Here is a 263914-nt window from a genome sequence, read left to right as displayed (position 1 = left end):
CTGGAGTTAAAGGTAATGTGCCTTCACACCTGGTAATTTGTTATATTTAATGTGATAGTAGTTATTGTGGTATATAGGGGACTGTCCTTGTTTTTATTTTATTTTTAATGGCATTTAAAAATATTTGTTATTTTTATTTTATGTGTATGCGTATTTAGCCTACATGTATGTGCACCACATGGGTGCCTATTGCCTACAGAGGCCAGAAGAGGGTGCTAGAACCATTGGACTGGGAAGTACAGCTAGTTATGAGCCACCGTGTTGGGGCTGGAAACTGAACTCCTCCAGTCCTCTGTAATAGTAGCAAAGACTCAAGCTCTGAGCCATCTCTCCAGGCCCGTGTCCTTGTCTTAATGTGGCCTCGATTTCAAAAGTGATATCAAGTGTTCTGCTGAGGTTTCCTTTCAAGAGATTCAGTAAAAACAATATGCAGACAAGTATAGACACCAAGAGAAGGAAGAGATAATGCAAAAGTGGCTAAATGCCATCAACAGGGAAACCGGAAGGTTGCTGCTTTCTACTGTACCAGTCCTTCTGGCTTTTATCCCGTAAAGGGGAGGGGTGGGTTACAAACCAAGAGAAAAGAAAAAAGTTCCCCATCTCAATTTGGGAACTCTTGCCCAGAGCCATTCCATAATGATCCCCAGTTCACAGACAGGGAAACTGAGTCCACTGAGACATGCTAATGTTGAAGGACGTAGCAGGATCTGGTGTTTATCACATGGATTTTATTCATTGCATTAGTAATTCTGGCTTGTTGCCAGGCCTGCACTGGACACTAATTAAATGGATCCCAGTCTGGGCTGTATGATATTAACGAATGGGCCAGAGAAACGAGGCTAGGAGGAAGCCTAAGGCCGAGAGAAGCTTTTCTTGGGAACAGAAGTCTGCCTTTGCACAGGCTAATGCTTCCCCTTCAGAGCATCTCTTTCCAGCACTTCCTCCTGGCCAGCTCCCATCACCCATCAGACCTGGGTGCTGATGCAACCTTCTCTGAGTCCAAACCATGGCTTCATTTGCTTTACTTGTTGGCATTCCTATAATCACTCAGTGTCTGCTTCAGAGAACAGCAGAAGTGTGAAGGGAATTAGAGACAGAAAAGATGGCCATGGTTCTTTGGAATCTGGCTTCTCCATGGGTCTGAGATTAGGCTGTGTACCCCACTGTGTCTGTGGACAGGCTTCCCTGTTTTGGGCTGGCATGTCCCAGCCTTGGAAACAATTGTACCAATAAGTTCAGTACCCCTCTGAGTTGCCATGGTAACATCAACCCATGGTAGGACTTCAAAGATAAGAGAGGAATACCAATTCTAGAAAGTGGCCAAGCATCTCAGTGGGTTTGGGATATCACAGAAGTCATAGCTGTCAGATAAAAGGGCCCGTTCTTGAGAAGATCACCTCACAGAGGCCTTCACTGCCTCACCTGGCATGGTTGTGGAACATTCCTCTAGATGAAGATGGGCCTGAAGGGTGGGGACCAGAGCATGTTGCTCACCGAAGCCCCTTCACCTCCACTTTGCCGTTCTTCAGGGGTGGCCTCTGAGTGTGACTTCCTCTCTTCCTGGTTAGGGGTGGTGGTAGTGAGAAGCAGGGCCATGTGCTCATTACACAAATGTCTAAGTCTGTATCAGGAGCTCTGTGAGTCAAATCCCTTCTCTCCTGACTCCAGATCCCATCCTCAAATACCTCCATCCTGTGCAGTTGTTGGGCACTGGTTCAGACTCTGATCTTCCTGCCCTGTGCAGAAGGCAGCCATATTGACTGGACTCCTTGAGAAAGCAATGATGGGCTAGGCCATGCCTCATGGGGGCTTCTGCCCACTGTGCTGGGAAGGTAGTCTTTGGCCCAGTATGACTGGCAGAGCAGCAAGCCTTGCTCTTATTAAAATTGGGGACTGGGTCTCCGCGTATGTCTCCCTCAGTGCCCCTTTGCTGAGCAGGATTCTGATGTCTTGGATGCTGAGGGCTTGAGGCAGACAAGCTGCTTAGGATGTCTTGCCCCTCTCAGGCCTTTGGCTTTTGGGGTCTCGGGGAATGGCAGGCTCAGGCTCTCCACTGCTATTCTTTACCGCAAAGGTTGAGGCAGGAATGGCGCTTCATAAATGAAAGCCTCATGTGAATGAGTAGCACAAAGGGCCTCTCATGTGACTGGCCAGCGAAAACACGAGGAGACAGCTACCCACATTGAGTGGCTTGAACTCCTCGCCTTTTTTCTGCTAGCAGAATGCCTCTCAGGCCACCGGGCCTTCCTCTGGCTTTCAAGGCCCCAGAGCTTTGAGTTGCTGCCAAAAGAAACAGAATTATAGGCAGCAGGAGAGCGGGGAGGAGAGGGAGAGGTGGGCGAAGTCTATGGATTCCTCTTCTTTTCACTTTCTGGGCCTCTATCACCAGTCAGCTAGCTGGCCTCAGCAGCTCTGTCCAGCATTCTCCTGTTTTGGAGCAGTACATCCATTTGTTTGATAAAAGTTTAGACAAATTAATTTCCCTTTGACTCATATTGTCACTTTGACAGAAAAAGCAGCAAAAACCTTGTGCTGGGGAGGGGCGTGGCATCTAGGAATGTTCCTTCCACTGTCACAGAGTTAGCTAGCAACAAGCCTGAGCTATTGGCTGAACATTTATAATTAATATAAGCCTCAGTGTGTTTATTTGGGAACTGGTGGGTAGGAAAGAAACATCCAACCACAAATGGCACCCAATGGTTGGGCACTTACATCCACATACAATCCGAGAGAACTTGGGAAAGGGTTCTAGACACACAGAACTGGAGCCAAGAGTGGGTTCTTAGCCTTGAGTCTCTCATGCTGGCCATGGTACAGGGACTCATCTCCTGACCTCTGCCTGTGGGCTTGAGCTGCCAGTGTGCCATGAGATAAGCTGCCTGGTGGGTTCCTGCAGTCTCTCACGGGAGCCACTGTACAGAGAGGCATCTCTCAGTCACTGACTGTGTGGCCTTGAGCCACCAGTGTGAGCTCAGGTTTGAGGTTTTGCTCATGCAGACAGAAAAGATTACAGATCTGCATTAAAGACAGATTCAGATGGAAAAAAACCTCTAAACAGGTGACAGTGTGTTTAAAAATATACATTGACTTGGGAGAGAAAAGAGAAGGTATAGACAGTCATAAAAACCATATGTATATATAGTTTTTTATTAAGGAATTTTTTATTAATTTTACATACCAACCACAGATTCCCCTTTGTTCCCTTCTCCCACCCCTTCAGCCTTCCCCCGCAACCCACCCCCCATTCCCTCCTCCAACAAGGTAAGGCCTCCCATGGGGAGTCAGCAGAACCTGGTACATTCAGTAGAGTCAGGTCCTAGGCCCTCTCCCTGCACCAGGGCTGTGTAAGGTGTCCCACCATTGGCATTGAGCTCCCAAAAGCCAGCTCGTGCACCAAGGATGGATCCTGATCCTACTGCCAGGAGGCCCCTTAAGCAGATCAAGCTACACAACTGTCTCACTTATTCAGAGGGCCTAGTCCAGTCCCATGGAGGCTCCACAGCTGTTGGTCTAAAGTTCATGAGTTCCCACTAGTTTGGTTTGGTTGTCTCTACAGGTTTCCCCATCATGATTTTGATGTCCCTTGTCCATAGAATCCCTCTTCTCTCTCTTCAACTGGACTCCTGGAGCTCGGCCTGGTGCTTGGCTGTGGATCTCTGTATCTGCTTCCATCAGTTACTGGATGAAGGCTTTATGATGACAATTAGGGTGTTTGCCAATCTGATTACCTGGGTAAGCCAGCTCAGGCACCCTCTCCACTATTGCTAGTAGTCTAAGCTGGGGTCATCCTTGTGGATTCCCGGGAACTTCCCTAGCACCTAATTTCTCCCTATCCCCATGATGTCTTCCTCTATCATGGTATTTCTCTCATTGCTCCCCTACTCCATCACTGTTCCAGCTTGACCATCCTGTTCCCGTATGTTCTCATTTCCCATCCCCTACCCTCCATTGCCCCCCCTCACCCCCAGTTTACTCATGGAGATCTCATCTATTTCCTCTTTCCAGGGCAATCCATGAATCCCTCTTAGGGTCCTCCTTGTTAGCTAGCTTCTCTGGAGCTGTGGGTTTTAGTCTGGTTATCCTTTGTTTTACATCTAGTATCCACTTATGAGTGAGTACATACCATGTTTGTCCTTCTGAATCTAGGTTACCTCACTCAGGATGATATTTTCTAGTTCCATTCATTTGCCTGAAAATTTTATGATGCCATTTTTAACAGCTAAGTAATACTCCTTTGTGTAAATGAACAACATTTTTTTTTTTCGAGACAGGGTTTCTCTGTGTAGCTTTGCGCCTCTCCTGGAACTCACTTGGTAGCCCAGGCTGGCCTCGAACTCACAGAGATCCGCCTGGCTCTGCCTCCCGAGTGCTGGGATTAAAGGAGTGCGCCACCACCGCCCGGCAACATTTTCTTTATTCATAATTAGGTTGAGGGACGTCTAGGTTGTTTCCAGGTTCTGGCTATTACAAATAAAGCTACTACGAACATAGTTGAGTAAGTGTCCTCGTGGTAAGATGGAACTCCTCTTGGATATCCTGCTGCTGCCCTGAGTCATGGAGATCATAGGGTTATCATTCTGCAGGACTGTGGGAGGCCAGCTCCCACCTTTAGAAGGGTTCTTATGAGAGAGGTATAAGAAATATTAGATAGAGAGACCTAGCTGATGAGAAGAAAGCCAGAAACACAGGATAGCTTCAGGAGGGCCTGGATCAATAAGCAATAGCCTTTTCCATTTATTCAAAAGGGCTTTTTATAACATGGCAAGGGGTGGGACAAAAGACCTCCCCTTGCAAGATCAAAGCACACTGCACAGCCAAGTGTAGACCCTTCCAAACACTTGGTAAACATGTCCGTAATCAAATTATCCCCTTATGCCACCCTGCTGGGTAAAGCAAGCTCAGATTCTCTGACCCTGAGTAATTTGGGCCTCCACACAGGACCATTCCCTTCTCACACTCCAGCAGGTCATAGATGGAATAGATGTTAGGAATGACCAACCCAAGGCCAGGAAGTAGGTCTGACTGGTGAGGGGTGGGGTGAGGGGCCATCTCTTCCCAATGCTAGTGCGGGGTGGTGGTGGGGCTGTCTCCCGTGGGGGTAGGAACATCTCTGGCCGCAGTGTATTGGTGAAATTATTAAGGTCGGTAGAGCATGAGACTCTTAATCTCAGGGTCATGGGTTCGTGCCCCGTGTTGGGTGCTAGATATTGGTGAAATTATTAAGGCCACTCCACGTAGTTAAAAGGGAGATTTATTTAGTGGTGTAACTTACAAATGAAGGGATAGGTAGGTTGCAGAGTCTGGGAAAGATGCAGAGCAGTCCGGCAGTGTTCTCTGGAGAAATCTGTTCAGCCTACCTCCAGCGTCCAGGGTCCAGGAATCAAGAAAGACGGCACATCTGGATCTCAGGTCTTCAAGGTCCTCTGTTGGCCCTGCCTTGTAGGAGTGACAGTTACCGAAGCCTCAATGGGGGTTGGAACTTCCAGATCAAGGTTGGAATGGCTACTCACTACAGCAATGTCCAGTGAGGGGCAAGGCCAGCTATCCCAGGGCCAATGAGGAGCAGGACGGCTAAGCACAGCCATAGCATTTCAACATGCATGGTTGCTATTACATACCCTCCCCCACAACAGTCACACGGGCCTTGGACATCATCACAGACCTCAGATGCATCAGGAACATGACTCAGACATGGACCAGAGCAGCAGCCCTGGCCTCAGTGATACCATGGCCACATGTGGCAGCACAGGCCACCCAGACCTGAATGGCCCCAGTGGCAATATGGCCCTCAGACACCAACATGGCCACAGGTTTTGGCCCACACCCTGGGCATTCATGTGGCCTTTGGTTGGTACCATGGACCATGGACATCAACACAGAACCTGGCTGTGATAGGACCACGGACCCAGACAAGGTCTTTGGTAGCAGTCAGGCTTGGATGTCACCATGGCCCCAGGTGGCAATGCAGGCCACTCAGATTTACATGACCCCCGTGGCAGCATTTGGCCTGGATTCTTGAACTCCTCATGTCTTTGAGATCTGTCCATGTTTTTCTCTTTTTCATTCTAATGCTCCTTTAAAACTTCTTGTAGCTCGGTGGTGGTGGCACATGCCTTTAATAACAGCACTTGGGAGGCAGAGGCAGGTGGACCTCTGTGAGTTCCAGGTCAGCCTGGTCTACTATAAATGAGTTCCAGGTCAGCCAAGGCTACACAGAGAAACCCTGTCTCAAAAACACAAACACAAAACAAACAAAACCCAAAACTTTCTTGTATATAGCTCCACTCATCTACCCATTCTACTCTTTTAAAACTTTTCTTAGATTTTGTTTGATTTTTATGTGTATGGGTGTTTTGCCCACACGTAAGTCTGTGCACCACGTGAGTGTCTGGTACCTGAAGAAGCCAGAGGAAGATGTTGAGTCCCCTTGACCTGCAGTTATAGACAGTTGTTGGTGCTCTAACTGATGAGCCATCTCTCCAGCCCCTGCCCATTGTGATCTTGAAGACCACTTAGTCATTTCCAGTTTCAAGAATAAAGTTGATGAAACCATATCTATTATGTCGTACAGTGGACATGCACAGTCATTTCTCTTGCCTATGGGCCTGGAAACGGAGCTGCTGAACCAGAAGCTATGCTTCTTTTAACTTTACAAGCAGCTGTTAAACCATTTTCAAAGTGATTGTTCTAGTCCACACACTCATCAGCATGGACTCACAATGCTGACTCAGCTGCTGTTCCTGAGGCCCTCCCAGCCCTGACTGACAGCTTTCTCAACAATCACTCAAAGGTGCTGCCACCTGTGGGCTGGTGTGGGTCAGCAGTTTGGGTCACCTTGTTTTAACACCCAGCAAGCATCTGACCAACAATATTTATTGAATGAAGTAATAAATTATCATTGCTTCGCTGGGAGCTTTAAAAAAGTAGTAATGATATGACTAATAAGTCACATTTATGAAGTTCTTCCTATGGCTATTTTTATGTTTAAAAACCAACTTTACTAGGATGAAATTTCTAAGTAATAAAATGCAATTGAAAATTTTAAATACTCATGAAACAGTAACACTTTGAGAACTCAGTGATCCTTCCCAATCAACCATTCCACCCCACAGTTCTAGGCACGCACTGACATACTTTCTGTCATTAGATATTAGTTTTATATTTCCTTGAATGTTAGAGATACAAAGTCAGAGAATGTATTCCTTTGTCCTTGCTTTCTTTGCTCAGAATGATATTTTTTGAGATTCATCTATGTTATAGTGTGTGTTCGTAATGAAAGTGAGCCATATTTCATTGTGTAGATATATCATGACTCGTCTATCTGTGCACTTATTTGTGGACATTTGAATTATTCCTAGTTTTTAGTCAGTAAGAATAAAACTGCATGCATTTGTTGGCCTGATTTATCCCTTCAAAAATATTTTTAAGGCAACATCTTATACACCATGGATATGTATATTTATTAATTACAAGATAAATTTAAAAATAAAGCTGCTATCAACATCTATGGCCTTTTGTGAAGAAGTATTCCTTTTAAAAACTATGTTTTGATTTATTTATTTTATGTTTATGAGTATTTTGCTCAAATGTAGTTTGGTGTGTGGCTGATGTCCTCAGAGGTTAGAAGAGGGCATTGAAACTAGAGTTAAAGATGTTGTGAGCCACTATGTGGATGCTGGGAATCCCTCCAGGGTCCTAGGCAGGAACAAGTGCTCTTAACCGCTGAGCCATCTCTCCAGCCATGGGGAAAAAGTACTTACCCTTAAAAGCACTTCTTGCCTTTTTGGTAGGTTCATGAACATACCTTTTGAGATCACGAAACTTGGGAGATTTGACAGGTAAGGACATGGCATGTGTGAGTATAAGTAAATATTTCCCATTTGATGAAAAACATACAAATGTGTCACTACCCAACTGAAAGATGATTTGTCTAAGTCTCATGGTTCACTTGTGATGGACCATCCAAGACTAAGCCTCAACCTAGAGCTCCTCTGGGAGACGATGACATGGAAAAGAACCCCTGGGCCCAAGTCTTTGAGGGGTCGGTGTGGAGAAAACCCCATTGCGGGGGCTTGAGACTGTAAGAAGGGAGGAAGGAGATGACAGACAGTCACGGGGGCACAGAGAAAGTGGAAGGTCTAGATGTACATGATATACGGGGATGCAACCACAGCCTATTTAGGTGGACACTGACCAGTTCTAGTAGTAGCATCCACATCATTGTGACCTTGATAATGAATTTCCTGAACCACCAGCATTAGTGTCACCTGGGAGTCTTCCTTGAGTTTGAGGACAGATGACACCACTCTAGACTGGATCACAACCAACCTTTTTTTTTTTTTTCTCTGTGTATCCCTGGCTGTCCTGGGATATGCTCTGAAGATCAAGCTGACCTTGAACTCAGAGATCTGCCTGCCTTTGCTTCTGTCTCCTGAACGCTGGGGTGAGAGGCATCCACCACCTCCCTCAGCTTACCATCAACTCTTAACAAGATCTCCAGGTGATTTGTGTTCATGTTTGCATGGAGAAGCACTGCCCTATGGTGTATATGTATATGTATATGTATATGTATATGTATATGTATGTATATATGTGTATATATATATATTTCCTGGGGTTGTTCGGGGGTTTTTGTTGTGTAGACTATGCTGGCCTAGTCCTCTTACCTCAGTCTCCAGACTGCTGGCTTACAGGCATGTGTTACCATATGCTGCTCTAATGTTTCTTGTTGAAAGGTTTCCATACCCTGATATTAGGTTTCTCTACCTATGCAATAAATCAGATCAAACCGAGCTAATAAGACCAGGCTTGCTGGGTGGTGGTGGCACACACCTTTAATCCCAGCACTCAGGAGGCAGAAACAGGCAGATCTCTGTGAGTTCAAGGCCAGCCTGGTTTACAAAGTGAGTTCCAGGACAGACTACAAAGCTACACAGAAAAACCCTATCTCGAAAAATCAAAAAACAAAAACAAACAACAACAACAAAACAGGCGTAATCTGAGCAAAACATTCCCGAGTGGTCCCAGAGGAAGAGAAGAAACCACAAGGCAAGTCTATGGGCTGGACTAACCATTTTGGGTATATACGGATGCTGGTTCAAGTCTGGCTACTTCCTGTTGGCAAGGGATGACATGGGGAAGGGGGAGTTGGGAGTCAGTGAGCTCATGCTCAGAGGGAGGTATGGGTGAAGAAGCATCTGGTTAACTGCCATCCTGGAGACCTCAGGGATCTGTTTCTTGAGGAGTCTGAGAAGGCAGGTTGCTGAGCCACCCATCTGCTGTTTCCCTGGAGGTGGAAAATGCCTCCATCCTGTAAAGGTATCAATAAGAGTTAAGAGATAATGGAGTTTTTTATGAGTGGGCATGTGGGTGAAACCAACCTGCCAGTACTTGCCTGGTTGGTATCCTCAGAACTCATTCAGGGGCTGGTCTATCTGGAGGGCCCCTTTGGGTTGGCCTTGGCACAAGACTGGCAGGAGGGGTGGGCTTGTCCAGGGACTGATCTACCATGCCAGATTCCTTGACACATTAGAAGAACTGTCCTAGGGACATGCAGGTGTCTGTAAAACAACTGGAACAGATTTATATCTTGGTGTCACAGCAAAAAGCCTCTATGCAGTCCTAAAAGCTGGGACCAGGAAAATCCACAGACATTTAAGGGCTCCTGAAGAATGTTTGTAGTCTTGGGGGGGACAGCTGTTAAACTGGTAAGGCCATCAATACCCTAGTCATCAAACACCATCAGATCTGAGAAGGATAACTAAAGAAGCAGGAGCGAGATAGCTTTCCAGCTACCTAGGCAGCTATCCCTGGTCTCTCTGTGGTCGTTGGGGGACAGAAGTCCCAAAGGCAGTACCAGTCTCCAGCTGCCAAGTCCAGAAGATTCGACGACTTTCCTGTGGGGTAGGAATTTGAGGAGAGTGACCTACCTTGTCTTGGCAAAGCGGGGCAATCAGGTCCCCAGTGTTCTGCTCGGTTTATAGTCTGGACAGGATCTTGGTAGCAATTAAGATGCAAAGCAGTTATCCACTCTGTGGCTGGCTTTGCTACATTTAAAGCAAACTTCTGGATTGAAGTTCTTCTGGGGCCATCCATCTTTCTCGAAGGAGATACAAGATGTTGGCAGGTGCTGACATGTCTCTATCATGAGAAGCTTTTTTTTTTTTTTTAAAGATTTATTTGTTTATTATGTACACAGCATGTATGCTTGCAGGCCAGAAGAGGGCACCAGATCTCATTACAGATGGTTGTAAGCCACCATGTGGTTGCTGGGAATTGAACTAAGGACCTCTGGAAGAGCAGTCAGTGCTCTTAACCTCTGAGCCATCCATGAGAAGCTTTTTTATTAAAATGACCTATTCTCAGATCTGTGAAGTGTGTGAGGATCAGGGGTATAATTGTCTGTTAGGTATATCTGAATTAGACAAACATTGTTTAGGCTTAACTTTGAGAGCATATGTAAGCTATATATAAGCTAAATTTGGACACACAGTTTACCCAATTAGTTATAGCTTACCAATGTTAGTAAAAGCAAGAAGATTAGAAGGAATATCCTAAGACATAATCATAAGGCAAAACCAAGTTTTAACATTGTAAACAATTCAGTGTTTTTAAAATCAATAATAAGGGAATATTTTTACAATATAAAATCTGGCTGTCAGCAAGATACATCCCTGTACATGAGTGCATGGAGGTGCAGCTTTACTACCTCAGCAACCAGCACTGTTTAAAATCCTATCTTTTATAAACCTTGTTTTTGTTACAGGACAGCACTTAACATATATTCAAAATGGTGGCTGCCCACGAGGTTGTCCTTAATGGTGGCTTCTCACATAGTTGTTTTAGCTTGTAGTTACCAGTTCTAAGTTAACTTTTGTTACATATTTTTTTTTAACCATACCTAAATTCTTAGCTGTTTTTCTTTATAATATGGTAGAACAGCATTTTCTTTTTCTGTCATTACATCAGATTTAGGGCCAGAAAAGCCCAAAGACAAAATCTGAGGCTAAGCAGCTAGTTGTGAGCATAGTTGAGCTGTTATCAGAACACATGGAACACGGAAACTCAGGCATTCAAAACCAGTCAAAAACAAGCATCCCATGGCCACATCATTCACACATTTCTATCCATACATATGAAATAGATGGGACCTTTTAACAGACAGATGAACGGAACGTTTGCCGGCCAACCATGTCAGATGAAGATGACCAACTTAAAATCCTGAAATAAGAGTTTACAACATAAAGCAACATGTAAGAAACCACAGGAGTAAAGGAAGAGTGCAGGAAGTCACCTGTGGTTCGCTCCAAGGAAAAACAAAAAGACCTCTTGGAACTAGACAAATCCTCTTTGCTAAGCTCTGTCTCAGCCCAGTTTAAAAACAAAAGCAGCCAGAAATCACTCTGTGGCTAGAACCTAGTCATAGACATGGGAAAGTGCAGGAAGAAGAAGCAGTAAAGCCCAGCTAGTCTGCAGCTCCTGCAGAGTCAGGAACTCTGTGCCTGGGAAGGAGAGAAGTGGGGACAAGACAAAGAACTATCAGGGAGAAAAGCTCTCTTTTCCATCAGAGAAAGGACCTTTCTGAAGAAGCTTTGTTTCAAGTGCTTTCAGCTTCCCTCACTCACTGTGAGGAGGAGTGAAGCCCTGAAGGGTTCTTGCCTCCAGCAATAAGGCACTGTCTGCATGTGATTGGACACAACCCGCTCAGGGACAAGGTCAGGTGAAAGGTCTGATTAGGGAAGTACACCTGTCCTAATGGAAGCTTAGGGAAGACAAAACCTCCCTTGATAAAAAACAGAAGCTTGATTTCAGTATGAACACAAACCACATAGACCCTGTAAACAGAAACTGGAAGTTTGCTGTTGTACCCGAAAGGCAGTCTGGGAAACGTAGTACCTAACGGAGCAGCATGGTGATATAGAGAAAGGCACCAAGGGAAATGTAGTTTTGCAGCTAAAACTGGGAGTACTGCCCAGAAACACTGTTTTTTTGTTTTGTTTTGTTTTGTTTGTTTGTTTGTTTGTTTGTTTTCAGCTCAGAATGAAGTTTCTTTTCAAAGCAATGTTAGAAAACTTAATCTTACCTCCTGAGAACTAAAAACAGGCAAACAACTTACCTGTTAGTATTATGTTAACCTGCTAATGTTGATGATGAAGCTAAGGGAGTCTTTAAGTTTAATGCAGTTGCATCAGGAGTTTATTAATTTATTTGATATGGTTGCATCAAGAGTTTTTTTTTATTTAAAGGGCTTGGTGCAGCTAAGCCTGCTGTAGTTATTTTAGACCAGTTCCCAAAAGGACATTCCATCTATATCATCTTCTACTCCTTCACTGGGAGGTGCGACACCTATGGAGATTGTTGTGAGCTCTTAATGGGGAGATTTTTTTTTTTTAACTATTAAGAAGAAAGAAGCCCACCTAGGTTTCCTAGTGGCTTTACCCAGCATTACTGCATAAGAGGATGACTGGACCACGGGCCTGAGTACCAGGTGCTTGGAAGGTCTACACTTGGCTGTATCTAGCAAGGGGTAGATCCTTTGCTCTCCGCTTGGCATTGTTATAAAACACCCTTTTGAATAAAGTTGTGGGCCGGTAGATAAGGATCCAGGCCCACCGGAGGCTATCCTGTCGCTCTATCTGTTTCTTTCCCCTCTATTCCTATCTAAATCTCTTATTCCTCACTCCTCAAGAGTCCCTGGGGTAAATAAATGTGGGGGCTTGTCTCTCACATATTTCTTTATCAATCTTGGAATTTAGGGGCAGTTTTTGTAGAGGTGTGGCTTGGCTTTCTAAATGACTGCTTAGACAGTGGGTTGACTTTTGTACTGGCTGCAGTCTCTTCCCTTTTTTTATTTGTGTGTGTGTATGTTTCGTTTTGTTATTTGGAGACAAGACTTCTCTGTGGAGCATTGGCTGTCCTGAACTAGCTCTGTAGCCCAGGATGTCCCCGAATTCCCAGAGATCCTCCTGCTTTTTCCTCCCTAGTGTTTGGATTAGCCTGGATTACAGAGGGAATTCCAGGACAGACAGAGCTGTTACAATTAGAAATACTGTAACATTAGAAAACTAACATTATATATATATATATATATATATATATGTATTGTATGTAACATGTGTTATACACACATATATACATATATACACACATATATGTATCTATATATATATACATATATATATATATCTTAATGTATTTTGGCTAGGCCTTGTGCTGTATGCTTTTAACCTGAATAGTCACCAGGCAAATGCAGGTGAACCTCTATGAGTTCACAGCCAACCAGAGGACACATGCTTCTGGCATAGTGTCTGACTGGTTTGGTAAATGCTATCAGATGGGTAGATTAATGCGGCTTCTTCTATTACCATTTCTGTCTCGGGGCACAAAGTGCTTTTATTGAGCTGCAGGCAGGACAAGGAGCCAAGGTCACGTACAGTACACTAAACTAGGGCCAATAAGGACACATCAGGAGACTCCTAGGTGGGTTTGGGTGTCTGCAAGAATTGGAGACAGTATGCTCTTATGTTGCCATCACTGATCACCGGAATACTCTTAACATAGGAGTGCTTGTGTGCTGTCTGGGTCAGGGAGAGAGGCAGCTCGGGGAACTGTAGCCCATTACAATCAATTTGATGAGAGAACAGAGGAAAGCTAATGGACTTAGTTCTGGTATGATAGCTGGCACCCAAACCTGGCCAAACATTTAGTAATGGCCCAGGAAGGGGTGCAGTTCCTGCTCTAAAGAGTGAACCCCTAATCCAGGGCCCTACTCTTTGCTGTTTCTCCACAAGAAGAGACTTTTCCTCACCTTGGGAACTGCAACATGTAATATATTTTGCTGGTCTCCATGGCGGTTATGCACAAAACAGCCTCCCTGAGAACAGGAACATTGGCAGGTTTTTGAGGATAGTTGAAGTAGCCCACAATTTCAGTGTTTACCAGCAAGGCACAATAGACTCTGTGCTTTATTAATAAGTGTCGATTCTTTCCCCCACTACCCCCAAAATAAGTGATTGCCTTAGTGAAAGTCCACGTTCAACAAGTGGAGTCCATGGAGGGAGCTCTGGGGGTTGGGGTAGGAGGTTGGATGATGGGGTCTGGAGGACTTAAAGCCTCTGTGGAGCCTCCCCTTTGGTTGTAAGCTACACTCTGGATGTCATTGTGTTCTTAACTTTTCTTTTCCTTCAGCCACTAGAGCTAGGATTGAACCTAGGACATTGTGCATGCTAAATAACTGCTAGACCACTGAGTTACATCCCAGCTCTATAAATCCTTTCATCATTCACAACAGTTACAGGCCAGGCTGATGAAGAGAATCACCTGTCAATTTGTCCACCCCAAGACTGGTCTTTGAGAATGGCTGACAGAATGCTCTCAAGACTGGGAATGTAGCTGGGCAGTGGTGGCACATGCCTTTAATGCCAGCATTTGGGAGTCAGAGGCAGAAGGATCTCTGTGAGTTCCCAGCCAGCCTGGTCTACAAAGAGAGTTCCATCCAGGACAGCCAGGACTGTTCCACAGAGAAACTTTGTCTTGGGAAAATGAAAAACAAAACAAAACAAACATTCCAACTGGGATGTTTAGATATCTGGGAGAGTAAAGGAGGGGGGCACTAAGGACAGTTTAGCCTGGGAAAAGGTGATATGAAACTAGTATCTACCTATACAAATGGTAATAGAAGAAGCCACATTAATCTACCATATGGTAGCATTTACCAAACCAGTCAGACACTCTGCTAAGTACCCAGAGTTGAGTAATGCCTAGCTGGCCCCAGGATCCTTCCAGATACTGAGAAGATGGACAGGGAGACACACTCAATATAGTAGTAACTTGGTAGTGTGGCCTACACCAAGGCTGGCCTTGTTTCCAGTGTGTTTATAGATGGTCCTTTCTGTGTCAGGGTCAGCTCAGAAAGGAAAGGTGACCTATGGCAGAGAGTAACCAAAGGCTCTGCCACATTTCTCTGGCTGCTCAGCCTGTAAAAGCCAGGGTTGGTCAGCATCTGTCTGGGGACCCACAGGATGACTTCCTCCACACTTGAACTCTCGAACTCACCTCCACTCTCAGAAGTTGATTCTGCTCCCAGGAGCTCTACAGTTATAAAACAGTCACCTGGAAGAAACCCTTCCTCAATATGCTCTGAGATCTGCCATGTCAAGAGCAGCTTCAACTGTCCCTCTCATGTCCCAGGCTTGCACAGGCATGCTCTCCACCAGAAGCTTGTGTCCTCTGCTGCTGGCTCCATGCACTGTGCCTGCCCTGGAGCTTCCTCCCAACACTGCTCAGCTGGAGATCTTTCTGGCTACCAAGGATTCCTTACCCCACATCCAGGCCCAAGGAGGGTCATCTCAGTTCTTCCTCTCATCAGCTGTGCCTAATGTACCTTGTCATCCTAGATGAGAGGTGACAGATCTGCTCTAACCCTGACAATAAGTGATGCTAGGGTACAATCCTGAACCCACAGAGATCAACGGGGACACCAGAGCCCTGCATAGAAGCCTGGCAGCCTAAGACAATAAGCATGCTTACTTCATGTACCTGTCTCTAGATATCTTCAGAAACATCTCTGTGTGGCAGGGGTTATGTAGTCTAGCTAACACAGCACATATGGCTGGAATGTCAAAAGTCAAGAGCAGAAGCTGGAGAGATAGCTCATAGGTTAAGAGCATTTATGCTCTGTCTCATGGCACCTGACAACCATCTCGTACAGGGGATCCAGTTCCCTCTTCTGGCCTCTATGGGAACTGCATACATGAGGGGCGACTGTAAGATCAAGGGCAACAGCCTTTGTAAAAAGCTATTTCCCAAAGTGACTTGGAAGGTCCTTATCTCTGTTGTGTGGTTATCACTGATGCTGTATTGCAAGAAAAAAAGAGACAGATAACTCTGGGTTTCCTGATATCTTTTATACTCCTATAATGAATGTTTTTATTGCCTGAGAATCTATAAAGCAATAAAGGTGTGTTTCTCAATATTTTGGTCCTTATGACCAATTCATGAAAGTGTGTCTATAGAGTGCTATAACTTAGGGGTAGCTAAACAGATGACTGCATGGATACAGTATGAATACCAATTCCATCATAAAGTGTGTATGTTATGAGCAAGCCACACTATCCACAAGCAAGACACCAATTCCCTGTGTCACTCTGGCAGTCTGGGATATTACTATGTAGCTCATGATGTCTGGAGATTGCAGATCCGATTGTGCCTGTGAGTTATGGAGTTATAGGTCTGTAACAGCACACCTGACTAAAGAAGTCCGGGTTAAGTGTGAAGAGTTGAAAATAGCTTTTTTATTCATAAAAAATATATTTTTTCTCAAAAGGGGCTCTAAAAGGGCAGTCAATATAAATAGTAAATAGCCTTAGCAAATTACGGAAAATAACAAGAACAAATAACATCAAATTAATAAAGCCCAAACTGAAGCAAAAAAAAAAAATCAAAGAAAAATTAAGATAAGCAGCATTCTCTCACTGCAGATTGAACAGCACAGATCTACCACCTGTGGCTGGCCTTGGAGACACGGTAGGAAGACAGTCACCAATTATAACAGCATTTTCAAGAGGAGTATGGCCATTCCTCTTTGGGGCTTTATATGCCATGTTCTCCCCAAGGGTAAGGGATTTTCCCTCCTTCTGAGTTCACAGCTACAAAGGGTGTCATTTTCTGAGGAGGCCTAGATCCAAGGGTGGTGAATGCCATGCTCTCTAGTGGTCTGTGGCTTCCTTTGGCTTCCTTAGTTCTCACAAAAGGTGTTGTTAAGAAGGAAAGAGAGTCGAGACCCAAAAGGCATCCATGCTGGGTCACTGGCTAGGCATAATCAAGGCCTATTCCACAATGGAAACCAAATCTGAAGAAGAAACTTCATCCCCAGATTTCAGTGGTTGCTGGGAATTGGGCTCAGCAGGTGGCTCTTGCTGTAGAGCCTCCCTCTGCAAGGGGCCCTCATCCTGGGCTGTGGCCTCTTCCAGCTGAAGTTTTCTGGACCTGGGAGAGAAAAGCAGTTAAGACACAGGTCAGGAGGGGACCTGCCATGTCAACTGTCTAGCTACTACCTCCCACCACCTCAGCTGTGCTGGACAGTCAACACTGATCCTTTGACTGAGGTCATTGTTTGAACCTCCAAGGAATAAGGGTCACAGGGTACCTGGGCCAAGAACTTTTCTCATCCCTAAACACATGTCATAACTTAAACTGAGCACTATATGATGTCCTTTCAACTAGAAAGATTTGGACCTTCTTCTACAGTTCAGGGACATCATTTTGTAAATAGCAACATATAGCAACAGGATGTTAATACCGTAGCCAACAGTATATGAACAATACACTTGTTATTGATGATGAGTTACTGATCAACCACATCATTTTGATATGGCTATAATACAGCCTTGCCATCTGGGCACCTGAACAAGGCCATGAGGCTAGCTTAGTCCTCAAGCCCAGGAGGCATCTTGAACATGAGAAACATGCAAGAGAGAGCCGGTCATGGTGGAGTAGCACTCCCTGAGATGTGTGCCTGAGAACACTGGCCCTGCCTGGGCTCTGGGACCAAAAATAAACTTGTGATTGCCTTAGGACCAGAGCTGGGAATGTGCATCCTAGCTCTTTGGGGGTCTGTTAGAGAACCCTCTGAAAAGGTATTTGATCTTCCCTGCAGCTGAGGCATCAGCCTGAGTTTATCTTGCAAAGACCTTAACCTATTCCATCCAGAGAACACTTTTTTTTCCCCCAGAGCTGAGGACCGAACCAAGGGCCTTGTGCTTGCTAGGCAAGCGCTCTACCACTGAGCTAAATCCCCAACCCTCCAGAGAACACTTTGTATAGGGAATTGGTAAATGTTGCAGAGAGCAGTGTTCAAAGGTGGGAATCTCTTCTCTACAGGGGATGCTCCTAAATAAAAATGTATTTTCACCAGGTGTGGTGGTGCACACCTTTAAATCCCATCACTTGGGAGGATGAGTTAGGCATATCTCTGTCAGTTCAAGAAAATCCTTCTCAGAACAGAGAGAGTTCTGAAGGGAGGAAGGGAGACTCAATTCTACAGACTTACTGAGTACCAAACACATTATTTCCTGGACAGAAGTTCTTGATGACTGGACCAGCATGTTTCTCTGAGGTCTTCTTTCCCTAGTTGTAGCTGGGAACCATGCATGTGAGCAGAAGCCCATAGAGGACAGAGATCCCAAGTACAGGGGACCTAATTGGCTCTACCTCCTCCTCCCAGCTTGGGCTCCTACCTCATCTGGGAACCTTCAAAGTGATGCTGCAGCTTTTCTGCCAAGTCCTTTTCCTGGGTGACCACATCCTCCTGCTTCAGCCGGAACTGAACTCTTTCCTCCAATCTTTGAAGCTCCTGTTCATTAGAAGATTATGTTCTTAGTGGAGGGTTACACCCAGTCATATATAAGCAAGCAGTTACAAAGGATCCCAATAGCTTGCTGGTCAGCCAGGCAGGCAAAACAGTAAACATCCAGGGAAGTAAGAAACCCTGATTCAAGGTAGAGACTGGGAAGAAACCCAGTGGTGTCCTCTAGCCAATACACACATGCATGATGCACCAAAAAACCCATGTTTACACTACACACAATACACACACACACACACACACACACACACACACACACACACACACACGAGAGAGAGAGAGAGAGAGAGAGAGAGAATAGAGAGGGAGTGAGCAGAAAGAAACATCATGGCAGATGGGCGCTTGAGTTTACACTAACCATACCAGCCCTTTAAAAAGAGTGTCACCACTTGGCCATCACTCCTTGGGACTAATACTGCTGTGGGAAACATGATTTTTTTTTTGGTCAGACAATAGAAAGCTGGTTAACAAAATTTTGCTCCTGTAGTCTCAAATCTCCCACCTTCCACCACCATCTTGTGAAAAGCCTCCAGCTGATCATCCAGTGAACCCCAGACTATATTCTCCTGGATGGGAGAACTGTGAGCACCACTCACAGAAAACAGGGCTGACAACCTGCTACTCAGGCTTCTGTCCCTGTGAATCAAGAGCTGGGCAAACTGAAGAGAAAGAACACAATGGGATGCAGGAAGAAAGAAGGCCACATGCCACCCTAATCCAAGAAATGGGAAGCACTCATTTGGCATGTGCACACAGATCTCCTCCTTACAAACTACTTCCCACCTGTGATCTCATATAAGCCCTGCCAAGCAAATGAGCCCCAGGACGCAGGACTCACTCACTCAAAGCTCTGGGCATAGAACCCTACCTATCATAGTGACATGTAGGTGTGTTATAGGTTATTGACCCATCTCCTACACTGGACTGCAGCTTCAAGCAGAGCAGCAGGGATTGCTTGCCAATAATTCAGTTTCGCAGAAGAGGCTGACTTCCCAGAAGTACTTGTGCATGGACACTGAAATGGATTGCATGAGATAAGTGGCTGGATGGGAGCAGGGATCAGTAAGGTGATGGATGGGTGGATGGGCAGACAGGCAGTCAAATGGGCAGATGGTGCCAGACCCTTAGCCTTACCCACCTACCTGTCGTTGCTGGGTTTGGAGGTCACTGGTCTCCTCCTCTTGGTCCTTACAGATCACTTTCAACTCCTTGGAATGGTGCATCAGCAGGAACCAATCCTCCAGCAGTTTCTTGTTCTCCTGCCTCAGCATGCCCACCTTCTTCTCCAGCTGAATCTGTTCCATCAGGAGCCGGCTGTGCAGACCACTGGAGACACACACGGCATAATAAGGCCCTGCCAGCCTCCTCCTGCCACCCCAGCCTCCAGGAACCAGCAGCCCAAAAGGTGCCAGGTTTCCAGGAAGACAAAGCCTAGATCCCATACAGACGTGACAGCTGTACTCAGAAGGCCAAAATGAGAGAACAGCGGATAGCAGAAAGAATCAATCTACCACAGAAAACCCCAACACCAAAAGGGATCCACTTCCCTTCAATATAAAGAGGAGTCCCCCAATTATTCTTAATCTCCGAGGTAATGGGGAAACATCAGCAAGTAGTGGGCAAGTACCCTCTGAGGGAGGGCAGGAGACCCCAGGGGAGTTTATTTTATCTACAGGCTCCACAGCACCCAGACCTGTAAAGCCGGGGCCTGAGCTCCAGACACCCAGGGCTGCCTGACATCCCCCTCATGGTGCAAATCCCTTGTCTATCTAGAGTCTCCTGAGACTGCAGGACAATGGTGGCCAGGGCTAACGGTCTCTTTCACACTTAGCCAAACTGACTCCAAGAGACACAAGTCCAAGAGCTGCTTGCTAAGGCTGCTTACTAAGAAGCAGAATGGCAAGAACCAGAGTTGGGCACCCTCCAGTCTAGAGAAAAAAAGAAACTCAGAGACGGCCACTCCACAACTCACGGGGCCCATATCAAGACGGGCCCTTACCGATAGAAGAGTGTCTCCTTGGTCATCTCACTGAACTTCTCTGAGGCCTCGGTGTTCTCATTCTGCAAGGTGTTCAGTTCCTTCATGACTTGTTTATGCTCCATCCTCAGTCTGTGATGGAAAGGATTTGGCTGGTGGTAGGGCCTAGAGACAGGAGGAAAGAACCCCATGAACACAGACCTCAAAGATCACGGGAACTCAAGTTGCATCCCGGTCTACCACCTCACGGTGGATGCCACATTTGGGCTCCTATATACTGGTACCTCCTAGTGCTTTTAGACTTGTTATCCTGGCCCCAGGTCAGCAGAGGCTGGGGGTTCAGATGGAGGGTGCTCTGGCTGCATGAGCTCATTCAGTAGGCCTGGAGGGTCAGTCTAGCTCTCTACATCACCAAGAGTCTATGCCACCGGTCTTGGCACACCAGATATTGCAGTGACATTTCTCCCATTTCAGAACAGTGATTCTAGGTCCTTGGTGACTATTACTGAACAGTTAGACAGAGCATATAATTCTGGAATTGAGACCCAATATAGAGATGGCTATATAAACTCCCCAAGGGATTCCTAGGTGCCACCAAGCTGAGCACATTGGACAAGAGCAGTGTTGCTTAAAGTAGGGCTCCCAGATCTCAGCACTGGCATCACCTGGAAACTGATATAGGCCAATTCTCAGGCCCCACCTCAGATCCCTGGCTTACAGAGTCTGTAGGGACACACAAACCTGCAAATGCATGTATGCACACACACACACACACAGAGAGAGAGAGAGAGAGAGAGAGAGAGAGAGAGAGAGAGAGAGAGAGAGAGAGAGAGAGAGAAGAGGAGAGAGAAAGAAAGAGTCATATACAGACACAGAGAGAGTGCCCACTATTAGACGCTAAAAAAGAATGCACAGAAAAGTATTGTCTAAGAGTACAGGGCACAAGACTAGAGAGAAACAGTGATGAGCCCCAGGACTTCCAGTCACTCATTGAAATGGACCAAGTGGGACCAGGCTCCTCCAGCTGCTCCCAGGAGCTTCCAGCACACAATCACTAGCCACACAAGTTCAAAGACTCACCACAAACTCACAGCAGCTAGTATCTCACACAAGCCACCACCTGTCAGGTCCTTTCCAAATGCATGCTGGGAACTCACACACTACTGCCTCAATCACTGAGTTGTGGGACTCAGACCACAGGCTCTAGTTTTCATTTGGAGAATGCAGAATTGTTATAGTCCCCATCTCACTCCCTCTGAAGCTTCAGGTCTACCTCTCCTCTGAGAAGAATTTAGGACATGAAGTTGGGCAGAGTCACTCTGGAAGCATAGCCTACTAGAACCCAAGACCTTGAAAGGAAGAAGGTGAGGTTGACATTACCAACAGTTCCATGGAGTCGGAAACAATGGATACCTATTATCTACGGTCCCTTCCGTGATGAAGAGCAGACAGTCTCGCAGCTGATTCCTTTGGTCTGTCTTAAGCTGCAGCTCCATGGTCAGCCTCTCCATTTCCTTCTTCACCTCCTTCTTGGTGTGGAGGGTTGGGTGGGATGAGGGCTCCATTGCAGTCTCTGTGGGTAGATGAACACAAGTGAACTTGCATAGTGACAAGGCATAGAGGATGGACAGGCCACCCTGAGGCCCAACAGAAAGATCATTTCTGGAACCCAGTGACAACCCAAATATTTTGGGCCAGTTGAGATGCCCCCTCTATGGATCTCAGCTCTCCCATCACTCTATAGAGATGTGCCTATGTAAGCAGCAAGGGTTTCCTCTGCGGCCCTGCACACTCTTCAGGTGAACACAGAAGCCACCTCTTCAGGCATATTCACAGCAGCACAGGATACAACATGGTCCAGAGCCCTGAAGGCTGCCTGTGGTTTCAGAAGCCAGGGGGAAAATGGCATAGTTCACAAGCACTCAAATGTTGTTAGGAGCTCACATCTTCTGCTCGTCACTCCAGGCTCATGACTGTGGATTGAAAAGTCATGCAGAAACACAGCATGGTCAAAAGACTCACCAAGTCACCCACTGACTGCCCAGAGCTAGAAACTGGCACAAAGGAGCTAGTCTCTTCCCTGGTCCCACATCTCTACAGTTGTTTGACTACACTAGAGAACTACCTGCCATCCTCAACTGCTGATTCAGGACCCTAAGGGACCACTGTCAGGGAGAGGTGATCAGAGGAGTCTGCTGGACAGCCTGACGACATGATGTCTTGACCAGAAGCACTTTTCTCTCCAGGTAACTAGTGTCAACAGCCACTGCACCTAAAGGAAACTCTCAAAGCTGAAGTGCAGTGAGGCCTGGCCTCAGCTGGGGACACATTAGTCCCTCTGCCTCCTGCTGGTCTCCTTCTGTCCCCACATTATACCCCAAACCCCAGTAAAGGTAAAAGCTAGGCTTTCCCAGTACAACAGCCTTGGCCTTGCCAGCTCCTGGCTTAGGGTACGGACAAACTAATGTTCTGGAATTCTGGATTTTCAGAAATTATGAGAAGCTGGGAAGTCCATTTGCTTCTCAGAGGCTCCAGCTCTTCTGCCTCATTACTGGAAGGCCCAGCTCAAGCCCACCTCCTCCAGGAAGCTCCCAATGTCTGCCCAGCACTCACTTTGCCTCCGACAGAACCATTTTCTTAATCCTGTTGGACGCTGAGACTGAATGCCAGCTTCTTTCCGCCTCTCTCTGGTCTCTGGATGTACTACTACATTCTCTCTCCTAAGGAGACTCCTCAGTCTGGAGAACATATCTAATGTTGTACCCTATAGGCACTGAAGGAATGCCTTAAGGGCACTTGGTGTCACTACAACTCTGGCGACATCACAGGGGATGCCAAGAGCTCTCCAGGATACAGTAGAATTCCAGAGAAGAGACTGCTGATGTCATGGGGAACAGCCTTTGCCACCCTGCTAATTGGTTCTCCATGAACTGACCAGAAGTCCAGGCTCTATTTCCAGGACCCAATCTTAAAACACATGGGAAGCCATTCAGCACCTTCTCCTTCCAATGCCAGAGTTCTCTTAGCTTGATTGGAAGCCCCATAGTACTTTCCATGTTGAGAACTGAGCTATACTTTACAAATATTGCCCCAGAAGCCTCATTCCTTCCTCAAAATCCCTCTATTCATCATCATGAGCTATTCAATACTACTGAGAAGCCATGTTAGGGTGAATGTAGACAAGGAAAGATCACCTTCCTCAAGTACAAGTGTTTAAAAGCACATTCAGGAAGAACCTGCAGGGCTGGTTACGGTGTGGAATTGGGGTTAAGGGTACAGTCATGGAAACCACGTGCTTAGCTTTAGAAAATTGCCCCAGGAGTCCTTAGCAGATAGAGAATGCAGCCATCATGGTGCTGGGAAATATCTGATGATCTATTAGCAGAGGAAACTAATATAGTGGATCCATCATGAGAAAAAGCTCTTGGTCTGAGTGTGGTGCTCTCCACTCTGCACCAAAGACACCAAAACTGGATTAGTTATAGGCCTCTGAGTTACAGTGAGATTCTGCCTCTTGGGGGAAAAGAAAGGATAGTGAGAAAATAAGGACAACACCTGAGACACACCTCAGTTGGGAGAGTGACTGCCTACCATGTAGCAAGTCCTGGGTCAATGCCTAATGCTGTCCCCATCGGCCCGGTGGCCCACCTGTAATCTCAGCACTTGTGAAGTAGAAGCAGGATGATCTAAGCTCAAGGTGAACCTGCAAAGCCAGTGTGAGGACAGCTTGGGAGTCATGAGACCCTGTCTCAACAAATAATGCAGAAACATTCCCTATTCCAAGGTCTCACCTGCCAATCCTTTCTAAGGAAAAGAACTTACCATTCTCCCTACCAGTCTTTCATCTTAGGGAGATGGAGGGGAAGGTGAAGTGATGTTTTATATCTGAGGACCGTGCTCTTGCTGTTCCTTAGGTCCACATACAGAATAGATGAAAGTGGGTATGACCATGTGAACTACTGAGTAATATCCGCTGCTGCTAGCATAGAACTGTGCCTATGACAAACTCTGACTTTCCCTGAGGGATGCTGCCCCAGCAGGAAGCGTCAGGGTCTGAGGCCAGACCGCACTGATCCCTTCAAGGGACTAGACAGAAGCCATCAGATACAATCCACTTCCTTCACCAGAGATGAAATCAAGCTGGTCCATTCCAAACCTGGGTGACTATTGAACCACAGATGATACTCCCACTCCCTTCATTCAGAGTTCAGTTTAGGGTGGAGTTCAGACACTTACTTTTCTGATGTTACCTTTGTATACTGTTCAAGGCCCAGATTTGTTATAGGACTGGGTGTAGATAAGCAATGTGTTGCTGTCACTAAGAGGTCCTGCCCAGGACCTCTGACCATAAGAGACTTTAGAGGAACCACTCCTCTTCTTCCTCAAGACTGCTAATGATGGTGTACAGTCTTCACTTGGGAGTCACAGGCTACAGAGCCCTTCAAAAGTGACTCGCATTACAAGGAAACTACAAGTTTCTATTTCCTTTGCTTTTAAGGCAGTTAAATTCAAATAGACAGTGCCTAGCCAGGGACTAGTCATCCCACCCTGGACCTCACATCCTAGGTGCTTTTCCAGGAATGCTTTGAAGCTGGGTTTCTTGGTTCTACAGCTTCTAGTTTCAAAGTAAAACAACAACAAACACCGAATATCTCTCAGACAGAACAAATAAATAACAGTAATGCATTTACATGAGCACATCAGTGGAAAACTCAGCCTAACTGAGGAGTGGAAAACCAGGACTGTGTCCTGACCTGTGGGCCTAGACAGAGGTAGGAGTGGGCCCATGTTAGCATCCTCTGCAGAGACAGAGTGAGGTGGAATTGGCACTTAGCATGCTGAGCAGCCATCCTGAGTCCCCACAAGTTAGGTTACACACAGACTCCCAGTTCCTTTTCCAAAGAGTTCCTGCTGAGGCCATGGTCTCTGTCTGACCTTGTGTACCATTTAAGGTCATGCAGGCATCTATCCAAGGTTTACAAAGTTCTTCCATTCAGCAACTGATCAGGACAAGGAGCCAAGGTCAGGACTGGTGACTTCCTGCCATAAACTATGTGACAAGAGGGATGTGGAATTCATTTGTGTCCAAGATCAGGGGCTTCCAGGGTAATTTTTTGGTCTCTATGGCCTTGTGCAACAGCTTAAAGAGCCCAGTTCTGATGTTTATTGAGATTCCCATAATGATGCACTAGGACACACCTAGAACCAACCAGAACTGAGGTCAGAGAGCTGGATTCACAGAGTGGAGAAAACATGACTGAACCAGGACTGCAGACTTGGGGTCTGAGCTCTATCACATACCACCTGGCTGAACTTGGCTCATCATTTTCCCTCCCATGTATATACCCTAGGGGGATGGCCAAGGAGCACTGTCTCTGGAATGACAGTGCCTGCCTCAGACCAGCAGGTCACCAGAAGACAATTCAGCTCAAGCCAGTTCTCTGCAACAGGAGTGAAGATCAGGAGATAGACAGCCTTTGAGAGAGTGCTTAGGCAGCAGGATCCCTGCACATGATCAGAAGATGGTGACTTTGCTACCTGCATTCCTTAGCTTAGTGTCCAGAAGAAAAGATGCCAATGGGGCTGGAAGTGCAGGGCCAGGGGCAGCAGTGTTCTTACCAGACACTGGAAGGCAGGCTGCCACTGACTTCCAGAAGGGATAGGAATTTCCTCCTCTCCTGGCTGCAGTTCAAGCCCCCCTCCCTTTCTTTCTCTTCTCTCTGGTTTTGCAGACAGGGTTTCTCTATTTATTCCTGACTGCCCTGGAACTCCTTCTATAGATCAGGCTCACCTGAAACTCAGAGATCCTCCTGCCTCTGCCTCTAGAGCGCTGGGATTAAAGGCATGGGCTAACACCACCCTGATTCAGTTCAGTTCTTAAAAGTTCTAAGGCTCTATGCTAGGGCTCTGATTCTACAGGAAGGAAGCAAGAGGTAGGTGCATTCTATGGTGATGCCAAAGACAACTCCAGAACAGAGAGGCAAAGAGACAAACTAACCCCAACGTACAGTGAGAGCTAATGTTGGATTAGTGTTCCATGTGTAGAGATGGGGGAACATTTCCAAATAGGGTGGTGGACAGAGGCTGTGCCCAGGCTGCAAAGGTGTGGGTGGTGGGTGCTAGGTTTCAGTCCTGGTGTCTGACAGCTATATTCTGGCTTGTGCATGGGCTTCTCCCATTCTAACCCTCTTCAATTTCTTTCACTTCACTTCGATGTTGTTTTGAAGACAGGATCTCACTGTGTAGCCTTGACTGGCCTGGAACTTGCTATGTAGAAGTGGCTGGCCTTGAACTCCTGGAAATCTGCTTGTCTCAACCTCCTGAGTCCTGGGATGAAAGGCATTCATCACCAGGCCTGGATTTCCAATCTCTCCATCTTCAACCTGTGTCTCCCCATTTTCTGGGCTACTTGGTTCTTAAAATGATGTTCAGTATTTAGAAGGCAGGACCACAAACTACTCTACTGCTACATCTGGAGGCTCTTCCACTGTCTACCTCCTGTCAATCCTGGACAACATGTAGGCTGTTAGTCAATGTGGCCAAGTACAGCTTCAAGGACTGAAAGGTCTCCACTGGCTCAAGGTCCATATTTTCTTTTTGGAACTCAAAATTGTCTGCACTGAAAGTAGCTCACAGAATGGGGAGAGAGACCGCATGGTACCTTAGTTGGACTCTGGAGACAAAAGATCCATTCTTTCTGGAAGCCACAGGCTTTCGACACTGCAAACCTACCACGTATGGATTCTTTCTGCCCAAAATAGGCAGCATCAAAGAGACGATCAATTGTCTTCTCAAAGGAGAACACACTCTCCTTAATCTTGGCCAGGCCAAATCTGGTCACACCCAGGACTTTACCTTGAGACTCATGTCTGATGAGTCTCAAGCCACTCCAGGAAGTTCAAAACCAAAGCAGAAGACATTATCACAACACCAGAACCAACAGGAACAGCCAGGCAGTTATTCGTGGCACCACTAAAGGCAGATGGTTTTCAGTGCAACTTCATAGCCATTGGGGTTTGATGATCCCAAGGACAAGGAGCCTGTTACTTGTCAATTGTACCCAGATGCTGTGCCACACAGAATTAGGAATCTGAGTTTTACAAAGGGTGTTGCATCTCCTTTCCTATGATCATTAAGCTGATACTAGAAACAATTTAGTTAATTCCAGTCAAGGAAATGAGCCAAACATACACCAGATCCACACAGGACCACCACTGTCAACATCTTATCCTGTGAAGGAGGGCTTCATGAAGCCTCACCTGAGGATTTATAGCCAGGTAGTGGTTGTTGGGGGTGAGGACAGTCATATTCTTCAGTGATGTAAACACTGGTGAGGTGCCAATGGTCCACGAAATAACCTGTCCCTCAACCCGGCCCTTGTAAGCAGCCCTTACAATGTCATTAAAAAAGGCAGGAAAATAGAAGGACTAGAATAAAGAGGGACATGGGAAGTGCATGAGAGAGGGTAACAAAGTGAATATGACCAAAGAATGTCAGGACATATATACACCACCATTATACATGTTGTCAAGACTGAGGAGTCTCCTTGGGAGAGAGAATGGAGAACATCCAGAGACCAGAGAGGGGCAGAAAGAAGCTGGCATTCAGTCTCAGAGTAAAACAGGATAAAAAAAAATGGTTCTGTCGGAGGCAAAGTGAGTGCTGGGCAGACATTGGGAGCTTCCTGGAGGAGGTGGGCTTGAGCTGGGCCTTCCAGTAATGGGGCAGAGGAGATGGAGCCTCTGAGACGCAAATGGACTTCCCAGCTTCTCATAATTCCTGAAAATCCAGAATTCCAGAACATTAGTTTGTCCGTACCCTAAGCCAGGAGCTGGCAAGGCCAAGGCTATTGCACTGGGAAAGCCTAGCTTTTACCTTTACTGGGGCTTGGAGTTGTAATGTGGGGACAGAAGGAGACCAGCAGGAGGCAGAGGGACTAATGTGTCCCCAGCTGAGGCCAGGCCTCACTGCACTTCAGCTTCGAGAGTTTTCTTTAGGTGCAGTGGCTGTCGACACTAGTTACCTGGAGAGAAAAGTGCTTCTGGCCAAGACATCATGTCGTCAGGCTGTCCAGCAGACTCCTCTGACCACCTCTCCCTGACAGTGGTCCCTTAGGGTCCTGAATCAGCAGTTGAGGATGGCAGGTAGTTCTCTAGTGTAGTCAAACAACTGTAGAGATGTGGGACCAGGGCAGAGACTAGCTCCTTTGTGCCAGTTTCTAGCTCTGGGCAGTCAGTGGGTGACTTGGTGAGTCTTTTGACCATGCTGTGTTTCTGCATGACTTTTCAATCCACAGTCATGAGCCTGGAGTGACCAGGAGATCTGAGCTCCTAACAACATTTGAGTGCTTGTGAACTATGCCATTTTTCCCCTGGCTTCTGAAACCACAGGCAGCCTTCAGGGCTCTGGACCATGTTGTATCCTGTGCTGCTGTGAATATGCCTGAAGAGGTGGCTTCTGTGTTCACCTGAAGAGTGTGCAGGGCCGCAGAGGAAACCCTTGCTGCTTACATAGGCACATCTCTATAGAGTGATGGGAGAGCTGAGATCCATAGAGGGGGCATCTCAACTGGCCCAAAATATTTGGGTTGTCACTGGGTTCCAGAAATGATCTTTCTGTTGGGCCTCAGGGTGGTCTGTCCATCCTCTATGCCTTGTCACTATGCAAGTTCACTTCTTTTTTTTTTTTTTTTAAAGATTTATTTATTTATTATGTATACAGTGTTCTGTCTGCATGTATGACTGCAGGCCAGAAGAGGGCACTAGATCTCATTACAGATGGTTGTGAGCCACCATGTGGTTGCTGGGAATTGAACTCAGGACCTCTAGAAGAGCAGTCAGCTCTTAACCTCTGAGCCATCTCTCCAGCCCAAGTTCACTTGTTCTTAACCTATGAGCTATCTCTCCAGTTCTGCTCTTGACTTTTGACATTCCAGCCATATGTGCTGTGTTAGCTAGACTACATAACCCCTACCACACAGAGATGTTTCTGAAGATGTCTAGGGACAGGTACGTGAAGTAAGCATGCTTATTGTGTTAGGCTGCCAGGCTTCTATGCAGGGCTCTGGTGTCCCCGTTGATCTCTGTGGGTTCAGGATTGTACCCTAGCATCACTTATTGTCAGGGTTAGAGCAGATCTGTCACCTCTCATCTAGGATGACAAGGTACATTAGGCACAGCTGATGAGAGGAAGAACTGAGAATACCCTCCTTGGGCCTGGATGTGGGGTAAGGAATCCTTGGTAGCAAGAAAGATCTCGAGCTAAGCAGTGTTGGGGGGAAGCTCCAGGGCAGGCACAGTCCATGGAGCCTGCAGCAGAGGACACAAGCTTCTGGTAGAGAGCATGTCCACGCAAGCCTGGGACATGAGAGGGACAGTTGAAGCTGCTCTTGACATGGCAGACCTCAGAGCATATTGAGGAAGGGTTTCTTCCAGGTGACTGTTTTATAACTGTAGAGCTCCTGGGAGCAGAATCAACTTCTGAGAGTGGAGGTGAGTTCGAGAGTTCAAGTGTGGAGGAAGTCATCCTGTGGGTCCCCAGACAGATGCTGACCAACCCTGGCTTTTACAGGCTGAGCAGCCAGAGAAATGTGGTAGAGCCTTTGGTTACTCTCTGCCATAGGTCACCTTCCCTTTCTGAGCTGACCCTGACACAGAAAGGACCATCTATAAACACACTGGAAACAAGGCCAGCCTTGGTGTAGGCCACACTACCAAGTTACTACTATATTGAGTGTGTCTCCCTGTCCATCTTCTCAGTATCTGGAAGGATCCTGGGGCCAGCTAGGCATTACTCAACTCTGGGTACTTAGCAGAGTGTTTGACTGGTTTGGTAAATGCTACCATATGGTAGATTAATGTGGCTTCTTCTATTACCATTTGTATAGGTAGATACTAGTTTCATATCACCTTTTCCCAGGCTAAACTGTCCTTAGTGCCCCCCTCCTTTACTCTCCCAGACATCTAAACATCCCAGTTGGAATGTTTGTTTTGTTTTGTGTTTCATTTTCCCAAGACAAAGTTTCTCTGTGGAACAGTTCTGGCTGTCCTGGATGGAACTCTCTTTGTAGACTAGGCTAGCCTGGAACTCACAGAGATCCTTCTGCCATTGTCTGCCAAGTGCTGGGATTAAAGGCTTGTGCCACCACCGCCCAGCTACATTCCCAGTCTTGAGAGCAATCTGTCGGCCATTCTCAAAGACCAGTCTTGGGGTGGACAAATTGACAGGTGATTCTCTTCATCAGCCTGGCCTGTAACTGTTGTGAATGATGAAAGGATTTACAGAGCTGGGATGTAACTCAGTGGTCTAGCAGTTGCTTAGCATGCACATTGTCCTAGGTTCAATCCTACCTCTAGTGGCTGAAGGAAAAGAAAAGTTAAGAACACAATGACATCCAGAGTGTAGCTTACAACCAAAGGGGAGGCTCCACAGAGGCTTTAAGTCCTCCAGACCCCATCATCCAACCTCCTACCTCCAACCCCCAGAGCTCCCTCCATGGACTCCATTTGTTGAACATGGACTTTCACTAAGGCAATCATCATTTTGGGGTGGTGGGGGAAAGAATCTACCCTTATTAATAAAGCACAGAGATAGACTCAGAGAACATAAATACTGATGCACAACTTACGAAATTCCATGGTTGAGGGCATCGGCTGGTGAGATGGCTCAGCAGGTAAAGGTACTTGCTGGCATGACTACACACCTGAGTTTCTTCCCTGGAACCCACATGGTAGAGAGAACAAACTTCCCCCAAAACTGTCCTCTGAGCTTCGTGTGTGTGTGTGCATGGGCACACTCACACTTACCATAACTGCTTTAAAAATCACTCAGAAGACCATGGTGAGAACAGTTGACATGAGGATGCAGACCTCTCTCCATGATGTCTGTGGTGCCTTGCTGGTAAACACTGAAATGGTGGGCTACTTCAACTACCCTCAAAAACCTGTCAGTGAGGCTGTTCTCGGGGAGGCTGTGGTGTGCATAACCGCCGCGGACAACAGCGAGAGAACCATGTATTTATTACATGCTGCATTTCCAAGTTGAGGAAAAGCCTCTTTTCGTAGAGAGACAGCAAGGGGTAGGGCCTGGGTTAAGGGGGTCACTATTGAGAGCAAGGACTGCACCCCTTCCTGGGCTGTATAACTAAATGATTGGCCAGGTTTCCTTGCCAGCTCTCACATTAGAACTCAGTCCATTAGGTTTCCTTCTGTTCTCTCATCAAATTGATTGTAAATGGGCTACAGTTCCCTGAGCTGCCCTTCTCCTGATCCAGACAACACACAAGCACTCCTTTGTTAAGAATAGGAAATTCCTGGTGATCACTGTTGTCAACAGAATCAAGGGCATAGTGTCCCCAATTCTTGCAGACACCCAAACCTAGGAGCCTCTTGATATGTCCTTATTGCCACATAGTTCAGTGTACCATACCTGACCTTGGTTCCTTGTCCTGACTGCAGCTCAATATAAATGCACTTTGTGCCCCTGAGACAGAAGCCTGGGTAGCCTCACCTGTGCCCATGCCCCTGGATTCTCTAGGAACAGCTCCTAGGATGAACAGCAGGCTTTCTGATAGTTTTCTTTCTTTCTTCTTTCTCTTCTTTTTTTCTTGAGAGAAGGTCTTTCTAAGTAGCCCTGGCTATCTTAGAACTCTCTATGTAAACTAGGCTAGCATTGATACTGCAGAGATGTACCTGCCTCTGCCTCCAGGGTGCTGGGATTCAAGCCAGCACTCTCTTTGGGGTTCTCATTGTTACAAACTTCAGTGGAGGAAATTGTGTAGCTTCCTTTTTCAATTGACTACTACTTTGTCATCCTTTTTAACAGTGACATGTCAGCCTCTGTCCCTAGTCTGGCCTCATGCATATCAAGGCTCTGTGTTTTTTTGTTGGAAGGATGAACTGGGGAAGGAGAGATGACCTGTGTTAATATTAAGAAATACAGACAAGAAATCCAATGAGGTCCCCCCCACTCCATTTCTCTAGTGTGGACAGGGACTCATTTCTGAGACCCAGTGACTCCATGAATAAACACAGCTCTGGCCATGAGCAAGTCAGAACAGTGCTCTTTTTATAAACACCAAGATCATGGCAGATTCTGTTCTGATACTTTCTCCACAGTCCTCAATGACCCTTCTCAAGGGACACCACAGGTATGACAGCCTGACAGGCCCCACTATGCAGATAGGTGATCTGAGGTTCAGCATTCTGACCCCTTCCCACACTTCTGGCAGATTGTGCTTCCTAAACTACAGGAACAATCTCTACTGCAGGGAGTAGTTGAGAGGCCTAGAAGTGTTCTTTAAAACCATAAGAACAGTTCCTGCTTTCAAAAGAATGGAACCCAGTATCTGAGGAAGAAGCTAAAAATCAAGAGCTGTCCTGTCCTATGGGTGGAGACATATGCAAGGCAGAGCAAGTGGTCACATGAGCCCAGTCGGGCTCTCAGGGGCCTTAGTGTGCCAGAGAGACAGAATAGCTTGCTGGAAGAGTTGGTGCAGCTTAGAAACTCTGGTTGGAGTAACTCAGAACCCATGTGGACCCAGAACATTTCTTTCATTCCCTTATTTGTCCTTCCCTTCACCATGTGACAGCAGCAACTGTCCATGTCCCCTGTGGAGGCTCAGAGAGGCCGGTCAGCTTGGTCAGGATGGAGAAGCTGGAAAGTGATAGGATCACCCTCCTCAAGAAGCTGTCAAGTCATGCCTCTAAGCAAGCCTCCTTGGGGTAGAAGCAACAGCTGGAGAGCAGCTGCCAAGTGAACATGGCCATGAGTGTCCAGGGCAGTTCTGATGGTGTCTTCACCAGAGGGAAGACAAACAAAGACACACAAGGTGCTGAGCACCTCAGTGAGGACACCCTGTGTGCTACCTGTGTGCAGGGCTGTGAAGTCTCAGAGACCAGTTACACACAGAATAATGGCAGGCTGTATGTAAAAGTAATGACCCAGGGCTGGAAACATATCTGAGTGGTTAAGAGCACTATTGCTCTTCCAGAGGACCTGAGTGAATACAATGAGGATATGCCTGCTCCATGTATGGTAGAGAAGAAGGTTTTATTGTAGATATGAGGGAGAGTACAGCCAGAGGCAACTGGAGGAACCCAGAGCAGGGATAGAAAATAGTACACTGAACATGGCCAGCAGGCTGAACTTGGCCATGAGAGCAGAGGAGGAGGAAGTGAGAGAGGAAGAGAAGAGAGACAGTCAAGAGGGGGACCACAAGCCAGGAGCAGAGGACCAAGAGAAGCAAGGGAGGGAAAAGAACCAAGACACGCATGGTTGAAATTCTTGGTGATTTAGGAATGAGAAGGTGGGGGACGGGAAGAGAAGCCCCTGGGCTGGTGAGGTTTAGGGGTAAGAAGAGGAGAGAGGAGCTACTGGTGCTGCGTGTGCCTGTCTGCCAGGGTGAGCGCTGGTATGCCAATAGGCACCACAATTAGCCATTTGTCCCAGGTTTCTTTGGGACCTGACTCTGGGTTCAGTTCCCAACCCACATCAGGCACCTCACTCCTGCCTATGACTCCAGTTCCAGCAGTTCCAGTGTTCTCTGGCCACCAGACACATATGTGGTACACATAAGTTAATGCTGTCACAAACACATACACATGAATAAAAATAAAACTTTTTGTTTTGAGACTGAGTCTCACTTACTTTGTGGCTCTGGCTAGCCTGGAACTTGCTATACAGATCTTGTTGGCTGTGAACTCATAGAGGTTCACCTGCATCTACCTGTTGACCATTTGGATTAAAAGTGTACACTATCAGGCCTGGCCAAAAATTCATTAAGAAATAGATATATAATACATATATGCAATATATATTTGTGTATATATAAGCATATATATATCTATATACACACACAAGTATATATGTATTTGTTAGCTTTGGAGACAGAGTTTCTAAGTGTAACAGCTCTGTCTGTCCTGGAAATCCCTTTCTAGGCCAGGCTAATCCAAGCACGAGGGAGGAAGAAGCAGGAATTCTTCTTCTGGGAGTTCAGGGACATCCTGGGCTACAGAGCTAGTTCAGAACAGCCAATGCTCTACAGAGAAGCCTTGTCTCAAAATAACAAAACAAAACACACATGAAAAAAAAATTAAAGAGAAGAGCCTGCAGTCAGTTAAAAAGCCAACCCATTGTCTCAGCAGTCATTTTGGAAGCCAAGCTACACCTCCCCCAAAACTGCCCCTGAGAGCTTGGCGGTCTCTTTGGGTTTGGCATCAGGGAAGGAGGAAGGGCAGCTGGTTGCTTCTCAGCCTCTCGTGAGCTGGCATGTTTTCATCCCAGTATTGACTCCGGAGCCTTTATTGGTAAAGAATTAAGAAACTTAGCTAAAAACCGTATTTGGCTACAGAGGCAGAGGTGGTTCTGGCCTGACCCAGAAGTCCCCTTAGGCCTCGGCCTGAGCAGAGGGGCAGTGATTGTGGAGCTGCGGTCTGTACAGAAACAGCGTAGATTCATGTTACGGAAACAGCGTAGATTCAGGTTATGGAAACAGCGTAGATTCAGGCGCGGTCCTTACGGAAACAGCGTAGATTCAGGTTACACAAACAGTGTAGATTCACATTATGGAAGCAGCGTAGATTCAGGCGCGGTCCTTACGGAAACAGCGTAGATTCAGGTTACACAAACAGTGTAGATTCACGTTATGGAAGTAGCGTAGATTCAGGCGCAGTCCTTACGGAAACAGCGTAGATTCAGGAGCGGTCCTTACGGAAACAGCGTAGATTCAGATGCAGTACTTAGAGAAACAGCGGTGGATTCAGGCGCAGTCCTTATGAACAGCGTAGATTCAGGTGCAGTCGCCATGCCGACCATAAAACCACAGATTCCCCAGAAGGGGCTCCAAGGCCGATCCCTCCATTGTGCAGGCGCTGTCCCTCTACGATGGATTGGTATAGTCCAGGCCCAGAGCTGGAGTGAGTTGGATGGGTCCTAAGGCGGGGGTGGGGTGGGGGTGGTGAAAACCCACCCACAGGACAGCTAGCATGGGCAGCTAATTCTCTGTGTTTCCAGGGTGCTTGGGAGTTAGGTCTTCAAGTCAGCCATGGCCCTGTGGTGTTTTATTGTTTTTATCAGTCCAAATCCAGCCTCTAGTTAGCTTGAAAATAAGTTTTCCTGGGCTGAAGAGATGGCTCAGAGGTTAAGAACACTGGCTATTCTTCCAGAGGACCAGAGTTCAATTCCCAGCAACTACATGGTGGCTCCCAACCATCTGTAATGAGATCTGGTGCCCTCTTCTGGCCTGCAGGTGTACATGCAGGCAGTACCTTGTATACTTAATAAATAAATCTTTAAGGAAAAAAAAAATAAGTTTTCCTGGGTTGAAGACACTGTAGGCAGTCAGGGCCAGGGCACTGGGGAGGCAGGATGCTTTGCCTGTTCTCCAGCTCAAAGGTCTGAGCTCCATTTTTAGGCTTTCATTAATATTACTTAAAGAAAGATTTGTGTGTGTGTGTGTGTGTGTGTGTGTGTGTGTGTGAGAGAGAGAGAGAGAGAGAGAGAGAGAGAGAGAGAGAGAGAGAGAGAGAGAGAGAGAGAGAGAGCATTCGTGCACGTACACTTGTGCACATGTTTATGGGGGCACATTTACCTGCAGAGGCCAGAGGAGGGCATCAGATCTACTGGAGCTAGAGGCCTCTGTGAGCCACTGGGGGTAGGTTCTGGGAACTGAACTTGGGTCCTCTGGAAGAGCAGCCAGTGCACTGAGCCACTGAGCCATCCACTGTCCCCTCTATTAATAATACTACTTTGCACAGAAATGCTTTTGTATTGACAAGGCGTTAGAATTGATGTCTACAAAGAAAACTTCCCTAAAAATAAATGTGATAAATTAAAAAAAAACTGCCCTTGAATGTCCAAGGTTGATAAAGAAATACAGATGTGCACATTTTTGCCCCCAGCAGCTTTCCAGATTTTTTGCTCAGACCATCAGGCCAGGTCCTCTGGGATAATAAACCTGAATTTGCACCATGGAGGATTTTTATCAGTAAGACTCCAATGAGTTAGGACCCCATGAAGGACCAAATGGAAAAAAAAAAACCCAACCTGTTGCTCTATGCAGCCATACAGGATGCTCCATGTCTAGGTAGGCTACTTCTATCTTCCCTTAATTAGGAACAGATGGGCCCCCCATCTCTCCTAATAGCTCTCATGTCCCTACATCTTTATCCAATGCCAGGGATAGTGTGTGATCTCCTCTACTGGAGCAAGATGGGTACATCAAGTCATTTGAGTTATACAACTCAAGTTCATTGTCATACATCCTACTGGTCTAATTACTGGGTGGTTCTGTTGTCTTATGTGTGACATAGGATAATTTTAAGCATAAATCTTCTAGGAGGTAAATGCCTTGGAGTATTGGAGATGCACCTGATACTTCCCAACCCAGGCTCTTAGCTTCTGAAGCATGTCTGAACTCAGTTTGCCCCTGGGAGACACTTTGTAATCAAACCCAAGCTTTCCAAGCTTCACCTGCAACCCCTGCCAATCATGAACCAAAATATAGTAATGACAAAAACATATTAATAATAGTAGGAGTTCCAGAATACAGATGTATATTTGGAGCCTATTCCTGTATTCAGCTTCTCTCTTATTCCTCTCTGAACTCCTGTAATGTTGGTATTTTGTTATTTTTTACAGATGAGGACTTTTGAGGCTCCAAGAACTCAGAGAAGTATTCCCCAAAGCCATAAAACTGCTAAGTATGAGAAGCAGAAATCTCTGGTCTGGTCAGATCTGCTCATCTTTCCCCAGCTCTGCTCCATTTCTTCCATGACCCACTCTTCTGCCTGTTCCTTCTGCTCACTGGGCTGTCTTTGTCCCTATTTGCAACACTTTATAACAGGTTGTTGGGTATCTGCCATGGAGCTGCCCACCCAAAGAAAGTCCTCCAAGCAGCATCTCCACTCCCGGAGGGTATTTAAGTTCTGGCCCATAGACTTGCCTCATGGTTTCCCCTCTTTCCTGAGACCATCTGGGGATGCTTTTCTCAGATTCAAACCTGGACTTTAATTCAGCCTAATCTGATTTATTGTATCAGTAGAGTAAACCACTACTGGGTGGTATTAATACTTACCTTCTGGTGCATTGGCCAGGGTGAGTCGAGTCCTTGTTGGACCATGACGTGGACCTAGGAAGCCACTTTTTCTCTCCCTTCCCCACTCTGCTACACAGGACTGACTTTTACCCAGTAAGCCACCTGCTTCCAAACCAAATTCCTATAAGAGATCCAGGATCTCTTCCGAGTCTTTGACCCTCTGGGCCCGAGGCTTCTGGAATACCTGCCTGAGTTCACTGCAGTGCCCGGTAACTCTGGCCCATTTGGAGCAGGGACAGTTTCTGCTTCTTGTCTCTCTGTGTGGAAGACATTCTGCCCAGAGACTTTTATTGCTCACACCACTCCCTGGCAATCGGATGCAATTTTTGTAGCTTCCACCTCCAGAAATCTTGACTTGTGAATGATGTATAGACTAGAAAAACCACTTTGAAAATGGTTTAACAGCTGCTTATAAAGTTAAAAGAAGCAGAGCTTCTGGTTCAGCAGCTCCGTTTCCAGGCCCATAGGCAAGAGAAATGACTGTGCATGTCCACTGTATGACATAATAGATATGGTTTCATTGACTTTATTCTTGAAACTGGAAATGACTAAGTGGTCTTCAAGATCACAATGGGTAGGGGCTGGAGAGATGGCTCATCAGTTAGAACACTAACTACTGTCTATAACTGCAGGTCAAAGGGACTCAACATCTTCCTCTGGCTTCTTCAGGTACCAGACACTCATGTGGTGCACAGACTTACGTGTGGGCAAAACACCCATACACATAAAAATCAAACAAAATCTAAGAAAAGTTTTAAAAGAGTAGAATGGGTAGATGAGTGGAGCCATATTTATGCAATTGAATAGAATACAAGAAGGCTTTTGGGTTTGTTTGGTTATTGTGTTTGTTTGTTTGTTTGTTTGTTTGTTTTTTGAGACAAGGTTTCTCTGTGTAGCCTTGGCTGCCCTGGAACTCATTTATGTAGACCAGGCTGACTTGGAACCTCTGCCTCCCAGGTGCTGGGATTAAAGGCGTGTGCACTACCACCAGGCTACAAGAAGTTTTAGAGAAACATTAGAATGAAAAAGAGAAAAACATGGACAGATCTCAAAGACATGAGGAGTTCAAGAATCCAGGCCAAATGCTGCCATGGGGGTCATGTAAATCTGAGTGGCCTGCATTGCCACCTGGGGCCATGGTGACATCCAAGCTTGACTGCTACCAAAGACCTTGTCTGGGTCCGTGGTCCTACCACAGCCAGGTTCTGTGTTGATGTCCGTGGTCCATGTAGGATGTCCACGGTACCACCAAAGGTCACATGAATGGCTGTGTTGCGGGCCAAAACCTGTGGCCATCAGATCTGGGTGGCCTGTGCTGTCACATGGGTCCATGGTGTCATCCAGGCCTGGGCAGCTGCTGTGGTCCATGTCTGGGTTGTGTTCCTGCTGTACCTGGGGTCTGTGATGATATCCAAGACATGTGTGACTACAGGGGGTAATAGGAACCATGCATGTTGAAATCCTAGGGCTGTGCTGAGCCGTCCTGCTCCTCACTGGCCCTGGGATAGCTGGCCCTGCCCCTCACTGGACATTGTAGCAGGAGAGCTGGACCCACCCTCCATGGGACAACTGCCCCATCCTAGAACTCAAAGAGGTGGCTCCACTCCTCACCACACCCCTTGCCAGCCAGATCTATATCCTGGGCCTTGGCTTGACCCACCCTAACATCTACCCATCTATGACCTGCTGGAGTGTGAGAAGGGACTGGTCCTGCTGAATGATAACCACAGGATCTCCATGACTCAGGGCAACAGCAGGATATCAGGGTGGAGTTTCAGGGAGGGCTCAGTGATGATGGTGTAGCAGAGGCCTTGAACCAGACCACTGACTCATTGCAAGGAACATTTTGTGGGTGGGGCTGAGTGGACAACAGGGTAAACTTCCTGACTCACTGCAGCTCTCAAAGCCACTAGGATGAATGAAGAAGTGTGGAAAGATGGAACAGCTAGGTGGATTTTGTTTGGCTGGGGTTTTTTTTTTTGTTTATTTTTAACTAATTTGGGGTGCATGCTGCAGGATGAGGGCAGATATTGATGGCCTGGAAGGTAAGTGAAATTGGGGTGCATAATGTGAAATTCCCAAAGAATCAATAAAGAGTTATGTTTTGTTTTGTTTTTTTAAAAAAAGAATTCATGCCAAAGAAATATATAACTCTGTTCTCAGTTGTATGGAACTAGATCTGGCAAAACTAATCTACAATGAGAGAAATTAGAATAATGGTTATTTCTGGTTAATACTACCTACGAGAAGATAGAGGGGGGCATCTGAGGTGTTGGAACTCTTTATTATTATATATTTTAATTTGGATGTGTTTAAATAAGTGTATAGAAATGTTAATTATTTTGAGATATACGTCATTAAATGCTTATTACAACTTAATTTTATGTGTGTTTGTGGGTATGTTTAGACATAATGTGGTCACTGTAGGAATGTTCCGCAGAGGTCCTTGTACAAGAGAGAACTCACTGCCTGGCTGAGAATAATATGCCAGCTGATGGCTTCCTCCTAGTCTCTTTCTGCCTTCAGATGGCAGAAAGATCTGCACTCTCTTCTTAGATACTCCTGCCATGTTCTGAACGTGTCCCTCCAAAATTCAAACTGGAAGTTAATCACCAAGGTGATAGTAGGAGAACCAGGTGGTAAAGTCCTGAGGTTGGAAACGACTTGTACAAGAGGCTTCATGGCCCTTCTGATCTTATGCTCTTCTGCCTTGTAGTCCATGGCAACAAGTTACCTTACCTCATGTCAGCACCAGTGCCTTGAACCCCCAACCTCCAGAACTGTGAGAAGGAAGTCTCTGTGTTTCTACGTTAGCCCAGAGAGTATTTAGGGATTGTACCACAAATAGACTAAGGAAGCCAACCCCCCACTGATAATTGATCAAGACAAAGCTACATGGGCCAGCCATTTCTGCCCAAAGTGGAACGCCATTAAATGAAGAGTTACCCATTAGTCTGGAAGATATTGTCAGGTCTGCCTACTGACCCATAGCTCCTTTCCCTTCTGTCTTCCTCCCATTTCATTTCACAAGTGCTATTCTTATCAGTCTACTGTTTAGCTCCTGACTCCATTTCAGCTTATGATTCCCTAAGTTCCTAGTATGTGACACACGACTACAGAATGCCATCAAGATCTTGACTAAAGAGCAAATTCTACAGTCTCTTGTGTAGATGGACACATCATGTTTATCTAAGAATCATGCTGTCAGTATGAATATAATGTGAACCACATTAGTCATTGTAAATTTCCTAGTAAGCAGGTTTTATTGTCTTTTATTTTCCTTGTTTTTTTATTTAAGACAAGAGTCAACACTGTCTGGCCTGGAACTCAATACCTAGATCTGGCTGACTTTGATTTTGCGGCAATCCTCTTGGCCCCGCCTCCCGTAAACACATTTTTAAAGGAAACAAAAAATGATGAGAAGATGGTTCCATGGGTAAATGCACTCTGGCAGAAGTGTGAGGACCCAAGGCTGACTGCCCAGCACCCCAGTAAAAACTGGATGTGACTGGAGAGATGGGAGATGGATGCAAAAGAACCCCTAAAAGCTCATGGGCTTCTAGCCTGGCGCCTGCATTGGGAAAACAAGAGAAGACATTGTCTCAAACAAGGTGGAAGGTGAGGATCAACGCCCAAAGTTGTCCTCTGATCTCCGCATATGTACTACATCATGTGTGCCCAGAATCACATACATGGATGTGGGCCACCATACACACTTACATGCGTAGTCACACACAGAGGAACTGAAACACGTGAAATTGGGTTTTGAAATGCACTGTATTTAACCCTGTATCTTGAAAATGGTATGTCTCTGCTAATACAAAAAAACACAGCACTTTACATTCTCTTTTGTGCTAAGTTTTTAAGACCTAGCACACTACTCCAGTTTATAGCACCTGTCAGTTTGAAGTGGTCATACTCACTTCAAGTGCTTTCAGAGAAGAGAGATCTGACAAGAACAGAGGAACTGAGCCCTGCTGTAGGTAACAGAAAAGCAGGAGAACAGCATTGTGATTGATAGCCTGGCTTGGTGGAGCCTTCTCCTTAGGCTTGAGTAGGCAGCTATACCGATCCTGCTTCCCTCTGCTCGGCCTTCTCAGTGACATATACCTCTCCTTTTCACCACATCACGTCCTGAACTCTACTTCTTCAAATTCATGAAGTTTAGGATAACCGCCACATAGTTGTCCTCTTAGTTTCCATTTGGTCAACCAGACAGATTAGTAAGTGACTCTAATCCCCATGTGATTAACCTAGCCACCATTCCCAAAGTCCCCTGCTGTTGGGGAGGCAGTCAAAGTTCTCTTTGGAAATATTCGTATTTGTATATCCTTTTGATAGATGTTACAATTTGGTTATGAACCATTAATAGATTCAAATACACTCTCAGAACTCCTGGATCTCAAACTATGATAGCATCAGATTCAAGTCCAGGATCTTGTCATATAAATCAGATTCAGGGTAGGGATAAGATGACTTGGCTGTATGTTTTGGGGCAGTGGTATCCAACTCTGAACATTAATTACCATCTTTGATTGTATTATAGGATTAAGAAATCTGCTCATAAATACACCCAACAGGCAGGTATAGAATTATCACTACAGATGAAGCCTTCTCAAGAAAATTAAGAGGGCTGTGGTGGCCCACAACTATAACCCCAGCATTTGGAAGGTGAAGGCAAGAGAATCAGGATTTCAAAGTCATCCCCAACTTCACATAGAGAGTTTGAGGCCAACCTGGGCTACATGAGACCTTTCTCAAAAAGGGGATAAAAATGGGAGATAGCACACAAACAATTTGAAATTTGGTTGGGTATACGTCTCTATATTCAATTTAGTATCACTTCCCTTCCTTCATCTGGATGTGCTCCTGGTTCCCAGTCCGACCACAGGGGAGTCAGTCTTTTTGAGTTGCAAATTGTAAAACACATTTTGCTCCTAGGATGTGACAAAGATTTGTAAACCTGCATTCATAATCTTGTAGGCAGATTTTTCTTTGGGCTGCCAGCTCATAAAGAACATGACACAGAGACTTATAATTAACTATGAAAGTTTGGCTGATAGCTTAGGCTGGTTTCTAACTAGCTCTTATAACAAATTAACCCACGAATTTTATCTATGTTCTTTCACTCACTTGTTACCTCATCTTCATTTGCCCATCCTGCTTCTTCTCTACAAGGCTGGCGGCTCCGCCTTTCTTCTTCCCAGTGTCCTCTCTGCCAGGAAATCCTGCCTGGCTATTGGCTGTTCAGCTTTTTATTAAACCAATCAGAGTGAAATATCTTCACACTGTGTGAAAGAATATTCCACAACAGAATCTATGGGAAAGAAGGCTATGAGTACTCACATGTCATACCTTCAACTCAGCTCTCAGACACCGTGGTTGGTTGTGTCTCCCAAGATGATCAGAATCCAGGACATAGAATCTAAGTTCACAGCCAATGAGACAAAGCTAGACCACCACGCATTTCTTCTGGTTTTGCACTGACTGGTCATCCCTGAAATAAGCAGGAGAGCAAAGACAGAATTACAGAATCTAACCTTGTCTCGTGTGCCAGGCACTGTGCTAAAGGCTCGCCAGCATGATTTTGCTTGATCACAAAACCTTATGTGGCAAAACTAATGTCTGTAGCAGGCTTTCTTTTGGGCCACCCACCACCTTCCAAATCATGACACACGGAGACTTATTACTAGTTATGAATCCTTGGCCTTAGCGTATGCTTGTTCCCACCAGTTCTCATAACTTAAATTAAGCTGTTTCTCTCCATCTGCATTTTACCTCAGGGCTTTTACCTTTCTTTTTTCTGTATGTCCTGCTCTGTGTCCGACTGGCTGATGGCTGCCTGGCTGGCCCCAGGCACCTCCCTCTCTTTCTTCCTTGTTCTCACTTCTCTCTTCTTGAGCCTAGATTCCTCCTCCTCCTTATCCTCTCTGCCTGCCAGCCCCACTTATTCCTCTACTGCTTAGCTACTGACTGTTCAGCTTTTTATTAGACCAATCAGGTACCCTAGACAGGCAAAGCAACACATCTTTACATCATTAAATAATGCAGCATAAACAAATGTAACACATCTTTACACAGTTAAAGTACTATTCCACAACAAATGCCTCCATTTTACAGGGAGAGGAAGAGTGAGGCTTGGAGATGCTAGTGCTCAAGGTGTAGGATAATCCAGGAGAACAATAACTCCTCCCTCCTCCTCCTCCTTCCTTCTTTCCTTCCCTTGCTTCTTTCCTGATGAGGTCTTGGTATAAGACCCAGGCTGTCCTCGAAACTCATGGCCATCCTCCTGCCTCCGTCTACCAAGTATTGGGAATTAAAAGTGTGTGCTACCATATATGGCAATAATAATTATTTCATCCATGTAGGCATCTTATCTTCTGTTTTGCTATTTTAATTGTTCTTGTAAATTTTTTGAAACAGGGTCTCATGTATCACGGGCTGTCTGTGAATTTATAATCCTCTTGCCTAGGTCTCCAATTGCTGAAGTCTATTTTAATAGGTTTTAAAACATAGCTTGGGATTATTCAGTAATGATAAAATAATAATTTACCACATGGGGAAAGATTCCCCAAAGTAGTTTATAATTATAATGTAGCTTATATTAAAAAGGCTCCAACTGAAATAATATGATGTTGCTAGATAGAATACGTTTTATAATATATGTATATATACTCTTAATTAGATATTGTTATGTATTATTAGCATATATTAATATACATAATAAAGGACTTATTATGACATTTTCTCTAGATTGGATTGTCACTACACGAAACTATGAAAAAGCATCAAAAGAAACTAAGATCTCAGAGTAACTGTCTTCTTGAATGTAGACAAAGACATACTCAATGTAATACTATCAAACTGAACACAGTAACATATAAAACACGTCATATATCATGACAGAGTGTGGATGTGCCACAAATGTGTGACTTAATATCTAAAATAGTACAGGTATGTCCATCATATCAGTACTTCCAAATTTCCTGGGGTGTGTGTGTGTGTGTGTGTGTGTGTGTGTGTGTGTGTGTGTGTGTGTTCGAGTAAAAACACTTAACCTGGATAGTTGGTTAAGTGGTACTAATTATGAGTATTATTAAGAAATTTACAGGGACTGGGGAAATAGCTTAGTGATTAAGATCACAGGATGCTTTTCCAGAAGACCTGTTTTCCACTCCAAGAACTCACATGGCGGCTCACAACTGTCTATAACTCCAGTCCAAGAGGATCCAACACTCTCTACTGGCCTCCTGTGGTACCAGGCTCACACACATGATGCACAGACATACATTCAGGCCAAATATCCATACATGAAATACAAGTAAATATTTTTATAAAGAACTTATCAAGCCAAGCCTATTAAATATGTAGCTTTCTGTATATTAAATTATAATTTCTGTACAATGATTAAATTATTATATCATGCAATATTAATAAAATAAGGAAAATTATGGATGTGATAAGACAATAGCAATTTACTAAAACTATTTATGATTAAGAACTAAGAAGAGGGGCTGGAGAAATAGCTCAGAGGTTAAGAGCACTGGCTACCCTTCCAGAGGTCCTGAGTTCAATTCCCAGCAACCACATGATGGCTCACAACCATCTGTAATAAGATCTGATGCCCTCTTCTGGCTTGCAGGCATACATGCAGACAGAACACTGTATACATAATAAATAAATCTTAATTCTTAAAAAAAAAAAAGAAAAAGAAAAAGAACTAAGAAGAATAAGAATTAAAGAGAATTTTCACACTCTAATGAAGTACATCTAAGGAGTCTAGGCCTCTGTAACTAGCTAGAGTAGTTCCACCCTGCAGCAAACTCTCACTTGGCTGTTGTCTGTGTAGTGTGTCTATATTCTAGACTGTATCGTTATAAATACTTCCTTCCATTGTCAGAATGTGTTTGCTGGGGCCATCAGACTCTTCGGTAAGAGCTAGATAGAGGCCATATAAACACATGACTTTGAGTTTGGTTTTGTTTGCTCTGTGTTATCTGAGTGTGTGGTCACTTCTGCTGTGGAACACTAGGTGGTGGTGTAAATCAGGTTTGTGTCCATCCCTGAGCAGACTTAGAGCCGCATAAAGTAACAGCCTGATGGGTGGGTGGTGGAGGATGATGGTAGTTTCCATATGTGCACTGATAAGTTACATAATACTCTGAAAATAGCTGATAATAAACTCACTGTTTGCCAAGACGGACTTCTACAAGACATTCTTTGGGCTGTTGGCAACATCTCAATTTGAAGGCAGGCTGTTTTTTGTTTGTTCATTTGGTTTTGTCTTTTTTGTTTGTTACTTTTGCAGGTAATAGAAAACCTGCAGTAAACATCATAGAGAGACCCCCCCCCAATTTTGGAATAATATTCATTTTTACCATATGTATTCAACATTGTACTATAGGATCCTGCTAAATAAATCCTGCATGGAAAAAAATGAAGGAAAAGGACAACAGATTAAAAAAGTAAAGTGTTGTAGAATATCACTTTAACTAGGCAAAGATGTGTTACATTTGTTTATGCTGCAGAATATTACTCTAACTGTATAAAGGTGTGTTACATTTGTTTATGCTGCAGAATATTAGTCTAACTGTATAAAGGTGTGTCACATTTGTTTATGCTGCAGAATATTACTCTAACTGCATAAAGGTGTGTTTCATTTGTTAATGCTGCATTTGTTTAATGATGTAAGGATGTGTTACATTTGTTTGCGCTTCATTTGTTTAATGATGAAAAGACGTGTTGTATTTGTTCCACCTTGCCTGCGTAAGGTACCTGATTGGTCTAATAAAGAGCTGAACAGCCAATAGCTAGGTGGAAGAAAGGATAGGAGGGGCTTGTGGGCACAGAGGATAAATAGGACAAGAAATCTAGGTTCAGAAGGAAGGAGAAGAGAAAAACGAGAGAAGGAGGAGAGAACAGGGGCATGCATAGGACAAGAAGCCAGGCGGATGCCAGACAGACGGAGACCAGACAGACGGAGATAAAGAAGCAGTGAAAGCATAAAACGTAATAAGCCCTGAGGCAAAGGGTAGATAAAAAGAGACAGGTTAATTTAAGTTAAAAGTTCTAGCCAGAAACGTGCCTGAGCCAAGCCGAGCATTCAAAACTAATAAGTCTCTATATCATGATTTGAGAGTTGGTTGGTGGGCTAAAAAAAAGTCTGATATAGTAAAGCTTTATCTTAATACCCAAGACATAATGTATGTGTTGCTCCTAAGAATGCAAGTAAATCAAATAAGCAGGGGGATGGCTATCCTTTAACTTAAGGGGGTGGGAATGACCTGAGAGAGGGTCTGACAGATGAGCAACACCTACTAAATGCCAAATATTCTAAGAAAAGAAAGTAAGTGCTCTGAATAGTGGGCCACATCAGTCAGGAAAAGCAGGGCACTTTGCTGGACCCAACCACAGGAACACCAGGAAACTGTGATCAGATCTGAATCATCATCACCCTGCTCCAGGTGTGTCTCCAGGATGCAATTGACAGGTGGGCTTCATATATATCCTGTGCTCATTTGACTAGGCTTCTGTCACCAGTGTCTGAGGCCTGCATAAGGGCACCTGTGGCGCACACTTTAATGATGTGGCTTGGCTATGAAATAGGCCGCTGATGGATATTGAACCACTTAGAGTTGTGCACAAGTCCACTTGTGTTTAGCCATGTTTCTAGGTGACAAAATGCGCTGACAGGTGAGGCACCACCAGCTTTCTGGGGGTAGGATGGTCCTTAAAGGGCCTAGGGAGACTTGGCTTGCCTTCAAAGACCTAGTGTTGAAAGAGGCAAGGGAGGAACCTGGGAGGCCCTTGGCCTCATGAACAGAAGGCATTGACTATGATGTCCATATTTTAGGTGGCCCAGAGCCCTCAAAGTAGTGCACTAACCTGTCGACCACCTACCTGGGCTTCAGGTGTGCTAGTGGTGACAGCCACCAAGTGCCCAGATGCCTCCCCAATTGCATAGCTGTGGGACTGTTCCACGAGGTTGCTAGTGTTGGTACTGTGGCCACCAGGGAGCACTTCCTCACATTTCAGGAATATGACATTGATGATACAGACAAAAGAGACAGGTAGGTGATGGGTCTGGGACCAGTGAGGAGTATGAGAAGAAAAGCTATTGGGAACAGGCAGGGTCAACATGGGAGAAGCATCACATTTTAGGGCTTGGTTCTGTGGGAGGCGGAGAGGATGTTGGGCTTTCCTCCTTCCTCAATCTCCCAGGCATCTGGACTTGCATACCATTTAGCATTCAAGACATCTTTATGAGAAATACAACTTTCTCCTGGTTTTCAAATCTACCATCCTCTCTTCCTCTTTTAGAGCACTTCATTGGTAGCTTTAGAGTGATCAGGATGTCAGATCTACTGAGTATGTGTGTCAGGGATGGCTATATTCACACTGTGGAGGTGAGAGACAACAGATCTCCGGGAGCTACAGTTTCAGGCAGTTGTGAGCCACCAGATATGGGTACTGGGAACTGAACTCAGGTCCTTTGCAAGATCAGTAAGCCATCTTTCCAGCCCCATAACTACTATTTCTAATTCTTATTGTATAGATGAGGAAATTGAGTTGACTGAGCTGATAGAAAGCCTAAGAAGTAGCTGGCAGGTAACAAACACATTAGAGTAGGATTCAAATCCAAGGCGAGTTAAATCTAAAGGCCATGTTCCTTTATGGCTCTGAGCTGGGATGTAGCTCACTCACAGGGCACTTGCCTCAAGTGGAGCAGGCCATGTGATATACCTCTAGGACTGCAAATGAAACACACGAGTAGAGAAAGAAATTATTCCAGTGGGTCCTCCTTCTTCAGAAGAAAATGAATTACATATTCAGTTGTATGAATGAATATGCTATGATGCAGTATTCTGTAATTCCTAAAATGTCCTTTTATTTTCTCAGGGCTGTTCTGCATTATGCTTGCACCCATGACCAGCCAGATGTGGTGACTCTTCTAATAGAGAAGCAGCGTGACATTAACGCCTGTGATAACAACTGCGCACCTCTTATTAGGGTAGATTGTGGACAATAGCTTCAGTTGAGATGGATTCAGTTTATATGCTTAGAATATCTAGGTGTTGTGGAACACATCTGTGATACTAGTGTTGGAAGGCTGAGATAGGGAGATTTTGAATTTAGGATACTTGAGCTACATAAAGAGACTCTGCCTCAAAAGGAGGGAGATAATATGCATATAGCACAAAAATTTATCTCGCCAACTGTCCAGTGAAATTTTTGGAATGTTTGTTTCAACTTCCTTGAATTGATGATGCGTTTCTTTGTAAAATACCTATGTGCTGCCCAACAAGACGGTGAGGAATATGTGGCCATTTTACTAAAGCATGGTGCTGATCCAAATGCTGTGGATTCCCATGGGAACATAGCCCTCTACTATGCTGTGTAGAGGGGATACACATCACTTGCTAACCAACTGCTTGAGCACAAAGCAGATACTGTAGCCAAAACAGAGGTAAAATCACTTAATTACATTCCCAATGTTCTTCTAACAATGACACATGGCTCTGTTTTCTACACATAGAAACTCCAAAGTTTACTGAGTGAAAATTCTTGAAAATGGGTTAATCATGAAAGGTATTACTTAAAATATTGATACTGTGTGTGTATGTATACATGGTCATGCTTGTGCATTTATGTATTTAGATGCATATGCAGGTGTAGGTTAGACACTGACATCTTCAATCCTGCATATTATTATTATTATTATTATTATGATGATGATGATGATGTATGTAAGGATGTGCATTCGATAGTACATGTGTGGATGTCAGAAGACAACTTTGTGGAGTCAGTTTTTTCCTTCTACCATCACATGGATTCTTTCTTAGCCATTGTACCCAGGTCACCAGGCTTGTGTGCCAAGCACCATTAGCTGTGGAACCATCTCACTAACTTCAATTCCCATGTAAAAGGCGAGGCATGGTGGTGCACACTAATAATCCTAGAGCTAGGAGGATCAGAGAAGTGTATCTGTAGAGCTGAGCGACCACTCTAGCTATTTTGCTGAATCCCAGATCCTACTAAGAGACTCCCTTTAAAAACAAGGTCAACAGCCCCTGAGGAGGAACAACCCTTGATGTTGTTCTTGGTTCTCCACACAGAAATGTGCATGAGAACTCATGTACATTTCCCTAACCTAAAGAAGGAGTTGCCTATAAAGGTATAAGAAGCTTACAGAACACCAAATAAATTGGACCAGAAAGGAAAATCCTCTCACCACATAAAAATCAAAACACTAAGCATACAGAATAAAGAAAGAATATTAAAAGCTGCAAAAGGAAAAGACCAAGTAACACATAAAGGCAGACCTATTAGAACTATACCTGATTTCTCAATGGAGCCCCAAAAATCCTTAAAGGCCTGAACAGAGTCCTGCAGACTCTAAGAGACCACAGATGCTAGTCCAGACTACAAAACCCAGCAAAACTTTCAGTCACTATAGATTGAGAAAACAAGATATTCCATGATAAATAAAATTTAAACAATATCTATCCACAAATCCAGGCCTACAGAAGGTACCAGAAGGAAAACTCCATACCAAGGAGGCTAACTACACCCATGCAAACACAGGAAATAAATAATCTTAGCACTAGCAAAACCAAAAGAAGGGAAGGATGCATGCAAGCATATCCGAGCACACACACACACACACACACACACACACACACACACACACACACACACTCACATACTCACAACACCAACCCAGGAATTAACAGTTATTGATCATGGATAAAAAGGGTAATATAAATGGACTTTACTCCCCAATAAAAAAGATACTAACAGAATAGATTGCAAGATACAGTTGTCAACATCAAACTTATCTCAGACTAAAGGGTTGGAAAAAGATTTTCCAAGCAAATGAACCTAAGAAACAAGCCAGTGCAGACATTATAATATTTAACAAAATAGACTTCCAACAAAAATTAATCAAAAGAGATGGGGAAGGACATTTCATAATCATCAAAGGAAAAATCCACCAAGATGATCTTTCAATCTTAACATCTATGCATCGAACTCAAAGGCACTCATATTTGTAAAAGAAAAATTACTAAAGCTTAAACCACATAGTGATCCTCACACATTGATAGTGGGAGACTTCAATACCCCATTCTCACCAATGGACAGATCATCCAGCCAAAAATTAAACAGAATTACTGGAGCTAACAGATGTTATAAACCAAATGGGCTAACAGATATCTACAGAACATTTCACACAAACTCAAAAGAGTAAATCTTCTTTTCAGGACTTCACAGAACTGTCTCCAAAATTGAGCACATACTTGGTCAAAAAGTAAGTCTCAATAGATACAAGAAAATTGAATTAACCCCCTGTATCCTATCAGACCACCATGGATTAAAGCTATATTTCAACAACAGAAACAACTGAAAGCCATGGAAACTGAACAACTCTATAGTGAATAAAAACTGGATCAAGACAGAAATAAAGAAAGAAATTAGACTTTCTAGAATTCAATGACAATGAATACACAACAAACCCAAATTTACGGGACACAATGCAAGTGCTGCTAAGAGGCGAGTTCATAGGATTAAGTGCCTACATAAAAAATTGGAGAGCTCTCATACTAGCGACTTAACTGCACAACTGAAATCTCTAGAACAAAAAGAAGTAGCTACACCTAAGAGGAATAGATGGCAGGAAATGACCAAATTCAGGGCTGAAATCAACAAAATAGAAACAAAGAGAACAATACAAGGAACCAATAAAACAAGGAGTTGGTTCTTTGAGAAAATCAACAAGATAGACAAACCCTTATTCAATTTAACTGAAAGACAGAGAGAGAATATCCAAATTAGCAAAATCAGAAACAAAAATGGGAAATAACAACAGACACTGAGGAAATCCAAAGAATCATTAGGTCATACTTAAAAAGCATGTACTCCACAAAATAGGAAAATCCAAACGAAATGGATAATTTTATCAATAGATACCACTTACCAAAGCTAAATCAAGATCAGATAAACAATTTAAATAGGCCTATAACTCCTAAAGAAATAGAAGCAGTCACTAAAATTCTACCAACCAAAAAAGCTCAGGGCCAGATGGTTTAATGAAGAATTCTAGCAGACATTCAAAAGAGTTAATGCTAATACTACTTAAATTATTCCACAAAACAGAAACAGAAGGAACATTGCCAAATACTTTTTTTTTTTTTTTTGGTTTTTGGTTTTTGGAGACAGGGTTTCTCTGTGTAGTTTTGGTGCCTGTCCTGGATCTCACTCTGTAGCCCAGGCTGGCCTCGAACTCACAGAGATCCGCCTGCCTATGCCTCCCGAGTGCTGGGATTAAAGGTGTGCGCCACCACCGCCCAGCACGCCAAATACATTTTATGAGGCCACAGTCACCATGATATCCAAACCACACACAAATTCAACAAATAAAGAGAATTATAGACCAATTTCCCTTATGAACAAGATGCAAAAATACTCAATAAATACTGGAAAACTGAATCCAAGAAGACATCAGAAAGATCATCCACCATGACCAAGTGGGATAACTTCCAGAGATGCAGGGATGGTTCAACATATCATCAGTATAATCAATCAATGTAATCCACAGTCTTATAAAGAAACTGAAAGAAAAAAACCCACATGATCGTCTAATTAGATGCCAAAAATGCCTTTGACTAAAATCCAACACCCCTTCATAATAAAAGTCTTGCAGAGAGTAGGGATACAAGGAATTCACCTCAATATAATAAATGCAATTTACAGCAAGCCTATAACCAACATCAAATTAAATGGAGAGAAACTCAAAGTAATTCCACTAAAATCAGGAACAAGACAAGGGTGCCCACTCTTTCCATAGCTATTCTATACAGTACTTAAAATTTTAGCTAGAGCAATAAGACAACTAAGGGAGATCAATGGAATACAAATTGGAAAGGAAAAGTCAAAGTATTATTGCAGATAATATGATAAAATGCATAAGTGACTCCAAAAATTCTACCAGGGAACTCCTACAACTGATAAACACCTTCAGTGGTGTGGCTGAACACAAGATTAACTAAAAAAAAAAAATCAGTAGCCCTCCTAAATACAAATGACAAACAGACTAAGAAAAAAATCAAGGAAAAAATACCTTTCACAATATCCATAAATAATATAAAATATCTTGGGGTAATTCTAACTGAACAAGTGAAAGACTTTGTGACAAAAACTTAAGGATTTGATGAAGGAATTTGAAGAAGATATCAGAAGATGGAAAAATCTCCCATGCTCATGGATCAGTGGGATTAATATAATAAAAATAGCCATCCTACCCAAAATAATTTATAGTTCAACTCAATCCCCATCAAAATTCCAACAGAATTCTTTGCAGACCTTGAAAGGATAATAATTAACCTCATATGGAAAATAAACCCCCAGGGTATCTAAAACAATCCTGAGCAATAAAAGAACTTCCAGAGGTATCATCATTCCTGATTTTAAACTGTACAACAAAGCTGTAGTAATAAAAACCATATGGGATTAGCATAAAAACAGACAGAGTGATCAATAGAATCGAATCAAAGACCCAGCTGTAAATCCTAATAGACACTCTGGATGTCAACATGTAGAAGAATACAAATAGACCCATATTTACCACCTTGAATAAAACTCAAGTCCAAGTGGATTGAAGATCTCAACATAAAACTAGATACACTGAACCTGATAGAAGAGAAAGTGGGGAACAGCCTTGAACACATTGGCACAGGAGACAATTTCCTAACAGAACATCAGTCTTGCAGGCACTAAAACCGACAACTAATAAACAGGGCCTCATGAAACTGAAAAGCTTCTGTAAGGAAAAGGACATCGTCAATAGAACAAAATGATAGCCTACAAATTGGAAAAAGATTTTCACCAACCCCACATCTGATAGAATATTAACACCCAGAATATATAAACAACTCAAGAACTTAGACACCAGCAAATCAAACAATCCAATTTAAATATGGGGTACAGATCTAAACAGAGAATTCTCAGTAGAGGAATCTCAAATGGCTGAGAAATGCTTAAAGAAATCTTCAACATCCTTAACCATGAGGGAAATGAAAATTAAAATTTCTTTCAGATTCCATTTTATACTTATGACTAAGCTCAATAACTACCCAAGGGATGTTCCATCTTACCACAAGGAGACTTGCTCAACTATGTTCATATTAGTTTTATTTGTAATAGCCAGAAACTAGAAACAACCTAGATGCCCCTCGATCTAATTATGGATAAAGAAAATGTAGTACATTGCACAATGGAGTATTACTCAGCTGTTAAAAAAAATGACTTCATGAAACTTGCAGGCAAATAGATGGAACTAGGAAAAAAGCATCCTGAGTGAGGTAACCCAGACCCAGAAAGACAAATGTGGTATATACTTACTAAGAGTGGATATTAGCTGTTAAGTAAATGATAATCATACTACAATCCACAGAGCCAGAGAGGCTAAGTAACAAGGAGGGCTCTAGGGGAATGCATGGATCTCCCTGGGAAGGGGAAATAGAATAGATTTTACAGGTGGACTGGGGGTGGATGGGGTTTGGGAATAGGAGGGATCAGGTTGGGGCAGAGTACGGGAACAGACGACTGAAATTGGAGGGCATTGGGGTGGGGGCGCAATGTGGAAAACTAGTGCAAGGAAACTCCCTAGAATCTATGAGGGCGACCCTAGCAAGGTCTCCTAGTAACGAAGGATATGCAGCCTGAACCGTCCATCTTCTGCAACCATGCAAGGCTGCCAGTGGCAGGACCAGGACACCAACCCAACCACAGAACTTTCCATCTACAATCTGTCCTGCCTGTAAGATGTGCTGGGGCAATGGTAGTGCAGGGCTTGTGGGAGTGACCAATCTAATTTGAGACCCCACCACCAAAGGGAGCCTATACTTGACACTGTCTGGATGACCAGGAACTGGTGCCTGGATAGCTCAGAGAATTACGGTAGAACAAAACACAACTGCTGCACCCCCTCAAAAACAATCAATGAAATGATCCTTAATGATGTTTGAGTATATTCATAGATCCGTGCCTAGCTCTGTGGTCAACAGAGAGGCTTCTCTGGCAGCTTATGGGAGCAGATGCAGACCCAAAGCCCAACACTAGGCAGAGAGCCCAGGTTGGAGGTCTCCATTGGGTCCCTTCCCTTGGAGCTCTAGGAAACTCCACAGAAGAGGGAGAAGAGGAATTGTGGGAATCAGAGGGAATGAGGAGACCGGGAGAGCATAACACATGGAATCAACTAAGCAGGGTTTTGGGGGGCTCACAGAGACTGAACTGGCAATTGTGGAGTCTGCGTTAGATCCTCTCCACATATGTTATGTTTGTTGACATGGTATTTTTGTGGAACTCTGACAGTGGGAGTGGGGGTGTCTCTGACTCTTTTGCTGGCTCTTGGGACCTTTTCTTCCTACTGGGTTGCCTGGCCCACCCTTGATTCGAGGCTTTGTGCCTAGTTTTGTATCTCGTCGTGCCTTGTTCTGCTTTGTGCCCGTGGGGCATGCTTTTTTGCTGTGGGGAGATGGTGCAGGGAGTGAATCTGGGAAAAGGGGAGGTGGGGGAGAACTGGAAAGAGTGGAGGGAGAGGGAGCTGCAGTCAGATGTATTGTATGAGAGAAGAATAAAAACAAAGCTTAATGTATTTTTGTTGTTGGCAGTTCTGGGAACTGAGCATAGGGCTTTGTGAGCATTCTAAGCAAATGCCCTCTCTCTATTGGCCACATTCCAGCACTTTTTTTTGGGATTTTGTTTTGCTAATTAGCATAGAATATGATGACATGTAGTTCATATGCTATGTGATTTCCAGAGTGATTTGTCACATGAACAAAATGACACCATTCCATTATACACGCACTTCATGGCCCTGGTCCACTGAGTCTGGAGAGACTCTGTGACAGTGGAAGGAACATTCTGCAGAGTTTGTACTTTCAGCAATTGTCATCACAGAGTCTTTCATATCTAAGCGGCCATTGACAACCACACTAGGTAGTGAATCTTCTAGATGAATCCCAATGACTCTCTTCTGTAAGCCGTGAGATGAGGACTCAATATTACTATAACAGGGCTTAGTCTTCTTATGATATTAGTATGAATATTATTGGATTTTTACTTGTGATGATCAAGATTGACTGAGGGCCTCCCACATGCTAAGTATATTGTCTACCACTGAGTCACAATCTTAGCCCACTTTTTGTTAGGACAAATGCTCAACCCAAATATGCAAAATACCAAGAGGTTACACTGGTTTTTTATACACTTTCAAAGAAATAAAATCAGAATTGTCTTTAATCTCTTTATGGGGGCACTGTTGACATACAGTGAAAGCTTGGATGAATCAATAGTTTGTGTGTGTAAACATGTTAAAATATATTTCCTGTCCTAATAGTCCTGTGGGAGGTTGCTACTCTACCCAGGGCTGCTTCTCTGCTGCTCTCTCACGGCATAGGTACAGTTCAGGGTGTGGACCTACCAAAGGAGGGATCTTTCCTATAGTTCTTGTCATGGGAGCCAAGGGAAGCTGGCCCTGTGCATCCTTTATGCTGCACATAAGGTTGAGGCAGAGCTACAACTGAGGACGTTGTTATTATTGGGGGATTAGAGAGAGGATGCACACTGCCCTCTCTTGAGTTCTGTTGCACTTGCAGATTTAAATTTTCTACACAGGTCTTTGTCCAGGTCTGTTTTTGTCTCCTGTGTTTGGACATGATGCAAAGGACAATCAGAATCAGATCTAGCTCCCTGGAGAAAATTCTTACCTTCTTAACAAAATAAGTAATTCTCTTAGAATTCACCCTAGCACTGTTAGTACTGAGAGGGGGAAGGAGCTGTTTCTTTGACACTGCCAGTTCATGATCCCAATTTTGGCAGTCTGATAGTGTTCAGTTAGGATCATGGTCATTGTTCACAGAGTTTCACTTAGGTATTAACTTTTGATAAATGCCTTTCTTCTCCTTGCATTTCAAATATATAGTGAAATATAATAAGAATTCTCAATGTATTAACGGCCTATAAATGAATATTCATTTCAGAATACTCTCCAGGATGGTCTCCAAGAAATACATTTAACAAAACCATCATTCTTGTCACGTTAGTATACTATATGGTTGCTATACAACTTATTTTGCCTTTGTGTTTAGAAATGGACGGCAATACGAAACTGAAGTCTTTGCTCAGGTAAGATTTTACAGATGTTAAAACACAATAAGTAGGTGTTGGAGAGATGGTTCAGTGGTTAAGAACATTGGCTGCTCCTCCAGAGGACCTGGGTTCAATTCTCAACCCCCGTGTGGCAGCTCATAACTGTCTGTAACTCCAGTGCCAGAGGATCTATCATCTTCATACAGACATACATGCAGGTCAAACAATGATGCACATAAAATAAAAATAAATAAATCATTTAAAAAAAAAACACAGAGCCGGGTGGTGGTGGCGCACGCCTTTAATCCCAGCACTTGGGAGGCAGAGCCAGGCGGATCTCTGTGAGTTCGAGGCCAGCCTGGACTACCAAGTGAGTCCCAGGAAAGGCGCAAAGCTACACAGAGAAACCCTGTCTCGAAAAGCCAAAAAAAAAAAAAAAAAAAAAAAAACCAACAACAAAAAAAAAAACACAGGAAGTAATGAGGACTGGAAAGATAAAAACTAACACTGAGGTAGTCACTGTATTGTGCTGCCAGTGACCATGCCAGAGGAGCAGCAGGGGGCAATTGAGCTTCAGGAGATCAGCCCACCAGGAAGTGGGCAAATCTAGGATAGGCAAGGCCCCCAGGGCTTTGGCTCCAGAATGTTTCTTGTTACTGCTGTGCCTTTACCTGTTTGCTGCTGCTATTTTTCTTTAGTATCTGGCATGGTGTGAATGAGTGTGGGGAATCCCCACTGCCTTTAATGTAGTGTGATTATCTCATGGAAATATCCCCTTCTAATGGGCATTTTTACCTGTGAATTATTTTTACCTGTAGAAGACGATTTCCTCTTAAGCTGTACTGTTTAATTGAAGTGATGATTTTATACAATAATAGTGTTAGTTTAAATAGAACTTTGATGATTAAGGGTTTTTAACAAATATAGTAAGGGATTATGATAGAGGTTTGTTTAGTGGGAAATTTAGTATTAGGTAAAGGTAGGATATAGTGTTACCCCTGTCCCTGATAAAGCAGTGGCTGCAAACGGTAGAAAATAGGAACATGGCAGTGTCACACAGCTAGGACTTTTGAGTTTCTCTCAAGGAACCGTATAGACTGTGGCTTAGGTTAACGATTAAGGAAAACTGAGTCCCAGAAACTAGGTTAGCTCAAATTCTTTTCATCTTAATATTGGGACATGCGTTCACGGTGTCCATCAGAGCTAAAACAAAACTTTAAATAATGACTTCAGGTTAGGTTAACATGTTTTTGTTAATGGATTTGAGGTAGAAAATCTTGGGGAACAATTTAATGTTTAGAAAGCCACAGTTTTAATAGTTGATTGAAAGACTCATTGAGGTCAGGGAACAAAAACAATAGCAGCCTGGCTATTTCCGGCTGACATACCTTTCTTGCTAGGATGGGTTGGTGTTCAAAGATGATGATTTAATTCCTTGTACCCATTTCTGCCCTCAGCTTCCTGACATTAAAAGATTTTGATGAGTAGGTATATATCCTGAGAACTTAAAGTAGAGCTAAGTGATTGTTTTTCATATATAAAAGTTGAGATTTGTGATTCCTTTACGATTTTATAAGTTTACCTTTTGAGATAAATAATAAAATGATTGGTCCTTTTTTTTTTTTTTTTTGAGACAGGGTTTCTCTGTGTAGCTTTGGAGCCTGTCCTGGAACTCACTCTGTAGCCCAGGCTGGCCTCGAACTCACAGAGATCTGCCTGCCTCTGCCTCCCAAGTGCTGAGATTAAAGGTGTGTGCCGCCATCACCGCCGCGGCCACCACCACCCGGCAGTCCTTTCTTTGTAACCACAAAATGCAGTCTGCAAGTAAAAGAACTGGCTGAGAAAAATACCTTGCTTGCTGTCACCCTGTTAATCTATAACAAGTTGCTTGGACATAATTTTCGGGAATAATTTGTTTTTTACCTGTAATATGTTTAATTATGTACAGGAAATGGGAAACATGTTGTTTTTTACATTGTAGTCATTCACTTAAAAATAGAATGTAACCATAATATAATTTTTACATTGCTTGAAAGATTTTGCTGGGTTATGTATGTTATAAGGAAAAAAAATAAAGACACAGAGAAGGAAGACATCAGGAAGTGGTGTAGAAGGAAGTCATCAGGAAAGGGAAAGAGAGGAAACATCAAAGGAGAAGAAAATAACAGAAAAAGAGCGGAGTAGAACAAGCAACAGGAAGAATAATAAAATGAAGAACTAAGCTTTGACCCTCAGAAAAATCCTTGTGTGTCTGTTTGTCTGTCCAGTAGTTCACCTACTCTGCATCTCCTCTTGAGTTTCTCTGACCTGCTGAAGGCTTGACATTCATCATCACCCTGGGTCAGATCCTGGTGTGTTGGAAGTGTGTGTGTGTGTGTGTGTGTGTGTGTGTGTGTGTGTGTGTGTGTGTGTGTTTCCCTTTTTTGCTGGCCCCAGAGAATTAAGCTTTACTCCCTCAGAAAGAAAAGTCAAATTGAGTGATTAGTCCGCCTACTCTGTGCACCCTCTCGATCCCTAAGCTGCCGAAGGCTGGTCCTCACAGCAGCATTGTGCATTTAATTCTTTCTGTGTTTTATAATCCCCATCAGATGTCAAAATATCCATGCTTTATAACCTTTTTAGAACGAATTAGGCAACTGTAATTCCAAGAGCATCATTGGCCCATGACCTTGTAATTAACCCTATCTCTATAGTATATCTTTTACCCTTCTGAATAGACTGACTTGGGACCTGTGAGCACTGATATTGCTGTACAGATCAACTCCACATCAATCCGGAATGTTAAATTATGTTGTGTGATTTGGCTCCGACATAGTTTTTCTAGAAGCCATGTCCTATAGTTCAACAGTTCAAAAGAATATTTTTGACAATTTCAGTTATAACTAATATTTTTGTTTTGTTACCAAAGATTCAAGGCAGATCAGACTCAGCTTCTGCCAAATATCCAGGGATTTTACAAAAGCACCCATGAGAAGTGAGGAGTATCTACATGTAGATCTTGCATCATGAATTATTTTTGCAATTTATGTAAATATTATTTTAGTCTTACTGTTTGTTTTGCCTTTCCCTTTATTTCTTTTTTTAATCTTTGAGAATTGCATATAACTATGTATACAATTAAAATATAATCATATGTATTTCCTTTTCTCCCCTTCCAACCCCCCTGTCTCCTGCTACATCACTTCTTTCTTTTTTTTTTTTTTTTTTTTTTTTTTTGGTTTTTCGAGACAGGGTTTCCCTGTGTAGCTTTGCGCCTTTCCTGGAACTCACTTGGTAGCCCAGGCTGGCCTCGAACTCACAGAGATCCGCCTGGCTCTGCCTCCCGAGTGCTGGGATTAAAGGCGTGCGCCACCACCGCCCGGCCACTTCTTTCTTTTTAATTAAGAATTTTTTTCGCCGGGCGGTGGTGGCGCACACCTTTAATCCCAGCACTTGGGAGGCAGAGCCAGGCAGATCTTTGTGAGTTCGAGGCCAGCCTGGTCTACAGAGTGAGTTCCAGGAAAGGCGTAAAGCTACAGAAAGAAACCCTGTCTCAAACCCCCCCAAAAAAGAAATTTTTTTCATTCATTTAACACACCAAAGATCCCCCTCTTCCCTCCCCCCAGGATCCCCCTCCCAACCCACCCCCCACTCCCACCCACAAGATGGCAAGGCCTCCCATTAGGAGGCACATTCAGTAGAGGCTCACTTCCCTTTCTTATCTTTGTGTCTTTGTTAGCCCATGCAAGGAATCATACAATATATAATTTTGTCAAGACTTGCTACTTGGACACAACATGAATTTTGAATTTCGTCCAAGTTCTAGAATCTGCCATTCGTTCATTATCATCACTGCTGAATTCAAACTTTTAAGGGGACGGAAGAAAGCAATCAAACTCTCACCTGGTATTTAATTACAACGTTAAACCTGCCTAAAGATACAAGTAAAAAATACATCGTCTGGTTCGTAGACAATTCAAACAATCCCACACATAGGTTTTCCTTGGTGAGCCATATAAGGTCATGTTTTAGTATGTGGAAAATGAACATTAGCAGATCATCTCAAGAGCCGGGCGATGGTGGCGCACGCCTTTAATCCCAGCACTCGGGAGGCAGAGCCAGGCGGATCTCTGTGAGTTCGAGGCCAGCCTGGGCTACCAAGTGAGTCCCAGGAAAGGCGCAAAGCTACACAGAGAAACCCTGTCTCGAAAAACCAAAAAAAAAAAAAAAAAAAAGAGCACCTCCTAACCTCACTTCATATCTCTAATTTATCCTTAATTAATCTAATTGGCGACGGGAGATGCTACTGATTGTTTCTTTCCGCCTACCCTTTTCACACTTAGTGGATAAAAGGCTCCATAAACCTCATGCTCCTTTTAAGTCAAACCGGAACTGTTGGCAACAACCTTACAGGTACTGCCTTCCCAACAAGCCAAAGAGAAGCTCTCAGCTTCGACTTGGCACCTGCTTCCTCTCGCCCAATCCCACTGGACATTGTCCTGGCCCCGCCCACCTGCGGTCGAATTGAGCCCCGCCCTCTCCTGTAGGAGTCTCTAGGGTCGACTGCGCCGGCGCAATGCCGCCAGTGGGCGGAGCGAGGACGCGAGGAGGGGCGGCCGGGAGGGCTCCGAGCAGAGTCTGCTCAGCTCTAGCAGCCGTCCTGGCGGGTCTGAGGTAGTAGCGGCTCCGTCCTCCCTTCCTCCGCCCTGCCCTCGAAAGTAAACTTTGCCGCTCCGCCCGCGGGGTCCCCGGTTCTCGCCGCAGCGTCTCCAGGCGGCGCGGGCCGGCGTCAGGGCCTGTCTGCCTCCCCCGGCTCGGGGCCTGGGCGCCATGGACGCGACGGCGCTGGAGCGGGACGCCGTGCAGTTCGCGCGGCTGGCGGTGCAGCGCGACCATGAAGGCCGCTACTCTGAGGCCGTGTTTTACTACAAGGTAGGGCCAGGCACCGGCTCGGGCCGAGTCACTGGAGCGAGCGCCGGCGGAGCCCGAGACGGAGGGGCGGGGTCCTGTCCTCAGGCCGCAGTCTACGCTGGCAGATGCCCGCTGCTCTGCTACCTGTGGTGGCGCGAGGTGGGATGGGGAGGGAATGGCCTGCCTGGTCGCTGTCCCTCGGCCCTGATGTGTGGCCAGCCGTGGGTGATATGTCATAACGTGCCAATCGTGCGTGTTCGATGTCGAAAAGAAAAAGTAAAGTAGGAAAGAAATTCATCTCTTTAGCATTTGGTGTACATACTCATGGTTGTTTTTCTAAACGTATGTGTGTATACGGGGTTTTCACTCCAAAATTTGAATCATATCGTTTATACAGTTGTAACACCTCACTTCTGCATTGTGCCTAGATAATATTTGGTGGCTTGCGTGTGCCACATTTGCAGCCTATTCGGTAGTTTGTGGTCCAGCAATGTAATGGTGCGCTTAATATCCTTAGAGCTAATTTTTTGAACATTTGTGATACTTCTTTTGGAGGAATGACTGGGAGCACAATTGCTAAATCGAAAGGTTATGCGCTCCCACAGTTTATCCTGTGCTCTCCAATCCTGAGGGTTTGCAACGCACCCCTCCTGTTATATCTTCATGATATGGACATCCGTGATTATACAGAAGTAGTAAACCCCCCCACCCCATCCCCAGCGTATGTGCTATCAATAAAACATGGTTTGCTTTCTGCTCTCATTTTATTTCTTTTATTTTAAAATCTACCTTACATTTTAGAGACTTTTGCTGTGTTTTAGGAGCATTCATTTTAAATTTTCTAATTTTAGATTTTACACCCCACTCCACCCTTTGTGTGTGTGTGTGTGTGCCTGTGTCTGTGTCGTCGTCCCGTCCGTCGTCGTCCCCCCCCCCCCCCCCCCCCGTGATCTTGCTATATAGTGGAGGCTGATTTCAAATTTGATGTCCCTTTGCCTTAGCCTTGCCAAAGTTGACATTTCAAGAATGTGCCATCATGCCTGACTACCAGGTGATAGTTCCTTAAAAGAAAATTCTGTTTCAGTTTTGTGAAACGGCTTCACAACCACTAAGCCAGTAACACAGTGCCATATAGCGTAACAGCACCCTCTTATTTCTTGTAATCCCAGCAGCACTCAGTACAAAGAGGTAAGAGGATCAAGTTCAGGCCAGCTTGGGCTACATTGTAAGACTTTGTCTCAAAAACCAAAACCGAAAAGTACCATATAAAAATAACTTTATCTAAAACAAAAGAAACTATTCAGCTTTTTTATTTTAGAAGTTGTCATTTAAGAATTAAAAGTCATCCTTAAGGAAGTTTAAAAAATAAAAAAATAATTAGGGCTATGGATCTCCAGTGCTGCATAAAACCAGGAGTCAGGAGGACCAGCCAGCTGTGGACATAGGAGACCCTGTTTGGAGGGAGTGGGGAAGAGAGAGAGAGAGAGAGAGAGGTTGTACTTTGCCCCGATTATGTTTTCGAATATAAATGAAATGAGTAAAATAAAATTGATAGTTATTTGACTTTTTTAAAAATGCAAGGTGATTATTTGAAAATCAGTACTTACATGTGAGGAGTAAACTATACTTAGAATTAATGTTATTTAAGTACAAGAAGTTCAGCTTATTGAGGTATAATGTATTTTAATAATTATGGTGCTGTGGGATGTTCTGTATGTCAAATGTGTTGCTCTGATTGGTTAGTAAATAAAACACTGATTGGCCAGTAGCCAGGCAGGAAGTATAGGCGGGACAAGGAGAAGAATTCTGGGAAGTGGAAGGCTGAGTCAGAGACACTGCCAGCTGCCACCATGACAAGCCGCATGTGAAGATGCCGGTAAGCCACGAGCCATGTGGCAAGGTATAGATTAATAGAAATGGAATAATTTAAGCTGTAAGAACAGTTAGCAAGAAGCCTGCCAGGGCCATACAGTTTGTAACCAATATAAGTCTCTGTGTTTACTTGGTCGGGTCTGAGTGGCTGGGGAACTGGCAGGTTGACAGAGATTTGTCCTGACTGTGGGCCAGGCAGGAAAACTCTAGCTACATTATGGTATATGTTTAATGTTTGCATGGAAATTATTTTTTCTCCCTTGAAAAAATACCTGCTTTATGGACCTTGAAGAAGTCATAGTTTCTAACCCACCTGGCTTTTGTGGTTGAATTTCCCATGGGGTGTAAACTGCATTTACTGATTTTGTAGGATTCAGTTAACAACTTCTGTTTAAAACCTGGCTTGCAAAATGAAGCCCAGTGGTAACTGCTTTGGAAACAGCATGAGGCCCATGGGTTGTAGCACATGTCCAGTTCCTGCTGAGAGGGGCTGTCCCTTGCAGGACTCTGTCTGCTCTTTCTAGGTGGTGGTAGCATTGTCAGCCTTAGAACAGTGATGGGGAAATGCAGGCTCTTCCCCACTAGCCATAGCACAACTGGTTATGGAAGTTATGGAAAGCGGGAAGGCAAATTAGGCTTTCTAAGTTTGTTTCATCAAACTGAAATCTGTTTTATTATATTCTACTGTGAGACTTCTCACCTTTACAATTTCTTGTGATTTTTTTAATTGATGTTTTGGTGATGGTTTTATTGATTTGGTTTTGGTTTTGATGGTCCTGGATATTGAACCCAGGGCTTTACACATGCTAGGCAACTGCTGTGCTTAGCTAAGCCCCAGCCCCTGTTTTAATGCTTAAGACTCAGCGTGCCTTTTCAAAGTCTGTAATTTACACATAAGGAAAACAGAAAACATGTAAATCACAGCTGTTCTGAAGAAATGTTTAATAACTGGGTTCTTAAATTTTCAACAGAATATAAAAATTAAGGATATTGAAAATGGAAAGAATGGTACTAGAAGATTTTATAACTTATTTGCTATATGAAAAAAACTTGAAGATGTTTTTGTTTTGTTATGAAATGAGTAGAAAATTAGAAAGTAGTAATTAAAATTCATATTGTGAAGGTGTTTTGGATTCTTTGAATTATATTATTATTATATTTTAAGGAAGCTGCACAAGCCTTAATTTATGCTGAGATGGCAGGATCCAGCCTAGAACGGATCCAAGAAAAGATCAGTGAATATCTGGAAAGAGTCCAAGCCCTTCATTCTGCAGGTTAGTCAAAGACGTCGCTTGCCCTTCCCTCGTCTTGGATCACATTTACTCCTGTGTTTCTCTTTCCTCTTCATCTCGGGTCTTTTTTGGGGCTGCGGGGTATTGAGACAGGGTTTCTCTGTGTACCCCCTAGCTGTCCCGAAACTCACCCTATAGACCAGGCCAGCGTGGAACTCACTGAGTGCTGGGATTAAAGGCTTCCCACTTTCCACTTCCCAGCTTCATCTTGGATCTTGATACTCCCTCTTTCTGCTCACTGAGAAGAATCTCTTAAAGAGATTTAAGAAATCATGATAGGGAAAGAAATTAATAGATCTATAAGAAGAATGTTAGAGATAATAGAGTACACTTTCCTTGTTTTCCCTAGCTGTAGAGATAGTAAATTCTCTACATTGAATTTATCATTGACAAAGTTGCAATGAGGACCATGTCAGAGCCTGTTTTTAAAGTGTCAGCTCTGACACTAAAGTTAAGGCACTAATTGTCTTTACTGTTTAAGGACTTCAGCAGTAGGCAGTAGATTCACAGACTTTTCGTTCAGTGTTCTTTACCTGCCGACCTTGGGTGAACTCTTTTTTTTAATGCTCCACCTTGGAAAGACAACATGTAAGCAGAGACCTGGAACAGCTTGTATTAATTATAAACAGCACAGCTGGTGCCACGGAGAAGTATATATAAGCTTAGTGATCAGTTTTGTCAGAGAAAAAGGGTTTGTGTCAAAATCTGCTGTTCATATGGATAGAAAAAAAATATTGCTGACATTTGGCCTAGAAATATATTTATCTTTCTGGGTGGTGGTGGCACATTCCTTTAATCCCAGCACTTGGAGGCAGAGGCAGGTGAATCTCTGTGAGTTTGAGACTAGCCTGGTCTACAGAGCGAGATTCAGGACGGCCAAGGCTACACAAAAAGAAACCAACAAAGAAAGAAAAGGAAATATATTTATTTTAGGATGATTTTTAAACCTTTCTTTTCTTTTTCTTTTTTCTTTTTTCCTTTTTCTATTGTTGGATAATTCCCAGAGGATTTTTACTCTAGAAGGATTCTGTTACTGTCTACCACTTACTCTGAGTGGAATGAACAGTTATAAGCACATCATTAGGATGAAGTCTGTGTGCTTTGCTCTTGATTCCCTGTTGCAATAGTCTTCTTAAAACTTGGTAGGCTACTTTAAAATAGTGTCCAGAAGTTGCATGAGTTGTAGGAATTGTCTGTGTATTGGACTTTGCCTGATAGAAAGTTATACTAATTGCTGCATTCAGAGTATCTTGTTGGGAGCTCTGGGAGTAGTTCAGTTGGAGGACCTATTTAGCATACTTGAGGTTCTGGGTTTCCTTTTTAACATGGGGTGTGGAGGGGCACAGGACCCTGCATGATTAAAAAGAATTTCATTTTTCCAGCCAAGTAAATGAAGCTCTTAAATGTAATTACCTTGTTTTAATAGATAATTCACATATACTATTTATATATTATATATATATGTATTATATATATAATTATATATATAATTATATATAATACATATATATAATTTTCATATACTATATATATATAATTATATATATAATACATATATATAATTTTCATATACTATTTTTCAAGAAAATTATTTTTAAAGTTCATAAAGTAATTCTTCTGGACTATTTCCATGATTTCCCTGTCCTCCCTATAGATATTTTTGTTTATTTCAGCAATCATCTACTGAATCAATGTTTGGGCTATATAGTAAGTGGATGGGTGGTAGAGGAGCCCCCAGGAAGCCTTAAGTCAAATATGGAAACCTAAAAATAGAAACATTGTAATGTTGTAGAAATCTCTTTCTGAAACATGTTAGGCTAAATGTTAATGTAGACTTCTCTAGAAGGAAAAAAATGTGTGCTGATACTAGCTTAGGAATAGGAACTAGTAACTGAGGGAATTTCCATCTTCCCCTGTCTTATGTACACAGTCACACTTATTCCATGGTTATTATATTCATTCCAGTCAGTGGTATCTAAATCCTTCAAGTTCTTCCAACAACTATGAAAAAATACAAAATTATTTTTCCCTAGAGAATTAAGAAATATTTCCCTACTTTGTATTAAATACAGCAGAACTTTAAAAATTGCTTTTAAACTGGTATGGTGGTATGAGCCTGCATCCCAGTATTCAGGAGGCTAAATCAGGAAGATCACTTGAGTCTATGAATTTGAGACCAGCCTGAGCAATATGGCAACAATACAGAACAAAAATGAATTGCATTTGATCCTGGGAAGTAAATTCTAAAATTGATACTATGAATATGATTATCTCCTACAGAAGAATAACACTGATCTCTTAAAGAATATGCCAATGAGATGAAATTGGAAAAGGGTTTAATGCAGACAGTATCTTTAATTGTTTGACCCACATTTTCCTTATTTTGTTCAGTAAATGTAGCATATGTAATCTGTGAGAAGTCAGTGGTTTCTGTATTTACTACTTTAAATAGAATAAGACTTTTACTAATAAAAATCTTGTTCAGAACTTCAATTTTAGCCAGGTATGATGAGGCATGCTTATAATCCAGATACTGAAGCAGGAGGAGTCTGAGTTTGAGGCTGGCTTGGGCTACATAATGAGGCTCTGTCTCAAAATATAAATAAATAGATAGATAAATAAAAATAAAGGTTGAGATGTAGCTTAGTTGGTATAGTGCCTGCCTAAAGGCATGATGCCCTAGATTTGATTCTTTATAACATATAAAGTACATGTGGTGCCACAGACCTGTGATCCTAGCATGCTGGAGGTAGATAATCAAGTTTAAGGTCATTCTTGACTGCATAGTAAATTTGAGGCCAGCCTGGGCTATATATGACCCTCTCTCAAAAACACTTTTTTTTTTTTAAAGAAAGAAAATAGAACCTCAAATTTCAAAATAGCTTGTTTATAGTCAAGAAAATCTTGACGGGATTGGTTGACTTCTAAGTGGAGAAAAATATCAATTTGAAATTAACAAATGAAATGTAGAGATTAAGATTACTAGACTAACTTTCTGCTTTAGGTTTCTCATTCTGGGTATTTAATAGAAATGAATCACCTAATATAGAACTGTCTTATTCTTTTGTTATTTGGCTTCTTTCACTGAGCTTAACGTTTGTAAGGTTTATTCATGCTATAGAATGTAGCCAGTTTTTCTCTATCCCACCAGCCAGCTCCCAGATCACAGCAAGGAGACTTATTATTAATTATGAAAGCTCGGCTGATAGCCTAGGCTTGTTTTTACCTAGCTCCTATAACTTAAATTAACCCATTTCTATTAATCTCTGTGCTGCCCCGAGGCTTGTTTACATCATCTGCATATTATCCATCCTGCTATGCTGTTTCCTTTGTGTCTCCTTACATCTAGGCCCTTCTTCTTCCCAGTGTCCTCTGTGCCTGGAAATCCTGTCTAGCCATTGGCCGTTCAGCTTTTGATTAAACCAGTCAGAGTGACACTTCTTCACAGTGTACAAAAAGATTATTCCACAACAGTAGTATGTATCAGTACTTCACCTCTCTTCATTGCTAGATAGTAGTCCATTGTATTAACGCACCACAGTCTGTTTACCCATTTATCAAGTGGTAAATATTTGGGTTTTCTCCCTTTTGTCTATTGTGAATAATGCTGTGTACATTCAGGTACTATGTACATTCTGTACATAGTGCACTGTACATTATGTACTGTGTACACTCAGCAGCATAGCTGGTTCCAGTTTCTTAGTTCCTCTACGTTCTTACTGTTATATACACTCTCTCTCTCACCCTCCTTCTCTTCTCTGTGTGTGGAGAGTGCTGGGAATGAATGGCCTTATACATGCTAAGCAAGTGCTCTGCCACTGAGCAATATCCTCAGCTCTGCAACACTTACTCATTCATTTATTTATTTTTTTAAGGCCAGGTCTTGCTGTCAAGCTTCAAAGATATCCCTGTCTCCACCTTCTAAGTGCTGGGAATTCAGAGCTCTGCCACTAGAATTGACTTTTTATTGACTTTATTTTTAGCCATTCTAATGGATATAAAGTACCATCTCATTGAGTTTTGATGTGTATTGTTTGAGGGCTGATGATGTTGAGCATCTACACATGTGCTATGGACTGGAGAGATGGCTCAGGAGATAAGAATACTTGTTCTTGCAGAGGACCCAGATTTGATTTCTAGCATCCACATGGTGACTCACAACTGTCTGTAACTCCAGTTCCAAAAAGTCTGATACCCTCTTCTGACCTCCAAGGGCACCAGGCATGCACATGGTATGCAGATCTACATGTAGGCAAAACAGCCATGTACATAAGCAAATCTTTCAGAACAAAACAAAACAAAACAAAAAACAAATTGAAGTTCTTATTTCAAAGAGCAATAAAAACATAATGGCTTCTTCTGGACCTAGATGGATAAGAAAAGCAGGAACTTTATCATCAGGGCCTAGTATTGTCTGTACTAAAAAAAATTACCTTAAAATATGATGACTGCTTGCTTCTCCCCCATCTCATCCCTTCTCTTCTTCCTTTCCTTCCTCTTCCTCTTTCTCCTCTTCTTCCTCTTACCTTTTTCTGGTACTAGCCATAGAACCCAGGGCATATTGTGAAGCAAGTTCACTCTGCCCCTGAGCTATTCCCCCCAGCCCTATGTGTTTCTTAATATTTAGCATTTTCCAAGTTTTTACTGTGTTTTTATGGAGGAAGAAGAATATGAGGAAGATTCCTTTATTTTGCTTTTTATTTTAATGAAGGGAGTGCTAGTAGAAAGAAAAAAATCAGGGGAAAAATTTTTATTAAAGCATGTCTAATATCCTGTCTTTGATGTCTGAATAATTGGGTTTGGGCAGGGGGCTTAAGATTTGAGAGAGAAGCAGAAATTATTCCTCTTAAAAAAGATTTTTGTTGTATATTTTGCTAAGCATTTTAAATGAGGGATATAGAGTTTGGTAAAGAATGTCTTAAATATATTAAAATGTTGGTGTTTCCTGGCTGCATTTAAGTAATATTCATTCTACATGTTTTTTTCATTCTGTACTAGTTCAGTCAAAGAGTGCTGATCCTTTGAAATCAAAACATCAGTTGGATCTAGAGCGTGCCCATTTTCTTGTTACACAAGCTTTTGATGAGGATGAAAAGGGGAATGTGGAAGATGCCATAGAATTATATACAGAAGCTGTGGATCTCTGTCTAAAAACCGTAAGTATAGCTATGAGTCAAACTTGATGGAATTATGTTAAGAAATTGCTTCCCTTGCTCACAAATTTTAATTTGAAGAAACCCCTACATTCTATCATTATAAATAATTTAATTATCACTGAAAATGTTGAGTAGAACACTAATAATAGAGTTTTATACCTTATTAAAGTTTTGCTGCTACTGAATCACTAAGCAGTTGTTTTAAAAAAAATTTTATTTGCTTATTTTTAAATTGTTCAAGTTTATCTTGGTAACTAAAAACTACTATAAGAAGGATTCACTATCATGAATCTGTGAATTTAGCATAAACTTTTTTCAATTTCACATAGTAAAAAATAAAGTAGTGGTTTGGGAGAGCTTCATTAACTTGCAGTATAAAATCTATATGCTGAGTGCTCTTAGTACTCTGAGATGGACCTTGATTGAGATGCTTGGCATCAAAGAGCATCTAGTACTTAAGAGCACCGTGCATTTGGAAGAGGAATGAGAGAAAGTGGTGGAGGATGTTCCCATTGTTTTTCATATGGTAGCTTTTTGACAGGCTGTTGTGGTCAGAAAAACTATCTACCTTGATTTCTGTAACCCTGGAGAATGTAGATAAGTGCTGGTCTCCCCAGGTTCCTCCTGCTCAGCCTTCCATGGTACATGTTTATACATTTATGGTCTAGTTAGCACTTGTCTACAGAAATGGCTTTTAAGTTCAGCCCAGTGACAAAATAATCAACATGGTTTTAAGTGATAACCTTTAAAGATAGAAATAAAATGTTGTCTTTATTTACTCATAATTTCAAGAAGTATATTTTATTTTTGCATAGAAATATGGATTAAGTAAATTAAAGAACTATGCTTTAGAATGTCTATCTCTTTCTCTTAAGTCTTATGAAACTGCTGATAAGACTCTGCAAAATAAGTTGAAACAGTTGGCTCGACAGGCACTAGATAGGTGAGTTTTGTCACTTAAATTCTTATCAATGGATAGCATGAATTGTAGTCTTTTTTAAAAACAAAAAACCTTAGCATCTTAATGTGTGGTAGAGGTCTACATGTTCCTCCAATAAGCTGAGACTTAGAAGTCTACCCCTTTTTACTGAATAAATTTACCTTCTCTCTATCTCCTTGCTTTAAACCAAATTAAGTAGCCCACCCATTAGTCAAGAAGTCTTTTAATTTTTGCTTATTTCAAGAACTAACTGATATTTGATTTGTTTTATTGCCCTGATATTACTGAGTGTCTGTGGTAGTTTTGTGGCTTGAACCCAGGGTCTTGTACATGGTATTCATTCTACCACTGAGCTATATTTCTAGCCCTCAACAGTCATATTTCAAATGGAATACTTCCTCTGTGTTGTATAATATCAGACTTCCAAGACAACCTTTTCAGAAAGCCCTATTAAAAGATAGACATTGAGAATGGCCTTGCATTTGTTCCCAACATCACACCATACGTGCTGCCTTCATCTCCAGCTTGTGTCACCTCTGAGAACTGCTGTAAGCATTTTATAAAGCTGAGTCTCCCCTGCACTTTCGTTCTGATTGCTCTGCCTGTTTTGAATATTCTTTTCCATTGGTATTACCCCATTGTGGAATATACGAAAAGACCAGTTTGTTGTGTTTGTTGTTGATGTCTGTGCTACATTCAGCCTTCATCCCCTAACTGGAAGCTTGTGAAGATAGACTTTTGCCTATTTTATTCACTGCTTAAGTAAGCACCTCGCAGAATGCCTAACATAGATGTGCTCAGTAGGTACTTGCTCGATGAATGGATCTGTGTAAGTGAATTATGCCTCTTTCAAGAGTTGAGGTAGAAAACTACTTTATTGCAAAGGAAAGGAGTAGAAATTTCATCTGTTTCTAGAATGTGAATTTTTGAAATTATCTCAGTTTGAAGCTCTGCCTACACCTATGTTCTGGCCCTTTCATTGTGGTATAACTTAACCCTTCTCTGCTTCATCATCAGCTAAGCTTTAGTTTGTTTACCCAAATTCATGACATAGTTGCCTTGTCCAGTTCCCAGGACATGGAGTTACCATGTTCACCAGACTCAGTTCCTTTTCCATCATGATTTCTTTTACCAGTTAGAAACATACTGCGGTGGTGGCACACGCCTTTAATCCTAGCACTTGGGAGGCAGAGGCAGGCGGATCTTTGTGAGTTCGAGGCCAGCTTGGTCTACAGAGCGAGATCCAGGAAAAGGTGCAAAGCTACACAGAGAAACCTTGTCTCGAAAAACCAAAAAGAAAAAAAGAAACATTGTTGATTTTTATTCTTGTGTAGATAAACCATCTAGTATTTCTGAGTCCATCCTAAGCAAAGATAGTTGGGTTGAGGTGTCAGTTAGAGGCTCGTTTGAGGATCTGTTGAAGATTAAGGACCTTTTTTCTAGGAAAATGTACGTCTAGTGTTCTTGGCGTATAATTTTGGAGTGTTATAAGACTCATGAAGTGAATATGTAGATCTTAGGTGAAGAACATTTTTAGCTTGTTAGTTTTTTGACAGAACAGTCAAAATCCTCTTGTGTATCATGTGATGCCCTCTGTCATCAATTCCTGCTTTCCTCTCACTTCATCTCCTGCTGCCTCTCATTTGTACTTTTCACGGGGCCAGTATCCATCCTTTTGAAGTTACTCTGCTGTTTGATACTACTGCACATTCTGGATCTGTTTCCTCACTGCAGATGAATTTCTCTAAGACCCAAGCATTGAGTCTAAGCACCCTCCCCTTGATTCACCCTCTTTTCGTGGTCATTAGGGTTCTTGTTTCTTTTTGTATATTTATTCATTTGCATGAAACGCTTCTGTCCTGGCATCTATCATTTTGACACCGTTGTCTTTAACAGCCACAAAATCTTACGGCTAGGATTTATACACTATTATACACCCTTTACCTGCATAGTAGCTGATGTAGAATAAATAAATGTTCATTTAAGTAGTATTTACAAGTATGTGCAGTATTTTACATAGAGAAATTTTTATTAGTATATAAGGATTTTATGAACTGATTTTACGTTAGGATGCTTTGCTAACTTGAAGTAAGTTTTGTGTCCTGTAAGTCTAAATGATACACTTAAGAGGTAGAGGCAGGAGGATCAGGGCTTCAGGGTCACACTGCTACAGAGCAAGTTTGACACCAGTCTCTTCATGAGATCTTGTCTCATAAGAAACAAAATCCTAAATGTAAGAAGAAAACTGGAACAGTTCTTCTGTGGTTCTGTTTTAGAGCAGAAGCATTGAGTGAACCTCTGACAAAGCCGTTTTGCAAACTCAAAGCAACAAATATGAAGATGAAGACTCCTCCAGTAAGAACACATTTTCCTCTAGGATCTAATCCTTTCCTAGAAAAGCCTCAGCCATTTTTAAGTCCTCAGTCATGTGATGCCCAAGGACAGAGATACACAGCAGAAGAAATAGAAGTGCTCAGGTAAATCCACTTATGATCAGGATAATGAAAACTTTAAACATCATCAGTGGAGACTGTTTCATCCTGAATTACCTTCAGAACTTTGTTGTGATACGTTGTGCTATTATTTAACTGTGCATTACATTGTATATCAGCTTGAATAGTTACGGAATAGAACCACCCAACTTACTGGGTGTTTTATATATATTATTGTGGTATAACTCATTAATATATTTTAATGTTAGTTAATGTTAATATATTTTAGTGTTAGCATTTTTTCCTATGCTTTTTTTTTTTTTTTTTTTTTTGATAATCCTGGTCTCTGCATAATTGAGTCCTAAAGATTGGGGAGCATAGCAGTTATGGCAGGCTGCTTATTCTCTGTGCACCTTTGTAACCACAACTCTCACGGGGTGGGGGGTTGCTTTGAAATAGCCAGCAAATGAAAGTCTGGAGTTGAGAATACTTTTGTTTTGTGGGGTGGGAGGGCATTTAGAGATAGGGTTCTTCTGTGTATCCCTGGATGTCCTGGAGTTCTCTCTGTAGACCAGGTTGGCCTTGAACTCACAGAGATCCACCTGCCTCTGCCTCCCGAGTGCTGGGATTAAAGGTGTGCACCTCCACCACCAGCTACTTTTTCATCTTTTAAGAGTTAAAAAAAATGAGAACAGTAGAATTACGACAGAGACCACTTTGTAAAACCTAAAGTGTATATTATGTCAATCTTTACAGAAAATGTTCACAAACTCCTGTTGTAGACAGACAGCTCAGTGTATTTGAAAGAAGCCTTGGGGCCTATTAAAAATTCAAAGCCTAAGCTTGGCATAGCATTTGCCTGTAATCCCAGCACTCTGGAAGGAGGAGACGCAACAATTTCAGGATCAAGGCCAGCCTGGGCTACAAAGGAGACTCGGCCTCAAAAAACAATAACAAACAGCAAGACCCACGATAATGTAGAGATCCTTTACTCTCTTTTGAATCGGTTGATCAGTTGAAAGAGGATAAACCATTGAGCCAGCTGGCTGTATTTGAGTTGGGCAAGTCATATAGGTGTTAATTTTGAGTTTTCCTGAGATTGAGCTGAAAGGATCAGTGTTCACTCCTTTGTCATAGCTTTCCAGGGCATCTTCTTTTCTTCCTGAAGATTTTGGTTATACATCTATTAGCCTGGTTCCTTTGCCAAGGAAAAATAGTATGTAAACAAACACAGTATGAAAGAAAACATCAAAAAAAGGTTCCTTTTAATGCTGAGGTTTTAAATTAGTGTCTTAGTTAGGGTTGCTATTGCTATGATAAAACACCATGACCAAAGCATTTTAGGGAGGAAAGGGTTTATTATTCAGCTATGCTTTCACATTACTGTTCATCATCAAAGGAAGTCAGGATAGAGACTCAAGCAGGGCAGAAACCTGGAGGCAGGAGCTGAAGATACCATGGAGGGATGCTGTTTACTGGCTTGCTCAGCCAGCTTTCTTATAGAATGCAGGACCACCAGCCCAGTAATGGCCCTGTCCACAATGGACTGGGCTCTTGTTAATCAATCACTAAGAAAATACCTTATAGGATTGCCTGCAGCCTGATCCTATGGAGGCATTTTCTCAATTAAGGCTAGCCAGTACAGTGAGAATTCATCGTTTTGGCTACTCAGCATCTGTATGCTACTTTTATATACACTACACATCTGAAATTCCACACTGTAACAAAACAACTCTCTCAAAACATAGCTATCCTTCATACAAGTGAAAATGAATATACACTGTCTCAATAGTTATTGTATCCATTGCTGACTGCATTAATCTTCAGATTCACTGAGTATATTACCTAAAGACTACAACACTCTTTAAAAAAAAAAAAAGCAGATGTATAAGAAAGAAATAATTACTGAACAAGGTGGCATGTGCTACAATTCCAGCACTCAAGATGCTGATGCAGGGATTTTTGAGTTTGAGGCCAGCCTGATTACCTGGGTTACATAGCGAAGCTCTATCTCAATTAAACAACAATAACAAATAAACCCCCAAAGGAAATAGTTAATATACATAAAACATGAGGAGCTTCTACAAATCTCACTGAATTTGTGGACAGATCATAGCTGTTTCTATGGCACTTTTTTCTTCCAGGACTCATCCATATTCCCATAGCTAGAAAATAGATCACATTTTTCAGAGTTTATCATGTTTTTTTTTGTTTGTTTGTTTATTTGATTGGTTTTTAGTTTTTCAAGACAGGGTTGCTCTATGTAGCCCTGACTGACCTGGAACTCACTCTATAGACCAGGATGGCCTCTGCTCCAAAGTGCTGGGACTAAAGGCCTGTGCCACCACTGCCTGGCTTGTTTATAAATTGCTGTACTAGTTAATTAATTAAATTTTTGTGCTGAAGGTTGAACCTTTTACACATGATAGGCAAAAATGCTACCACTGTGCTACATCCCAAGTCCAGGAAATTAATTTTAAAAGAATGTTCTTATTAAAATGAATTGAATTATAACAGTTACTCTCTGGTATTTTTCTTATCAAAACTGTCCAAATAAAGATCTGAACACTATGAAGTTGTCAGTTTAATACAGTATCATACTTTGTCATTGAAATTTTACCTTTGGTATTAGCTAAAAGGCTGAGAAGTTATTGTCATTTAAACTTAGAGTTTAACTAAGATTGGTGATTAAGATAGACTTGAAAAGTTAGCTCTTTTTCTTGTGTCTTATAGGACAACATCAAAAATAAATGGTATAGAATATGTTCCTTTCATGAGTGTTGATCTGAGGGAACGTTTTGCTTATCCAATGCCTTTTTGGTAAGTAAGCACGTTTAACTTTTACTTCTAAGATCATTTAAAGAAGTTTTCAGTACTCTGAAGTTCAATTTAATTCATAGCCTTGAAATTAAAATTTATGTACAAAATTGGTTGGAAAAGAGGAGTATTTATGGGAAAGAGGTGGAACAGTCCAAATAAAGATCTGAGCAACATGAAGTTGTCAGTTTAATATAGTACCATGATAGAGTACCGCAATATCACATTTATTTTAATTAGCTTTGTGCCGCAATATCACATTTATTTTAATTAGCTTTGTTATGGGCTCGTGAGTATTTTTTTTTAACCTAACCTTATAGACATAGTGCTTAATATAATACTTGGTACAGAGCAAGTACTGAGCAAACATTTATCCAGTTAATGATTGGCTTACAATAGATAAAAGTCCAGAAATTAATCTAAGTGTTTAGAGATGTAGACAAATACCTACACAGAAGATACTGGTATTAAATTGTAAGAGTAAATCACTCTGGTATGTGCTACATGTATGTCTTACTCTAGTATGTAATTATATTTAAGGAGATGTAGATTTGTGGTTTCAGTTTATATGTAGCAAATTAAGATAAATTAACTCTCTCATGCTAGAATGTCCAAATGAAAAACATAGCATGAACAATAAAAATTTGGGGTAATTTAATAATAATATAATTGAAAAAGTAAAACATGAAATATAGAAATTCCTTTAATTTACAGATTAATGTGTTCAGGGTGGTATGACCATAGAAAAGACTCTTTTAACTTAGGAATTGCTATTCCTAAATTGGAATTCCTAAATTCCACAGTTGGAAGTAACCCTGCCCACCCCCTACCCCCCATACACACACTTTTTCTTTTTTGGGTAATTACTTGCTTAATACATGTCTCCTACTGGAAATTATAAACTTCATGAGGACAGAGACCATGTTGTTTAATAGGTCCCACCCTGTATCCAGCCAGTATCTGTTATATAGTAAATACTCAAGATTTACTGAATGAATTAAATTTGAGGAAGAATAATGAATACTAAAATTAACTAAGTGGCAATATTTTCTCATATTTGCATAGAGAATAATCAAAAGAAAAAATAATTGTAAACATTTTAAAATTCATTTAACAGATTGACAGGAAAAGGTCTCCATAATTTAACTTAATTTAGAGCAGTGGTTCTCACCTTTCCTAATGTTGTGACCCTTTAATACAGTTCCTCGTGTTGTGGTGACCCCTAACCATAAAATTATTTTGTTGCTACTTTATAACTGTAATTATGCCACTGTTATGAATCATAATGTAAATATCTGATATGCAAGATATCTTATATGGGTCTTCCCATGGTGTTACAACCTGCAGGTTGATAACCACTGATTTAGAGACTGATTAAAAAAAATTTTTTTTGTATTCTGGTGATATGCTAACCTTTAAATCATAAGCATTGTATTTTATAAAGTACTTTTAATAGCTTTATGAGTCTTAAGAAAATGTGTTTAACACTGACTTTAATTACCCAGTGATTTGAGAGAACAAATACTATGGAATTTTAAATTTATTCTATAGTATCTGTTATATGGAAGGTTAATAATGAGTGAGTAATAGATCAAATTATAGATTTGAATTAGCTTTGATTTTTTCCCTTACAAGTTGGTGATTGCTGTCTTTAAACTCCTAAGTTCACTCAGCTCTGTTTCTACGTATAATTGGCTCCTAACATTACACAGGTTCTAGCTAAAATGTTCCCTGAACAGTAGAGGTTCTGTGAAGTAATCATCAAAATGTTTGAGAGACCAGGTGTGACGGCACACCTGCAATCACACCACTCAGGAGGCAGAGGTAGGGTGATCGTAAGTTCAAGAACATGTCTCAAAATTTAAAAACAACAAAATTTCTTTTGAGCAGTGTTGTAGGCAATCTTTTCTACCCAAGAGATTTGCAATGACATGGACTCATGAAAGTCTAGAGGTGTCCTCCGTCATACTTGAGCACAAAATCTTCTTTATCTAATACTCATCAGATTCCTAGATAAAAGAATATTATACAAATTTGTTCTAGTTTGCATATTACACATTACCACAAAATCTTTTTAAATCCAAAGAGATGTTGCTGTTGCTGTAGGAAGGTAAAGGCTTGGGGTTGGAGAGGTAGATGGTTTTTATTTAGTGTTGTATGTCAGCTTTAAAGAGGTACTACAGCACAGAGTGAGAACAGTGTAATAGGTGACATGTGGCTGTAGTACCACAGACTTGGATTAATATGTCACTTTTTACTTAGCTTTATGACCTTGGTAACCAGTTTATGCTTTCCCAAAAAGTGCTTAACTGAATACAGTTATTTTGAACGTTAAAATGGAGAATAATTTCTAAAGCATGTTGGCATGATGCTTGGCACAAGGTCACTGTTTAGTAAATTAGCTAGTCTCTTTGTCCTTTCAAGAGGCAAGGGAAGGCTCTGTAGCTTCCTAGGTCCTCAGTGGATCAGTTTGTATTGTTAATGACTCTATTTTGTTGCTAGGTTTCCTGAATGTCATAACTATGCTAAGTTAAATGTCTGCACCATATTTTTAAGTAAATATAAGCTGTCTTCACTTACTTAATGTTTATTATTTTAAACTGGAGAAGGTGTTCAGATTGACTGAATTCAAGGTTAAATGTAAAGAGCCAGATCTGACTGGTTATTTTAGGAAGACAAACGTGTAGCTATAGTAGATCTCTGCACCAAAAAGAAGATTTCATTCTGGCTTCAAGTCATCTTTAAAAATTAATATATTCTTTTAACTTTTATTGTTACCTCAGTGATAGATGGGGCAAGCTTCCATTATCACCTAAACAAAAAACTACATTTTCTAAATGGGTACGACCAGAAGATCTCACCAACAATCCTACAATGATATATACCGTATCCAGTTTTAGCATAAAGCAGGTAAACATTTATTTTGTATAATGTTCAAGAAAGTTGGCACTCTAAGGAAATTTGAATATAGATTTGAATTTTCTTAGATTGTATATATTTAGATGCATGAGTATAATTGCAAAAATTCCTCATCCTTCACATTGAATATTTCCAGCTTGATTTGGTAGCATATAAGTATAATCTCAGCACTCAGGGTTTAATGCTCTAGTGGGCTATGTAGTAAGTCTGAGACCAGTCTGGGTTGCATAACAAGATAATTCTCAAAATGAGACTAAATGCTTCTTGATTTTTTCTTCTGAGACAGCATCTTGCTCTGAGCTAGCCTTAAACTCAGTAGTCTTCAACATCAGTAGCTGAGATTACAGATGTGTGCCCCCGTGCCTAGTTCACTCTGCACATTCCGTCTTTAACATCAAGAAAACTGTTCTGAGCAGTTACAGATTCTTTTCAGTACTGGGAATTGAATTTGAGGTCTTGTGTATGCTAGGCAATCACCCTGTCACTGAGCTACAACCCCAGCCCCAATTATAGTTTTTGCATTTGTAGATGTGAAACTTGAGAATTGCATTTCACCCTTGACAAGGAAATAGTAATAAAAGACTTAATTATTTAAGTATTTAACTCTTGGGGGCTAGTGAAGTCCCTGCTGCATAAGCATAAGGACCTGAGTTTGCATCCCCAGAAACACCTAAAAAGTCAGGAGAGGGTGGAGATGGGTAAGAGCACTGTCTGCTCCTCCAGAGGACCCGAGTTCAATTCCCAGAACCCACATGGAAGCTCACACCTGTCTGTAACTCTAGTCCTAAGGGGTCTAGGGCCTTCTTCTGATTTCTTTGGGCACCAGGCACAAATGGTGCACAGAATTACATGCGGACTGAACACCTATACACATAACCATTTAAAAAGGAAAAAATCAGGATGGCTGCACACTGGTGTAACCCTAGCCTAAGGGATGGCAGAGGTAAGTGATCCATGATGCTATCTGGCCAGCCAGCCTACTCGAATGGGTAAGCTTCAAGTTCAGTGAAAGACCCTCTCAAAAAGAAAAGGGTGGATAAGTTTGATTCCCACTCCTCATATATGGCAGCTCATAACCCTGTAACTCCAGCTTCAGGGTATTCAGTGCTCTCCTTTGGCCTTCTTGGGTTTCCACACTCCATGTGCACATATAGCCCAAAATAGACACATACAGAGATAACATAATTAAGAATAAACACAGGCACACATACATGTGTATTTTAAAAGTAAAAGGTAGAAAGTGATTGAATGGAACAATCCCTATCATTGACCTTGGGCCTCCATATATACCTATGTGTAGATGCTTACACTCATACTAATAAACACACACACACACACACACACACACTAAGGTATTCATTGAGATACTTTTTCTAGTATTTGTTTGAATAAAATATGTGAGTTGGTGGCATGACAATTCTATTTTCCTATTTGAATATATATATATATATATATATATATATATATATATATATATATATGGTAGTAGGTGTAATGCATAAATATTGTACAAATGTTGAAATTACATGAATGAAAGAATATGTTGTTCTTATTAACAGACAATAGTATCAGATTGTTCCTTTGTGGCATCATTGGCTATCAGTGCAGCTTATGAGAGACGATTCAATAAGAAGTTGATTACCAGGTAAATTTTTGTGTTTGTCCTTCATATAATTGTTACTTAACTAAAAATTTAAAACTTAGACCATATGCATATAAGAGGTGGAGAAGGCATAACGCGAGATTATTATGATCCTTTATGGATGTTAAATAGATGATTCCTGAATGTGGGAAGTTCTTCTAAAGCAGTAAGAACATATGCATATGTAGCAAAATAATGTATGTAGAATGTGTTTTGAAATTGATGTAATCAAAGTAGAAATCATGACCTATTTGTACTTTGTAATTTTAGCTGTACAGTAAGTTAGCCACTAGATGCCTGTGGTTATTGAGAAATTGAAATAGGTTGTTTTGAGTTAAGATGGGCTGCAAGTTCAAGATGTACATGAGATTTTGAAAACTTAGCTTATAAATTGTAGAATTGGAAAATATCTCTTAAGTATTGAGTATATGTTGAAGTCATAATTGGATTAAGCAAAATATGTTGTTAGAATCAAATGTTATTAGAATCAATTTGATTTTTTTAACTTTTTTTGTTGGTTTTTGTTTTGGGAGATAGGGTCTTTATGTTGCCTGGCTGGTCTGGAACTCACTATGTAGATCAGGCTGGCCTCTTACTTACAGAGATCCACCTGCTTCTGCCTCCCTAGGTTGAGATTAAATGCTTTTTCACCTTTAACTTTTAATATGGCTACAGAAAAATATAAAGTGGCATGCATTTCTGTTGACTAAAACAGCTTTAAAATGTATTGAAATGTTTCTGAATTTTTTTTCAGTTTTTGAAAGTTATATTAAGCTTAAATTTATTCAGTATAATTATAATCATGTTTTTTATTTAGCTTGTCCTGAGAATAAAAGATAAATCAGACAGTCCTTAATTTCAGTTATTTGCCACATATATAAACAATTTGGAGTGTGCTTGATTTGGTGCAATATATTTTAAAAGAAAATTGGTAGTGAAGGTTCTTATAATATCTCATTGTATACTTTTTAAAAATTTTTAAATGTGTATGGATAGATATCTTGCTTGCATGTATATCTGTTTACTACATGTCTTTTGTGTAACTTTGTAATTCATTAATGGCATGATCATGTGTGCTGTGCCTTTAATCCCTACATGAAAGTTGTCTGGTGTCCTTAGAGATCAGATGAATGTTTTGGAACACCTGGATCTGGAGTTACAAATGGTTATTAGCCACCATGTGGGTGCTAGGAACTGATCCCATGTCCTCTGCAAAAGCAACAAGTACTTTTAATCTCTCTAGAGATTCATTATTACTTTTAATTTTATGTAGCTTTATTAGAATTGTGCTAAGTGCCTTAATTGTGATTTGTTGAAATGATCTTTACTTCTTAAAACCAATGATAAAAGATAATTTTAACTGACTTAAAATATATTTATTCAGTATGTGATTTGTTAAAACATATAAAAATTGAGCACTATAGACTGTAGCTCAGTTGGTAAAGTGCTTGCCTAGTGTAACAGGGCCCTGGGTCCAACCCCCAATACTGTATAAACTGGTCATGATGGAGCACACCTATAATCCCACCATTCTGGAGGTGGAAGCAAGAAGATCAGAGTTCAAAATCTTCCTCTGCTGTATAATTAGAAGCCAACCTGAAGTTTGTAAGACCTTGACTCAGAATATTGTGAAGATTTATGTTCTAGTTTATGATTTTAGAAAATATTTTCTTTTCTATTTTTTATGTGAAATTTAACTATATTTTTTTCATTTTTCTTTATTAAGAAATTTTTTACTCACTGTACATACCACCCACAGATCCCACCTCCTCCCTTCTCCCACCCTCCAGCCCTCCCTCCCAAACCACCCCACATCCCCACATCCCCACATCCCCCAAATCAAGGTCTCCCATGGGGAGTCAGCAGAGCCTGGCACACTGAGCCTAGGCAGGTCCAAGCCCCTTCCCACTGCACCAAGGCTGCACAAGGCATCACACCGCAGGCACTGGACTCCCAAAAGCCTGCCCATGCACCAGGGACGGATCCCGATCCCCCTTAGAAAATATTTTCTTAAGCTGGGGGTAGTGATACATTTGGGAGGCTGAAGCAGGAAGGTCATGAGTTCCAGACAAGCCTGGCTACATGTTGAGACCCTATCTCAAAAGGAAAACCAAAACCAAAAAGAAATATTTAAAACATTAAAATAGTCTTGTATTCATTTTTATAAAATTGGGAAGAAAATAACATTTATAAATGAATTGCATATGTTTAAATGTAATATAAAGTTTTATGTATTAGTTGATTTTGAATATTAACATTGGTATTTTAATACCCATTTTCCTTTTCAAAAGCATAATTTACCCACAGAATAAGGATGGCGAACCAGAGTACAATCCCTGTGGGAAGTATATGGTAAAACTTCACCTCAATGGTGTCCCAAGAAAGGTGAATGTCTCTTTTTTTTCTTCCAAATCCTATCTCCACCTTCTCTTTCTTCACCTCCTCACCCTTGATTCTCAGAGGGAAATAAACTAAGAAAGATTGACTGTGTAAAGATTTTAAAAGTCAATTCAGTTGATTTGAATGTGTGATATATTGTACACACTACTAACTAGAGAATCATTTGTTAGTATTAAAAATAAAAACAAATATACAATTTTTTAAAGATTTATTTTTTAATTTGTGTGTGTGTTGTTTGTGTGCACACACCACATGTGTGCAGGTGCCTATGGGGGCCAGAAGAGGGTGTCAGATCTCCTGGAGCTGGAGTGACAGGTCCTTGTGAGCTGTCTGACATGAGTACTGGGAACTGAACTCTGGTCCTCTCGGGGAGGAACAAGTTCTTAACCACTGAGCTGTCTCTATAGCCCCCCAAAAATCTTTTCTTATAGATTTTGTTGTTTTGCCCAAATTGTCTTCAGCTGGTCTCAAGTGACCCTCGTGCGTAGCTGGAGCTACATGTACGTGAGTCACTGTACTAAAGTCTTTTTTAAAAAATGGTTTTTAGATACCTTGAGCAAAGTTCTAATAAAGAATTGCTAATGATTAAACTTTTTCATTTGATCTGAATTTTTGTTTGGTTCCTTTTTCTGACAGGATGGGATTAATGTATCCCATTCTGGCCTCACACTTGTAATGCTTCTGCCGCACTCACCTTGGGAACAATGGGAAGCTTTTTTTTTTTTTCCTGTTTTTTGAGACCGGTTTTCTCTGTGTAGCTTTTGGAGCTTATCCTGGAACTTCCTCTGTATCCTTGAACTCACAGAGATCTGCCTGCCTCTGTCTGCCTCCTGAGTGCTGGGTTTAAAGGTGTGCACCACTACCACCCGGTCGGGAAGGCTCTTTAACTCTTTTAATTAAAAGGAAATGGGGATCAACCAAATAGTTTCATGGTAAAGGCACTTCCCTTATAAACCTAGTGGATATGAGGCCAATCCTTTTAACATAAAAGTAGAAGGAGACTGAGAATGACCTCACTCCTGCCTTGCCATGTACTTCCACACATATACATGTATCATGCACATTCACATATAATAATAATAATAATAATAATAATAATAATTTTTAAATTATAAATTAATAAAAGGTTGATGGCACATGGCTTTACTCCCAGCATTCAGGAGACAAAGGCAGGCAGATAGATTTCTTGTGTTTAAGGCCATCCTGGTCTACAGTGAGTTCATGCCACCTAAGACTACATAGTGAGACCCTGACTCAATAAATAGTAAATAAGTTAGTTGATTTAGGAAACCAGATAAACTAAGTCTGTTAGATCAGAAGAGTTGATAAATAATCATAACGCAAATATAAGAAGCCTTTATTTTTCCTTGTGAAATGTATGCAGATTTAAATGACACTGCTTTGCTTCTTTTAGCAGTCTCAACTCCATAATGGGGCCTTCCTTGCATAGTTAGCATTCTCTAGCACCTGTGTATTCCTAGGTCCATGCATCAAATAGAGTGTCACCTGGGAGCTTTTAGAACTGTAGATTTTCAGGCCTGCCTTCAGATGTGCTGCATCAGAGCTGTAATTTTTTTAAAGATTTACTTATTTTTGTTTTATGAATGTGGGTGTTTTGCGTTCATGTGTATTTGTGCACCATGTGTGTGCAGCACCTGAGCAGGCCAGAGAAGGGCTATCAGAGCCTCTAGAGCAGTGGTTCTCCACCTGTGGGGCATGACCCCTTTTCACAAGGGTCACATGTCAGATACCCTGCATATCCGATGTTTACATTACAGTTCATTAACAGTAGCAAAATTACAGTAATGAAGTAGCAATGAAATCATTTTATGGGGAGGGGTCACCACAACATAAGGAACTGTATTAAAGGATCACAGCATTAGGAAGGTTGAAAACCACTGCCCTAGAACTAAAGTTAGACTGTTGTTAGCTGACATGTGGGTACTAGGAATTGAACCTAGGTCCTCTAGAAGAGCAGTCAGTGCTGTTAACCACCAAGCCATCCCGCTTGTCCCCAGAGTCCACATTTTAACAACATTACCTGGTGACTGAGGCTGAATTCATTATTCTAAAGCTCAGTAATACTCAAATCTTAGCGTGCATAGAATTACCTAGGGCCATTGATTACTATGGTTCACCCCCAAGTAAGTATGCTTTGGTAGGGCTGAGGATTGCCTGCTAGGGCCTTGCTCATGGTAAAGCAAAAATTCTGGCTCTAAGCTGTAATTTTTTTTTTTTTTTTTAAGACAAGAGCCTACTAAGTTATAGGTTATTCCTGAACTCACACTTTAACTTGTATAGACCTTGAACTTGTATTCCTGCCTCAGCCTTTGGAATAGCTTAGACTACAGGCCTGTATCACCAGCTCTGGCTCACTTTCTCATTTAGTAGGTCTGGAATGAGACCAGAACTTACCTTTCTAAAAGGCTCAGTGCTAATCCTGATGCTAATATTGTTTGGGAACATTTTAGAATTACTTTGTTTACTTAAAAACTAAACAATTTTGGGAAATATAATAACTTTCTTGTACAAAAGACTCTTTCAGTGTTGAGCATGGTGGCACATACCTATACCTAGCACTCAGGAGGCTGAGACAGGAGGATAGCTAGTTAGAGGCCAGCCTGAGTTACATAGCCTGTCTGAAAAAAAAGTTTTTGAAGTAATAATCTTTTTTTTTTTTTTTTTTTTTTTTTTTTGGTTTTTCAAGACAGGGTTTCTCTGTGTAGCTTTGCCCCTTTCCTGGGACTCACTTGGTAGCCCAGGCTGGCCTCGAACTCACAGAGATCCACCTGCGTCTGCCTCCCGAGTGTTGGGATTAAAGGCGTGCGCCACCACCGCCCGGCTGAAGTAATAATCTTTGTACTATTCTTAGATTAAAATTCTTCTGTTATCCTCATATCTTCCAAATAATTTTTAATATTAATTAGATACCATATCTTTGTGGTATTGCTTGCTCAGTTATTTAAATGTTTTTTTTTTTTTAGCTATAGTTTTTTTGTTTGTTTGTTTGTTTGTTTTTGTTTTTCAAGACAGGGTTTCTCTGTAGCCTTGGCTGTCCTGGAACTCACTCTGTAGACCAGGCTGGCCTTGAACTTACAGAGATCTCCCTGCCTTTGCCTCCCGAGTACTGGAATTAAAGGTGTGCACCACCACTGCCTGGCTTAGCTATGATATTCTACTTTTACAGTCATATATAGTATGAATCTTTTTATAAGATTAGACCCAAAATAGCAAGGCTCTTCTGAAATTTTAAATATAGTGTACGTTCTAGAATCCCTAATAATTTTGATTTTTATATACATACACACACATCTCTCATGTGTAATTATTGGCTTACTTGTCAGTGAGATTAGCTTGTAAAACTGAATAAAGACATTGTATTAAAATGATGAGCATTTTATAAAGCTGTCATTATCTTAATAATAGGTATATTGTGGCTGTTATCGATACAATGCTGTTATTTTTTTTTTTATCTTGAGATGTAAAGATTGTTTTTGTTTCATTTAAGAAAGTTAATGCTCGTCTTTTTTCAGGTAATAATTGATGATCAGTTACCTGTTGATCATAAAGGAGAATTGCTGTGTTCTTATTCCAACAATAAAAGTGAATTATGGGTGTCACTTATAGAGAAAGCATACATGAAAGTTATGGGAGGATATGATTTCCCAGGATCCAACTCAGTAAGTCATGAGTATATGTTACAGACACAGACTTATGCTACCTAATATATTTTAAAGTTGAAAACTTATAGATGTTTTTGTTTATGGGAAAATAAAGCAGATTATCAACCCCTGAGAAATGTGATCAGTTTCCTTATGGATAAGGGTGTATGTTTTCTTATGTACGGATAGCACATTGTGTAAATTATGTATTCAGTAAAGCCTAAAATATATGTGTCTGCTATTACATTGAGATACAGAGCAGTGTGTGTTTCCAGGTCAAAAGGGGTTGGGTCTTATGTATATCTTTAATTGTAAGTTCGGGTATAAGAAATTGCTTTCCAGTCATCATTAATATAACCTGTAAAATTGATCTATGTGCCGGGGTCCATTATTTGCATGAGATAAACTATTAGATTTAAGCCATAAATTTGTCAAATTGACATAAACTTTACATCCTGAAAATAACTAGCCTGTGGCCATAGAAGTGGTCTACCTTGCTTCATTGTGTGTCTGTAATATAACATTTAAAGTCATGTTTTGGGGTTTGTAAAGATTGAGTCAGTGGGTGATAGCATAGCCCTTGGGAGGCTTAGGTAGGATTATTGCAACATTGAGGCCAGACTGGGCTACGTAGTGACTTCAGGAGGAGATATAAGAAGACCCTGTGTGCATAGAAAACATAAATTTTTTAAATTGGTAATCACCCATCATTTGTACTTGATAAGTCTCCTTGCCTAATACTAGTCCTTCTTTACTCTTCAGGATCTTACAATGCAAGGTACTGAATGTCAAGGTCATGCTTAAATGAAATAAATATTAACAGTTTTACTTTCAACCTGCACATTCAGTTACTTTCTTTCAGATACTTTTAGTTTAGCTTTGTAATTGATTGCCTTTTTTTGTTGTTTTTGTTTTTTAGATGGTGTCTCTTTATATAGCCTTGTCTGTCCTAGAACTGATTATATAGACTAGGATGGCCTTGAACTCATAGAGATTTGTCTGCCTCTGCCTCCATCATGCCCACCTAACTGATTTCCTTTTTATTCAGCTTAGAGAAAGAAAGAGTAGGAGTGTGTGTAACATGTTAGAACAGACTGTCTGGTTGTAAAAACTTACTGCATGGTAAATAACTTGTCATCATGGCAGTCTCTGCATTGCATTTCGAGTCTTACCATATTTACCAATAAAATCTTTTATGGGGCTGGATAGATGGCTTAGCCGTTAAGAACACCTGTTGCTTTTGTAGAGGACCTGAGTTCTGTTCCCAGCTCCCAGCTGTCTGTAACTCCAGTTCCAGAGGATCCGATGCCTCTTCTGGCCTCCATGGGCACCAGGCACACATGTGGTGCAGACATGCATGCAGGCAAAATACCCATACACATAAATCTTCTTTAAAAATTCTCTTGAGATCAGAGAGCAGAAAAGCAACTTTGTCTTCAGATTTATGTCTATCAAGATCATTGTGCCAGGGGCTGGAGAGATGGCTCAGAGGTTAAGAGCACTGACTGCTCTTCCAAAGGTCCTGAGTTCAATTCCCAGCAACCACATGGTGGCTCACAACCATCTGTAATGACATCTGGTGCCCTCTTCTGGCCTGCAGTCATACATGCTGTATACGTAATAAATAAATCTTTAAAAAAAAAAAAAAAAAAAAAAAAGATCATTGTGCCAAATCAGTAGCTTTCCTGGGGATTTATTAACAGCCTAAAACACTGACGGTTTGGAATTGTGTTTATATTTCAGAATATTGATCTGCATGCACTGACTGGGTGGATACCAGAAAGGATTGCAATGCATTCAGATAGCCAGACCTTCAGTAAGGATAATTCATTCAGAATGCTTTATCAAAGGTAATTGTGTTTCCCTCCCTCCCTCCCCTGCTCCTTCTGAAGTAACCAAGGCTGTTTAAGGGCATCACGCTATGTTTAGGGTAGAGATTGTAGAAGCTGTCACCTGTAGCTGGAGTTTTCCTGTGTCCCACCCGGTCCGCAGCTGCTTGGACCCAAGTAAATACACAGAGGCTTATATTAATTAAAACTGCTCGGCCATTAGCTCAGGCTAACTACTGACTAGCTCTTACACTTAAACTCAGCCCATTTCTGTTCATCTATGTTGCCAAATGTTCCATGGCTTTACTTGTATGCCATTACATGCTGCTCCCTGGATGGCAGGCTGGCGTCTCCCGACTCATCCTTCCTCTTCCCAGAATTCCCCTTGTCTGCTTGTCCCGCCTGTACTTCCTGCCTGGCTACTAGCCAATCAGTGTTTTATTAAACCAGTGTACAAAAGCATTATCCCACAGCAGTCACCTTTTATTTTTTTCAGAAGTGTGGATGGACCTCCAACTTGTAATTCTCCTGCCTCAGCTTTCTGAGTGCTGGGATCACTTCTGCACACACTCCCTCCAGCAGGAGCAATCACTTTATGTGTGTGTTACCATCAGCCTTAGTTATCCTCAGTCATGGACACAGTTAATCCAAATTTTAGATAATCCAAAGTAATTGAATATGGAATGTGGAATGTGGAAAAACCATTTGCTCCTGCTAAGAACTTATCAAGTCTCAGGGAAGGTGGGAAAAGAAGTCTTGAGAGTTTAAACTGCAAGTGGGCAATTTATATGGAGGTTCGGGGAAATGCTTCAAACTGTAACAAACATAGAGCATCAAAAGTAAGAAGCCCTGTGATTTGGTAAACAAAGCCAAAGCCCTTTGGAGAGATAAATTTGGTAAGGACCTCTGCATCCTTATTTGTAGGCTGAAAATTTAGCACCTGTTCTTCTTCACTGATAGGTTTATGCCTGGGAATTAAGTTTTCCAGGGGAGTGTGTGTGGCAGGGGGAGATGATAATTCATCTGTTAAAAAAGTTTTCACATTGGAAGTTTTCATGAAAGACAATGTGATCTGAGAATGCATCTTCCTCTAACTGCTTGTCTTTGGGGCCTCTGCAGATTTCACAAAGGGGATGTCCTTATCACTGCGTCAACTGGAGTGATGACTGAAGCTGAAGGGGAGAAGTGGGGCCTGGTTCCTACACATGCTTATGCTGTTCTGGATATTAGAGAGTTCAAGGTCAAGCCTTACAGTTTCTTTTATTTTTTTCTTGATTGATAAGCTATTATGGTATCAAAATGATGATCAGACTTTTAGAGCAGTTCTACTAATGTAAGCAGCTTGGCTTCTACTGTTGGAAATTAGGAGATGCAAAGGTGGAAAATGAAATGCAGTATAGACAGTATAGACAGCGACAACAGAACAGAAATTATAGCTTTTCCTTTTCCATAAAAGTTTCCACAGTGAGACTGGTACACAGCTACGAAGGCCCCAGGTGGCGTGTTGGTGTTTTGGGTTAGTCATGGTAGAAAGCTCTAAGGTATATAAGATAGATATCTGTGAAAGTGAACATAGGAAGATGGCTGGAATAAGAGATACCATTGGGTCAGTGTGCACATGCATTTCTCTTCCTTGAAGTCTTTGCATGCTGTCAGGCCTTCTACAATCTTTCTCAGTATGTCCTTGGGCTGAAGTCTTTGTGTGACCTTACTCCTTCTCAGGTTATTGTTATTTTTAAATGAAAAGTTGATAAGTTCTCTGCAGTAGAAGATTCAAGTGCCCTTCCTTAATAGGGCAGAGAGATGTGATCATTCAGCAAAAAACAGTACCCCATTATTTGTTAATTAAACTAAGTGTTAAATTGGCACACAGAAATATTTTATTTAGGCTAGGATATAATTCAAGAAATTTGTGATTTTGTCGTTATGCAGACATGAGAGTGTACTTACAGAAGCCTAGATGGTATGGTCTATTACACAGCTAGGCAATATTGTATCTCTCTGTCTGTCTTGCTCCTAGGGCCTTCAGGAAGAAATAACAGATTAAATCAAACACAAGAGAAAATGGCACAACAGGAGACACAACATGTATGAAGCTGTTGTTAGCTTAAGGCAGCAGCATACAGTTTGACAGTTAAGGCTTTCTTTGAGACAGGGTTTTTCCATGTATCCCAGGCTGGCCTTGAACTCCTAACCCTTCTGCCCAGCCTCCCAAGTACTGGGATTACAGGTACGTGCCACCATGCCTGGTTCTATTTTTTTCTTTTTCAGTAGGAGTATATTCTAAAATAATGATTAAAAAAATACAGGGGGCATATAAACTAGTGCCAGAAGTATTTGTCATTATTAGATACTATGCACTGTACATAATTATATGTGCTGTACTCTTTACAGTTGACTGTACAAGTACAATAGATTTGTTTTCACAAATCTCACAATAAAAGAAAAACAAATTTTAAAAAATGTTTAAAAACATCCAGAATTATGGAGACAGGGGAGGAGGCAAACTAAAGGGCAGCCTGGGCTACATAGTCACCCTGAGATATGTAATAAGACCTTTCAAACAACAAATACATAGTACTTAATAGTAGTGACTGTTATTTATAATATTTTGGCCAGTGATTATGGTGTGTTCAGTTCTAAACAAACAAGCCTCCTAGCTTATTTAGTTACAAATGTGTATAATGCATTGTATGCTGGCATTAGGATGGCTATGGTGTCACTAAGCAGCAAGAATTTTCAGACCCATTATTATCTTATGTGACCACTGTGGTATATAAGCTCCATCACTGGACAAATGCTGTTGTGACACATGATTGTATAGGAAAGAAAGGCAGTCTGAGCCTCCCACAACAGTTAAACTTTAAGTCCTCCACTGGATAATATAGCTGAGTAGCATAGCACTTCTAGTGGACATGAGCTCATAGATTCAATCCTCAATCCTTGGTAAAACTTTATGATCTCAAGGGCTTTATGAATTAGGCAGGATTCCAACCCCAACCATTTTGTATAATATTGTTTATTTCCTTAAACATGGCAGTACAATTGATTCCTTAAAGCAAAAAGTAAAAAAGTTTATGTTAAGTAGGAAAGCCAAAGGGTGTGCTTGTTTTAGAATTGCAATTTTCTACATACAGGAAGTGCTGTGATTAACAGTTACTATCCAGTCCTGAGCTCCTTCTTTTGTTAGAGCCTCCTGTGAGGTTGGTATCAGTGCAGTGTGAAGAATAGTAAGATAGTGGCATGTGATTTAAGTTTGGATAGTGAAACAGCAGCCTTTCTGTTACAAATTAGTGCCATTAGTTCCATAATATTGATTTCTTAACAGTGATTCTGTAAAGATTGAGACATTTTATTGGAGTATATGTAAACAAAATAAGCTATGGCCCAGTAATAGTTTTTTCACTAATAATGTTCCCCTTCAGATTGCAGATGTGAGCATTGTTACCCAACTTGAGCAGATTTTATAACCTGTACTTAATTGAAGCTTGTTTGTGAACCTCAGACTGTCAGAGTTGATCTTTGCCCAAATCTTTGATATGTTAAAATAGAAAGCTTTAACTAGTGTTCTTTAGTTGTGTATAAGTTTGAACCTTTCCTGGGTTTGCCCTTTATTGTGTGTGGTTTTATTTCTGCTATATTTAGTCTTTGAAACACTTACTCAAATCTGATCCCCATCCCACCCCTCTTTTTTTTTTTTTTTTTAAGACAGGGTCTTACTATGTTGTCCTAGCTGGCCTGGAACTCAAGAGATCAGCCTGCCTCTGCCTTTCAAGTGCTGTGATTAAAGGCATATGCCACCATGCCCTGCTAATTTTGACTTTCTTCTAAAATGTTACTATGCCTATAAGACTTTTCACGGTCTTAAAACTACTTACAATCTCTTTTGTGACTTTCATTAATACATTCCTAAAAGTATTTTTTGTGTATGTTTCTATCTAAATGCTTGCATGTTCTGTGATCTTCATTTCCTTTTCCTCTCCTCTTTGATTTCTATGTCTTCTCCTGAAGGGAATAGTACATAGTTTACTCTAAGGCACATCCATGGTCAAGCCCCTTGCTTTTCACTCCACATGAGCCATATAGCCTTTCTTAACCTCTCTTAAGGCTTATCTCCTCTGGAAATAACTAGAATTCATATGTTGCAGCATATGCCAATTTTTTTTTTCTAAAATTCTCTTGCATTTCTTACTCTGTTTTGGGCCCTTTCTGTTTTATTAATAAAAATCCCCAATCATATGCCCTTGAAGTCTGATGCCTAAGATCTGCCTGTGGAAAGTTTAGCAGGAATTGCTACTCCTTTATGCTCTCCTTTTAGAAAGTGTTGATGTGAATTAAGAGTTTATATTTGATAAGTAATCAAAGTTTATTCTAAGAGGATTATAACTAACAATATGGTAAATCTCTTCCAATTTAATATTATCCTTTGTTGTTAATCTTTTTGCTTTCTTTTGTCTTTTAATATAGGGCCTGCGATTTATCCAGTTGAAAAATCCTTGGAGCCATTTACGCTGGAAAGGAAGGTACAGTGAAAATGATGTGAAAAACTGGACCCCAGAATTGCAAAAGTATTTAAACTTTGATCCCCGAACAGCTCAGAAAATAGATAATGGTAAATATCTCTTTGTAACTTTAATACCATTTTGGGAGTGGGAGGGGTGTATGAGTACTGTGTGTGTATGCATATGGAGGTCATAGTTCAACATCAGGTAGCTTCCTCTGTTGCTCTACACCTTTTTGAGAATAAGGTGTCTCATTGAACAAGGAGCTTACTGATTGGCTAGCCAGCAAGACCCCAGGATCTTCCGGTCTTTGCCTCCCCAGCACTGGGAATAGAAACACACACTGGCATGCCCTGCTTTTACACGGGTGCTAGAGATGGAACTCAGGTCCTCATGCTTGTACAGTAAACACTTGATTGACTAAGGCATTTCTCCAGCCTGTACTGACTTATTTTTAGGTATATGTTTTCCTGCGTGTGTGTATATGCACCAGATGTGTACAGTCCCTGCAGAAGTCATAAGAGGACTCCCCTGGAATTAGAGTTACAGATGGGTGTGAGCCATTGTGTGGGTGTTAGGAACCAAATCCAGGTCTTTAAGAGCAGCAAGTACTAATACTCAGCTATCTCTGTAGCTCCTCCAGCCCTTTAATATCATTTCTAATAACCTGTTTTTTCAAGATGAGATGTACCGGTCTCAAGAGTTTTTAATTTTTATTTTATTTTATGTACATAGGTATTTTGCCTGCATGTATATCTGTGCACTATGTGTGTGCTTGGTGACCTGGGAGGCAGATTCCTGAAACTAGAGTGAAAAAGAGTTATGGGCCATCATGTGGGTGCTGGGATTGAATATGGGTCCTCTGCAGAGCAGCCAGGTGCTCTTAACCACTGAGCCTTCTCTCCAGCCCCTTACTTAAGTTATTTATAGTGATAAATAAGATATGTTTTAGATTAACAAAGACATTTAATTTTTAGGAATATTTTGGATTTCCTGGGATGATCTTTGCCAGTATTATGATGTAGTTTATTTGAGTTGGAATCCAGCTCTTTTTAAAGAATCAACTTGCATTCACAGGTAAGTTTTTATACATTTTAGAGTATGAGTATGCTTCATAATATTTTCTTTATTTGAAAGATTTAAAAATTTTAAAATTTATGTGGGGAATGAGAATGAGGTTTTTCACGTGAGTGCCTGGGAAGCCAGAGGAGGATGTTGGATTCTCTGGAGTTGGAGTTACAGGCAGCTGTGAGCCACCCAAAGTGGGTTCTGGAAATTCCCCACATTAAAATTTTCAAATACAATGATCAATTTAGAAGGACTATCAACCCCTCTTTTTGGCATTCCCAGTAGGCATTTTTTTCTGTTACTTTATTACACCAAAAGTTTTTGAAAGGATGAAACAAAAAAGTCCTGATAGCTATGCCTAGCAATGGTGGTACATGCCTTTAATCTCAGCACTTGGGAGGAAGAGGCAGTCAGATCTCCAGCTTTGAGGCCTGCCTGTCTACATAGTGAGTTCCAGGACAGCCAAGGCTACACAGAGAAACCCTGTCTTGAAAAATAATAATTAATTAATTAAAATTCCTGATAGCTTAATTGCATTTGAAACACACCCCTTTTTAAGGTAGTGTTTAAAGTCTAGCTGTGGGTTAGAGAAATGGCTCAGTGTGGGAGACCAGCTTCCACTTTTTCTCCCAGGGTACTCTTGAGGAGGGAGAAGTGAGAAATATTGAGATAGAAATACAGAGGGAGAGAGACAGATAGAAACACAGGATAGCCACGGGAGGGCTTGGATCAAAACCCACCAACCCTTTCTGTCTCTTCTAAATGGCTTTTAAAGGAATGCCAAGGAGGGGAGGAGCAAAAGACCTCCCCCTTAGCACAGCCAAGTGCAGAACATTCCAAACACCTGTTAACCACACATGTGGTCAAGCCATCCCCTAATGATGCCTTGCTGTGTAAAGCAAGCTCAGATCTCACTAGGAAACCTCTGTGGACCCCAACAATTCCCCCTAAATTTTTTAAAGAGCCCCTTAGGCCCCTCAGATAGACTGTGATCTGTCTTAGGTCATTCTCTATGATTATTCTTCCATTACCTGTCATGGAGCTATGCTTTCCATCAAGCATACTCTTTATTAGGCTGGACGCCATCAGGATAAAGTTGCCTGTCTCTAACTCTCAGCCACTGGAAAGAGGGAGCACTGAGCTTAACTTAGCTCTCACCTGGTTCCTATTGAGCTTAAAACCATCCACAGTGATCTCTATAGCTGCCACACCTCCCAGTACAGGAGTAGAGGATGATCAAGATGGCATATATCTTTTTTGGAATAGGTCTTAAGATGTCTATAATAGCCTTAGCTGTGCCAAGCCCCTTTTTAAATCAATAAACTCTTGATGCAAACTGCATCAGATAAACTACTTCAAACTTAAAGATTCCCTTAGTTTTTACAAAACTCTGGTTCATTAACATCAACATAATTCTAGTATAAACATTACATATTTACAACTATCATGACTATTTACTACATATTTACAACTTTAGAAGAAATCTCTTAACTGGACTATTACCACTATACATATTTACAACTCTTTACAAGCTTACTTATTTATACTTCTTATAAACTTATATTCAAGAGGAAACTCTATAGATCTATTTATAAACTTACATTCATAAGGAAACTATTTTACAAACTTTAGCACATATCTAGAAGAGATTTCTTAGAAGAACTATTTACCAAACTTATATTTAAGAGGAAATTCTATACAACTATACAGACATCTAGAAAGAATCTTAACAAAACTAACTTACACTAGCAAGCATCTAGAAGAGATTTAACATTTAGAAGAAGACTTTTTAACATCTGGAAGAGATTTCTTAGCTAAACTATTAACAAGACAAGAAGTATGCAAATCATTTCTAAAGTTCAGAGTTTATAGTCATCTTTGATATTATTCTGAAAGTTTTCCTGACAGTTGGAAACAAGAGCCTAATTTGTCAGTAACTCCCTCAACCCTGGGATTTAGTGAGTGCTGTTGCTATGGAGTTGTAACACTTGTTGCTAGGGGGTTGTAACACTCTTGGGACAATGCCACTCCCCCAAAGTCACCTTTCTCACTAAGCTCTCTCAGCTGTTCTGGAACCTGCAGAGATGCACTAACTAGGGGGTGTTCCTTTACCCAACTCATTGCAGCTCCACTGAGTGCTACAATTCAGACAAATGTTTCTGTTACAGCAAAACTTTCAGTTTGCTCTACTGAAAAGCCTTGCCTCAGGATGAGGGTGAAATTACCATATTGAGCTGCTGTAAAGCTCTTAGAGAAAACTCTCTGTGCTGCTATTAGGCACTATCTTTCTCTTAAAGGAGCCTGCATTGATTTGCTGCTAGTGAGACAAAAGTGGTGTGGCTCCGAGCTCCATTTCTTTTCAGCTTTTCATTGGCACTGACATTCCTCTGTTCCACACCCCTCACCAAACTCTCAGACAGACTGCAAGCTCCTGAGGGTACAAATTTTCCCTCTTTTTAATTTTTTAAAGCTACTTTTTTAAGTTTACCATAATAATTTTTTAATGATGTCAATGTTTCTCTCTTGAATCTTAAGCCCAACTCAATCCCACTAGCCTTTTTCACACCTGAAGCCATCTCCCAATATAAGGACCATTTTTCCCCTTGTTTTCTAAAAGGTTTTAAAATAATTTGTTGATAAACAGTATTAGTGTTTTAACTATCTCCTGAGAGGCAAACTGTTTGTCTGTTCTTAGTTTTTGGGAAGTAAAGCTAAGTTTTCTAGCAGCGCTTTGGGGGAAAAAAACTTCATTTATAGCTGAAAAAAAAACAGTCTTTGTGCAGTACTGCCATTTAGATCTGAAAAGCTACATTTCCCATAGTGCATTTCTCTATATCGGCCTGCTGTTAGACTATATTTCCCATAATTCCTTTTCAGGTCCCTTTACAAGATTTGTTTTTACACTTCTTTTGCTTTTTGCAATGGGAGATTTTTGACTCAAGATTTTTGCTTTTTTACCACCAAAGATCGAGAGATTTCTGTTCTCCCTGAGCTGGCATTGCTAGGTGTTTTTCTTTCCTGATACTGTCCCGGAGCTGAGTTGTACTCACCCACTCGAATATATTAGGGCAGGCACTTTTGTGCTTGAAGCAAAATTTCCTCAGGACTTGCTCTACCGCCTTTACCAGGTTAGTGAAAGAGTGAAAGTACTTAAAATAAACCTTTTTTCATAGCCCTTTCAGATAGATTCTTTCCCAGGTAGATTTTTGTCTTGTCCTAGCTTATTTCCTCCCCAGACACAGAGTCCCTAACGCCGCCGCCACAGCAGCTTGGCTTCACTGCTTCCTCCCAGCCAGCAGCTTCCCCAAGTTGCCCTGTTGGGCTTTCAGTGGCTCTCTGCCTAAACTCTCCCGAGTGTCTATGGCTAGGTTCTAGTTGCAGGGGGATTTCTGGCTGCTGTTTTTACTGGCTTTAAGGAAAGACTAGGAGAGAGGTTTTGCCCTGTTCCAAGAGGTGTGTTTTTGTTTTTTCTGAGAGCAAACCACAGGTGATTTTCTCATAGACGTTACTTCTAGGTAAATTAAAGTTTTGCCCTTGCAGAAAAAGAAATCTGAGAAAGATCTGAAAAGCTTTTTAGTTTTTTAGAGAGAGATATTGCTAAGTTTTTTTTTTTTTTTTTCCCAAGAAAGCTTTTAGTTTTTGAGAGAGAAAGACTACCAAGTTTTCCCAAGACTTTTGTTCTCTAAACTCCTGACTTCATGGCCAAGAGGAAATGGACCCTGTTTGAATAGTGGTGTACAAGTTTTCTCAGGCACTGCTGGTGGAGAGGAAAGTTTTGTCTCTCCCACATACGCCTCAAGGAAAATTCTTTCCTCTACCACTTGGAACTTTTCACAGGCCAAAAGTTTCCATAGGAATCTTTCTTCTGCCCATTTATTCTCCTCTTTGATAGATTTTTTTTCCTCTGATTTTTCCCAGTTTGCATTCCTAGCCCCATAGTTAGAAAATTAAGGACATAGTTCCTCTATCTTGTTGCTTATCTTAAGTTTTCTTTACGCTATATTCCTACATTCTACTTTTTAAAGTTTTTTCTACATTATATTCCAACACTACCTTACATTTTTTTCTTAATTTTTATAGATATAATTTTAAGAGAGAAAGAGAGAAAGAAACCTTAATAGAGAGAAATCTACTCTGCAGCCTCACTAGAGCATCTTTCAGCCCCTTTCACTCCCCAAAATAGATTACCCCACTTTAATTTCCATAATCGGACATGCCCTAACTTCCCAAAGGGCCCTCTAATTCCTCTTTCGCCAAGTCCCTGGTCCCTCTTCCTGGCACCATTTGAGGGAGACCAGCTCTCACTTTTTCTCCCAGGGTACTCTTGAGGAGGGAGAAGTGAGAAATACTGTAAATAGAAATATAGAGGAGAGAGACAGAAACACAGGATAGCCTCGGGAGGGCTTGGATCAAAACCCACCAGCCCCTTCTGTCTCTTCTAAAGGGCTTTTAAAGGAATGCCAAGGAGGGGAGGAGCAACAGATCTCCCCCTAGCACAGCCAAGTGCAGAACATTCCAAACACCTGTTAACCACACATGTGGTCAAGCCATCCTCTGATGCAGCCCTGCTGTGTAAAGCAAGCTCAGATCTCACTAGGAAACCTCTGTGGACCCCAACAGCTCAGCAGTTAAGAGTTCTTGTTGCAGGTTGGAGAGATAGCTCAGTGCTTAAGAGCTGGCTGCTCTTCCAGAGGATCCTGATACAATTTCCAGCACCCACATGGCAGCTCACAACTGTAACCCCAGTCCCAGGAGATCTGACACCTTCACACTAATGTACATAAAATAAAGTTAAATAAATTATAAAAAGAAAATGTTTTTTAAAAAAAAAAAAAAAGAGTTCTTGTTGCTCTTGTAGAGAACCCAGGTTTAATTCCCAGCACCCACATAGTGGCTCACAATCATCTGTTAACTCCAGTTCCAGAAGATCTGATGCTCTCTTCTGAAATCCACAGGCATCAAGCATATATATCATGCACATATATACATGCAGGCCAAACATATAAATTATACATGTAGGCCAAACATTCATGTACATAAAATAAAAAATAAGTAAATATCAAAGAAGATTTATTTATTTATTTATTCATTTACTGTTGGTTTTTGGAGACAGGGTTTCTCTGTGTAGTTTTGGTGCTTGTCCTGGATCTCACTCTGTAGACCAGGGTGGCCTTGAACTCAGAGATCCACCTGGCTCTGCCTCCCAAGTGCTGGGATTAAAGGTGTGCACCACCACTGCCTGGCAAAAGATTTATTAAGATATTTTAAGAAGTTTAGTTGTATAAGAAATTTAATCATTGCTGTCTTTTTGTTGATTTTTCTTTCAGTACTTGGGATGCTAAACAAGGACCTGTGAAAGATGCTTATAGCCTGGCTAACAACCCCCAGTACAAATTGGAGGTGCAGTGTCCACAAGGGGGTGCTGCAGTTTGGGTTTTGCTTAGTAGACACATAACAGACAAGGTAAGGATACCTTCTAATGACATATTCACCACACAGAAATTCTTTCAAATATAATTAACTGTTAGATCCACAGTTATTACTAGCCAGTTCCATTTATATGGGTGGTCTGAAAATAATGTTTTCTCAAGTAAATGATTTTTATCATCAGGTAACTTTCCTTATTCCATAATTTTACATTTAAGTCTTACTCAAACTTCTCTAAAGGAGCAGTTTGCTTTTCAGTGAGTATATGAAGGTTGATACATACTTTAGAAGTTATGAATATTAATATTAGAATATTCTAGAAGGGATTTGGAAAGGTTGGATCATTAGTTTTGATTGTAGAAAGGTTTATTGTAATCTTAATTCATATAGTAGTCATTTATTCAGAAAAGCATGGCTTCTTTAGAAGTTAAGTAGCTGAGTGTTCTTGAAAATGAGTTTACTGAGCATTTAGAATAGGGAACATCTTGAGTCTATTTTCCTAACCACCTTGGGTTGGTTCTCTAATTTTAGGATGACTTTGCAAATAACCGTGAGTTTATCACAATGGTTGTGTACAAGACTGATGGCAAGAAAGTTTATTACCCAGGTAAGTTCTGCTGAGCAGACATTGAAACATTCTTATTTAGATAATTGAGTTGAAAATGAAAGATTTGTATGTAGATGGCATATGGAAATCAATAACAATTATGCTGTTGAACTAATAAAAACCAGTAAAACAGGTTGGGTATTTAGGTCTTGTTTTTAATTTTGAAATTCTTGGAATTTGGGTTTATATGTTCTTGTACATATCATTGGAACTTAATTTCTAGGAGGTGCAAAGGTCTATAAACCACCAAAAAGAGAACAGAGGGAAAATGACATGGCTTGATTTTGTGTTTTAAAAGCATTGAGTTTCTTCTAAGCATTTATTAGTTACAGCCCACAGTGAAGCAGTTTTATTTGAGAAATGATGATGGTTTGAACTTGGGTTGTTGTAGAGTAAGAGAACAGATTTGCATTTCAGTTTCAGTACTATTGTACAGGACTTGCTGAGCTGCTGTAGGGGGACCCTGGAATCCAGGATGATTATAGTTTTTGTGTGTGTGTGTTAGTAAAAGTAAGGTATAGTAGTTAATAAGTTGAGTAAGAACTGGTCAGATTGCAAGGAGGAAGCAGATTATGTTATAAGAGTAAAATCAGATGTTAATTTTTGGCTTGTTAAATTTGAGGCAGTAAGATTTTCAGGTAAGGATGCTAAGTGGGCAATTGATTTTTGAGTAGGGATATGAGGCATGGTAAGGACTTGAGATGCAGATTGATGAGGCAGAGGCATATGGGTAGCATTTTAAGCCTGTACTCTCTAAATCCTTTTTGAAGAGAGCTATAAATAGAGTTGAATGCCCAGGACCTGACCTTTAGGTTCTCATACATCTTGAGGCTGTGCAAAGGAGTTGGTACTATTACTGAAAAACTTGATCAGGATGCTTGATAAAACAATTGACGATACAGTGAGGTTTGATATAACCTAAGCAAAGGATGTATTCCAAGAGAAAAAAGAAAGGACACCTCTATAGGAAACAGCAAGAAGCTGTCTGAGAGGTCAGAAAAGATGCAGTTAGACTTAGCATCTGGTAGTCATTGTTGACCTTGACAAGAACAGGCTGACCTTGACAGGAACAGGCTTAGTCAGAAAGGTAGCTCTAGAGAGGATTGGAATTAGTTGATGTCTACTTTTGTTCAGTCATAGAGGACAATATGAATTCTTCACCATTACACTGGTTATTGACCTTACCAGTCCGTATCTCTCAGTTCTGCAGTTGGCATGACACATGGTCAGTACAAGTCAAACTAGCTATTTTCAAATGCCGATCATTATATAACTAAAAAAAAAAACCCAATTATTTTCCATACATGAAAATTTTATATGGCTTTATAATTTCAAATACATGTATTACCCCTTTTACTTTTAAAACTATAAGTTGTTTTTTAGTTAAACAGTGTTCCCTCTTTTATGTGTAGTGATTTTTCAGGATACTTCCAGGGTTACAGTTTTATTTTCATCACATTAGAACAGGCATTTTTGCTCTCCATTAACAAAAGAATAAACACAGACACGGATTAAAACTTAGCCCATGGGCTGGTGAGATGGCTCAGTGGATAAAGGTGGTGGGTGCCAAGTTTAGGACAACCTGAGTTTCAATCCCTGTCACCTGTATGGTGGAAGGGGAGACTGACTCCCTCAGGTTACCCTCTGACCTCCACTTGTGTGTACACACCCAAATCACTGTTCAAAAAACCCTTTAAAAATCAACCCCACCAAATCATTAGTGAAAGGAAGATTAGTAGTTAAGAGGGACTTTGTTTAAGAAGCTATTTTTAATATCCTCCAAGGTTTATTTAGTTCTAAGTTGGCGGGGGGGGGGGGGGGGAAGCTAAATAGATGTCTTTATATACTTTTTTGTGTCTTTAAAAAAAAATGTTAACCTCAAAAGAAGCTAATCCTGGCTCTGAAATTTTTTTCTGTAAACTCACTGTCTGTGCAGCTGACCCACCTCCATACATTGATGGGATTCGGATCAACAGTCCTCATTACCTGACTAAGATAAAGCTGACCACACCTGGGACTCACACCTTTACCTTAGTGGTTTCTCAGTATGAAAAACAGAACACAATTCATTACACAGTGCGGGTAAGAAATTCACCAGCCATGAACCAACCATGCAGTGACAAAGTACAATAATACAGAGTCTATGACACGTCCTGCGTTATATGTGGGGCTATTTGAGGATTTTTCTTTGAGATACGGTCTTGCTATGTATGGCCTCAAGTTCACTATGTAGCCGAGGCTGGCATTGAATTCATATACTCTGACCTCAGCTTCTAAAGTGCTAGGGAAAAAATTATTTCTGAAAATCATTTTCTGTTTTTATGTGTTTATTAAATAATTAGTGTCCTCTAAAAATGTGAGTTGTACTTCACTTTGAATAACATTTTGAATGGACACATTTTCATAGTGATGGTTTATTCCTGAGATAATGTGGTATATTAGATTAATAAGTGCAATTGACAACTTTCAATAGGGCATGTAGGTGGCAGCACACACCTGTAAATCCCAGAGGCAAGAGGCTCTCAAGTTCAAAGCCAGCTTAAAACCTTGTCTTAAGCCTCCAGAAAACAAAAAACAATTTTGAACTGTTTTTACTTATATTGCTCTCACATTGCTGTGAAGTTCACTGTAATTTTGTTGTACATAGATTTGTTTGTCACATGTAAGAAGTTCAAGTTGATGGATTTTTTTTTTTTATTTTTTTATTTTTTTGGTTTTTCGAGACAGGGTTTCTCTGTGTAGCTTTGCGCCTTTCCTGGAACTCACTTGGTAGCCCAGGCTGGCCTCGAACTCACAGAGATCCGCCTGGCTCTGCCTCCCGAGTGCTGGGATTAAAGGCGTGCGCCACCACCGCCCGGCTAAGTTGATGGATTTTTAATGATAAAAGAGACATTGGGAGCTTCATTCTTCAGTTGCAGAAGCCAAGGCCTGGGAAAACTGTCCTGAGTCATACACAGTGACAGACAGTCAAAACAGGATCCCCTAGTTCCTGGTTACTGAAGTCTGACTTGATCCCGACTAGTATTTTAGCTATAGAATAGATCCAATGTATTCTCTTAATCACTTTGATAAGTTCCTATGATGTTTCTCAGAATAATCTTTGGTGGGCCTTACCATTTTTTTAAATCTAGGTATATTCAGCATGCAGCTTCACTTTTGCGAAGATCCCTTCACCATATACCTTATCAAAACGGGTAAGAAAGTCTGTGGGTTGTAATCTCACTGTTCTTTTTAGCCTTTTAGAAATCCATTTCCTTTCATTCTCTCATTAAAACACTTTCTGGGATATTACAGAAATACAAGGGAACAAATGTTTGTCAGTTTTGGTTAGAATAAAAGATCATCAGTGAGCAACATTGTTTCTGTGGAAATAAAAAACAAGTAATTCTAGAGCAAGGATTAGCATAGCCTTGCTTGTTAGAAATCAAAGAGAATTTGAAAATTTGCAGTGTAGGTAAAATAAATGTGCAGGAGATTCTAGGGAGAATTCCTAGTAGGGAGAACAATTGGTAATTGAGAGAGAGGTGGAGTAGAGTAAAGCAAGCTGGCTGAATGAAGACTTAGACTGTCAGTGACACAGATCAGAGAAACAGATTAAAACCATGGTGGAATCAGAATGTGAAATTTTGTTACGACAAACTTTATTTTATAGATTAATGGAAAGTGGAGTGGTCAGAGTGCCGGAGGATGTGGAAATTTTCAGGAGACTCACAAAAATAATCCCATCTACCAATTCCATATAGATAAGACTGGACCGTTACTGATTGAACTAAGAGGACCAAGGTTTGTGATGAGTAGCTGCCTTTTTTCCTTTCTGTGCTGCACATTGAATTTAGGGCCTTGTTCATGGATGCTAGGCAACCACTCTACCACTGAGCTATGCCCTTATTAACTTAAAATCCTTAGTTTTAAGTTAATGAGGATATATTAAAACTGACCTTAAGGGAACAAAGTTTGGAAACAAATCTGTGCAAACATAGGCAAAGGATTTATGATAATTATGGCATTATAGAGGAGAGGTCAGCCTTCAGTAACTGCTATGGAATTCAGTATCCATGTGTAATAGTAATTTGACCTATCTCACACCAGGCCTAAAAATCAGTTCTAGATTACAGACTAAGTGTTAAAAGTAAACAATAACTTCTAGAACATGATGCAGGTGAATATCTAGTATGAAATGCAGTTCAACATTTTTTTTTGTGATGAGTGAGTCTTGGAATGCCTGCGAGCTGTATACTAACTATTCTTTGAATTTAGATTTTTATTTCAGGGCTTTCGTCTCTTCTGTAGGGTTTTCTGTCAATTACAATGACAATCTTTCATTTAGAAATTTATGTTAAATGATGTCTTATCTTTTGTGTTATTCCCTGGGGAGCCTGTAGTTTAAAAAAAATTTTTTTTAGCCTGGAGTGATGGCACAGTGCCTTTAATTCCAGCACTCAGGTAGCAGAGGCAGAGAGATCTCTGAGTTTGAGGCCAGCTTGATCTACATAGTGAGTTCTGGGACAATCAGGGGTACTTACTGAGACCCTGTCTCAAAAAGCAAAAAGTCCGTTTTAAGGTAAGCTTAATGCATTATTAGTCTTTATGGATTCAATTTCAAAACTAGATAGAAATAGTTTCAGAATACTGTTTCCTTTTGGTAAAAATTTAAGCATATATACATATACATGCTTTAATAGTTCACCTACACTTTACAATGTATCTTTGAAACTGTTTACTAATATAGCAATGCTGTTTGATTTTAATACTAGGCAATACAGTGTTGGATTTGAGGTTGTAGCAGTTTCCATAATGGGAGATCCTGGTCCTCATGGCTTTCAGAGGAAATCTAGTGGTGACTATAGGTAATGTTGGCATTTTGTTTGTGTTTAGTGTATACTTTATGTGACATGATGTTCTATAAACCTTATTCTCATTTTCCCTGAATATAGGTGCGGATTTTGCTACTTAGAATTGGAAAATATACCTGCTGGGATCTTTAATATCATCCCTAGTACTTTTTTGCCTAAACAAGAAGGACCTTTTTTCTTGGACTTTAATAGTACTGTCCCCATCAAGACAACACAACTCCAATGATAGAGAACTCTCAGCTGTTACTGGATTCCATATTTAGCAGTCATCAACTCTTCAGACAGAGACAAATCATGACAGTGAACCATCAGAATGGAATTAAATCAAAAACATGTTACAGTGGAATCTGGTACTTGTCATGGTGTTTGGTAAGAATTGTACATAGTCAGAATTACCTTATCACCCTAAAAGTACTGTTTACATGGTTTTGTGCATACAGAGTTGGCATGTATTTAGGGGCTAACTTTGTATAAAAAATTATATATGATTACAGATTAGATTCAGCTATCACTGTGAGATGCTTTTGCTAACAGGACAAGGGAACTGAAACAAGATGAGGACAAGGAGGGCCACAGATCCACTGAATGCAAGAGCAGACTATTTTACTATCTTGAGATATTTACATTATGTTTCCTGTTTTTACAGAGCACGTAAGTTTACCCTGTTCATGTTGAACCCGACCGTACATCTTAGGCAACTGATTACCAAATGAATCATGTCATTATAACTAATTTGAATTTTCTATTGTGTCTTTAAATGTTTATTGTTGCCTAGATGTTATGAAATCATAAAGCTTTAAAAAGTACCATTTAGCTTAGCATGAAGATGCTCAGGCTTAAGAATGAAGGTTGTCAGTGTTAGATACGTCATTCATTGTAGAGAGGACTGAGGTATATTTACTGTTGCTGTTTTTTAATTCTTAGCAGGTTGGTGAATGTAGTACTCTGAGACTGGAAATGATAAAAGTTTAGCGTGTAGAGTTTTTAAATTGCTCTGTACTTGGTGCTTTCATAATAGGGATTTGGAGAGTCCTTGAGAATTTAGTATGTGGTGATCGAGTTATACAGCATTCATAAAAAGTGAGTTGCCAGGAATTAGTGTCGTGTAAATTCCCATTTGTTTACATTAGCAGTCATCAGGACAGAATGATGCTCAAGATTTTAAAGTTCTGAAAAATAGGATGGGATCTGTCATTGTCTCTACTTTATAATTATCAAAACGATTTCTACTGCCTTTAATTGAAATAAAATATTTATACTTATGGAAACTGTATATAATTTAACCTCCAGAACTTGGTTTGAGTTAATCTACTGTTCCTTGTAAAAGACAGATGTACATGAATATACATGCTTCAAAGATACCTTAATTCAGTAGTTGGAAGGTTTTTATCAATGAGATTTCACTTGGCAAAATTCTTAGGACTTTTGATTTAGCCATGGCATAAACTTGAAATATAAGGATAAGGATTAATTTTTGCACTCGAAAACCTAATAGAAGGCTGAGAGGTAGCACAGCACTTGGCTTAGCATGTCCAAGGCCCTGGATTTGATCCCCAGCAGCACAAAAACAAAACTCAGTAGAGAAGACCTGTATGTAAGTAGTGTTGAATCCTGTAATCAAGCTCATCCATGGAGATTCTGCAAGTGTACAGATAAGGCTGGATCAGTGATGCGCACGTGTGTGTGCGCGCGCACACACACACACACACACACACAATTTCAAGAACTGCAATTTGAACTTGAAGTTTAAAATACAGAATAGGAAAATAGCCAGGAGTTATTTTTTTACTATGAACTTACCCATCATGCACACTCTTTTTAATCTTCCCAGTGGTTAAGTCAAGTATAGGCACTATTCTTTTTACAACCAGGGAAATAAGCCTGAAAAATCTTGTTTTACAAGCCTGCAGCCCAGCTGCTTTCTGTGTGGGGACAGCAGGCTGGGATTGGTGGTTGGAATTGACAGTTGGATCTGTGTTGTAGGAAGGTGACTTCATTGAACCAGAAGCACAATAGTGGAACAGATACTTTAAAAAGGGAAAAATTAGAAACTGCTAGAGAGAGGAGGGAGTGGCTCAGGTATCTAGTTTCAGTACACACATAGATGCTCGGACTCAAAGAAGAAACTCGCCCCTTGACACAGTAAAGAAAATTATCCAAGCCACGTGGTGGTGGCGCACGCCTTTAATCCCAGCACTCGGGAGGCAGAGCCAGGCAGATCTCTGTGAGTTCGAGGCCAGCCTGGGCTACCAAGTGAGTTCCAGGAAAGACGCAAAGCTACCCAGAGAAACCCTGTCTTGGGTGGGGGAGGAGAGAGCTAAAGAGGGCCAAGAACTGAAATTGAGGTTAGTAGCTAAATTTCAGAAACGGTAACTTCAAAGACTAACGGTGGGGGGGAGGGGGGGACAAAGGGGACAGGGTGGGAGAGTGAGTCAGTCTCAGAAGGGTGAGTCTCAGCACTGCAGAGAAAGGAAGGCTGTGATGAGGAGCGGCACTGCTTTAACTAGGAAGTGTGAAAGGGAGACTAGGAGAGGAAGTGATGGCGTGAAACAGGAGCCAGAGCAGAGGCCGTGCATTCCCTTCCTGATGTAGGAGACAAGCAGGTGGCAGGCTGATGGGACAGGGAACTGAGGCAAGAAGCCAGATTATGAAGCCCCAGTGCCCAAGTAGGGATTTAATGCTATGTTTCCCAACACAAGAAAACCCATCTTCTATTCTCTGTGATAAATGCTCACGAGACTTTACTGTGTGACTCCCACTTAAAAGGCACATGTAAGGAACAGTGTTCAGGGTGACAGATACTTGAGCCAGAAATCCCCTGTGGTGGATCCTGAACATTAGATTACACAACTTTACCTCAGAAATATTGATAAGAAGGGAAAATGAGCAGTGTCTCAACTGCAGGGAAGAAAGCTGAAAGGGACCTCCAGCAACTGAGAATATTAACAGGCAAAGCTAACTGGGCACTTCACCCCACAACACATTGCAGTATGTAGCAGATACATTCAAATCCAATATTCTCAGATTTCTATTAGAAAAAGCACTGTAGCCGGGCAGTGGTGGCGCACGCCTTTAATCCCAGCACTCGGGAGGCAGAGCCAGGCGGATCTCTGTGAGTTCGAGGCCAGCCTGGGCTACCAAGTGAGTTCCAGGAAAGGCGCAAAGCTACACAGAGAAACCTTGTCTCGAAAAACCAAAAAAAAAAAAAAAAAAAAAGAAAAAGCAAAAGAAAAAGCACTGTAGAGCCAGCCACCTGGGAAGCTTTTAAAAGGGCCCAAGTGTACCACAAATTAAATCAGACTGAGTCAGATGAAACCATATGGCAGGATGTTAGCCACCCACCCCCAGGAGACTGCACTGACCAGTGAAGTGGAGAACCTCTCTTCTTGGGGCTGTGTCGCATGTGGCTGCCTGCCTCTGTCTCTCGTCAGTTGTAACACCAAAGGTGGAATTCTAATCCAGACCTTGGGATTTGAACTTCAGTTACCAGGGTTCCCCACCTTCCCTGAGAAGGAGAGCAGACAGACGCCCACGCATTCTATGGTCTCCCTTAACAGAGCAAGGGGACTTCCCAGAGCAGAAGACAGAGAACAGCGGGCTTTCTCATCTGAAGTCACAAAGTCTTAGTTTTTATTACCCTCAAGGTAGTAAAACAAGTACAAAATAACCTTGTAATTAGGATACTGGATCCATCAATAAAAAAGGAGAAACCACTGTTGTATGAAGCTATACACACGTGGCTAAATTTTACAAGCTGTGACAGAATTAAAAGACAATTTGAAAATGGGGGGGGGTTGCTTTTTTCTTCAGAAAAGCCAAATCAATAAAACAGGACAAATAAAATACAGTGCTCTAAATATGCATAACCATAAACACTAAGCATCTAAACACTACTATTAGTATAACATCCATTGCTTCTATTTACCAGCCTCTGCCAGCACATGCCCACTCCCTTTCCTAGCTTTAAGGACAGTTTCCTCTAAGGAATACTAGATGAAGCATAAACCTTAAATAATCGCAATTATTGTAGAAGTTACAACCTACAGAGCAGTGAACTTCTTGTCAGTCTAGTAGGAGAGTGGCAGCCACTCTTCACATGCACGTCTCTCAGAATAAACCCCCCTTGGCTGGCAGGCCAGGGTTAGGCTGTAGACCCCCCAACCACAGATCCCCTATGCTATGTCCCTGCGACCTCACTCCCCACCCCACCCCCAAAAGTGCAGTTCATGGTAGCTTTCCTAGGAAATGGTTTGAATGGGTGTCCAGAAGACATGCTTTTAAAAATCCCCCTCTGAGCACCCGAGGTGATGAAAATGAATTGTGTTCTTGGCATTGCTTATAAGCTTTCACTGGGTCAGAACAATGTGTTCTGAACACTTGAGTTTTTGTTTGTGTGAGTTTTAAAATTATTTTGGTGCCCTGTGATAATAATGGAAAGAACATCTCAGTTTCCCCAAATAGAGGGGGGAGAGGGGATAGAGATGTAGGCTGGTGACCCCAGTCTGGCTAAGTGTCCAGTCCTCCTCCTGGTTCAGGTTCTTTCACAGAAACTAGTTATTGCTTCCACACTGCTGCTACAGGGAATGTTCTGCAAAGGCTGTGACCCTGGTCACAGTTTACCTGCAATGGCTCTGCTCTGAAACACACCAGCCCAAGAGCTCTTACCAAAGGGAAATTCTTCAGCCCTCAAGGTCACTGAGACTTGGTTAGTGCAGTTTAGAGTAAATGCATACTGTCTGGCTTGTGTTAAATGAGTATTGGCACGATGTTTCTTGAGTTTCATGTATACATGTGAATTGCACATGGGCCACAGCCCTGAGTGGATCAGCCAATCTGCACCATTTTTATGTCAGCAATAATCCCATCTCTTCCTTTGGAGCACTGTAGGGAGAGTTGCTTCATACGGGTTTCCAAGGCCTGGCCCTCAAGGGACGTGCTGCTTTGGCTCCTGCCCCTGCCACCACCGCTGTTGCCGATGACACGATTGTTGTTGGCTTTGTCACTCATTTTATTCTCAGCCCCTTCTGCTCTGTCTCCTGCAGAGATACAAAGGTTGCTAAATGGGAGCCGACAGTTCCAGGAGTTCCATAGGCACTGACTGGCCCTCTGCAGTTCCCACTGCCGCCCACCATGCATCTCGGGTTCTCCAGCACTGGAGGACACACTGCATTTATTCCTCAGTGTGTATCTTTAGAGACGAGATTTACCATCCTCATCTACAGCTAGGAAGCAAACCTCTCTAGTGGGAACTTGCCAAGGGGGACTGTTCTAAGGGGAGACACGGGACCTAAATTCTATGTGATTGAAGCTGGCCAGGCAGAGTGCTAGGGACCCCAGAAGAGCCCTAGCAAAGGTATGGACAATCCACAAATTGGGCTGCATCTTACCTCGTTCCACCTCACATTCGGGGGATGAGGCCCCACTGCATTCACTTCGAGGGCCCAGTATTGGAAACATCATTCCAAATTCAGACAGGGACACGGGGCTGGGCAGATCCAAGCTGCCAGGCCTTGCCACTGCAGGGAACTGGTCAGGCATTTCAGATGGACTTGTTGGTCCTGAACTAAAGCTGGACACAGACTGGGTTTCTGAGTCATCTTCAGACACAAAGTTGCTGCAGCTGTCATCTTCAAAGGCTTCTGAAGCCACTATGATGAGAGAGAACATCAGTCAATGGAGTCGGCTAACTAGTAGCCCAGTTCCTTAAAGGCTTGCAAACACGCTGTCTGCTGGCAGGCAGTCCCACAGCATGGAGTCTGTAGGATCTACAACCTTCCTGAGCCTTCTGACCAGCCTCCAGAGCATTTTGAAAGGCAGCAGCAGCTAGGTCTCATGGAAAGTCAGTGTTGTAGAAATAACTTAATTCCTGCTCTATAATTCTATGCCGGCAGGTGCTACCTAGAAAGGGTAGCTAGGGATGGCTGGGGCAGAGTGCATGTCTAGCATATACAAAGGCCTGATTTCCATCCCAGCACAGAAGAAAAGAGAAAGAAGAGAGGAGAAGAAATGGGAAGATAAATGTAGACACTAGCCCTCTGTAATCTGCCCTACACAGAGGTAATCGTACAATGAAGACTGAAGTCTTCCTTCTGACATAAGCAGCGATTGCCGCTGGAAAGGGCAGCCCTGCATGGAATGTCTGTAGTAACTTCTGATCTCCCTCAAAGCCTGCCTAGACCACTGTTTGCAGCAAAGAACAACACTCATTTACTATGCTCTGGCTGTGCCTAAGTTTGGGGACCAGAATAACCAAGGCTCAGAGACACGCCATTCTGGTTTTCAGAGCCCCTCAGCCTGCAGTCTCACTTTTAAGGTCTTTCCTAGTTCCCTTTATGCCTATGGCATCTTTAAAAATGGCCACCTAGCATTCCAGAGAAGTACTATATTACTTGAGACAGACTGAATTCAGATCCTAACTCCACTGTGTGGCCTTGTCAAGCTACTTGATTGCTCTATGTATGGGATTAAAGAAGTGATATATAAAGTAACTCAATCAGAGTCATTGATTACATTATAGTTTCATTTTCCTTCAACCTGGCAATTCAGCATTTGTTGATGGTCTTCTAGAGTTGTTGAGCGTGGGGCTAGCGATGGCTTAGTGGTTAAGAGTACCTGCTGCTCTTCCAGAGGACCCAGGTTTGATTCCCAGCACCCACATGGAAGCTCACAACTGTCTAACTCCAGAGTATCTGATAACCTCTTCTAATACCAGGCAAGCATGTGGTATACATAGATAAATGTAGGAAAAAACACTCATACACATACATTATTTTTAAAAATACTACTACTAATAAGGAAAAGAAAAGAATTGCTGAGGAAGGGGCCTAAGCAACAATGGATTATCCCACAGAAAAAAGCCATGAAGTGTCTGTTCAATGTCACAGTGTAGTTTTCTCGACTAGCAGAAACTAGGTCAGTCCTTATCCTAGCTGCACAGGATATCCCATGTGCTTGGACCCCAGGGAGAGCTGCCAGCTGCCACCTCTAACAACCCTCCTCACCTTTACAGCAGAGAAAACGCTATCCCCATCACATAGCTGAAGCAGCCCACACATCAAGGCCCTGCTAGCCCACACCATGCAGTGGTAAACTGGGGTCTGAGTCATCAACTCTGTGTCCTAAGTCCCTATTAAATCTATCCTCAGAACTTCTGAAAGTCTTGAATGTTCTAATGTGAGAGGGGTGGACGTGGAACATTTCCCAGACTTACTTGGCCATGGAATGCTAACATTCAGTAGTAAACCAAGGACCAGAGTGTCCTACAAAACATGAGAAACCACCCAACAGCCTGCAGACCTGCCCAGTTCCCCAATTCTCCAGTGGCCGGCAAAGGACAGGGACTGTGGGACACGATGGCCCTGAAAGCAGATCACATGTGCTGTCTGGTCCCCGCTGGCCAGACTCACCAGAAATGGCATCAGGCTCCGGTTTGCTCCCAGGCAGGTTCTCCACTGATGTGATGCTGCCCTCTGCCCCCACACCACAGCCCCGAGGCCCCATGGCATTGGAACGCCGACGCTCATGTATCTCATCGGAGATCCTCTCCAGGCTCTTCAAGGCTGCCTTATACTCGCCTTTTGCCAGGGCCAGCTTGGCCTGGAGGTCATCCACTGTCTTCTTCAGTTGCTGAATGGGAAAATGGAGGACTTGATAAGCCAGAGTGGCTCTGCATATCCCTATTGATAGAGGGGCTACACATGATTACAACACAGAACTTCCCAAAACACCCAAGAAATGATGGACCTAAGGGGGATTCAATTACTTCCATCATGGCTATCCACTCCCTGTAAAGAAAATCACTATCATCTCAACATCAGTCCATATGACGTGAGAATATGCAGAAATGGTTATTAATAGGATGTAGCCCTCAGGGAAGGAACAGTAGACAGGTAAGTCCTGTAGCCTCCTCACTTTGTCCCAGACAGAAGTTCTTGGTCCTGTATCTGAATCACCTGTAGGGCTACTTACAATGCAGACTGCTGACCCAACCCCCAAAGGTTCTGACAGGAGGGTGGAGAGCCTGGGAACTCTACTACCAAAACGTTTCCAGGACTGCTTGTCTTAGGAGCTCACACTGAGACCTAGTAAGTTAGTACAATTCAGTGAGCAAGTGAGTAAATGGCAAATAGCTCCAGACAACGCACAAACACCCAGCACCACTTGAGAACTAAGGTCTAGGAATACGTTTCTCCATTTTCCCCTCACAGCACATGGGTCATCTGAAGGCCAGCTACCACACTAAAGCTGAGTGTGGGTAGGGGTAGAGAACAAAACAGTAACAAGGGAGGGGGGCAAAAAAAAAAAACAGTGGCAAATCCAAGGTCACACATACCTCAAGCTGCACGTAGTACTTTGCCTTGAGCTCAAAATAAGGCCTACAGAAGACAGGAAGAAATTATTAAGGATGTGATCTCACGGGGAACTCCTACAGATAAATCCACTACAGCTAGTCAGACCATTCAGGATTTAGGCCAGACACCAGCAGAGCTACTGGCTCACCCAAGGTCTCAGTAGATACATAAGTTCAGTAGCCTCCTCACTCCCATCTCAAGATTTTAGAAACCTTACATCCTGCTTCATTTTACTCTAGGGAGACTGTTGGGGTCTACTGACCAATAGAGAAGATGGGACTGAGGAACAGGCTGCTAAAAAACACTTCCTCTGCTGAGACCAACTACGAAAGCAAGCAATACCACTTCCTGTCAGCTGGGCATAGCAGGACTGACACTTCTTCAACCTCAAATCGATCCTCTTGTACAGCGACAAAGGCTAGGTATTGGTGAACCAATCAGGTTACAGGCAAGGAGAAAGACAAGCCCCCTGGACTTTGGGTCAGACAGAAGACCTGGCACTTGGGAGCAGCCTTAGTGTCTGAGCTGTTTCTCCATCAAATTCCTATGTCCTGCATCTGTAATTGCTGATGAGGACACGTTGCGGGATCCTTTGGTGCATAAGGAAAATCTGAAATGTGGGCATAAGCCCCTTTTAGTGGCTAAATGGAGTGGATATCAGCCCAGCCAAGGTGTAGAGAAGTGTGGTAGGTGTAGATGTCCAGGTGAACATGAATGTCAAAGTTGGAGAACAAGGGAAGGAAGTGTGACCAAAGCAACAGGGGACGACAGAGTGACCCACCGGAGCCCCTGAAGCCATTCCACGGAACTGGTGTCCAGTCTCACAGGCAGACAGGAGTTGTCCAAAAGTGTCTGGAGAGGTTGGCAGAGTGTGACCGACCACAGGGAGTTTGTTTCCTTACCAGGTCAGTGATGAGTGACAGGTCAAGTGTGAGAGAAGTATGCAGAGGGCACCAGGGACTTGAAACTCCATGTATTCACACCAAACAAAGGAAGCAGCATGGAAAGCTGCTCTCTTGGCCATGGGGGAGGGGAGGGGTTTGTGTCCCCAGGTCACATATATCTACTGAAGGGCAGTGGCAAACACTTAAACATTTCTATAGATGCATGTAAATGTGACGGTTGGAGGGAGCAGGCAGAAGTCAGAGGGTGAGCCCAGGAGAAGACATGGGGTAGTACAGAGCAGACAGCAGCAACCTCTTCATTTAATAACGTCTTCCCTTACTCACCTGGCATGTTCTTTCACCTGAACACAGGTTCTCTGTCAAGCTTGTAGCTGCTTGGAACCAGGAGGAGCAGACATCAGTAGCTTAGCACATAACTCTCTGTCCCAGTTCTGACTCACTGTTGGGTCCTTTCCCTTGGAGGCCCAGGGAATGAAACAGGGACCCTGTCTCCCCAGCCATGTTTTCCCACTATGATCGTTACTTTGTCAACATGTAGAGGGGTATCAGGAGAAGAGCTTGGGAAAAGTGCCACTAACCAATCTTGTAGCATTTCAGCAGCTCTTGATGCACAGAAACCATGAACGACGAGCAGAAGTCACCCCTACCATGCTGATAGGCAAACTAAGGGTCAGGGTCTTGTCTAGTCCATACCATCAGCTACAAAGCCAAGCATGCCAGCCGAGTTCCCCAAAGCGTAGCCTATGGGCCAAATAATAGTTTGCTTTGGAAATCCCTTTTTCTGTGTCACCCATGTAAGTCATATCTGGAGCAATTCTCCTGCCCCCTGCCGGCCTCCCTGCCCATGGCAGTGGCAGCAGGGGAGGGCATGGGGGTGTCACATAGGACTCCTGGGGCACAGGGCACTAGGCAGGGAGCTCTAGGGCCTACCTAGATAAAGAGCTTGCTCAGGCAATCCTTCAGTGAAAGTAGAGAAAAAGTGGAGCAGACGCAAAAGAGAGCCGCTCCCAACCAGGGACGGATGTGCCCAGACTTACTTGGACTTGTTGATGGCTCGCTTGAGTTTCTTCTCCAGCTGCCGCATGCGGCCCATGGCAGCATTGTACCTGGCTGCCGTCTCCTTGTGTACCAGTTCACTCCTTGTCTTGGTCTGCTCGGCCTCCATGACCTTCCAAACAACAGCAGAGGCCCTCATGTCATTTAAAAAACAAAAAGTTCCTTGAGAAAATCTACAGATTAAGATTAAATGTCAATAAAACAGGATCTGCTTTCTTCCTGATAGAGTTTGAAAAAGCTGAGCTGGGCAGTGGTGGTGGTGGTGGTGGTGGTGGTGGTGGTGGTGCACGCCTTTAATCCCAGCACTCTGGAGGCGGAGCCAGGTGGATCTCTGTGAGTTCGAGATCAGCCTGGGCTACAAGAGTGAGTTCCAGGAAAAGCGCAAAGCTACACAGAGAAACCCTGTCTCAAAAAAACCAAAAAAAAAGAAAAAGAAAAGAAAAAGAAAAAGTCTGTCAGATAACATACCCAAGTTGGCTATGACAGTGACTGAAAAAGAAAAATCAAAAAGTAAAAATCTTGAGAAATTTGTGAAATACTCAGCTTCAACCCATATCTACTTCCTTCTGCGCAGGCCTGCAGAACTGGGGAGAACCCGGGGGCCAGCCTGATGGACAGGCAAATGGCCGAACTGCACCAGTGGGGGCTTCAGAGCTACCTAACTAGAAGAACATTAAAATGAAAAGCACTAAAACTAGGCACGACAGCAGAAAAGTCAGCAGGGCAGCCTTTCCCCAACGGTCCTGAAGTTGTGGCACAGAAGAGCCCAGAGTGCATTCCAGCAGTTAAAGTTAAAACAAAGTTGTTCATATTAGAGTCTGAGGTTTGCAAAAAGCCACCATCAAGAGAAAGGCAAAGTTCTGGTCGAAACATGGCGCCAGACCTGTTGATAAACCAACAGCAAGAGTCCTGTGTGCCCTGAACCAGGACCAGAGCAAGGCCTGATCTTCAGAACGGCAAGGACAGCTGCGTTCCCTGTCTTCTAGGTACAGCCACACTATACTGTACAACTAGAGAAATGGTGACGAGGTTGGGCAAGGTCACGGGGTCAGTCCCTGTTAACCTGAGTGGGGTGAGGGAGTGGGGTGTCGTCCTTGGCTTCTCTCCTAGACCCCAGCAGGGTCACTGGTGTCTGTAACTTGAGGGGAAAGAAGCACACAGAAAGGTTACTGGAATTCTCTGACATCCAGTCAGCCCTGGTTCAGTAGAGAGCCCAGGATGGACAAGATCAAGGAAAGAAACTGAGGACTGGCTGACCAGGAGAAGTCCCTGGTGAAGGTGCAGCCTCAGTTGCAGTGAAGACCCCAGGATATTGGAGATGCTGGGACTATGGAGCAACCACCAAGGAAGAATCAGGTGTCAAGTGGAGACAGCCCGAGTCTGAAACAAGCTGTGCACATGCTGTGGGTGGCAAAGCTGGAGGAGGGGGGCTGCCCATGCCCTTTGGATCCGGATCATGAGTGAGTTCCGGACACTGGACACTGAACTACAGAATTTGATTTATACTGCTGGATGTTGAGTTTTTCTTTGACTTGTTTTTATATTTCCTTTTGAAGAAAGTATTTAACTTTTTGTTTGTTTGTTTGTTTTTTATTTTACAGGGATCCACAGTTAAGAGACTTTGGATATGTTGAAAGAAAAAAATTAGACTTTTATGTGCTGAATTTTTGACAATGGGACTTTTAAAATGGTTTTTTAGATGTATTTATTTGTATTTTATGTATGTATGTGTTTTGCATGCATGTATGTCTGTGCACTACATGAGTGCCTGTTGCCTGTGGAAGCCAGAGGAAGGGGTCAGAGCCCCTGGAACTGAGTTACAGACAGTTGTGAGCCTCCATGTAAGTACTGGGAATTGAACCTGGGTCCTCTAGAAGAGAAGACAGTTCTCTTTAACTGCTGAGCAGCTCTCCAGCCCACCAAGGAACTTTGAAATGTTTGGTTGCATTTTATTGTTTTTCTTTCCTTTTTGTTATTGAGACAAGGCCTTACTGTGTAGCTCTGGCTGGCCTGGAACTCGGTTTGTAGGTCCAGCTGGCCTTGGATTCTCAGGGATCCACCTGTCTGAGCCTCCTGACTGCTAGGATTAAAGATATGCACATGCCTGGCTCTGGCCTGTATTTTACACTGTGATATTAGTAAGAGGTCCTGGGAACACTGTTAATAGTGATGTGTCCATGTGTCAAGCTGACAAGGGACAGTGGGGCTGGTTAATTTTTGTCAGCTTGACTTAAGATGGAGTCATGGGAAGGAGTGACTTCCTCGGATTGCCCTGTGGGTCTTTTTTTTTTTTTTTTTTTTTTTTTTTTATTAATGACTAAACTCGATTACTTGAATCCAAATATTCAGAACTAGCATAACATAGTAATTTCCTCCTTTATCAGGTCAAACCACTACCATGATAATATTTTTTGCTTGTATAATAATTATGCTTTTACCTTATTATAATGTGTTTTATAAATGTATAATAATTTTTAAGGAAAAGGAGAGAAGAGAGTCAGGCTGGAGCAAGGCAACATGCTAGCTAGAGAGCTAGAAGAATCCTTCCCTTTTTTATTTCTAACACAAATATTTCACAATGAAACAAAATAAGTATCTCACTTGACACATGGGGAAACAGCAGTAGCTCCTCAGTCTAGTCTTGAATCTTAAGCTTTAAATGAATTATTATTATTGTTGTTGTTATTTTGGTTTTTCGAGGCAGGGTTTCTCTGTGTAACACCTCTGGCTATTCTGGAACTCACTTTGTAAACTGGGCTGGCCTAGAACTCACAGAGATCCTGTCTGCCTCTGCCTCCTGAGTGCTGGGATTAAAGGCTATGCACCACCACCACCACCACCACCACCACCACCACCACCACCACCACCACCACCACCAGGGCTGGGCTCTTAATGAATTATTGCCTTAACTTTTATGAAACCTGAAAACCCTATGCTTCTCAGACAATATATCAGAGGTGATTCGTTCTTTTATGGGGAGCTCTGCACAGAACCGAACAGATGCACTTGAAGTGGACTCAACTGAAAAGATGCAGTTTCCAGCTGCTGAACAGAAAGTGTCCCAGGCGAAGCAGGGCCCTCCCCAGCTGTACAGAGACTCTCATTCCACGCCAGCTCCCAGGCTGCAAACAAGCAAAGGCTTTCCAAACGTCAGCACCCAGAACGCCCCAAGCACTTTGCTACACAGCCAGCCATGCCTTCAGAGGTGACACACATCAGGACACATCACCATACTTCGTCTGCATCCCGCCTCTCCACCTACACAACCTCCAGCCCTGGAAAGAGACCCCCACCACCACACACACAGCTTCCTGCCCAGTGGCCACCAAGCAAGTCACCTTGGTAGACTTCTTAGGAAACCAAGGAGGTTCCTCCATCAGCAGCCTAGGATCAGGCATAAGCTGTGTGCAGTGATGGGGGAGGGAAGCTAGACATGAGGGGGAGATGAAGAGCCCAGGGACAAAAACCTCCCCCTGGAAAGGTGGATCAGCATGGGGCAAGAGAGATAGAGCCACAGAGGAAAGCCTTCTCCGGGGCCACCCCTGGCTCCCGGAAGCTCCCGTTGGTCGGGTATTTGTCCAGACTCAGGTTCCCTATCCCCATCTCTACAAGGTGCTCTTTTGTTTTACTGCCACACTGCTACACCATTTACACTGATAAGCACCTCCTGTGGCAAAGAACAAGAGGCCAAACCTGGCGCTGACAGCCTAGCAGGGTATTGCAGCTCCTGCTACAATAGGTATCATTCAAAGCAGTGTGGGATCCAGGCAGCGGGGGGTAGCTCTGGCTGCTCAGAGGCGCTGTGGTAGCAGAGGCAGCATGTGGAGGGGGGTCCTGAGTACGTGGCATTTGGGTAGTAGGTGGGAGTAAGCATGCCACTGGTCTTTGTTTCATTATTTGAGATGCCGTATTCCCTGTGTATTCCCATACCATCTGACACATGGTCCGTGGATCCCCTTGTACCACCATGCCCAGCTTGGAGGAAACACTTCTAACAGGCTGCAGGTCTCCTCTGCATCTTGCCACAGGTCCCTATGTCCCATTTGCCACAGCCATGGCATGACTACCACAGGACACACAAAGATGGGCAGTGGTGCTCTGCTTTCCACATCCTTCTCGGAGCTGGAAGGCAACAGGTGAGCGTAGCTCAAAGGGACAGCTGTCTATGATGGAAGAGGTCTTCTCCTCCATTCCGGGGGTTTAGACTATTCCCCCAACTTGGGCCTTGTCCTGGGGCCCACCCACAGCCTCTCTCTAACCTGAAGCATCCAGGCGGAAAGGGGCTTTCCCATCTCCTCACAGCCTCACCCAACAACTCCAGACTGCACCTCTACGCCAAGGAGGCGACATAAGGCGCCCTCCTCCCCCTTCAGGCAGTTTTCCTGGCAGCGACTCCTCTTCCATCCTGGAAGCCTGGAGGAGAGGCTGACCATGCCTTGTCCTTTCCTCTCCAGGAACCCCTGCTGCCCGCTCACCAGCAAGGACTGCCTTCCTCTGTCCACGCCACATTTCCTTCTTCCTCCATCTGGTCCCTTGCAGCAGACACGAGGAAAGCCAATTCCTCCCTCTCAGGCTGCCAGCGCTCCTGTCTGGAGAACTGAAAGCCATTGCCTTCCCCCAAAGGCTGCTTCAAGATCCAAGAAGCCAAGGTCTGGAGATGCCTCTGCCACCAAACCTCCCTCCGGTGCTGAGGAACGGCAGACATGAGCCCTGTGCCCCAGGGGAGGCTGCTCAGCTGCAGGCTTGGCAGTGTTACTGGAACCATGTGCTGTTTCTCAGCACCAAGTCGAGAACTGTCCCCATGGCCAGTCTATGGTGTTACATGTGACCACTAGAGAATACTGGGGTTTCCAGACATCTAGGGTGTTACAGCTTCAGTATGGCCATCTAATGTTGCCATTAGACTGGGGACTACAAGGAGACAGATGGCCTAAGGTGAGGACCATGTGGAGATACGGAGGAGAGGGTTATAAGAAGCTCCATTCCCCTAATGAAACAGGCGTCCTGGCATCTCCAGAAGGCAGCCAGGCCCTGCATGGCCTTCTGCTGAGGCATCCCAGCATGCTAGCCCCCAGGAGGCCTGGGAAACGGTCCCCAGGAGTCCCATTGGGAGAAATGCTCGATTCAGACAGAGGGTCACAGTCACTCATGCTATTTCAGAGCCAAACATGAGCATCTGGACTGCAGGAAGGATTGTGTCTATACTTCCCTGCAGGCTGAAGCTCTGAGTAGTGTATAATGAGGTAGGGAAAGGTCATGGTCTCAAGAGCATTTTTATGTGTTTTTTCCCCCCTGTTGTCAGAGACGGATCTGGCTTCTTACAGGCTAAGGGCAGGCACTTGTTCTGTTACTGAGCCTACCTGCTCCGAGGGGAGGATCATTTCTCACCAGTTCCATTAGAATCATCCCAAGGCTATGCAACCATGACGGAACCAAAGTAAAGGAAACACTGTCCACGATGGGAAGGCCTGGCCTGTGAGCCAGAACTCCACCTTGACTCACACAGGTTGCTGCCCCCTACCACATGAACCAGATGCTGGGGTCCTTTGTTTTAGTGGCCAGAGGGTCCAGGGGCCACTGTGAAGCCCCAACTGACCTGAGGAGGTCTGAAGCGACCTTGTAAAGCTCCACAGTCTGTTTGCTGCAGACCCCAGAACGCTGTTTCCAAAGACTAAGCATATACCACCATAAGCAGATACATTTGGGATTTCTGAAACGGCCTCTTACAGGCTGCTACAGATCTACAGCTTTGGAGGGCAAGAGGACCAAAAGGAAAGGCGGGCCTGCGGCTTCGTTAGCTGCTGCTTCTCCTCTCCCAGGGCTCTGCACCTCTTCCAACCTCCCCTTCAGGTTTCTCTACAGCTGACCCCGGAAGAATTTTCTCAGCCTCGCGGGGTCTAGAAGCACCATGGCCACTAGGGGGCAGGAAGCTCAAAGCCGCCAGCCACAGGGTCTGTCTCCAGCCCCAGGGAGAGTTGGTGGAAAGTCAAGTCCGATCTGCCTCCTGAAGTCATTTGTACGTCAGGCTTTTCTATTTAAAGATACTCAGACCGTCTTTAATCATCAGATTCCCCAGGACCTGAGCAACTGTGGCAGGGGAGACTGACGGGAGCAGCCACTGGCACTGACTCCTGGACCTCTTTTCTAGCCCCACAGACAGCCTTCCTGTCCCTTACTGAAACCAAAGCTACAGTCTGCGCCCAGGGACCGCAGCTCCTCTGCCTGCCCTACAGCAAACCTTTGGCCTTGTGGGGGACAAGCTGGTGCCAAGGAGACCAAGAATCAGAAGAACTAGAGCTGTACCTGGTAGAGGGACGCAGTATCCAGGAATATTCGGTGACCTCAGCAAACCCGAGTCTACAGCGTTAAGCACGTGGCACTACTTGCTAGGGTAGGAATGTCCCCAATGTGGTGATATTGTGGGCCTTCAGGGAGTGGTGCTATAGGACCAGTGCCCAAGGACTGGGGATGTAGTTCAGTGTTAGACTGCTTGCCTACAATGTGAAAGGTCCTGGGTTCGATCCCTAGCACAAGAAGAGAATGCTCATTTGCCACTTTAAGAGAAGTTGGCCCTCTGAGAACCATAAACAGTCAGACACCACATATGTCAGCCTTGATTCTGGACTTCCTAGCTTCCAGAACTGTGAGAAATATCTCTCTATGTAGGAGCCAGTCAGTTTATGGAATTTCGTTTAGTAGCCTACCTAGACCAAGACAATTATCACTTCCAATTCTGAGCAAGGTAGCCAGAGAGGAAGTCCTTGGGAGCAGGTAGAGGGCCAAATAATGCTGACATAAATCACACATGACAATCACTCCCAGCTACTGCCTACTACATACTTACTACTCCCCAGACCCCAGCGTCACCCGGAAGGCCCTGCCTGAGTGAGTGAGTGAGTGCCCACTTGTTTCTGGACTAGGCACTTCACCCACCAACATACACACCCATGGGCAGGTTGAGACGGTTAATGGGACTTCTACCAGGGACCTGTGGTCCTTCTGGTGTCCTGGGAGCCAACCTTGGAGAGCATCCTGGCCCCTCTGGGAAATCTGATTCCACTGCCAAGGCATTCAGGGACCATGTGAACCAGACAAGTTTCAGGCAATACAGAGAAAGATTAGCCTCATCTGTCACTGGGGGACAGTCATGCCTGAGTATGGCTTAAAGCCAGTGCCCTGAAAAGGCTACACAGAGCAGACAGCCCATGACCTTTACAGGAGCGTTTCAGGCTACCCGGGAACCTGTCTCTACTCCTGTGGGGACCCAAAGAACACACAGCATCCAGGCCCAGGTGCCCATGGCCAGTGTACACACGTCACTCCTACCCTCTGAGTGGCGTGATTCAGCATCTCCTGCCAAGCGGAATCAAACTGTCGTTTGTCATCCTCCAGCAGCCGCTGCTCAGCCAGGGAGATGGTCTCCTTGGCAGCACGGAGCACCTCGGTGGCCCTCTGGAAGTCCTGTGTGGCCTTCTGAGCTTCCAGCTGAGCCTGTTGAGAGAGAGAAGGTCTTGTGAGGCAAAGGCCAGGAGTCCGTGGGGCCCATCACCACCACCCCGGAGAATGGGACGGGGCAACAGGTGGCTGATGGCTGAGCGGAACCCAGATAGGTCAGCAGACAGTCTTCACAGTCTGGAGCTCAACAGATGAGTAACCGCATAGATCTTGCATCTGTGATGGTAATGGCTAAGGCAGTTGTGGCCATTCTCCAAAGCCCGGGCTCAGGAACGAAGCCCAGGCAGGCGCAGCAGTCCTGGACCCTTTCCCTGTACATCAGAACCCAAAGTGCCCCCAGAGACCATAGTTGTGGGGCTTTGTGCTACAGATGAGGCACAGTAGCTGAAAACACCCTCACCCCTGAGATTCCAAAGCTGGTCAGAAGCAAGGCTTCAGGCGAACGCCCCACAACATGAGTGCCAGCCTAGCATGGCCGCCGCCTCGGTCCACACTAACTGCAGAGACAGGCCACTGGTGGCAGGGGCAGGCCCAGGACCTATTACCAACATAATCCTACAGCCATCCTCACAGCGACAGCAGCCCCAGCACATGTGATGCGTGCGTGTGTGTGTGTGTGTGTGTGTGTGTGTGTGTACATGAGTGTTTATATGTACATGTGTGCAGAGAAGCCCGAGGTTCATCCTGGAGCCTTGTTCTCTGTGACAAGGTTTCTCACTGGCCTGAAATTCACCTGTTAAGCTAGGCTGGCTGGCCAGTGAGCTCTAGGAATCCATCCGCCTCCCCAGTGCTGAATTACAGCACGCACCACCATGCCCGGCTTTCTTATGTGGGTCCTGGGGATTGAGAACTCAGGCCCTGCTGCTTGCACGATACAGAAGCAAGAGGCCTAGGGGTTCAGATCCCCGAAAGTCACATAAATTCCGGGGAGGTGTGGCACCTGCCACAGCTTGGAAAATGAAGATGGGGTCCTTGAAGCACGCTGGTTAGAGACGAGCTATACCTCAGAGCTCTGGGTTTGACTGAGACCCTGCCTCAAAAAATAAGGTGGGCAACTGATTGAGGAGGATTCCTGATACCCACCCACACACATGCACATGTACATGTACCCACACATTTATGAGCACCTGCTCATGTGTGTGCCACACATTGTGGCTATGCAAACACACATGTATGCTCACCACACACATACACGTGAAAAGAAAAAACACTGCATTTCAAAGACTGAACAAAAAAATGTTAATTATCACATTAGTCATTTTTCTGATCAATGATGAGAAAATATTCGAGATCTGCTAGATCAAATCAAATATACCAAAGTTAATTTTACTTCAGTGATTACCAGAAACTATAAATTTGCATAAGTGACTCTGCACTGCTATGTTTGGACAATGATGCTCCTCCCTCAAGAGTGAGCCACTGATGTGTCTGCTGACTGCATCAGAAACAGGGCTGGGCCGGCGGTGGTGGCGCACGCCTTTAATCCCAGCACCCGGGAGGCATAGGCAGGTGGATCTCTGTGAGTTCGAGGCCAGCCTGGGCTACAGAGTGAGTTCCAGGAAAGGCTCAAAGCTACACAGAGAAACCCTGTCTTGAAAAACAAAAAACAAACAAACAAACAAAAAAAAAAAAAAGACAGACACAGGGCTGGGGAGATGGCTTGCTGGGTAAAGCGCTTGCTGTGCCAAGTATAAGGACCTAAGTTCAGGTCCCCAGATCCCACATAAAGCCAGATCCGGTAGCACACATCTGTAACACTGGCACTCCATGGCGAGATGGGAGATGGAGGAGACAGGAGACTCCCCAGAAGCTGACAGGCCAGCGGTTAGCCTGGTGAACGCAGGAGCGAAAACAAGACACTGTCTCAAACAAGGTGGAAGGTGAGAGCTGACACCCGAGGCCATTCTCTGACCACATACTCACACTGTAGCACATGCTCCCCTAACAAAGGAAGCAGCATCACACTACAGCCCCAACTCTCCTTGGGCTCACCTCCAATTTCCCACCAGAGCAGAGGCAGGCCATGCTCCATGTTAATCTGCCACAGCATCACTTCCCCTGGGCCAATTACAGAAACCCTGATGGGACACTAACAGGACAGCCCCTGGGACTTAGGAGGGGAACAACAGGGCCTCACCCTTCCCCAGAGAAAGTCTCACGTGACTTAGAGGAAATCTTCACAGAGACTGAAGGTACTTTGCAAAGAAAATTAAGGGGAAAAGAAACAAAGCAGCTGAGCCCAGAGCACAGCAGCCCCGGGGAGAAACAGCTCAGTGACCCATGGTAACCCATGATGGGCATCCCCTGGTCTGGCCTGTGCACCCACAGTCCTAGCCCTCCAGACCAGAGATCCACTCAGGAGACCGAGACCCATCTGTGGCTGAAGCGCACATATCTGTGCTTCCAGGCTGTGCATGAGGGCAGAAGGGGCCTTGCCTCCTATAAGAGGAAGGATTCGTAAAGAAGGGCGGTCCTGGAGAGAGGCCTGAAGGGCAGGGAGGAGCTGCAGCTCAGAGGATGGAGACCAGGGGAGTACTTGAGGTTAGAGAAAGCATCTGAAGTTGTATCACGAGACAGGGCTGCAGGGGGGTTGTTTGTTTGTTTGTTTGTTTCAAGACAGGGTTTCTCTATATAACAGCCCTGGCTGTCCTCTGTAGACCAGACTGGCCTCGAAACTCATGGAAATCCACCTGTCACTGCTTCACAAATTCTGGGATTAAAGGTGTGTGCCACCACCACCTGCAAAGAGTACTTTTAAAAGCCAGCCTGGGCTATACAACAAGATCCTGTCTCAAAAAAATTTAATTAATTAATTAATAATAGTAATAATAGAAGCCTTAATGAATGTCCACCTACCAGCCAACTACATCCACTGAGGTAGCCTTAGCCACATAGGGATAGAGATGCCCACCCTCTCTAGAACTAACCAGTCACTGAAAAGTAACTGGATACCAGACATGACTCATCCTCACCAAGCTGAGCATCCTCCTACCCTTTCTTCCTTCTCCCAGAAGGACAGCCCTGGGGCCTCCACCTTTCCAGACAGATTCAAGAAGGGTGAATCTGGACAGGTTCAGGAAAGGGTGAATTGTGACCCATCCTGTTCTGGTGGAAGCTCCACCTCAGCCCCTGGCACCCATACACCAAAGAGTCTGGAAGGTTCTGGTGGAAACCCCACCTCAGCTCCCCTTCCCCACTCTCTCCTCAAATGCAGCCCTGTCTCAAGCCTGCCAAACACCACTCCTCCCCGAGAGATGCTCAAGACCACTCCCACAGAGTACTTAAACTGCACCCCAGAAAACAGACACATGGTTTTTCCGTCTTTCTTCCCTGTCCCCTCTCTGGGGGCTGGAAAATCCTTTGGGACCATTTTCCCCATTAAACCTGGGCCTTTTCTTATTCAGTTTGATTTGGTCTGATTTGGATTGCTGCATCCGTGGAGAGGCTTATTGGGGTGCAGAAACTTTTCCTACCCCTCCAGACTCCACAGCTTTACAACAGTGATTTACAGTCACCCGAGACTCCAGCTCCAGGGGACCCAGCACCCTCTTACACACACAAATAAAAAGGCAAAAATAAAATCTTAGGAAAAGAATGAGCGTGAACTCCTGCAGTGAGCACACGGTGTGAACCCAGGAAAGACTCCTCACCAGACACTGACTCTACGGGAACTCTGGGGGACTTCCAGCCTCCAGAACATGCCTGCTGTTTACGTTTCCAGTCTAGGCATTTTCTTACAGCAATGCCAAGAAGTCAGGTACTGCAGAAGGAACACCTAGAAGGTGGAAAGAGCTCTGGAAACAGATGTGGGGACTTTCTGAGGTGCACACTAGACATGAACTGAGAGAGGAGAGAGTGTGAAGGAAGAGGTTATTAAAGTCTCCCGACAGAGATTTCTCAGGTGTTGGACCTGAGGCCATGCCATTAGAATCATCCAAGAGCAATTTGAAATTTAACTTGATAGAGTATTCCAGTTACATCACAAGACACAGAACCCTGAACAGCAGAAGCCAATTTAGTAATCCCAGAGAAAGCTGATTATCTAGTTAGTTCATTCATTCATTCATTCATTCATTCATTCATCTATCCTGTGGGTGGAACCCAGGAGCTGACACATGCCAGGCAAATGCTCTCCTGCTGAGCTACCCACTCAGCTTCATAATTTTCACCATCGTATGAAAGATGACACCTAGAGATCCTGGACACAACTATTAAAATTCAGCCTTTGAAGCACAACAAAGCCCCGGACCCTGTTATTACACGATCCGACTAAGGGCTTTTGGCTCTGGGCTTCGAGGTCATGCAGTTGTTCACTCAGCAGAGAAAACCAATGAGTAAACCGGAGAGGTGAGGCCTGTGTCTAAGAGTACCACTGAGGCACTTGCACAGCTCTGTTTGGGCTGTAAGATGCTTACAGGAAAAGACTGAAATACCTCCATGACTCGGGGATGCGAACAGTTCATGGAACAGCCTTGGGGAGAATTTTTAAAAGCTGCTCATGAATGAGCTGGATGGGTGACCTTCTTTACACACCAGCCCTCGTCAGCGGTGTCTGAGAAGCACCTGAAAATATACGGGCATTCTACAAGGTGCCACGGGTGAGGCGGGGGTGGAAAGTAGAAGAGGTTGCCAGAAGGCAACAGGCAGGGTGTCCTTTGACTAAAAATCCACTCAGCTCTTAACTACTCTCTGAAAGGGATCCAGATGTTTGGATTGACTACACCAAAGGTTCGGGTGTAATGAGGTCTCTAGACTACCCGGTCTAAACCCCCTCATTTTTCTAAGGAAGGCATCTCGCACATATCACAGTCAGGAACCCAGAGCCCCTGGTCCCTGTATCATGCAGTATGTGCTGCCGGCGTGTTTCTGACACTGACATTACGGATGGGCGGTTGGGCAACCTACCGTCAACAGTATAGGGCAGGAACTGCGACACAGCAGCTCAGCCTGAATCGGCATGTCAGCCCATTTCTACTTCCTCCTTCTGTTTGTACCTCCATCACAATGACTAGCAATCAACACCAACGCCGCCACGTGCAGCAGGGCCTCAGGAACAACCCATTCCAGATCACACTCTTCCTGTGGCTGCAGGGACACACCAGATGCCAACTTCTCCCCACCCACCCTCTCCAGAAGGGTGCACCCACAGTCCCATGAGGGCTTCTTCCCACACCCACGGTGCTGCAGGCGCGAGAGGTCCATCTGCTAAGGGACTATTGAAGGCGGGAGTCCCGGACCAGGCCCGTGGCAGGTGCATCCAATAGGGGACATACGGCAGTGACTGTTCTTCCTGGGCCCTACACATGCTAGGCAAGAATGAACTACATTCTATACCTATAAACTCCACACCACCCTCTCCTGTGGTAGCCTCCCCAAGTCAGCAGGACTGGACCCCCCCATCCCACACACCCACTCATGACTTGGCCTGCTACTCTGCCATCTGCAGGATAGGCATCTAGCTTCAGAGTCTAAAAGACACATAGGAATCTGAGAATACAATCATCCTTCCTTCCACTGGGAAACAAAATGCAGACTCGGGGGCTAAAAGTGGCTGAGTCATCCATCATCCAACACTCCAAAGCGGTGGAGTGTTGCCTTATACCAGAGGAGATGCTGAAGGCTCACCAGGGAAAGGCCACATCCTCTGTCATCATACCTCACGTCCCGGGCAGCTAATAATCTGATGCTGACAGGAGCAGAGGTGTGAAAGGAACTAGGGTGGGCTAGGGCTGCAGCTCAGAGACTAGAATGCACAAGGCCCTAGGGGCCATCACAGAAGGGGAAACGGGGAAAAGAGAAGAAAAAAAAAGCAAACAGGAAAAGAGGGAGGGAGGGAGAGAGAAAAATGGGGGGATGGCGCAGAGATGGTTGGGGGAGGGGGAGACAGAGATAAAGTACTTGCCATGCAAGCCTGATAACCTGAGTTTGATCCCTAGAATATATAGAAGAGAGCTGACTCCACACAGTTGTTCTCTGGCCACCACGCCAGTGCTGTGGTGCACACATGCACACCATACATATAACAAATAAATAAATAAATAGAAATAAAAAGAGGAGTAATTTAACCTCGAAACCAGAACTAGAAAGCTGGAACTGGACACAGTGTCTCCTCCCACCCTGGCCTTGGTCTCAGTCCTAGTGTCAAGGACCTGGAGACACCAGGAGCCCTTGGCCAAGTTCTGACCCCGCCTCCTCCTCCTCTCCTTCCTCTCCACCAGGGAGCCTTCTGGCTCTAGCCCTGCAGGCATAGCCTTCTTGACCTGGGGACTGTGAGGAAGGCACCCACACTTCCCACCATCCCCAGTATGAACAAACAGGCCCCCTGTGGTGTCCCAGTTCCCCAGGATTCCCAGCTCTTACCACACCAGCATGTTAACAAAAGACACATTCCAATGCCTTGCACAGAACTGGCATTGATGGCTGGGACAATTGGGTCACTATGAGGCAGGAGGCTGTGTCCAGAGATATGAGAGGTTCAGGGTACATTCCCGGCCCCAACAAAGACCACTGTCTTGGGCCTGCAACCTTGACCTAGTGGCTCCCTGTGTCCAGCTGGAATGCCAAGGCCTCTGATAACACCCATAGTCTCCTTACAGTATCTAAGCACAGCATCACCACACCCACAGGAAGTGTTCTGCAAGGAAGAGGCCGGCCAGGGCACATGTGTCAGGGGACAGCAACTGAGTGATTCTGCTTGGGCAGTCTTGCTTTTTAAAAGATCTGGGGTTTGTGTGTGTGTGTGTGTGTGTGTGTGTGTACACACACGCACGTGCATGCATGCGAGCATGCATGAGTGTGAGTACATGTGTGTAGCTGTGATCATACGGATGCCAGAGAGGATACTGGACATCTCAGGGATACAGTTACAGTTATTTGCAGAATACTCAGTTTGTTATGTGGGTTCTGTGATCCAAACTCTGGTCCTCATGACTGAGCAAGTACTCTTAACTACTGAGCTAGGTATTTTTCCCCCTTAAATTTTTTTTTCATACAATATATTTTGATCATATCCCTTCCCCTCCCCAATTCCTTCCTAGCCCTCCCCCCCATCTCTACTCACCCAACTTCATGTCCTTTCTCTCTTAAAAACAAAAAAATAAAAATAAAAACCCAGCAAGACAAAAAAGTACCAAAATAAAACACATGCTTCCCCTCCACACACACACACACACACACACACACACACACAAACCATGGAGTGTGTTTTGTTGGCTAACTACTACACATGATGTCTGCCCTGGAGTGTGGTTGATATACCAAGTACACTCCATTAGAGAAGACTGATTTTTCTTTTCCCAGCAGGTATCAATTGCAAGTATCTTCTTGGTTAGGGGGTGGAACTTTGTGTCCATGTCCCCTCCTCAGTACTGGCATTCTGGCTGAACCTGTGCAGGTCCTATGTGTGCCGTCACAGTCTCTGTGTATCTAGAAGGCACCGTTTCCTTGGAATCATCCATCAATTCTGGCTTATTACAATTTTTCTATCTCTTCTTCTGAACAGATCCCTGAGCCTGAAAATTTCATAATTTCATTTGTCTTAACAGCTGGATTATACTCCATTGTGTAAATTACCACATTTTTATTATCCATTCATCAGTTGGTGGACGTCTAGGCTGTTTCCAGTTTCTGGCTATTGTGAATAGAGCAGCAGTGAATATGGATGGGCAAGTGTCTCTGTAGCAGGATGCAGAGTCCTTTGGTTGATGCCTAAGAGCGGCATAGCTGGATCTTGTGGTAGATCAAATTCCCACTTTTTGAGGACCTTCCACACTGATTTCCACAGTGGCTGCGACAGTTTGCACGTCCACCAGCAATGAGTAAGCGTTCCCCTTCCCTGCAGCCTCGCCATTGTGTGCTGGCATTTGTTTGATCAATCGTGGCAATTCTGATAGAAGACGAAAATCTCAAAGTAGTTTTAGTTTGTATTTCCTTGGTGGCCAAAGATTTTGAGCATTTTGAAAGTGTTTCTCAACCATTTGTTTTTCGTCTTTTAAGAATTTTCTGTTTAGTTCTATACCACATTTTTTAATTGGGTTTTCTTGATGTTCATTTAAAAAAATTCTTTTTTTAGATTTATCTATTTATTATGTATACAATGTTCTGTCTGCATGTATGCCTGCAGGCCAGAAGAGGGCATCAGATCTCATTATAGATAGTTGTGAGCCACCATGTGGTTGCTGGGAATTGAACTCATGACCTCTGAAAGAACAGTCTATGCTCTTAACCTCTGAGCCATCTCTCCAGCCCTAAAAAATTCTTTATATATTCTAGATACTAACCCTCTATCAGATGTATAAATGACAGTTTTTTTTTTTCATATCTACAGGCTGCACTTTGCTTGAATGATGGTGTTCTTGGCTATAGAAGCTTTTCAGCCCCATGAGGCCCCATTTATTAATTGCTGGTCTTTGTGCCTGTGCCGTCAGCATCCTGCTCAGAAAATCCTTTCCTGTGCCAATGAGTTCAAGCCTGTATTAGTCAGGGGTCTCTAGAATACCAGAACTTATAGACTGAATCTCTTTATATATATATGGCATTTATTAGAATCACTTATAGGCTACAGTCCAACTAATCCAACAATGGCTGGCTATGAACAGAAAGTAGAAGAATCTAGAAGTTGCTCAGTCTACAAGGCTGGATGTCTCAGCTGGTCTTCAGTATACCCTGGAATGCCAAAGAAGCAGGCTCTAATGCTCTGGAACTTGCTACCAAGGCAAAAGAGCAAGCAGGCCAAGAGCAAAAGCTTCCTTCTTCCATGTCCTTATATAGACTTCCAGCAGAAGGCATGACTGGGATTAAAGGTGTGTCTTCCTGCCTCAAAATCCTAATCAAAGGTGTCTTCTTCGTACCTCAAAGGTCCAGATTAGAAGTGGATTCACCTATTTCAAACCAAGCAAAAATAAGCTCTCACAGGTGTGCCCTCCATTTCTGGATTGTAGTTCATTCCAGATGTGGTCAAGTTGACAACCAAGAAGAGCAGTCACAGAGCCTATCCCCACTTTCTTCTTAGATGTGTTTTTTATTAGGGTATGTTTGCGACTTCTATAAAGTTTACAAAAGTGCCTCTTTCCACCTTATTTAATTTCATTTTATGAGACAGAGTCTTGCTATACACAGCCCTGGGCAGCCAGCACTTGGCTATGTAATATAGTCTGCCTCAAACATAGACAATCCCCCTACCTCAGTCGTGTGTGTGTGTGTGTGTGTGTGTGTGTGTGTGTGTGTGTGTGTGTGTGAGAGAGAGAGAGAGAGAGAGAGAGAGAGAGAGAGAGAGAGAGAGAGAGAGAGAGAGAGAGGGTCTCTCTATGTAGTCCTGGCTGGCTTGAAATTCACTATGTACACCAGGCTAGCCTTGAACTTAAAGAGATCTGCCTATCTCTGTCTTCCAAGTGCTGGAATTAAAGTCGTGCCCAGCCTGCCTCAGTCTCCTGAGTGTCCTCGAGCATGTGCCACCACATCCAGCCAATGTGCCTCCTATCAGCTATCACTGCTCATTTTCTGCTACACAGTTCTTTCTTTAAACTCAAAACTATGTCACTGGATTGAGCAACCGTGCAACTGAGCCAGAAGGGTGGGTCACACTATACACCCCAAAGACACAGCTGTTTCCAGTCAGATGCTTTAAACCTGGCAGGTCCAAACTGTGGCCCACAGGCCATCTGTGTCTCAGGATAGCTGTGAATGCAGCCCTGAGATATATTTGTAGGTGATATCATGTCACAGTGTCAAACAGCTGGACACTGCTCCTTTAAACCACTCATAAGAACACAGTCTTTAAAGATTTAATTTATGTTCATGTGTGTTAACCTGTGTGAATATATATGTGCTGTGTGCATGCGGTACCTGGAGAGGCCAGAAGAGGGCATCAGATCCCCTTCATCTGGAGTTACAGCAGTTGTGAGACTTGTTGGGAACTAGACCTCTGCAAGAGCAGTAAGCATTCATAACAATTGAGTCATCTCACCGCCCAAAGAATGCATTTTTTTTTTAAACAACCGAGAAAGGACTGAATTACATGAAGTTATTATTAATTTAGAAAGAAGTGACTCGCCCTGCCCCCCCACTGCTGAGAATTGAGCCCAGGCTTTGTGCACACTTTAGAAGTGCTCTACCATTGAGCTACACACCCAACCCAAGATGTAATCTTGTAAAGCTTCCTATCATCCATGTGAGAGAAATACCACGGTGTTGGAAGGTGAAGTGATACACTGTGTCTCTAGATTGCTTTAGACAAGAACAAAACTAGAGGAAGAGAGGAGACATGAAACACAGGTAAACCACGGAACATGTGACAACATAAAGATTGACAGAAATGGGCTGAGTTTAAATAGAAGAGCTAGTCAGTGGTAGGCCTGAGCTAATGACTAAGCAGTTTTAATTAATATAAGCCTCTATATGTTTACTTGGGTCTGAGCAGCTGCAGGACCAGGCGGGACACAGAAAAACTTTCAGCTACAGTTATGAGCCATTATCTTCCTCAGAGTAAATAGCCCTGTTCTTCTAAGCACACTCGGCTCACTATGGAACCCAGGCTGAACAAGACCCCCCTGCCTCTGCCTCCCCAGTGCTGGAATTACAGGCGATCACCACCACGTATGCTCTTCCTCTTTTTTCAACTCCTGTTTAACTTAGATTTCCAACCTGTGGCCAGGAACTTCCCAAGGCAGTCTGCATCACCCTGCAGCTGCTGGGCTGAATCTGCAGACCAAAAACTCCACACGAGCACAAGCATGGCCAACGGCAGCACACCTACCACACACAGGTGACCACAGGTCCCTCCAAACCAACTGTGCCTCCTCTACATCATCATTCTCACCCCACAGCCAGATGGAGGAGGAGCTGTCCCGAGCCCCAGCACAGACATCTACCTGACAGCACATTACTCACAAGCCGTCCACCATTCTGAGGACAATAAATAACCACAAACTTCTTCACATCACCTTCAGGCCAGAGAAACTCCACTAATGTTATAAAGCCATGAAGAGACATGAGACAGCTCTCTGGATTCAGAGACGGGGGTCAGGGGATAGCCACAATAAGCTGGAGAATCCATCTGCCACCCCACCAGCCCACACACTAACCCTGACCCATGCCAGGCTTTCTTGAGTCAACCCTGTGCGTTCCTTATGCCCACCCGGAGGCTGCTTTACGCCACGCTAGCGTAAGTTCACAGTCATGAATAGTCTCCACGCCTTTGTGACAAAAAGTACTCAGAAAGTCAGAGGGATGGCTGGCCGCGGCAGAATGACTTCTGCAAACACAAACTCACTCTGTGATGGAGGCTCAGGGTGCCTCCCAGTCAGTCTGCAGACCTGCGACAGAGCCCAGAAGAGTGTGACGGGAGGAAGCTGAAGGGTGACTCCAATTATAGAACCAACACAACGAGGTGAAACCTGTTCAGTTCCCCAGGCCCAAGAGCCTTGGGGTCAAGACCCTACAGCAAAAGTCCAATACACACCATCCCCTCATTCACTCACAGTCGGGGCACGGTCTCCCCTAGGACCAGGAAGCCTCCTGGGGGCACAGCTGCCATGCTGCTTTTGTTTTTCGTGTGTGTGTGTGTGTGTGTGTGTGTCATGTGTCCAGGTGCCCAGATAGGCCAGAAGAGAACATCAGATCCACTGGAGCAGGATGGAGTTATGGAAGTTGTGAGCTACCCAGTATGGATATTGAGAACCAAACTCCACCCCTGTGGAGTGCAGGAGCACTCTGAACCACGGAGCCACTCGATTCCTCCAGCCCTGTGGAGTGCAGGAGCACTCTGAACCACGGAGCCACTCGATTCCTCCACCCCTGTGGAGTGCAGGAGCACTCTGAACCACGGAGCCACTCGATTCCTCCACCCCTGTGGAGTGCAGGAGCACTCTGAACCACGGAGCCACTCGATTCCTCCAGCCCTGTGGAGTGCAGGAGCACTCTGAACCATGGAGCCACTCGATTCCTCCAGCCCTGTGGAGTGCAGGAGCACTCTGAACCACGGAACTACTCAATTCCTCCAGCCCTGTGGAGTGCAGCACTCTGAACCACGGAACTACTCAATTCCTCCAGCCCCACTGTTGCGCTTTTTGTTTCCCACACCTAGAAGGCTGCCAGTGTAAGAAATATTTGTTTAATTAAGGTATCCAGCTATGAGCCATGCTGTGAACAAACCCCTTGTGGCCACTTATTTTAAGGCGTTTGTGATTCTCTTTGCTCTCCTACAGCACACACAATAAAATCAATGTGGCTCCCTGTGCATTTGTTCTCTGAAGGATCCAAGGATGTGAAAGCGCCGGGAAAGCGTCCCACCAGTGGTATGCATAAGTCACCACGGGAATGCCTCCAGCCCCAGCTCATCCCCTCACTTCATCTGTTTCCAAGCTAGAGGTTGCATAACCCAGATCCCCGAGAGACTTCAGGAAACACAAGCCTGCGGGAAACTTTTAACATCTTGAAACTTAAAGGTCCAGGATTCGGTGTGTATTTTACCACATGATAGCATGTGTGAAACCGACTTTGAAAACGCCGAGCATCTTCTGAGGCTGAGGATGCGGGAGAGCTCAGCTCCACCCCTCCATTGTGTCTCATTACTGTTTGCTCTTGCTCAGGAAGCCACATCCCAGCTATGGCTTTTCAAGATACAGAAAGACGCCTGTGGAACCCAAATGGCCCTTACCAGGTGCATGGTGAAGTCTGGAGTAAAGTGGATGCTGATTTGCCCAGAGGCATACAGGAAATGATCCTCAGAAAATGAAAGGACTAGTTTGCATCTCACCAAGACCTTAACAATCACTACAAGAGGCCATACATGGTGGCATGCACTTTTAATCAATCCCAGCACCTGGGAGGCAGAAGCAGGCAGATCTCTGTGAGTTTGAGGCCAACCTGGTCTACAAAGTGGCTTAGTCCTCAAAAAAAAAAAATTACTATAAGAAAAACTTTGTAGGGAGAGTTCTGAGTCCACAGCCACAGTGATTACACACATTTCTGAGCGTTAAAGCAGTGCTGAGCAGGAGGCTGAAGCCACCAATACAGATGCCCAAGTTAACTCTTTTAATAAATTGATTTATCAGTTAAAAAAAAAAAGCAGGAGATATCCAGGGAGATGGCTCAGTAGGTACAGACACTTGTTTTAGAGATTGATGGCCTGAGTTTGGTCCCCAGGACTCACATGGTATAAGGAGTGCCAGCCTCTGTAAATTATCTTCTGACCTACACACACACACACACACACACACACACACACACACACACACACACACACACTTGTTTTAAAGGAGAAAGAAAATTGTCAAACTTATTGGGAACCAACATCTTGAATGATTTTGCCGCCTGATTGTTTTTCTCAATAAAATTGCAAGCACCTTGAAGACAGATTCTCATCACCGGGACAGCAGATGATCTGCATCTAGAAACCAGGGTCGGCTGGGGACCCTGACTTCCCATGCCGGCTTGCTCTGGCTTTTAGGGTTTCCCTGGCTCATTTGGCTTTATCAGTTGCCTGGTACACTTAGCTCACTAATGTGTCAAGCTCATTAGAAGTGTCAACCTCCCACCCCCAACCTAACCAGCTGGATTCACTCAACCACAGGCTGAGCATCCCTTACCTGAATGCTTGGAACCATGGTGTTTCTGATCTTGGACTTTTTTGGGTTTTATATTAATTACATAGATTTTATTAGTTGAACATCCCTCATCCAAAATTCTAAAATTTCCATAAACCCCAAACCTTTTTTTTTTTTTTTTTTTTTTTTTTTGAGCTAGCCAGTCTGGGGAGGAAAAGCAACAATGTGTGATGACGCAGAACATCCCTCGACTGTTCGGGAGTTGTGAGAAGAACTCCATATTCTGACAACTGTGAGCTGGTGGGGAGCTGGACTCTGAAGGACAGCCCGGAATCAGAGAGCACAGCTGGAGTGACGGGGCATCCAGCCCTGGGCTGTGAAAGCCTCTGGGGCCAGTGTTTGCTGCTGAGGCCTGACAATGGACACAGAAACAAAGCGCTCAGCAGGTAGGGGTCTCTAAGAATCTCCAGTTAGGGTCTGGGTGGCATGCACGAGTCCAGAACACTAACTTTTCTTTTTTGCAAATATTTATTTTCTTTTCTTTTTTTTTTCTTTTTTTTTGGTTTTTTGAGACAGGGTTTCTCTGTGTAGCTTTGGCGCCTGTCCTGGAACTCACTCTGTAGACCAGGCTGGCCTTGAACTCACAGAGGTCCACCTGCCTCTGCCTCCCGAGTGCTGGGATTAAAGGTGTGTGCCACCACCGCCCGGCTCAAATATTTCATTTATTTTGTGTACATGCATGTGGGTGGGGGAGGGGCATGCACGTGCCATGGCATGGTACGAGGGTTCAAAGGACAACTTGTGGAAGCGGGCTGGGAGGTGGTGCAGAGATATGGGGGCACCAGGAGATGGGCTGGGGCAGGGGAAAGGCTATCCCACCAATGTGCGTACGCCACGAGGGCTTGCATCTAAGATGTGGCCCTGGGAAGTGAGTCATTCAGAATCATATTTGTAAGACAAAGTCTGAGTGGAGTCTTCAACTTTCTGAAACACAAGGACATCCACTTACAGATGTGTGGGAGGCAAGGAGTTCCTCACAGGACTCCCATACAACACAAGAGAAAGGAAGTCTCCCATACAGCAAGGGTGGCATGTGAGTCAGCAGAGGAATTTGGGTAGGCACACAGTGCTTCTCTGTCCAGAGGGGTTCCATGTCTGCTCTGCGGGTCACATATGCCTACCCGTCAGCTATTCCAGCCAGGGGCCTTTCTAGACGGTAGTAAACCACAGAGCAGATATGGAAAGGCTGTTAGGGGCCACCCGATATCCATTCTCCCTTTCGTCCCTAGAAACAAACCTAACTAGGAGGCTCAAAGCCAAGGCTCCTACCAGCTCCTTGACAACATAAACAGCTTCTAACAATAAATGGAAGCAGTATACTATGTGAGACTACATAAGAGTCTTTAAACACCTTCCCTGTTCTTCCTTCTATCCTCACACACAGATACGGGCTGGAGAACGCTCAGTGCTAAAGGGGCACTTCCAAAGGACCCCAGTTCAGTTCCCAGCACCCACATCAGGTGGCTCACAGCCACCTATACTGCCAGCTCCAAGGGACCCAATGCCTTCTTCTGGCCCATCATTTACTTGCGCGCGCACGCACGCGCGCACACACACACGGACACACACGGACACACACGGACACATACCCATAAATAAAAAGAAATACTTAAAAATATGAAGAGCTTAGTACAGACACTTCCTACTGCCTTGGAGGAGGACCCAGGCCCATGTGAAAACAGACTTCCCAGGCTTTTCTATAAGCAGAGACTTTCACTGGGCTAGCCTAGGCCTCAGGTTGAGACCGGAATTCAAAGCATGCTTGGCAGCCTCAGGTGCTCTCAAAGTCTTCCCTTTCACAAATAAAACACGCAGCAGCTCCCTCAGAGCACAGCTCCTCCCTCTAAGGTAGCAGCGACTCCCCAGAGCCTAGGAAAAGTCTTATACAGAAAGAGCACACAGCCAATAGTCAGTAATTAACTAAAAAGGCAGTCACAAATCATGAAGGGGTCACTATGGGAATCCACATGGAGGTTCCTTAAAAAACTAAATATAGAACTACCCTACCCTGTGACCCAGTTACACAACTTCCGGGTACATCCTGAAGGACTCTAAGTCAGCGTATCACAGAGATCCCGGGATGCCCACACTCAACATGGGAATGTTCGTGACAGCCGAGTCATAGAGTCACCCTAGATGGTAAAGAAAATGTGGTATGTTATCCGCCATAATGAACAAAGCATGCCATTTGTAAGAAACAGTGGCGGGGTTGGAGACAACCATTGCTCTGGTTACTTGGCTGTCACTGTGACAAAACACTCCAACCAAAAGCAATATGGGGGTAGTGGGTTTACTCCATCTCATGCTGCCAGGCACCCTTTGAAGGAAGTCGGAGCAGGAACTTGAGGCAGGAATCTGAAGGCAGGACTCCTTGCCGATCCACTCAGCATCATCTCTGACCAGGAAACTCACAGTCAAGAACAGTAGGAACCACACAGGGGGCTGATGCAAGCTGGCTCACTCACCGGCTCACGATCAGCTGGCTTTTCTATCTAGTCCAGGACTAGACCTGCCTAGGGATGGAGTCACACACAGTGGGCTGGATCCTCCTGCATCAGCTAATAAGACCACTCCCCTCGGCATGCCCACGGACCAATCTGATCCCGGCAATGCCTCAACTAAGGCTTTCCTCTCAGGTGACTCTGACTCTAGGCTGTCATACTGACAACTGAAACTCACTAGGACCGTCCTGGTAGGTGGAAAGGCAGGTATCATGTGTTTTATCTCTCGTGTGGAAACCAAGCTAAAGAGAGGAAGCAGGTGTGGTTTTGCATGTCTGCAGTCCCAGCACAGCACAGGGAAGATGGGCAGGAGGGTTGTGAGTTCAAGGTTATTCTTGGCTACACAATAAGTTCTGTGCCAGCCTAGGCTACATGAGACTGGTTCTCAAAACAAAAACAAAAATAGACCGAAGCAGGAGACCAAGAGTTCAAAGCCATCCTGGGCTACACAGGGAGACTTGTCTCAAAATAAAACTATTAATTTAATTCTTTTTTAGCAGATAAGATAGAAAAGGGACTACATAAAAGCAGAGGAAAGGGGCCAGTAAATATTATCGAAGATTACCATATACATGTATGAAAGTACTATCATGGCTGGGCGGTGGTGGTGCACGCCTTTAATCCCAGCACTCGGGAGGCAGAGGCAGGCAGATCTTTGTGAGTTCGAGGCTAGCCTGGTCTACAGAGCGAGTTCCAGGAAAGGCACAAAGATACGCAGAGAAACCCTGTCTCCCCCCCCCCCAAAGTACTATCATGAAACCCACTACCTTTTCAATTAACATATGCAAGTAAAGGAAAGAGGGGAGGCAGAAAGTTGAAGCCAGGTGTGGTAGCTCACGAAGCTAATCCCCATACTTCCGTAGGAGGCTGCAGGACTGCCATAAGGTCAAGCCTGGGCTACATAATGAGTTCTAAGGTAGTATAGGCTACAGAGTGAAACTGTCTTAATAAATAAATGAAAGGAGGGCGGGAAGGAGGAGGAGAGGGAGAGAGGAGAAGTCTGCCAAGAGAGAAACCAGGAAGTGGCCGGAGAAGTCAAGGGAAGAAGAAACAGCCTCTGAGGGGCCCAAATTCCAGAAGAATCTTCAGAAGGAGCCAGCTGACGCGGCCTCTCGTGAAGCCCTTTGGAATTCTGTCTGGGGCTGACCAGCTCCCAGCGGCTTTGTTAGTGGGGATTATGGGGCTGAATCTCCAGGCTCGGCGCAGGAGCCCCAGACTCTCTTCACTAGTGCCTAAGCCAGGCTCACCCCCAGCTAAGCAATGGGTCCCTGCAAACCAGGCCTGCAGAGCTCCACAAGCAGTGAGTGAGCCCAAAGGAAGGGCAGCTAACACCCCAAACACTCCTTCACCTGCTGATACCTCAACGCAGCCCCGTTCTTCTGTAGGCTTGCCAGATTCAGCCTATAAATACAAAACACGGGAGGGCTGGAAGGATGGCTTGTGAGAAAATTCCTGGAAAGATGCTGAGGCTACCAAGGCGGACTGGCTGATTAAGGCTGCAGTGATGCACAGAGGTTGGAATGCTGCAGGTCCAGAGGTCAATCACCTTATCTCAGGCTAGCTGTAGGCCCCTGGATAGCCATTCCTCGCCTAGTCAGTATCAGAACATCTTGTGACTAACAGATAAGAACCTTTCGGAATTTATTTACTTAGCAGACCACTAGCTTCCACCAAGCCAAAAGCTAAGAATGTCATCAGATAGCTTCTCAGGCCCAAAGGAGGCTTACCAAACTTGCTGTACCTGCCTCTCTAATGCACCTACCAGTGTGTGTGTGTGTGTGTGTGTGTGTGTGTGTGTGTGTGTGTGCCTTGATTTATAACTTCTATGTTTTGTTATTATAAAACTACATGAGCCAGGTGTGGTGGCACACACCTTTAATCCCAGCACTGTGGCGGTAGAGGCAGGTAGATCTCTGTGAGTTGGAGGCCAGCCTGGTCTACAGTGAGTTCCAGGACAGCCAGGGCTACACAGAGAAACCCTGTCTCAATGGAAAACAAAACAAAACAAATAAAAAACTCGGCAAAACTGCTTCTGTATGGGAACACGGAACCTGGGGTAACCTAGTTCTGAGTTTCTGGGGCCTTGGTCACTCAAATCTAGCTCCAGAATAAACTTACTCCCTTTGAGGTGAGAGCTGTGTTTTTACATCAGCATGTTCTTGCACAGGCTGACGGTAATCTCCTGTCCTCTGAAGTGCCGGGAGTACAGCTGTGTGTGTGTCATCATGCCTTGGGGTTCTTTCTTTTTCTTTTCTTTTTTTTTGTGGGGGGCACTTCTGGCTCTCAAACCAGGGCTTTGAACATACTAGTGAAATATTTTACTGAGCTACATTCCAAATCCAGGTAATTCATCAGGTCCTTTAGGGTCAGTTGTCATGGGAAGGAAATGGGGAAATATCACTAGTGGGGGTGGGGAAAAGAAAAAGTAGAAAAGCAGGGGCACCCCCAAAGTGAAAAAACAGGAACTGAAAATGTACCAAAGTGCTCTTGAGGAACCCTGCCCTCTGGCCAGAGCTCAAATCATGTTGCCTGACAGCAAAAAAGGCCTACTGTATTGACCAAACTAGTTACAGAAACACAAAAATCCTGAGTTTCTGTAACTTCACCTTGTCACTCTTTCCAGGGAATGCCTGTGGTGTGCGGAGAGGGAGGGAAGGGAACTGTCCCCTCCAGGACCACGTTCTAGTAAAAACAGGAAGCACAAGTGGGTGTGGTGGTTCTGGCTCTCACCTCAGCACTCAGGAGGCAGAGGCAGGAGGATTGCAAGTTCCAGGCCTGCTTGAGTCACAGCAAGATCCTGTCACTGTCCATCCTCAACCTGTTATCTGATAAAATACACAGCAGCCACTAGAAATATGTAAGGTGCTCTGTGGACTCAGACAGCACAGCGGACTCCACAACACGGGTTCCCTTCTCACGACTGTTCTGTGGTGCCCATCTGCCGCCTACCCAGCAGGGCTGGTTGGGAATCGGCCATGCCCCAGAGAGAGAAAAGCAAGCCGTTGGTACATAGTTCCAAGTATGGCAATGGGCGCCTCCTGCCTCCCTGCCTGCCTGCGATTTTCACAGCCAGTCAGCCCTCTGTGCCAGCCTTCCTGCCCCCTGCACTCTGGGAAGGGTCAAGTGCAAGTGTGTCCACACCAGAGAAACCTCCTCCAGATGGGCCATACCATATCTATTTCTAGCTCTAGCCCTGGGCCAGGATGCCTGAGGCAGAGCTCACTAGCTAAGCAGGAGGTGCAGTCAACCCCAAGGTGTGGAACAGTTCACTCCAGCCAAGACATGCCCCTCTGTGTAGGGGCTTTGGCCTGGCATAGGCTGCCACTCATCTCCGGAGCCCATTCTAATTCAAAAGTGCTGGCTTCAGTCAGGTGTGATGCTGCACATCTTTAATCTCAACTCTTGGCAGGCGGATCTCTGTGAATTTCATAGTTTTAGGCCAGCTTGGTCACAACACAGCAAGTTCCAGGCCAGCTAGAGCTACATAGTGAGACCCTGTCTCAAAAACATATAAATATTGGCTTCTTGGGCATGGTGGCACACACTAGTATCCCAATGCTTGGGAGGCTGAGGCAGGAGGATCAGAAATTCAAGGACATCCTGGACTACATAATGAAAACCTAAAGAAAAAAAAAAAAAAGGCCGAGCATGGTAACCCATATCTTTAATTTCAGCCTTCTGAAGGTAAAGACAGATCTCCATGTGCCCAAGGCCAGGCCAGCCTGGTCTACATAGGGAGTCCCAGGCTAGCCAAGGACTACATAGCAAGACCTTGTCTCAAAACACCAAAAAACAAAGACAAAGAGGGAAAAAAAAAATCTAGGGTTCCAAAATGCTCTCTCTTTCCCAGACTCTCCAGCCAAGACTGCCAGGCAGGGCACATCCTCTGGGCAGGGGAGAGGGAAGCTTCCACTTCCTCCACGCCGTAAATCACTCTGCTTTGAGGCAAATACCCCCTCACTCCACTACACCCTTACTTCGGGCATCACGGATGACGCAGTTCACAGAAACTGCCCTCTGGCCACCAAGAGGAATGTGACCAGGGCCACAGGGATGTACGTCATCAAGCCGGACCTCCTCACCCAAGTCCCACAGTGAGAACTGACTGGGCAGAAATTAAAATGGGAAGAAGGAGATATGATGAAGCCGGGCTGAAGTTCCAAGAGACGAACAGTGTGCTGTGAAGGCCCCGGGGTTAAAACAAGCAAACGCCTCTACACCACTGGCCAGCGAGATGATTCAGTGCACAAAGACGATTTCCACCAAGCCTGGCAAACCCGTGTTCAATCTCCGGGACCCACATGGCGGAAAGAGAAAACTGACTCCTAAAAATGGTGCTCTGATCACTCCACTTACATGCCATGGCCCATGTGCTCATGAACAGACAGACAGGCCCACATCACTAAATGTAAAATTGAAAAACAAAAGGAGGGGCTTCTGGCTGCCCCAGCCCAGAAGAGGCAGGTAGCAGAGAGTGAGGTGCCTGTAGACACCAGTCTGCTGTGTGCCCTGCGTGTCTCCTCAGTTTGCCGTGGGTTGGCCAGCCATGACTATACAGTCCCTAAGTGCCCACAATGTGCCTACCATCAGGCGGCAGCCAGAACCGGGCAAACCAGGGTCGGATCCTTGCCGGTCTCCTCTCAGGGTCTGGGCACCACACTGTACTTCCTCAGCCTGTCACGTCTCTGAGCATGAGGAAGCTAATCCCCCTCTGACACCTTTATAGAACTGCTCTAACTGCCACAGGCTCAGCTGCCGGTACCTCCTCAGTCACTCAGGACTGCGGTGCCTCGTGGCCAGCTTAACCTCCCCAAGCCTGTTCCAAAAGGAAGTGCCCTCAAGTGTGTAAAAGAGTACCTTCACCTCTCTCCTCCATCTTTAACCTCTGACCCTTGGCTTTCCACACACATCCCGTCTTACTCTCCCTATCACTGAATTTCCTGCCTTTTCAAGATGTCGTCCCACTGAGGCATCCAGCCACCTCCGCCCAATTGTTCTGAGAAACGACACACACACCCCAAGACCCTCTGACAGCTTCCTCTTGGCCAGGCAGACCAGCACACAGTCTTGACCCCAGCTAACTACTTAGTCATTTGGCATTAACCGGCCTCCTGTTCTCTCAGAGGAGGCCTCCAAACTGGAAAGGTTTGGGTAGAGGCCCAAGACCAATCTTTAGGCTCCAACATTACTTTTATCATTTATAAAATGAGGAGGAGGAGCGGGGGAGAGCTGGAAAGATGGCTGAGTGGTTTAGAGTACTTAACTGCTCTTCCAGAGGACCCAATTCGAATCCCGGCACCAATAGCTCACAAACCACCTGAAACTCCAGTTCCAGGAGATCTGACACTCTCTTCTGGCCTCAGAGGGTCCCAAGGTACTGCACACAGACATACGTGCAAGCAAAACACTCATGCACATAAAATTAAAATAAATAAATCTTAAAAAAAAAAAAAAAAAAAAGGAGGGGAGCTAATGATACCAAGCACGACACCTACCACAGTTAGAGCTGAGTGAAGTGCTGCTGTTGACCTGGGCCTGGTGGTTCACCCTGGCAATCCTAGCACATGGAAGACCAGCTTAGGCTACCCTGACTCAAAACAAAACAAATTTAAGATGGTGCTCCAGCACTCTCCTGCACACGGCCCCCTCCACGCCCCAGCGGATCTGCGGCTTGTACAGATCTCTCTCACGGCCCTTCATGCTCCATCCCTGAGTGGTCCTTCAGCTCCCTTGGTCTCTTTTCCCAGGCCCTTGGGCGGACATACTTAGTCATGTTCACATTTATGCCATTTTCTCCCTTAGACCTCTGTTCTCCTGCCATCCCCACAGCCTCTTTCTTGGCCCACAGGACTCAAGCACGCTGGTCTCCCAGGCTTTCCTGGTCAGTAGCATCCCACTGAGATGTCATTCCCCATGTGGTGGTGGGCACATTACCAACTGAGCCCCCAGCTCTTTACTTAGCAAGCCCAGGTGATCTCCATCACTCCCAGATTCCATACCTGCAACTGTACCTGTATTCTCTCTTTAAGCTTTCCTGTAACCCTGAACCAACGCTTGGGATGCTCCCAGGATCACTGAGACACATGCAGGGAGTGACAGCAGCAGCAGGCCATCTCAGACATGAGCTGAGGTGACTCTCTGCCTTGTTTCTGCTCTCACACAGTCAACAAGGCCCCTCTCTCCACAGTCTATTTAGTGCCATGTGTTTCACATTTTTGTGATTTTTTGCTGTTTAAATTAGCCTCAAAGGGCAGCAGTAAAGCGATTCTGGTGCTGGTGAGCACAGGAGTGTGATACATACCTCATGGAGCAGAGAGAGGCGTGTGCTAGCTGAGCCTCACACAAGCGTGAGTTACAGACCTGTTGGCCATGAGTCGGTTAATGAACCAACTGTGTAATGCACACCCATAAAAAGGAAGAGGAAAACTGCCAATATGAACGCGTTCGCTCTCTTACGTGCTGGAGGAGCATCTGCAGTTCATAATGAAGCTACAGATAAGATGGGAAAGCGGCTGCATTTGTGGGATGCATTTGGTCTTGACGTCTCATATCCCCTCCCAGCCATTAAAGGTCTGTTTCTTGCTCTAGCCTAGATTGTTTGGTATTTTTGTTTGGGTTTTATTGTTGTATTTTTTTAAAAAGACGTATCTTCATTATTCTTAATTATGTGTGTATGTGTGTGGCATCCGATCCCCTGGAGCTGGAATTACAAGAGTTGTGAACCGTCAGGTGTTGGTGCTGAGAACTAGTAGGGTCCTCACCAAGAGCAGCACATGTGCTTAAGCGTTAAGCCATCTCTCTAGCTATTGTATCTTTTTAAGGATCCACCACAGATATACAGTATTCAACAGAAAGAATATCTAGAATAATGCATTCTCTAACTAATGCTTCCAGGACACTAAATCAATCACCAGGGTAAATCACACACCCAAATGCCTAAGGGTGAAGGTCCTTTTTCTCCACCTCCTGGAATGGTACTGACCATGTGACCCACTCCAACCAGAAGGATATCAACAAACTAATCAAGCAGAGACCTAGGAAGGGCATGCTCTTTCTGCTCCTGAAATCCAACACCATGTGAAAGGACCAGTCTGTCCTGTTGAATGAGAGACAGTCACCCCTGCCACCCAGGTGACAACCAACCAAGTCTAACAAATGAGGCCATCCAAGATGAGCCACACGCAGCCAACCGTGTACACACAAGACTGGAAAAAACACTGCCCGGCAAAGCCATAAGCTAAATAGTGTTTCAAGCCACTAAGTCACAGTGCTTTGATTTGTAGCAAAAGCTAGCTGACAGACGAGTCCATTTTATGAGAAGAGGGAGGCTCAGGCTTGAAGAGACCTGCTGAACTAACCAGTGACCTGGGATTCTAAGCCATTCAGCCTGGCTTCATAGGCCAAGCTTTGCCAGCTCTCCAGCCAAGTCACTCTACAAATTTCAAATGTTTCCTCACTTAGTGACTCTTCTGGAGAAGGTTAAATGTAGAACGTGGCCTTAAGTGGCCCCATAAACACCCAACATGCAGCGCTGAGCTTTGACCTTGTCATTTTGTGCTGACGCTGCCCTTACGGACTACAAAGGGCTCTGCCCTCTCCTGACGCATTCCAAACATTTAAAATTAACAAGACTGCCAGTGCTGACAGATGCACTGGATGTGGTCATACAGGCAGGAGAGTAACATTCCCCCCTGAAAACGGAGGGGGGGCTGTGGGGCGGCTCAGAGGGTAAAGGAGCTCTGACCACCACGCCCGGTTACCTGAGTGTGATCCACAGCACCCACACCGGAGAAGGGAGCGGACTCCTGCAGGGGTACTCTGACCTCCACGTGTGGGCTGTGGCACCATGCTCCACCCCCATACACACAAAATAAATGAATACACACAAAATAATTTTTTAAAAGAAGGGAGCCGGGCATGGTGGCCCACATCTTTAATCTCAACACCGGGGAGGCCGAGGCAGGGAGATCTCTGTGAAGTCAGTTGGTTCTACATGGTAAGACTCTGTCTCAATAAACAGACGAATACACGAAGGGAACTCTGACATGTGACACACTTCGGGTGAACACTAGGGACCTATGTCAAATGAAATGAGCCAGTCACAAACGCTGAACATTCCTCAGTACCTCGATACTTACGAGGCATCTAGAGTAGGAAAGCTCCTAGGAGAGGAAGCAGAAGGATGGTTGCCCAGGTCTGTGCAGAGAGAGGAATGGGGAGCGATTGTGTAGTCATGGCTACAGAACCTGAGCTGGAGAGGGGAAAAAGTTCTGGTGCTCTGGGATGCATAACCAAGTAAATGTCGATGCCACTGAACCAGCAAACTTTAAAACGGTTCAGTGGGAATTTTCTTGTTATAGATGTTTTACCAATTTAAAAAGAGAAAGCAAAAAACAAAAACAAAAACAAAAACAAAAAAACCCAGCAAATAAACAAAAGTTGCTCTGCCAGTGATAACATGGCAGGTCCTAGACTCCTGCTGGGGCAATCAGACCCCGCAGAGCAGAGCAAGCAGAGGCCATGCCACAGGGCCCTCACCCTCGTGCTGACAGCCTTGGAAACAGCTTGGGCCCCAGCACAAAAGCTCCCAAAGAAATCAAAGCCAGCCCCCTGCCCCCCAGCCCAGCTCAGAAAAGATGGCAAGGTCTGGCTTCTCTTGGTCTAACTTGGACTTGGTCTCAGGGTCACAAAGATGGCCTGATTTATTGTCAGGAAAACGATTTGACATTGAGAACGAGGCAATGTAGAGTTCTGACACAGGGCTACAATTTCTGCTGGTCCTATGACTACGTCTTTCTAAACTCTTTACAGAAAGCCAAGTCGTAGGAAAGGTTTTTCTCCTTGAGAGTACCCTGTGGGATTCAATGGGATGCTGGAGGGGGATACAGGCAGTCCAAATGTGTGAAACCACCTGTGAAGAGGGAAAGGCAGAGGAGGAGGGAGGGGAGGAGGGAGGGGAGGAGGGAGGGAGTAAGCCAGTTCTAAATTTTCCACAATAAATTCTTAAAAAAAAAAAAAAGACACTGAAACCCAAGCTCATTCAGGACTCCACTGTCAGACATGTCCTCTCGATTCAGTCCTAAGAACAATGCCTCCTCCAGCATTTCAAGAACGGGATGCAGCTCAGGATGCACACTTGGAGGAAGCGCTGGGAGGAGGCAGAGGAAGAAAACAGGAACCCCACTTGGCAGCAGCTCAGCTGAGGTGGGACACTCTCCTACCATCAGGAAGGTCACGGGGGGGGGGGGGGGGGGGGGGGGGGGGCAGTCACAACATCTGGCTCAAGCGCAGGGAACCTGTCACCCACAGAATGAAATGTTAACATCCTGCCTGAGCCTTCGCATGCTTCCAGTTCCTCCATTAGAGACCAAAGTCCCTTGGAACCGAGGGCAGTGGCATCCCAATCCTTCTCCCCACTTCCCACCAGCAAGCAAGGAAGAGGTCAGTGAGAGGCTTTGCATGCTCAGCTCCACTCCAAGCCCCTCAAGACTCATCTGGGCTCTGCCCATTGCAGCCAGACACCTGCGGGATCTGGCATTATCTGGCTATAGCTGATAACAATAGTTGCCCAAGGGCCTCAGAGATCATGATTGTCATCCTTAGTGGCAAAAGAGAAGGAGGGGATATGTCACAATCCACTGCTTCCCAGCAGATGAGGTGCCTCCCAGTACAGTTCTCTCCCACCCCTACCCCTGTCCCAAAGGAGATTTGGGGTACAGAAGAGAAAAAGAGGCTGTAAAACCCACTCAGGTGTGGTAGTAGCCAGATGAGGCCCCACCCACCAAGTATGATTTGGATAACGGCAACCAGACCGCTTTGCTCCCCCAGCTATGAGCAGGAAAGCGTGGTTTGGAGGGATGTGAGTGGTGAGGAGGGGGAGAATTCTAAGTTAGGGGAGGATGTGCATTGGCTGGTGGTTCCCCACGCCCATCATTCACATGTTTGTTCATGGATTCCTTCTGTATGCAATACCCTAGACAAAATTCCATGTATGCGGAGCTTCGCTCACTGAACACTCAAACTCGACACATCAGGAGGTGAGAAGTGCTTCTCAGGGGTCATTCTGCCTGGTGCCTCTCGGGCAGCCACTAGGAGAGAAGAATGCACAAGCTGGGGGACACATTCACAATGTCCATGAGTCCAGCTCTCCAACTGAGAGGACTCAGTCACGTGGCAAGAGCCATCCAGTTATCAGCACCCATACAGTATCAATGGTGTCATGAGCTGGAATGGAGCTGATGAGGGCAGGGTATAGGAAAACTGATCAAATACAGCCATCCTTGTACAAAGTCAGAGCCATTTCACATGGGACGAGTGCTTCTAACCTTCTGTGGGAGATACAGAAACCAAAGGGTGACCCCCAAATGCAGGTGGGGGCAGTGGGCGGAGGAGACATCTGCAGGCCACCTTACCTGCCTGGCCACCCTGCGGGCCTCCCAGTAAGGCTTCGAGTCCTCCACAGCTTTGCCGATTTTCTTCACCAGTTCGTCTAGTTTTACCGTCGCCTCGACCAGGACAGATCGGAATTTCTGGCGTGCGTCCTGTAGCCAGGGGGAAGATGGAGGAAATACCATCAGGCTGAGGAAGGAAGCTGCAAACATCTGCTGCATCTGACCAGAAACACCTGGAAGGAACTCAATGCCAGGCTTGGCACCATCCAAAACCTGTCAGCCATTCTAAGAAGGGGCCAAAATCCACACTGTCCAATCAATGGCTGCCACCAGCTACATGAGAGCTTCAAGCTGGTCATGTGACTGAGAAGAAAATGTATTTGCAACTTACTTAAACGTTAAGCTTTTCAGTCATTCACTCATCCACTTATCCATCCAGAATAGTCTTACTATGGCATTGAACTCTGAAAGCTTCCTGCCTCCACCTGCGCAGTGCTGAGATTTAATAGGCATTCACCACCACACCCTGCAATTTATGTATTTTATTTCTGTAATTTAAAAACCTTGTAAAAAATGTGTCTGGTTGCTGGGCAGTGGTGGCGCACACCTTTAATGCGAGCACTTGGGAGGCAGAGGCAGACAGATCTCTGGGAGTTTGAGGCCAGCCTGGTCTACAGAGCGAGTTCCAGGACAGAGAAATTTTGTCTCAAAAAACAAAAACATATGTTAGACAGCCCTGTGTATGTTAAAACCTTCTTGGTCCTCTGGGGAAGATCTCTCAGTCGCCTTTGGTGGCTTCAGTTGATATGACCGGACCGTTTCCCACACTCCCACAGAGCCCCAAGCCTTGGGACTCACAAATGTTAAACAGAGTGCAGGTGTACCACACGCAGGACCCTGACCTCAGGGCACTTCCATCTGAGGGTACGCCCATTCTAGAGCCACCAGCAGCAGAGACAGACCCTCACTAGACCAGCTGCTCCACAGGGCTCCTAGAAACCTTCAAAGGAGTAGGGAGGATCTACACAGAAGCCTGAGGGGGAAGAGAAACTTGAGGGTGCAGGTGGGGGGGGGGGCGACTTATCCCAAGAAGAACACAATGGCTTACTTGGCTGAGAAGAGGAAGGGAAGGACAATTTTGTTTGCAGGCATCTAAGGGAGCCAGATGTCTGCAACCTGGACAAGGCCTTCCTCCAATTAACCTTGAGAACTTGTGTTGTACATGTGGAATTGTAGGGCCTCGTGGAGCTAAAGAGGCTTGGCTTAGTTCTCCTAGTTCGTACCCTTATCATCTCAAGCTATGGGCTTGGAAGGAGGGTATGACAATGTTGCTGGCCTTTCAGAACACGAGGGTGTGGTCTCTGCTGACCTTGGGAGCTCCTGAGCCCAAACCCCACTTCTGACACAGGCTTTTGCCCCAGTTCTGGTCACTGTCATCACGGTTTTGGTGGTGCACCCAACCATCTCTTCCTCATTGAAACCTTCCCCCTTGGAGGAAGATGGGAAGTCCACAAGCTTACACAGTTCAGGATGCCCTGAACGTTACAGCGTCCGTGAGCCCTGCACCCTTGGTTACATAAGCCCCAAGCAAGGGCTGGCAAGCCTCGGGTGGAGCTAGCTGTCTGCGGCTGTTTGCCCAGCTCCAGACTCTGTGAGTCATCACCCATGCTGGGCCAGGCTACTACAGGTGGGTTTTTTGAGACAGGATCTCCCTCAGCAGCCCAAACTGACCTTGAACTCACAACCCTCCAGCCTTGGCCTCCCTGGGAGGCTGGGATCATAGTGTGTGATGAATTTCAGGAAAAATGACCTGATCATATTTGGGTCTTTTCAAACTGTCACAGGGCTTTGAGTACTTCTCAAGGTGCCTTGGGCAGTTCTTTAGGGCTCATGAGCCTGGCTAATATCCTTCTGTGATTCTCTGTCCTGAAAATGTGACCAGTCAAGAGAATGTGGGTGGGGAGGGGGACAGATTTGACAACCACATTTCCCCAGCAGGGAACTACACACCTGGGCATCACGTGATCGGCTCCATCCAACCACCACATATCTATTCATCAAAGTGGTCGCAGCTAACAAGGTCATCTTTCCCGAGACCAAGTGATCTAGTTCTTAATATTGCCAGATATTGTGGCTACTTGAGTGATAATTCCCCCCAAAGTACTGAGGTATGGGAGCCCACAAACCAAAATCTTTCCCCTCTGCCCAATCTAACAGCCTCAAGCCCATGGCTCAGTCTCTGATGGAGCAAGTCTGGGCCCAGGTGTGGTCAAGTGACCCAGGCTAGCCAATCAGCAATGCATACTCCTAGCCACAGTGATTGTGGAGGGGGGGGAGCGGCCAAGAAATTAGAACTAATGAGACTATGAGACTTTATTCTAAAGATTTTCTGAAACTTAGCAAGAGAAAGTTTCACCCTAAGGTGGCTAAAGGATGGGATGGAAGCATGGAGTAGCTGCTGTCACCGTGGAACCACGAGACAGCCCACACAGCGGTATAAGAGAAGGGACCCAGCAACCCTACATTCTACTATTCTCTCTCTTTCTCTCTCTCTTTTTTTTTTCTGGTTTTTCAAGACAGGCTTTCTCCTTGTAGTTTTGGTGCCTGTCCTGGATCTTGCTCTGTAGACCAGGCTGACCTCGAACTCACAGACATCGGCCTGGCTTTGACTCCCGAGTGCTGGGATTAAAGTACTATTCTCTTCTTAAAGCAATCCTCACCACCACCTTCACCCCCTTGCTTTCTGTTTCATTCAAGCTAGCCGGAATGGGACTTCTATCAACTGCAACTGAAGTGGATCTTTAAAAGCCACAAGACCGAAACATACACCTTTAGTTAGTCATGATAACCGTTACATTAACGCGGGTAGAAGAGGAAGACCACTCGCCATGCTATCCCGGGCACAGCACTGTAATTAAGTATGGCTGACTGCTGGAGGGCTTCCGCCACTGGAGCAGAGAGGGTGGGATTTAACTCAACTAAAAAGATTTCCTTAAATACCATCTGAACAGCTAGTTGCCACAGACGTGTGCCTCCAGCTCCATTCCCTGGTTCAAGAAAAGACCTCACTATAGCTCTTTGTCACCAACATCACAGTCAAATGATCCTACAAGATGGAGTAGGGCTGCTTCAGGATTGAGAGCACAGAAAGTTGTTTTCCTGGGAAAGGATCCATGAAGACGGGTAATTCATGATGACAAACACCTCCGGAAGATGGGCAGGTCTTTACCAGTCAAAACACAGGCACCACTGGGCATGCTTGCACAGGCCTGTAATTCCAGCACCTGGGAGGGAGAGGCAGGAGGATCTGGAGTTCAAGGCCAGCTTGAACAAAAAACAAACAAAGGAAGCCATTTATTTACTATCCCTGGGCTGGTGATCTGTTGTTTTGAGATGGCTTGCTAATGTAGCCCAGGCTGGCCCGGAACTCACACTCATCCTGCCTTCAGAACCTGTAAGTACTGGCATTAAGGGTGTGTATCAACACACCCAGCAACCCAGCTGATTTAAAAATCTGCACTTCAAGGAGTTCTAAACTGGTTCCCTCTGTGTGATGTCTTTAGATCTTCAAAGCTTATGTGACTCACATGGCAGGTAATTTATTTAAGCAGAGAATCGCTGACCGTGGCAATCTCCTTGTTTGAATGTGTCAGTGTGTCAAAAAACACAGCCCCACATCAGATAAGAGCTCCAGCTAAGCCACCCAGAGCCTGCGTGCCTTAGGAACAGGCCGTCAGTGTCAGCATACTTGAGACAAGTCCCTGTTTTCTGGCCAATCGACTTAAACCAAGTCTCAACCACCTCGTTTGTAAACTGAGAATAATGAATGGTTTCACGGAGGTGTCCCCAGAACCAGTGGCATAAAGACAGGATGCCAGATTTTTAAAAATAACTGTCCTACATATCAGAGATGACACGCACTTCAAAGGCTCCTTGGTGATACTGTTTATAAATACACAGCTTTGGTTTGGGGAGAGAGGCCTCAAAGGCATGGGCTGAGCCTGGAAATGACCCTGCAAGACAGGCTCAGCAGGAACCACAGCCCCAGCATGCAGATAGGACAACCGGAGCCTGGTGGCATGATCTCTCTGAGGCTGCATGGTAGGTATCTCACGCTAGACAGTCAACCTACCAGCCCAGCATGCAGTGGTCTCTAGTGGTTCCCTAAGCATGGTCTGCAGGACCCACTAGGGAGTCCCTGAGACCTCTCCAGGGAGCCTGATGTTAGAACCCATTTTCATGATAAAGTAAGACTCTTGATGTTTTCCTTCTTAAAAAAAAAAATTTAACGTATATATGTTTATATATGTGTGGGCATGCATGCATGGCCTCACGTGGATGTCAGAGGGTGATTGTACAGTTGGCTCTCTACTTTCACTGATACATTGGCTCCAGGGCCCAAATTCAAGTCATTGGCTGTGTTCCTTTGCCTTCTCACCTTCATCCTCTCATGAGTGTCCCCTGGAGTTTTCCAGAGGCCATGTTGTTAGGATTCTGCCACTCCCGCTATATGACCGCACATGCGCAGTTCAGTAGCTAAGCAAGGGGGTCTTACGTCTTAAGTCATCAGTGCACTGCGTGATTGCGCAAATACGCGCAGCACGGTCACGCCATCAGCCCACGTGGAGTAGCTCCATAAGCCCGCCTGCGCATGTGCAGGGGAATCCTTAGAAGCCGGACACAGACTCCTCCCCTCTCTCTTCTGCTCTTTCCTCCTCCCCCATCTCTCTCTCCCCCTCATGTGTCTCTTCCCAGGCCTGGCCACGCTCTCTTCTGCCCCCCCCCCCTTCCTCCTAATAAAGCGCTGATATACTGGGTTTTCTCCTGCCTTGTGCCTCGTGACCTTTCTCAAACGGTAACCAGCACCACTCATTATTTTTTAAAACCAACACCTGTGGCTTGTGGCATCACAAGAAACAGAATACGGATAAGAGACAAACACTTCCACTGTGCTGAGATGCAATTTGGGTTTCCACTCTCTAAACCTGAGAGATAAACACGTTCTTAAAAAAAAGAATGCCAGGCATGGTGGCACACACCTGTCACTCCAGCACTGGGGAGGCAGAGGCAGGTGGCTCTCTGTAAATTCAAGGCCAGCCTGCTCTACAAAGTTGAGTTCCAGGCCATCGAGGGCTACACAGTGAGACCCTATCTCCAAACAACCACCACCACCACCTTTAATTTCCAATATGACAAATATACCTGAGGCTTCACAAATTCTCTAGAACACTTGGTGATTGCTGGAGATTTAAAGTGACCCGAGCCCCAGAAGCCTCAAGTGTGCTGCATGGCACCACATCGTGGCCATTACACCCCTTGGACCCGCTCTGTAAAGATACATGTAGAACCAGAGCGAGGTCGAGGCTCTGGGGAAGAGAGAAGCGATTCCTCCCTGAAACTCGTTGACACCTCCCCCGACTTCTACAGAGGGACACCCTGTCAGGTGCCATCACGTCTTGGGGGTTGTCTTAAGTAGGGGAGTGCCACAGAGTCTGCCAGAGAAAGAGACCTGCTGGAATCTGGGGAGTCATACATCATCATCTGAGTCAGCACACCGTCACATGTTTTCTACAGGTGCGTTATTTACTGTGAATGTGCTGTGGTAGGGACAGAAGCAGGGCTCACACATACATACGGGACGAGTGTTCCACAACTGAGCTACATCCCCAGCCCACGTTATTATTACCGTCTGCTGGCTTGGCTTGGGACTTTTATTCTTCTTGTCTGTTTGTATGAGACAGGCCTAGGCTGGCCTCAAACTCATAGCGCTTTCTCTGCCTCAGTCCCCCAAGTGACAGAACTACAGGTGTGTGCCACCACACCCAACTTCCAGCTCAGATAGGCTTTAAAAAAAAAGTTTGCTTTGAAAATTTTTTCTTTTTGCCAGGCGGTGGTGGTGCACGCCTTTAACCCCAGCACTCGGGAGGCAGAGCCAGCGGATCTCTGTGAGTTCGAGGCCGGCCTGGGCTACAGAGCGAGTTCTAGGGCAGCTAGAGCTGCACAGAGAAACCTTGTCTCAAAGGGGAAAAAAAAAAAGCCTTTTCTTGGATGGTTGCTTGTGTATAGTAATAAAACTTCCTTTGGGGGCAGGGTGAAGAGAAAATAAATATCAGTTTAAAAGACAACATGGAGCAAGCAGTCCAGGCAGTCCTAGGACAGGGCGGAATGGCGGCAAGAGGAGGTCGAGATGTTAGAGGTGAGCCAGTACGATATCACGTCCCTGCTGGCAAGAATACTCCAGAACCATGATACAAGGCACCACGGAAACGTCCCGGCTTATGGCGGTGGTGGAGTACCGGAGCGGTTTAAAGGAAGCCCACTCAAACTGCTTTCCAAAGCTGTCCAAGCTAGTCCTCGAGAGCACTTGGGAGAGCTCCCGACAGGCACGAAGAAAGCACTCAGGGATGTTTGGAGGAGACGGTAAGTGCTCTCTGATAGTGAAAGATCTGTCTGAAAGGCTCCGAGACCGTAATCATCCCACAGGCGGCTAAAGGAGCACGTGATGCTGCTAGTGCCACAGATTTGTAATTTAAGCTAAACCTCAACAACTGTACATGGCTAATGGCTGCCATGTGGGACTGCACAGTCCTATCCCTAGAACCTTCACTTTTCCTGACTGCGTCATGCTCCCAGGACCTTCCGGCTGTTGCTACTGTTTGTCTGTTTTTCTCTCAGCCCACACTCCACAGCCCTGTGACAAGGGGACCCAGGACGGTTTCTACCTTAAGAATCAATCCCACAGCAGGGTTTGAAGCTGACTGACTGTGCCAGGGTAGAGCAGGGCCCAGGAAGACAAGCCAGAAGGGCCGAGCAGAGCATGAGGGCACAGGAGCCAGGAAGAGGCAGAGACAGCCAGGGGAGCCAGATGGAGAGCAGCAGAGGCGAGGGCCAGCCCTGTGCAATCCACGGCACTCCTGACCACTGCACAGGTCCCACTCCACGTGGTGAAGGCATCTGACAAGGACACCTTGGCTAGAAGGACCTCACAGTCACAGAGGAAATGAACAGGAAGAGGGAGAAAGGACAAGAACCCTAAGCTGGGGACACCTCCAGATCACTGTGCTGTCGCAGCCCCCTTCCCTCAGTCACATCCTTTCCCCACTGTAAACCCTGACTTTGGCAGTAGAGACTTGTGGAGGGCCTGCCAGTCCTGCTGGTTTCCTCCCTGAGGACTGTCCCCCATACAACAGGGAGCCCTGACGCCACGTTTCTGATACAAGCCCCTTCCACAGAGACCAGAACACCGAAAGCCAGAAGGAACAATTGTAAGGATTCTGTCCTTAATTACATCATCAGCCTGCGACGGCGTCCCAGCCTAAAAAGCGGGTGGGCCCTCTGTGCTTCCCTCTCTTTCCTTTCCGCTCCTTCCTTCTGTCTGTTCTCTCTCTCTCTCTCTCTCTCTCTCTCTCTCTCTCTCTCTCTCTCTTCTCTCCTCTCCTCTCCTCTCCTCTCCTCTCCTCTCCCTCTCTCTCTCTCTTCCCCCCTCTCTAAAGCTCTAAAAAGGTAACCATGGCCTGTGATTCCTCCTCCAGCACTCTCCTCCTTTGGCATGGCCGCCGCAGGGCCGTTTAACCAACAACAATGAGACCATTAAGAACCCAAGTGCAGACAAGGGCAAGAGGTGGCAGACGAGCAAAGTACCTGGTCTCTTGCTTGGGGCACAAAGAAATGTGGCCACAGAATCTGGCAGTCGGAGCATACCTCCGAGGGATGAGGGGCACGGTAGTGACTGTGTGAGGACAGCAGATATAAACCAAGATCTCCAGGAAATCTGGGGTCTCCCTGGAAGATCCAACAACTCTTCCCTCCTTGGGGTTCCAGGAAGGACTCCTGTGGCCTTTAAGAACTTTGAGTGGACAGTGGAGCAAAGTGCAGAGGTGTCTAAACCTGGCCCCTGGGCAGCCATGGTGCCCAAGTCAGACCCTGCTCCTTAACCCAACCCTTATATGGCCTCACGTGACCCATTCTGGTTCTGAACCAAGAGGAAGAAAAGATAGATGTCACCACAGATTCTTCCTTCAGGTTCCCCCTAAAATAAAAGGGGGCCTTTGGAGACATTTTAGGCCTTGGTAGAATCCATCCCCTGCATGCAGAAGGGCTCTAACTCTGGTCGGACTAGAACTGCTCCCAGGCCCACACAGAAAAGCACAGCCTTCCTTTGAACATGAGGCGGGTGACAGGTTCCCAGTCAAAACTGGAATGGGAAGAAAGGCTTTTTAAAAGCTTTTCATGCCGGGCAGTGGTGGTGCACGCCTTTAATCCCAGCACTCGGGAGGCAGAGCCAGACAGATCTCTGTGAGTTCCAGGCCAGCCTGGTCTACAAAGGGAGAGATCCAGGACAGGCACCAAAACTACACAGAGAAACCCTGTCTTGGAAACAAACAAACAAACAACCCACAAAACAAAACAAAAAGCTGGGGCTGGAGAGATGGCTCAGCGGTTAAGAGCACTGCTTGCTCTTCCAAAGGTCCTGAGTTCAATTCCCAGCAACCACATGGTGGCTCACAACCATCTGTAATGAGATCTGGTGCCCTCTTCTGGCCTGCAGGGATACATGCAGACAGAACACTGTATACATAATAAATAAATCTTTAAAAAAAAACAAAACAAAAAAAAACAAAACAAAAAGCTTTTCATTCTACAATTTCCGATTTGGAAAAAGTGAGGGTAAAGTGGAGATGTGAACATTTGGTATGCGTTTTCTAAAGATAAAATGGTCTTATATGATAGTGCAGTGACCAAAACCAGACCATCAACACTTGATCCATTGCTAGCCATCTGATCTGTGTGGAGGCACACTGCATCAACTAGCTCACTTAAGTTTGGGGGCACACACCTGTAATCCCAGCTCTGGGGAGGCTGAGACAGGAGAAGTGTGGGTTGTAGGCTGGCCCTGATCACCCTGAGAAAAGAAAAAGGAAAAGAGGGGGAAAGGGGAAGGGAATGAGGAGTGAGGGAGAGGAGGCGTGAACAAGGCTTTTCTCGGGGTCACAGAGTTCGCCGAGTTCTCTTATCCCATCCTTCTACTGTCCCTAAATCTCATCTTCCACGCCCTTGAATTGTTTTTAATCACATGGGACAGTGACTCTGCAGAGTGTCCCTTACTTAGGAAATGGCTACCTTTCAGTTCACCTGTCGTCAATACTATAGGTCCAAACCACAAGAATGAGGCTAAAGCCATTAGGAAGGAACGCTTCAACACCTAAGGCCCAAAGCTCCCCAGAAACTCATCAGCCTTTGCAAGCACCCAGTGCAAGGGTCAGTCAGGCATGCCCCCAAGGAAGGACTACAGTGACGGCCACCCTATGGACTCGGGACATGCAGCTGGAGAGACTGGCAGGCTCCATGGTTTTTTTGTGTGTCAGCCACACACGCATTCCTGAACCCCCGGGATTCTTTAAATACGGGGAGGCAGAATCGCCAAAGCTGTGCAGCTCCACTGAATTCAACCACAAGCAGCTGGTTTCCACGTTTAGGCCAAGAGGTTTAGCTGTTTCTACTTTGAGACCCGTGCTTAAAAACAAATCTGGCTCATTCAATTCCGGACATGTAACTGATGTGCACATTAACCAGGCAGTGTTTTGAATACTAGTCAAGCTGTTCCAGATACAAGCTCTCCACTTTATAAGAGTTGAGAATCAGGACAACAGGACAAGTTCAGAGCCTAACCTCAGGAAGCTCTGGAGACCATCTGGCACCGCCTCCGCCCGCGGCATGCATCCACCCACCCACCACAGCATTCCAGGCAAGCCGCGCTGTGTCACTCCGGCTGGCTTTCAGTCTGTCTCCCTCCTAGCCTCAGCGATCAGCGTGGAAGGAGAGGAGAGAGGAGAACACAGGATGCAAAGGAGTCAGTGTCAGAGGTCCGCCGTCACCACTTGACAGACACACCAGAGGCAGCCGTCAATGGCGTCTGCTTCTGGGAGGAGGACGGGGTTTGGGGACAGAGTCATCGTACTTTCAACCCTGCTCTGGGCCCTTGTCAAGTACTGTTGCAACAGAACTTAAGTTTCGTCAGATCTTGTGGTATGAGCCTGAAATCTCAGCTACCTGGGAAGCTGAGGCCAAAAGACTGCAAGTTCAAGGCTAGCCTGACCAATTTACCGAGACCATATTTCAAAATAAATAATAGGTAAAGGCTGAGGATATCAGTGGTATAGACGTGCGTTGAATGAATGAGGCCCTACCTAGGCTTAGTCCCCGGCACTGCAGAAAATTATTAAACTACATTGAAGTTTAGTATGCTGTGGCACAGCCTGACCACAAGGCTTTTGAGCTTCCCAGTGTGTCAAGAATATGGGTGCTTTGTAATGTAGGCAGCATGTGGCTAGCCTAAAACTGAAGTCCATGGCCACAGAATGGGAGAGCTGGGAAGGACTCTGACCACCAGTGAACTGGGATCCTAAACCTGAAGTCCATGGCCACAGAATGGGGAGCTGGGAAGGACTCTGCCCACCAGTGAACTCAGATGCTTCCATGTCACAGATGAGGAAGCCAGGTTTGTCCCCCACAAGGACAAATGCCTGGTGTCACTACAGAGACTGAAAACCCCACTTCCAGACCATGCTCTTTTCACTTCATCAGTCTCAACAGGGCCCTCAGAGGCCTCCTCCACACTCCCAAACATGTACCCCAAACCATTAAAGTGCATGGGCTCCAGCCTCAGATCCTGCATGTTGAGTCCTGGCTCTACCTCCACCGGCTGTGTGACCTGGGAGGACAGACTTAACCCCTCAGTGCCTGTTTCTCATCGACATCCTCAAGGGCTATTAAGAGACCAAGATCACCGACACAAACACTTAACACATCCTTATAGTAAGCTCTCACTAAACAGCTATTTTTATGTGGGTTAGTCAACAAGAGACGGTAAGGGCAGGACAGGCCCTGGATCAACATTACAGGTCAGGGACCATGTCGGGCACTGCATGAACGCCATCTAATCATTAACAGTCCTTGCCAGATAGTTATTGACTTCTGGATCTGAAATAGCTAAAACAAACAACTCGGGGCTGAAAAGATGCCTTGGGGGTTAAGAAGCACTGCCCTTGAGAGGACCTACCTGTGTTTCCCAGGACCCATGTCACAGCTACAGTCGCCTGTAGCTCTATCTCCTCCTGGCTTCACTCATAACCCCCTCACCAGACATACGAACTCACACATAACTTAAAATGAAAGTAAAAAGCAGATAACCCAGCAAAGCACACACCTTGAATCCCAGTGCTTGGGAGCAGAGGCAGGTGAATGGATCTCTGTGAGTTCAAGGCCAGCCTGGTCTACATGGGAAGCTCAAGGTCAGCTGGGGCTATAACCCCACCCATGTCTCCAAGGCTTCACGATAAAGGCAGCTCTCCCAAGCAATGAACGGCAGCCTCCACCATGCTGGCCATGGGGTTTCTTCTTGTTTCCCTATTGAAACTCTCCTAGGTGGTTTCTGACTCCAAGTTTCACAGTGTTAGAGTGCAGTCTCTTGAACAAGCTCTAGCTGGGGACAAAGATCCAGTTTCTAGCAAATGGACTCAACACTGGGACTTGATTTCTCTAGGAGACCCAGCAGCCAGCAAGGAAAGAGGCACCAAGGCAGGAGTGGCCATAGACCTTCAGAAGGTGCCCTCCAGCTCAGCGAGCATAGTTTCTCTACCTTCAGCTCCAGGTGGCACTAATTTTTTTCTCAATAGGCATTGAAGCCTCAGCATAACTTTTAAAAACTGTTATTTGTTTATATTGTACGTGTGTGCGCACAAATGTCATGGAATGTGTGGGGAAGTCAGAGAACAATTTGTAGGAGGTGGTTCTCTCCCACCATGAGGGTCCCGTGAATCCAACTCAAGCTGTCGGACTTGGCAAGTGCCCTTCTATTGGGCCATCTCACAGGCTCATATAGCACAATTTCTAAGAAATGGCAAAGCAGCGACTAATCCCCTACGTCTGATCAAGATCCACAGCGCTGCTAACATCTGCTCCCTTTCCCTTCATGCGGCTAGCTCATCTCAGCTTACTATGAGTTCTAACCAAATTCCTTGTTTTGCTGGCTGGCTAAACATTAAAGCACTTCTCAAAAATATGGTGAAATGTGGCTGCTTGTGAAGTGTGCCCCCAAAAGGAAAGGAGAGTCGCTGTGTATCTGTGACCACCCTGAGTACGGTAGTTTCTAAACATGACCCAGAATTCTTCAGCATTTGCTCCCATTAGGAGGAATTTGAAGTTAGGTCTGTCAAGAAAACACAGAAGTACCACACTGAAAGTTCAAAGGATTAAACAGAAAAAGCTGTCAGGTTTCCATGTGGTCATCTTGGGATCAGCACTCTGGGAAATGTCACACATCCTAAGAAGGTCAGAGAATCTGAGACCACCACATTGGAAAGGTGCTTGCCAATGCTCTAGTTAAAACCACTTACTTAACTCCCAGCCAAGGGCCAGCAACTGAGTGGGCCACTGTGGATGTGACCATACCCTCAGATGACCACAGCTCCAACCACCACCTGGCTGCAACTGCAAGAGACTTCTCCAGTGCCGGGCAGTGGTGACGCACGCCTTAAATCCCAGCACTCGGGAGGCAGAGCCAGGCGGATCTCTGTGAGTTCGAGGCCAGCCTGGTCTACAGAGTGAGATCCAGGACAGGCACCAAAACTACACAGGGAAACCCTGTCTCGAAAAACCAAAAAAGAAAAAAAAAAAAAAAAAAAAAAAAAAAATGAGAGACTCCTCCAGCAAGAACAGGCCCACTGGGCCTCATTGCCTCCTCTCCAAATCCTGACGCACAAACCATGGTCCAAATAAAATGGGTGCTGTCAATTCTAAAGGTGGCAGGTACAGCAAGAAAGACCACCACTATGCACATTTCATCTCCTCTCAAAAACAAAAACAAACAACAGAAAAAAACAGAAAGGTAAAACCCAAAAGAAGGGACAGACATTCAACCCGTGGGCTTCAAATCTATCACAACAGCCTGAGCCCTTCCGCCTGCAGGCCGCAGAAGTGGGGTGTACAAAGCCAAGGGAACTCATTCATCATGCTTTGGCTGAGTCTGATGCCAAACAACGAGAGCAGTCCCACTAAATGGGTTTGGCCATGGTTATAACAAACAGCGGATATTCCTTTCATTGTCTGCCTGCTAGCAGTTCATTTCAGTCAGTGCAAACCTGAGTATCTCTTAGATAATCCAGCAAAACACAGCACAGGAAAACTCAGACAAGAATAGAACAAAAATTTTCCATCTTCCTCTAAGGAAATGAAAGGGGCTGATTCACCAAGCTCTCTAAGAGTTGCTTTGCAAATTTCTGTGACACTCTTGGTTACAATCCACCGGGGGTGGGGGCAGCCATCTATTCTTACTGCTGGAAACATCCATGGGTAGAATGAGGAAGTCCAGAGAAAAGGGCTGAGCAAAGACAACCGGGATGCTTGCCAAAGACTGAGGTTAGAGAGATGTTTAACCTACCCAGCCAAAACACACACAGTCTGTTAAACGTCCCCACAATAAACGCTGAGAAGGGAGAAACCATGGTTCAGTACTAAAAGGTTACAGTCCCCGGGGACCAGAGCCCTCTGTCAGTTTGATCATTCTTACACTACGAGACGGTGCTGTGTCTGTCCAACCGCCATAGCCTGTCTTCTGAAGCACACCTCAGAGACAGGGCTGCAACCTTGGATCAACCTGGGGAGACAGCCACATGGCTGTACAAAGTCAGTTTGTGTTACAATGGCAGGCACGTGGGACCCAATGATGGGTCCCGGCTGAGGACCCAAGAGTGTTCTCATGGGTTTTTACAGCTTCAAAATGAGACGGTCAATATTTTTTCTGTCAGTGGAGTCAATCTCAGGATTATATGGGTATTTCTATGTTTTAGCCAAAGCCCAGACTGTAGCTATAGTAAATGAATTTGTGCAAGCCTTGAACCTTTTATAGAAGACTTGAGCCTACATGGGCCCACAAGTCTCTGTCCATTTAGAAGTGACTCAAATGAGCTGGGCATGGTGCTGCCCATCTCTTACCAGCACACCAGCTTTGGGGAGGCAGAGCAGGAGGATCCTGAGTTCCAGGCCAGTCTGAGATACAGACTGAGACCTACCTAGCTCAAGTGACCAATTGGGGGCGAGGCAAACAAAACACCTATAATCCTAGCCTGAGCTACATGTCCAAAATAGACAGAGATGGGGCAGAAGTATTCAAATACTCAAATACAAGCAGAAACTATTTAAATATTCTTACATTTTCAGTGTTTTCTATTGCTTTTCATCAACCACGGGAGCGAGGGCTTCTGGGTTACAGACTATCCTAAGACGCCTTTAAACCGTTCTTTATGCCCTCCCCTCCCCCCCACTCACTGCCATGAGTAAGATGATGCAGTGACTCACCAGTCAATCCTACTGTTCTCGTTTGCTTTCTGTTGCCGTAACAACGCTGTGACCAAAAAGCAGTTTAGGGAAGAAACAATTTAATTCACCTTACTGCTTATAGCTCATCATGGAGAGAAACCGCGGCAGGAACTGAAGCAGAAGCCAGGAGGAATTCTGCTTACTGGTTTGCTCCTCATGGCTTGCTCGGCCTGCTTTCTTATACAACCCAGAACCCACCTGTGCAGGGGTGGCACCACAATCACCAATCAAGACAATGTACCGCAGGCTTGTCCACAGGCCAATCTGATGGAGAAAATTCCTCCACAGAGGTTCCCTCTTCCCAAGTGACTCTGATTCGAGGCAAGGTGGCAGAAACTAACCAGTTCGCCCACCAACACTGGGGTTTTTTTACAACTAAGGCAGAACTTTCAGTCCCAAGCTTCGCCCGACAGTGTTTATGGTTCCTAAAATGCCTCCCACAGAAATTAATCTCATCAGGCAGTGGTGATACATGTCTTTAATCCTAGCACTTGGGAGGCAGAGGTAAATGGATTTCTGTGAGCTCGAGACCAGCCTGGTCTACAGAGTGAGTTCCAGGACACACAGGACTACACAGAGAAACACTGTCTCAGAAAAAGAAAGAAGGGGGGCGGGGTAGAGAGGGAGGGAGAAGGAAGGAAGGAAGGAAGGAAGGAAGGAAGGAAGGAAGGAAGGAAGGAAGGGAGGGAGGGAGGGAGGGAGGGAGGGAGGAAGGAAGGAAGGAAGGAAGGAAGGAAGGAAGGAAGGAAGGGAAGGATTTCTTTGGCATAGAAAGCGTCTTTTTATAATAGGTTTCATTTTTTTCTCCCAGCCCCCTGCTTAAGATGATAAAATGTAGTCATTGAAAATAATTCAGAAAAGCATGAAGAAATGAAAAACAAAGGCAGCCTCCTTCCCAGCAGCAGCAATAACCAGTGCTAGCATCTGAGTGTAGAGTCTTATTTTTTTGGAGACATGCTTCTCAGACTATGAGATGACAGATTTGTTAAACTCCATTGTGAACTGATATTTCTACAGAACATAATAAACAAACACAAACAAGAAAGTAAAACACCACAGCAGTGTTGTGGGAATTCGCTCCGCCAATGACCTTAGAGTAGCTGGCCTGGTAGAGGTGTGGTTTTTCTGGGTACGTGACTGCTTAAAACTGAGGAGGGGGCGCATGCTCTCTCTTGGGGTGATCAGAGACCAGATGGCTGGTTCCATTCACCCAAGGGCAGAACGGAGGACAAAAGCGGCTGTTTACTATGTTCTGTATCTGTGAGTGTATTTCTCCCCATTTTATATCTTAATAAATCCCTGATACCCTCTGACAGGATTCACTCAACACAGCAGTGTCAAACTACTAAAAAAGACTCGCCAACATCCTCTTTGTGACGGATCTTATGCAGCCGAGGTTGCCTTGGAAACGCTCAGGGTGCCAGGACTGCAGGCATTGCCTACCATGTCCAGCTCAGAAGACTCACTGCCGGCCGGGCGGTGGTGGCGCATGCCTTTAATCCCAGCACTCGGGAGGCAGAGCCAGGCGGATCTCTGTGAGTTCGAGGCCAGCCTGGGCTACCAAGTGAGTTCCAGGAAAAGGCGCAAAGCTACACAGAGAAACCCTGTCTCGAAAAACCAAAAAAAAAAAAGAAGACTCACTGCCGACTTCTGCATCTACTCAGCCCTAGGTGGTAGCGATCTGTGCACACTGTTCGGCCCACAGTAGGAATTCTGTAAGTAGACCTTTTTCCCTCACACGCACATTCTTTTATTGTATATACCTTACATATAGTTTTGGTTTTCAAGTGTATGTGTCTCATGAATATATGCTGTTGTGGGGGTACTCTCAGAGGCCGGAAAAGGGCGCTGGTCTATGAAGCTGGAGTTACAGGTGGTTGTTAAGATGACCAAGGTGGGTGCTGGGAACCAAACTCTGGGCCTTTAGAAGACTAGCAACTGCTCTTAACTGCTGAGCCTTCTCTACAGTCCCAACACACACTTTTGTTACCTAATGTTTCCAAAATATATCATAGTCATTTGCCCATGGCCACGTCACCCCTTTTTAATACTAAAGGCCACCCTACAGCTGAGCATAATAGTGCACAGCTATGATCCTAGAGCTTGAATGGTGGAGGCAGAAGGATCAGGAGTTTGAGGACAGCTTGGGTTATATGAGACCTGTCTCCTCTCCCCTGACACACCAAAAAAGGCCAGTTTGAAAATGTTAACACAGGCCTGTGTAGTGGTTCACATATAGGAGGCAGGGTCATGAGTTCCAGGCCAGCCAGGGCTACATAGGGAGACCCCGTCTCAAATTTTAAAAAGTTAACATATTAAAAGATGGCAGACTATTATACTTTCATGTGATAACACCTTCATAAGTGGACAGATTATGGGAAAGGAAAGGAGAACACAGCTTATATTTTATCAAGGACAGTCACAGCTGTCCTCAAGGTCATCCTAAGAACAGCCTGGTGCCCAGAGCTGCGTGCCATAGAGAAAGACGCTAGGGATTCTATGGTTTGCTGGTTTATTTGGTGGTGGTGGCTGTTTGGAATTCTTTGAAATAGGGTCTTTCTATATAGCCTAGGTTGGCCTTGAACTCATAACTCTCCTCTCAGCCACTCAAGGGCTGAAATTACAGGCATGACACTTGCATTGGTTCTGTATTAGTTTTGTTACCCGCAAAACTGAGGCAAAAAAGATGTCATCAAATTATCTTGAGCACTGGATGCTTAACACAGTCTGGCACAAAGCAGGTGCTCATATTGTTAGTCATTATTAGAGACACATTCTAGAACAGACAGAAAGCCCTTCCTGTGATTCCCCACCATTCCTCTTGCCCAGACAATCGGCAGCAACACCATTACCACCACTGGAATGAGGAAACTGAGACCCAGTGCATTATGTGACGATCTATGGTCACACAACCATAATGGGGCCATTTGCTGTTGGCATTCACCTGCTGGGTACCCATGAGCAAACCCCAGGAGAAGGTGTGCCCAGGGCTTACTCAGGGCATCAAGCTCATTTCTGTTAGCTGTGTTATTTCTTTCTGAGACAGGCTCTTGGGTAGTCCAGGTAGGCCTAGAACTGGATCTGTGCTGGAGGATGACCTTGATGATCCTGCCTTCTCCTCCCAAGCTCTGGGATTATAGGCATGCATCACCACACCCACCATGCTGTTTCTGTGACCCAGCAGATGGCCTCAGCACAAAGCCCTGCTGATCTCATGACTGCAGAGTTCATCTTGCCTAATCCTGGCCAGTGCAAGCCCTCTCTCCGGCTCCTCCCCCAGCACCATCTCTCTGACCAAAACTGGTCATGGAGGTACCTAAAGCAGGACCATGGAGCCATCACCAGACCCTGTGGCCAGCCAGCCTAGCCTAGATGGACAACTCACTAAAGTCTTTTTTTGTCCAGCATCCAGTAGGCCTCACTCAGCTCTCTTGCCCTCCAAACACCCAATAAGCCCTCCACCCTGTATGACCCTCGGAGTGACCTCTCACTCAGCATCTCCTCCCACTCTCCGAGCCACCTGAGGACTGGGACAAGGATCACCACCGCCCCCCAGTCACCGATGAGACTGGAGCTTCAAGGTACCAAGGACCCTTCAAAGTCATCAGACTTCCTATTTTAACCCAAATCATCTGATGCCAAAGCCATGGTCTTTCCTCTCCATCTGCTCCCTTCTCCACAGCTCCCAGCTTATCTCACAACAAAGTTTCAACACAGCTCCCTTACATATGAAGAAACAGAGGCTCACACATCAAATGACCTGCTTAGGGGCCCACAGCTAGTACGTGGAGAATATGGGATTCCAAGCCAATCGCTCCACACAAGTCAAGTGATTCCTTTCTCACCTGATCCCAAAGATGGTTAAGTTGAGGCAGGGGCATGGCTGAAGCACAAGGCCTGAACACCATCATTCTGTGGGACAGGGTGGCACAGACCTGTAATCACAGCTACTCCAGCGGCCGAGGCAGGAGGATTGTAAGCTTAAGGCCTGGCTTGGCTACACAGTGAACTTGAGGCCTGCCTGGGCAACACAGCTTGTGAAACCCTGGCTTGAAATAAAAAAAAAAAAAGTAGGCTGGGAGATGTTGCTCAGCAATATCTCTCTCTCTTCTCTTCTCCCCTCCCCTCCCCTCCCCTCCCTCCCTCTCCCCCAAAGCGTCAGGTGGAGGTTATAGAGACCTGTTGTCTGTATACAACCAGCCAGCTGCAAACACATCCCAACAAGAGGGGCAGACTTCGTTCTAAGCTCCTAACTTCATCTACAAACGGACCCAGCAGTATTACCTGTTTCTCTAGTACGTTCTTAACCCTGTTCTCACAGTCTCCCTCAGAAACTGAGTTGAGGCACTGGGTCCTGCTTCACTGTGTTTAGAAATGGGGCCTTGAAAGCAGTGACATTAAGTGAGGCTGCATGGGTTGGGTCCCCGTACACAGATTAGTGTACTCACAAGAAGAAAACAAGACAGCTGCTTGCTCGCTTCCTGAGGAGAAGACACAGCCCGAAGCAGCCATGTGCAAGCCGGGAAGGGAGCCTAATCTTGGACATCTGGCCTCTGCTCCGTGAGAAAATAGGCTTCTGTTCTTGAGGCTAACGATAAAACAAAAGCAATGACCTCCTTCCCCACCAGTCCTCACACAGGCAATGAGTCACGTCAGCTCTCTTCCTCTGCCACGTCTAGGCTGCTCTGGAGGGTTACTTCAAGATGACCTGAGTTCTTTAGGCCTTGACTTTGATGGTCTCCAGCCTGTCAGAGCCTCAGGGGCCTCCCAAGAGGCCTGTGCGGCTGGCTCTCTCTCGGAAGCTCTCTCACTCCACGATCAGTACATGCTTCCATCCAAGGCAACCCGTTACAGCCGAGATATGTCTCGGGTTCTCTCAACCACAGCAGCCCCTGGTGTCTCAAGCAGGACTCCACCCTACCCCACAGGTTGTGCTCAATCTTTTTGCTGCACAAAAACCTCGGGATGAGATGATATTCATTTCAACCTGACCTCATGTGGAGAACAGAGTCAGGCTTCATCTAGTTTAGCTGAGCTGCCGCCAGGCCTAAAATTATCTACCCACTTCAAGACATAGTAACTGGCTACTTACAGTCGGTTATCACTTCAAATGCTCTCTAGCACGTTCTTCAAAGCACCATGTTGCTTCACGGGACCTTCCTGGCCTAGTGCCCACCATGTCTACACACACAGAGGAGAAACGGGTAGGCTGTGACAGCACTGACCTTTAATAAAAGTATTTTTCTCTTTCCATTAGGGACAGAAGTCAGGCTGTCTCCAATCGGCCCCCTCCTTCCCCTCCTACCCGTGAGTTCCCAAGCTCAAAACATGACTTATTTTCGTTTCTGGCTTTTGTTTTCCTAAGTGAAATGTTTGCTTGTTTCTGGAGGAGGAAAAGACAGCTTCTAGGTGCAGGCCTTATGTACGCTGGAGGGACTCCAGCGATTTCATTTCAAGCCACCTTGCAAGACTGCGCATTCTCATCTGAGAGCAAGGGAAGTGGATAAACATTCACAAGGCAAGGCTTCTATCTCCCAGCTGAGGGGGGTTGGGAGGAGCCAGATGTTGATGTCAGCCCGGAGCCGAATGACTAACTAGCAGGTGCCCAGGACCTTCCCTCCTGCTCCCTCAGTCCACTTCACAGCCCTAGGACAGCCCTCCTTTCAGAACATGAGGGAGAAATGCTGAAAACAGGTTTTCAAAGGCATTTTATGCACATGTATGTATATATGTACAAATAAAGGCATTATTGTAATTACTGTAAATCTTGGCTCTAATTAGATTTAGAAATTTTGTATCTAGTTTATTTTAACAAATATTTCAAATGAGAGGGGACAGACAGCAAGATGGTTCAGCAGTTAAAGGTGCTTGCTGCCAAGCCAGATGACCTGAGCTCCAAACCCCAGAACTACTCACATGATAGAGAACTGACTCCACAAAACTGTCCTCTGACCTCTACAAGCAATCCATGGCACTTGTACACACACACACACATACACACCACTCACATAAAAATAATAAAATAATACTTTTTAAAGGGCCAGGCACTGTGGCACACAGGTTTAATCCCAGCACTTGGGAGGCAGAGGCAGGTGGATCTCTGTGTGTTTGAGGCCAGCCTGGTCTACAGAATGAGTTCAGGACAGTCAGAGCTATATAGTGAGACTCTGTCTCCAAAAAAAAAAAAAAAAAAAAAAAAAAGTCTTCTTTTTTAACAGTAATGCATCCAGGTAGGTATGGGGGCATACTCCTGTAATTCTAGCACTTCGGAGACACCAGCAGTTAGGATCAATTGTGGTGTTCTGTTTTGTTTCTTATGTCTTTAAGACAATGTCTAAGGAGTCTCTGCCACACATTCCCACCATAATATTACACTTCACAACAGTTCCAGGCACAGCGAGGTCCACCGATGACGGACACTTCCAAAACTGTGGGCTTTGTCCTTTGTGTGAGCGGATTAGCTTGTGCATTTGGTTACAGTGATGGAAAGCTGAGTGCTGAATTCAGATATCAGCTGCAATCCTCTGGGGCCTCGGGGTCTCAGTCAGCTGCTGGACTAGCCTTGAACTCTCCCTATAATCTAGGAAGAGCTTGCTCTCTTCCTGTCCCCACCTTCGGAGGGAGCTGGGTCTGTAGCTCCCTGCCTGATGGAATAGGTGTCTTTGTTTTTGTTGAGACAGTGAGCCTCCACCTCCCAAGTACTGGGATTAACAGGCTGGGGACAAAGTCAAAATCCCGATTCAGCCTCCCAAGCGCTTGGATTATAGGCATGAGCTCCCACGCTGGAGAACCATCTTAATGTGGAACCCACTCTTGGCCACGGCTGTGATCACTAACTTAGTGACTACTGACCCTGTTCCAGGGAAAATACAGGTATTTTTTTTCTGGGCCTCCAATCATATGTCCATCAGCTAGTCAAATGCCCGACCTTTGAAAAATTTATTTTTATTTATTTGAGACAGGGTTTCATACCATAGCCCACCACTCTTAAATTCACAGTAATCCTCCTGTTTCAATCTCTCCAGTACATTTTGATTTTGTATACAGTGTCTCATGTAGCCCAGGCTGGCTTCAAACTCACCATGTAACTGAGGGTACCCTCGGACGCCTGATCCTCTGGCCTCTACCTCCCAAGTGCTGGGATTACAGCATGCCTGGCTACCTACCTTTTTTGACATCCAGCCCAAGCCCCACACACAATTGCTTGCTCCTTGTGCTGATCTTGTCCACGGATATTTTCTTACTCCATGCTTCCAGCCCGGGGTCTGCCGCATGGCACTCCCAGCTCCCTACTCCTCAGCTCCACAAAAACAGGCTTTGTCTTGCTCACTCATGCACAGTTCCTGACACTGAGCTGGAGGCCAGGGCTTCACACATGCACAGGGTGCATGCGACTCCAGACTCGAGCAATAGGATTATGAATTTGATAGGAACCGCTACTGGCCCTGTGCAGCCCAGACGACATAAAGCTGCTGTTCTCAAATACAGAAGGTTATAAGGGAATGTACTCACAGTGAGAGCTCTGAACCAGTTCTGAAGACCTAGCACACAAACATCTGGAGGTGCTGGTATACAGCACAGAGGCAGAGGGCTTCCCCAGCTTCCATCCTCAACAGCACCAATGAAAGGACCATGTACGACATCACCCCCTGCCCCACCTCCCACCCCACACACACTGGAGATTGAGCCCAGGGCCTTGGGCATGCCAGGCAGTATTCCTCTTCTGAGCCACACTGCCAACCCCCAAGTTAATCATTGTTATTAGTGACTCCCTGTTGAATTTATCCTACTGTGAATATTCTGGGTTAAACAAAATACATTACAATTAAATTCCCCTATGTCTTTTGTAATTTTTGTTGCTGCTGCTGCTGTTTGAGACAGGGTTTATCTGGCTGCCCTGGAACTCTCTGAAGACCAGGCTGGCCTTGAACTCGAGATCCGCCTCCCTCTGCCTCCCCAGTGCTGGAATTAAAGGCGTGCGCCACCACTGCCTGGCTGTCTTTTGTAATTTTTAATGTAGCAACTAGGGAGCTTTTTAATTGCTTCTGTGGCTTGTATAACACTTCTTTGAGTTTGTCCTGGTTGTAAGTACACCGGGAAGGCCATCCAGCAACACAACCCAGCCAGGCTACCCTCATCAAACCCTCCAGCTCACACCACTCAGGTAGGAATTCTTGGTTGTCAACCGACTACATCTGGAATTAACTAAAACCTAAGCATCTGGGCACACTTGTGAGGGATTTCCTTTCTCTAAATTACATCATGTAAAGTGGGAAGACACACTTTTAATCCTGGTGTTTTGAGGTGGGAAAATCCACTTTTAATCTGGGCCCCACCTTCTGCTGGCAGTCTATATAAAGGACATGGAAGACGGAAGCTCTTTGCCTGCTTGTCCTTGCTCACACGTCAAGTCTATTCCTTCACTGGCATTAGAGTCTACATGTTCAGGATTCCGGCACATGCTGAAGACCAGCTGGGACATCCAGCTTGGTGGACTGAGTAATTAACTACTGGATTCTTGAACCTTCCATTAGTAGACAGCCACTGTTGGAATAGCTGGACCACAGTCTTTAAGCCATTCTACTAAACATCCTTTCTATATAAAAAGAGATTCATTCTGTAAGCTCTGTCCTTAACACACCAGGGCTCCAATGTGCCCCAGAGCCTGGCAGGAAACACCTGTCCAGTGGCTTCCTGTGACACACCAAATCTGGGGAATTCAGAAATGAGGACTAAAAAGAGTTTAACAAATGAACCAACCTAACCCTCATAAGGCAGGTACCATGGAGGGTGAGTTATGGGGCTATGGGGCGATCTTGTTCATTACCCAGAATGGTGACCAGCAGTGGTTAAGAAAGCAAAAGGAACAGACAAACTAGGCTAGTCTCTCTCTCTCAGAAACTGAAACAGAAAGCCAGACCACCCCCTTGCCATCTCCAGCTTTCCACCTCTGCCTCAGTGGTCCCTGATTACTTTCCTTCCTTCCTTCCTTCCTTCCTTCTTCCCTTCCTTCCTTCCTTCCTTCCTTCCTTCCTTCCTTCCTTCCTTCCTTCCTTCCTTCCTTTATGAGACAGGGTCTCATGTGCCTCAAACTTGCTTGTGGCTATATGACCTTCAACTCCTGATTCTCCTTGCCTCTGCCTCCCAGGTGCTGGGATTGCAGAAACGTGTGCTATGCCTAGCCAGCTCTTCCTAATTTCTGTTCATCCCTGGTCTCACAAGTCCATCTGGTAGAATGCTTATCTAACATGCACAAGGCCCTGAACTTCATTCTGGCACTGCAACCATAAACAAGCCAAAACTTTTGCTCAAAACAAAAACCAAAATTCTTCCCACCTTGTCTATGAACATTTAGGATGTAGATATTAAAGATTCAGAATAGTGGGTATATTGGTGCAGGCCTGTAACCCCAGTACCTAGAGATGAACGGTGAATAACCCAGAGTTCAAAGCCATCCTCCACTATATACTGAATTTTGAAATCAGCCAAGGCTACATGAGAATGTTTTTGTTGTTGTTTGGTTTTGTTTTTTTTTTTGTGTTTGGTTTGTGTGTGTGTGTGTGTGTGTGTGTGTGTGTGTGTGTGTGTGTGTGTGTATTTTCCTCTGGGCTGTTATAACAGGACCAAATGAAAGCTTAGGGAAAACCTTTGGCTTGTGCTATTGCTCTCTCAAAATGGTAAGGGTATTTTGTTTGTTTATTTAATGCTTTAGAAATCTGAGATTTTTGAGTTTTCAATTGCCCAACTTCACCAAGTTCGCGAATTCCTTACATAGATCAGCATGGGAATTAGTTGACAGATGAGCCTTCGCACAGCCTAGAGCAACTTTAACACACACCGCCACACATGTGTCTGTTGTCTCCAAGGCTACATGCTATCAGAAAGCGGGCTGCCAGTAAATTCCAGCCAAGGATTTTCTTATCCCCCACACCCTCACTCTGAGGGGCCTCGTGTTCCCTGCTCCCTCCGTAGACACTTACTGCTATTTCTACGGTAGAAACAGGTTCGTTCTCACAACAGCTCTTCGCAGTCCCTTGGTTCCGACAGTCACTCACTGTGGCTAGTAACGCCAACCACTACTAGAAATTGGTAGCTTCGAAGAACTCTAACTTGTTTACAGCAAAGTTGGAAAATCCTTAAATTCAAATCAAGATTTTATCTCCCAAGATTTTTTCCCAGCAGGAAAGCCCAAACAGCTTTCTGTTACCATTAGGATAATTATATTCTACACAAGCAGACACTAAAGAAATGAAGCAGGGAAGTCCAAAGAGGGGTGAATTATTAGTATGGGCAGGTAAAGTATCTGGCTTAAGTCGGAGGAAACCTTAACAGTTCCGAGCACTGTCAGGAGGGGCCACCTTAAATAAAACAGGGAAGAGATGTGAACCCATTTACTCTTCTCCGTTAAAGAGGTCAGCTAAATCGCGGTTCTTTTAGCTTTTCCGCAGATCTGGGGATATTTGGGGCATAAGCATTGTCTAATACTCTGCCCAGCCCTTGATTTTGGCCCCAGTGGAGTCTCCAAAATGAAAAACAACACATGAAATTGGATCCACATGCATCCGCCCACAGCCTGGACGCGGGTGTATTTCACTGTCAGACACATGCTGTTGCTCAGCGCTCAAGCAGGGGCCTCCTGCAGCCAACCTCCAGCTATTAAAACAAAATTAACCAACCCAGGGTCAAAGGTGACTGACACTATTTCACCCAGGACAGTGTTCCAGCTCTCCGTACCTCAAGTTCCGTCTCCTGTCTGTTGATGTCATCCGTGGATTGATTTAATTTCTCCAGTTCTCCCTAATGAAAAGAGAGAGAGAGAGAGAGAGAGAGAGAGAGAGAGAGAGAGAGAGAGAGAGATTTGAAGGACACGCCTTTTGTTTCTAGAGTAACTTAGTCTAGAACTGGAAAATCACCCCTGAATGACGAAAAGAAAACAGTAGAGGCTTGCTAAAAGACAAAGCATTTGGCATTTCCAAAACCTTTTGACATGTCCTTTTGGACAACATCTTAAGGTCCTAGGGATCTATCTTTCCCTGGAAGGTCATTTTTTCCCCAGGTGAACGCAGCTGTTACAAACAGTAAGTAACCCAGTCCAAACGGCACCCTGGGCTTTAGAGAAGAACTTTGCGGAAGGCCAAGCCAAATCATAAACCCAGTGAGCCAGGCAAGCTAAAGACAGACTTGTAGCTGGCTTTAACCCATCAGAGGGTCTTACTTTCCCTATGAAGAGATGAATTTTCCCCCTAGTTGCCCATTATTCACTCTCCCTGACAGGGGATGTTGTTGGTTAACTAGCTTTAAACATTTACAACCTGACATTTTGTAAGAAGTAGTCAACATGAAGTTAACTCATCTCTACTCTGTGAACAAAGGGTCTTGCTAACACATGCCGAAACCACAAGATCGTAGTCCAAACCCATGGTCTGAATTAACAGAGTAGCTAATGAGAAGGTTTTCTCACTAATCTTTAACATGTTAATTTGACAAAACAATTAATTTAAAATGTAACCACTGAATTAATAACAATGTGGGTTTTTTTTCTGTGCAGTTAAAATCAATTACTGATCCAGAAATTGCAGAACATGCTTAATAGCAATTTTTAAAAAAGATTTATGGAAAGGGAATTAAAAACAGATCAGGGAAAGGAATTTGCTGTGCTTCATGCTTCGGAGGGTGAGGAGGTTAAGCTGTCACTCCTGGATCTCGCTTGGAAATTGTTTTTTAACCATCTCTCCTGGAAATGGAGGCACAGAAAGCCAGGCCATTCCCTTCTCTGCCTCCACGCGTCTGCTTTGCACATCAGCTGTCCCTAGTAGGTGTTCACACCCGACCTCAAGGAAAAGCAGGGTTTTAAACAGTTTCAGGCCAAGTGCAACACGGTGGCAACGAAGCCCTCCGTGTGTTGACAATGAACCAAAAAGAGGAAGGCGACTGAGGCCAGGCATCTCCGCCAGGTGAGGGCTAGCGCGGCGCCGCCGGGCACTGGTGCAGCCCACGCCGCAGGGGCAGGCGACAACCACCCGGCCCCACTCGCCCACCACGGTGTCCGCATCCACGCGGCCGAGGTAAAGCTGCTCCGAAACCTGGAGGCTGTGCCGTGCTCAGGGAATGGAGAGCTGCGCCAAGGTACCCCGACTCCCCTCGGGGGGCCCCCGCCCCCTTCTCCCTTTGTTGCAATCCGCCTGAACCGCTGGTTGTGTTGCAAGGACCCTCCGGTTGGGCCGAAGGTCTGCAGGGATCCCCACAATAATCAGGCCGCGTCCACGCGGGCACCGCAGCCTCCCGCGGGGAGACCGTGAAATGGGGTGTCCTAAGCCTCGGTGCAGATCCTGGACCTAACCGGCCTCCACCCCGCGACCGCGGACACGGCGGGGCTGCAAAGGCGTGTGTCCGCGTAGACGCTGACTTCCACGGCAGTCCTGGCGGGGTGGGGCTGTGGGCTCCTCTCACGCGTCCTACCTGGATCCGGGGGTCCACCTCTTCCTCCTCCTCCAGGCCCTGCTCCATCCTCTCTTCTTCCTCCTCCTCTTTCTCCTCCACCTCCCGAGCGGGCAGCGGGAGCTCCGGGGGCTCCTCACAGCGGCTCCGTTTCAGCGCCGCGTCCATGCGGGCAGCCGAACGCTCCGTAGCCGGGTCGCAAAGCGCGCGGTGGGATCCGAGCGCGCGGAGGGCCGCCTCGCCGCAGCCGGATAGGTCCTGGGCGCGCAGCGCTGCCACCGGGGTGCGCCGCCGGCGGGTGCGGAGCGGCGGAGGAAGTGGGCGCGGCCGCCCCCTGTCTGCAGCGGCCCGCAGCGCACGGCGCCCGCTGGCCCTGGCCGCCGGAGAGTCGGCCCGTCACCCGATGCTCTGTCACAAAAAGCCCAGTGCCCTGGAGTCCCTGCCATGACCACTAGGAGAGGCGCCGCCCAGTGGCTCGCCAGCCCGTGCAGTGCGTGGGCCGCCAGCTTTAAGCAAGCTTCCTCCAGCCTCTAGGGAAGCCAGCCAAGGCACGGAAGGAAAGTTCAGGTGATTTCCATTCTCAGAAGCTACCTTTGGAAGCCTGGGTAGGATTATTTCTGGGGTCAGCCTGGGGAATTGCATCTACTTGGTTTCCCAGAAAAGGGAACTCCGCCTGTACAGCAGGTACAGAGGATGGCTAGCCAGCCACCGAATGGATGTCCAAAGCTTGGAGCCCGCTGGGCAGAGCTCAGCGAGCAAAGCCAGGGCCTACATGGATTGTCCAGGAAGCACCGAGAGCCGGTGGAGCAGAGGAATCTCATGGACTGGGCGGCTTTTTAAAGAGATCACACTGCTGGCTCCTGGGTACACTTGGCCAGTGTAGGAACCATGTGGTTTTCCTTCCCAACATCAAACAAGGAACCAGAGCCTGCCTAGCGAACTGGGAATCACAAAAGGGCTAACAACACAGGCGTTTCTCTGTGCCAGGGCCACTGTGAGGTCAAGACGTGCCTGGTCAGATGCCCTGCGCAAAATGGACACTTTATAGAAGGAAGCGTTGGCCCATCACATGGAGTTTGGAGGACAGCTTTGCTTGAGGGAGGAGTTTCCAGGAGCCTGTGATCAAAGCCACCTTCCAAAAGTCGCTGCCACTGTGTGTGTGTGTGTGTCCCCGCGAAGCAAAGTGGGGAGTTGGGGATTCAGCTCAGTGGTAGAGCGCTTGCTAGGCAAGCGCAAGGTCCTGGGTTCGATCCTCAGCTCCGACAAAAACAAAAAACAAAACGAAAAACCAACCAAGCAAAGTGAAGGGGTCACTTGGGCAAGCTCACACTCCTGACTGATGGAGACGGTGCTGATGTGTGGCCTAGTTTTATTTCTAAAGAGCTCACAACTATTCGTTGCTAGTACCTTGCTGGCAATTCTGGGAGAGATGATTTGAAGTTCTTTGTTAAAGATATAATGGCTTTTGGTTTCCAATTATAAGGCTGGAACAAGATGGCCATTAAGGGTCAGACCCGCTGGGTAGTGTCTACTCGGGGCCTCACAGGTTAAATTGAGTTTCAGCCAGGTTGTTTCTTCTGCAGGAGGCATACATTGTAGGCTAAATTAAGTCTGAGGATCCTGTTTCCTTGCAGACAGACAAGGCCAGGCACAACCCTAGGGGCAGTCTGCCCTCCTTGTCATGTGGTGGCCTTCTTCAGAGTCAGCACCAGAGAATCTGACTTGCATCACAGCCCTCCCATGCCTCAGTTTACCCTTCTGGAACAGCCTGATCCCTTCTCCCCTTTTAACAGTCCCCGTATAGGTCAGGATCTCAGGACTTCCCGTTCATTCACTTGTTTGTTTAAACAACCATAGCCCAACCATAGTAGGTGTCAGATTCATTATGTAGCTGGAACTGGCCTTGAACTCCTGATTTTCCTACCTCTACCTCCCATGTGCTGGCATTTTTAATCAGGCACTCATTCTATAGCCCAGGTGGCCTGGAAGTCACTATATAGTTCATTATACAGTCACACTGGCCTCAATCTTTTGATTTTCCTGCCTCAGCCTCCAAAGCACAAATTATAGACACATGCCACCATTTGGGCTTTCTCCCATTCTTAAGGTCATTACCACATGCATATTCATGAGAGTGACAAGCCCTTTATATTACCAGTCCTCATACCTATACAAGGGCATGCCCACCAGGCAGCAGGACACAGTTCCAGAACTACCCCACATACTGAGGGAGGACTCTTGTTGGGGAGGGCTGCTGTGTCAAAGCTCCATGGCTTCTAAAAGCAGCAGCCCACTTCTGAGTCCAGAGGCTGGAAGTCACAGCTCAAGATGCCAGCAAAGCCCGGTTCTGGTGAGGGCCCTCCTGGGCTTATAGACTTCCAACTTCTCAACAAATCTTCATGTGTCAGAAAGAAAGCCTTAGGAGTCTCTGGGGTCTCAGCCTGGCGGTGGTGGCGCACACCTTTAATCCCAGCACTCAGGAGGCAGAGGCAGGCGGATCTTTGAGCCAGTCTTACAGAACAAGTACCAGGACAGCCAGGGCTACGCAGAGAAATCCTGTCTCCAAAACTCCCAGAAATCCACAAGGATGACCCCAGCTAAGACTCCTAGCAATAGTGGATGGGTAGCCTGAACTGGCCTTCTGTAATCAGATTGTTGACTACCCCAGTTGTCATCAGAGAGCCTTCATCCAGTAACAGATGGAAACAGATGCAGAGATCCACAGCCAAGCACTGGGCGGAGCCTGGGGAATCCTGTTGAGGAGAGGGAGGAAGGATTGTATGGGTGGGGGAGGGTCAGGGTAATCAGGAACCCACAGAAGCATCTGGCCTGCTCATGGGAGCTCACAGACTATGGGCCGATGGCTAGGGAGCCTGCATGGGACCTGCCTCTGCATATGTGTGATGGTTGTATAGCTTGGTCTGCTTGTGGGACTCCTGGCAGTGGAAGAGAGGCCTGTCCCTAACACTTGGGCTGGCTTTTAGGAACCTACTCCTCATACTGGATTGCCTCGCCCAGTCTTAATACAAGGGGAGGAGCTTAGTCCTACCTCAACTTGATATGCCATGCTTTGTTGGCACCCATGGGAGGCCTGCCCCTTTCTGAACAGAGGTGGAGGAGGGGTGGGTTGGGGAGGGGGGACAGAGGGGAAGTAGGATGGGGGAATGGAAGGAGGATGGGAGAGGAAGCTGTGGTCAGGATGTAAAATAAATGAAAAAATTTAATTAAAAAAAAAAAAAACTAACCTGGGCTCATAGGGGCTCCCAGAAACTGAACCAACAACCAGGGAGCCTGCACGGGACTGACCTAGGCCCTCTGGGAGACCCACTGGTTTCAGAAGAGAAACAGGAGGAGGGGTGGAGTGGGGAGGGGGTGGGGAGAGGGACTTGGATGAGAGTAGGGAGGGGAAACTTTGGTTGGCATGTAAAAATTTAAAAAAATAGGAGAAGGAGGAGGAGGGGAGGAGGAGGAGGAGGAGGAGAGAAAAACCTCTGGAGTCTCTTTTTGTAAGGATGTTAATTCCATTTTCTCAGACCTCCACCCTCCAGCCTTATGACCTGTCAAGGCTTCACTTCCTAAAACCATCAATTAGGAGTTAAGATTTCAGCATAGGAGTTTGTGAGGAATCGAACCAAAACATCCAGTCCACAACCCGAGACAAGCCCCAGAGGGCCACAAGTTCCGGACCAGCCTGAGCGACACAGCCAGACCTTCAAATCAAAACAGCAGATGCTTCCCCTACCCTTCACCCTGTGGGCTATTCATTGCTGGCATGTTTCAGGCTGGGATCTTGTTGGCCATTTTAAACATTTTCAGCTTAACTTTACAATTTGAAATACCCCAGGAGCTGGTTAGATAAAGTGTGCTATGATGATCCCTTCCTGGATCTGTATTTTGTCATTTCCCAGAAGCACCTATTGCCTGATCATAATGTGTCATTCTCAGAGAAAACAGTTTTCTCATGCTGTCTGTAATAAGTTTTCAATGACAGCAATGCTTCTTGTCAGGCTTTCAGTGGCCCTGAGAGGTAGATGGGTAGCTCATCTGCTGTTGTGGAATAATCTTTTTGTACACTCTGAAGATGTGTCACTCTGATTGGTTAATTAAAAAGCTGAACGGCCAATAGGGAGACAGGATTTCTGGGCAGAGAGGATGCTGGAAAGAAGAAGAGGGAGATGCCAGGAGATGCTGAGCAAGCAGGATGGGCACGGCAGAGATGAGATAATAAAGCTACGAGGCAGGAAGAAATTAATATAAATGGATTAAGTTATGAGCCGAGCTTTCATAATTAATAAGTCTCCATGTCATTACTGGGGAGCAGGCAGTCCTGATGAAAAAGGCCAGCTACAAATGGCATCCAATTTGGGGGTATGTATTTCCATGAAACACCCGAAAAAGCTTTAAAAAAAAAAAGGTTCCAAACACACAAAAACAGAGCCAAACGAGGTTTCCTAGACCCGCAGTCTCTCATGCTGGTCATGGTACAGATATTTGTATCTTGGCCACTGCCTGCTGACCTGAGCTGCCAGCATGCCATGAGCTGTTTAAGGTTTTGTTCATACAGACAGAAAAGGTTACAGATACACAGTAAAACAGGTTCAGATGGAAAAAAATATCCCCAAACAGGTTACAGTGTTTTTAAAAATATGCTTAGATGCTGAAGAAAAAAAAAGAAAAAGAAAAAGGACGTAGATAGTCATAAAAATAGTTTAAAAATAATAATTAAAGTCTTTAAAGAGAGAAGTAATAATAATAATAAAAAGAATAAGCCACATAAGGATGGGAAATACTATATAACACAGGGAGTTTGGACTTTATATGATGCTTTGTTAATTTTGAACTTTTTGAATGCTAATAAACAGACAACAGCTGCTGAGAGACATTGGATTGGAAGGGACTGCTGAATTAAACCAACCTAGATACCTTAGGGATGCCATAACTTTAAAATGGAAGTTAAAAAAATGTATGACGTTGGGGAAGAGGTTACACTTTTGTTTCCACAGGAAATGAAAGGCTGTGGATTCTTTCCGGGTTAGTAGAGATCAGATTGAACTGGGGGAGACCTCCTGAAAATCTTGGTTACAGACACTGGAGAGGAAGCCAAAAAAGACTACAGGACAAGTGACATGTAAGCTGATCCCTCTGCATGGGAACAGCTCAGAGATGAGATGGGACATGATACATCTTGTTTGCTACAGAGTTCTCGTGACTTTTTTTCCTGGTTTTTCAAGACAGGGTTTCTCTTGTGTAGTTTTGGTGCCTGTCCTGGATCTCACTCTGTAGACCAGGCTAGCCTCGAACTCACAGAGATCTGCCTGGCTCTGCCTCCTGAGTGCTGGGATTAAAGGCATACGCCACTAACGCCTGGCCCATCATGACTTATTACATGCTATCTTTTCATATGGCATGGACAGAGATTTATATTACAGCTTGGTTATTCAGCCCAAATGGACTTATAAAGTCGACAGATACCTTTTACCTGCTCAAACTCATCTTTAATTGATTTATGCACACTGCACATTTCATACTTGCGTTAATGCAGATATGTATGTTACCTTTAAAACTTTGTGTGTTCTCAGAGCAAGGGGACCAGGCACCAATGAAGACAAGTAGCTCAGGTGATCCAGCCTCTAAGAATGCCTCTGTTGCAGTTTCCTCAGAGTTCTATATCCAGAACAGCTTCAAGTCTGATGGCTGAGATGGTCCAGCCTCACAGACTACTCCAGCCAGACTTCAGATAAGTCCTACATTTTTCTAGCACACTGAGACTAGATAACAGCTAGCTCTCCCAGGAATTTATATTATCTTAATTTTCTCAGGGTCCCTCAAAGATGTCATTGCCCCCAGACAGCAGGAAGCAGTCTAGAGAACATGGTGCCCAAATTCCCAAGAGGTGGGGTGGATGGTTTTTTGTCATTTGATGGGTTATGGATGTTTGTCATCATTAAGGGTGGTTGGTTACAAGTTATTATTGGTCACGGTCAGGGAGATTAGATTCAAGGATCTCATTCTAAAGGAGAAAAGGGGGGATATAGTATAGAAACAATGAGATAAAAGGGTGGATTGTTGAGTCTACTTTTGAACAACCACTGGTCTCAAACATTTTACATTGGTATGGATTTTTATATAATGATACAAATTTAAGTTATTTAAGGTTATTTTTGTTATACTGTATATATTTTCCTACTCTTGTTTAAGGTATTGTACTGATGCAGCTCATTTTAAAAGGTTATGTAAAGTTTTAGTCCTTGAAAGCTATTTAGGATAGTAAAGAAATACAGGTTAGTAGTTAGTCTTCTATAACAATCAAACATATATATATAGGTATGTTTTCAAGGTCAAATAGAGATATACTTTAAATACAGAGATGGTCTCCAAACACTTCAAAGACCTACAGAATATGGAATTTTAAACTGTTTTAATAACAAGGCCTTTCATGTCGATGAGATACATCTGCTCCTGGCAGCACCAATCTACTTCATAAAAGGATGATAAGCATTGAAGAACCTCCTCCATATGGAGTTTGCTTTCTTTGTGGCAAAAGCTAGCCATTTGGACAAGAAACTGCCCTTGCCTTGACTGCTCACAGTATGCTATCCAAACTGGACAAGCAGGACACACAAAAAAAGCAACTGCCAAACTTTACCATGATATTCAAAAGGCTTGCCTGAGGCCCAAAGTAACAGAGTCAGCCAACCATGAACTACAAGAAGGAGCTAAAGTGAATGTCCCCTAGCTTGAGTTGTCTCTCTCATCTTTTGTCACACTGATGATTAGGGGCTGGAGAGATGGCCCTGGATGCTGTTCCAGAGGCCCCGGGTTCAATTCTCAGGACCACATGGCAGCTCACAACTGTCTGTGTTTCCAGTTCCAGGAGATCCTAATGCCCTCTTCTAGCCTCTGTGAATACCAGACCCACATGTGGTGTACAGACATACATGCAGACAAAACACCTATACACATTAAATTAAAAAAATATTTTTAAAAATCTGAGTAACACAGGTGAGATGCCTTAGCCAAAATCTTGAGACATGGCTTTGCTTAAAGATTGTATTGGTGTTATTTGTTTTTATTGCCCTGTGGTTTATCTTCCTCCAAACAGTAGAGGAAAATATGCTACCTGTGTTTGTATACCGCCTTACCACTTCAAGATACAGATCTTTCTGGGTAAAACTCATAGCCTCTGTGCTTCCCAGTTAACCTTTAAGACAGTGAGGAGAGACTGGGGAGGAAGGAGAACAGAGATGTCTGTCGGGCCAGGCTTGTGCTGGCTTATTCCTCTCTGGCCGCCATACCGGTCAGACCTGGTCTCCTGAGTGGGATGAGGTCTCCTGTCCTCTGGGACCCCATCTCTGCAGGCTGGTCACATATTGCTGTGCCTGTGTCATCCAAGCCTGATGTCTGGGGTGATCAAACAAGCCGCGCTCCAACGGAGAGACCCTCGTGTGGTCCACCCTTGGAGAGCTCAACTCGAGGGTATCTTATGGTGATATTTTATTTGTACTGAAATGTGATTTTATTTGTATGTTAATAAATAAAGTTGCCTGGGGGTCAGAGCTATTAGCCAGCCATAGCGAAAGCTGGGCGGTGGTGGTGCACGCCTTTAATCCCAGCACTTGGTAGGCAGAGCTAGGTAGATCTCTGTGTGTTCAAGGATACAGCCAGCATTGGAGACATACGCCTTTAATCTCAATACCAACCATAGAAGATCTGGAGGTCTGTACAGACAGGCGGTGACTAGGAGGTCATGTGGTTGGGTTTACAACCAATGAGAAGGCAGAACAGAAACTCTATAAAAAAAAGACAGACACAGGAAGTAGGTCTCTTTCGGAGAGGTAGGGCAACAGCGACAGTGAAGGGTAAGGTTTTTAGCTCTTAGCTATTGCTCTGATCTCTTGGCTTTCATCTCTGTATTGGCTCTGTGTTTCTTATTTAATAAGACAGTTACATCTACAGTATCTCTATACCCACCTGGATTTATTTACTCAGTACTCGGTGGAAGTCCTGTGCTATCCCAGGGTGTTACATCTCCATCTTCAGGAGGACAGCTGTGTTGAAAATGTTCCTTTGTCTCTCTTCTAATAAAAATGTCTTTTCCAGGCTAAGCATGGTGGCACATGGCTTTAATCTCAGCAGGGTAAGAAACATTAAGTATTAGTCTTGCTTTGTTTTAGAGACAGGGTCTCACTATGTAGTCCAGGTTAGCCTTGAACTCACAGAGATCCATATCCTTCTGCCCCGAGTGCTTCGATTAAAGGGTGCACCCAGCAACTATTAGTCTGTCAAACACTCTAAAACTTTTTGTTTAGGACAAAGAATTAAAATTTTGTTCTCTCTCTCACCTTGAAAGATTTTATGCTCATCTTTTTATCTCCTCCATCTTGTGATATCTTTATGCAAATATTTTAATCTCCTCCCAGCAGCAAAATGTTTGTTCACACGCATTCATTCTTGGAACTTTGAAGTGACCCACCTCTTCCCAATTTCCTTAATTTCCTTTGCTCTAGTCCTCTTGAAACTAGCCAGTCTTGAAACACCGTGAGGTTGGACCCCGGCTGATGGGAGACACACACAGTTACTACCTGGCCCGGTATAAAAACCAAGGGGCTGGAGAGATGGCTCAGCAGTTAAGAACACTAGCTGCTCATCCGGGTGACACAGGTTCAGTTCCCAGCACCCATCTGGCAGCTTTAACAACCATATGTCCAGGAGATCTGACACCCTCTTCTGAGCTCTGCAGGCACTGCATGCATGTGGTACACAGACATACAACATGCAGGCAAAACACTCATGGACGTACTTTTTTAAAGTGAACTTCCTGTCCCAAAGAGCTTGCTAGCTCAATTTGGATCTTGCTGCATACTTTTTGCAAAAATTATTCTCCTGGTAAGCTACTTTCACTTTGTGTTCCTTTGTGTGACGCAGGAACTGTTTATATCAGTATTTAGGAAGCAGGAGGGTCTCTGTGAGTTTGAGGCCAGCCTTGTCTACAGAGTGAGTTCCAAGACAGCCAGGGCTACACAGATCAATCCTGTCTCAAAAACAAAACAAAACAAAACAAAACAAATCCTTTTGTCTTTTCCTGAAACTCTAGAGACCCTGAAATGGGGGGACAAGGACATATGACTTGTAGCCACTGTGAATGGATCTGGTTTAAGAGAACAGTTCATCCAGCAGGGAAGGACTAGCAGTGACGGCATGAGAATGCTTACATCCGGACAAAGCAGAGACGGGGTGCCAGTGCTCAGCTGACTTCCCCCTTCTCCATTCTTGTTCAGTTTAGGATGACCACTTGCTTTAAGTGTGGGTCTTCACTCCATGGTTAGACATCTCTAGAGCACCCTCACAGACTGGCCAGAGGTGTGTCTCCTAGGTAATTCTAAACCCAGGCAAGTTTATAAGGAAGATGGGCCATCACAAATATAAACTGTGGGAAATGAGGCACCACTCAGTTGTCTGTTCATTTAGGCATCTGACAAATACTTACTAGATACTTCACATTTGAACACCCCCAGATGCCAAGTGACTACTGAGATCCAAAGACATGAACTCATCACAGATAGAGAGCTTACATTCTATTACAGAGTCAGACAAAACACACACACACACACACACACACACACACACACACACACACACACACAGCAGGTGTGATCAGTGCCAAGAAAAGGAGGTGCTATTGTGGTTAGAACATATGCACTTAACATGCCAAGGCCTGAATGATATTAAAAGACAAAGCACCTGTGCCGCCCTTCAGGGAAGAATACTTTAGTGACATGTGTGAAAGTCCCGGGATGGCAATGTGCTGGGGGAGGATGGAGTGGGTAGAGCAAGAAAGAGTGTGTGGGACAGAGAGCAAGGCAGATGAGATCCAAGACCTGCCAGTGAGTAGACTATGCAATGCCTGTCTGCCATGGTAAGGGTTTCAGATTTCAGCGTATTTATTACTTTATATACACTTATTAATTTTTTTGTTTGCTTGTTTTTTGAGACAAGGTTTCTCTGTGTGGCTTTGCGCCTTTCCTGTAACTCGCTTTGGAGACCAGGCTGGCCTCAAACTCACAGAGATCCACCTGCCTCTACCTCCCGAGTGCTGGGATTAAAGGCGTGTGCCACCACTGCCCGTTTATTAATTTATTTATTAATTTAAATTAAATTTATTATTAATTTAATAATAAACTACATTTGTTAATTTATTCATGTGTATGTGCACATGCCACAGTACACACAGAGGTCAGAGAACACCTTGCAGGAGTCAGTTCTTTCCTACTACTACAATGTGAGTAGCATAAACACAGGTTTTCTGGCTTGGCAACCAATACCTCCGCCTGCTGAGCCATCTCAATAGGCCCTATACTTTATTCTAAATGAATGATCAGACAACACCTCTAACTGTATGTATGAAATTCTCTGGGGTGGGGGATATTGCCGAGTCAGGCAGAGGAGGCACGACCACACCCAAGTAACACCCTTCAGCCCTACAGACTACTGCAGCCATGTGAGAAGCTGGCTCCTTCCTGTTGCCAGCTCCTGGTCTCCCTCCTCTTCCTTTCCACCTTTACAGAACCTGACAAAGTGGAAGAAAAGTTACGAGTTTAACACATACCTTAAACTCAACGATATACACACACATCAAACACACACACACACACACACACACACACACACACACACACACACTTGTTTGAAAAGGGTTGGTGCTCTATACTCAAAGACATCTGTTTATTTCTGTGATTTTGTAACATTGATGTGTTGCCAAACTATCCTGCACTGTGGCCACTGCCCTCTAATGAGAACCTTTATTTGTGTTAGAAATTGAATTAGACTCGAATCTCTTAATTCAAATGAAGGACCGGCCGGAGAACTCAGAAAGAGGTATGTGTGGAGGGTGTGTGTACTTGTTAGAGGGGTGTGTGCAAGCACCCAGGTATTGGGGGGCACAGAGGTCCTTGTACTCACAGAGAAGCACTAAGAGAACCAAGAATTTTTTACAATATTCTAAGCTTCTAATGCATAATTAATAGTGAATGGGCATCAGTTTGAGTCTGAAAATATGGCTGTCTATGTCTTAGACAGTCTCTGCTGTCAGGTATGTAAAGATCTGTGCTCAAAATACTATATAGGCAAGCACAATGCCTCTCCCTAACTAGTCAGCTACAGAGCACAACCCCCGGCATGGCGAGGGGTTCTGGAAACTCCAGCAAAATAATAGCTCCTTATACATTTCCTTTCTAGGACCCATTACAACTAAAAAATGATAATGTTCCTGCTTGTGCTAGCAAATGATTTGAGATATTTTAATATTAATCATGTTACTGAAATACCATTCTATACACAGGGCCAAACTATTATGGAATGATACCATCAGATACCTAATTGGTAAATTAAAAAATAAATAAAAGTGGAATTTACACCCACCTAAATCATCACATACTATTGTACTATTTAGCTATGCTAACTTTAACTTTAATTTTTTTTTCATTTTAAGGGATAATGGTTTTTCTGCTGCCCAAAAGCATTTGCCCTAAAGAAGACTCAACCTACAGTAAATGCTAACTAAAAAGAAAGAGCCTGATGTTCTATCATTGAGGTGAGGTTATGCTTGGGTCTTTTCAGAAAATGAACAAGTCCCAGATGGCTCTTGATCTGGTACATCCAACCTGGACATCCAGAGACCACCAGATGAATGAAACATCCAACCAGGACATCCAGAGACCACCAGACAAATGAAACATCCAACCAGGACATCCAGAGACCACCAGATTGCTGTAGGATGGTCTGTATGTCAAATTGCTCTTATTGGTCAATAAATAAAACACTGATTGGCCAATAGCCAGGCAGGAAGTATAGGCATGACTAACAGAGAGGAGAAAGGAGAGAACAGGAAGGCAGAGGGAGACACTGCCAGCCGCCACCATGACAAGCAGCATGTGAAGATGCTGGTAAGCCACGAACCATGTGGCAAGGTATAGATTTATAGAAATGGACTAATTTAAGATATAAGAACAGTTAGCAAGAAGCCTGGCACGGCCATACAGTTTGCAAGCAATATAAGTCTCTGTGTTTACTTGGTTGGGTCTGAGAGGCTGTGGGACTGGCGGGTGACAGAGATTTGTCCTGACTGTGGGCCAAGCAGGAAAACTCTAGCTACACCAGATGAATGAAGCATCCAACCAGGACATTCAGAGACCACAAGACAAATGAAAACATCCAACTAGGACATCCAGAAACCACCAGACAAATAAATTTCTGAAGGTGGATGACAAATCCATCAAGAGTAGATGTCTCAAGAGGGAGAGTAAGCTGGTAAGTTGGGCAGACAGTAGGACTTTAACTCCTCAAGCTGAGACTTTGGGCAAACAACAAGGACTAACCCCAAAATGATGCTGTTATGTTTAATGACTGTATTATATGTTAATTCTTGTCAATGAAGAATCCAAATGCCTTTCATCAGGGGGGATAAGGCACACCTGTGATAGGTGTCATATGATATTGTTTTGCCATTCTAAGGTTTATAAAGGTTTATGTGGAATAGGTTCACTTTGCTCACAGCAAAAATATTAACAGAAATTAAGACATGGATGAATTGAGGATGGTGTTTGCCTTTCCTCAATCTGCTATTAGCTGTTCTTATAATTTTCTCATGCTTGCCTGTGCTAATTAGACTAGCTATAAAGGCAATGCATTCAGCCTTGGCCTCATTTTTTTTTTTTAAAAAAATTAGAAGGAAGGAGATGTCAGGGGCACAGAAGTCCTTGTACTCACAGAGAAGCACTAAGAGAACCAGGAATGTTAATCACGCAGAGGTGTCTCCTCAATGAAGAAGATAAAATCAAACACCCGCATTCCATCTAGAAAGCTGAGAGTGGAGGTTCTTAATGACCTGGTGACCTTTTTGCTATCTGAAGGGACAGGCCTCACCCTAATTACCCAGAATAATTATCCCACACTCTTCCCTCCCTAAACCATTACTCATCTTTAGGGTAGATATCACAAATACTTTATGGCCTGCTGACCTCTGTTACTGGTCGGAGACCACACTAGAGTCTAGGTCCTTTAGCTATAGAACCCACCCTCATGGTCACATGTACTTTGTAAAATAGTTTCTATGTAGTCACACCTTAAGCTTTATTGTGCACCTGGAATTGGACTGGTTGTTGCCTGGGAACATTTTTCCAATTTGTACTGTGTTTTAAATACACTGACAATGCCTGGCATTAGACTCCCAAAGTCTGATCCAGGTTGATGAAGTCAATCTGCACCAAGTTTTCATTCTTATCTCTTCATGTGGTTCACTTTGCTGTATGACACCTGCAGGGACCCCCAAACCCAGGTACATGTGTCTGTGTGGGTATACATGCACATGTGTGCACGTGTGTAGAAGCCTAAGTCTGAAGTCAAGTCTGTTTCGTCAACTGATCTCCACCTTTTATTTTTTGAGGCAGGGTCTCTCCCTAAATACGAACTTCACTGATTGCTAATCTGGGTACCAGCTGATCTGAAAATCCAAGACCAAGACTTGTAAGTGCCTACACTAGAGACAACCTGACTGCCCTCCACTCTGGATGGTATTCTTGCTGCTGAAATAAAACTTCAATATATGTTCACTTTACCTGTGCCATGATGTGAATTCTTTTCTTCCAGGAGCCCAAGAGCTGAGACTGCTTGAACTCGGAGGGAATTTGAAATTAAGCATATCTCCCTAGTCGCACCACTACCTACATCCTTCATGGGTGCAGAAAAAGACTTTGAAGCCAGGTTGCTTGTTCATGCCTGCAATCCCAGCACTTGGGAGACTAAGGCAGGAGGATTGCCTCAAGTGCAAGGCCAATCTGGGCTACACAGAGTTCCCGGGCAGCCTTGGCTACAATGGGATACCTGTCTCAAAACCAACCAAATAAACAGAGCCTTGCAGATCTTTCCATGTCCTAAGGAGACATGAAGATATTTAGAACAGTGCTGGAATCCTGGAGATAGGAAAAGTGTTCCATGGAAAGAAAGGACGTTCCTTTCCCTGCAAACCAGTGAGTCCAGCATACTGCAGACACTATCCTAGAATGGGTGCTGAGGGGAAGAAAGCATCCTTGCCCCTGGCAGACAGTGACTGATAGCATGCACCTTCAGTTCACATGTCAGCATGGATAGTGCTTCCTTGTTCCAAAGTGTGTTAATAGAGGCTCTAAGAAGAAAAGACACAGTTGGGAAACCACCACTGTTCACTGGATCAAGTCAGCTTCTAAAGGAAATAAATTTCCTATTACATGGCGAAAAAAGTTTTAAATTGGGATTTCAATTTGCGGAAGGAAATTTGAAAATATTTTTCATCTGTCTTAAAAGCTACTTGACAAACATGTATCAATTATCCATTATTGAATAGCCTTTGGCAGGTGAAAATATGCTGGGAACAAAGTTAAGTCTGCTCTAGTGGGCACAGTTAAGACTAAAAATATTTAAATATTGTTATGGTTTGGATATGATGATTCCCACCCCCACCCCATATGGCTTTTGACTGGAAAGTTTGGTCCCCAATTAGTGAATTCATTGATATATGATCAGGTTATAAGGGCTCTGACCTAACTAATGGATTGCTTCACTGGTGGATTCAAAAGATGATGGCATTATTGGGAGGTGATAGGAAGGCCATGGGAGCTAGATGCAGGAGGAGGTCACTGGGCATGTGCCCTGGGAAGATGCAGCTTGCCTTTGACCTTTCCTTTCCTTTCCCTTCCTAGCTGCCAATAGGCGAGCAGTTCTGTTCCACCATGCCCTTCTACCATGAGGTTAGTGTTACTATCCCAGAGATAACGGAACCAGATGACTAAAACAAAACTCTTTTGTTCTTTTAAATAGTTTCACTTAGATCCGGCAGGATTACTTGGCAGGTAAAGATGGCTGCTGCCAAGCTTGATGACCTAAATTCAATCCCCAGGACCCACACTGTGAAAGGAGAGAACTGACTCCTTCAAGCTGTCCTCTGACCTCCATATATGTGTGTAACAGGCTTTCTCTTGGGCCACCAACCAGCTCCTGAATCATGACACGGAGACTTAGTATTAGTTATGAATGCCTGGCCTTAGCTTAGGCTTGTTTCTTGCTAGCTCTTACAACTTAATTTAATCTGTTTCTCTTCATCTACATTTTGCCTTGGGGCTTTTTAACTTTCTTTCCTTCTGTATGTCCTACTTTCACTGCTCCCTCCATGTCTGTCTGTCTGGTGGTTGCCTGGCTGGCTGGCCCCAGCGTCTCCCTCTTTTTCTCCCTCATTCTCTTCTCCTCCTATTTATTCTCTCTGATTGCCAGTCCCGCCTATCCCTCTCCTGCCTAGCTATTGGCCATTCAGTTTTTTTTTTATTAGACCAGTTGGGTGCCTTAAGCAGGCAACGCAACACATCTTTACATCCTTAAATGCAGCATAAATAAATGTAACACATCTTTACATCATTGAACAAATGCAGCATAAACAAATGCAACACATCTTTGCCTACTTAAAATAATATTCCACAACACAGGTGTGCACACACAAATACAATACAATATTTTGTAAGGGCTGGAGAGATAGTTCAGCAGTTAAGAGCACTGACTGCTCTTCCAGAGGACCCGGGTTCAATTCCCAGCACTCACATGGTGGCTCACAACTGTATGTAACTTCAGTTCCAGGGGACTGAATACCCTGGTCTGGCCTCTGCATGAACATGGTGCCTATACATATATGTACAGAAACATTCATACACATAAAACAAAAATAGAGTAATTACAGTTGTTTTGCTCAGGTATTTGTCAGTCACAAAAACCTGACACAACACATTAACCAAGTCATTCATCTAGTGCGAATGTGAGAAACGCTCTATAGAGAATATGCAGACATGAATAGGGAGAGCTGCTCTAGATGGAGCTGGAGAAGACTGCTCTGTGACCTTTGAGGAGACGTTGTTTTTTCATTAAGGAATTTTAAAATTCATTTTATATACCAACCACAAATCCCCCCTCTCCTCCCTCCTCTCGTCTTCCTCCTAACCCACCCCCCATTCCCTTCTTCAACAAGGCAAGGTCTCCAATGGGGAGTCTGCAGAGCCTGGTCCATTCAGTAGAGGCAGGTCCAAGCCCCTCCCATCAAGGCTATGCAAGGTGTCCCACCATAGGTAGTGGGCTCGTGCACCAGGGATGGATCCTGATCCTACTTCCAGGGGACCCCTTAAGCAGATCAAGCTACACAACTGCCTCACTTATGCAGAGGGCCTAGTCCAGTTCCATGGAGGCTCCACAGCTGTTGGTCTAAAGTTCATGAGTTCCCACTAGTTTGGTTTGGTTGTCTCTGTAGACTTCCCTATCATGATCTTGATGCCCCTTGCTCATAGAATCCCTCTTCTCTCTCTTCGACTGGACTCCTGGAGCTCGGCCTGGTGCTTGGCTATGGATCTCTGTATCTGCTTCCATCAGTTACTGGATGAAGGCTCTATGATGACAGTTAGGGTGTTCACTGATCTGATTACTGAGTAAGCCAGTTCAGGCACCCTCTCCACTATTGCTAGTAGTCTAAGCTGGGGTCATCCTTGTGGATTCCCAGGAACTTCCCTAGCACCGGGTTTCTCCCTATCCCCATGATGTCTCCCTCCATCATGGTATCTCCCTCACTGCTCCCCCACTCTGTCCCTGCTCCAGCTTGACCATCCCATTCCCTCATGTTCTCATCCCCCACCCCCCTCCATTGACCCCCCCTTCACCCCAGTTTACTCATGGAGATCTTGAGGAGAGGTTTTGGCGATGAGTCAGGCAGCAATGAGAGCTCAGGACAGCCAAGGTCTGGAGACTCAGCCCCTGCTGTGACTGGAGAGTGGGAGAGGAAGGATGGTGGCGAGGCAACGTGGGAAAGGTAGGTGCAGGCAGGTATCCCGGGAGAACGCGGGATGGATTTCGTTACAGGTGTGATGGAAGCCATCGGAGGGATGTACTTCGAGGGATTATACAATCTGACTTATATGTTTAAATGATCACTGCGGTCACTGTGTGGGAATGGTAATTACCAGCTCATTCCCATACAGCGGGAAGGCAAGAGTGGAATCAGAACCACAGGCACCAGCAATAGATGTGGTAGCCTGGGTCATATTATGTGGTGCTGGAGGGGGTGCAGCATTAGCATGAGTTAGATTTGAAGATAGCCACAAGGAAATCACTGCTGGTTCAGCAGATGTGGAGGTAGGCAGAGGTATCAAGAACTCTTGAGGGGGGGCTGAAGAGATGGCTCAGTGGTTAAGAGCACACTGGCTGTTCTTCTGGGGGACCCAGGTTCAATTTATAGCACCCACATGGCATCTTACAACTGTCTGTGACTCCAGTTCCAGGGGATCTGATTCCTTCTCACCAATGAACATAGAATAAAGTTAAATAAATGATTAAAATTTAAAAAAGGACTCTTGGTCAGGTACAGTGGCATGATCCTTAGACTCTTGAGATTGTGGCCTGAGCACATGACTGACTGATGCTGCCAGAGTAAGATGGGAAAAGTTAGAACCAAATCTTTTGAAATCAAGAGTTCTGCTTTAGTCACCCAAGCTGGACAGGCTATTAAATAATCAGGATGTCAAGTATACAGCAAAGGACAGGTTCAGGTGGCAGAGGTGACAGTTTGGGTCTTCTTTTTTTCTGAGAAAAGGTTTCTCTGTGTAGCCCTGGCTGTCCTGGAACTCATTCTGTAGACCAGGCTGGCCTCAAACTCACAGAGATCTGCCTGCCTCTGCCTCCCAAGTGCTGAGATTAAAGGTGTGCGATACCATCACCCAGCACAGGTAGCGGTTTTTAAATTTAGGAGTCAATAGAAATTGTTGCTATTTATTTTTGTTATAATTTATTTTTATTATATTTCCTTGGCACCCACTGGGGATTGAATCGAGGGCGTGCACCTGCTGGGAAGGTGCTCTACCACAGAGTTATATTCCCTGCCACCACTATACTCAATTACTCAAGTCCAAGTTACTCATGCTAGTCTCAAACTCACTCTGTAGACCAGGTTGGCTTTGAACTTTGAATCCTCCTGCTTCAGTCTCCAGGGTAGCTGTGATTACAGGATTATACATGTTCACCACATACAGACAATACTTAAAGCCAAGAGACTGGATGAGATCACTTAGGAGATGGGGGATGGAGAAGGAAGAGGCTTGGGGCAAAGCATCTAAATGCTGTGGAGCATCACAACTACAGAACAGCCTGGAAAGAGAAGCCAAGCAAGAGGACTGCAACTAGCTGGGCGTGGTGGCCATCACCTGTAATCCCTGTCCTTAGGGAGTAGAGGCAGGAGGATCAGGAGTTCAAGCCCAGCCTCAGCCAAATGAAACTCTAACTCTCTCTGTCTCTCTGTCTCTCTCTCTGTCTCTCTCTGTCTCTCTCTGTCTCTCTCTGTCTCTGTCTCTCTGTCTGTCTGTCTGTCTGTCTGTCTCTCTCTCTCTCTCTCTCTCTCTCTCACACACACACACACACACACACACACACACACACACACACACACGACAGGAAACCAACAGGTATGGTGTTGCATACCCATAATCCCAGCACTGAGAGGCTGAGGCAGGAGGATGATAAGTTCCAGGTCAGCCTGGGCTATAGAGCAGTCAGTCAGTTTTTTGTTTGTTTGATTTTGTTGTTCTTGTTTTGATTTTTTTAAATTGACTTAAAACCTGTAATCCTAGCACTTGGAAGGTGGAGACATGAGATTCTGAGTATAATACTAGCCTCAGATTCACAGCAATGTTAAGGCCAACCTGGGTCACATGAGGCTCTTTCTCAAAAATATAAATAAAATAAAACTGCAAGCAGCCATCTTTAAAACCAGCAACAGTAGCCAGAAAAATAAATCAATTGTTGAACAATTTGTTTACATATTTTTTCTGATACATCATATGAGCATACATGGAAGCTGTCAGTTCAGGTTCCATTTTCAAAGCATAATCATAAGCAATAAAATTTGTGGAATGTATTTGAGTCCTATGTAAATCTCCCAGGTGTCTCTCTTCCTCTAGCTCTTCAAATTACTGTCTCATTCTCCTTGGCAGTATGCTTTGGCCTTTGGTCTTTATCTTGTGGACCTTCCTCTCATCTCAAGCTGCCATCTCTCCATGTGGATGAGTCTGCAGACAGAACCGCTTTCCTCATCCTTCTGAAGCCTGCTTGCTTTGAACACTGACAACTTCACTTTGCCATCGAGTTTTATGTTATTTGTACTGCATTATGCTGTTATAGCTTGACAATGACAGAGTGAGCAATGGACCGAGACTTGACCCAGTGGGCAGGGGTACAGGGTTAGCTCTAAAAGGAAGGAATGTGTGGTCAGTTTATCAGCGATTAAATCTACCTCACCATGACTTTAGCTGTGGATCATGGAGACCATTAGCTGTCCACCACATCCATTCTTCCTTCTTTTTTCTTTTTAACTTAAAAAGTATACATTAAATGTATTTTTCTTTTCTTTTTTTTAATTAAAAAAAGATTCATTTTACATACCAACCACAGATTCCCCCTCTCATCCCTCCTCCCGCTCCCCCCACTCCTGTCTAACCTCCCCAACCCAACCCTCATCCCCTCCTCCAAAAGGGTAAGTCCTCCCATGGTGGGAGAGTAAAGCCTGGTACATTCCGTTGAGGCAGGACCATGCATCAAGGGTGAGCAAGTTGTCCCACCATAAGTAACGGGATCCAGAAAGCCGGCTCATGCACCAGGAGGCCCCCCCTTTTTTTTTCAAGGTCTAACTATGCAGTCCAGGTTGGACTTGAACTCACTGCCTAACTTAGTCTCCTGAGTGCTGGGATTATAGACATGTACCACCATGCTTGGCCATTCTTACTTCTTGAAGCAATAAACAAGACGACATTTATCTACTATTTGATGTGCTGGGGCCCTGTAACTTGGTGGACAGCAATGACATGGCTTCCTATCCACACCCCCCCACCCAATTTACATATATGATCCTTCTCCATTTTCTTCTTTGTGACTGTATGCAGATGGTAACAAAGCCCTGGAGAGTGATGGAGCTACAGTGTGAGACTAAGGAAACCCAGAGGCTGGAGATGTAGCTCAGTTGGTACAGTACTTGCTTAGCCTGCCTAAAGCCCTAAGTCCAGTCCCTAACACCACATAAAGCTAGGCAAGGTGGCATACACTCGATCTTAGCAACTGGATGGAGGTAGGAAGATCCGAAGTTCAAGGTCATCCTCGGCTACATAGTTCGAGGCTAGGCAGGGATATATGAGAAAAAAGAGGGGGAGTGGGAACAGGAAGGAAAACACATAAGTTAGTAAACAAAAGTACAGAGATTACAAGTCAAGTTGGTATATCTATAGGAAGAAGAAGAGACAGTGGATTTGGGTGCATTGGCTCTTATAACTGAAAAGTCCAAAGAAAACCTGCTATGGTGGTACATATTTTTTTTTTTTAACACATATAGGTGTTTGTATGTCTGTCTGTGTACCAGAGGCCAGAAGGAAGCATCAGATCTCCTGGGAGTGGAGTTACAGATGGTTGGAGCCACCATGCAGATGCTGGGAATCAAACCTCGGTCCTCTGGAGAGCAGAGCAGCCGGTGCTCTGAACCACTGAGCCGCATCTCCAGCCTAGACATGTTTAATGCCAGCACTCAGACGTAGATGGATCTCTGTTTGAGGCCAGCATAGTCTACAAATCAAGTTCCAGGTCAGCTATGGCTACCCCGTTTCCAGAGTTAAGTACCAATGACAAAGGCCATATGGCTCACAAAGCCTATAATATATCTGACCTTGCTAATTTTTGCCTAAATAATGGCATGCTACGTAATTCTTATCGAGGGACCTGAATTGTTTTCTTTCTGAAGAAGCCACTGGCGAGTTTTATAGCAGTGATCCATATCATCTGATCTACATTCTCTTTATCTTATTTTATTTTACTTACTTGTATGTGTTTGGGTGGGTTGCCTGCATATATGTCTGTGCATCATATGAATGCTAAGTGTAACAGGGAAGCCAGTCAGTGGGGTACAGTCATAATCCTGGTGAGACTTGGAAGAGTGGAAAACAAGGAAGTAGTTGAAATTGGTCTACATATGGAAGAGGAGATACCCTGAAGACTTGCTGAGTCACTGGATATGAGGTAGACAAAAGAGGACTCAAGGATGCTGTCTAAGCTTTGGGCTTGAGCACCTATGTGAAGGGCAGTTTCATTAACCGAGAACAGAAAGATCTTGGAGGAAGGAAAAGGGCCAAGAGTTTTGCTTAACGTTAAGGTATTTGTCAGTTGTAATAGACAGTCAAGGAAGAAGCTGGATACTTGAGTCTGGAGCACACGTCCGAATCTGAGTCACTGGTAAGGACATGGTGTATTGGCCAGTCTTCTGTTGCTGCAATAAAACATCTGAGGCTGGACACTGGTAAAGAAAAGAAGGGTCGGGCTGGAAAGATGGCACATGATTACGAGTACTGTTTGCAGCTGGGAGATGGTGGCCCACACCTTTAATCCCAGCACTCGGGAAGCAGAGGCAGGTGGATCTCTGTGAGTTCAAGGCTAGCCTGGTCTACAGAGTGAGTTCCAGGACAGCCAGGGCTACACAAAGAAACCCTGTCTTGGAAAACAACAACAACAAAATTCCTTGTTGCTCTTCCAAAGGACCTGGGTTCGATTCCTAGCACCCACATGGTAGCTCACAGCCATCTATGACTCCAGTTCCAGTGGGCCTGACACCTTCTTCCAACCTCCACAGGCACTGGGCACACACATGGTGCACAGACATGCATACAGGCAAAAACACATAAACATATACTGAAAAAGGTTTGAGGATTTTTTGTTTGTTTGATTTGTGGTTTTTTTTTTTTTTTTTAAGAAAAGAGGTTTTCAGCTCAGATTTGGAGGCTGCAAGTCTAAATAGGACATTGCTAACACTGGTGACAGAAAATCCCATGGCATATCATATCACTGCAAATGGCATCAAGGTAACAGCATGTGCCGACAGCAAGAGATTACATGGTGAGACAGGAAGCCAGAGAGGCTGGTCCCCAATAACAGCCTCTTCAAAGACCTAACCTGTGTCTCACAGAACTACTTTAAATCCTTCCTTAGGAAGCACCCATGGCCTTCTGCTAGCCCCGTCTCTCTTCTTGTTGTTTTTCCTAAGATGGTTCTTCTGTGTCGTCTTGGCTGGCCTGGAACTCTGTAGAACTTAGATATCCACCTGCCTCTGCCTCCTGAGTACAGAGATTAAAGGCACGTACCACCAAAGCCCAGCTAGCCCTGCTTCTTTTTTTTTTTTTTTTAAAGATTTATTTATTTATTATGTATACAGTGTTCTGTCTGCACATATCCCTGCAGGCCAGAAGAGGGTGCCAGATCTCATTACAGATGGTTGTGAGCCACCATGTGGTTGCTGGGAATTGAACTCAGGACCTTTGGAAGAACAAACAGTGCTCTTAACCTCTGAGCCATCTCTCCAGCCCTAGCCCTGCTTCTTAAAGCACCTATAACTTTTTAAAATGGGGTCCAAGCTTTTCACACATGACCATGAGGAAAAAAATGTCCAAATCATAGTAAGTATTACTTTAGGCCAGAGGCCTACCTAGAACTTGAGAACATTAAAGCCTACCAAGGGAAACCGGTTCAAAAAATCCTGGCTGAGTGTGGTGGTGAACATCTTTAATCCCAGCACTTGGGAGCATGCAGAGGCAGGTGAATATCTGAGTTCCAGGCCAGCCTGGGCTACAAAGTAAAACCCTGTCTATAAATATAAAAATCAATGAAAGGTTGAGCCAGGCATGGTGGCACACAATTGTAATCTCAGAGGTTGGGGAGCTTAGGTAGGAGGATGGAGGGTTCCAGATCAGCCTGGGTTATATAGTAAGACCTGTACTACAAACATTAAAATATTAATAATGGTTATGAGCTGGGGACATAGCTCAGTGGTAGAGAACTTGCCTAGCATGCACAAGGCAAGGAGTGTACCATGAAGTTCAATTCTTAACAACCCCCCCCACACACACAGAGAGAGAGAGAGAGAGAGAGAGAGAGAGAGAGAGAGAGAGAGAGAGAGAGAATATTAAGCACAGACTCTCTTCTTTGGGGTTTTTTCCAGGGTGTCAGCTGGCCCCCAGATCTGAGCCCTGAAGCATTGGCTACACTACTTTTCAGTTGCAGACTGACTCATTAGGTTTCCTGTCTTCCTGTGTCTGGTAAAAAACACATATGTCCTTGAAACAAGAGTCGTATTTCTGTCTTTGCCTGTGAAGTAGTTTAGAATCCTAGTTCTGCAGCTTTGCAAAGATGTACAACCCCGAGTTACTCACTAAACTTTACTCCGTGAGCCATAGTTGCCTTGTCTGGAAACTGGAAATAATAGAATCACTTTGCAATTGTGTATTAGGAATTATCTAGTAGATGCAAAGGTGTGTGTGTGCTCTGAGTATGATAAATGGCAGTTTGAGCTGGACATGGTAATCCTGTAATCCCAACATGAAGGAGGTAGAATCAGGAAGAGCAGGAATTCAAGGCCAGCCTCAGCTATATTGTACACGTGAGGCTAACCTGGGGTACATAAGACTCTGGTCTCATAATAAAAAAAGAAAGAAAGGAGGGAGGATGCCAGGAGGGGGGGAGAGAGAGAAAGAGATATACTTTGATGAAGTATAGTATCTATGGGGGCCAGACGTATTGACACATGCCTATAATCCCAGAATTTGGGAGGCTAAGGCCAGAGAACTTCTGTGAGTTTAAGGCCAATCTGGGCTGTACAGTGAGGTGAATTCAAGGCCAGCCACAGAAAAATCTTGTCTCAAAAACAAAATCTAATTTCAAGGTATGTTCTATGCATATATGAAAAAGTCACAATAAAACCATCTGTGTAATGTTAATTTAGAAAAGAAGAGGGGGAGTGCTCAGAGGTTAAAAGCAATATTCTTCCAGAAGATCCAACTTTGGTTTCTGTTGTGGAATATTAGTTTAAGATGTGTTACATTTGTTTACTCTGTGGAATATTTGTTTAATGATGTAAAGATGTGTTGTATTCTTTTATGTTGCATTTGTTTAACTCTGTGAAGCTGTATTACTTTGCCTGCCTAAAACACCTGATTGGTTTAATAAAGAGCTGAATAGCCAATAACTAGTCAGGAGAAAGCATAGTTGGGGCTGGTGGGCAGAGAGGATAAATAGAAGGAGAAATCTAGGGATGAGAGGGAGGAGCAAGAAGAGGAAAAGGAGAGAGGGGCAACAGGGGCCAGCCACCCAGCCATCCAGTCAGCCACAGAGAAAGAAGGAAAGAAACATACATAGAATAAAGAAAGTAAAAAGCCCAGATGCAAAATGTAGTTAAGGAGAAACAGGATAATTTAAGGTAGAAAAGCTGTCTAGAAACAAGCCAAGCTAAGGCCAGGCATTCATAAATAAAAATAAGTCTCCGTGTATTTATTTGGGAGCTGTGTGGCAGGCCCCCAAAGAGTCAGAAAACCAATTACAGGTTTCCAGCATACACTTCACATGGCTTATAACCTCCTATAACTTCAGCTCCAGGGGATCCAACACTGTTTTCTGGCCTCCACAAGCACCTGCACACATGTGGCACACGCATATGCTGTGGGATATTCTCTATGCTGTGAATGTATTGCTATGATTTATTGATAAATAAAACATTGATTGGCCAGTAGCCAGGCAGGAAGTATAGGCAGGACTAGCAGAGAGGAGAATTGGGGGAACAGGAAGGCAGAGTCGAGGAGATGCTGCCAGCTGCCACAAGGAGAAGCATGATGTAAGATACCAGTAAGCCACAAGCCACGTGGCTTATAGATTAATAGAAATGGGTTAATTTAAGATATAAGAACAGATAGCAAGAAGCCTACCACAGCCATACAGTTTATAAGTAATATAAATCTGTGTGTTTGCTTGGGGGACGCTAGTGGGAGAGATTTGTCCTGACCATGGGCCAGGCAGGATCAGGAAAACTTCAGCTACACACATATACATTAATAAAATTAAAATTAAATCTTTAGAAATAAAAAGTTCCTTTTTAAAAGAAGAAATATTTAAACAATGATCTTGAGCCAGGAGTAGTTGTGAATGCCTTTAATTCTAGCACTGAGGACATAGAGGCAGACAGAAATCTCTTTGAGTTTAGGGACAGCCTGGTCTATATAGTGGGTTCCCAGGACAGTCAGGGCTATGTAGAAAGACCCTGTCTCAAAAAAAAAAAAAAAAAAAAAAAAAAAAAAAAAAAAAAAAAAAAGGACAGCCAGGGCTACATAGACCCTCTCAAAAACAAACAATCACCACTAAAATTTTTTCTCATTGCTTTGGGGTTCCTATAGATGACATCAGACTTTTTTTTATTGTTTTGTTTCTTGAGACAGCTTCTCACTATGTAGCCCTGGTGCCCTGAAACTTTCTGTGTAGACCAGGCTGTCTTAGAACATGCCTCCTGAGTTCTGGGATTAATGATTTGTGTCATCATAGCCAGCGACAGTGACAGCAGAATTTTGAGCAGGTACTCTTAGGTGACAGGCCATCAATTGTCTGAATTACAGAGTAAGTTGAAAGCTAGCCTAGGCTACATATGGAGATCCTGTCTAAATAACAGTAACAAACAAACAAAACCCACCAAGACTGAGTTGAGGTAGAGGGGCCATGCTATGGTAGGGACAGGGGAACTCTGTACTCAGTTTTGCTGTGGACCTAACACTGTCCTCTAAGATGCATGCCATTCCTTTATAAAACCTGCTCATCAATTGTCTCCTGTAAGTGGCACCATGAGGATACCCTGCCTTTGTCCAGTGTGACATTCTCAGCTTCCCCCAGACTGGCTTTCCTCAATCCTGTAAGGTTTCTCCACTCTGGAAAGACTTCTACCCTTGACCTCTCTGGCTTTGAGGACATCACCAGAACTGCTCTACTGCCTCAACCTCCCATCCCTTCCCCATCCTCCTCCACGTTGGGTATCAAACCTGGGCCTTTACACATTCTCAGCGGGCACTCTATCACTAGACTTAAAACAACTTTTTAACTTTAATATAAAAAAACATGACACACTAAAACTACCCAGAAGTCTATGTATCTCGGGAAACTTCTGCACAGTTAGAATGCCATTGGATTTCACACTTTCCCTATTGAATACACCTTTATGCATTTATTCACCACCACGACTGCAAACTCCAACGGCAGAATTAGAAAAACAATTAGCTTTATATCCCCCATCATAACCCGTGTTCATCCCCTGCATCCAGTCCTTATCCTCCCATAAGCCTTTCTTTTCTTTCCTTAAGCTGTATCCACATGTATATTTATTTACAGATATGCATATATATTTTTGGCAGGTTCTGAATATGAGGGAGAATATGTCTTTTTTTCCCTGAGTTTCTTTTTAGGTCAAGGTCTAACTCTAAAACTCATAGTTTGGGGCTGGTCTCAAACTCTCCACCTCCTGAGTGTTGTGTTTACAGCAGTCTCACCATGCCTGGCTGAAGTACCTTCTAAACATCACAGCTTAAAGTCGACAGTACATACAGGCCAGGATCTGCTTGTGCCCAGAGTGTGAGTACGCTAGTTTGGGGACCAGGGGAGACCTTGTAAATGGGGAAAGGCTCCAGGTTGAGAAAGACATTCAAAGCAGATCCTAGAGACCAGTGAGACCTGAAGCCAGGCTAGAGACTTAGAGAAAAAAAAAGAAAGTGGGGTGCACTTGTGAAGCAGGGGGAAGCCAGGATTAAAGGCAGGCACCCAGGGTGAGGTGAGGGCTTTCCTCTTCAGCATTCCAGTGAGGGGCCTCCTCCCCACAAGGAGGATGTTTGTGCAGGACTTGAAGAGACACCTAAGGAAATGAACAGTTGGAGTCAGGACACCTGCACCCCAAAGGCATGACTAAGCCAGAAAAGGGAAGAGATCCCAAAACAAAAGATCACCATTTCCAGAGGGGAATTTCCCAGAACAATCGACAGTAACTGAGAAACCAATCACCTGCCTTCCTTCCTGCCCAGTTAATGAGGACACCCCCTAAAACACACACTTTACTTCGTGGCTATTCGAAAGAGCTGTAGCTGCAGTGTTTCCAGGGAAGAAATAGTATTTTCAGGTGGTGTAGCCACAGCGCAAATCCTCTTTAAGGTGGAAGCAAGGTCTGATTGTACCTGAGGCTGGCCTCAAACTCATAGCGAATCCCCTGTCCTCGGTCTTCCAAGTACTAGGATGGCAGGGTGAGTCACCCGTGTCACACTGTGTCACACTGTGTCACACCGTGCATGAGCACCATGCACAGCAGCTGGACAAGTTTTATAAAGGAATGGCATGCGTCTTAGAGGACAGTGTTAGGTCCACAGCAAAACTGAATAGAGTACAGGGTTCCCCTGTCCCTACCATCGCACGGCCCCCTCTACCTCAACTCAGTCTTGGTGGGTTTTGTTTGTTACTGTTATTTAGACAGGGTCTCCATATGTAGCCTAGGCTAGCTTTCAATTTACTCTGTAATTCAGACAAGCCTCGATGGCTCCACAAATCCTTCTGCCTTAGCCTTTCCTATGCTGAGATCACAGGCATGTACTGCCATGCCAGCAAACATGTCTTCTTTGCTTGCTGTTTGTTTGTGTGTTGTTGTTTTTTTGGGGTGGGGTGGGGTGTGCTCCACTGTGGAGCACCCTTTTAATCCCAGCACTCGGGAGGCAGAGGCAGGCAGATCTCTGAGTTTGTGGCGAGCCTGGAGAGCTAGTTCTAAGACACCCAGGGCTACACAAAGAAACGTCTCAAAACAAAACAAAACAATCTAGTCTCTGGGAGCACCAAGAGTCCAGGCCAAAGGTGATATTGTTGTGGGTCCAAGGCTCTGAAATAACCCAAGCAGACACAAGAGGTCACACAAAGCAAGATTTTATTGGATTGGACAGCATGGCAGAAACCATCCTCTCAGGGACAACTGTACAGACTCAGGAACTGACCTTGTCCTCCAACTTCATTTCAGCAAGTATTTAAGCAGAAAAACACAAACATCTGTGCCAAGTTACAGTTACACTTTCCCACCAATCAGGATCCAGAGATAGGGAGCTTTCCTAGGAACATTGTTCTGTGGTACACTTATCTTGTTCTTACTGGATGGTTCACTCAAGTGTGGCAGGGCGGCACAAGGATGTCAGTTACCCAGGGAGGTCTGAGGAGGTCTTGGAAACTTAAAATTTTATTTGACCCTGCTTTTAAAATGGAGTCTAGAAGCCAGGCTGGTAGTGGCACATGCCTTTAATCTCAGCACTTGAGAGGCAGAGGCAGGAAGATCTCTATGAGTTCAAGGCCAGCCTGGTCTACAGAGTGAGTTCCAGGACAGCCAGAGCTGTAACACAGAGAAACCCTGTCACCAAAAAAAAAAAAAAAAATGGAGTCTAGAAACAAGATGGCAGTACTTAGTTAGGTCAAACACCCTTTGCTTATTCCCAACAATACTGCTGGGTGATTGCAAGAAAACGTTAGACAAACTGGACATGGGAAATGGCCAGTTTCAATAAAGCCAAGCAGAGGAAATTCTGACACAAGAAAATATCCTGCCAACCAAAGAGACCATTGAGCAGGAAAAGCAGAGTAAAATTCCCTAAAAACCTAGATTGGAGGATTCACCTCCACCCCCAAACACATATTCTATCATCTCCAAGACCCCTTCATAATGGGGAGGAAAGGTCACCTTCAGGATGGATGAAAACCACAATCTGTGAAGCCAGGCACTCCCCACTGTTCTACTGGTCTCTGAAGGGACCTACCTTTCCCTATACAGCCTGCAAAGTCTCACCTATTTGCCCTGGAATCATATAGAAAATTATTTGTATGATTAATGAAAATAAAGCACACCTCATGCCTAAAATAAATAAGTAAATAATAATCTGAGAGCAGTTTTGATTCCACTAAGCCTGTAATCACCAGCAGGTACTCTAGACAAAACCAGATGCTGAATACTTTGTGGACTAAATCAGATTCTCCTGCAGTGAACAGCAGATTGGGACTCACTGGGAAAGCTGTAGAATCTTGACCAGAGTTCAAATGATTACATTATCTAAAACTCAAACACTTGGATCCCACTCCTAAAAAAAAGTAAACCCACTCAAGATCCCAAGGCCCCAAACTGTTCTTATTGATCTGTGACACTATCATTCTGCCAGCTACTAGCTTTGGTTCAATAATTACAATAATCAGATAGACCTACAGCAGTAGATCATCTCTTCTGTTCTTCCCAAAGATGGGATGTAGTTTCCACACAAAAGACATAACGTTTAAAATTAGTTCAAATCCTCACTTCCTATTCCCAGCCTCCAAATGGCCTGGCCCTTTTCGATGTTCACTTCAAACACTTGCTTTCTGAGTGGACCAGCCATGATGTAATTGCTAGGACCTCAAAAGAAAACTCATTGAGTGTTACACATTTAAAACATTCCATGGGTCTGTGTAAAGTGTTAACTGTGCAAGCACAGGGATCTAAATTTGCACCCTGTGGAGGTGGCGGTACAGGGAGATCCTCAGAGCTTGCTGGCCAGCCAGGTTAGCTGGTGGTACACTCTAGGTTCAATGAGATCCCCTATCTCCAAACTAAGGTAGAGAACAACTGTGGACCAACACAGACTTCTGGTTTCCAGGTAGGAGCACACACACAAACACAAGCCTGTGTGCACACACAGATGCAAAATCACTTTCATAGGACCAAATAAATAAATAAATAAAAAGAGAAAGAAAGGAAAGAAGGAAGGAGTCAGTTCCACAGGACCGTGTGAAACAAGGACGGAGGGCAGACATGGGGGGTTGTGCCTTTAATCCCAGCCGGGTCTACATAGGGAATCCCAGGTCACTGAGGGGTAAGTAGTGAGACATTGTCTCAAAATAAAGCAAAAACAAAAGGCAAAGATTCGGGAGGCTAAGGCAGGAAGGTTGCCATGAGTTTGAAGCCATGTGGTTCATGTAGTCCATGTGGTTTTCATGAAAGGATTCAGGGCTAATTACATAAGTAAATAGAGGCAGATATTCAATTCTCTTCTACAAATGAACATTCTTTCTGTAACTGTCTTTTCTGCCTTTTGTTTGTTTTAACTCTTGGCCTTTTGAGACAGGGTCTCATTATGTAGCCCAGGCTAGCCTTAAACTCATAATCTTCCCCATTTAGCCTCCTCAGTACTGAGATTGCAGGCGTGAACCACCACACCCAGCACCCAATTTTTTCATTGTGTCATCCACACTCAATCCCTGCTCCTGTAGCCACTGATCTACTTTCTGTATCCATTGTTTTGCCTTTTCTAGAAATTTCATAGCAACGACATCATAGCACAAGCAGCCTTGTGCTCTTACACAGCATATAAATTTTGAGGCTCATCCTTCTCCACAATGTTTCTCTTCCAGTACTAGGAGGAAATTTTAGGTAATTTCTTAGTAAATTTCCATGAGCCTAGAGAAGTTGCCAAGGTTAACTGAAAGCATTCTGGAAGATATATTTCATCACAAGATCAAGTCCCAGATCACACTATGTGATCTATCTTCTATTTAAAAGAAAATTGACTGTACTGGCAAAAAAGACTCTCCCTTTCCTCGTTATGACCCTTCTGTTCATGTCTCCAAAGCTCCATAATTTATACTATGTGGTTCTCAATGTGCATCAAATTTGATATTCTGTATTCACTTTCCTTTGCCATGGAGTGATTTTCAAAATAACGGTGATAAGTTGCCTCTCTGGCATCCACTCAGTCACCTGGAAACTGAACAGATTGCAACTGCTTTTTATGGAATTTAACACCTCGACAGGCATTCATTTATTAAACAAGATGCATGCTCTCATGGCTTTACCCCACAGGGAAATCGATAGATGAACCCAAGAGCTCCAATCCTAAGATTCTGAATTACAGGACATGGCATGTACTTGAATAATAGATGTCACTGACCAAAGAAAAACACCCCAGGAACTCAGTTTTTGTCACTAACGAGCAGGTACCAGAGCAATAACAATCTTCTCACTGCTCACCCTCAAAGCACTGAAGTTTCCCAGTAATAACACATGGGCTACAAGAGTGGGCGGGCGGAATTTCTGATTATACCCTTAAAGATGAAACCACACAGACGCTGCTAAAGTAAGCACCCAGGAAAATCACAGGCTTTGATAAATGAGGGTGGAACGCAGGAAACGTAGACAGGTCCAGGCTAGGGTCAAACATGTGTCAGTCACATTTTTAAATCAAAGTCAAAGCTAAACTGTCTTATTTATGTCTCTTTCATCCATTTTATAATCATTTCATGCTCAGCCAGGACACTGTATTAACTCAGCCCTCCCCAGGGAAGTGGCGCTTGTAAGTACTCCACTCAGAGTCACCTGTGACACCGGAACACAATTCTCCACTCACTGCCTTTCTCTCTGAGGCCAGGGCTGCTGGGATGTAATACTCCGGAGGCCGCTCTCAACAGCCAAGGACTATGAGCTGGTGGGTAAGGCAGCATCGTCTCCTCACTCCAGTAGAACTGTGTTCTACACACTCTCTCAGAGTCCCCTACAAGATGGTAGCCCAACTGCAACCCCCGCCCAGGTGTGTGGTTTGCGCTCTCAAGTGCCCTTCCTGGAGGTTCTTATCCTTATCTCACTTCCTGATTCCTTAGGTCATTTCCAGGATGCAGACACTCTAGTTTAGAAAAGACTTATCATAGTTAAAATCATCCTAGCTGGGCATGTGATAGTACAGTCCTGTGATCCTAGCACTTGGGAGGTGAAGGCGAGGCTCAAGAGTTCACAGCTAGCATGGACGCCACAAGACTCGGTCTTTAATGAAGCAAAATCATAAATTAAAGATATAAATGAACAATGCATTTAGTAGCCCTGACCTGTCAATACCACCGCTCAGCCTAATCCACCTTAAATGTGCTCAAAACACAGCCTGCAATGGGGCAAATCACCAGCAGGAAGCTTATTTTGTAGTGAAGTATTGACTACATTGTGTAATTCATTCAATACTCCTTGAGAATGTGAATCTGGACACTTCTTTCCTGTCATCACTAAGCTGAGACAATATAAGTGAAGGAATAATCATGGAGCATTCACTCCAAATATTTTGTATCAGGGTTCACTTTTGAGGAGCCTGATGAAGACATCTATCAAAACCGTAGGTAAGCATACTCTTAATTTTTAAATTGAGTTTGTATGTGTATGGGCGGTATGTCTGTGTGCACCACTTGTATGCCTGCTGCTATTAGAGGCTAGAAGAGGACATTGGATCCCCTAAAACTGGAGTTACAGATGATTGTGAGCCACCACATGGGTGCTGGGAATTGAATCTGTGTCCTGTGCAAGAGCACCCATTGCTCTTAACCGCTGAGCCATCCCTCCAGTTCCTAAGCATAGACTTTAAAGGGATTTGATTAATACTTTTTCCAGGTCTGTATCTTTGGAATAGAACCTATCAAGAGAGGGTTACAAAAGAAGTTGCTCTCTTCTCAAATAGTCTCTCCTGAGGTTATTGTGTCCCTAATTATCCCATAAGCAGGGAGCTGGAGTAGGCTAGAGCTTCTTCCATTCACGGAATTCTGGAAATAATCCCAGGAGGATGGCATGATTTTACAGGAAACCTATTAGAGATTAACATTTGACTGACGACACAGAGCTGGAGTAAGTAGAACCAGCCTGGTTCCAGATTGGGGACATCACATTGAGCACAGGAGCAGCTTGGTTTAGAAGTTAGCATGTCTGGAGAAGAGGAAGATGCTTTATGGGATGTTTTCAAATGTTTGAAGGGTCTGCCAGGAATTCCTTTGGTATCAGGTGAAGACTTCTATAGTATACGGAGTGTTTTCAAAGATAATACATATATATTGGTTTTGTTTTTTAAGACAGGGTCTTGTGAGTAGCCCAGGTTGGTCAACTCCTGATTCTCTTGGCTGTACCTTTTAAGCATTGGGAACTCAGGCACATACCACTATGCCTGAATCCTAAACACACAGGATTACAAAGAAAATCGATTATATTAAGGTGCATTTATTGAAACGTTACCCAAAATTATGGTGTAGCAACATATAATCCACCCTATGGGGTAATTACACTTTATAGTGTACTCTGGAAATGTAGAGAATCACTGTCACTGGAGAGTGACAAGGACAAGCTGAGCTGCCCAAATGACTGGATGGTGTCTGGACAGCCCTTGGAAATCTGAACTTGCTACAAGCCACCCTCCAGCTTCACTAACTCTCCAAAGCACAGGGTTAGCTGTGCTTGTCACCTACCCTTCCGGTGGCCACCCAGCACTGTCCTCTGTATGGAGCCCAGCATCTCCAGGATGACAACCTGAACCCAGCAACTGACCTCTGACCAGGGCCTCCCATGATTTGAAGGCTCCAGTCTCAGCAATTTCCTGGCTTCCCAGCGTGCACCACAAACTTGCCTTGATGGTCTAGAACAAGCCAACCCCTGTGTGCCTTCCTCACAGCTGAGACTTCTTTGCAGAGCATTCTTGGATGAGGAGAATCAGTCACTCCTCTGAGCACACTGACTCCTCCACATGCCTCTGTGCTAGCAGTCATACACTGAATTATGACAGCTACTGTGAACATGTATGAGAGTCTACTGTGTGGATAATAGTTTACTAATCTGAAACAGGATCCAGTAGAAGACTATCAGGTCTAAGCCAGAGTTCCATGAATGTTGGTTACAACTGACTTGAGATAGAAAACTAGCTAGTTCAGCTGACACATTTGAGTTAACCATCCTATAGGTCTCGGCAGATCCCACCAAAGGTCCTGGGGGCTCTGCCAGCCTGGTAAACAAGTTTTGAGCCCACTAAAATGATGGGTTCATCTTAAAGTTTCATGTAGTAATAACACACTGATGTTCATTATCAAAGGAATGTTATTGTTGTGTTTTATTGTTGTTGGTTTTCTTATTAGATTTTCAGTTGTTGTACAGGGGATTGAACCAAGGCCTGCCTCAAACTCAGAGATCTGCCTACCTCTGCCTCCCAAGTGCTAGGATTAAAGGCGTGCACCACCATGCCCGGCTATTCAGCCCCCCTCTCTTTTTAACTTTTTGTTTTAGGAGAGGTTCTCCCTTTAGTGGCATGGTCTTGTGCTCACTATGTAAAGTAGCCAGTTGCTGAACTTGTCATCCTCCTGTCTCCTTAGTAGCTGGGATCACAGGTCTCAGCACTATGGCCATGAGTTTTGAGGGGCTGTGCTTTGTTTGGTACCAGGGACTGAGCCTAAGGCTTCCCACATACGAGGCAAAGGTTCTACTGCTGAGTCATACCCACAGTACCCCACATCCCTTTCATTTTATTTTGAGAGAGGACCTTGCTAATTTGCACATACTGGCCTGAAACTCGGGCTCCTCCTGCTCCCATCTCCTGAGTAGCTGGGATTACAGGCACATGCCACCATATCTGGCAACAGCCACCCCCCTTCTTCTTTCTATTCTTTTTTATGAGACAAAGTCTATATGTATCTCTGGTTGGCCTTGAACTCCCTGTGTATCTCAGGCTGCCTCAGCCCCCTGAGTACTAGGAGTACAGACCTGCACCACCAGTAACAGCTTTGTCCAGTTTGCTTATTGTTTAAGACAAAGGGCTCACAATGCATCCCAGGCTGGCTTTGAACTGAAAGCCATCCTCCTACCTCAGCCTCCCTGAGTCCTAGGATTATGGCACGATCAAAATACCTGACAGTTTTGCATAATTTTTAAGAGAAATAGATACATCTAAAGATCCTCTTTTCCATCTGTGGCCTGTTCCACCCTCCAGCCTGCCAATAATTCTGTAGGTACAGGCCCCCAGGTTTGGACTCGAGGACCTAGAGGCTCCTCTTGCTGATCCTGCGGTGAGGGCACTCTTTGGCAGGACGTCCTGGGAGTTCCCTCCTCCCACCTCCCGCAGCCAGCCATCTGGATGATAAATACACAGTTCTGGCAGGACTCTGCCTCCCAGCCAAGCTCAGATAAGTAATCACACCCAAACCTATCCATTTTCTAGTCGTTCTCCAAAGCTCTCTGGGATGACTCATTCAGAGATGGGAAGCAGCTTTCTGGGTTTTTCCATGAGGACTCTGTTTTCATGACTCCTTTGTGGTGGGGGCCCTGTCATCTAGAGAGGACATGTGACTTTTTTGTCACTGCAGGACATACTTCTTCATCTGATTTGACCAAGGAGGGCCTGGCATGTGGAAGTCCTTCTCCTCGGTTTAGTTTGATTATTGCTTCTCATTTGATCCACCTCTTTACAGTCGAACCACGATGGACTGTGGAGTCCGTTTCCTCCTTCCACCAGTCCTGGCTTTGATTGTTGGTACAGGGTCTCATGTTGCTCAGGCTGATCTTGAACTCATAGTCATCCTCCTGCCTCAGCCTTCTGAGTGTTGGAATTACAAGTATGTAGCTGAGGCTGGTCATGAACTTTGTTTAAAGGCAGTCTCTATGTACCCCTAGCTGTTCTGGAACTCTCTATGTAGACTGGACTGGTCTTTTAATTCCCAGAAATCAATCTGCCTCTGCATCCTGAGTGCAGGGGTTAAAGGCTTGCAGCACTATGCCCGACAAAGGTTTTTATTTTTTGTGTTTGGGTGTTTTGATTGCATGTATGTATACCACACATGTGCAGTGCCCACAGAAGCCAGAAGAGGGTGTCAAATCCTCAGGAGCTGGAGTTACAGATGGTTGTGAGCCATCACTTGGTGCTGGGAACTGAACCTGGGTCCTCTAGAAGAGCAACAAGTGTTCTTAACAGCTGAGCCATCTCTCTAGCCTGGCCATGAACTCTTGATCCTCCTGCCTGTAATTCACAACTGCTGAAATTACAGACAAGCACTACTACACCTGTTTTAAAATGTTTATTTACTTTAAAATGTATTTTAATGAATGAATTAAAGCCATTGCATTGAGGGAACTGAACCCGAGGCGTTGTACATGCTGGGCAAGTACTCCACCACTAAGCTACATCCCTAGCCCCTGAGCACAGAGTTTTGAGTTGAACAGGGTGGGCTTCAGGCCTAGTTCTGCTATACTCCAGCTATTATACCCAAACGGAAACCTTTCCCGTCTCAATATCCTCATCCATTAAAAACAGGAGTGATCACAGCCTCCTTCTGTGAAAAGTAACGATGTGGTTAAACCTGTAGAAACATCTTAGTGCCTGACACAGAGAAGATAGTCAGGGTGTGAATGTTCATCTCTCTTTGCAATAGAAAAAGAATCTAGTTCTGAGGCCGACAAAATAGAGTTGGTGCCCAATAAAGAGTCAGCCGTGAGGAAGCCAGCAGATGGGCCTCCCCACTGGAGGGTAAGGTCTGTGCCATCTACCTCAGTCTCTCCAGCTCCTATCAGGAAGGAATGGAGCAGACCCTAGGGATTGAACGGACAGATGGATAAACAGGTGAGTGAATATATTTCTGCACATTGTAAAGAATGTGGGTGTTTAAGCTATCTAAAGTCGTCAAATAACTGATAGGTGAAACTTAGCTCCAAAAATCGATCTAATCCCTCCCTATATGTCTGGTAATGTATAAAAAACAAGTTGGGAGGATTGGCCATGGTGGCACACACTTGTAATCCCAGCTCACGGTGGTAGAGGGAAAAGGATGAGTTCCAGGCCAGTTTGGTCTGCATGGCACATTCAAAGCCACCTTAGGCTACAAAGAGAGATCGTGTCTCAAAATAATTGGTGGTAAAAATCCATAATATTGGGGCTGGTCATATACAAAGGGGTGGCAGACGGCTTGAAGTGAGTGTCAGAGCAGGTGGGCTGGTGGGCTGAACAGATTATAGGAGGTAATCCTGGGGGTGATCATCAGTTAGCAGGGAAGGCGTGAAGAGAGACTGCCCTGCAATCACTGCTGTTTCAGAATAAATATATAGGGTTTGTTTTAGGCAAGTAAATGCTGTGTTTCTGGGTTGCAGTGCAGCTTCTGAGAGGAGGCTTTTGGGGGTGGTTCCCATGATTAAGCACAGCCTTGCATACCAGATGGCTGGCTGCTGCCACTGTCTCTGGCCTCTCTGCCACCTGCCAGCCAGGCTCCTGCCTCCACGGTTGGTCTGTCATAGTCCATTCTCCCCACCATAGCCGCAGCAGACTTCCCAAACCCAGTCAGAGCTGATGGCCCTCCCGCTTAAAACTTCCTGTTCAGTTTCCATCATGAACATAGAGACTCCTTGGTGCCCAGCAGCCCCTGTGTGATGACCTGACCCCACCTACCTTTCTGCGGCCGCCACACTGGACCTCTAGGCTCTGCAGCCCCACGCCTGCCCACCTCCCTGTGGGGCCTTTGTCTTTGCTCTTCCCTCTGCCTGGCAAGCTGACTTGCTCTCCCTCATATGGCTGGCTCTCCCTCGGTCTGGGTTATTTTCCCAGAATGCCTTTCACTGACTTCCTGAGTTAAAGAAGCTCTTTCTCTCTGTCCTCTTCTTCTGTCTTGTTTCTTACAACTACCTCCCATCAAGCCATTCCTTCCTTTGTTTAGGACCGCTTTGCTCATTTCCTTCTCTGGATGAAATATGGGGCTACTGGCATCCACATTTCTCTGGTTCACTGCTCTTCTCCCCAGCAAGAAATGGTCACGCCAGGTGCTGACTAATTATACTAGGTGGGTATGTGGAGGATAAGCAAGCTCCCGCAGCATTCGGCTAACTTCTCACTGCGCTTTGCCTAAGGTGGGGGGGGTGGCCAGCACTCCTGAAAGGTGAGAACAGTGTTTCCAGGAGGACCGAGCTCACAGACAGCATTGTTTTCCCTAGAGCATTAGGTCCCATGCAGTGACTTGCTCAACAGTTTGTTCCCAGAAGTTCTGTGGATACTTTGAAACCTTCCGAAGAGTTGCCAAGCACAGATCTAGGGTGTAGCTCATCCGTACAATGCTTGCCTGGCACGTGCAAGGCTGTGTGGGTTCAATCTCCAGCACCCTCAAAAAAAAAAAAAAAAGAAAGTGGGCAAACCTGCCTGGAAGGAGCTGTTGAGTTCACATTCCCAGAATCCCATTCCAAGCCCTGGGAATGAATTTGGTAATCATCTATCCGTGATATGACTTGCTTGGATTCCCGTGCCCTGGGTTCAGCTCCCTTGTACAAGGACTGGTGGTATTCGGGAATGATTTGGCAGCAGTGATTTTAGACAGTGGGTAGCTAGACAGAATGGAACTTACTGGAAAGATGTGGGAGGCTCACAGAGGAGGGCCTGGCACTGTGAGGGTGGGGAGGTAAGGAAATGCAGGGCTGAGTGGGTGATCTACGGGAGACCAGAATGCGGGCCAAGAACGCCAGCCGGCAGGAACCCCACCCTGCCTTGCTCTCCTGTTCCTCTTGGGGTTGAGGAAGGGCCAATGTCTGCAGTAGGCTATCCGCCAGCTAAGGAAGCCGTGCGGTTCCCGCTGCCCTCCCTGTACCTGCAGGAAAGTGAAGAGGTGAGGGCAGCACGTGGGCCCGGACTGAAGCCGGGACTGAAGCTGGTCCTGCCAGGACTCTGAGGGGAAAAGTGGCCCCAGCATGGCTGGCGGGGCCCGACTTGATCACAAACACTTGTGTTAGGGACTCTTGGGTCAGGGAGACAACTGGCTTCTGGTCCACCTGAGGCAGTCAATTTGCTGTTGTACTTTACGGACAAACTGGGCCAGTAGACTGTTTGCAGCTGGCTCTCACCAGCCAAGGGAGCCCACGTTTAGCCTCTCCAGAACCTTTCGAAATGGCTGAGGTCATGCTGGCAATTCAAAACTGGCGCCGATGGGCTGTTTTTCTTTCTCAGAGAAGGAGTTATTAAACCAGCACACACTCTGCTTGGCCTTTCTTATTGTACTACTTTTTAATCACTGCTAGATTATATCTCGAACCATGAGATTCATCTGTAGTGGGTTTTTTTAAGAACAAAATTTACAATTATCTCCGTGTGTGCGGGGAAGTGTGCACCGTGGTACACATGTGGAGGTCAGAGGACAACTTCCAGGAGTAGGTTCTCTCTTCCCACCATGTGGATTCTCAGGATGGAACTCAGGTTTCCACACTGGGCTGACAGTCCCTGTGGGGATTTTGTTTTTGTTTTTTAATTGGGAGTAATACATTCTTTGCTTCCACCCCACTCCCCGCCAAAACCATGTGGATGGGAGTCTTGCAGTGTAGTCTAGGTTGGTCTCAGAGTGTCTATGTAGCCGACACTGGCCTCAACCTCCTGATCCTTCCATCCCAGTCTCCCAAATGCAGGATTATAGGCCTGTGCCACCTTGCCTGGCTGCTGTCAGCTTTTGCTTCTCCTCCTCCTCCCCACTATGTAGCTGGAGATAACCTTAAATGTCTTATCCTCCTGCCTCAGCATTCCAAGTGCAGACATTATGGGCATGTACTTTACTTTTTTTGTTGTTTTTTGTTTTTTGAGACAGGGTTTCTCTGTATAACAGCCCTGGCTGTCCTGGAACTCGCTCTGTAGACCAGGCTGGCCTCAAACTCACTGAGATCTACTTGCCTCTGCCTCCCAAGTGCTGGGATTAAAGGCGTGCACCACCACCGCCTGGCTGTACTTTACTTCTTAACACTTTCCTCATTTTAGTACGGCTCACTTTTAATCTTCATTCTCCATCATCTAGGGGTTATTTTATTGTATTTTTAAGACAGCATGTCACTGTTTAGCACTGGCTGGACTGGAACTTGTTATGTAGTCCAGGCTGGTCTTGAATTTGCAGCTACCCTCCTGTCTGTCTCCTGGGTGCTGAGGTTGCAAGTGTGGCCCCTTATTCAGGAAGTATTTTAAAACCAAGACCCTAGGCCATGCACCTAACCAATAATAAGAATCTCTGAGGGTGAAACCCACATTTTAATTTTTTTAAGATTTATTTTTATTTTATGTGTATGGTATTTTGTCTGCATGTATACCTGTGTACCACATACATGCAGTGACATAAGAAGGCATCAGATCCTCTGTAATTGGAGTTATAGACAGTTGTGAGCTGCCATGTGGGTGCTGGGCTTTGAACCTGGATCCTCTGGAAGAGTACTCAGTGTTCTTAACCATTGAGCCATCTCTCTAGCCACATTCCAGTACATAGCTATAGTTAAGAAATCACTGGTGCAAGCCAGGTGGTGGTGGTGCACTTCTTTAATTCCAGCACTCGGAAGGCAGAGGCTGGCAGATCTCTGAGTTCAAGCCCAGTCTGGTCTACAGAGCAAATTCCAGGAAAGCCAGGGCTACATAGAGAAATCCTGTCTCAAAAAAACCTAAAAACAAACAAACAAACAAACAAAAAGAATCACTGGTGCCAGTCAGTAGTGGCTCACGCCTTTAATCCCAGCAGGTGGATCTCTGTGAGTATGAGGCTAGCCTGGTCTACAGAGTAAGTTCCAGGACAGCCAGGGATGTTACACAGAGAAACCTCGTCTAAAAAAATAAATAAATAAATAAAATAATAATCACTGGCGCAGCCCAGAGCTTCTCAAATATTAACATGCACAGGAATCACTTACAGGCTTGATAATATAGAGTCTGCTTTAACAGGTCTGGCTGGGCCTTGAGACTGCTTTTCCAACAAGCTCCCAGGGAAACCAGCACTGCCAGCCATGGTTCACACTTGTGTAGCAGGAATATGAATAGCATGGTAATTTTCTGGATTTTAAAGGTTATATGGAATCCAGTGATGTAGCCATTTTACCCTGCAATGTTTTCAATATCAAATCTCATTACTTTTCAATCAATTCTATTCAAACTGTTGTCTGTTTCAACTTCCAGCATGATCGAGGCCTGGTGATGTGGGCTTCTACCCATTTCTGGGGGATGAGGAAAGGGGATTGCAAGTTGCTTGCCTAGGCTACATAGTGAGTTTAAAGTCAGCCTGGACAACTTACCCCCAAAATAAATAAGGAAAAAGAAATAAACTGGACTGTGGATGTAGCTCAGGGGTAGATTGTCCACACAGCCTGCACGAGGCCCTGGCTTTGAATCCCAGCACTGAAAAAGAGAAGTTTCTGGAAGGTAACCTCAGAAAACTGCAGAGATGGGCTATTCACAACAAGCGCAGAGTCAATGGTTTGTTGGGGTTAAGGAGGTGGTTTTCGTTTTTTTGTTTTGTTTTTTTGAGACAGGGTCTTTCTGTGTGGCCCAGGCTGGCCTCAAATTTGTGGTTTTCCTCCCAAGTCCTGGGCACTGTGCCCACCTCGTTTTTAAAAAATTATGAGTACGTGTGTATCCTCATGAGTTTGTATGTACCATATCCATGCAGAGGTCGTAAAAGGTCATCCACTTGCCTCTGCCTCCCAAATGCTGAGATTAAAGGCATGTGTCACCACTGCTCAGCTGTTTGGCTTTTTTAAAAGACAGGTTTCGCAATGAAGCCCATGCTGTCCTGGAACTCACTCAATGTGCCATCACATGTAATGTGTACCCCAACATCTGCTGTGTAGCAATAACTGTCTCCTCTGGTCAAGTAGAGACTGCTGATGTTATCCTCCAGTCTTGCGAGATTTTTGCTTTGCAAGTCTTTAAGTCACTGATACCCTCAAACCAGTGTTTGTCACATCAGCTACATATTCATCTTAAACTATACACTATGTGGCCTCAGATGTGACCATCCTTCTGTCTTAGTCGACTTAGTGCTGAGACCATTATGCTCAGCTGACATTGTTAGATCTGTGGAGAAACTAAGGCTCGGAGAAGCTCCTGAGCTGCCCTCTCTCTTCTGCACATCTACAGTTCTGCAGGTCAGGCAGTTGCTCTGACATACATGTCACAAGTCCTGGTAGTCAGATGACTTTTGTGATGCCCAGGGCATTTCTCCATGACTCATAGGGGAAAACGATTTCATTAAGGAACCAAGCCTGATGGCTAGAGAGAAGGCTGACTGGTTAAGAACCCTTCCTACCCTTGCATGGGACCAGAGTCTCCTCCCCAGCACCCAAGTCGGATGGCTCACAACTGCTTGTCACTTCAGCTCTGGGAGATCTGATGCCTCAAGCCTTTGAGGGCAACTGCATCCACATGCACATACCCATACAGAGACATGAACATATATATATATACACACAGTACACGGTGTATGCCTATAATCCTAGCACTTGGTAAGTGGAGACAGGAGGATCAGTAGTTCAAGGTCATCCTCAGATACACACTGAGTTGGAAGCCAGCCTGCTCTGCACAAGGCCTTGTTTCAAAGACAAGTGGGAAACAGAGCTGAGGAGCCCCAGGTGTATTTATTAGGCAGAAGTGGATAGGAGAAAACCCATTACCTAAAAGCCAAGTTTTGGAACTCAGATATGCCCCTCTGAGAATTATTACTGGAGTCTCAGGAGTACCCCTTTCTCTCACTGCCCAGCAAAAGTCCCCAGCCCAGAGGAGGTTCTCTACTCCTGGCCTTGGGGGAGTGGAGGCCAGGAGCTGAGCTGATTTTTACGGGAGGTCTCTGTGAGCTGAAAGACTTGTGTGAAAACATAGCAGACCTAGAACCCTAGGCTCCTGGTCCATTCCCAGGCTAGTCTCCAGGGCTGCCAGCACACCACACCTCAGACTGGGTGCTGATACAGCAGAAGGCTGTTTTCTTACTTCCAGAGACTTCAGGACTGCTCTCGGGCAGCTTTGCTTTCTCCAGAGGCCTGGCTCCTTGATGTGCCCAGGGCCACTTTCTTACTGAGTCCTTATACAGCCCTTTGTCTGTGCACATGCATCCTGGCGCCTCTTCTTCTAAAGGCTCCAGTCTTATTGGATTAGGCCTCCAGACTTCTGACTTTATTTATTCTTAATTACCCCCAAACACAATCAGCATGGGGTTAGGGCTGTGGGGTAAGACTCTAAGGAGGATACGGTTCAGTCCAGGACCAGAGCCAAGTGGATCATTGCAGCCCTGAGAATAAACAGAGGCCTGGCCTGTAAGTCCTGGTCAAGAGTATGCTGTATCACCACCAAGTTCCCATTCCTAGTTTGTCCTTCTATTCATTTATGCCACAAAGCTGTCTCAACAGCTCCTTTACCGAGTTCTTTAAAGTCAAGTTCTTTGACTTTAAGAGGCCACATCCACCCAGAGTACCTGAAGGCTGTTTGACCCTGACTCATGAGATCATCATGACTGTGGAGAGATGTGATCTAGCAGACCCAGAGCTAAAGGTACCTTGGACTCTGCTAGGCTTTTCCAGTACTCATTATATCATCCCCTGGATCTCACCTAACGTCCTAGTGACCATCAGATAAACTCTTGGAATCTCAAAGCTCGACAAACTGAGATCATACAGCAACTCTGAAGTTAAGAATGCATAGGCAATATAGGTGGGTTCAACCTCAGGAGGGAGGGAGGGAGGGGGTGAGGGAGGGAGGGAGGGAGGGAGAGAGAATATCTAAAAGTTAGAGCAGAAATGTCTGTAGCCCATCTAACTGGTGATTCCACTAATGCATTTGGGAAACACATAGATTCATAACATATCTTTGTTTTGTTCTGTGACTCTGGAGGTTCATGTCATTTCTTCCATGATGGAGCCTGTCATTCAAACTAACTTGAATCTGTGCTCCTAGGCAAGTGGTTCTCAACTTGTGGGTCATGACCCCTCTGGGAGTCACATATCAGATATACCACATATCATATTTACATTATGATTCATAACTAGCAAAATTACAGTTATGAAGAAGTAGCACCCAAATAATTTAATGGTTGGGGGTCACCACAACATGAGGAACTGTATTAAAGGGTCGCAGCATTAGGAAGGTTGAGAACCACTCTCCTAGGCCAAGGCCAGTCATGTCTGACCAGGATAAACTATTTTCTTATTTCTGTTAAAGCTGCCAGGTGCTGTGCCAGTGTCAAGGACATGGGCACTGACTTTAGGCACTGACTGCAGTACAGTGTGACAGAGGTGTGGTCACAGTTGGGCACAGGCAGTGAGGAGGGGGGGTTCCCAGCCAGGCTCCTGGTAAGATACACTGTGGACACAGGCATGGAGGGGGCTTCCTAGAGGGTTACACTGGAGCCCAGTCCTGAAAGGCGTCCTGCAATTAGCCAGTAGAAGATTGCTTGGGATCTGTTTAACCAGTGGGCCTCCAGAGGGCCCTTATTGACTAGCCTAAGGCAGAAGGGAACTCAGTTTACTCCAGGTGGGGTCCACAGTGCAGCAGAACTGCAGTCAGCCCTGCAGATGCAGCTCAGTTGATGTGCCTGATGAGCATGCACGAAGCCCTGGGTTCAATCCCAAGCTCCACATAGACTGAATGCGGTGGCCACCTCTGTGATCCCAGCACTCTGGCAGGGGTAGGAGGATCAGAAATACAAGGTTATCTTTGGCTACAGACTGAGTTTGAGGCCAGCTTTGGCTGTGAAAGACCATATTTGGAGGAAGAAGTGGAGGAAGAGGACGAAGAGGAGGAGGAGGAGGAGGAGGAGGAGGAGGAGGAGGAGGAGGAAGTAGGAGATTCTTAGATAAAAATATAGAATCTCAGAGTCTGTTCCAGATTTACAGAATCAAAGGTCACAATCAAGTGGGATTCCTAGGGGATAGTGAACACTGAAATTTGGGGGCTCCACAATCAAGCAAGATTCCTAGGGGATAGTGAACACTGAAATTTGGGGGCTCCACAATCAAGCGGGATTCCTGGGGGATAGTGAACACTGGAATTTGGGGGCTGGAGATGAAGCTAAGTTGGTAAAACATCTGCTTAGTGTGCCGAGGCCCTGGGTTCCAGCCCTAGCAATATGTAAACCAGGTGTGGTAGCCCATGCCTATAATCCCAGCACTGGGGAAGCTGAGGCAGGATATCTTAAGTTCAAGGATATTCTTAGCTTTAGAGAGTTCAAGCCAGCCTAGGCAACAAGAGTTCTGTCTTGCTGGGTAGTGGGTGGCACACTCCTTTAATCCTGGCACTCAGGAGACAGACAGGCAGGCAGATCTCTGTGAATTTGAGGCCAGCCTGGTCTACAGAGCAAGTTCCAGGAAAGCCAAGGCTATTATTACACAAAGAAACTCTGTCTCAAAAAACAAAAAACAAAAAAACAAAACAAAAACCAAGAGTCCCTGTCTTAAAACAAAGCCACCAAATTCTATGTGGGCCTTTCTAGTTCTTTTCGACATCTAGCTCCTCGTTATCTGTCAGGGCTCAGCGCCAGCTCCCTGTCCCCATACCTTCTCTGCTTTCCTTCCTCCCTAGGGAAATGCCACCCTCTACTGGCCTCTACAGGCAGCAGGCACATACACAGGTAAGACACTCCTGCACATAAAGAAAAAGAAATATAACATTTTTTTTTTCTTTTAAATGCAACTTGTTGGGCCGGGCTGTAGAGAGCTCAAGACCAGACAGGGCTACATAGGGAGACCCTGTCTCCAAAAATAAACCAACCCAAACCACCGAAAGTTCATGAAAAAAGCAAACGCATATTTTAGGGAAGCCAGAGTAGTCCATGTGGTGTAGTGGAGAAGATGTGCGAGAGAGAACAGCACAGGTGACAGTGTGAGCAGCCTTCGGATAAGTGACTAGGAGTCTAGGGCTGCAGCCGAAGGGGCAGGAGCGGCCGCCATGCTGTGCCTGCTGGTGAGCCCCTTCTCCTTGGACTCAAGACCCGGACTCACAGGGCTAAACCCATATCCCCACCCTCGGCTGCAGTGTTTCTTCTCCACCGGCCTTGTTATCCTGTCATTTATTTTTAGAAGGTCTTTAGTCGGTAAGGAAATTGAAACCCTGTGTTTATTTCGGATTTCACATTCACAGCAGGCCCAATTTCTAGACAAAAAGATCTAATTCGGTGGTGAAGAGAGAGTTCTGTGCTTTCTGGCACTGCTGATGTTGGGGCGAATGGGACAGAGAACAAACCCTTCTTGCAGTCTGAGCCGAAGGCCTCCCCACTCGGAGGTGTGGTCCTCCCACTGCGCAAAGGTGCCTGGAGGTGGAGGGCTGAAACCCAACCAAGGCTCTGCTTGCTGAGCTATCCTACCCTGAGAAGGCCTACGCAGCAGAAAAGCACCTTTTACCAGAGGACCACACCAAGCTTCGAGGGATACATTTACCCAGGGAAGGTTATTGGGTTTGCACAAAGATCCAATCAGTTAGTGGTGGTCTGCCAGTCTGACCACTAGAGAGGAATCCAACACAGGTTAACTCATTTTCCTGTACAAGACAGGTGATAGAACATGTGTGTGTGTGTGTGCGCGCGCGCGCGTGCGTGCGTGCGCGCGTGTGTGTGCGTGCGTATGTGTGTGTGTGCATGCGTGTGTGTGTGTGTGTGTGTGTGTGTGCGTGCGTGCGTGTGTGTGTGTGTGCGTGCGCGCGCGCGCGCGTGTCTTCTGCCATGTAGGAGCATCATGCTAGAGCCCGGAATGCCGCAGCAAAGGCAATGGCTGGTCCCCGCCCCCTTCCTAGTGGAGGGCCTCATGTTGGACAGTTTGGGTTGTCAATGCAGGAAGGACTGAAATACCTGGTGTTTCCTTCCCCTTTCCCAGCGGTTTGGCGACTCCCTGCTGTGTGTTGGCACTCACATGTAAAGGGAGAAAGCATGTTGCCATGTTGCAGAGGAAGGCCCCTCATATGAAGTGAACAACCTGTGGGAATGTTCTAGGCTCAGCTCCTCAGATGTCTTGGCTGACTTGGAAAGTGTCTTCCATATCTCAGCCCTCCTAATGGCACTGACTAGTCTGCTGCACATGCTCCTTTTTCTTTTCTTGAGGCAGGCTCTCCAGTGAACAATACTCTGGCCCAGAGCTCCCCACCTCCTGCCTCAGCCTCGCAAGCACTGGGATTACAGGCCTGAGCCACCATGTGCTACCTCACTACCTCACTCCTATTATAGTCAACATCTTTTTTTTTTTTTTTTTTTTTTTGAGGTGGAGAGGAGTTATGACAGGGTCTCACCATGTGACTCAGGCTGCTCTGGAACTCCTATATAGACAGGCTGGCCTCAAACTCACTAAGTCTTTCCTCTCTGCTCTCTGGATTCCCAAACATAGCCCATCCCTACTTTTTTCCTACCTCTTTTCTTCCGAGACAGTGTGATGCCACGTAGCCCTGGCTGACTTGGAATTCACTGTAGAGCAGGCCAGTGTCCAATATGCAATATTTTCAAGTAGGACCACACAAAGGTAACGGCTAATCAAATAAAGAGGCAACCCACAGAATGGAAGACAATACTTGCTAGCTACTCATCTGACACAGGACCGACATCTAGAATACTGGGAGGACTGGAGAGACTGCTCAGCAGTGAAGAGCACTTGCTCTTTTGGAGAACCCAAATTTCAATCCCAGCCCCCATATCAGGTGGCTCACAACCACCTGTTACTTCCAGCTCCAGGGAATCTGACACCTCCGGCCTCCACAGGCACCTACGCTCATGTGCAGACACACACACACACACACACACACACACACACACACACTTTAAAACGAGTAAAAAAATAAATCTTTCATTAAAAAAAAATATATATATAAAGAGCTGAAAGGACACAGCCCACAACAACTAAATAACAAGAACTCAAACAGTTACTAAATGGGCAAGTGAAGTGAACAGACGGTTCTCAAAAGGTGAAGAACAGAGCCTGGGAGACTGCTCCGTCAGTAAAGTGTCCGCCCTGTAAACAGGAGGGCCGAGCTCCATCCCCAGACCCTATCTAACAATCCCAGAGGTGGGGCAGGTGTGTGTCACCCCATTGCTGGGAAGTCAGAGACAGAAGGATTCCTGGAACTCACTGGCCAGCCAAGCTAACCTAATTGGGCTGGGCCTCACCTATCAAACACTAATTGAGAAAATCTCCCACAGGCTTGTCTGCATATAGCCTGATCTTAAGGCAGCATTTTCCTTTTTCTTTCTTTCTTTCTTTCTTTCTTTCTTTCTTTCTTTCTTTCTTTCTTTCTTTCTTCTTTCTTTCTTTCTTTCCTTTCTTTCTATTTCCTTCCTTTCCTTCCTTCTTTTTTCTTCTCTCCTCTCTCTCTCTCTCTCTCTCTCTCTCTCTCTCTCTCTCTCTCTCTTTCTCTCTCTCTCTCTCTCTTTTGAGCTGAGGATCAAACCCAGGGCTTTGCGCTTGCTAGGCAACCACTCTACCACTGACCTAAATCCCCAACCCCCTTTCTTTTTTTCCTTTCTTCTTCTTCTTTCTTCTTCTTCTTCTTCTTCTTCTTCTTCTTCTTCCTCCTCCTCCTCCTCCTCCTCCTCCTCCTCCTCCTCTTCCTTCTTTTTTCCCCTTGGTTTTTTTGAGACAGGGTTTCTCTGTGTAGCCTTGGCTGTACTGGAACTGCTCTATAGACCAGGCTGGCCTGGAACTCAGAGATTCACCTGCCTCTGCCTCCCGAGTGCTAGGATTAAAGGTGTGTGCCACCACCCACCCAACCTAATTTTATTTCTAATAAAATATTTGGTTTCAGAAACAGAACATATAGAGTTTACAGAAAATATTTCTTCCTAACAGGAAACATGGTCCTGCCAAGCACCACTATGCTTTACTCTCCCCCATTTTCCTCTTCCTTGAATGGCAACTATGGAACAGGAAATCAGCTACTATCAAAGAATACTGGGACCAGGGAGAGCTCGGCTGGTAAAGGCATCTACCACCAAACCCGAGGATCTGAGCTTGAGCCCTGGATTCACACAAAAGAATACTATGACTAATGTGTGAGGCAGACTGATATCCAAGATACAGCCCTGCCCTTGTTTTGCCTTAATGCTAAGCAGCAATAAAGTACATCTGCAGAGTTATTTAGGAATAAGAGAGGTCTATGGAGTATATATTATTTATCTACAGAGAAAAGCTTCAGATCGTCCATTAGGTCCCTCATGCATTTATGTTCTCCAGTGTGCCTTGAAGCCTTACAGACATCACAGACATTGCCTTAAATGTGAAAATTTAGTTGAAAGCAAACTGAATTCAGGAGACAAAAGTTGACTGAATATTGGATAAGAGCATCTTCATTTTGTTTTGTCCAGTGAAGCACAAATTGATCTTACCAGCTGAAGTTGACCTAGAAAGCACATTTGTAACAATACTTTCCTTACTATGCAAGGACAATAAAAATGACCCCTGTGTAGCTGTGACTAAGATGGCAGCAGAAGCTGGTCGTGGTGGCATACACCTTTAATCCCAGCACAGAGGGAGAAAAACCTCTTCGAGTTCAAATCCAGGGCCAAGACTACATGAGACACTGTCTTAAAAAAACAAACAAACAAACAAACAAACAAACAAACAAAAACAATATAAACATTGAGCATCTATCGCCACCTTGTGGTGGCTGTTCTCAATCCCAGATATTTTAGATGGTTCCAAAATTAAGTCTTCTTGAAGAGGAGCTGGGTTCTGAGCTGTTTGGAATATTTGGACATAATAATCATGTGGGAGGTTGGAGGCAGAAGGCTAAAAATATTAGAAATACCTAGCACTTGACTGGATTTCACAGTTTATACTTTATAGTATGGGCAAAGTCCTCTGACGTAGATGGCATCCCTAGAGACTTCGGTCTTGAACACGTGACAGCTAGGTCCAGGGATGTGGATGACAGCACAAGTCAAGTCCTCTACTTGCTCCTGGATGATCAAACTCAAACTCAGTAGCATTTTGTTAATACTAATGTGTGCAATCGTTTAACTGTAGTATATACCATTAAATTATATGTGCACATATTGTGTGGTATATTTTACACTTGTACCTTCAACTCTACTAGTTCTATACACACACACTACACACCATCTTCTGTAGTAGTGTTAGGAAGAGTTCACTAGGTCTCTGGGGCTGTTTTGTGTGTGCAGTGGCAATGCTGTACTGATTGGCTCTTCAGGGAAATCAGAGGCTTTTGTCTGTTCTACCCCATCCTGCAGCTGCTTCCAAATGATCACTCAGAGGCTTGTATTAATTGTAAATGCTCAGCTGTTAGCTCAGGCTTATTACTAACTAGCTGTTACAACTTAACCCATTTCTATTCTATTAACATTTCTATTAATATACTGCCCCGAGGCTTGTAGCTTTTACCTCTATCCCATTTTGTATGTCTGACTTGTTCTCCTTCTGATTCTTGAATCTCTCAACTCCGCCCTTCTCCTTGTATCTTCATTTGGCTTTCCTGCCCAACCTTATTCTGCCTGGCTATAGGCCAAATCAGTTTTTATTATCAACCAATGAGAGCAACACACATTCACAGCATACAGAAGGATCCTCCCACAGTAGAGATGGCTCAGTATAAGGGTGCTTACTGCCAAACCTGATGACCTGAGTTCAATTCCTAGGACCCACTTGGTAGGAGAGAACCAATTCCAGCAGCTTGTCCTCTCACTTCCACATGTGCATCATGACATATGCATACCCACCCACATGTATACGTATGAATAAGTGTAACTTTAAAAACCTTGCCCACTCACATCAAACCCTCACTTTAAAAAAATGATGAATGTGTTTGCATGTGTCTATGTAAGTGCATGGTCCTGAGTACCACAGTGCACATGTGGAGGTCGGAGGAAAGCTCTTGGTGGTTGTTTCTCTCCTTCCACCTCCCTGAGGCAGGATCCTTCTGGTTTCTGCCGGCTGTTTATTCCCAACTAGCCAGCCTGACAGTTTCCAGGTGATTCTCCTCATATTTAGCAGTGCTGGGATTAGAGTTGTACCACCACACTGGCTTTTAACTTGGGTTCCGGAGATGAGACTGTAGTTGGGCTTGTGTGGCAAGCCTTTTTATCCATAGCCATCTCACCAGCCTCTCACTGTGGTCAGAGGAATGCCAAGATGGCCAGGCCATCACCAGCCCTCAGGGATTCCCATCTCCCTTCAGCTGCCTGCACCAGACCAAATACCTGCTCAGTCCTGTGAGATTACGTCCTCATTGACACTAGCCGAAACGACAGTGGCTCTTGTGTTCATTACTGGTGAAGTTGTCGAAGGTGCTACGAGGATGGAGGCACAATGCATGGGAACGCAGGAGCAAAGGCCTCAGGTTTACCTCCAGTGAGAAAGTGCTGGCTTCCCAACACTTGTACCTGGTCTAGTTTGCAAGATCTCCCGAAATGCAAGGCCGTTAGCGTGCTTATCTTACTCTTGAACACAGCTTCCCCCTTCGTTGTTTCCTTACTTAGAATTGGCCTACTTTTAAAATGTATTTTGTGTGTATAGGTGTTTTTCTTGTATGTCTGTCTGTGTACCACATGCGTGCCTGGTTCCTGCAGTGGCCAGAAGATGTAGGATCCCCTGGGACTGGCGTTACAGATGGTTGGGAGCCATCATGTGGGTGCTAGGATCAAACCTGGGTCCCCTGCCAAGTAGCAAGTGCTCTTAACCACAAAACCACCTCTTTACTTCCCAACTTGCCTACTTTACAAGTCATCTTTAAATTCCTTTAGGGAGAATTTTCAAACAAAAGGGAAAATTATGGTGTAGGGAGTCAGAAGGGTAGTTACCCTGGGTGACCAGAAGGTGATCAGTAACCAGAAGGAACATTTGGGATTCTGGAATACTGACCAACCATTTCTTCAGCTAGATGCTTGTCACACAGGTATGTCTACTGTGACATCCCTGGACTAAGATCTTGCTGTATGTGGCTCTTTGCATACAGGTTAAACAATAACATGTGTTAACAATGAGGCCTGTGTGCCTGGGGTGTTTACTCAGCCACATATCAGAAAATTTTCCTTTAATCCTCATACTTTGAGGTTACATTTACATGGGGAATCTAGTCTGAGGTTCAAACAGTGAAGGAATGAGGCCAGAATCCCCAGGTCAACTTTCCCATCACACCATCCCTTTCCCCACTTCCCACTTCATTCTGTCTTCCCCAGGCCCAGCCACTAAATCTGAGGCAGTGGTTCGGTATGGAGGGAAAGGATCTCCTGAAGAGGCCCTGAGCAGCATCCTGGGCTAAGCCAGCTTGGGATGCTTTTGGTGGAGGCTAGGGACTGAACTGAGACTCCAGGCCCTCTTGGCTCTCCCCACAATTGCTCCTCCTCTGAGACCCATGCGGTTTCTTGTAGGTCTTTCTCCTTTACAAGTCGATTTCAAGGGGGGAAAAAAAAAACTACTGCAAAAGACAAAATCCTCTATCCCATGAGTTGTGTTTTTACTTGCAATAGCCACTTTTGAGCCTCCAAAGGGGAGACTACACAGAGCAACTGACTAGCAGGGGAAAAGGGCTCCTCCCAAGCTGAAGCAGATGGCCCTGAAGGTCAGCCAGCAAGCCCGACTGAGCTGAGTCAGCCCCTCCTCTTTCCAGGACTGGGGGACTTATTCTGACTGGCCAGAACCACAGTGAATATTGCCCATCCCCAGCGGTACTGCCCTTCTTCAAGATACGGTTGGGCTTGGCTGCACATGCAGGCAAGCCACGTGCTCAGGATGATGTTCTCACCAACAACGTTCTGCAAGCAAACATGGGAAAGGCTTGCAAGGGCAATTTTTATGCACATATGGAAAGAACAATTCTGCATCATAATGTAAAAGTCACATATGACAGTGCCCAGGAGACAGGTCATCAGACCAATTTAGGGTGTTCCCCATAGTCCACACTAAAATTAGCACTGGGCCTCAGCATTCCTCTCTAGCCACTGCTTCCCAGGAGGGAACTGGACACACTCCAATGTCCCTTCACAGTTAAAATTCCAACTCGGAAGCAAACAGGTATCAACTGTGTTTCTGGAGAAACTGCACTGGGCAGATGGGGTGGGTGGGTGGGTGGCCTTCCCTTCCCCTTCTCAGGGCAACTGGCTGACTATAGAGGGCATCCACAATCAGGCAGAAAGGGCTGACAAGATGGCAGATGGCTTAGCAGATAAAGGCACTTACTACCAAGCTTGAGGACCTGAGTTTTTTTTAGTGTTTAAACTTTTTTTTTTTTTTTTTAAAGATTAGGGATGAGCTCAATGGTAGAGCACTTGCCTAGCATATGTGAGGGCCTGGGTTCAATCTCTGGTATGACAACAAAATACTAAATATCTCAGCTAGGCATGGTGGTGCATGCTTTTAATCCCAGCAGAGGCCAGCCTGATCTACACAGTGTATTCCAGGCCAGCCAGGGCTACATAGTGAGACCCTGTCTCGAAAGTAACAAAAAAAAGTTTTTAGATTTATTAATGTATACGAATGTTTTGTCTGCATATATGTATGTGCAGCATATGAATGGTTGGTGCCAGAGAAAGCCAGACGAAAGCGTTGAATCCCCTGGAAATGGAGTTACAGATGCACACACATGAGAGAGAGAGAGAGAGAGAGAGAGAGAGAGAGAGAGAGAGAGAGAGAGAGAGGTGGGGGGGGGGAAATCAGGCAGAAACCCATGCTAGGTTCTTCGGCAGAGTTCAGCAGTGTTTAGTAACACTGGTGTTAAAGAAGTACATAAATGATTTAAAGGAAGAAAAGGGCAAATATGAGACACCAGAAAAAAATCCCCATGAGTAATGACAACAATGTCTTTATGCCCCAGCTGTTTAAACTGTGGGTCCTGACCCCATACAATGTCAGATAACTAAATGTGAGGGTCACAATGTAACCTTTCAAAATGTGCAACAACCACATGCTCACTCAGAATCAAAGGTAGAATGTCTCCAAGGCCGTTCGGGCAATGCTTCCCTCTGACACTGTGTGATGTCACTGCAGCCTGGGCTGTGAACCCACGTACACCTTGCCCAGTGCATGCTGTCCCGGCACGCACCAATACCACTGCCTGAAACACTTCAGCTTAGGCCCAAGACCACTGTATACTGCCAACTGCACTGCTTTGCTGTTGTCAAACTGTCCCTAGTTTCCTGTTCTCCGTGTGGGGGCTAATTTTATATCACTTTGACAGAGGCTAGAGTCATGAATAAATGAGACGTGAATAAATGTCTCTAAACTGGGCTGTAGGCAGGCCTGTAGGGGATTTTCTTAGTGACTGAGGGAGGGCCCAGCCTGTCTTAGGGTTTCTATTGCTATGAAGAGACATCATGATTATGATAACTCTTATAAAGGAAAACATTTAATTGGGGCTGGTTTATAGTTCAGAGGTTTAGTCCATTATTATCATGGAGGGAAGCATGGCAGCTTGCAGGCAGACATGGAGCTGGAGAAGGAGCTGAGAGTTCTACATCCTGATCCACAGGCAGCAAAAGTGAACTGTGTTCCACCCTGGGCATAGCTTGAGACCTCAAAGCCCTCCCCCACAGTGATACACTTCCTCCAACAAGGCCACACCTCCTAATAGTGCCACTCCCTACAAGTCAAGCATTCACACATATGAGTCTATTGGGGTGTGTGTGCGGGGTGGGGTTGGGGTTGGGGGACAATACCTATTGAAACTACCACACAGTCCACTGTGGGTGGGGCCATTCCTGGGTTCTATAAGAAAGCAGGCTGAGCAAGCCAGTAAGCAGCACCCCTCCATGGCCTCTCCATCAGCTCCTGCCTCCAGGTTCCTGCCCTGTCTTCCTTCAGTGATGGACTATGGATGTAGAAGCATAAACCCTTTCCTCCCCAACTTGCTTTTGGTCATGGTGTTTCATCATAGCAATAGAAACCCAAACTAAGACATCTTTGCCAAGCAAAGACTTTTAATATTTTCCTACCACCACTCCTCAGCATGTAACTATCAAATTAGTATATCTTTAAAATTGTGCCGGGAGGCGGTGGCACAGCCTTTAATCCCAGCACTCAGGAGGCAGAACCAGGAGGATCTCTGAGTTCGAGGCCAGCCTGGTCTACAGAGAGAGATCCAGGACAGGCACCAAAGCTACATGGAAAAAGCCTGTCTCAAAAAACCAATAAAATAAAATAAAATAGTACTGTGAGAATTTTTATAATTACTGTTTAAGGGGGCTGGAGAGATGGCTCAGTGGTTAAGAGCACTGGTTGCTTTTCCAGAGGACCTAGGTTAGATTCCCAGCACCCATACAGTGGCTCAAGACTTAACAGTCTAACTTCCGTTCCAGGGGATGACACCCTCTGGCTTCCATGGGAACCAGGCATGAATGTAGTATAGACATACATACCTGCAGACAAAACACCTGGAAACAAAAATTTTAAAATTTACTATTTAAAGGGCCTAGTGCTTAAAAGTGAAAGCATAAGGACTTGAGGTCAAATCTCTAGTATCCATGTAAGAAAGCTGGGCATGGCCACATGACCCTATAATACCAGCACTGGGAGGAGGAGACTGGTGGATCTTGAGAGCCCAGTGACTAGCCAGCCTAGCCAGATGACAAGCTCCTGGTCCAGCAAGTGATTGTTTCCAGGATATAAAGTAGAGAGTGAAAGAGGATGACACCCACACCTGAGCGTGCACACACAAACCCACACACACACATCACACACAAATATATACATCACACACACATATATACACATCATACATACACATCACACATATACACATCACACACATATACATCACACACACATATATACATCATACATACACACCACACACAAATATATACACCACACACACACATACATATATATACTCATCATACACACACACACACACGTGTATATATATATGTATATATATGTGTATATATATGTATATATGTGTATATATATATATATATACACACACACACACACACATCACACTCACACCCCCCCCAAACAAAATAACCAGTAAGTCGCTGACTTTTGCTTCTTTTTCTTTTTTTTTGGGGGGGGGGGGTTGTCAAGACAGGGTTTCTCTGTAATCCTGGCTGTTCTGGAACTCTCTTTGTAGACCATGCTGGCCTTGAACTCAGAGATCCACCTGCCTCTGCCTCCTGAATGCTGGGATTAAAGGCATGCACCACTGCTCAAGATTTAATTTTTTACATAAAAATAAACAAGCATACCCACCTGATTAGTATATAAATTTGCTTTTTTCTTTAATAAATGGTAAGACTAAAGAACTGTCTTTAATGTATTTATTATCAAATGCTTGATTTGCACACCGGTTTTGTGTATCTGCACGCTTGGCTCCTGGCTTTCCTTTGTGGAAAGAGAATTGTACAACACAGGTAAACCACAGAACTTGACTTTCAGGACCGACTTACACTTTCGTTTTTCTATGTGCACACACATACACTCTCTGTTCATTTATCCATTTGTGCACATGTGGAGGGCAGAGTCCCAGGAGTCGGTTCTCACCCTCCACCTTTCTGAGGCCAGGTCTCTTGTCTCTTCTCTGCCACACTCCTGGCTGGCTGGTCCTGGAGCTTCCAGATGATTCTTACTCTGCTTCTCTTGAGGTAGGAGTGCTGGGATTATGGATTCAAACTGCCAAACCTGGATTTTTTTTTTTTAAATTTGGGTGTTTTGCTTGTGTACCACCTGAAGAGGCCAGAACAGGGCATTCCATTCCCATCGATCCCCTGGGACTGGAGTTACAGATGGCTGTAAGCTGCCATGTGGGTGCTGGGACTCGAACCCAGGTGATCTGCAAGAGCAGCCAATGCTCTTGACCACTGAGCCATCTCTCCAGCCCCCATCTTTGTTTTCCTAGACAGATTCCTGGGGTCGCATTTGGGTGATCAGGCTTGCACAGCTAACACTTTAACTGCTAAGCCATCTCCCTAGTCCCCACTTGTTTTTAATACAAAAATTACACATGTAATTTTAAAAATTCAGAATACAAAAATCTATGTTAGTTTAAAAGGCTTCTCTTCCAAGTGAAGCAGAGTCAGGGGTGGGGTCTGGGTCCCGTGGAGGCTTCCGGAACTTGCTCTGAAGAAAAACTCGTGGCACACACAGGCCTTCCTTTTTATTCACTGTTTCTCGAAACACATATTCATTCGCCACTTCTTCATAACCTGCGTCCACAAAGAGCTGCGCCAGGAATTCTAGAAGGCAAGCAGTGGTGAGCTCTGAGGGATGAGGACTGAGATGGGCTACAGAGGTTTTGGTTTTTTTCTGTTTAATAAAAACTTCATGCTAAACTTTTTCATTTGTTTTTAGACTTTTCTTATTTGATTTTTCCCCTCTTGAGACAAGATTGTACTTTATATCTCCGGCTGGCCTGAGATTTTTAATGCTTCTGCCCCAGCTTTTCAGTGCTGGGTATACAGGCCTGTGCTAGTAGGCCAGGCTTTCTTTCTCTCCCTTCACTCATTCGCTCTTTCTGTTTTAAAAACAAACACATTCCTAGCCGGGCCGTGGTGGCGCACGCCTTTAATCCCAGCACTCGGGAGGCAGAGGCGGGTGGATCTCTGTGAGTTCAAGGCCAACCTGGTCTACAGAGTGAGATCCAGGAAAGGTGCAAAGCCACACAGAGAAACCCTGTCTCGAAAAACAAAAACAAAACAAAACAAAACAAAACAAACAAACAAACAAACAAACAAAAACCCCAAAAAACCCCAAACACATTCCTACTTCTCATGGTCTTGAGACCCGAGCAGAAACCTCCAATTAAAGCAGCAACAAAGGTGTACCTACCTTGGCTTGTCCATGTGTCAGCAAATACAAAAGTCTGACTGGAAAGAAACAATGCCCAGGCTAGGTATGGAGAAGACTGCACACACTCAACTTGTTTACAGAAAGGAAGGATATCTGTGCCCAGAATTGGGGGGAATCACCTGGTGGTGTGACAGCCTGAGGATAACTTCACCCCAGCAAAACATCCCACAGATAAATGAAGTAAATAAGTAGAACCAAGAGCACACATGCAGTCCTCCTCAGGGCGTTACTGCACAGGCTGTGCTCTGCAGCACTGTGCAGATACCACTGGGCTTCCTGATGACTTCTATGGGTTTATCCAGATGCGGCCATGTCAGAAACCTTAAAGTCGTCTTCATTTTCACCCGACACTAGATATTTAACTGTAAACACTCATTTTTTAGTTTAATATCTAAAACAGTATTTCAAGAAATGAAATGTAAGTTGGGTGGCATATACCTATGAGGCAAAGACAGAACTGCTGTAAGGTTAAGGACAGCCTGGGCTACAGACTGAGATTTTGTTTCAAAAACCTAAAAAATATGGAGCTAGAAAGAGGGTTCAGCAGTTAAGAGCGCCTGTTGTTCTTACAGAAGACTCAGGTTCGGTTTCTGTGGTGGCTCACAACTATCCATGACTTCAGGCCCAGGGGATGACACCCGCTTCTGACCTCCATACACTCCAGGCACATTCGTGGTGCACATACTCACAATACAGGCAACATATATACATATAAAATAAAAATCAAAAAACCTAAAAACAAACAAACACCCTAACCCTAAAACCAAAAAGTAAATGAACTAGGGATACAGCTGAGGGCAGAACACTCACCTAGCATGCTTGAAGCTCTGGGTTCAAGCCTTAGCATTCCAAAACGAGCAAACCCCTCAAGACCCAGAGCTAGAAAAAGATAAAGGATCTTTAACTCCAGATTACTAGGTAGACCTAAAACCAATGTTTGAAACACTTAAAAATTGAAAAGATATTCGGCATTTACTGATCCAAAAGGCCTTTTAAAGTATTTTCTATTATTATCTTGATGTGGCATATGTTATGTGTTCATGTGTATGTGCATCTGTGTGCAATAGCACACACACACATATAAAGAGGCTAGAGGTCAATGTTTCTTCTATTCTCCACTGTAAAAAAATGTATGTTTTTATTTATGTTCACGGACCTTCTATCTGCATTTGCATCACATACATGCCTGGTGCCCACAGAGGTCCAAAGAGCCTCTGGAAAGGAAGTTACAGACCTCATTTGTGAGCTGCTATGTGGCTGCTGGGATTCAAACCCAGGTCCTCTGGAAGAGCCAACAGTGCCCTTAACCACTGAGCCATCTCTCCAGCCTTCTACCTTGCCTTTTTTTTTTCCCCCCTGAGACAGGTTCACTCTTATATAGCCCTGGCTGTCCTTGTCTACCACACTTTTTGAGACAAGATTTCTCACCAACCTGGCATTTCCAATAAAACCAGCTGACCAGTAGGCTCTAGGGATTTTTATTCTCTCGCCTTCCCAGCACCAGGATTACAGGGACAGGCCACCACACCTGGCTTTTCAGGTGGCTGCAGCAGACTTTACTCAGCCATCCTCCCAGTTACAACCATCTATAGACAGGGTCTCACGTAGCCCAGGAACTACTGTTTATTTTCTGTGTATGAGTGTTGGCCTCATGAAGTATGTACACCATGTGCACACCTGGTGTCCGCGTGGGTCAGAGCAGGTGTTTGGTCCCCATCCCCAGGAACTAGACTTACATGGTTGAGCCACCATGTGGGTGTGGGGAACAGAACCAGTTCTCAGCAAGTACAAGTGCTCTGCACTGCTGAATCATTTCTCCAGCTAGACTTTTAACTCTTGATCGTCCTGCTTCTGCCTCTGGATTGCTGGGGTCTAAGACTTGTATGTGACCACCCCAGTTTATGCAGTGCGGGCTACTGAACCCAGAATCTGACCCATGCTAGGTCAGCACTCTACCAACTGAGCTATATTCTCAGTATTTTTTGATAGCAAATTTGTCTATTTGAAAACAGATCCAATCACTTTTATTCAAGAAGGATTTTTGCCTTTGGTCTGGGAAAGTAAGCTCAGTCACCATGTGACATGTCTGAGGCCTGTCTACTCTCCCAGACTCACTCACTAGCTACCATCAGCAGAGGCCTTCAAGCTCCCCACCGGCCAGAGCTGGGTCTATGTCTCAGCAAGTACTGGGAAAGTGGTGTGCATCAGGGCTTATTCTAAGAACTTGGGACTTGTGTCAGCATGGCCACATAGCTGCCCAAGCAGGACCCCACTGATGACAGTCACGTGAGCAGAGACAGAATGAAACACTAAGGAGATACTCCATTCCTCTTACCATCCGTAAAAAAATAGGATCTGGTTCCATCTTGTCTGACATAAAAATTTTCTCCAAGTTTGCTTCCAGCTTTAAACCTAAGCATGGCATGGTCATGCAGCCCATAGTCACGGAACAAGACACTTCTGCCTGGTTTTAATACCTACAAAAGTAAAGCAGGTTGCATATAACTCAGAGGAACCTAGTCAAATAAAATACAATCCAATGACGTTAGGAATTAAAACAGACCTGTGGTAGTTATGAAAGAAGGCATATAAAATACTTTTAATATGAATGATTGCTTTTAAAACATGTTAGGTGTAGTGGTACACACCTGTAATCCCAGTACTCACGAGGCTGAGGCAGGAGGATCATTCTGAGTTTGAGACTGGCCTACATAGTGAGTACCTGGCCCACCAGGGCTACATAGCAAGGGGATCCTGTCCCAGAAAAACAAAAATAAAAAATAAAGTGCCTTAGAAGTCATTTTTTGGATGTAATGGACCACAGTAGTTTCAGACCCCACATAAAAGTAACCACATAAGACACACTCTGCCTTCTACAAGGCATGAGCTACCTCCTTCATTAGACTGAGTTTCCAGATATCTGCTTCTGACAATTACCTCTGCAGGGCTCCTGTGAGACTCCCTACTGGGTCTCAACACTGACCTCCTCTCAGGTGCTGAGCTATGTTTTTTGAGATAGGGTCTTGTTTTATATATATATATATATATATATGTATATATGTGTGTGTGTATATATATATATATATATATATATATATATATATATACAGCCTTGGCTGGCCTGGTAACCAATTGCTATGCAGCAGCCCAGGCTGATCTTGAACTTGTAGAGATTCTCCTGCCTTACTTTCCTGGGTGCTGTGATTATAGGTGTCTGTCACCACACCAATGGTGCAAAGAAAAACAGGTGAGAAATTTCATTTACAGGTGACTCAATCTTCATTTCAGAAGGAAGGAAAGGCTGTGTGAGGCAGTGAGAAGGGCGCTTCCTGAGACAGATGGGCATCTGCGCTCACATTCCAGCTTTCCCTCAATTCGCTGCGTCGCCCAATGCCTTCTCTGCTCACAGCACTATGTAGTTCAGCACACATTCCTGTCATGTATTGTCCCGCCTACGAGTCCCAAAAGCAGCTGGTGCGCCTTCACTCTGCCCACTTTTCAGTAAGGCCCAGAATAAAAGTAGTAAGTTACTTGTTGAGATCGTAAGGGCAAGTGAGCGGCACAAAGGAGACCCAAACTCCAGTGTTCTCCCGCAGATCACCATTCTGTTTAGGAAATGAGAGAATTCAACTTCTTGGTTGCTTTTCAAATTAAATTCTGTGACTTAAGAAGCCTGCCTGGTGTTGGCGCCATAGAGTAACGAGAACTATGGCAGGAAGCTTATGCTCTGGACTGTTCACACTGGGCTTCACCTAGGCTGCTGGTGTCTTGTCAGTAGAGCCTGAAGACGGCTTCTTTCTCTAGTACTTTCCCAACAAAACACACAATTTTAAATTAAGCAGCCAATCACCATAATGGCATTGAGAGAGTAATCAGACTGGGCTAGAAAGTCATTGTGGCTTGGCTGAAAAAAGATCTCTAATGGAGACTAAAAATAGGAGGCATACTCAAATAGAACTCGTCAAAGGAAATCGTGCCCTGGGACAGTGCAAGAAAATTTACAAATGTGACATGTCATACCTACTAAAATATAGGTGACATACTATTTATTTCTATAAAAAGTTCAGAAGAGGCTGATCTGTGAAGAGCGAGTTGGGGGCATTACGGAACTCAGAGATACTGGAGGCATTCGGTGTCTAGGTGGTATACTCATTAAAAGCACAAGTAAGAGCCTCCAATCGTATACTTAAAATCGGGGCACTTAGCTCAAGAACACTAAAGCTGAGGAGGGTGGAAAGCACAGACAACACTTGTAGGCTGTGAACTCTGAGTGGGATCTTCTGCTCTACAGGCTAGTTGACCACCAATGACCCATTACCTGCCCATAGGTTCCTTGCCCCTCCTGCCCTCTACCCACCAAAAGAAATTCTTTATCTAGAGTTCACAGGTCCAAAAGGCATAAAGTTAGAGCTCAGAGGGCTGTAAATTTCAAGTCGAAAAATCAAGGTACACCTTTATTTTTACTTCTTCTCATGGGAACATTGCATTCCTTTAATTATGAAAGCTGTGTACTACATTAAGAATTTGGATGGTAACTAATGAAAATCATAAATATTCTTGTATTATGGGACAGTTCTTTTTGCAATTAAAAAATTTTTAGGCAAGGTTTCACAATGTAGTCATGGGTGGCCTGAATTCACTTATAGAGACTGGCCTCAAACTCAGAGATCCATCTGCCTCTGAACATTCCTTTCTTCCATGCTCTGTTCTCACAGAAACCTGGTATCTATGTGCTTTCTCCCATCACTCACAGGGCTTAGTGTCATCCCTGCTATGTCCTGGGCATCCTCCTCCTCTCTATACTTCCTCTCTCTTTCCCTGTCATCAGACAGATCACTTACTATCCCCTGTCACTCTTGCCTACTCATTCCAGGGTTACTTGGCTGCACTCTTCAAGGACTGTATCTTCTGTCTTGTCTTACTCTAAATGCTATTCTATTTTTAATCCTAGCTAATTTCAGTAGACAAGTAGACTATCCTTCCAATTGTGCTGGTGTGTGTGTGTGTGTGTGTGTGTGTGTGTGTGTACGCACATGTTCCTGTGCTTGAATGTAGGTATGTGTATGAGAATCAGAGGGCAACCTCAGGAGCTGGTCTCTCACTGGTCACACCAAGCTAGCTGCTCTTCAATCTTCCAACACTTTCCTGTGTCTGCCTCCCATCTCACCACAGGAGTACTGGGATTTCAGACAAGCACTACCAGCTTTACATGGGTTCTGGGAATCGAAATGAGGTCCTCATGACTGGATGGCAAGCCCTTTACTTGTTGAGTCATCTCTTCAGCCCCTATGCTGGCTTCTTTATCATGTCATTTCCCCCTCACATTTACTTACATGTGTGTGAATGTGTGCATGGGGTCAGAGGGCAGCTTAGGGGTTGGTTTTCTCTTTCAGAGACTGAATTCAGGCCATCAGACTCAGTGGCAAGCATTTTTACTCACTGAGCCATCTTGCTGGCCTTCCTTTGGCTTCTCCCTCCTCCACCTATCTACGAACCACTTATTCCCACAGTGAGGTCTTACTGCTCTGGCAACACGCAGAAGTAGAGCACCCCATCCACGCAACGCCAGGCAAGCCACTCTGCCCTTTCTGTCTTTCTTAGCGTGCTCTCTCTTTTTTCTCATCACCTATTTCTAGTAATCCTTCACTCTCACCTGGGCCTAAATCAGGCAATATGCTCATCTTTTCTTTGGTGCCTTTTTTTCTGTCTAGCTTAAGTCCCATGTCCATTTATGGGCATATTCTGGGTTCACACCTGCTCAGATATCCAGGGACAGAATGGAGTTGAGGAAGAACAAAAGAAAACTTTGTGAAACTCATAGGCAGAGATAAACCAGTGTGGTGCTGTGGAATAATCCTTTTGTACATTGTTGTAGGGGCCCACAAAGGCTCCCTAGTAAGCCCTTACTCAAGGTCAAAATCGGAGTTTGCTTTACCCAGCAGGGCTGCATAATAGGATGATTTGGGTAGGGGTGTGGTTACCAGGTGTTTTGAAGGGTCTACACTTGGCTGAACGTTGTGCTTTGATCTTGAAAGGGGAGGTCTTTTGCCTCTCCCCTTGGCAGTGTATGAAAAGCCCATTAGAATAAACCTTGAGGCAGCTGGGTATTGACCCAGGGCCCTCCCAAAGCTATCCTGTGTCTCATCTTTCTCTCTGGCTACGTCTATATTCCTATCTAATACTTCCTCATTCCTCTCTTCTCCCCTCAAGAACCCTTCGACAGGTCAGAGCTGGACTCCTACACACTGTGAATATGTATTACATTCATTGGTTTAATAAAAGAGCCAATTGGCCAACAGTTATGCAGGAAGAGGTTAGGCAAGTGAGCCAGACTGACAGAATACTAGGAAGTAGGGTGGAGTCACCAGCCAGATGCAGAGAAAGCAGGAGATAAACTGGCTATGCTAAAAAAAAAACATACTGCCATGTATGTGTAGTTAAGAAATATGAGTCAATTTAAAAGAACTTGTTAGTAACAAGCTAAGCTATTGGCTGAGCATTTATAATTAATAAGTCTCTAAGTGGTTATTTGGGAGTGGGCTTGTGGGACAGAAACCCCCACCTACAGTATGGTAGAAGTATACGTTTTAAAATATTCCCTAACAGTTTTCCAATGTTTTGAAACCTTTATCTCCCTGTATGTAACATTTAAAACTAGGGTTAAGGGCTGGAGAGATGGCTTAGTGGGAACACTGGTTGCTCTTGCAGAAGACCTGGGTTTAATTCCCAGCACCCACATGGTGGTTCACAATCACCCATAATTCTAGTTCCAGGGGACCTGATGCCCTTTTTCTGACCTCCTTAGGCACCAGGCAAAATACACATAAAATCAAAATCAAAACAAAACAAGGTTGAAGCATTAATACATACTGCCAAGGGACACTCTTTTATCCAGCATCATTTTCAACTCGCTGGCTGCCCTCTCTTTCCTCTAAAATCAGTCTGTACACTCTGGTACTTAACTGTCCCACCCTCTATGCTGTACACGCATCACTCATCTTTCTTTTCAAACTTACTTATACCTGTGGATTTTCAACTAAATTACATATTTTAATTAAGGTACTGAGTGGGGCTTAGTTAGCATTTGCTGTCTTTCTGGACCTTAGTTCAGTTCTCAACATACTTATCAGGCTACTCTCAATCACCTGTAACTCCAGTTCCAGGGGATCTGACACCCTCTCCTGGCCTCCATGAGCATCCACACACATAAGGCATACTCTCACACAGACAATCTTAAAAGAGAGAAAGTGCTGGGTGAGGAGGTTCATGCCTGTAATCCCAGCACTTGAAAGCTGCAGCACAAGTTTAAGTTTTTGGTCAGCCTGAGCTACAGTGTGACAAAAATGAAAAGCAAGAGAGTATATGACGCTAAGTGTTGTGCTGAACTCCTGTAGTCCTAGTACTCAGGAGGCTGAGGCAGGAAAATTGAGGCTTCCTTGGAGTACAGAGCAAGACCCAAGTTTATTTTAATTTTAAAATAATTTTAATAAAGAGAGACTAACAATGACATATGAACATGAGTAAGAAGCTTACAATTTCTATATAAAGTCAAACATTTCATCAGCATGGTGGCACATGAGTATAACTCCCATAGTCAGGAGGCAGAGGCAGAAGGACTGTTCAGAGTTTGAGGCTAACCTAGTCTATGTATGAAGTCCAGCCTGGAAGAGGTATATTGTAAGATCTTGTTTCAAAAAAAAAAAAAAAATTTTTTTTTTCCTTTTTTCTTTTCTTGAGACAAGTTTTCTCTGTGTAGCTTTGGTGGCTGTCCTGGATCTTGCTCTGTAGACCAGGCTGGCCTTGAACTCACAGAGATCCACATGGTTCTGCTTCTCGAGTGCTGGGATTAAAGGCGTGTGCCACCACTGCCTGGCTCAAAAAAAAAATTTTTTTTTTAAATAAAGTTGAACAATTTGAAAAGACTTGATATATAAATGTTCATCAAGCTGCTTTTGGTTAAGTGTGAGCCTCTGCCATGAAAGTCTGGGTCAAAATATAATCTGCCCTCAGTTTATTTTCTAATTGTTTTAAAATTCCTATTCTACTTTTTAAAAAAAATCAGTGTTTGAAGGCGGGGCGGTGGTGGCGCACGCTTTTAATCCCAGCACTCGAGAGGCAGAGAGCCAGGTGGATCTTTGTGAGTTCGAGGTCAGCCTGGTCTACAGAGCGAGATCCAGGAAAGGCGCAAAGCTACACAGAGAAACCCTGTCTCGAAAAACAAAAACAAAACAAAACAAACAAAAAACAAAAACAAAAACAAAAATCAGTGTTTGAAGCAGGGCCTCTCACATGCCCGGTAAGAGTGGAGATATGCCCCCAAGCCCCTCACTCCCCTTTTAAAGAACCACAGCCCTACTGTGTGCATTAATGTAAGATAATCTAAGTCTTCTACTCAAACCAATGACTATTTATTGAGAGTGATAAGTGCTCAGGCTTTTAAGTTAAAATGCTTGAGAAGATTCCTTTGTGTGCATGTACATGTGTGTTTTGTCTTACCACATAGCTCAGGCTGGCCTCAAATGGAGAATCCTCCTGCCTTATCCTCCTGAGTGCTGAGAACACAAGCATGTGCCACCATGCCTATCAGAATTTACCTTTGTTTTGTTTTATTTTGTTTTGTTTTTCGAGACAGGGTTTCTCTGTGTAGCTTTGCGCCTTTCCTGGAACTTGCTTTGTAGACCAGGCTGGCCTCGAACTCACAGAGATCTGCCTGGCTCTGCCTCCCGAGTGCTGGGATTAAAGGTGTGCGCCACCACCACCCGGCTAGAATTTATCATTTTAAACAACTGATTTCATTGACTCTTAAGAGTTAACTGATATGGTGACTACAGTGTCTACATGAATACTCCCACTGAGGTTCTCCAAAGCAGTGATATCACTCACTTATATTCTCAGCTTTAGCACTAAGAGGAAACTGAGGCTCAGATAGGTGCCATAGCTTGTCTTAAATCATGTGACTTAACAGGTGAAGCTTTTTTGGTTCTTCTTTTTTTAGAGACATAGTGTAAAATAACCTAGGCCAGCTTCAAATCTGCTCTATACATGAGAACAATCTTGAAATTTTGACCTTCTTGAGGCTGAAGATATATGCCAGCATACTGGCTTGTTTTCAATCTATAGCTCAAGCTGATCTTGAACTCACAATGTGGGCGAGGCTGGCCTTGAACTCATGGCAATCCTCCTACCTCAGTCTCAAGTAGTAGGATTATAGGCATGCTATAGCAGCCTTCTGGTGGCCATAGATAGCAGTTCAGGTCCCACCGTCCTAACAAGAACAATGACAGTAGTAGTAACGTAACAAGAGCTGGCTTTGAGGACACTTAGCAGAGTGCAAGCACTGTGCCTGGCACCCATCATACATCTTCCTCAATCTTCCTCAACTGCTTCCATCTCAGAAGCATTATCCCAACATTCTTCAGGTATAGAAACAGGCTTGGAGAGGTGAAGGAACTTGCCTTGGTAGTGAACCCAGCTTAGATTCTAGGCCTTCTGACTGTCTTCTCCACTAGTCACATGTCCCCTCACTTTATGGATCCCAAGTAACTGCAACATCTTCCTTGCTCTGGGCTGGCCATGTTCTGAAGTGCAGCCATGGCACTGCACAAACCCAGAGCTACAGTGGCTGCTTTATGTCAGCGAATCCCTCCTCCTATACTGGCCACAGTCTACCCATTGAAAATGGTAAGATGCTGGGACTGCAGTACACAAGCCTTACAGAGGAGGAGGCAAGGGAGCCTGAGGGGCCAACCCTCAAGTACAGACATCAAATCACTAACCCTTTTTTTTTTTTTCTTTCTATTTTTATTTTTCCAAGACAGGGTTTCTATGTATAGCTTTGGTACCTGTCTTGGATCACACTCTATAGACCAGGCTGGCCTCGAACTCACAGAGATCCACCTGGCTCTGCCTCCCAAGTGCTGGGATTAAAGGCGTGCGCCACCACCGCCCAGCTGGCCAAATCACTAACCTTGTACACATTTAGTAGGACAAGGTGCATCTTCTCAGGGTGAACAGCTGAGAGCACAAAGATCAATGTGACGGCATCCACAGACTCTGGTGGGATATGGTCAAGGAGGTCATCTCTAGTGAGGTCACACTGGAATACTTTGCATCTCTCTGTGTTATATAAAGGATTTTGCTAGAAAGGGGAAAACCAGAAAGAACTTAGGATTTTAATTAACCACCCTGCTGATACATGTATGAACATGTAGCACTGAAGAAAGATCCCGTTTCTACTTGTTTACTGCTACATATAATTGTTTTTTGCTCTTTTTATCTTTAGCGGGGGCTGCCACCCAGCTCCCAAATAAATCACACACAGGCTTATTCTTAATTATAAATGCCCAACCTTAGCATGGCTTGTTTTTTGCCAGCTTTAACTTTAAATTAAATTATCCCATCTACCTTGCCTCTGGGCTTTTCCCTTTCTCTTATTTCTGTAAAAATCTTACTCTTACTCCATGGCTTGCTGTGTGGCTGGCCCCTGATGTCTTCCTTCTTCTCTGGCTCCTAGCTCTCTCCTCCCAGTTTTCTCCCTCTATATATTCTCTCTGCCTGACAGCCCTGCCTATCCTTTCTCCTGCCTTGCTATTGGCTGTTCAGTTCTTTATTAGATTAACAGGTGTTTTAGACAGACACAGTAACACAGCTTCACAGAGTTAAACAAATGCAATATAAACAAAAGTAACACACCTTAAAATAACTCTCTACAACATAGAATGGTCACTTGTTACTGGGGAAGTATATTCAATACTGCTACAGGGAGCAAGGCAGCATTTCAGCAAACGATTTTTAACTGAGGGCAGAATATAGTCTACCACTTATTTAAAACCAAGCATTTCAGAGGCCTGTTCCTCCAAAAAGATAATACAAAGTCGGCAGCTGCTTCCTAACCCTCCTTTGGTTATCCCCGACAAGCCTAGACTCTATGAGAAGTTCTTCCACTTCGCCCTACTGGGATGCCCCCATAGTTCTTATGTGGCTGATTTTTCTAGAGATAAAAGATTCAAGATCCTAATCTACCTTTCTTTCTAACAAGTGTACTTACTCCTGGAGCATTTTGGTTGGTTGGTAGGCTCCAGTATGAGTATTATAGAGGAGGAGAATAAGCTTTATTTAATCGTGTAAACAGGGACTCAATAAATTAATATACAAGGCTACTGGGTGGGAATATTTAGTATTAAAAAAAGATTCATTTTATTTATGTTTATGTATGTACATGTGCATACAGGTGCCCTCAGAGGCCAGAGGGCACTGAATCCACAGGCTGGAGAGATGGTTCAGCGGTAAAGAACGCATGCTGTCTTCCAGAGGACCCTGGTTCAACTCCCACTAACCACAATGGCAGATCGTAACTGCCAATAACTCCAGCTACAGGGGATCTGACACACCTTGCACATACCCACATGCAAAAATATACACACTACACATAATTTAATATAAAAATAGATCTTAAAAAATCTAAAGAACATTAAAATGTTATAAACATTAAAATGTTATAGACAGATAACATGAAAAGTAAGATAGGTAATGTGAGGGATAGAAATTATAAAGACTAAAATTTAAGTGCCCAAAATAAAAAAAAAATTACAAAATAAAATAAATTAAATAAATTCATAACAGAAATAAATCATTTTTAAATAAGTTTATTGGAGGAATAGCTCTCTTAGAAACAGTGAACTTGATGACAGGACAATAGAAATAATATGAATTAAAAATGAAAACAAAATTAAAAGAGGGAACCCCACATTTAACAGAGTCTGTGTGTGTGTGTGTGTGTGAAAGTGTATGGTGGGAGCAGCCAATGGCATAAAGTACTTGTAACTGAATTCCCTAGAGGGAGAAGAAAGAATAAGAACTCAAGAAATTAACTGAAGTATGATCAGATTTTTTCCAGATTAAAAAACATAACAAAACAATAAACAATTATCTAAATGGCAGGAATAAAGAATTCTTACACATAAAACCTTATTACCTCAAAAAGCAAAAGGTTAATAGATTTGAAAACTGCCAAGTATGGTGGCACACACTTGTAATCCCAGCACTTGGGAGGCAATGGCAGGAGGATCAACAGTTTTACCTGCCTTGGCCTGGGCTATATCAAAAAAAAAAAAAAAAAAAAAAAAAAAAGACATAATTAAATCCTGTGTTAGGAAAAGGCTACCATTAATAATGTTGAATGGGCAAAAAGAGATGCTTGCAATATATGTATCATAACATTCTATATATTCTAAAAGTAAGAAATGACAAGTCAACAGAAAAATAGGCAACAGTTATGAACAGACAATTCTTACTGTGATGTAAGTTCTGCACAGGTGAGGACTTTGCCTCTTGTTCACTGCTTACCCCCAGCGCTTAGGACAGCAACTGGAATATAGTAAGCTCTCAATAAACACATGTAGGAGAAAGGAGCTCATGGTAGAAGAAAATGTATAAGTATTTACATATTTCAGTCTGCAATATCTCTGGTAATTAGAAACATAAAAAAACAGAGACTTTTTTTCCTCAAAGATTGGCAGAAACAAAAAATATTGAGGAAACAGGAAAGAGTGCCTTTATATTACTGGTAATATTATAAATTGGCAGCTGGGCAGTGGTGGTGGTGCACACCTTAAATCCCACCAGAAGCAGGAGGACCTCTGAGTTTGAGGTCAGCCTGGTCTATAGAGTGAGTTCCAGGATAGTCAGAGCTACAAAGAGAAACTCAATCTCGAAACCACCATCCTTCCCCCCAAAAAATATATACACATCTATTGGCATAATCTTCTTTTGAAAGGAAAGTGGTATTATCTATGAAATTTTCACACTCTTCTTCTAAGGGATTTCATTCCCTCCATTAGTCATCACAGAGGACTGTGCATGTGAGTTTTGAGAAGCATATGCACAACACTGGTCACATGAACCTGATTTATAAACGCAAACAATCAGAAACAAACCTATAGAGCAAATGATATGAATGAAGCACAGAGGCACTGCTCAGTATTCTTCTTGCTTTGCTTTGAATCAAAATGTTTTCATATGTACATTCAAAAGAAAATGACATACATGGTGACCACAGCAGGTAAGCTCCTAGAAGAGGACTGGAATTAGACAAATGGTCTAAGGAATCAGAAAGAGCAGAATATGGTGCACCAACCTTAACGTAGTCAACTGCCCTTGGAGAAAAATCACAGGCATAGGCAAAGATATTCAAATCTTCTTCTAAAAGTGGGAATAAACAGTTCCCAACCCCACATCCAGCTTCCAACAAAGTCAATTTTTGACCTTCATACTAAGGAACGAGAACACAAAAGTTACAGTACATTACTTTTGCATAATGAAGAAACACACCAAGCTAAAAGGTTTAGCATACAAGAGACAACATCTCTAACCTCATGAAGCTGATAACAGACAACAGAACTAGTAAGGAAAAGCTAACACTGGTACCTCATTTATAACTACCCAACATCGGGCAGTTTAGTATTAAGAACATCAGCAAAAAATAAACCAGCCAATTAGTACAGTGCAGACACTCTGGGGCTAACCACCTGCCTCAAATCCCAACTCCTTTTGCCCCTGTATTCTATCCTTGGGCAACTCATTTCTACAGCTCTGTGCCTCCATTTTTCCTGAAAATGACTTCATAGAGTTGCTATGAAGCCTAACTAGGAGAACATATGTAAAATTCTTAGAAAAGGGTTATAGTGAATAGTTCATTAACTACTAATATTAACTACTATAAGTAGCTTCAATCTATTACTAAAGTTTACTCTGAATATTTAATATTTCTAACTTTCAGATTAGCTTTAAGTAAGTAGAAAACAACTTTAAGGTGCTAGAGAGATGGCTCTGTGGTTAAGAGCACGTGCTGCTCTTCCAGAGGACCCGGGTTTGATTGCCTGCATCCACTCGGCAACTTACAAACTGTCTGTAATTCCAGTTCCAGTGGATCTGGTACCCTCTTCTGACCTCCACAGGCAACAGACATGCATGTGGTGCAGACATACATGCAGGCAAAACACTCATACACATAAGATAATGAAATAAATAAATCTAAAAAGAAAACCTTAAAAGTTCTTTCCTATTAAACAGCCCAGAAATTGCTAAAATTACTTGAAACCAAACAGAACTCTCCTTAGGTACATTTTGACAGGCTTCATAAATTTTTGTTAGTTCAGTCGGTAAAGTCCTGTCATACAACTACAAGGGCCTGAGTTCAACCCTGGGCACTCATATAAAAAGCTGGTCTTGATGAAGTATGCTTGGATCTCTGTGCTGAGAAGGCTCCCTGGGGTGTACTGCCATCTAGTCCAAGCTAATCTGTGTGTCCCAGGTCCCAGTGAGAGACCCTGTTTCAAAAAACAAGGTAGGCCGGGGGTGGGGGGTGGGGGTGGTGCACACCTTTAATCCCAGCACTGGGGAGCCAGGTGGATCTCTATGAGTTCGAGGCCAGCCTGGTCTACAGAGTGAGTTCCACGACAGGCACCAAAACTACACAGAGAAACCCTGTCTTGGAAAAAAATAAATAAATAAATAAAACAAAACAAAAAAAAAAACCCAACAACAACAAAAAAAGGTAGACAGCTCCTGAGAAATGACACCCAAGGTTCTCAGCTGGGAGCACACTCTACATGTAATAAAGGACCTCTCCTCTACACATTGCAAATAAAGACAGCCCAGCCTACCTCCCTACATGATCTTAGCTCCTCAAACTCTCTGGTGGTCCAGTGTCTGTCCTTGAAAAAATTGGTACTGTTTCTTTTGTAGAAGAGGTCCCAGTTCTTCTGAGCCTCTTTTTCCAGTTTTTGCTGTTTAAAGTCAGACACCAAAGCTTGGTCTCTCTGCAGTTTCTCCTCCTCTTCAGAGCTAAGCACCCTTGCTTGTAGTCCTTTCCTTTGCAAAGAAGCCATTGCAGTTGCTGGTAACACATTCAACGCTGCTCAAGATTCTCCGGTCTTTGACCAGCTGAACAATCCGTGCTGACCCTGCAGACACTGGATTTTCTCTGGTGCATTTTCCCCAGGTGATTTTCAAGCTTCCGCAGTGAACGATGCTACTTAGGAAAAGGAGATTCTGGTTAGTGATTCTGTAATAGCCTGCCCACTCCCCTCCCCATCCTGTTTTTCTGTTAGCCAGGGTCTAGTTATGTAAAGTTGCCCTTGAATCCCGTATGGAAGTGGCTGTCCCTTGAACGTATATCCTCCTGCCTCAGCCTTCCAAGTGCTGTGAATGTAGCTATACCGACTCACCGAGCTAGAGCGTTCTTTAGGACTTCTAGAGTTTGGGTTCTAAAGTAGTCCAAGACTCTGGGGGAGAGGTTCCTGACTAGCTCTTTAAGGCGCTGGGGTCAATTCACCAAACACTCACCAGATGCTGACTCTACCCAACACCCTGCCGGGGGGTGGGAGAGGTCACAAAGACCAAGACAGTCTACTGCACAAAGCTTACTACATTCAGAGACCAGAACTCTCATGTAGCGGACTCCAATTCAAACCAGATGAGCCAAGTGTCACGAGACATAGATTTAGTTAGGACGAAGGGACGCTTCCAGGAATTGACAGAGAAAATGTGAGAAGAAAATTCTCATCAACGGTCAGTGCCCGCGGAAAATGGGACTTCAGAACGACAACAGCCCGAACTGAAAGCGGGTAGACGACTGCCAGACAAAAGAGTAGTCACGTTCTTTGGGACCGCAGCTTCAGGTTTTCGGAGGTGATGGAGCTAATCCGGGGAGGCCAGAGTTTCTGATCGTACCCCACAAAAGGCTACAGCACCAACTAAAGGAAGCGTCGCCGGCCAAGAACTGAAACCCTCACGCCGCAACCGTGGAGCCGAGTAGGAAGGACGGAGTGACAGGTCGCTGAGTTCCTGAGATCCGTCATCTCTCTCAGGACCCTCAGGATAAACTAGGCCGCAAGGGTCTCGGGCATGTCTCGGGCCGTCGGCATCAACGCTCAGATTCGCGTTCACTCCGTTCCCACGCTCGGGGCTCCCGACTATCGGTTCGCAGGATAGGTCAGGGCGCACTCACCTGTCGGTCAAGCTCTCAGGGGTAGAATCTTCCAACTGAGGTGTAAACCTCCTGAGACTAAACCAGATATTGCCCAGAACTGTCCAGAGAGGTTCCCTCGAGGAATTCTCCCTCCATGGCACTTCCCCCGCTATTTCCGCTGGGAAACCGGAAGTCCCTCCCCAATGCCGGAAGCGCAGAGGCCTTACTTCCTCAGAGTCTTTCTAGACGCAGTGGAGACTGGTTTCCGGCCCCGGGTGGGCGCGGACTTGGCTCGGTGCGCGCTCCGGAGCTGTGTCCCGGGAGCGCGGTCCTGCGGGCCGCTTGCGCGGGGATCCGGGGCTGCGGCCGCGCCAGGAGAGCGCCGATCTGGGTGCCAGGCAGGTGCAAGGCCATGAACGGCACGGCGAACCCGCTGCTGGATCGAGAGGAACACTGCCTGAGGCTGGGGGAGAGCTTCGAGAAGCGGCCGCGGACCTCCTTCCACACCATTCGCTGTGAGTGAGCGCTCCCCGCGCTTCGCTTCGGCCTCTCTGGCCGCCACGTGCCAGCCCCGACTCCCTCCTGTCCGACCTCGGCTCTCCAAAGCCCAGAGCCTCTGGGACTTCTATCTGTTGTTTTATTTTCAGGTCGCGCTTCTCAAACCAAACTTCTGGCTGTTGTCAACTAACTATTCTTTTACCTTACGGTCTCAAATACCAGTTCAGAAAGTCATGGGCCCTTTAATTAAAATCCCCCTTCCCAGCCCTTTCGCCAGACTTTCCTCCTTCGGAGCGAGGCCCCTTTCTCCTCCCTTGAGTCCCCCTTTGTCGAATTATTCCGTCAGGACTCACGCCTTGGAAGACTTCTCATTTGCCACGAGCGTCATTTACTCAGTCTGCTCCATTTTCTTCCTTGCTTTCCTTTCCTCTTAGGGCTCTTGGTCCCCTCCACATCTAGGGAATCTGCATTCTTTGTACCACCCATAGAGTGTTCTCTTCCTCCTCCCATGCTTATTTGGACACTGATTTTGTTGTTTGAGACTGTCTTACTGTGGCTATGCTGCCCCAGAACTCACTATAAAGCTCAGGCCAGCCCAGAACGTGCTGCAGTCCTGCCTTGGTGGTTTCTGTAGTGCTGAAATTATGGGCCTGACCCACCATACCTAGCTGACATTAATGCCTTTCGATCACCTCCACCACCCTGACTTGTGGTGAAGAATAAAATTAGTCGGGCAGTGGTGGTGCCCGCCTTTAATCCCAGCACTTGGGAAGCAGAGCCAGGCCAATCTCTGTGAGTTCGAGGCCAGCCTGGTCTACAGAGTGAAAGCCAGGACAGACACCAAAACAACGCAGAGAAACCCCATCTCGAAAAACCAAAAAAAAAAAAAAAAAAAAAAAAAAAATAGAGTTTGTGAACCTGGCATAAGTTAAAGCTTGATCTATGTTTGGAAAATGAAGACAGCAGCGTAAGGAATGTGGAAACAGTCATTATGCTGGCCTTTTTCTACATGATTATAGACTCTGAGAGGGGTACTTCCACAGTGTGTCCTGAGTAAAGATTTGGCTGACTGAGCACATCCCTCTGTGATTCACAGGCTTCTGGTTTCCGGTAGCATTAACACTGGTTAAGACACGCTTTGTCATGGCAGCTAATAGATGTGACTCAACACATAGGAAGGGGTTGTGTTAGACATTACAGTCTCATCTTGTGTGGCCATCATCATGCCGTTTCTGTGCTTCCCACTGACAGCAGATCCAGCTGTTTCAATGAGACAATATTGGGGAAATGATAAGACTTACCTCCACCTCCTCCATTGAAGGGCAGTGTGGGTTTTAAGTGAGATTCTGCACATGTGTACCTAGCTTGCAGTTTGAGGCAGGTGTGTGTTTATATGAAGTAAAATGGCTCTTCTGATTGTATAATTTGTAAGAATAAGCATGATAATTTCTGGAGTTCCCCTGTTTGCTTTTGAACATATCCAGAAGTATCTTCTTTGGCCGTGGTGGCGCACGCCTTTAATCCCAGCTCTTGGGAGGCACAGCCAGGAGGATCTCTGTGAGTTCGAGGCCAGCCTGGGCTACAGAGTGAGATCCAGGACAGGCACCAAAACTACACAGAGAAACCCTGTCTTGAAAAAAACAAAACAAAACAAAAAAACCTCCAGAAGTATCTTCTTCAAAATGAAAGAACTTGAGTGTGGCAGGTTCTACGTTTCTGTGTAAAAAGAAATCAACCTCATGTGCCCTGCTGAGTCTCCTGCAGATTTACAGTCAGAATGTTTGCTCTGTTGCTTCTATGCACACAGTTCTAATAATATCCTTATCGTGGATGATAGATGTTAACTGTTACCTGTCACTTGGAATAAGGGAATATCTTGCATTAACATAATGGTGTATGAGTCCCAGCTCCCTGCACTAAAATAATAGTGTAGTTGAAGGCACCATATGTAGAGGTGTTCCTGAGTTGGTAATTATTGAATTGAATGAGGTTATTTGGGGCTCATTGTACTGTTCTTTCTACTTTAGCATATATGAAGTTTTCTATGAAGTATTTTCTTTTTTTCTTTAGAATTTTAAATGATGGGGCTGGAGAGTTGGCTCCATTTGTGAAATTGTTGCCATGAAAGCATGATTATCTGATCTGAATTTCTAGAACCCACAGAAAAGTGCCACAGTGTGGTAGTAAACTGTTGTAATCCCAGTGCTGGGGATACTGAGACAGAATGATCACTGGGAGCTCACTGGCCAGCTGGCTTCACTGGTCAGTGAGCTCCAGGCTAATGAGAGACCCTGTCTCAAAAAACAAGATGAGCTGGGTGGTGGTGGCGCAGGCCTTTAATTAATCCCAGCACTCTGGAGGCAGAGGCAAGTGGATCTCTATGTGAGGCCAGCCTGGTCTACAAAGTGAGTTTCCAGGACAGCCAGGACTGTTACACAGAGAAACCCTGTCTCGAAAAACAAAACAACAACAACAAAACAAGACTAACAATATCTGAGAGACTATCTAAGGTGCTGCAAATATATGCACACATGTACACATGTACCCATGTACATACAGGAACACACATACATGAAAGAATCCTCATCCATTTTTATTTATGTAATACAATTTTTAATTCTGAAAATAAGTGCCCAGGAAGTCCTTCTTTTTAGTCACCCATTGGGAAATGTTCTTTCTTTCCTTTTAGATGATTTTAAGCCAGCATCGATAGATACCTCCTGTGAAGGAGAGCTCCAGGTTGGCAAAGGAGATGAAGTCACAATTACACTGCCACATATCCCTGTAAGTTGTTTCCATTGTTGGTTTTAATGCCACAAATCCTTGTGTTTAAGTTACAGTTGGAGTTCCCTTCTGTTTAATTTCTTTTCTAGATGTTTAAAGAGCCAACGTAAGTAAAGTAGGAAGTTAGGGGTTGGGTGGGTGGTAACTCGTGCCATGGGGTTGGTTTAAGGTAGTTCTTTGTGCTTGTTCCTGAGCTCCGCTCTCCTCGGTGTGCAGTACAGTAGCCATGTTTCCTTCGGGACAGCTGTCCTTCTGCTACATACCTAGAGTTTCTCCCAAGCAGTTCTGGAGAGAAAGGCCCTATGTGCCATGTGTAGCCACAGCAGCTCCTGAACACCGGGCAGTCAGAAGGCAGGTAGGAGGCAGAGGGATATCTTTAGTATGGTAAGGGGTCCAGTGCAGGCTGATGGTCCCAGTCCGGAATAAAGGTTTGGAACTTTGCTAATTTAAGGATGAAGGACTCAGGTAAAAGCCGCACCAAGAACTTGGAAGAAAAGACTTTGTAGAGCTCTCTTCAGGGCAGCCCTTCGGGTCTGAGGCTTTAGCTCAGTGGTAGAGGGCTTGCCTTGCATGCATGAGGCCCCTGGTTCAATCCCCAGTCCAGCCAAAGGAAAAACAGGAAGAAACATTAACCCAGGTTTGCGTTAATAATACTTTGGCCTGGGGAGATAGCTGGTGAATGAAGTGTACAAAGTTTTGTTCCTCAGAACCCATGTAAAAAGCAGGGCAGGCCTGGCAGCTACCTGTGCTCCCACATTTACAGAAGCAGGGACACAGGAGCCCTGGGGCAAGCCGGCCAGCTAGAACTTAGCTGAGTTCAGCAAGAGACCCTGTCTCAACAAAGAGAAGTGGAGAGCAGTTGAGGAAGGTTCCTGAAGTTAAGTTCGAGGCTCCAGGTGCATGTATGCACACACGCACCCGCACACACATCTGCCCACATACATGCAAGCACACCACACACACATGCAAAACCAACAAGCAAACCAAAACATTAAAATAGAAGAGGTTCTTAGCAGCACATTTCACAGCTCTGTCCTCACATTCAGTAAGCTCTGTGTAACTGGTGAAGAGTCTGGGCCCAGAAGCCCCTGAGCTGAGGGAAACAGCCTGTCCATGCAAACTCCTCTTTTGTTACATGTTACTTGTGGCGGCTTACATCATCTCCCATTAGACTTCAGTTTCCCAAAGGAAAAGCGAAGGGTTAGATAAATGGTCCCTAAGTTCCCTTTCAAACCTAATTTTTTACTGCGAAAATAAGAGGTTGACGAGCCAAGCAATTTTTTTCCTAAGCAAGAAATTAAATTTTATATTTGACAAATATTAAATGAATGTTCAATGTACTAGCCCATTACTAGGCTCTAAGAATTTAACCTTCAACAAGTACATTTCTTGTCTTTATGCAGCTTAGGGTCTGGAATTTAAATATGGGAATATATAGTCGTTACTGGATGTGATGCTTTCCTTTAATTCCAGCATTTGAGAGGCGAAAGCAAGATAATTGAGAATATAAGGCCGGCCTGAGCTACATGAGACCCTGTCTCAAAACCAAACCAAAACAAATACTTGTTATGGAAAGCTAGAGAAGCGTTTCCTAACTTGTCTTTGGACTTAGCAGAAGGTTGAAGAATTTAGACAGGAGTGTCCAAATATAGCAGGTAGAAGCCCAGTTATAGCCCTGAGGCAGGAACAAGAGCTTGTTTTCTGAAGACCACAGAGCGGCAGGTGGGTGGTGGATCCAGGGGGCCACCTTAAAGATATTCTTCTTTGGCCCTAGTGAAACATGGGAACAGTTGAAAGACTTGGGTAGGTAACTAGCATGGGATAGTTTCCGTTCATCAGGTTGGTGGGCTACCCTTAGAGAATGCTGTGTTGGTCATTTGCATGACGGGGAAGTCCTGGACTCTTGAATTGCAAAGAAATAAGAGATCACTCACCAGTCATAGTGATAGCTCTGTGTAGTGCAGGGGAAAGTTCACTGTTCTCAGTTCATGTATCACTGTTCTTTGAAACATTTCCCCACACCCTTAAAAATGTGCCTAGTAATTTAAAAATCTTATGCTACATCCATGATTACCTAAAACCAGATGCTTGCTATGTTCTGACTGTTCTTTTCCTCTTGCCTTGAATGCCAGAGGAGTTAAGCCAGGGATGGGTTGTTAGTTCTTTTTGGGTAGCTCTGATGAAGGATGGATGAGGCAGTGTCCTTTGTAAAGGTGGGCTGTTCATAACTGGTGTGTTTATACAAACAGGGGTCCACACCACCAATGACCGTGTTCAAAGGGAACAAACGGCCTTATCAGAAAGACTGTGTGCTCATTATCAATCATGACACTGGAGAGTATGTGCTGGAGAAGCTCAGCAGCAGCATTCAGGTCAAGAAGACGAGGTATGGCTGACGACCGTGTCCTCCCTTCCTCTTGCACTGTGGGGATCAAAGCTAGGGTCTCGTGGGCCGGCAGATGCTCTCCCGAAGGATTGCCTTAAATGTTTCTAAGTCTTTGTGGCATTTAGTCCAATATTACAAAGGTGTGAACATCTGCTTGTTCATAGCTAGTGTCCCATCAGTAATGTTAGCCACTTCTGTCTCAGACAGAAATGTACATTTCCCTCAAATGCAGTAAATAATGCTTTTAAGAGCTAAAACATGAAGTCATTGGGGAAAACAAAGTACTTATAATTGAGCCAGCTTTGTCAATCTCATAATTATACTATTTTATACTCTTATACTATCAAGTAGGAAATTCGATTTTTATGTATAGACTTAAAATTACAAAATAACGATTGCATAACTTTGTTAGAGTAAATTGTTGCTTGTAAATTAGGATATACTTGAGGTAACTGTACTATTAAAATAAAACCTTGCTAACTGAGTATGGTGGGTCATACCTCTAAGCCAAGCATTTGAGAGTTGGAGGCAGCAGGATCAAGAATGCAAGGCCATCTGCAGCTACATAGTGAGTTTGAGGCTTAGTTACATGAGACACCGTCTCAAAACAACAACAACAGCAACAAAAATGGTCTTGCAAGATTGCTCAGTGGGTAGAGATGTTAGGCACCAACTCTGATTACCTGAGTTCAGTCCACAGGACCCACATGGTAGAAGGCATAGCATAAATAAATAAAAATATAATTTAAAAAAACTTAAAAATAAAAAAAATAGAATGTTTCCTTTTTTTTTTTTTTTTTTTTTTTTTTTTGAGACAGGGTTTCTCTGTGTAGCTTTGCGCCTTTTCCTGGATCTCGCTCTGTAGACCAGGCTGGCCTCGAACTCACAAAGATCCACCTGCCTCTGCCTCCCGAGTGCTGGGATTAAAGGTGTGCGCCACCACCGCCCGGCCTAATTTTTTAAAGAGTGAACTTTCTTAATAGTTCATTCAACATTAGAGTTTATCTGAAAGTCAATTCATTATATAAATATACTGCAATCCAGTATTCGTTGTAAGATAATGATTCTTGGGTTCTTGGGGTCAGGGTGGAGGTTACTAGGCATCAGATCCAGAGCTTTGCACATGGTAGGCAAGTGCTCTTACCTCTGAGCTAAATCACAAGTCCACTAATTAAGTTTTAAGAGACTATTACAACCTGATGTCTGTTTATGCTTCCTCGTGCCATTTTTCTTCTTTCACTCATTTCCCCAGAAAAGGAAAAGCTTCTGTTCATTGAGATTATCACGGGTCAGGATGCTGGATGTTGTAGGTGTGGTACCTAATCTTCACCAGTCATTTTTAGAATGCTGTTCTCTTTGAGGCAGGGGATGAAACTGGGGATTACCGAAGTTGTGATTTACCTAATTAGACTGCTAGAGCTGAGAGCCCACCCTAGGCGAAGCTCCCATAGTGCCAGCTTCTGCCCTGACCCTTTGTTTTGTATCAAGGCCTGTGGTAAACCTGCTGCTCCTGTGACACCAGTGCTGCTCTGTTCCCTTTCCACTCTGTGGTTTGGGAACTAGCAGCATACCTCTTGGGGACTTGTTACACTCACAGATTATCAAGACCTGCTAGGTCAGAACCAGCAGAAACTCCAGGGGATTTGTGCAGATGCTGAAGTTAAGGAGCACTAGGCTAGTCCATTTGCAGAAAGAACTATTATGATTTTTTAGTATACAGACACCTTTTATTGGTTATTGAACAGTGTATCTTTTTCCATCTTGTCATTTTTGAGCATTTTATTCCTTTTTTTAAAAAATTCTTCTCTCATATAATACATCCCAACTGCAGCCTCTTCTCCCTTTATTCCTCCCAGCTCCGCCCCTCCCCCCACCAGATCCACTGCTCCTCCATTTCCCTAGAGAAAAGAGCAGGCCTCCCAGTGATATCTATAGGACTCAGCATAACAAGATGCAATAAGACTAGGTACAAACCCTCATATTAAGGCTGGGCAAGGCAACCCAATAGGAGGAAAAGAGTCCCAAGAGCAGGCAAAAGAGTCAGAGATGTACCCATTCCCACTGTACACCCCATATATACCCCACACTCCCACAAACAACCGCAGCGTGTATGCAGAGGAGCAAGAGAAATTATCAATGGGTAAAATTTTCTCACTTAGAAGTAGAACTCAGTAAATAATGGGAAATTTGCGAGCTGCCAGCATTTCAAAATCTAGTTTATTCAGAAACTTCTATATTTATTATTACAACTGTATATTGAATTTGTCATATTGTGATATTTTCTTATAAACACATTTAATCACATTGTGAATGTGTTTATTTCCTTGCTGAGCTTGTACTGGGTGTGGCACATCTGTAATCTCAGCTCTTGGGAGGCTGAGGCTGTCCCAAGAGTACAGAGCTAGACCCTGACTCAGAAAAGAAAAAAAAAAAAAGTGCACTCCTTGGAAGCAGAAGAAGCATTTCATTGTTTCTGTATTGCTGATGCATAGTACAGTTCTGGGATGCAGTAAACATGGATGTTGAGTGTGTTCTCATGGTGAAATTACAAAGATCAGATTTTGGGTCGCCAGACACTGCCCGTGTGCTTGGTCATCTTGAGAGATACTATTTTGCCTCTTGATCTAATGTCTATTTCAGAGCTGAGGGGAGCAGTAAAATCCAAGCCCGAATGGAACAGCAGCCTACTCGTCCCCCACAGCCATCACAGCCACCCCCTCCTCCACCACCCATGCCGTTCCGAGCCCCAACAAAGCCTCCAGCTGGACCCAAAACTTCTCCCTTGAAGGATAACCCCTCACCTGAGCCCCAGCTGGATGACATCAAAAGAGGTACCGAGCTGGGCTAGCCCGTGGGGTCAGGCAGAGGGTCCTCGGGAAGCTCACAAAGCTCACTATACAGTTGTGTCACCAGAACTTCCGGCTCTAGAGCTGCCGGGGGCTGACACTTTAGCACGTACATTGTTTGACAAGAACGAGTCCAGGAACAGTTACTTAAGTGCTATTGTCTTGGCAGCATTCTAGGCTTAGGGTTTAAATAAACATTACTATCAGCCAAAGCTTTTCAGGGCTTTAGACTCCCAGAAAAGAGTATTCTCAGTGTGTAGATTCTGAGCTCACTTACTAATTAATGTGTGCAAATGTAAGTGCTTTATTAAGAGAACTCTTAAAACGCCAGGGTTAGATGCTCTTTGCTGTCTCAAAGCATGTAATTCTGAAAGGCCCTGAGGCCACCGGGGATGGAATCTGGCCCAGAAGGACTTGGTTCTGGCTTGGGCCTTTCCTTTACAGACATGAGACCAGCTTACCTTGGCTTTTGTCCCACACAGTAGAAGGTGCTGGTCTCCAGACTCTCGGGTGTTATGGGGCTGAGTATCATATTTCACATTTATGTTTTGTGGAACAAATGCAATCTCTAATAGTAGAAAATGGGAGGCCTTGAAGGCTTCCTGGGAATTGGCCTTTTTCAACCTGTAGAAATATTGCCTCCTTGGGGCTGGAGAGATGGCTCAGCAGTTAAGAGCACTGGCTGTTCTTCCAGAGGACCCAGGTTCAATTCCCAACACCCACATGGCAGCTTACAACTGTCTGTAACTCCAAGACCTTGACACCCTCACACAGACATACGTGCAGGCAAAACACCAATCCACACAAAATAAATCAATTTAAAAAAAAAGAAAAAGAAATGTTGTCTTCTCACAAACACAGTCACCCCAAGTTTCACACAGCTGCTACACCTCTTGATTATTTTCCCTCTTGGATTCTAGAACGCTGCTGTGGAAGTTTCTACCATACTGCAATAGGAATTAGGCCAAGAGTAACCAGTTGATGCCAGTTGCACTGAAAGGAGCCATAGCCATGTAAGGCCATGGTGATGTTTAGACAGAAAGAAATCTATCAGCTGTCTTGATGTTTCCTTCATATATCCAGGGACAGTGGATTGGTTAGGGAAAACATGTTTCTTCTACCTCTACTTTAAATCCACGAAGAATGCAGAACCTGACAGGTACAGCCATGATCAAATGTGTAAGAGTTAAGAGGGGATGGCATTTTACCATCTGCTCTCCCTTGCCAGGGTCTTTCTTACAGGCTTCCATGGGAGTCAGAAAGGACTCAGGCCAACACGGGCTGCCTAGCCGTTTTTTTTCCTTGGTGGCTTAGGAAATCCATTGACTCGACTTCACTACTTACTGGTCAGCAGTTGTGATGTTTAATGTTAATTGTCAACTTGACAGGATCTGAAATCGCCTAGGAAAAGGCCTCCAGGCACTCCTGCAGGGGTTGTCTAGCCTCTGGGCAGGCTCTGAGGGATTGTTTAGATTAGGTTGAGGTAGGAAGACCCACGTGAGTATGCAGCACCCTGGGGTGTGGGTCATTGAACATACGAGGAGGAGACAGTGAGGGCACAGGCTTCTGTTGCTCTCTGCTTGTGGCTGGATGAGGAGCGACTGGTGCCTAGAGCTCCTGCGCTCTGACCTCACTGATAGGTGGCTCTACATGGTCCTGGGAGCTGGAATAAATCCTTGCTTACGTCACAGCGACAAAGAGAACCCGAGACAGGAGGATCTACCATAAGCCCTCAGAATTGCAATTGCTCGATAAATGTTTTCCGATTCTTTTCTCTTATTTGAGGTTTTATACAATAACTCCCATTGGCTTGCTTGAATGTGTCAAGGTCTCACTTTGTAGCCCAGGCTGGTCCTGAACTAAGATCTTCCTAACTCCACTGCCCCTAACGACTGAGGTTATGGGCACACACTACACCCAAATCAGTGTCTTTATTTAAGGAAATAATTAATAATTCTGATGTGTCTCACACAGAAGAGTCATTCTCTTGGTGAATTCAGTGTTCCCATCAGCCCAAGACGGAGTAGGTATCTTGTCAGTTTGAGGGTTCATGGTGTGTTATAGTCAAGTGGCAGGGAGGATTGCAGTCCGTTGCTGCAGCTGGTTTTGTGGCTAACTGTCCTCTCCGAGTGCTGACTGTGCGGGTCTGCCCTGTGTGCATGTCATTGCAGAGCTGAGGGCTGAGGTGGACGTTATTGAGCAGATGAGCAGCAGCAGCGGCAGCGGCAGCAGCTCCTCCGACTCGGAGAGCTCCTCGGCCAGTGACGACGATGACAGCTCCAGCAGCGGGCCGGAGGACAGTGGCCCGGCCTCTCCTCCGCAGCCTTCACACCAGCAGGCCTCCAACAGCAGGCCTGCAGTGGCCAACGGAACCAGCCGGCCCCAAGGAAGCTCTCAGCTCATGAATACGCTCAGTAAGTGTGTCCTCCTTTAGTGGCTGAAACAGCTTCTGTGGCCTTGTGCCAGAACCTGTAAACTACAGGCAGTTAGGGCCCAGGAGAGTGTCTTGACAAGGACACATTGGGGTGACCCCAAACTCACAATCTTTTCCTTCGTTTTCCCCCTTTACTTATGGCTGTGATGTCTGCAAAATGCTTAAACCTGATTGTAGGCTCTTTGGTTTTCCATACACCAGGTTTAAGACATGGCCTGCCTACAGCTGGCCTTTAAAAGTTACCTATTACCTCTATTTGGACACCTCCTAGCCTTTGGCAAGAGAAAAGACAGGATGTTGTCATGTTTGAGTAGTTTTCCTACAGTTGATAAGGTAAAACAGAGGAAATCCAGAATAAAATTGGCTTTGTTTCAGAATGAGGCGATTCTGCCCCCCCCAATCCCCTGCCCCCAACCTTGCATGGCGAATGGTCTCTCTCCTAGTCATCTTCCTTTGAGGAAGTTGGAAGGCCTGGCAGCAGAGGTGGGGTGCAGACCCAGTTAACCCTGCAGTGTGGCCCAGGCAGACATTATTAGTCTCAATGCTGTGGACATTCCAGGCTGGGTAGTTCCTTTTCACAGGGCTGTGCAGTGCCTTATTGGGTATGTAGCAGCATGTCTGAACTCCACCCACTTGTGCTATCCCCTGCACCTGCCAACTAAAACTCCTCAGCATTTGCCTGGTGTGCCCTGTCATCTGTATAAGATGAGGTCCAGGTAAGAAGTCTGTCCTCATACAGTCAGAAAAGGAAGTCCTTAGGGGTGGGCCTGGGTCCTCTGAAAAGGTTCCAGGGACAGAGAAAAGCATGGATGTTCACTTTCATCCAACCACTATCCGCTGAGGTTCTTTTATACACATTTTTGTTAGGTGAACTTGAAGTGTTGAGTCTGCTTAAATTCTAGGTACCTACATACCATCTTAGAATCTGGAGCTTTCTATTAAAGCAATATAAATGTCCTGGACAGAGGTGGGCAGAGGAGACCGTGGATTAGCATAGTACAGGTGGAAACAGCACTCAGCTTCTGTAGTGGGAACTTTTTGTTTCCTTGGCTTTTTTGGAAGTTGGGGCGGGGTTGGGGGGATTGAATTTGAGATTCTTGCCTCAGCCTCCTTGATACAGGGTTATAGGCATGAGCCACCAGTCCTGGCTCTATTTAGTTTTTTCTAAAGCAACTTAATGAAGCTGCAGAGATGGCTTAGGGGTAAGTTAAGAGCACTTGTTCTTGCACACGACCTGGGTTCGATTCTTAGCACACACATGGCAGCTCACAACCACCCATAACTCCAGTTCCAGGGGATCCAATGCCCTCTTCTGACCTCCAAGAGACAGACATGCATGCAGGCCAAACACTCATATATACATGTGTGTATGTGTGTGTGTGTGTGTGTGTGTGTGTATAATATGATATATACATGTATATTTATATATATATATATAAATAAAATAAATAAATAAATCTAATTATAAAGCAACTTAATGTGAGTCTGCCAAATGCTGTATGTTATCTATATTTTCTTAACACATTTAAAACTGTCTCACTGCTCCTCAGTACTAATAAGCTTTGCACATGCTAAAAATAGTGTTTCTTTCAGAATGTCAACTGTAACAGATGGTTTTGTTGTCTATTAAGTTGGATTAACAAAGTTTTTTTGTTTTGTTTTTAAATTTGATTAATTCTTTTTATTTTGTGTGCATGTTTTTCCTGCCTCTATGTATTAAGCCATGTGCATGTTTGATGCCTAAGAAGGTCAGAGAGGGCATCAGATCTCCTGGAACTGGAGTTATAGGTGGTTGTGAGCCACCATGTGGGTGCCAGGAATCGAACCTGGGTCCTCTGCAAGAGCAACTGAACTATCTCCAGCCCTTATTAGGAAGCTTTAAATGTGATGTGATAGCTGAATTTTAAGCTATCACATCCAAAGAATTTTAAGGATATCTTGATGTTTTAAGTGAAGGCAAAATATAGGCATATTGAAGTGCAGAGAGCTGACTGTAGGTAGAACAGAGGGAAGTGGAGAAGGCAGAGGAGGCAGGACGTCATTAACTGCTGTGCTCTCAGCTTGATTTTGTTTTCTCCTGTAGGAAATGACTTGCAGTTAAGTGAGTCTGGCAGTGACAGTGATGACTAGCACTGGCTTTTGAAATCTACTTTCTGGTACGCAGACATGCTGCAAGACCCAGCTACTTCTGCCGGGACTCTACGCCACAGGAGGATGTTGCGAAGCAGAGCCTGTAGGAGGAGTTAAGGCCTGGAAGCATTCAGATACTCAGTCTTTAACTTGGTGGTGGTGGTGGGTGATTTTCTCATGTAATTCTTGAACAATCTCTTGTTTCAGAGTTTAAGTAGATCTATAGGAGAACTAACGGAATTCTGTTTCCCTGTGGTTAACATTATTAATGAAAAATCGAACAATGCACCCTGGTCTAGGTCATTCAAAACCCATGTCTTCACCAGGCCAGTAATTCAGCAGCCATCAGTTTGGCCAGGCGGTCTGTACCAGTAAAGGGTTATAGAAAGAAAGGAGATCCTCAAACTGTGTCATAGAAATACATTAAGACCACTTTACATTTTTGACATGAGGTGGTAAGGAAGTTTTATGTGACCCAGTTTGACAAGACCATAGAGGTGGACCTTGACAGAGTCTTTGGGTCAATTGGTGTGTGTGTATGTGTATGTGCATGTGTGTACTGGAAATCCAGTACTCTGTGTGTGTGTGTGTGTGTGTGTGTGTGTGTGTGTGTGTGTGCTGGAAATCCAGTAGCTCAGTCCAGCACAGCTAGGAAAGGAAGCGCACAGCAGGGAATGGCCAGTCACCTGTCCCGGTACAAACTTGCTCACTGCTTCTCCTTTGAATTACACTTGCTGCTGTCAGATTTTTCTACACAGAACTTTCTGTCAGATTCCAAAAGACAAAAGTGCAGCTGGCGTTTATCTTGGATTCAGACTCAGGCAGTTCCTGTGTATGTGAGACAGAGTGAACAGGTTAAATCAACAGCTGCCATGCTGACATACATCCTCAGCTCATCTGAGGCCTCTGGGTTCGTGTGGATCCATCCCCTAGGTGTTCTTCATTCCACGGATATTAGCAGGTTAGGAATCAAAGAGGGATGGAGTGAAGAGACCTGAGCAGATGAACAGCAGCAAGTCTCCACAGAGAGAATCCAGCCAGGAGTTCTGCATATGGAACAGTCTTCATGAGCTGTTTATGCTTTTGTGCCACTGTCTGTGCCTGACTCCCAGACTGATGGGTATTTTTAAAGAAGAGAATCACAAGATTGCCTTTTGCAGTGTGCCACTTCCAAATGACTGTTCTTGCTGGAAACTCACTAGTCAATGTTCCATATTGAGGAAGTGTGTGGTGACTTATATGTCACTGCCCATCTCTGTAGTTAGAATGAATATATTGTAGGAAGTTCCTGTCTTTGCTTTGTTGGCTTTCCCTGGGTTCCTCTACTCATATACCCCTTTCTCCTGAGCTAGTGGAGGGAGGTGGTCTGGACCTAGAAAGGAAATGGCTGGTCCGTGGTGGGGGCTTAGGTTAGAGTCATACCGTCTAGGTCAACTGTTTGATCCACACAGAGATGGAAGTGATCTGAGATGGGGCAGAAGGCATTGCCTAGCAGCACATCTACACCACTCTGCCCAAGTACAGATTTAGAGGGTGTGTGCACTGGTATGTTGTGCTGGGTTTCAGCCCACTGGGGGATGCTCGGTGGATTTCCAGTGGCAGATGGGAACCTCTTTATAGCAAACTGATAATTGCTTTATAATTCTTTGGTAATGACTTGAAT

The 263914-nt window shown here is 44.6% G+C and overlaps 5 protein-coding genes across 15 annotated transcripts; 2 read left to right on the top strand and 3 right to left on the bottom strand.

Annotated features, from left to right (window-relative positions):
- Window positions 1–16263: 16263 nt before the first annotated feature.
- LOC131919596 (disks large homolog 5-like) lies at window positions 16264–23158 on the bottom strand. Of its 2 annotated transcripts, none has more exons than XM_059273910.1 (6): window positions 22956–23158; window positions 21756–21915; window positions 20364–20507; window positions 19507–19690; window positions 18237–18352; window positions 16264–16986 (listed from the first exon to the last, which is right to left on the bottom strand). In XM_059273910.1, exons 1-6 carry the CDS (start codon window positions 23089–23091, stop codon window positions 16827–16829), a joined length of 900 nt encoding a protein of 299 aa, XP_059129893.1. In that variant the 5' UTR covers window positions 23092–23158; the 3' UTR covers window positions 16264–16826. The 2 variants fall into 2 exon arrangements, with proteins under 2 accessions (XP_059129893.1, XP_059129894.1); XM_059273911.1 differs by having other exon boundaries at window positions 21756–22315; window positions 22956–23064.
- Window positions 23159–61161: 38003 nt separating this feature from the next.
- On the top strand, window positions 61162–106177 carry Capn7 (calpain 7). Of its 3 annotated transcripts, XR_009381307.1 has the most exons (22): window positions 61162–61497; window positions 64514–64622; window positions 69639–69796; window positions 70672–70739; window positions 73013–73213; window positions 75902–75988; window positions 78769–78895; window positions 80464–80549; window positions 82838–82931; window positions 86480–86626; window positions 88352–88458; window positions 89557–89677; window positions 92905–93049; window positions 93917–94016; window positions 99335–99470; window positions 99966–100041; window positions 101978–102123; window positions 103173–103235; window positions 103694–103824; window positions 104796–104888; window positions 104976–105263; window positions 105389–106177. XR_009381307.1 is itself a non-coding variant. In XM_059273894.1 (21 exons), exons 1-21 carry the CDS (start codon window positions 61396–61398, stop codon window positions 105118–105120), a joined length of 2442 nt encoding a protein of 813 aa, XP_059129877.1. In that variant the 5' UTR covers window positions 61162–61395; the 3' UTR covers window positions 105121–106177. The 3 variants fall into 3 exon arrangements, 2 of the variants coding, with proteins under 2 accessions (XP_059129877.1, XP_059129878.1); XM_059273894.1 differs by having other exon boundaries at window positions 104976–106177; XM_059273895.1 differs by lacking the exons at window positions 99335–99470; window positions 101978–102123 and having other exon boundaries at window positions 104976–106177.
- A 2325-nt stretch (window positions 106178–108502) lies between these two features.
- On the bottom strand, window positions 108503–176295 carry Sh3bp5 (SH3 domain binding protein 5). The gene is made up of 9 exons (XM_059273896.1): window positions 175993–176295; window positions 174268–174330; window positions 149179–149307; window positions 122533–122697; window positions 115188–115318; window positions 113227–113269; window positions 112301–112520; window positions 110282–110542; window positions 108503–109930 (listed from the first exon to the last, which is right to left on the bottom strand). The coding sequence occupies exons 1-9, from the start codon at window positions 176137–176139 to the stop codon at window positions 109719–109721; spliced, it is 1371 nt and encodes a 456-aa protein (XP_059129879.1). The 5' UTR covers window positions 176140–176295; the 3' UTR covers window positions 108503–109718.
- A 9864-nt stretch (window positions 176296–186159) lies between these two features.
- Mettl6 (methyltransferase 6, tRNA N3-cytidine) lies at window positions 186160–249592 on the bottom strand. Of its 8 annotated transcripts, none has more exons than XM_059273903.1 (7): window positions 249213–249485; window positions 247867–248234; window positions 246339–246473; window positions 243171–243341; window positions 235539–235680; window positions 234014–234082; window positions 186160–186538 (listed from the first exon to the last, which is right to left on the bottom strand). In XM_059273903.1, exons 2-7 carry the CDS (start codon window positions 248089–248091, stop codon window positions 186450–186452), a joined length of 831 nt encoding a protein of 276 aa, XP_059129886.1. In that variant the 5' UTR covers window positions 248092–248234; window positions 249213–249485; the 3' UTR covers window positions 186160–186449. The 8 variants fall into 8 exon arrangements, with proteins under 8 accessions (XP_059129886.1, XP_059129888.1, XP_059129881.1 ...); XM_059273898.1 differs by lacking the exon at window positions 186160–186538 and adding an exon at window positions 231662–232590 and having other exon boundaries at window positions 249213–249492; XM_059273901.1 differs by lacking the exons at window positions 186160–186538; window positions 249213–249485 and adding exons at window positions 231662–232590; window positions 248549–248836.
- On the top strand, window positions 249196–262537 carry Eaf1 (ELL associated factor 1). The gene is made up of 6 exons (XM_059273897.1): window positions 249196–249688; window positions 252361–252455; window positions 254705–254841; window positions 257482–257672; window positions 259859–260101; window positions 262205–262537. Exons 1-6 carry the CDS (start codon window positions 249328–249330, stop codon window positions 262249–262251), a joined length of 1074 nt encoding a protein of 357 aa, XP_059129880.1. The 5' UTR covers window positions 249196–249327; the 3' UTR covers window positions 262252–262537.
- The last annotated feature ends 1377 nt before the right edge of the window (window positions 262538–263914 follow it).

This window comes from Peromyscus eremicus, chromosome 9 (genome assembly GCF_949786415.1).
Source record: "Peromyscus eremicus chromosome 9, PerEre_H2_v1, whole genome shotgun sequence".
Lineage (NCBI taxonomy): Eukaryota > Metazoa > Chordata > Mammalia > Rodentia > Cricetidae > Peromyscus > Peromyscus eremicus.
This window is presented reverse-complemented; position numbering and strand designations above follow the sequence as displayed.

Bases quoted from the DNA above. Each gene is read 5' to 3' on its own strand.
- LOC131919596 (XM_059273910.1), bottom strand. From the start codon at position 23,091: ATGTTCTCCAGACTGAGGAGTCTCCTTAGGAGAGAGAATGTAGTAGTA. The intron at 20,508-21,755 runs GTATCCATTGTT...TCCTGTCTCTAG, and splicing joins GAAGGGACCGTAGATAATAG to GCCCTACCACCAGCCAAATC. The intron at 16,987-18,236 runs GTAGGAGCCCAA...TTTCTCTCCCAG, and splicing joins TTTGAAGGTTCCCAGATGAG to GTCCAGAAAACTTCAGCTGG.
- Capn7 (XM_059273894.1), top strand. From the start codon at position 61,396: ATGGACGCGACGGCGCTGGAGCGGGACGCCGTGCAGTTCGCGCGGCTG. The intron at 61,498-64,513 runs GTAGGGCCAGGC...TTATATTTTAAG, and splicing joins AGGCCGTGTTTTACTACAAG to GAAGCTGCACAAGCCTTAAT. The intron at 70,740-73,012 runs GTGAGTTTTGTC...GTTCTGTTTTAG, and splicing joins GCTCGACAGGCACTAGATAG to AGCAGAAGCATTGAGTGAAC.
- Sh3bp5 (XM_059273896.1), bottom strand. From the start codon at position 176,139: ATGGACGCGGCGCTGAAACGGAGCCGCTGTGAGGAGCCCCCGGAGCTC. The intron at 149,308-174,267 runs GTACGGAGAGCT...CCCTGGCTACAG, and splicing joins GACAGGAGACGGAACTTGAG to GACGCACGCCAGAAATTCCG. The intron at 122,698-149,178 runs GTAAGGTGGCCT...CTCTCTCAACAG, and splicing joins CCCGCAGGGTGGCCAGGCAG to GCTCAGCTGGAAGCTCAGAA.
- Mettl6 (XM_059273898.1), bottom strand. From the start codon at position 248,091: ATGGCTTCTTTGCAAAGGAAAGGACTACAAGCAAGGGTGCTTAGCTCT. The intron at 243,342-246,338 runs GTTGGTGCACCA...TCCCCTTTCTAG, and splicing joins GGGCAGTTGACTACGTTAAG to CAAAATCCTTTATATAACAC. The intron at 235,681-243,170 runs GTTAGTGATTTG...TTACTTTTGTAG, and splicing joins TCCTACTAAATGTGTACAAG to GTATTAAAACCAGGCAGAAG.
- Eaf1 (XM_059273897.1), top strand. From the start codon at position 249,328: ATGGCACTTCCCCCGCTATTTCCGCTGGGAAACCGGAAGTCCCTCCCC. The intron at 249,689-252,360 runs GTGAGTGAGCGC...CTTTCCTTTTAG, and splicing joins CTCCTTCCACACCATTCGCT to ATGATTTTAAGCCAGCATCG. The intron at 257,673-259,858 runs GTACCGAGCTGG...ATGTCATTGCAG, and splicing joins GCTGGATGACATCAAAAGAG to AGCTGAGGGCTGAGGTGGAC.